The following is a 269,751-nucleotide window of genomic DNA, read 5'->3' on the forward strand; positions in this document are numbered from 1 at the left end:
GAGGAACTGTTTCGGAAAGTGGTATCAACAGAACAGATATGACGGAGGTGAAGGAACTGAGAGAATGCGATGAAGTCCTTACAGGAAGCGGGGAATGAGGAACTGTAGTCGAGGTAGCTGTGGGAGACGGTAGGCTTGTAATGAATATTGATGGACAGTCTATCACCAAAATTGAGACAGAGAGGTCAAGGAAGGGAAAGGAAGTGTCAGTGATGGACCATGTGAAAATAATGAAGGGGTGGAAATTGGAAGCAAAATTAGTAAATTTTTCCAGGACTAACAAAAGTTTAATCTCTACTGAATTGAAGGGTTCTATATGAAATGTGCTTATTCAGTTTGAAATCAATTGTAAATTGGTGTAGACCCAGATTATAAAACTGCCCTAATTCAATCTAAATTGGCAGTCACACATAAAACACAAGAATCAGGGCTTTATGAGCATTGTCCGATGGCTGTTGATGGTGTTTTCTGGACTCACTGATGGAATTCTACAGGAAGTCTGCTGTTACGTATTAAAAGCAGGGAGCAAAGGTCACCTTATATCAAGTGCTGAGTCATTGTCCAATTAAAGTGGTGGGTCAATTCTAAGGATTCTGGACTGTGGCTTTTTACTGTTTGCTTTAGAAAAAATTAACTTTCCAGAGTGATAATACACATTAACCGAAAGCCCAAAACTAAACCAACAGCCTGAAACGGTAAAGAACTCAATCGTAAGTCCTGTGTGATCTCTTTAAATGGTACTGGCAATGCCTACCTACCAATGTGGTTTCAGACCGCCAAAGGCCTTTGTGCTTGAAGAGTAGACCATCACATTACAATGAGGGGTTGAAGGGTTTCATTTACCGTTTGGTCTGACCCATGACAAGTCAAATCAGTCAATAATGTACTCTTTTGTTCTAGGAACATAGGAGCAAGAGTAGGCCATTTGTCCTGTTGCAGGTGCTTCGCCATTCAATTAGATCATGGCTGATCACCTACCTCAATGCCACTTTGCCATGCTATCCTCATAACCCTTAATGTCATTGGTATCTAGAAATCTATTGATTTCTGTCTTGAACATGCTCAATGATTGAACTTCCACATCCTTTTGGGATAAATATTTCACCACCTCCAAGCGAAGAAATTACTCCTCATCTCAGTCTTAAATGGCTTGCCCCTTATACCGTCCCTTGGTTCTGGACTCATCAGCCAGAGGAAACATCCTATCTACATCTACCCTGTCATGCCCTGTTAAGAATTTTATAAGTTTCAATGAGATCATCTCTTATTCTTCAAACTCTCGAGAATACAGGCCCAGTTTTCTCACTTTCTCCTCATAAGACAATCCGGCCATCTTAGGGATTAGTCTGGTGAACCTCCGTTGCACTTCCTCTATGACAAGTATATCCTTCCTTAGATAAAGAGACCAAAACTGTACACAATACGCCAAGTGCGGTCTCACCAAGGCTCTATACAATTTCAGCAAGACATCTTTACTCCTGTACTAAATTCCACTTGCAGTGAAGGCCAACATATCATTTGCCTCCCTAATTGCCTGCTGCACCTGCATGCTAGCTTTTAGTGACTTTTTAAAATTAATTCATGGGATGTGGGCTTCGCTGGCTGGGCCAGCATTTATTGCCCTTGAGAAGGTCGTGGTGAGCTGCCTTCTTGAACCTCTGCAGTCCATGGGGTGTAGGTACACCCACAGTGCTGTTAGGAAGGGAGTTCCAGGATTTTGACCCGGCGACAGTGAAGGAACAGCGATGTTTTCCAAGTCAGGATGGTGAACGACTTGGAGGGGAACTTCCAGGTGGTGGTATTCCCATCTATCTACTGCCCTTGTCCTTCTAGACGGCAGTGGTCATAGGTTTGGAAGGTGCTGTTGAAGGAGCCTTGGTGAATTCCTACAGTGCGTCTTGTAGATGGTACACACTGCTGCTACTGTGCGTAGGCGGTGGAGAGAGTGAATATTTGTGGGTGTGGTGACAATCAAGTGGGCTGCTTTGTCCTGGGCGGTGTCCAGCTTCTTCAGTGTTGTGGGAGCTGCACTCATCCAGGCAAGTGAGGAGTATTCCATCACACTCCTGACTTGTGCCTTGTAGATGGTGGACAGGCTTTGGGGAGTCAGGAGGTGAGTTACTCGTTGCACGATTCCTAGCCTCTGACATGCTCTTGTAGCCACAGTATTTATATGACTAGTCCAGTTCAGTTTCTGGTCAATGGTAACCCCAAGAATGTTGATAGTGGGGGAATTCAGTGATGGCAATGCCACTGAATGTCAAGGGGTGATGGTTAGACTCTCTCTTGTTTGAAATGGTCATTGCCTGACACTTGTGCAGCACGAATGTTAGTTGCCACTTGTCAGCCCAAGCCTGGGTATTGTCCAGGTCTTGCTGAATTTGGGCATGGACTGCTTCAGTATGCGGGGGATTGCGAATGGTGTTGAACATTGTGCAATCATCATCGAACATCCCCACTTCTGACCTTATGATGGAATGAAGGTCATTGATGAAGCAGCTGAAGATGGTTAGACCGAGGACACTACCCTGAGGAACTCCTGTAATGATGTCCTGGAGCTGAGATGACTGACCTCCAACAACCACAACCATTTTCCTTTGTGCTAAGTATGACTCCAACCTGTGGAGAGTTTTTTCCCCGATCCCCATTGACTTCAGTTCTGCTAGGGCTCCTTGATGCCACACTTGGCCAAATACGGCCTGGATGTCAGGACAGTCACTCTCACCTCACCTCGGGCGTTCAGCTCTTTTGTCCATGCTTGAACCGAGATCCCCTTTGGACATCAACATTTCCCAATCTCTCACCATTTAAGAAATACTCAGCTTTCTGTTTTTACTACCAAAGTGAATAACTTCACACTTATACACATTATATTCCATCTGCCATGTTCTTGCCCATTAACTTGGCCTGTCCAAGGCCCCTTGAAGCCTCCTTGTATCCTCCTCACAACTTACATGCCCATCTAGTCAGCAAATTTGGAAATATTACATTTGGTCCCCAGATCCAAAATATTTATATGTTTGCTCTTGTGGAAGAATTCTAGAACTAGGTGCCACTGTTTACAAAAGTGAGCAGGTTATTTCTAAGCAAGTGCTTCTTGATAGGTGTTGAGGACCCCTTCCATCACTTTACTAATGATTGAGAGTACACTGATGGGACGGTAATTGGCTGGAACAAAAACAAAAAATGCTGGAAAAACTCAGCAGGTCTAACAGCATCCGTGGAGAGAAAGACAGTGTTAACGTTTCGAGTCGGTATGCTTCTTCTTCAGAATTGGCTGGGTTGGATTTGTCCTGCTTTGTGTACAGGACATACATGGGCAATTTTCCACATTGCTGGGTAGATGCCAGTGTTGTAACCGTCCTGGAACAGCTTGGCTAGGGGCACGGCAAGTTCTGGAGCATAAGTCTTCAGTAATATTGCTGGAATATTATCAGGGCCCATAGCCTTTGCAGTATCCAGTGCCTTCAGCCATTTCTTGATATCACGTGGAGTGAGTCGAATTGACTGAAGATTGGCATCTGGAGGAGGCCAAGATGGATCATCCACTCAGCACTTCTAGTTGAAGATTGTTGCAAATGCTTCAGCCTTACCTTTTGCACTGATGTGCTAGGCTCCCCCATCATTGAGGATGGGCATATTTGTGAAGCCACCTCCTCCAGTAAGTTAATTGTCCACCACCATTCAAGACTGGATGTGGCAGACTGCAGAGCTTAGATCTGATCCGTTGATTGTGGAATCGCTTAGCTCTATGTATCACTTGCTGCTTACACTGTTTGGCATGCAAGTAGTCCTGTGTTATAGCTTCACCAGGCTGACACCTCATTTTTAGGTATGCCTGGTGTTGCTCCTGGCATGCCCTCTTCATTAAACCAGGGTTGATCCCCTGGCTTGAGGGTAATGGTAGAGTGGGGGATATGCTGGGCCATGAGGTTACAGATTGTACTCGAGTACAATTCTGCTGCTGCTGATGGCCCACAGCACCTCATAGTTACTCAGTCTTGAGTTGCTAGATCTGTTCAAATTCTACCACATTTAACATGGCCCTTAAATATGGGTGGAATTTTCCTAGAATTGCACCCCTTCCACTTACAGAGTCAGCCAGGGGCCCTTGGGCATCCATAGGGAGGAAGATCAGCAGGTGCACACTCCAGGGCCATTCACCCTGGGAGTGACCAGCCCATCTGACTCCCCTCTTCCTGTGACCTCTGCAGATCCAGCTTCACAGGCCGAGGAGGGTGCCACTGCCACACAACAGGACCCCGAAAGCAGGCCAGGGTCCTCCAAGTCTTGGCCCTCCAGAGGACATCTGCCAAAGTCATCACAAAAAAGGCATCAGAGTCAGCAGGCTGCCTCTATCTCTGCTGTGGATGTCTGGGGAGCACCAAGACGTAGCGGCAGGGTTAGGAAAGTTAGTTTTACTTAACTCTTTTGAGTCAACCAAGTAAACTAAATTAACAAAATTAGGGACAAAGTAAAAGGCAGCCCCTTAAAGGGAAACTGCAAAAACAAAGACAAAATTTAAAGGAAAAACTTAAACATTAAACTAAAATGGGATTACCAGGGTCAATAAAACACCCCAGTCTCCACGGTGACCACCGAGCATGGAAGGCCTCGATAATGCCGGCAGACACCGCATGCTCCCTCTCCAGAGACATCCATCTGCAAACATAGCCGCAGAAGAGGGGCAGACAGTTAGGTGGCATGACCCCTTCGATCGCCTGCCGCCTGGACCTATTAATGGCTAACTTGGCCAGGCCCAGGAGCATGTCCTCCTCCCTCCCGGCCCCCCTCTGCACCGCGTGCCCATAGATCAGGAGTGTGGGGCTGAAGTGCAAACAAAACAACAGTAAAAGGTTTTTCAGGAAACTAAAAAGGGGGTGCAGCCTACAACAATTAACATAGACCTGGTCCACGGACTCCACAAGGCCGCAAAAGACGCAGGTATCTTAGGAGTCCTTGAACCGACACAGCCTACGGTTGTATGGGACTGCTGCGTGCAACACCCTCCATCCCACAGGGGTATGCTCAGACGGAAGTCCACCGCGCACCTGTGCCACCTCAAGATCCAGAATGACATTGGGATCGAGCACGACCATCCTAAGGTTTTGAATGGCATTGGCCGTGAGCTGGACGTCCACGGACGCACGATGCGCCAACTCCTGTGGTAGCATCCAGCCCACTCCTCCGCCACCCAGCACGTCCCTGATCCTGGTCACCCCGGCAGCCACAGCCCTGCTCTCCGCCAGCCACTGAAAAGGGTGGAGGGGTGGATTCCTGAGCAGCGGCTGTCTGAGAGGGCCACCCCGATGCCCGGCCCGAACAGAACCAATCCCAACAACCTCCTCCACAAGAGGCGCAGGAAAGGCTCCACGCAGATAGGATACAATTGGCCAGACAGGGGGCAGCCCTGACGCACTCCTCTCCCAAAGCAAAGGGGCGCCGTCAGGGACCCGTTAACCTTCACTAGACACTCTGCGGCAGTGTACAGAAGTCGGATCCAGGCGACAAAATGCGTCCCGAACCCGAATGCTCGCAGAGTCCCGAATAAATATTCGTGATCCACCCTGTCGAATGCCTTCTCCTGGTCAAGAAACAGGAAGGTGCTCGACAGACCAGTCCTCTGGGAAAAGTGGATAATGTCCCAGACCAGTGGATCTTAAAGATGGTGCGGCCCGAGACTGTGTAGGACTGGTCAGGGTGGATCATGTGGTCCAGCACTGTGCCAAGCGAGAAGACATTGCCCTGGCAAAGATTTTATAATCCGTGCTGAGGAGGGCGACCGGGTCCAAATTCTTAAGGTGGCGGAGATCCCCCTTCTTAGGTAGCAGGGCAATCACGGCCCTGCACCACGAGGGGTATCTCCCTGGTTGCGATACTACCCCCCCCATGACCCCCGTCTAGTCATTTCCCAGGACGTCCCAGAATGCCCTGAAGAACTGCACGGTCAGCCCATCCAGCCCCAGGGATTTGCCCCTGGAGAGGCTGTTGAGGGCGCCGGTCAGCTCCCCCAGACTTATAGGGGAGTCAAGCTTTCTGGCGCCCTCTGGGCCAACCTGCGGCAGGTCCTCCCACAAAGCTCTGAGCATCCTCGCTGGACGGATTCGGAGAGAACAATAATGGTCTTGGGCAATGGTCCTGATGCCTTCTGGATCCAAGACAAGGGATCCGTCGTTGGCCAGCAGCGTAAGGAGCTGCTGACGGACCCCGTGCCTTTTTTCCAGTGAGTAGAAGGGGAGCCGCGGTCCAGGTCCCGAAGGAACCGGATCCACGACCTCACATACGTACCGTGGGACCCGGCGAGTTGCAGGTCCTGCAGCGCGCCCTTCTTCTCTTCGTACACCAGCCACAGGGCCAGGTCCGCGTCGGGCTGACGGAGACCTGCCTCCAGGTCAAGCACCTCCTTCTCCAACTCCTCGACCCTGGATTTCTGCCTCTTTGTCGCCACCCTCGCGTACCCCTGACAGAAAACACAGACGTGAGCTTTGCCCACGTCCCACCATAGCCTCAAGGAGGGGAAGCCTCACCCCTTCCTTCTCCAGCCAGCTTAGAAACGACGAAACGAGTCCAGGAACCGCTCGTCCTCCAGCAGCAGGATGTTAACGTGCCAGTATGCAGACCCCATCCAAGCCCAGAACAGAGCAAGCTCCACCCACACCAGACGGTGGTCTGTGCACAGCACCCGCTGCACAGAAGCCGACGGAACGCAGGACACGAACACCTTGGAAACATAAAGGCAGTCGGGCTGGGACACTAAGACTGCAGGTGACACGAAAGTGAAAACGCTGGAGTCAGGATGAAGATTTCGCCAGATGTCCACCAAGTTGAAGGACCCGACCAGGTCCCGACACTCTCACACCTAGAGTGAGGTGCTGGGCACCGTGATGGTCCCAGGTACAGTTGAAATCACCCCCCCACCCCGAGGACGATGCACTCGCCCAGATGAGTGGACACTTCCTCACAGAAGCTCGCTTGCTGCTGCATGCCCAAGGGAGCGTACACATTCACAAAGTGAAGCGCCGCGCCCCCTAGGCGCACAGTAAGGTGCAGCAACCGGCCTGGCACCGGCTCCTTGATCCCCAAGATCTCCAGCTGAAAATGTGGGGCCAACAAAATAGCCACCCCGCCAGAATTGGAGGCCAGGTGACTCATGTAGACCCCCCGTTCGCCACTCCAGGAGTGATGTAGCTTTGCCTCCTGGAACGGTATGGGTTTCCTGCAGGAAGCCCACCGCATACTTCCTGCCCCTGAGGACCGAGAAGTTCTGGAACATGCGCTGTGCGTCACTGCTGCCGTGGGTGTTGAGGCGGCTATGGTAGCCTTCATTGTCAGAAGTATGTGCTACCATCATCCAATGCAAAGTGTAAGAAGGAGAGGACTATTTTAATCCTTTCTCTACTTCAGGAGCCCAGCGAGAAAAATGTGGACCCTCCTCTTAATGTTCCGGTCCAGCCCAGGAGCTTTTGGGGCCTCGTGGGAGGACCAGAACACATGAGGAAACGAATGCCACTAGTCCAGGGCCGAATGGACCCTGTCTCGGCGACCGCGATTATTCGCTAAAAAATCCTGGAGCTCCCGTAAAGGGATGAGGGGAGAGTCGGCAGGTATCCACCATCTCACCTGACAACGACTCTAAGTCGTCCCCGGTGCTCAACACCGAAACTCCGTCCTCCTCCAGGTCGTCGCCTCCAGCTTCCAACCCCTCCCCCGTTTTGAGTATGGGGGCTGGTTTGGAACTGCATCTCCGGGCAGAGGGGTCCTCTCTGGTCTCCTCTTGGAGATATGGGCCAAAGGGCGGCGGTGGCTCAGAGCCCCGCTACCCCCCCAGGCACAGGGTTGCCCGGCAAGTCCAGAAAAATCTCTGGATCTAGCACAAAGGCGCCCAACGCTAAAGATTGGGAGGGAGCCGGGAGGCCTTCCTCTTCACAGCCGCCCGATGATCCAGTGGTCAGGGCCATGAAGTCGCAGTCCCGTGGCGGGCCAGATGGCACTTTGGGGGTACAAGGTGGGTCAGGGTGGGGCACCACTGCAAGGGTGATACCCTCACCGGCCCCCGAGGGGCCCTGCTCAGGGGACTGCAGCAAGGGAACGGGGGTTTGGGCTTCCCCTAGAGGGCAGAGCGAGGACTTATGAGGTGGAAACGCCACCACCACTTCACTGGGGGAGGGGACACATCCGACCTTGCAAGTCGGGAGGTCCTCCCCCTCCAAGGGGCAGCCTGTCTTCCGGGGTAGGCTGGGGGCTGGGGAGACCTCCATCTGTGAGGCCCCCGCCGCCTCATCCAGCCCCTCCTAATGCTCTGCTTTCTGGGGTTTGGGCAAGTCCACCCTCTTTAATAGGACCACCGGCTCAGAGTCACGCGCCCCACCGCCGCTGGACCCGGGAACCAGCGTAGGGACGACACCAGGCCCAGCACATGGCACTGAGGTACACACATGGACAGATGATGTTTTTACCCCTGAGCCGGTGTTTTCAGGGGTCTGGTGGCTGCCTCTAGGTGGCAAGTCTTCCTCTGCGCCTTCTTGAGGCGTAGGATCTCTACCCTCGCCTCGTCGGCAGCTGAGATGGTAGTGGCTGCTGCCGGCACCTCCCCTTACGGGGAGGAAGACGGAGTGGGGGGGCGGGGAGGAGGGGTGCCATCCGCAGCTGCCTGGATGGTGCTGGCGGCCTTGGAAGCGGGGCAGTTCTTTCGGACGTGCCCTGCCTCCTTGCAGGCATGGCACCACATGCCATCTGCAGTCCAGAAGACTCTGTAGGTGGCCCCCTCATATTCCACAGTAAAAGCCCCCTCAGTGCACTCCTCTCGGACCAGGTGGATGAAAACCTGGCACCGGAGGGCCACATCCTTGAGGCCGAGCGGGATCGGTGCAACCCCTGACCTAACCTCCCCCAGTTGATGGAGGCGGGGAGGAGGAGCTCAATGGGGACAAAGGGTGGGACATTGGAAATGATGAGCATCTGGGCGGTGGCCTCCAAGGGCTCCACTGCCAGAAATGTCCCACCCACAGTGAGCCCCTTTTCTAGGGCCTGGTGCACCACCCGCTCTGACCAAGAAATTTACGGCTTTTCTGCACATTTGAGGCAGCAACTAAGGCTGAGGGGCCGACAACCCCAGCCACAGCCTTGACGCACGCCCCAATCGTCATTTTGGGTTGGGTGTAGCTCTTCACCCCCAGGGCCTTGGTGAGGAGGCAGAAAGGTGACGGGACCACTGAAGCAGCTGCACCCGCATAGGTTTTCTTAGGGGGCCCTGCCACCGGTGACAGCACCGACTCTACATTCACCCGGGAAGGCCCGGCTACAGGCGGCCCCAAGCTCTATATTCCACAATATCCCACCCCAGGGAGAGGGGGAAAGGATGGTGTAACCTCCCCCTCTGTGATGACAAAAAACAGAGAGGAGGGAACGAGGTAAAGGACAGGGAGACACAGGAGAGAAAGGGTAAAGAGTAGGTAGGTGTCACTCAGTGGAGTGTTGGTGGGGGCCTCTATGTTCCTCCTGTAGGGGGAGTACGATGTCTTCACCAGGCAGCTGGTACTGCCTGGCACACAGGATTCATCTCACTCTCTCTCTAATGCGCCTGCCTCGTCTTGCCAGTGCAAGAGCCTCATCCCCTTCGTCGTCACCACTGAGGACCCCTTCACCCCCATCCCCTTTGGCATCCTCCTCAGAGGAGACGTGCAGCTCCTGCATCTCCTCCTCAGCCAGCTCCTCTCCCCGTTGCAGTGCCAGGTTGTAAAGGGTGCAGTAGACGACAACGATGCATGACACGCTCTGCGACTGTATTGCAGGACTCCACCAGGCACCAGAACCGCATCTTCAGCACCCCGATGGTCTGCTCCACCTGTGCTTACCTTCAGGATGTGTTTCTGGTGGTTGCATATCAGCTGCACATACAGTGAGTGGAAGCCCTTGTGGCTGATGTAGTCCACCGTGTGCAGCAACAGAGACCTGAGCGCCACATGAGTGCAATCGCACCCTGCACCTGTGGGAATCCCGAGATCAGGGTGAATCCAATGACCCTTGCTTCCTGGCTGTCACAGTCTCAGGCGAAATGCACAAAGTGGTGTGCTATGGAGAAGATGGCATCTATCACCCCTTTGATGCATTTGTGGGTGGCAGATTGTGAAATCCCAGAGGTCACCTGTGGAGCCTGAAAGGAGCCACGGGCATAGAAATTGAGCACTGCGGTCACTTTTACAGCCGCTGGCAGTGGTTGCCCTCCATCTTCCCACGGCGCCAAGTCCCACAGTAAGTGGCAGATGTGAGCCACCAGGTCCCTAGACATGCACAGTTGTTGGTGACACTGGTTCTCAGTCATCTACAGGAATAGCAGGCGGCGTCTATAGACCATGGGTGTCGCTAGGCTCGGCTCGATGTCGCCCCTGGGCAGCTGGTGCAAAAGCGCCTGCTGCCCCTTCTTTATGAGGTCGCTGCTCCTGCCTTTGCACAACCAGGAGCCTCAGTCACTCTCTCCTCCATCTTCTACAGTCTCTGTAGGCCATCAGACATACAGCTAGGTCACCAGGATCCATGCGTGGTCCTCCTGCAGCATGAAAGAGAGAGAGAGAGAGATGTGGTTATCATGGCTGTACTTAGCACCTTTCCTGGCCCTGTGTGACTCCCCTTAATGCTACCCGGAGAGTGCTGGTCACCGCTCGGATGGCCAGAGTTGAGTGCGCTGCATGGCTGCCCTGTCAACCTGCAACATGGGGGACACTGGTTCAAACCAGGATGCTGACATTACAAGGGGCTGTGAGCACCTCCAACAGTGACTGCGACATGGCCAGCGTTGGTGAGGAGATTGTACAACGTGTGCCGTCCAATTGCTCTGCGGTCCAATAAAGTGGTGGTGGACTTGAAGTCTGTGCTGGGGGGCTGGGGAGGTATGGAGCGCTTGGTGGCCCTTTGGTGCCACCGCGTTGTTTGCATGGGTGGGCAGGCAAGGAGCCCAACCCCGATCATATCACTGTGGGCTGCGTCTGATCTGTCTTAGTTGCAGAGGCATGGTCAGTTTATACAAGTGTCCCTAATGCGTGGCCACCTCCCTTGCTTAACCTGCCCCCCACCTCGATTGCTTGTGCACGGGATGCAGCACCAGGGCAGCACGTGACACCCCCCGCCACCCCCCTCCCACCCCCTCCCTTCCTCAGCAGTCATCTCTGAGGCTGGTCAGCACTTGCCCCAGACACCCCCCACTGCTCAGCAGTCACCTGCAGGGCCAGGCATCAGTTTCCCCTGCCCCCCGGCGCCCCTGAGGCCTGTAAACAACAGGTGAGCTGTGGTGAACGCTGCTGCTCACTCACCTCAGTTCCCCCAAAGTGAAGGCCGCCAAGTGCACGTCACCCGTGTGTTGTTCTGAAACATGTTGGTGTGCTTTTCCACCGACGTGGACGGACAATACGACGGGGTTCCAAGAGCCTGGCGGGATGGCCTTTTAATTATATGTTAATGTATTACAATTAGCTCCCGGCTGACCAATGGTGGGAAATAGCCCACCGTTGGCGGGCTGAGCGGAAGATCACGATCTGTCCTCACGCCGTCATGAAGTGGGTCGCGCCATATTTTCCGCACACGCCATCTATCACACCCGCCACCAGCAAGCTCGGAAATTTCCGCCCCATGTCTTTTTAACATTATTCAGCATTCTTATCCTACTTGATGCTTGCCTTCACTTTGTCTGCCTTCTAATTTCACTGACTTCTATTCTACTTCCCGTTACCAGTTTTGCTTCCCCCCATTTGGAGCTCCCTCTCAGGTTCCCATGCGAATGCCAATCTCCCCAACAGCAGTCACAAATCTCCCTGCGAGGATGTTAGTCCTGGTCCTGCTAAGGCACAACCTACACCAATTCTCCAGTCATATGTTTAATCGCACATTCTTCCTATCCCTATGCTCACTAGCAATGGGAATAATCCTGAGATGACTACTTTTGAGATCCTGCTGTTTAATTTCTTTCCTAACTCCCTAAAATCTGCTTTCAGGACCTCATCCCTCTTCTTACCTTTGGTGTTGGTACCTATGTGGACCATGACCTCTGGCTGTTTACCCTCCCCCTAAAGAATATCCTGCAGCCTGTCTGTGACATCCTTGACCTTGGCACCAGGGAGGCAACACACCATCCTGGAGTCATGTGAACAGCCACAGAAACAGCTGACTCCCCGCCCTAACTAACAAATCCCCTATCATGATTGCTTTTCCACTCTTATTTCTGGCCTATGATACAGCTGAGCCACCTGTGGCACGGACTTGGCACTTACTGCATTCCTCTGAGGAACCATTATCCTCAGCAGTATCCAAAATGGAAAAACAGTTAGCAAGGGAGATTGACTCGGGGGACTCCTGCACTACCTGCCTAATTCTCTTAGACTGCCAGGCAGTCACCGATTCCCTCTCTGCCTGCATGGTCCTGACCTCTAGTGTGACCAACTCCTTAAATGAGCTATCCACATAGTTCTCTGCCTCATGGATGCACCACAGTGACTCCAGCCACCACTTCAGTTCCGAAACCTGGAGCTCAAGCTTCTTCAGCCAGTGACACTTCCTGCAGATATGTTTGGCCAGGACACATGGTATGCCCATGACTTCCTACGTGCCACAGGATTCATATTCCACTCAGTTGAACTACCCTGCCATACCTTAACTTGACAAATTATTTATTATAAGTAGAATTACTTATGAGTTACTCACCAATCAGCTTTTTCCTCTGTACCAAAGTAACCCTATACAGGAGGCTGAAAAAGGTAGAAAAAGAAAGGAGCACTTCCTTCCCCTCGTCCCCAAATTCCCCAATCTCCCAACTGCTCACTCTGTCGAGTTATCAACAGTCACAGATTGCAACTCTTTCCAGTACAATCACAGTTTTTGGTTTCCGGGAGTGGGACATGAACCCACAACCTTCTGATTCAAAGGCGAGGGTGCTATGAACTGAGCCACAGCTGAAACCTCTAAAAGTTGCACTGAGATCCCTGAATTTATACCAGCTGAAACTCTGCTAGTCAGTTCTGCTATAGCTACAGAAACCAGATTAAACTAGTTAATTAACTAAATACAGCTGCTCTCTAGTAGAGAGCTTGTTTATCCCTACTTAAGACTGGAAGAAATTTAAACTCAACTTAAACAGTAATTTTTAGTTAAATGCTAAATGCAAACAAAACTAGATTTTTAGAAAGAGATTAACCCTTAAGATTCCTTCACTCACCAAACTCCCAGTTGTTCACTCTGTCAAGTCGCACTCAGTCTCTGGAGACAGGGTAGTTGCAATCCACAAGTAGGGTTGCCAACCCTACCTGGATGGCTGGGAATCTGCCAGAATTGGCATCAATCTCCCAGTGGCCAAAAGAAAGCATTCCTGGAGACTTTAAGCCACAGAAGCAGTGGTGAAGGGAGCAGGTGCACAAACTGGACTTTGCCAAGGCAGAATTGTTTTCTTTCTTCTTTGTTTGGTCTTTAACGCAGGTGGCTGACACTGCATGTGCGGGGCCTCCAGCTGTGCCTTCAGTGCTTGCAGTGTCAACAATCACAGCCCAAAGGAACGTTCAGACGCTCCAGCTCGCCGTTGATTGGACGCGGGTGCTTCGCTTCTGAGTGGAATGGAAAGTGCAACATTGTAGCACTGAGGCTCTGATTGATCACAACAGCTCCAGCCCGGGACTTTTAAATTATCCGGAGCAGCTGGAACTGGATTTGGGGGTGCACAGGTAGGATCCTCCTTTTTTGAGGATAGCCCAAAACCAGGGTTGGGAGCTTATCCACAGGATCAAGTGCACTTCTCTGTTAATTTCTTTAGGCAGGGAGATATTTTGGGTGCTCTGGCGGGTGACTGTGGAGATTCAAAGCAACTGTACACAAGTGACAGCTGGTGAGATTAAGCTTCCCAACTGACTAGTGATAAGATTTCGACTTCATGTCTAAAATCAATGCTGGAATTGCAAAGCAATAGGTTTTATTTTAATGAAAAGAGAGCCTCCTTTTGGGCCCTCCTTTGCTAAAATGGCAAAAATTGCAAGTGTTCCCAGACCTGCCCATGTCATGCCGCTGGCTTTCCATGATATCACTTATGATCAACGTCTCCCAGAGTATGTCCAGCCAGAGTTGACAACCCTATCCACAAAAGAAGTCTGGTAATCCCTGAATATGATCTTTCGCAGACTTTAAAATGTAGCTTTTAAAAATAGCTTTAAAAATTTGTATTATCTACAAGTCTGTACTAGGCATAATAGAATATATTCAAGGCCAAGTTAGACAGATCTTTGATTGACAAGGGAGTCAGGGGTTATGGGGAACAGGCAGGAAAGTGGAGTTAAGGCCACATCAGATCAGCCATGATCTTGTTGAATGGGAGAGCAGGTATGAAGGGCCAAATGGCCTACTGCTCCAATTTCTTGGTGTTATGGAAAATGGACAACTTCATACTTTTGCATTAGCAGTGCCCTTCTATAATTGGGATAAAGGCATATTATTGGGGTGGAGCTTTATTCTATAGTTAGCTGTGTGGAGAGGGAAGGGCAGGACAAACAAAGCCAGAGCTGCCTGGATGACGAAAGAGAGAGTAAGCTGAAGCAGAAAAAGGGTGCATATCACAGATGTCAGGTTGATAATACAGGTGAGAACTGGCTGAACAAAGAAAGTTTGGAGGTTAAGTGAAAAAAGTAATTGGGAGATAGACAGCATGAGAAGAGACTGACAGCTAAGAAAAAAAGGGAATACTAGGCAATATAATCAAATTAAGGGTGGTCTAAAAAGAGGAGTGGAATTGACCAAAAATTAGATTTATGCATGAAAGCAGAGGGCATAGCTGAGGTATTAAATGAGTACTTTGCATCTGCCTTTACCAAGGAAGATGATGATGCCAAAGTCATAGTGAAAGAGAAGGTAATTCAGATACTGGATGGATGAAGTAAGGGTGAAAACTGGGAAGGCACCGCCAGTAATCTTCCAATATTCCTTCGGTACAGGGGTGGAGAGAGAACTGGAGAATTGCAAATGTTATACCCTTATACATAAAAGGCTGTAAGGAAAAGCCCAGTTTAACCTTGGTGATGAGAAAGCTTTTAAAAATGATAATCCAGGACAAATTTAAGTTACTCGGATAAATGTGATTAATTAAGGAAAGCCAGCACAGATTTATTAAAGACAAATCATGTTATACCTGATTGAGGTTTTTTTTGCTGAGCTAACAGGTAGAGTTAATGAGGGTAATGGGGTTGGTGTGGTTGTCATGAAAGTATAATAATTTTCATAATATTTTTCTGATTTATTGTGAAGTAGGTTTATGAGGGTAAGTATAGTTGGGTCTGTGTGTGTGTGATATTTAATTATATTTGGAGTCAAGCAGACTGCAAGCTTTAACTCACTAAAAGAAGCTAAGTGCTTGACATACTAATGAGTAAACATGGATGCTGGTTTAGCATGTAAAATGTAAAGGGAATTTGCGTTTTTAGATAATTGAAGGGATATTTGGATTTCAAAGAGATTTCAGTCTGTTTACAACTAGCCAGATAAGAAAGGCTAAGAAATGTGTTTACTTTTCCCAAAGGTTACTGACAATACATAGTGACATGAAAGCTTTTATATTATGAGGGAGGTAAAGTTTCAAAGACGTATGGAACAATAGAATTTACATATTAAAATTAGAGAAACATATATAAAGGAGAATGAAAGACTATGTGTCAGGGGAAGGCCATGTAAGATCTAACAGGAGTGTGTGAAATAGTCTTAATGAAGCCTCCAGCATTTATGCATAAGTTTGCTGTCTTATGAAACTGAAACTGGAGAAAAGCAATTTAGAATTCCACTGTCCAGGGTATTGTGTTAACTTGCTGAGTCTGTTTTAAATATAAAATCTATTTCAAACAGTTGCCTCAAAGAGAGTGTAACTGGGGGTCAGGATAATTAGGAATTTTAGAAGTTACTATAGTAGTAATTGTAGTCTGATGTGTGTGCTTGACATCTTTTATTCTGTTAATATTTTAATTTAATTTTTAAAATCTCTGAAGGTCTTGGTGGACTTATTACTTCTGAATTCAGTGCACGCATCTCGTAATAAATACAAATTACAAAACCGTTGTTATAGCATGACCAAGTTTCCCTCGTGGATTTGGTCTGCCTGGCACACATCATCTGCCACGTCACAACAGTGGTGCACATGGACTTTTAGTGGGTGTTTGACAAAGTACAACAGGCTTGTCAGTAAAATTAAAGCCTGTGGAATAGAAGTAACAGTGGCAGCAGAGATACGAAGTTGGCTAAGTGCCAAGAAATACAGTAGTGGTGGATGATTGTTTTTCAGACTGGAGGATTGGAAGTATTGTGAACTGTGTGGAGGGTAGAGAAAGATTTCAAGAAAGCATAGACAAGCTATTGGAATGAGTGGACATGTGCCAGATGAAATTCAATGGAGAGAAGTGTAAAATGATATAATTCAGGAGGAAAAATGAGGAGAAGTAATATAGAGGATATAATTCTGAAGAGGGTGCTGGAGCTGAGAGTATTTATGCACAAATCATTGAAGGCAGGGCAGTTTGAGAAAATGAGAAATAAGACATACAGAGTCCTGGGTTTTATAAATAGAGGCATGGAGTACAAAAGCAAGGAGGTTGTGATGAACCTTTATAAAACGCTGGTTCGGCCTCAACTGGAATATTGCATCCAATTTTGGGCACCACCACAATATTGGATGATGTTCAAATGGATACTAGATAATCAATTTCATTAACTTGTGTGTGTCTGCATTTGCCAAAGAGGGGACAATTAACTGTCTAATTGGTGGCAAACATCCATACAGAATCGTTTCAGTAGGAGCATCTTGAAGTGAGTGGAACCCTATTTCTTTTAAGTCAGGATGCTATACCTATGAATCTAATGCCAGATAAGAAATGAACAATTAAAATTGAATGAAATTAAAAAAATACTTTTCATTCAATGAAAAAGCATCAAATGAAGAAAAGTAAAGAAATCTCAGAGCATTTATCTGACCAACTGATAACTGTGATTTATGTAAAAGGGGCATCAACTGAAAATTTTCAGTGAACAAACAGATGCAGGTCAAACTATATGGCCCAGATTTTAACTACCGACGTGGGTAGCTTGAGTCGGGAAATTTCCCGGTTTGCCACACCAGCTATTGTAGAAAGGCCCCGGAATAGCCTGAACTTTGGTCCATGGTGGAGGGAGGGTTGTGGGATAGAGTCAAGCCTGCCACCCCCGGCAGTACATCAGAAGTTAACATATTCTCTGGGACTTTGTTTCAATGTTTGGTTACAATTTGGGCCCTCTACCCCTCACACCTCATCATTCCCCACACCCCCTCCACATGCCAACTGCTAGCTCATGCCACCCCACCCACCACCCTTGGCCCTTATACCCTCCATGCCAACTCACTCCATCTACCATGGTCAAACCACAGGAGCCATGTTGAGATGAAATAAAGTTCTAAAAATGTTATACTGCCTTCACTATATTAAGAATACTCCTATTCATGAAAGTCTATTCAAACCTTTTAAATCACAAGTGGTTAACCTCTTATAAAAACGAACAAACTTCTAACCCCACAACAAAGCCAGCTAATCCTTTACTAGCCTCTTTGAGCTGTCAACCAAACTGTGAACTCAGAACCCTTTCTATTGAGATAATTATAGCTTTTGAAAATCAACCAAGTATTCATAAAGAGCCTTTAGAGAAATGTTAACATACAACTATTGAAACTGCTAGAACAAAGTTTTTTTAAACTCCCAACCGCCAGCAGGATGTTTTTTTTTAAAGGGCTGGGGATTTAAATAACTTCACATCATGACAGTCATACAGACCTTACCCCCCCCCTTCAACAACCTTTACATCTACTCCATAAATTTGTGACTCCCACACTGCATGTTAAGGCCTTTGAAACAGCCAAAATGGGGTATGTTTGAACTCAGCACACTCAAATGGCCTTGCTGAACTTGTGTTTGCCTCATGTGAGAATCATGCCCCGGCCCTTTTCCTTACTGGCAAAAATTAGATCTGTTGGAAATGGGGTTTTGCAAATTTGGGTCCAGCCTGCCATTTGGAAGCAGAGCTGAGTCTTGAGGACTCCACGAAAATCGGGGTCTGTGTGTCTACATGTAGAAGACCGGGCTTAATTCAAACTTTTTGGTTGTTACAAAGTAAAGATAACAACAAATACACAAATGTAAACTAATTCAAAATGTTTATTTGTCTGTTATACAGGTACAATGAGAAATTAAAATATTAAATAACTTTCCAGTTATTGGACCATATTTTCAAGTTCATTTCTTTGCAATAATATGCAATTTATGTAGAAAAAGTACAAAACATATGCACAAGCAAACCTTAGTGGCTATATTTACAGATTCATCAAGTAGGCCTCAATCTTCTAAAGTTTAACATACTGCTTCTATCTGCACAAAGGAGCAATGATAAGTATCACTATCATTTCCAGTAGAGAACGATGCAGGGCTTATACCAGGTCAGTAAGAAAAGGAGAGTTTGAACCGCACTCAAACTCTCAAAAATTCTTAGATATGCTCATGAGTTAAGAGATGTAACTTGTTACAGATAGTTGTAGCCCATTTTAGCAAGCTTTAAGACTGCCACCATTTTATCCAGCATATTGTGAGGGATCAATGTCAATTTTAAATATCTAAGGTCTCACCTTAAACATCATTTATATAATTCCAAGATCAAAAAAGGAAGATGTATAAACTGAAACTTACTTTTGACACAAGCAAAGATGTATGCAAAGAAAATCTTAAATATCTTGCACAGTGAATCCAAGTATGAAGAATTTCATTACGGCACCTTTTCTGCTGTCAGCACTGCAGATGCGTGCTTCCGAGCCTGGAAGGAAACAGATACAGCAAAACATTACTATGACTCAGCGGTAGATATTATAGATTGATTTATTTTTAAACAGTTATCCATTTATTATAATTTGAAAGCAAGATCGTATTTTTGACTAGGTCTTGATTATAATTTTCATCTTTAGAATCATCAAACACACAACTATAAAAACAAAGAACTTACCCAGATTTATCTGTTACCTACATTTTCTTTACAACCACATATCTCCTAACAAGGCAGTTGTTGAAGAAATTGGTTTTAAGAAAAAAATCAAAGCAGAGAGGGAGTAACGTCAGAAAAAACAAAGGGGCTTAGTTGAAGCATGTGGAAGTTAAAGTAACTGTAAGAAGTCAAAGAACAAGTAGTAATTAGGGAAGTTGATAGTATTCTTTGACAGAAACTCCATTCAATTGACAGTGATTGCACCTCCCTTAGAAATCACTTTTTTTAGATCTAAGCAGATCATCCAAAATTTAAGCCTCTTTCTCAAGCCCGAGGTGAATTTCAAACTTTAAACCCAATAAAGAAAGCCCTGCATTTATATAGCGCTTTTCATGAGCACTTTGCGCCAATCAAGTACACTTTGAAATAGTCTCTTTTGTAATGTGGGAACCGTGGCAGCTAATTTATACTCAGCAATGTAATAACATCCAGATAATCTGTTTTGTGCTGATTGAGGGATAAATAGTGGCCAGGACACCAGGGATAACGCCCCTGCTCTTCTTCAAAAGTGCTATTGGATCTTTTACATCCACCCAAGCAGGCGGATGGGAACTTGGTGTGACGACTCATGAATAACAGCACCTCCCAACAGTGCAATATTGCCTCAGTACTATACTGGGGTGTTAGCCTTGATTTTTGTGCTTATGCCCTGGAGTGTGACTTGAATCCATAACCCTTTTAATTCAGAGGTGAGTACACTACTAACTGAGCCACGGTTGACAGACAATATCTTATCTATTGCCAAGACTGTGGACTTCCATCTAAATTACACTGCCCACTTCCTGTTTCAGGGAATGAATACTTTATATGAATTAATCACTGAAGGTTAGAGGAACATTCCCTGTGCCTTCAAGTTCCTGACCAAATCCACTGAGAAAAAAATTAATAGAGGAATGATAAAACTTCTTTTCTCATATCGGAAATTTAATCGCAAAGTTTTGTTTTCATGTGTGAAGATTTCCAGAGCTATTTGTTCTAGGAAACAGTTTCTTTACAGCTTTTTACAGCCGGTTCCCTATTATTCAAGATTGTGTTTAATGGTTAAAAGATTGACTTATTCAATAATTTGAGTTAATTTACTTTTGAGCTAAGAGGTATAAACTGAATAGTTTAAATGTCTAGGCTTTTCAAACAGTGGTCCCTGGAAGGTAGATGACTGGATATCAAAAAGTTACTGTATTTTTCTGCATTAGTTGCAGCACTAGCATGTTTTATTATTAATAATGTTTCTTGCCATACAAGTATAATTTTGTTTTGCGTACCAATATCATATCAAAGTGCCAGTTATAACAAATTATCTGACATGCATTTTCTCCTGCTGATAATTCACAAAATAACCATGTGCTTTGTGTGTTATGTTAACAAAATTTCAATGGTATATCCAAGTGGTAGATCCATTTGTTATCTTAACAGAATATGCTGGAAATACTCAGCAGGTCAGGTAGCATCTATGGACTAAGGAACATAGTTAACATTTCAAGTTGATGACCTTTTGTCATAGGAAAGAACTGGAAAAAGTTAGAGATGTAACAGGCTTTAAGCAAGTACAGAGGCAATGAAAGGTGGCAGATAGGGGCAGACAGGGAAAAAGAACAAAAGGAAAGATCTGCTGCAATAGGGTAGAAGATTGGTGAAGGTTAATTGACAAAAGGGACTATGGCACATGGCAAAAGGGGATGGTCAGTGTACAAGAAACAAAGATAGGTTCAGGAGAGGTATAAATAGCTATAGCAGAATCATTCCAAAAGCTGCTGTGCCAGAAAAAATACAGGAGCAATCATTATGATCTGAAATTGTTGAACTCAATGTTGAATCTAGAAGGCTGTAAATGCCTAATCAAAAGATAAGCTGCTGTTCTTTGCATTTCTGTTGGCTTCATTTGAACAGAAAGGAGGCCATGGACCAAGGAGCCAGAGTGGGAGTGGGGCAGAGAATTAAAATGACAGGTGAGCAGAAGCTCAAGGTCATAGTTGAAGACTGAATGGAGTTTTCATTAAAAAGAATGAAAGTTTTGATTTGCTGGATACAACATGCACAGTTTTTTAAAAAGCCACTTACGTTTTTCTCTTCCATTGATAGAAAACCATTTACTGCCACTATCTGATACTGTTTATGTTTCATACTTCCAATAAACCTACGAATCATTTTCAGACTGAATCCAGTCATATCACGGCACGAAAGTTTCTGCATTTCATGATTGCCAGGATCAAAAATCAAAAGGCAAAGTTTTCCATTGTTCCTTTCTTCTATGCCTATAATAGTTCGGCTGTGACCTGAAGTTTCAAAGATGTATAAATTATTTTATTTCAAAACAGGTTTTGATAAACAAACTACAAACAAAGTCTTTCAGCAATGGGTTCAAGCTTAACTGTTTTGAACTCAAAAACTTAAAACAATTTTTGAAAAGTAAAATGTTAAGCTCTTCTTTACTTGCCGATTTAATTCAATGGTCTTTATAGAAATACATTTTTTTTTAGCTTTGTTACATTTTCCTTATTACTTCTCAGCATTTCTTTGTATTTGGCATGCAAGATGAGATTCAAATTACTCACAATTTATGATTTAATACAGTATTCAAATGTTACCAAAAACGATAGGCTGCCAGGCAGCTAAAAGCAAAATACTACGGATGCTAGAAGTCTGAAACGAAAACAAAAATTGCTGGAAAAACTCAGCAGGTCTGACAGCATCTGTGGAGAGGAAGACAGAGTTAACATTTCGAGTCCGTATGACTCTTCATCAGAACTAAAGAGAAATAGAAATGTGGTGAAATGTAAACTGTTTAAGGGAGGGTTGGACGGGTGAAGCTGTTTAGAGGGCCAGTGATAGATGGAGGCAAAGGAGAGATTGCCAAAGATGTAATAAGCAAAAGGTCAAAGGGGTGTTGGTGGTGGTGATATTAGCCAAAGGATGTGCTAATGGTGACATTAAGGGTAGAAAGCAGGATGAGCAAGTGACAGATGGCCCTAGTGGGGGTGGGGATCGAAATAGGCTAAAAGGTGGAGATAAAACAATGGATGGTAATAAATTTTTTAAATAATAATAGAAATAGGTGGGAAAAGGAAAAAAAAATATATAAAAATATATAATAATTATTAGAAAAAAGGGGGATCAAAAGGGGTGAGGATGGAGGAGAGGGTTCATGATCTGAAGTTGTTGAACTCAATGTTAAGTCCGTAAGGCTGTAAAGTGCCTAATCGGAAAATGAGGTGCTGTTCCTCCAGTTTGTGTTGAGCTTCACTGGAACATTGCAGCAGGCCAAGGACAGACATGTGGGCATGAGAGCAGGGTGGTGTGTTGAAATGGCAAGCGACAGAAAGATCTGGGTCATGCTTGCGGACAGACCGAAGGTGTCCAACAAAGCGGTAACTCAGTCTGCGTTTGGTCTCACCAATGTAGAGGAGACCGTATTGGGAGCAGCGAATGCAGTAGACTAAATTGAGGGAAGTGCAAGTGAAGTGCTGCTTCACTTAAAAGGAGTGTTTGGACCCTTGGACAGTGAGAAGGAAGGGGGCAAGGGGCAGGTGTTGCACCTTCTGTGGTTGCATGGAAAGGTGCCATGGGAGGGGGTTGAGGTGTAGGGGCTAATGGAGGAGTGGACCAGGATATCCCGGAGGAAACGGTCCCAACTGAATGCCGACAGGGTGGGGGGGTGTGGTGTGGTGGTGAAGGGAAGATGTGTTTGGTGGTGGCATCATGCTGGAGTTGGTGGAAATGGCGGAGGATGGTCCTTTGAATGCGGAGGCTGGTGGAGTGATTAGTGGGGAACCCTATCATGGTTCTGGGAGGGAGAGGAAGGTGCGAGGGCGGATGCGAGGGAGATGAGTCGGACACGGTTGAGGGCCCTGTCAACCACCATGGGTGGAAAACCTCGGTTAAAGAAGGAGGAAGACATGTCAGAAGAACTGTTTTGGAAAGTAGCATCATCGGAACAGATGCGACGGAGGCAAAGGAACTAAGAGAATGGGATGGAATGAGTCCAAAGTGCGACACATACAAGGCTGCCAGGCAGAATGGATAATTGACAGACAAAATACAAAGATTAAATATTAAACTGCTCCTTCAGATCTGAGGGGCAAGATGAGGGGAAGAAATCAATGTAAATTTGGACCACATGATACATTATATTGTGACGGTTTATGAGAGACTACTTATCCTAATGCCTTGCAGTCAAATAAGTGTATTCTAAAAGACAGTAGCCCCATATAAATGCATTTTATCTATTGCTTTTAAGTACTATACTCTTATCATGCTATGTCTCATTATTATTTCTGTTTATTTTTCTTCTTGCAAATAAGTCTCTCTTTTAACCTTTACACAATAGTATGTCAGCACAACACTTGTTGCCTTTCACAGGAGACAGGATATCTCCCACATGAACTTCTATGGATTATATATTGTAATTAGGAATTTACTGTTAATTCTGGGATGCTGCCCAAAGCGCAATACATACAAGTTTGCAGATTTCCCATTATTGTGTCCTTGGCCTTGTTAGGGAAACTACCTATTTGCCATGATCACAAGATAAAAATATTGGGAGAAAGCCTGAACTCAACAATCACTTAACCATCAATGATTGAAAACAAAGGTCAGAATTGTTAGGAATTAACGATACTACATAACCTGAATGGCTGGCTAAATCTCAAATATACTCAAACCTGATGATCGTTATATTCAGATATCATCGTAGACTTCTACACAACATGCTAGTAAAGGTATAAACTTATGGTTCTCATTAATGCGTATTTTCTCACATTGAGTATTTGTAGAAAATATAGACAAACATGCATAAATTTCAATGCATAAACCTTGACGGCCTGTATTATCTGCTATAAAAGCTGAACCACCTCTATAGTTTATGGTACCACAAATTGTTTTACATATCATCAAGATCCATGTAAGCACTAGATAAAAGGTTCTTCCATTGCTTCCAAAGCTTCAAACATGGGTAGCTATATAGAGCATATATTTAGTAATAACCTATAACATATAAGCAACTGTAACAGCTCTTTGCTTTCCATCTCTCTTATTCCATCCACAGAATCTTCTGGGGGTGGACTTCAATACCCAAATTCCCCCTTCCCTTCCCGAGGAATACTTCTATACCCAAATTCCCCAGGGGTAGATGGAGCAACAACTCAGTCTTCCTACAACCTAGACCTTCAAGATTATTACCATATGTATGTACGTATGAAAAGCTATAGACTTTCCTTGCTTCTCCCTGTATATCAAGAACACATCACTGTGGACAATATTAAAAACAAAATCTGACTATGTTAGGTCAGCTGAGAATCAATAAAAAGTTGGAAAACATTAGAAATCATGTCTGTTTTTTTACCGTGGTGTTGTAGATAGATTGGTGGCTTGTTTGTCCATATAACCTTAGGTTGTAACCGTGGCCCTGCATCTCTGCCTGAAGAATAGAATTGCCTTAGCCACTCAAACAAACGAGGATGTGTGTCTGATGGTCCAGTGGGATGATGAAAATCAACTATTTGACAGCTGAAATACACAGATGGTTACTTTCAACATTTTCTACCACAGGGAAAATGTTTGATGGGTAGATTTAATTATCAGTAGCAAGACGTTTTCCTCTATGTTTTCTATTAGTTTGATTCTTTTTTTCCTTGTAATTCGACATCCAAATTCCCTCACACCTCTTTCCAAGAAACTGTGACAAGTTGAGATATGGTCCCACACATATGAGAAACCCTCTTCCAAGTAGACATTTAAAAATTAAGGTTAGACATTTGAGTGCCAGCAGCTTGAATGAATCTGGGGAGCACCACTGTCGTATTTATTCTTGTCCGCGCCTGACATCCAGATGTTATTCCAACTTGATGCTGATCACAATTTTGAACCATGGTGTTCTCTCTCTTCCAGGGGCAGTAAGGCCAGGTTTATCACTTCACTGAAAACAGCTGACTGAGCATAGATGATGGGTTGAATCTGGGATTTTATATGGCACCAAGTGACCAAGAGATTTCAAAAAAACATTTTGAGCACTCCAGAAGTGGGGATGTTCACTGATTATTGCACCAATGTTCAGTACCATTTGCAACTCCTCAAATACCGAAGCAATCCATGTCTAAATCCAGCAAGATCTGGACAATGTCCAGGCTTTGGTTGACAAATGGCAAGTAACATTTGTGCCAGGCAAGGATCATCTCCAACAAGACAAAATCTAACCATAACCCCTTGACATTGTGACATTACCATTGCTGAATTCACCAATATCAACATCTTGGGTGTTACCATTGACCAGAAAATGAACTGGACTAGCCATATAAATACTGTGGCTACAAGAGCAGGTCAGAGGCCACAAATCCTGTGATAATTAACTCACCCCCTGAACCCCCCCCCCAAAGCCTGTCCACCATCTACAAGGCACAAGTTAGGAATGTGATGGAATACTCTCTACTTGCCTGGATGACTGCAGCTCCAACAACACTCAAGAAATTTGACACCATCCAGGGCAAAGCAGGCCGCTTGATTGGCACCCTACCCACAAACATTCACTTTCCCCACCACTGATGCACATTGGCAGCAGTGTGTACCATCTACAAGATGCACTGCAGGAACTAACCAAGACTCCTCAGACAGCACCTTTCAAACCCACGACCGCTACTATTTAGAAGGACAAGGGCAGCAGATACGTGGGAACACTGCCACCTGGAAGTTCCCCTTCAAGCCACTCAACACCCTGACTTGGAAATATATCACCATTCCTTCACCGTCAAGGGTGAAAATTCAAAACTCCCTCCCTAACAGAACCACATGGTGTGCTGCCTTGAAACGCTGCAGCCCACCACCTTCTTGAGGGCAATTAGGGATGGGCAATAAATGCTGGCGTAGCCAGCGATGCCCACATCCCAGGAATGAATATAAAAAATACTATTCAACAACCTAAAAATACTTCCTTTTCTATTAAAGGTCAATGATATTCAGCGAACATAAATGAGAATGTTCTGATTGAATTGTAGAATGTGTGCAGCACTTGAGGAGGCCCTTCAACCTGTCATGCCTGTGCTGGCTCTCTGCAAAAACTCACCTAGTCCCACTCCTTGGCCCTTTCCCCATGCACAGCAATTTTCTCTCTTCAAGTGCTTATCCAATTCCCTTTTGAAAATCCTGATTGTATCTGCCTCCATCACATTCTCAGGTAGTGCATTCCAGATCCTAACCACCTGCTTTGTTAAAAGGTTTTTTCTCATATCACCATTGGTTCTTTTGCCAATCGCCTTGAATCGGTGCCCTATGATTTTCCCACTCTTCCGCCAATGGGAATAATTTCTCACTATCTACAGCCCTCATGATTTTGAATGCTTCTACGAAATTTCTTTTCAAATTTCTCTTCTTTAAGGAGTTCTCCAATCTATTCACATAATTGAAGATTCACCATAACTTCCTTGCTTTTGCACTCTTATGCCTCTATTTATAATACCGAGGATCCAAGATGCCATTTTTCACTATCTTCAATTATGTGAATAGTTTGGAGAACTCCCCTCCCCTCTGTCAGGAATTGTTGGCATGAAGCTGACCGACAACAGGCCGAGCAGCCCCATGAACTTTATTGATGTGGGGCTCATTAACCAGGGCTGAGTGGGCCTTCACTGGGGTGAAGTCCTGCCCTCTGGAGCTGCCAGCCAATCCGATTGGCCAGTAGATCCATCAGTGCCAGCAGCTCCAGGAAAGTGTCAGTGGCAGCTGCTGGGACTGCAGGTGAGGAGTGCAGCCCAAGGCCTAAGATCCCTGGAGAAGGTAAGTCCGGGATCTTGGGTCGGGAGGGTTAGAAGCCGGGACAGGGTGGTGCAGCGGGAAAGAAGAGGGTGGATTTAAGAGAGGGAGCGGGTAGGAACAAAATGGGGGGGGGGGGGGGCTGGGGTGCTGGTGTTCAGTCCGAGGGGGGGTTACCCCACGATCGGCAAAGGTCAGTCCCCAAAGACCAACAACCCACCCCGCCCACCCTTTAACTATTTCTGCTTAAAACTCAGGCTTCTCACTCCTACCCTGCTGGCCGCGCCAAACATATTATGGCAAGGACAGCGTATTGATAACTCTTAATTGGTCATTTTAATATGGCAGGCAGGCACCAAAATCCGCATATTAAAAATAATCCCTCATATTATGGGGATGAACTCCGGGGTGGGTGGGACGGTAGTGGGATGGGAGCTCATTCCATTTTACGTGCCCTCCCCCCCACCACAGGAAACACACCCCCAGGGACATCTAATATTCAGTCCATCGTCAGACAGAATAGAAACTACTTTACTTTGCATTTGATCTATGGATGTACGTGAATTACTAGAAATCCTTGATGTGGAAATTGGATCTGAAAGTTAAAAGTTAAATTTTTCGAGAGCCAACAATCATCTCCTTGATCAGAAAATGTCATTCAAACAGAACTCATTAGTAAGAATAAAATAAAAGCAAAATACTGCAGATGCTGGAAATGTGAAATAAAAACAGAAAATGCTGGAAAAACTCAACAGGTGTGGCAGCATCTGTGGAGAGAGAGAGAGAGAAGTCATACAGACTCAAAACATTAACTCTATTTCTCTCTGCACAGATGCTGCCAGACCTGCTGAGTTTTTCTAGCATTTTCTGTTTTTATTTCATTAATAACAATGTTGATTTCATATGCCAATTCAGAAATGCCATCAGCTGCAGATGGTCTCCACAATTCTTTCAAATGGCAGCGAATGGTCACTCAAATACCACGTAGAGTTGGAAAAAAGATAGAGAGGGAGAAAAACATCAGTTTAATTTCTGTCTCTGTGGAACAGAGAACATTCTCATTAAAGAACACAACTACTCAATTCACTGCAAAATATAATGTTTGCTTATTACTGGACTGTTGAAATATTCAGCTGAAATCCTTAATATCTTCATGTTATACAAATACATCAATGACATCCATTGGGGGAAATGGGTATGTACATTAATTCAGTTGGGGATTGGACAGTACTTTAATGGTGCTGCCATATTGCAATTGCCAGTTTTAGTCTCTTAATCATTACAAGTGAATTTGACTATCAGGTTAACTCTTGCAACTGAGTGAAAAGTTAATAACCAGTAAATTAGCAGGTTCATTTTTATCAATCCAAAGTATTGTTAACTCATATACTAACTTTATCCTTAGAAAGGTCAATAAAGAATAGATTTCTGTTGCTCCAATCCAAGCTCGAGTGCCCTGCAGTTTATTTTGAAAATGTGCAGCACCTTGAGGATCAAACCCATCCTTCCATGCTTCTTCTATCATAGACTGAATTTTTGGAATGCAAGGGATAACAAGGTCTAAAAGAAAGAAATGAAAAATATTTACAACTCTCTGTCCAAACATAGAAAAAGAATATTTGTTCAAATATGCAAATACAGTATATCTAAATTAAACTGCTAATTTACTTCTTTCCACTGGACCAGGAGGATAATGGCCAAAAATTACATGTAGAGGGTACAAAAACTTACTCAAAAACTTTGTACTAGTTTTTTTATATATATAGATTTGCTTTTGAATACAGAAAGTTATAGGTTTATATCACACACCAGAACATCAGTCCACAACCTAGGTTGACACTTCAATATAATATAGAGCAAGACCTGCATTTAAAGAGCTTGTGTCTTTTGGATGAAACATCTGGTGGTTCTGGTGGACATTAAACATCCAATGGCAGCTTTGAAGATGACCTGTGTTGTTCTGATACCCTGGCAAAAATTTATTTCCTTTAAGTATCAGCACCAAAATATTAAATACAGTCAGTCATCTCATAATTATTTTTCTGAAAATAACTACCCTGTCTCCTTTCACAGTTACCATTGAATTTTAAAGTGACATATTTTATGTGATAAGGTGCCATATAGATAGAAATGTTTCTTATACCCAAACTCCCCCAGTCCCACCTTTCTGTACAGTTCACATGCTATGTTCTGTTGTAGAGCTGTAGCTCAGCATAAAAAGAGTTTTTAGCTTTTTCCAACCAAATAGCTTTGAGCGCTAACATCACTGTTTCATAATGCTGTGCAAAGGAACTAGTGTTCTGATTAACATAAATTATATATTTTTACAGGAACATTACATCTGAAAGTTAAAATGTTGAAACAGGCTTTCGGCTCTCATTGCTTCCTAATGAATCCAAGTGGCTACATTTGCTTCCAGAATCTAAACAAAGACAACGGTGGAATGTATGATATAAAGAAAGTAAAAAACTGAGTCAAGTCTCTGAAATACATTAGCTAGATTATAGTTATCTACTATTTAGCATTTTTGCAATGGTCTCCTGAAATAAAAAAGAAAATCAACACAATATTACATGAGATCAACAAGGAAAATGTAGGGAAAGCACAATTCTGATCTAGGATTGGTGGTGGTACAGTTCACACAGGGAGTCGAGTTGCTGTGGCAACATGCACCTTTCTATGCATGCTGTAGTCTGGAGCTATGGATAGTGATGGTAGAGGCTCCAACTTTCTTTCCATCACATGCCTGACCAGGCATCTGTCCCACTCTTACCGCCTATCGTTGGCGTGTGTTGGAAGGATTTGCAGGTTGATACTCAACCTGTTTGGCTGCATCATGAACGCATGTTCCTTGGCCGTCAAGTCTGGCTGGAACGTAAACCCAGAGCTTCTGACTCAGAGGCAGAGACGCTAACCAATGTGCCAAGACCTCTGTGATCTAGGATTATTAAGTTACAAATAAATAGTGCAAGCTTGCTTAGCATTAGTATTTCTTAGAACCTGCTTCCACCATCCTACGAACAGTAATGTTCTTGTGTAATATTTGTACCATGTAATTCACGCTTATATCCTTCCATCTTCATAAGTGAGGAAAAAAGCATTTGAAAGTTTCGGTATCCACATCCCCAGCCTTTGTCTCCTAAAGAGGCATGATAGTGATCTGTTTCTGCACATAAAAACACATGCCTTATTTCTGCACCATTTCGCTGATAATATTCATTTAGCGCCCTTATTAGCCCTGTAACACAAGAACACAGTTCAATAAGTGAATATTAATGAATAGAGCTCGGTTCTTATGCTAGATTAGATAAATTATTTCAGTAGAAATTTATATAGCGGAGGAAGAAAAAGAGTGACCGCATGCTCCATGCATAAACCAACTGTCTGAAGGCTGACCAGGATATCCTATAAGGGATGAGCTAAAAGATGACTTCACGGACTTCCGATGGAAATGGGGGGGAATTACCTTGAATATCTGTCCCTTGCCAATGGACAACTAAATAAATCATTGACATAAGACTCCCAAAAAATAAAGTATATAAAAACTTACTCTCAAGAAGGAAAAATCACTTTGGACGGAAGAGAGCTTCTTGAGATGGACCAATGCTGGCTCCGGCCTAACTCCTTGGTTAGCTCAAGAATACTATGGACAGGAAAGAGTTTTCAAAGTGATCCATGCTGGCCAGTCTCCTTCAGACGGAGGAAGACTGAGAGACAGAGCTCCCTAGCACCTCAGTTAGCCCAAGGAGAAAGAGAATGAAAGAGAAGGCTGAAAACAGAACAAGAGACTGCTGCGTCCAGATGCAAAAATGACTTCATCCATGCATGCGCCCTCTGGGACCAATAAATCGTCCTCACCTGTTACAGGTGTATGCTTTTCCTGTCTGTTTAATTTATGCATCATATTTAAACTGTTGCTTCTTAATAAACTACTCTAAAATCGCTTAAGAGCTCAACCACCTTTTTGTGTAATCTGTGACCCCCAAACTTAAACCTTACATTGGGTGGTACCGTCTTTCAGATGAGACATTAAACCAAGGTTCCGCCTGTCATCTCAGATGGATGTAAAAGATCCCAGGTCACCATTTTGAAGAGTAGGAGTTATCCCTAGTTTCCTAGCCAATATTTATCCTTCAACCAACATCACGACAAACAAATTATCTAATTATTATCACATTGCTGTTTGTGACAGCTTGCTATGCATAAATATGCGTTTCCTACATTATAAAGTGACTACATTTCAAAAGTACTCCATTAGCTGTAATATATTTTGGGATGGCCTGAGATCAAGAAAGTTGTTCAAGAAATGCAAGTGTTTTTTTCTTATTAGTCTAGGCTATTATTGGTCCTATTCACAAGTTAATCAATGCCAACACTCTGAAAGCGTATATAAGTTCCAATGTCTTAATTGTTTCTCTCACCTTGTATAATCTGGATTTCTGACTTAATATTTTGGAAACTGTAAAAAAGAATGTTCTAAAGAAATCTGAAAGTGATCAAGTGGACCAGATAGACAAAAACTGAATTTCTTAGAATCTGTTTTAGAAACTAATCTGATTTATTGTGGCCTCTCAAATATCAGTCATGAAGCAAGATTCTGATTGAATTAAATGTTCTTAATTACTAAAGTAAATGAAAAAATCAATCATACCTGAAGTTCTAGTTCTGCCATCATCTTCTCCAACTACTAATGTCTCCATTACTTCTGCTCTTCTGCGATGGTACTCCGCAGGATTCATCTGACCCCGTGCCACAGCCCTCTCCATATTGTGCATTATCTGTTGTTTGTATCCTCCATGATTATCTAACCCATATTGCTGCTAGAAGGAAAAAAGACATAAATAACTTTAAAATTCCAGTTTGGTACAGGATTGATCGAAAATGGGGGTTTGCAGGAAAATCAGCCATTAATATACAGGTATGGGATCAGCTTTGTTTAAATAAATTCAATGGTGTGATAAACAACTATCGTCTTTGTATATTTGCACTGGTCAATCTCCCATAATGTTGCTTACAGTGGCTCAGAGAATTTGCTGCTTTATAACTGTGACAAGGAAAACACAATGCGGAGAAGTGTTACATTAAGCATGTGTGACAGTTAGAAGAAATATACATTATACTAAAGACTGTATACATTACATAATGTATATAATGAACATAATCTATGGATTTGCTTACAGGGGCTGAGAATATGCCCTTTGAAACAAAGCATGGTACGGAAAGTGTCGCCAGAAGTAGAACACTTAGAGAATTACTTAGTATGTTATGAACAGATGTTATGGAAAAATAATCAAGCAAAGATCAAATCTAATGAGAGCAAGTCAACTTTTCCCCAAAGTGCTCCCATTTCTTTCTGGGATAATAAAATCTAACATATTTTCCCCAGTTGCTATGCATGTCCAACAGTCTGCTGTTCCACAATGTACTCAGCACCCAATGATCTAGTAAATTAGAAAATAAAGTGAAATGTAATGGGTATTTACTCTCAACTGAATGACCTTTAATTCTTACCCCCATCATAACCTTTAGTATGGTCAAAATATTGAATTAAAAGCAGATGTAGCTTTGTAAATATTTTGATGTTAAACTCAATTATATATCTCTATATCATGGTTTAGAAATCTGTGTGCGCATGCACTTTCTACACCCAAAGTGTCCTGCCCACCATATTTGTAAAGGCTCCTGCAGACATCTGGGACATGTGCCTGAAAAAGCATTAGGCCCTTTGCATATTAAAATAGGTCTGTTTCAGACCCCCTTTGCAAAATTCATTTGCACTCTGCATGATGTGGTTAATTTCTTTTTTTTAAATTCATTCATGGGATGTGGGTGTCACTGGCTAGGCAGTTATTGCCCATCCCTAATTGAGTACTTGGGAAGTGTATTGCTTGCTAGGTCATTTCGGGGGCATTTAAGAGTCAACCACATTGCTGTGGGTCTGGAGTCACATGTAGGTCAGAACAGGCAAGGACAGCAGATTTCCTTCCCTAAAGGACATTAGTTAACCAGATGGGTTTTTACAACAATCGATAATGGCTCCATGGTTATCATTAAACTTTTAATTCCAGATTTTTATTCAATTCAAATTCCACCATCTTCCATGGAAAGATTTGAACCTGGGTCTCTGGATTACTAGTCCAGCAACAATACCACTATGCTATCGCCTCCTCTTAATGCATTTAGCAGTCAAACCAGTGCTGCTTAAGAGAAACTGCTGCTTAAGAGAAACTGCTGTAGGCTGTCACCAGACATTTGTCAACAGTATTCTACTTTTAACAGTAGCATTCATTGTGTGTGTAGCACCCCTGCCTCTGAGTCATATAGTCATGGATTTAAACCCTATTCCAGAGACTTGAACACATAATCTAGGTTACAACTTCAGTGTAATATTGAGGGATTGTTGTGCTGTCAATGATGCCATCTTTCAGATGAGACCTGAAAACAATACCCCATCTATCTTCTAAGGTGGCACACAACATTATTCAAAGAACAGCAGGGGAATTCCTCCCAGCACCTTCAACAGGTTATTTTTTCATTGCTGTTTGTGGGATCTTGCTTAGCAAAAATTGGCTGCAGCAGTGACTATACTTTAAAAGTACGTTTTTGGCCATAAAGTGCTTTGGAATGTCCAACGGTCATGAAACACACAATATGAATATAAATATCTTCTTTTTTGCTTAGCCTATTCTACCTTCTCTACCCATACCTTCCTTCCCCCAGACTTTATTTCTGTCTTACCTTCCCCTTTATCACCCTGGCAGCCCTTTGATTTCCTGGTAACAGAGAGGGGAAAGGGGACAGACATGAAGCAATCAATTCAGTTACATCTGGGAAGGGATCCTGGCTTAGCAAGAGAAACACGCTCATCTCAAACTTAGAATGGGTTAAAATCAGAAACCTGCCCAGAAAAGGTTATGTGAACTTGCTAATAGGAATAGTGTGTCTTTCTTTTGATTAATGAAGTTGGATGTAAAGTTAATAGATGACATTTGGTTCCAATTAATACTCTAAATTTACTTGCCAGATGTAAAACAAAGCATCTTAATGATCTACATCAAGCTTCATCTCATTAAACTGCTTTCTACTTAAAGATCAGTGAAGTGCTTGTAAGGGCACATATGAAAAATGGGATATCAGATCAAAAGGCGGCTCTATTGTTCCACCCTCAGGTTGCGTTATTACATTAGCTATTGGACAGTAAGGACAGTCCTGCATGCAAGATGCTCAGACTGTTTACAAAATAGATCTGCATCACTATATTTAAGAGAGATAAGGCAGACCCGAAATTGGTAACATGGATATTGTGGCTCTAGAGAAGGTACAAAGAAGGGCAATAACACTTGTGAGATATAGCCTTATATTAGACCATAAGACCATAAGACATAGGAGCAGAAATTAGGCCAATCCGCCCATCGAGTCTGCTCCGCCATTCAATCATGACTGATAAGTTTCTCAACCCCATTCTCCCGCCTTCTCCCCGTAACCGTTGATCCCCTTACCAATCAAGAACCTATCTATCTCGGTCTTAAATACACTCAATGACCTGGCCTCCACAGCCTTCTGTGGCAATGAATATTTTCAGAAGTTGGCAACTAGTTGAACAATGACAAGCAAGGACGTAAGAGTTTTCTGCAAATACCTGAAGTTTTTGAAATTCCTCCCGTTCTCTTTTTGTTTCAAAAGCTTTTCTTTGTCTTTCCTCATCTTCCTGTAGTCTTTGAGCAAATTGACGATCAGCCAGGACACATTCTAGAGACAAATCAGTAGAAGAAACACAGTCACAATACAATTATTAAATATATGTTCAAAAATAGTTAAGCAGCACAAAATTTTTAATAGGTTTATATGTTGGCTTTGCCAGCAATGTTCACGTTCCATGAAAGAATATACTCAAAAAACATTGTTTTAAAATAATCTACATAAAATGCGATACTCCATTAAATTGTTCCTATAAGTCAGAGGACAGCTGTTTTATAACAGGGACATTGTGCAGTGTACAATATATTATATTAAGTCATTCAAATGCTTTTCTTGCCTCCTTATACTATAAGTTGAAAATTTCTATTTTGATAAACTGCTTCTTCAAGCCCTCTGCTTCTAACAAAACAAGGAGCTCATGCCACCCTATCAGAAAGAAGTTGTAAGACAAACACCTAAACTTTGCCAATTATTTAAGCAGGAACAAAGCAGAACAATCAGATCAGTTATGGCTACAGACCTTTTGAATACCAGGCAGTTATCCAACTGGAAAAATGCTCAGAAGAAATGGGCCTTTGGCCTTGTGGTAGTGGGAGTGAAGTAGATGTACTGTAGCAGAAATTGAAGATGAAAAGAATGGTTTGAAACTCAGCTCTGCAATATCTGATCCTGCTTGAATGAGTAACTGAGGAGAGGACAGGGACACTGATTAGGGAGCGGAGTTCATGGCATAAGGCTTTAGTCTTCTTGATGTTTAGTTGAAGGAACTATTGACTGATCCACAATTTGATGTCAGATCTGTCTGAGATCACAGAGGCAGCTGTGGGGTCAAGGGAAGCGGTGGAGGAAGTGTAGAACTGGGTTTCACCAGCATCCATATGGAAACTGGCCCATGTCTGTGGCACTAGGAGCGTCATGTAGATGAGGAGGTGAAAGGGGAATCAGGGTCAAAGTTAAATCCATGAGGAATGCTGAAGGTACCGGTGCTAGGACAGGAGGAGAAGCTATTGCTTCAGATGCACTGGCTATATTCAAACAGGTAGTATTGGAACTACACAAGGATAATTCCAAGGAGCTGGACAACCTCTTAGAGCTAATGGTCTACTATATCAAGTGCACAGAGGTCAAGAAGGACAAGGAGGGATAATACACTGTGGTCAGGGTCACAAAAGAAACTTTATGATTTTCACCAGGGCAGTCTCAATGCTTCCAATTGGGCAGAAGCTGGACTGAAAAAAAAACTGAACAGGAGCTTTGGGCACAGAGCCTCAAGGCGATGACACATTCAAATATCTTATATGGAAAATGGATATTAAAAGCTGGGCAAGATGAATGGATGAGCTTATTGAAGGCTTGTGAGATGATGGCAGTTCTGAATGGGAGGGAGTCGTGCCTGAGAATAGGGAGCTATTAACAACATCAGCAAGCATGGCACCTAGCAAAGGTAGTTCAGTGCAGCATGTTGATTGGGAGCAGGTAAACGGAACATGAGGTAGGCATAATGAGAATAGATGAGTTTACAGAGGATTGGATCAGATGAGACAGACTAGAGGAGATGGTTCTTTTACGAAAAGGAGCTATAGGTTATTTTTGATTAGCAGAATGAGATGCAGTAATACTAAAAATGATTGATCTCACATTTAAGCATATTCAATAGTAAATATAATGAATAACTGTATGAGGTGAGTTCAAATTTGTATTTTTCGGAATTATGGAGGCTGTACTGAGACACCAGAAGAGGTGGGAAACTTGGGGCTGAAGTTTATGCGGGGGATGGAGTTCCTGCCCCACTTCCCAACTTAAAAGTCTGTCACGAGCCTGCCTTTGCTTGGCCGGTTCACCCCGGAGCCTTTTAACAGCCGTCAGGCCTTTAATTAGCTTGAGATGAGCCTTTCACCCCCATCCAAGAGGAAGTCCCACTTCCAAGAACTGCAGGCCAACCAAATGGATTTGAGACAGCAGGCAGTCCCAGCAACAGACATGCAGGGAAAGAGATGGACTTAAAGGTTAAGTCTGGGATCTTGCTGGGGCAAGGCTGGCAGACCCTGAGAAGGGGGTGAGGGGTCAGGATTGTCAGGCTGGGAATGGGTGAAAAGAGGGAAGGGTGGGGTGGTGGAGGGGGTGCTTGGTGGGGCCTCTGATCAGCACAGAGTGCCCCCGAGGGAGGCAATGCCTCCCCTTGCCTGGCCACCAGTCCACGAGGTTTCACCTTGCAGCCTGGACACTTGGCGCTGTCTTCTGCCCAATGGATGTAATCCCAGCAGCAGCTGGAGAAGGCCTTTATGTGGCTATTGATTGGCCATTTAAAGGCCTCAATTGGGCCGCAGGCGCCTCCCCCGCCGCTGGTAAAATCACTCTACCATGGCATCCAATTTTACGGCTCCATCCCACTGCCATCTTGCCTCTGGTGCTGAAAAATTCCCGTCCTTGTGTGACTAGGAACGAGGTCATCAAAGGCCGAAGCAAGAGAGAAGTTGACCAGGTCAACACTAATAGAGTTATCAAGATGAGTAGAAGAACAAAGGACAGGGTGTTGTGACTTTGAAAGACAATTAGTAAGGGACCTGAGTTTCGCCAAAAGTTGATAGTGATGGTAGTGGGCTGGGTGAAAGGCAGGCGGAAGTGGCAAGATGAACCACCTTCTGAGATGAGACTTGGACAGTGGAGAGGCCGCAAAGGGTGGCAGGACCAAAGGGCTGATTGTGATAACGGGTAGGAGAAATTATGAGGATATGAGTTACTCGCTGCAGAATTGCAGCCCTCTGACCTGCTCTTGCAGCCACAGTATTTATATGGCTAATCCAGTTCAGTTTCTGGTCAATGGTAACCCCCAGGATGTTGATAGTGGGGGATTAAGTGATGGTAATGCCATTGAACATCAAGGGGTAGTGGTTGGATTCTCTCTTATTGGAGATGGTCATTGCCATTGTGTGGCATGAATGGTACTTGCCACTTGTCAGCCCAGGCCTGGATATTGTCCAGGTCTTGCTGCATTTGGACATGGACTGCTTCAGTATCTGAGGAGTTGAGAATGGTGAACATTGTGCAATCATTAGCGAATATCCCCATTTCTGACCTTACGGTGGAAGGAAGGTCATTGATGAAGCAGCAGAAGATGGTTGGGCCTAGGACACTACCCTGAGGAACTCCTGCAGTGATGTCCTGGAGCTGAGATAACTGACCTCCAACAACCACAGCCATCTTCCTTTGTGCTAGGTATGACTCCAACCAGCGGAGAGATTTCCCCGATTCCCATTGACTTCCGTTTTGCTAGGGCTCCTTAAGGCCACGCTCGGTTAAATGCTGCCTTGATGTCAAGGGCAGTCACTCTCACCGCACCTTGGGAGTTCAGATCTTTTGTCCATGTTTGAACCAAGGCTATAATGAGATCAGGAGCTAAGTGGCCCTGGCGGAATCCAAACTGGGCATCAGTTAGCCGGTTATTGCTAAGCAAGTGCCGCTTGATAGCGCTGTTGATGACCCCTTCCATTACTTTACTGATGATGGAAAGTAGACTGATGGAGCAATAATTGGCCGAGTTGGATTTGTCCTTCTTTTTGTGGACAGGACATTCCTGGGCAATTTTCCACATAGCTGGGTAAATGCCAGTGTTATAGCTGTATTGGAACATCTTGGCTAAGGGCACAGCAAGTTCTGGAGCACAAGTCTTCAGTACTGTTGCCGGAATATTGTCAGGGCCCATAGCTTTGCAGTATCCAGTGCCTTCAGCCGTTTCTTGATATCTTGTGGAGTAAATCGAATTGGCTGAAGACTGACATCTCTGATGCTAGGGACCTCTGGAGGAGGCCGAGATGGATCATCCACTCAGCACTTCTGGCTGAAGATTGTTGTGAATGCTTCAGCCTTATCTTTTGCATTGATGTACTGGGCTCCTCCATCATTGAGGATGGGGATATTTGTGGAGCCTCCTCCTCCGGTGAGTTGTTTAATTGTCCACCACCATTCACGACTGGATGTGGCAGGACTGCAGAGCTTAGATCTGATCCGTTGGTTGTGGGATCGCTTAGCTCTGTCTATCACTTGCTGCTTATGTTGTTTGGCACGCAAGTAGTCCTGTGTTATAGCTTCACCAGGTTGACACCTCTGTTTAGGTATGCCTGGTGCTGCTCCTGGCATGCCCTCCTGTACTCTTCATTGATCCAGAGTTGATCCCCTGGCTTGATGGTAATGGTAGAGTGGGGAATATGCCGGGCCATGAAGTTACAGATTGTGTTCGAGTATAATTCTGCTGCTGCTGATGGCCCACAGTGCCTCATGGATGCCCAGTCTTGAGTTGCTACAACTGTTCTAAATCTATCCCATTTAGCACAGCGGTAGTGCCACACAACACGATGGAGTTTATGCGTAGCAAGATTATAAAGGACAGGCGGGATGGGGGTTAAGGCATTTAGATGTAGATGAAAAATTACCAAGGTCAATAATCTCAGTTCCAGGACATCACTCAGGGTAGTGTCCTAGGCCCAAACATCTTCAGCTGCATCATCAATGATCTTCCCCCTATCATAAGGTCTGAAGTGGGGATGTTCACTGATGATTGCACAATGTTCAGCACCATTCGCGATTCCTCAGATACTGAAGCAGTCCATGCCCAAATGCAGCAAGACCTGGATAATATCCAGGCCTGGGCTGACAAATGGCAAGTAACATTCGCTCTACAAAAGTGCCAGGCAATGACCATCTCCATCAAGGGAGAACCTAATCGTTGTCCATTGACATTCAATGGCATTACCATCACTGAATCCCCACTATCAACATCCTGGGGGTTACCATTGATCAGAAATTGAACTGGGCTAGCTATATAAATACTGTGGCTACAGGTGAAGGTCAGAGGCTAGGAATCCTGCAGCAAATAACTCACCACCTGACTCCCCAAAGTCTGTCCACCATCTACAAGGCATAGTCACAGTGTGATGGAATACTCTCCACTTGCCTGGAAGAATGCAGCTCCAGCAACACTCAAGAAAGTTGACACCATCCAGGACAAAGCAGCCCATTTGATTGGCACCCCTTCCACAAACATTCACTCCCTCCTATGCACAGTAGCAGCAGTGTGTACCATCTAGAAGATGCACTGCAGAAACTCACCAGGGCTTCTCAGACAGCACCTTCCAAATCCACGACCGCAACCATATAGAAGAACAAGGGCAGCAGATACATGGGAACACCACCACCTGAAAGTTCCGCTCCAAGCCACTCACCAACCTGACTTGGAAATGTATCTCCGCTCCTTCACTGTCGCGGGGTCAAAATCCTGAACTTCCTCCCTAATAGCATTGTGGGTGTTCCTACAACGTGTGGACTGCAGCAGTTCAAGAAGGCAACTCACCACCACCTGCTCAAAAGCAATTAGGGGCGGGAAATAAATGCTGGCTAGCCAGCGACGCCCACATCCAATAAATGAATTAAAAAAAAGATAAGGACTTACTTGACCAAGAGGCTAAATGAAGCAATCAAGGCTGGCTTTGGAAGACAATACAAAACAGGGATTGTCAGCAGGAAGGAAGAGGCATCCTAAGGAAAAACTGAGAGAAGAATAGGGAATAGGCCAAGGTGCAGCTTTCAATTTGCACTATGCAACCACCTTGGTGATCTGGACACAGTAACTGGCAAAATTGGCAAGATTCAAAACAGACCAAAGAATTCTCTACTCTGTCCTTGAACATGCCTCAACGCCGATCTCATAAAATGAAAACACTAAAAACTAGAAATTTGAAATAAAGCAAAAATACAGTTTCTTAGTACTATTACAACAACATGAAGCATCTTTCACTTATATAACAAACACTGCAAGGAGTTTAAATGGGATCAGTTCATAATCAAGAAGGAAATGGAAGAATTCTATCGGAGGTAACCAATAACTTGGTTACGGAAGTAATTTGTGTGAAAGATTTGCAAATGTTCAAAGTGCCTTTCAGTGTCAAGAGATTACGTGTTGGACAACTAAATATGCCAGATTAAACCAGTAAAGAACAGCTTTTCACATTATAACTTTATTGCAAAAAGTAACACAATGTATTACCTTCAGCTCTGCTCTCAGCTAAATGCAACTCAACATGTTCCTGCAGAATCCAACAATTTGCAAATACTAGTTTGCACATGGGACATGGATGCAGTCCCTGCTTTCCACAACCTAATAAACATAAGGTGAAAATTAAACTCCAGTTGAAGAATACAAACTACTAGCTTATTTCTTTTGTAAATAGGACATTTTAAAAATTATATATATATAATGAATTCATTGTTTTGTGATGTGTTGTAATGAGCTGCTCTGCCCTGCTGTTTTTAGTATATGAAGGAAGAAATACACACAAAGTGGAACAGAGTTCACTTTGACAATGTCACAAAATGCTTAATTCGGAAATTTGGTGAGTAAGCGAAGTGCTGCTATTCCGGTATTTTGAAAAAGAGTGGTCCAAGAAAGGGAGTAAGAGACAGTGAGGCCCGAGATCTATAGACATTAATTAGGTGATTGGTTGGTGAGTGGTATATTTTTTATCTCTAAGTAGGGCAGTAATTTAAATTAGGACCAGGAGATACAAGTACTATATTAAACTTATAGCTTATCTGGTTAAACTATTTACTGTAACTACAAATAATCATTGAATGATATTTCAGACTTGAAAACTTAATTAGTTAAATAAAATATATAATAGAGATGGCAGGGCAGATGATGTGATGCAGCTGTAGTACGTGGGAGCTGGTGGGCATCAGGGTGATCCACACAGCCCGAGGGATTTTGGTTCAAAGTTGTTTGAGCTGGAGTCTGAACTTTGGACAATGCGATCTATCGGGAGGGAGAAAGTTACCTGGACATTTTGTTCTGGGGGCAACCATACCCCTTGAGATAAGTACTTCAAATTTGGTCTGTGGTCAGGACAGGAGGGTGTAACTATGTATGAGGCCAATATCGGGATCAATAAGATAACACTGGAGGAGCCTCAGCCCTTGCACTTGTCCAACAGGCGCAAGGTTCTTGCAGCCTAGGTGAACAAGAACAGGACTGCAGGGGAGGATAAGCAAACTGACAATAGCACATCTGTCATTGGGAAAATACTGGAATCCATTAAAGTAGTAGTAGCAGGACATTTAGAAAATCATAATACAATCAGGCAGAGTCAACATGGCTTTATGAAAGGGAAATTGTGTTTGACAAATTCATTAGAGCTCTTTGAAGATGTAACAAGCAGGGTGGATAATAGAGGGGAACCAGGAGATGTAGCATATTTGGATTTCCAAAAGTCATTCGATAAGGTGCCACATAAAAGATTACTACACAAGATAAGAGCTCATGGCGTTTGGGGTTATATATTAGCATGGATAGAGGATTGCCTAACTAATAAGAAACAGGGCAGTTGGGTCATTCTCATTGGCAAACCGTAACTAGTGGAGTGCCACAGGGATCTGTGCTGGGATCTCAACTGTTTATCATCTATATTAATGACTTGCATGAGGGGACTGACTATATTGTAGTCAAATTTGCCAATGATACAAAATAGGTAGGAAAGCAAGTTGTGAGGAGGATACAAAGAGTTTGGAAATGGATATAAATAGGTTAAGTGTGTGGGCAAAGATCTGGCAGACAGAGTATAATGTGGGAAAATGTGAGGTTGCCCACTTTGGCAGGAAGAATAGAAAAGCAATTTAAATAGATGGATTGTAAGAGTTTATAGATAGTTAAATAAAAGAGGGTTAACAAAGCGGGCATTGCTCTAAAGAAAGTGAGCCTGGAGAATTAATAATGGAAAGTAAAGAGATGGCAGATGAATTGAGCCAGTATTTTGCATCGGTCTTCACTATAGAGGATGCAAGCAACATCCCAGAAATAGCTGTAACTCAGGAATTATAAAGGAGGGAGGAACTCAGGAAAGTTAAAATCACCAGGCAAGTGGTACTTAGCAAATTGCGGGCTGACAAATCCCCACTCCTGATGGACTTCTTCCTCAGCTCTTAAAAAAAGTGGCTAGTGAGATAGTTGATGCATTGGTTTTAATTTTCCAAAATTTCCTAGATTCTGGGAAGGTTCTATTAGATTGGAAACCAACAAATGTAACTCCTTTATTCAAAAAGGGAGACAGACAGAAAGCAGGAAACTACAAGCCACTTAACTTAACATCTGTTATGGGAAAATGTTGGAAGTTATTATTAAAGATGTTATGGCAGGACACTTAAAAAATTCAAGGCAATCAGACAGAGTCAACATGGTTGTGTGAAAGGGAAATCATGTTTAACCAATTTATGGGGGCTGTTTGATGGAGATACATGTGCTGTGGACAAGGAGGAACCGGTGGATGTACAGTACTTAGATTTCCACAAGGCATTTGATAAAGTGCCACATCAAAGGTTATTGTGGAAAATAAAAGCTCATAGTGTTGGGGCACGGATAGAAAATTGGCTAGCTAACAGAAAACAGAGTAGGCATAAATGGGCCGGCAGGGTGTAACAAGTAGTGTGCCACAGGTATCAGTGCTGGGGCCTCAACTTTTACAATTTACATGATTAACTTGGATGAAGGGACAGAAGGTGTAATTGCTAAATTTGCTGATGACACAAAGGTAAGAAAGTAAGTTATGAAGAGTGCATAAGGAGGGTACAAAAGGACATAGATAGGTTAAGTGAGTGGACAAAGATCTAGCAAATGAAGTATAATGTGGGTAAATGTGAGATTGTCCAGTTTGGCAGGAAGAATAAAAAAGCATATTATTTAAATGGTGAGAGATTGCTGAGCTCTGAGATTCAGAGGGATCCGGGTATCCCAGTGCACAAGTTACAAAAGGCTAGTATGTAGGTACAGCAAGTAATTAGGAAAGCTACTAGAATGTTATCATTTATCATTTATTGTCAGGAGAATTGAATATAAGAAGGGAGGTTATGCTTCAGTTTTATAGGACACTGGCAAGACCACATCTGGAGTACTGTGAACAGTACTGGTCTCTTTATTTAAGGAAGGATGTAAAGGCATTAAAAGCAGTTCAGAGAAGATTTACTAAACTAATACCAGGAATGGGCAGGTTGTCTTATGAGGAAAGATTGGACAGGCTAGGATCATATCCACTGGAGTTTAGAAGAGTAACAGGCAACTTGATTGGAACATTAGATCCTGAGGGGTCTTGACAGGGTGCGTGTAGAGAGGATATTTCCTCATGTGGGAGAATCTAGAACTAGGGGTCGCTGTTTAAAAATAAGGATAGCCCATTTAAGACAGAGATGAAGAGAATTTTTTTTTCTCAGAGGGTCGAGAGTCTTTGGAGCTCCCTTCCTCAAAAGGCAGTGGAAGCAGAGTCCTTGAATATTTTTAAGGCAGAGGTAAACAGATCCTTGATAAACAAGGGGGTGAATGGTTATCAGGGCTAGGCGGGTGGTTACGATTAGATCAGCCATGATCTTATTGAATGCCAGAGTGGGCTGGAGGAGTCGAGTGGCCTATTCCTGTTCCTAATTCGTAAATGGAGAGAGACAAAAGAATGCTGCTGTACAGAAGGACTGGAGTGTCCTTGTACATGAGTCACAAAACATTAGCCTGCAGGTACAGCAAGTAATTGGGAACTAAGGCAATTAATGTTGGTCTTTATTGCAAGGGGGATGCAGCATAAAAGTAGGGAAGTCTTGCTCCAACTGTACAGGGCATTGATGAAATTGCACCTACCTACAGTTTTTGTCTCCTTACTTACGGAGGAATATACTTGCCTTGACAGCAGTTCAGAGAAGGTTCACTAGGCTGATTCTTGGGATGAAGGAGTTGTGTTATGGCTGACTCCCTGACCAAAACACCAAGGAGATTGGCAGATCTTGTTGCCCAGCTATTGAAATTGGGTGTCAAGAGGTTGCCACAGTGCACTAGATTGATACCTGGGATTATAGAGTTCTCCTGTGAGGAAAGATTTGAGTCAAATGGGCCTGTACTTTCTGGAGTTTAGAAGAATGAGAGGTGATGTCATTGAAGCAAACAGGATTATGAGGGGACTTGACAGGGTGGATGCTGAGAGACTGTTTCTCCTGGCTGGAGAGTCTAGAACGAAGGGGACGTAGTCTCAGAATAATGGGTCAGCCATCTAGGACTGAGATGCAGTGCAATTTCTACACTAAAGAGGGCTATGAGTATTTGGAATTCTGTACCCCAGAGGGCTGTGGATGTTCATTCATTGCACACATTCAAGACTGAGATTGATAGATTTTTGGCCACTAAGGGAGTCAACGGATGCAGGAATGAGGCAGGAAAACAGAGTTGAAGTAGAAGATCAACCATGATCAGATTGTACGGTAAGAGACTATATCTATTCCTGCTGCTTTTTTCTTATGATCTTATGATCTGCAGCATGAGGGCAGGCCTTCAGGAAGCGGGATAACAGTCGAGCAAATCACTCAAGTGGATCTAGGGATCCAGTTTGACTGAGATACCATTAACTAAATCTTTATACAAAAATTTCACTCCAAAATAAAAAGATTAAGCCTCTATCTATTAAGGTGCAACTTTTGTTATGATGCCTCTTCTAAGTAGAAAGAGATAGTTTAGAAAGCTTCCTGTCTTACAGAAATAGTTTATTCTCCCATACTTGCTGACACTCTGTATCAGGTCTCCAGATCATATGACTGATGCCACTTACAGGACATACTGCATTACAAGCAGCTCATTGTAATGCAGGTTCTAATCCGGGGGAACCCTTAGTACCAACTGGATATCATAGTGCTGCTCTACTGAAAGAACAGTGCTGCAGGAGGTACTGGGAGTACAATTAAACATATTCCACCAAGACTGGAAATGCAATGAAAATAATGATCTTGGGAACTGATCTGTTTCAGAAACTTTTTTTTAAATTTAGACACAGCAGGTCAGGAATATTTGCATTTTTCAACAACAGTAACTTGTATAAATATAATGACTTTCATGTGGCACTTCCACAGGAGCATTATAAAACAAAATGTGACACCAAGCTACCTAAGGAGATATTATGACAAATGACCAAAAGCTTGGTCAAAGAGGTAGGCTTAAGGAACATCCTAAAGGAGGAAAGTGAGGTAGAGAGAGTTGGGCCTGTTTAAGGAGGGAAATCCAGAGCTTAGGGCCTAGGCAGCTAAAAGCGAGGCCACCAATAGTGGAGTAATTAAAGTCAAGGACGCACGAGAGGCTGGAATTAGAGAAATGTAGATATGCAAGAGATTGTAGGGCTTCAGGATACTAAAGAGACAGGGAGAGGCCAGGCTACAGAGGGATTTGAAAACTGCGTGAGAAGGATGAGAATTTTAAAATTGAGGCTTCACTGGGAGCCGATGGGGGTTAGTAAATACAGGGATGACAGGTGATTGGTGACAGTTAGGACATAGCAGCAGACTTTTGGATGACCTCAAGTTTACAGAGGTACAGGTGGAATGTGGGAGGCAGGCCAGGGGTGTGTTGAAATAGTCAAGTCTGGAGGTAACAAAGGCATGGATCAGGGTTTCAGCAGTCAAGAGCTGAGGCTGTTATGGATGTGGAAATAGGCAATCTTAGTGATAGCACGGAGATGTGGTCGAAAGATCATCTCAAGGTCCAGATGTAACAGAGTTTGCGAACAGACTGGTTCAGCTTTAGACAGATGTCAGGGAAGGAGACTGAGTCAGCAGCGAGGGAAAGGAGTTTGTGGCAGGGACCAAAGACAATGGCTTCAGTCTCCCCAATATTTAATTAGAAGAAATTCCTGCTTATCCCATAGTGCATGTTGGACAAGCAGTCTGATAATTTGGATACCAATGGAGGCGTCAAGAGAGGTGGGTGTCATCAGTCTACATGAGGAAACTGACAGTGTTTGCGGATGATTTTGTCAAGGGGCAGTGTGTAGATGAGAAATAGGAGGGGGCCAAGGTTAGATCCTTGGGAGTCACCAGAGGTAACTGTACAGAATGGGAAGAGGCACCACTGAAAGTGATTCTCTGGTTACAATTAGATAGATACAAATGGAACCAAGTGAGTGCGGTCCCAGCCAGCTGGATGGCGGTGGAGTTGCACTGGAACAGCATAGTATGATTAACTGTGTCACAGGCTGCAGACAGGTCGAGAAAGACAAGGAGAGATAGGGTGACACAAAGTCACAAATGGCACCCTATGTGACCTAAGAGCTTTCAGTGCTATGGCAGATGTGGAAACCTGATGGGAGGGATTCAACATGAGCTCCAGGAAAGATAGACATGAGTTTTTTTTGTTATATTTGTTTATGGGATGTGGGCGTCACTAGCTAGACCAGCAATTATTGCCCAGAGGGCACTTTTAAGAGTCAACCATATTGCTATGGGCCTGGGGTCACATGTAGGCCAGACCAGACAAGGATGGCAAATTTCCTTCCCTTTAGGGCTTTAGTGAACCAGATGTGTTTTTATAACAGTCGACAATGGTTTTGTGGTCATCATTAAATTTTAACTCCAGGTTTGTTTTTAAATTCAAATTCCACCATGGTGGGATTTGAACCCAGGTCCCCAGAGCATTACCTTTAGATTACTAGTCCAGTGACAATACCATTACACCACCGCCTCCCCTATTTTGGGAAGCAACAACACGGTTGAAGACTTTGGAGAGGAACAAGAGGTTGGAGATGGGACAGTAGTTTGCAAGGACGGAGGGGTCAGGGGTTAGTTTCTTGAGAAGATAGGTGATGAGAGCACATTTGATTGAATGGGGCAGAACCAGGGGAGAGAGAACCATTAAAAACACCAGCTAACATGGGAGCTAGGAAGGGGAGTTGGATGGTCAATAATTTAGTGGGAATAGGGTTAAAAGATTAGGTAAATTACATGGACAAGATGAGCTGGGACAAATAAATGAGGATATGGCCATCACAGGAGGTCTACCCTGGAGTATTTACTTCATAAAGTGACATTTCTTTGCCTCCAAAACTTAGCTCTTAATTCTAACAAACTTACACTGCTGAAGGTTTGCATTGCATCAGACACATATTTCATACCTTTTTGAGGAGTTTCCAGCAACTCAGAATGTTTGGTTTTAACATGTTCATTTAGATCCTCTCCTGAATTTCCTATTAGGCCACAAAAAGGACATTCCGGGGCATCAAACTTCACAGATTCTTCAGAAGTGCTACAAAGTCCATTGTCTTTTGATCCTCTATGGTTGTTATCACATAATGTTTGCTCAGGTTGCCTCCAAACACTTCCTGAAAAATGTCCATTGACAGCTATTGGTTGCATTAATCTTTTAGATTCACTCTTTCTTGTTACGTTTTGTCTAAATGGTCTCCCACAACTAGAAGGTAAAGTAGAGCAAGACATCTGAAGCTCTTCGGGTTTTGGCTCTTCCACTTTGTCCACTTCAAGTTCATTTTGTTCTGGAGCTGTTTTATGCTTTAATTGAGCCAACCTATTGGTCTTAAGTGAAGCATCGAGATCCTTTTCTTCATCAGTGGAACAGAGTGTCCTATCATCTACAGGTCTCACTTCACTGTGGGAAGTCTCTATATGGAACATTAATTCATCATAACTGATCCCTGATAGATTACAGATTGGACAATTGTACTCATTTTCTTCATGCATAATAAGAATGTGTGTCCTCATGTCTGGTTCTGACAGGCCACTTTGTCCACAAATATCACAGGTGAACATGTTGGATCACTGACTTGACACTCTTAGCTACTTAAGAAAAAGAAAAAGATCGTGAGATTGCATATCTGTACAATGCAAAGTGTGTAAATATAAAAAATATGTTCTGTAATATCGATGATGCAACAAATAGGACATACATAATTAAAAGAGTATACCAGTTCCTGTAATGTTAGCATGTATACATTGTTTTAAAAATAGTAGGGGAAGTGGTGGCATAGTGATATTGTCACTGGACTAGCTTCCAGAGGACCCAGTGTAATTCTCTGGGGATCTTGGTTCGTGTCCCACCACGGCAGATGGTGAAATTTGAATTCAATAAAAATCTGGAATTAAAAGTCTGATGATGACCACAAAACCATTGCCGATTCTTGTGAAAACCCACCTGGTTCACTAATGCCCTATGGGAAAGGAGATCTGCTGGTCTGACCTACACGTGACTCCAGAGGCCAACAATCAGAGCAAAATATTAGGTAATATCAGATAACAGTACATAACTTGAAAAAGATTTGCATTTATATCACACTTTTCACAACCACCAGACATCCTAAAGCACTTCACAGCCAATGAAGTACTTTTTTGAAGTATAATCACTTGTGATGTAGGAAACGCAGCAGTCAATTTGCACACAGCAAGCTCTGACAAACAGCAATGTGATGACCACATATTCCGTTTTTGTGATATTGCTTGAGGGATAAATATTGGCCAGGACACCAGGGATAACTCCCCAACTCTTTTTCAAAATAATCTCATGGCATCTTGTACCCTCATCTGGGAGGCCAGACGGGATTCTCAGTTTACTGCCTCATACGAACAGTGCAGCACTCACTCTGTACTACATTGGAGTGTCAGCCTTGATTTTTGTGCTCAAGTCCTAGAGTGAAAAACTTAGATTTATCTTTTTTTGGATTGATGAACAAAGTGGGTATTTACCTTTAATTAAATCAAGGAACCCAAGAATCTGAAATGTATATATTTAAAAATCAGTCTTAAATGATTTTATCATATGTAGATCTAGACAGCAGACATTAAATGCTTCTTGCCAAAATAGGGATCCTCAAGGTTATCTAGTGACATTGTAGCAGCTTCCAAATGCAGTCTCCATCACCTGAAAAATAAGAGATCTCAAACAGTGATCTTTTTATGTTACTCTATTTCCAGGAGTGGTCTGTCTAAAACACAATTTACAGGAATAAAGTCAGTCCTACTGTCAAAAAACAATTAAAAGTTAAATATAACTTAGTACAGTTTCTATTGAAAATGCACACAGCTGCACACACACACACTGTGGAAGTAGAGTTATAGATAACACTTAAAAGGCAGTGCAATCTAGTGAGTGCTGAATTATACTATATGAGAACAATTGGGGATGGGCAACAAATGCTGGCCTTGCCAGCAATGCCCACATCCCACGAAAAAATAAAAAAAACAGATACACAGAGAACCAACTATACTTTATATCTATAACACTACTGTATTCAGGTTCCCAATATATTTTAGACCAAGTTAATATTTTAACTACATACTGTAGTTATAATTCTTAAAGACCTATATTCTTTACTTTTACATTACCAATCATAGGACTTTCAAAAGTCCACCAAGCAGAATATATTTGTATTTTTAAATAAATGCAGGGCTGCAATTACTGTCCACCCCATTGCTGCTTCAGTATCTGAAGAGTGAGAATAGAACTGTGCAATCATCAGTCCCAATTTCTGATCATATGATGGAGGAAAGATCATTGATCAAGCAGCTGAAGATGTTTTGGCCAAAGACAGTGCCCTGAGGAACTCCTGCAGCGACACCCAGGGATTAAGGTTTTTTTAAAAATTTACTCTTGCGGTCTAAGCATTGCTGGCAGAGCCAGCATTTATTGCCCATCTTTAATTGCTCTTGAACTGAGTGGCTTGCTAGGTCATTTAAGGGGGCAGTTAAAAGTCAACCACATTGCTGTGGTCGCATGATGGGTTTTTACAACAATCTAGTAGTTTCATGATTATTATTAATGGGACTAGCATATCATTCCAGTTTTATTAACTTTGAACTTGAGTCTCCAGAGCACTAGGCCAGACCTCTAGAATACTAGTCCAGTAACATTATCATTATCCTTAACTAGTCTGTGGGGTAGCTCTCCCAATTTTGGCATGTCCCAGATGTTGGTGAGGAAGACTTTGCAGGGTCAACTGGGTTTGAAGTACCTTTGTCATTTCTGGTGCCTAGGTATCTCTCCCCAACCTCCTTTACTCCAAGGAGAACAACCCTAACTTCTCCAACTAACATTGTAGCTAAAATTCCCCTATCCCTGGAACCCTTATTCACCATTGTGGGTAGGTGAAGGCATAGTGGTATTATCACTGGTATTCCAGAGACCCAGGGGACCTGGGTTCAAATCCCACCACAGCAGATTGTTCAATGAAGCTTGGAATTAGAAGTCTGATAATGACCATGACACCACTGCCGATTGTTGTAAAAACCCATCTGGTTCACTAATGCCCTTTAGGGAAGGAAATCTGCTGTCCTTATCTGGTCTGGCCTCCAGACCCACAGCAATGTGGTTGACTCTTAAATGCCCTCTGAACAAGAGCAATTAGGGATGGGATAGCATCCTTTCTAAAAAGTGTCCAGAATTAGACACAATAATCTATCTGGGGCCTAACCAAAGGTTTGGCATAACTTCCTTATTTTTACAGTCAATATATGTACTTATGAAACCAAATATCCGAGATGCTTTGTTAACTGCTTCCAATATGTCCTGCCGGAAGAGGGGAACTAACTCACCGTCCAACCCTGTCCCATGGTGCTATCACAGCGACAGCGGCTTCGCGTCCTCAAAGACAGTGATTCTGATCTATAACTATTCTCAGCCGTCAAGATTATGACTCAGAATAAAACAATCAGCACTCAACTCAAAACTTTCGTTGCTGACCATAAAACGCTGGTTCCGGTGTTACATCTACTTCTGCCCGCCCCCAACACAGGACTAGTGCGCAGACGCACAACGGTCATCAAGGGCGGAGATAGATCTTATTCATCATCGCGTCACCGCGAAAAGATTCCCCCGCCCCAACCACAGCACTTCCGGCAGGAGAAGTTTCATGCGGGGATCACTTCATTGCAAAAAAAAATGGGAACAATTTAGCATATCGTAAATCGGATATTATTTTCAATGGAAAGTACGATATTCCCAATATGTTAAAGTAGGGAAGGCGAAATTAGTAGGGTTTTGATTTGAAGGGAGATGCCGGCCTGGTGAGCAGCTGGGGTTGCGCAGGCGCAGTTTGTGTCGGTGGCGAGGTGGCTGCTGGGATTGCTGCGCCCGCGCTGCCGCCATATTGTGGGCCCGGGTCTAACGGTCGGTGCGCGAGGGCAAAGCGAGCGGCACCTGCAGGTGAGGCCCCGCCCCCTGTTCCCACCGGCTGCAAACAACCCTGGGTCCTTATTTGTGGCGCTGGCTGCTATCGGCCTCTCCGGGAATCCGGGCCCCGATCCATGACGCTGGCGGCTATCGGCCGCTCCGGGAATCCGGGCCCCGATCCATGACGCTGGCTGTTATCGGCCGCTCCGGGAATCCGGGCCCCTCGCCACCCGCACTCGCGCCCGCCATTTGCCGCAAGTGCGGGCCCTGAGGGTTTTCCCTCTGAGCCCCGGGTGTTGGGGGTGGCTTGGGACTGGTGGAGGGAGAGTGAAGGGCAGGGGGCCTTCGGCTGTAAGTCCCCCCCCCCCCCCGTTACCCTCGAACTCTTTTATAATTATATTAAATCTATGTTCCCGGTTATTGTCATGTTGATAAATGTAATGTTATAATTGAGGTAGTGGATAGCCTGTTTCCCCCACCCAGGCGATGGAGAGTTTAGGGGTTGGGGGAGGAATCGAAGATGGACCGTGGGAAGATAGATTGTGTGGAAGTTAGGGGCATAGTTGGATCTCTTGCCTGTCCAGGAGTGTGCTAAGGATGGCGTTTAAATTGGAAACAATGGTATTTTGCCTTTAAAAAAGGAAGTTGAGTACATTGGCACCTTTCAGTGGAAGAGATTTTTTTAATCTTTCACGTGACGTGGGCGTCATTAGCTGGACCAGCATTTGTTGCCCCTCGCTAAGTTCTCTTGAGAAGATGGTGGGGAGCTGCCGCCTTGAACTGCTGCAGTCCATGTGGTGTAAATAGACCCACAATGGCTGTTAGGAAGGGAGATAGATGCAGGACCACAAGCTGTGGTCAGATGATAATAAAGGACTAAGAGTGGTGCTATCAAAACATTGCGGTAGTAGTTGTTAGGCTAAATGTAACTCTCTTTGTGGAATTAAAGGTTGAGAGTTTTTCTTTGATCCAGAGTAACAAAATATCTATTGTAATGGAAGCTTGTGGTGTAATACTGTTGTTCATTGAGTGGGCTCTGATGGTGCTTTTGCTTCTCAGAGCTCTGACATTGAATTGCAGCACAGATTTCTTTCATCTGTTGCCATGGGTACATGAAGTGTGCAAAGCCCGCACTAACATTATCTGAATATTACCAGTTGCAGCAGAAAAGCTCTGGAAGCATCAGAGCAGTTACGTTTCAGTTATAGTAGTGTTCAAATTAGAATTCAGGATTTGGAAGTTTGGGGCAGTCCTGCTCTCAGGTCATTGTAATGGCACCTAGGAGTTAGTGAGTGGTATTCAGGGAACTGTGAATTAAGAGAAGTTCAGGAAGTCGGGGGAGGGAGGGATGTGGCAACTGTCTTCCAGGAGGATCAGGAAATAAATTATGAAGCACTAGTAGGTCCAAAGTATGGTAGTATTGGAGGAATGGCATTTAACAGCCTTTTAAGAAGTAGAGCTCAGGACATTGGAACCCAAATGATAAAACCACAAACCTTCTGATTCTTCATAACCTGTTGGTTTCTTCAACCTGCTCCCATATTCATCTGCCATATTCTTACACCGTTACCTCTTTCCCCATTGCCAGCTGGTTCCTGTCTTTTCACTTTCCTGAAAATCTCAAGCAGAGTGATGTCTATTTTTGTGATTTGCACTCCTTGTTTGCTCCAGGAATAGAAAATTTAATGTGCCTTTACTGAACTACTGACTTTTGCAGGCTTTAAATGTAGATTTTCATAAACAGAAATTAATTTGCTTCATGTATTTCTAATTATTTCAGCAGTGATTGTTTTCAAACTGAAATTTCAATGCCAAATAACCCATCCATTCTCTGAACAGCCTGTTTCTTCGAATTAGAAAAAAAGATTCTTTGGTTGAGGAACCAAATAGCTGTTTTTAGTTAAAACAATTCGCAAAACAACAACACTTGTAATGCATTTTAGATAACTTGCAGCCTTATCTGATCTAACACTTTGAGATTTCAATTTGATTCACTGCCTTTTGAAAAAAGTGATTCTTGAATCCTCGGGATGACAGATACAACCTTTGACCTTGCTTGTTGATGGACAAATTGCATGCAGGGAAGTTCTACAAATTGAAAATGGCCAGAATGTGACAGTATTGCTCAAACTCCCACAAGCTGCTAGGAGATTAAATAATCTAACTGAAGTCCAGGCTTTTGAGAGAGGGGACTTAATCAGGGATGGAGGAGAGAGAGAAATATTTAATTGAAAATATTAAAATAAGAAAATTCAGTGTATAAATTTAAGCATGTTTTTATGAACTATGTAGCTTTTTGTGTTATTGTTTAAACCTTGACTTTGAAGTTAGAAGCTTCTGTTACTGAAAAAATGGGGCAAAAACATTCAAAGTCTTTTTGAATGATTTGGTTAATTAACAAACGTGAAAAATAGTTGGTTCTTTAGTGCTTTTTCTATTAGTGTTTGCGTAGTGATTTTCAACATTTATGAAAAAGGATGACTCAAAGTTAATATACACGGATACCTATATCTCAGTGGATGTTGTTATGCTGTGCTAAATCTTTAAAGTATCATATTTGTGTTTAAAGTGGAAAACTATTAGTTGTGGTTTGCCTGCTTTTACAACAACAAACTTTATCAGATTATATTGTCGACATTTAATTGCAGACATGGCAAGCCCAGTAAAAGATAACTACAGAATGAAAAGCTACAAGAACAAAGCATTAAACACTCAGGAAATGCGAAGGCGACGAGAGGAAGAGGGAATCCAGCTACGGAAACAGAAAAGGGAAGAGCAGGTGTGTATGTGATAATAGCTCTGAAAATGCGTTTTGATAAATAAACTTGGGTCATACTTTTCATCTGCTGGCTTTTCTCTGTATTCCAGTTGTTCAAACGCAGAAATGTGGCAGTTCCTGGAGGTGATGAAGCCATGTTTGAAAGCCCCATTCAGGACCCTGATGTAAGCTCTACTGTAGTATCTGTACCAGGGGTAAGTAGAGAAAATAAGTACATTTTTGTGTCTGTTTAGCATAGTTTTGAACCACTGAAATGTTAATGTTCTTAAATGCCTTCAATTGTAGGAAGGTGTAATCACAATGGAAATGGTACAGATGATATTTTCAGAAGATCCCGATCAGCAGCTTGCGGCCACACAGAAGTTTCGGAAATTGCTTTCAAAAGGTGAGAACTTCTCGAATGCTGTGTTTAGAGAAATGGTACAATTTAATGTCACTCTTCTTGATTATAAAAGTGGCTATTGGGTACAGCCGAGGAGTGTATGCGCACACATTGTGGAAGCTGACCAGGCAAGTTGAGAAAATGGCTAATAAAGCATACAGGATACTGGGCTTTATAATTAGAGGCACGGATTACAAAAAAACAAGGAAGTTATGATGACCCTTTATAAAACAGTGGATCATGCTCAGCTGGACTATCATATCTGGGCACCACACTTTAGGAAGGATGTAAAGGCTTTAGAGAGGGTGCTGTAAAGATTTATGAGAGTTTCCGAGGATGAGGGATATATTGGAGAAGCTGGAGCCTTTCTCCTTCGCAAGGAGAAGGTTGAGAGAAGATTTGTTAGAGGGATCAAAATCATGAGGAGCCTGGACAAATTTGATAGTGAGAAACTGTCCCCTTTGGTGGTTGGTTCGAGAACCAGAGGACACTGACTTAAGGTGATTGGTAAAAGAATCAGTGGCAACATAAGGAAAAACCATTTATATGCAGCGAGTTGTTAGGATCAGGAATACACTGCTTGAGGTGTTGAGGGGGCAGATTCAATCATGGCTTTTAAACTAGAATTGCCTAAGCATCTGAAGAAAGAAAATTAGCAGGGCTATGGGGAAAGGGAGAAGTGGGGCTAGCTGAGTTGCCCTTTCAGCGAGTTGGCACTGGGCCAAATGGCCTCCTGTGTTGAAACCATTCTATGAAACTATATGGTATTTTACTATCACTATTGTAGCCTTTAAAGTGTGCCCAATAGGTTGATGAGATGCATTTATTGTGTGGGTGAATAGAGTTAGCATGCTTTCTGCTTTTGTGTGCTAGTTTGCTTCCCATTTTCAGCCTACACCACAGGCTAACAACGATCCGAAACAGAGAGCCAAATGTCTAAATCATTCCCTGTCAGTACACAGCCTCTCCATCAGTAGCCCCTCAGCTGTGCCTCCTCATGGCAAGACGAAACTGGGTCCGTTGCAGCGACAGGCTAAAGCTTCAGAGGAACTAGCATATGAACCCACCTTGGTAGTCATGAACCAGACTCCCAGCTAATAGCTCCAATGCCTTGTGGATACCTCAGGCGACCTAAAGGCTAAGTGAATAAACCCTGGCAAAAAATCTGTGGTGAAGCCAAAAGGTGGACTGATTTCTAAATATTACATCTTTCCAGCAACTCCTGCAACCAAACCAGACCTCATCCCTGGAACCAGAGTACTTGAGCTTTGCTGCTACCACAAACTTTGTATAACTAATATCTTCCCGATAAAACCATGCTACAAGGCACCCTGGTGACATCCAAGATCAGAGCATTGCCAACAGCTGGATCTGATCATCACCAGATGTGAGTCTCTGAACAGCACACTCAATGCATGCAGCTATCACAGTGCTAACTGAAATACAGATCACTCCCTGGTGTGCAGTAGGGTGAGGATGCATCCCCTTAAGCTTTTTCTTAAAGCAGAAATGCCACTCTTGGATCAACAGCAGCCATGCTGTGGACCCAGATAAAAACTAACAATTCCTCCACTCAAGTGAACAGGCATTCCCACACAGTGCAAAAGCGACATGGAACGTACTTCGAGACATCATCTACAATGCTGCACACTCAACATTTTTTTATTCATTTAAGGGAGGTGGGTATCACTGGCTAGACCAGCATATATAGCCTATCCCTAATTGCCCTTGAGAAGGTGGTAGTGAGCTGCCTTCTCGAACTGCTGCAGACCCTGTGGTGTAGGTACACCCACAGTGCTGTTATGGAGGGAGTTCCAGGATTTTGACCCAGCAACAGTGAAGGAACGGTGATACATTTCAAAGTCAGAATGATGAGTGGCTTTGAGGGGAACTTGAAGATGGTGGTGTTCCCATGCACCTGCTGCCCTTGTCCTTCTAGCTGGTAGTGCTCGTAGGTTTGGAAGGTGCTGTTTAAGGAGCCTTGCTGAGTTTCTGCAGTGCACCTTGTAGATGGTATACACTCTACCACCGACGAACAGTGGTAGCAGAGAGTGAATGTTTGTGGAAGGGGTGCCAATCAAGCGGGCTGCTTTGCCCTGGATGGTGTCAAGCTTCTTGAGTAGTGTTGGAGCTCCACTCATCCAGGCAAGTGGGGAGTATTTCATCACACTCATGACTTGTGCTTTGTAGATGGTGGGCAGGCTTTAGGAGTCAGGAGGTGAGTTATTCACCACAGGATTCCTAGCCTCTGACCTGCTCCTGTAGCCACAGTATTTATATGCCTAGTCCAGTTCAGTTTCTGGTCAGTGGTAACCCCCAGGATGGTGATAGGTGGGGGGATTCAGTGATGGTAATGTCATGTTGGAGATGGCCATTGCCCGGCACTTGTCTGACACGAATGATGCTTGCCACTTGTTAGCCCAAGCTTGGATATTGTCCAGGTCTTGCTGCATTTGGACATGGACTGCTTCAGTATCCAAGGAGTTGCAAATGGTGCTGAACCTTGTGCCATCATCAGTGGACATCCCCTTCTGACCTTATGATGGAGGGAAGGTCGTTGATGAAGCAGCTGAAGATGGTTGGGTCTAGGACACCACCCTGAGGAGCTTCTGTAGTGATGTCCTGGATGATTGACCTCAAACAACCACAGCCATCTTCCTTGTGCTAGATATGACTCCAACCAGCAGAGAGTTTTCACCCTGATTCCCATTGACTCCAGTTTCGCTAGGGCTCCTTGATGCCACACTCTATGAAATGCATCCTTGAAGTCAAGGGCAGTCACTCTCTCTTTCTGTTGCTACTTGTTTCCTACTAACTCACCTCTGGAGTTCAGCTTTTCTGTCCATGTTTGAACCAAGGCTCTAATGAGACCAGAAGCTGAGTGACCCTGGCAGAAGCCAAACTGCATGTCATGCTAAGCAAGTGCTGCTTGGTAGCATTGTTGATAAGCTTTCCATCACTTTACTGATGATGGAGAGTAGACTGATGGGGTGGTAATTGGCATATAGGAAGGAAGAGCAGCAAAATGCTGACTGGTTCGAGGTTAACACCACTGTGATGGAACCTGTCATTGAGGCCAAGCTGTCTGCTCTCATTAATTACAAGAGCGAGATCTGAATGAAAAGATACTGAACACACCAAGAGCTGCTCAATGTAAAGTCCAGCAGACTGCTTGGCAGTGTGCCGATGATGACTGGTTACAAATTTGCCAGAATATCCAGATGTCCTTTGATAGGAAATGCTGGGGGAATATATGATGAAGGAATCAAAAAGGCAACAGGTCCATCAGCAAAGAAAACTGCTCAAATGAAAACAAAGGCAGGGGAAGTCAACACTGACTTGAGTTGTACTATGGGCAGAACGTTGTCACCGAGGAAGCTTTCAACACCACAGAGAGCCTGCGTATCATGGCAGAGCTGGATATCAGATCCACAGTGGAGGAGTTTAGCAAAGTTATTGACTCGCTTTTTTATTCCTTCATGGGATGTGGGCGTCACTGGCAAGACCAGCTTTTGTTGGCCATCCCTAATTGTGATTGAACTGAGTGGCTTGTGAGGCCATTTCAGAGGGCAATTAAGAGTCAACCACACTGCTGTGGGTCTGGAGTCAAATGTAGGCCAAACCAGGTAAGAATGGCAGATTTCATTCTCTGAAGGACATTAATGAACCAGATGGGGCTTTGTGGCAATTGATAGTTTCATGATCACCATTACTGAGATTAGCTTCCACTTCCAGATTTATTGACTGAATTCAAATTCCACTAGCTGCCATGGTGGAATTTGAACCCATGTCCCCATTAGCTTGGATCTCTGGATTATTAGTCCAGCGACAATACCACTAGGCCACCATCTCCCCCCAAAGCTGTGAGAGCCGATGATATACTGCCTGAACTCAAGAAGCGTGGGAAACGGGCAACCCTGCAGCATCTGCACCAACTTCTGTCTCTGTTGGAGGAAGGGGGGCAGTGCCCCAGGATATGCATGATGCAAAGATTTTGGCCTTTTACAAGGGCAACCACAGCAATTGCAACAACTGTCAAGGCATGTCCCTGCTGAGCACCATGGGAAAAGTACTTGCCCGTGTTGTCCTTGTCCGAATGCAGATCCTGGCTGAATGCACTTGTCTCAATTCAGTATGGTTTCTGAAGTGGAAGATTGACAACTGACGTGTTCTTCAGTCTGGTAACTGCAAGAGAAATGCCGTGAACAAAGGAGACCACTACATATTGCCTTCATCGCTCTCACCAAAGCATTTGACCATGTGAGCAAAAACAATCTCAGCTGCTGAAGAAAATTGGCTGCCTGCCGAAAGCTGCTCAATGTGGTCTCCTCTTTCCATAACATGATGTGAATGATCCGCTATGACGGAGCAATACCGGAACCCTTTGAGATCTGCTGTGGGGTCAAACAGGGTTTAGGTCTGGCGCTGACACACAATGACATATTCTTCTTTTTGCTGCTGTCATATGCATTCAGCTCATCTGTGGAGGGTGTCTACTTATATACCAGAACTGACGAAAAGCTGCGCAACCTTGCTCAACTGAAATCCAAGATAAAGGTGCGCCAAGTCCTCATCAGAGTTATGCTGACAACGCTGCATTAACATTCTATACTGAGGAACACCAGCAGCAAATAGCAACTCTTGCACCTATAAAGAGCTTGATTTGATCATCAACATCAGGAAGACAAATATTGTCATCTATCAGCATTGACAGTGTGACATTGGAGGTTGTTGATAGCTTCACATATCTCGGCTCTACAATCACCAACAATCTGTCACTTGATGCTCAATTCAACATGTGCATTGCAAAAGCTTCAGCTGTTAACATCCAAGCTGAGTAAGCAAGTGTCTTGAACGAGAACACCAAACTGTGCGTCTACTAAGCCTGCATCCCCTCTGCACTCTAAAATGGTGAGACCCAGACAACATGTATAGGCAGGGGAAATGGTTGAATAGTTTCCACCTTCACTGTCGCACATGTATCCCCGGCATCTCTTAGCAGGACAAGATTACCAACTCGGAGGTCCTAGAGTGTACTAATTCCATCAGCATACACTCATTGCTAAGCCAGTGACGTCTGTGCTGGTTTGGCCATGTTCATCGGATGGATGACAGCCATGTACTCGAAGGCTGTCTGTATAGTGAACTTCCCACTGGGTCATGACCTCCTAGGCGTTAATACCTCTGCCACAAGGACGCTTGCAAGCGAGATATGAAAAATGGCAGCCATTAACACTGACAACTAGGAGATGATTGCTGATGGCTGTGAACCCTGGAGGCTGACTGGTTGGAAGGGCATTGGAAGAGGTACACAAATGTACTCAGCTGGCCGAGAAGAGGGCCCAGAGAAAACAGGCCTGCAACTCATGTGCGTTCTTAGCCCACTGTCTTCCTCTGCAGCAAATGCATCAGAGACTCCCATGCCAGAATTGGGTTCCTGACCCACAGCAGGTGGGTTGACAAGAGTTGACTACCACAACACAAACCATCATCTTGTGATGGTTTGGAAGGCTGCCACCAAGCCTTTAAAGGGCTATAAGGGTTGTAATTCCTGTTAACAAAAATAGATTTCTGTCTTTTGTTCTTAATTAACACATGCCTACTAATTGCAGTCTCTGAAATCAATTTTTAGTTTTATTACCAGGCTAGAAATTAGGGAGAAAATTAGGGAACATTTATGTCTTATGAGCAAGTTGTGGCAATATGAATTTGAAATATAATTTTTTTTTGTTTATTAATTCGTGGGACATAGGTATTGCGGACAAAGCATTTATTCCCACTTCTGTTGCTACTTGTTTCCTTCTAAAATGGATAACAAAAGTTCCTGCTTGCCCATTTCTTGGTGTTTGACAGCTGTCAATGCTTAATAATTATAATTTGATATTAACAAATTGAAGCTTTTAGTCAATGGGCACCTGCAGAACTCACCTTTGGATTAATTGGACAGATGCTGCTTTGGAAATCTACTGGCCTTTGGGGGATGAGTTGGGGAGGGAACATTGGGAGGAAGCCCAGGAAAATGGGACCTAAACTGTCCTCTTACCCCATCATTCACAATATTATGGATCTTTGGCAGCTCATTTAGAATCTTGGGTGCCTTCCCCATTCTCAACTGGCTCTTGTCTTTGGTTTTATCAAATTAAAAAAAAACCTGCTACTTAAAATAAATGGACAGAAGGTTACTAGCTGAGACAATGCAATGCCTCAAAAACGCAAGCAGTATATTCATATTTTAGTGCATTTTTGCACTAAAACCAACTTATAGTCTTTAATAATAAATATGTTTCTGTGAACAAGGACATAATAGATTCAATTTCATCATTTTAGTATCCAAACTTTTATATGTTTATTAATACAGTACGTCTTGTCATCTTTTCATTAAAAAGTCCTTTGGTTTTTCCCTTTTTTTTGTCCCTAATCGACCTCGCCATTCCTTTAACTATCCTTTTCCTTTTTTACATTATGATGTGTGCCAGGCGGACCAAATCCACAAGGGAAACTTGGTCGCGCTATCACAACGGTTTTGCAATTTGTATTTATTACGAGACGATGGGTGCACTGAATTCAGAAGTAGTGCATCCACCAAGATCTTCAGAGGTTTTAAAAATTAAATTAGGATATTTATTAACAAAATAAAAGATTTCAAACACATGAGACTACAATTATTACTATAATAATTCCTAAAATTTCTAATTAACCAGACTCCCAGTTACACACACACTTTAACACAACAGTCCAAAATAGATTTTGGATTTAAAACAAAACCAGCAAGTTAACACAGTTGACGTTTCGAGTCCTCATGACCCTTCGGCAGAACTGAGTAAAGTTAGGAGAGGGGTGAAATATAAGCTGGTTTAAGGTGGGTGGGGAGAGAGAAGTTGTGGGGGGTGGAGGGGGGTGTTGTAGGGACAAGCAAGCAGTGATAGGAGCAGATAATCAAAAGATGTCACAGACAAAGGAACAAAGACGTGTAAAAGGTGGTCAGTCTTTCCACCCCACCCCCACTAGAGCTGTACCTTGAGTGTCCTGCCATCCATTCTTAATTAGCACATTCTCTTAGATAATATCACCACCTTTTACACGTCTTTGTTCCTTTGTCTGTGACATCTTTTGATTATCTGCTCCTATCACTGCTTGCTTGTCCCTACAACCACCACCCCCCCCCCCCACAACTTCTCTCACCCCACCCACCTTAAACCAGCTTATATTTCACCCCTCTCCTAACTTTACTCAGTTCTGCTGAAGGGTCATGAGGACTCAAAACGTCAACTCTTCTTCTCCGCCGATGCTGCCAGACCTGCTGAGTTTTTCCAGGTAATTCTGTTTTTGTTTTGGATTTCCAGCATCCGCAGTAGTTTTTTTGTTTTTATCTCTAAGTTAACACAGTACCCACTTGACAGTGGAATTTCAAATGGCTTCCCCAACTTCAGTTACTTTACATAGCAGACTTATACACAAATGGCTGGAGGTTTCTTGAAGGCTGTTTCTCTCACTCCTGTTAGATCTTACATGGCCTTCTCCCACATAGCCTTTCATTCTCCTTTATGTATGTTTCTCTCTTTTTAATATGTATTGTTCCATATGTCTTTGAAACTGTATCTTATAATATAAAAGCTTTCATGTTGCCAATAGCATCAGTAACCTTTGGGAAAAATAAACACGTTCCTTAGCCTTGCTTATCTGGCTAGTTGTAAATAGACTAACATCCCTTTGAAATCCAAACAACCCCTTCATTTATCTAAAAAAAATGCAAATTCCCCTCACACCTTGCATGCTAAGCCAGCATCCATATTTACTCATTGGCATTTCGAGCACATTTCTACACCTAGCTTCTTTTTATAATTTCAAGCTTATAGTCTACTTGACTCCAAATGTAATTAAATCACATAAAACCAACTATACTTACACCCATAAACCTACTTCACAATAAACCAGAAAAATATTATGAAAATTATTATATTTTGTAACAAAATGTATATAAAAAGAAACAAAAATAACTGGAAAAACTCAGCAAGTCTGACAGCATCTGCGGAGAGGAACACAGTTAACGTTTCGAGTCCAAATGACTCTTCAGTTCTGTTTTTGTTATTTGCTATTTTTGGTTTTGTTTCAAATTTCCAGCATCCACAGTATTTTGCTTCTATCTTAGTATATAAAAAGATCTTTGGGTTCCTTTTTATGTTACCTGATAATGTTTACGTGTTCTCTTTTCCCTTCCTGTATCCTTTTTCAGTTTTCCTGGCACCCTTTGCATGGTGTTTTGCACAATGTATTCTATACCTGTCAATTATTGTGAACCTTTTTCTGTTCTATTTTCAATTTCCAGTGAGCTCTAGCTTTAAATGTTCCATCTTTCTTCTGGTTGGGAAATCTCAGCTGAAATTTAGTTCATGCAGCATTCTTCTCCATTTTTCATTTTGAAAATAAGTGTTTTCAACATAAACAAAAAAAAATGCATGTTTGACAATTAGATTTGCTAATTGAATGTCTTTCTTTTAATACCCCCATTTTTGAGGCATTTTTTTACTTGACTGACTCAGCCTGATTCAGGCTTGAGCTTAGATTGAATAGTTTAAACCCACAACAGGTCATTTTAATCACTGCTGCTTTCTGAGCATGTGCAGATTGCAAAATTTCACTGCAAATAACCTGTGTCAGCAGGACTGCAGGAAAGACGCCCGTGTCCTGCGAGGATTTGAGAGTTATTTCAGCTTTTCCAAAAGGCTTTGTTGCCGGAGATCACCAGTAACGGTTATTGGCTTAGTACACAGGAGAAGAGTCAATTATCTCTTAACTCTAAACTCGCTTTATTCACGTCGTTAAATTATCTACATATAGCTTACACGTCTGGTTAAATATAGACATGCAGTTTACAGCAAGTTATACAGTTTTATACCCAAAACTAGGATCTAAACGCACACCCAGTAGGTTTCTCTGGCACTCCCTGAGTGGTCACAGAATATAAAAGCTAATACCTGAAAAGGAGAGCTGACGCTGGCCAGGCATCCGTTCTCTCTCTCTTGCGTCTCTACGTTGCTGACGTAGGTTCTTCTGCTTCTGCGATGGTTGGTCTCCGGAGTCTCGCTGCCCCACGCCCGATATCCTATCGGTAATATACTGAATCGTATCTCTTCAAGCTGTGCTGTCTCTCTTCCTGTTGGTTTAGGCCTGCTTGCCTGATCTGTGGCATCTTCTCCATTGACTCTGTTCCAAGACTTGCAGGATCACCTCGTTCCCCCTTTTCTAAATAAGGACCCATCACATTTCCTTTGTCTTCAAGACACTTAGCTACTTTAAAACCGGCTCTAGCCAGATCGGACCCAGTGACGACTCGGGTTTCAAAAGTTACTCAGGCCAGCGACTGGACTCAGGTTACTTCAGGTCAAAAGTTGCTTTTGCCTGTGTCAACAAATCAGCTGCAGCCCCTGGCCAACAGCTTTGAAACAAAAGTATTTTGTTAACCCTTCCTGGAATATGAAATATCTTGGGTGTCCATTCAATATAGATGAGTCCACAAATAAAAGTACAACTAATTATGCTGCACCCAGGCACAAGACTATGAGCAGGAGAGCTTTTGGAATTAATGGAAGACAATAACTATCTCTAGTTTTCCCATAGGTTGTGCTGAAATTATCCTTGCAGAATCCATCCAATCCTAAATATAGCAATGAAATCCTAATTCAATCTTAATAAATTGCCTCCTTGTAAGTTTCAGATTTTTAAGAGTTATTGCATTGTCTCCTTATCTCCACCAATTCAGTGAGATTGCTGCCTCCACTCAAAATAGCCACTAAGACTTTTTTTTTATTTCAAGCTGGTTTATTCTCAAGACAGCTCTTCAGTATAACTGACTTTCCCAATCAAATCAAAGTAAATGGGGTAATCCATATTTCTCCAATTAGCCATTTGGTACTACAGAACTTGATTGCTGAAAAAAGAGACTTATCGAAGCTTTTTACTTTGTGCTCATCAGGACACTTTGCAAGAATGCCAACATAAGGGGAAATCAAGTTTATACAGTATGAGAAGAGTGTGCTGATTGGTTGGCAAGTGGACTCTGGTAGAGGTGTTGCTATGGAGTATGCACCAGTGATGGTGACTGACAACTGCCAAGCATTGTTTGAAATTTAAACCAGGCAGCTTGACCCTGATTGGTCAAGGCGTTGCTCTGAGGAATGAATCAGAATGAATGGCTGTCACTTATTTTGTTTAGCTGAAACAAGCAGTGTGTGTGTACATGTCCTTTCTGTCTGCAAAGAACAGGGTCCTGTGTATTAATATATCTAGCTTCCAGTATGTGCAAATGCGCCATGTTGCGAGCCTGACTGACAATTATAAATTGATTGTCAGCATAATTCTTAGCACACTGAGGGTTATTTAGCAAATGTCCAATTGCGGATTCATACCTGATGATGGGCAGTATATGTTGAGTTTTGCGAGCATGGACTGATTGGATACTGATTGCAAACTGGGTCTGGGATATGCTGTTCCAGCATAAATTGTTGTTTTCCCATTTATATTGGTATTCTTGCGCAGTGTCCTGATTGCAAGACGAAAATCTTCGACATGTCTCTCTTTTCAGCAATTTCTCTAATTGATTCTTTTAGTTGTCTGTCGAATAGCTTATTGTGGATTATCATTTACCTGATCTGACTGATGTCAGACAGTGGCTGAGTTTTAGTGACTGTTAAAGTATTGGTGATTCATTTGACCAAATTAATCTGCAATTTTGTCCCTGTGCTTTTAAAGTAAAATGTATGCTTCAAGCTATTAAGAAAGAGTTCAGTTTCCTACAAATATTATGTACGTTACTGAATTTTTTTTTTACTATGATCTGTATGTCCTAAAACAGGATGACTGGAGTTGTGGCAAGGTGGCATTCTGGATTTTACTTTGTTTTATAATTTTTCCCTTCCAGAACCTAATCCTCCCATAGATGAGGTCATAAATACACCTGGTATTGTGCCGAGATTTGTGGAGTTTTTGAAGAGGAATGAGAATTTTACCCTCCAAGTGAGTATTTTTATTAAAAAATAAGATGTTTGTGTGTTTTGCTAGTGAATCTCAGGATATTGCACTATATGGCAACCTTAATACAACGATTAACGTGCCTGCTGCAGGAGAATGCATTTGCACTTTAAAACAGATGTGCATGTTTTTGCGTACTTGCTAGAAATTGTGTTTAAAATCTATGGCCAGCTACGTGCTTCAACTATCACACGAGCTTGCATCAAAGTGATCAGATCCATATAATCCGTGTACTGCAGTTGAAATTGTTGAAGAAACCCACTGTTCAGCTCTATTTCAAGACTGCAGCTTTGAGAGTAATTGGAATAGCTCCTTGAAATCATGTCAGTTCACTGATCCTATTGCATGACATCACATACATTTGAACAGCATTTAACGGCAAATCTTATCACCCACAAATTGTTTTGCTGTTAAACTAAATATGCAAATAGCTAACACAAATACAACGGATGATGGAAATCTGAAATCTAAGAGCAGAAAATGCTGGAATTTTATTTGTTCATAGGATGTGTGTGTGGCTGGCTAGGCCAACATTTATTGCTCAACCCTAATTGCCCTTGCAAAGGTGGTGGTGAGCTGCTGCCTAGAACTGCTGCAGTCCATGTGTCGTATGAACATCCACAGTGCTATTAGGAAGGAAGTTCCTGGATTTTGACCCAGTGACAGTAAAGGAGTGGCGATATAGTTCCAAGTCAGGATGGTGTGTGACTTGGAGGGGGACTTGCAGATGATGGTGTTCCCATGCATCTCAGCACACCTGGAAATACTCAGCATGTTATGCAGCATCTGTGGAAGGTGAAGCAGAACTAAGGTTTCAGGTCTGTGACTTTGCAAACAGCTGAATTGAGAACCGTTCTGCAACACTTGTAAGCAGAGGTGGTGCTCAATATTGTGAATTAAGTTGCAACTTGAGCATCAAGGGAACCAGTATAAAGAAAACAACTTGCATGAATGTAACAACTTTTTACAATTTGCATGGTGGTTCACTGATAGGTGTAGGGTACAAAAGATGCCAAGCCAAGAATACACAGATTGTGGATGGGGAGGGAACTAAAATCTTCGCCTGAAGACCAAGAGAGTCTAAAAGGAATTTTTGAGAGAATTTTAAAAAGGGAAGAGGGATGGAAAGGTTTATGGAAAAGGGAAATAAAGGATGTAGGCAGCTGAAGGCTTTGCAATCATGGTGGGGACTAGACAAAAGGCTGGGGTGGGAAGAATAGAGTGTTGAGCAAGGCAGGCATAGGGCTAGATGAAATTTCAGAGGTTGGGTGGTGTTTGCCTTAAGAAATGTAAAGATGAAGTTGTGTGTCACAGTTCATGTACATCAAGTTTAGGCAAGTTGGAGTTTCTGGAGGAGGGAGGTTAGCAGTAAAAGCATCAGAAAAGTCAAGTCTGGCATTTCTACGGATGTATAAGGGGTTAGGGACTAGGATGGACAATATTGAAGAGATAGAGATAGAATCAAGCTCTCCACAGCATGCCAAATTCATAATAGAGTAGTTCAGAATTCCCAATATTGAGTTGAAGGAAGTTTCAATTTGTCTGGGGCTAAATGTTAGACACCTAGCCTAACTGCATAGAGGTTGTGAGAAGTAGAGCTGGCCATCATCAACATACATGTGAAAAATTACCCTGTACCTACCAATGATGTCATGGGAAATCAGACATGAGAAAGAGGAGGACAAATGATAGACCCTTACAGGAATTTAGAGGTGACTGTGTGTGGGAGGCAAGAAGAGAGGCAGCTGTTTTCCCTAATTCAGTATTAATTATCCCCGGTAATATCTTTGCAAAAGCCTTCTGAAAATCCACACCCACCACATCTGCATTTTCCCATCTACCATATTGTTGCCTTTTCAAACAATGTTTGGGTTTGTCGAGCAAATTTTCCCTTCTAACTCCTGTGTTGGCTGCTATTAATTATTTTTGCTTCATCTGCATATTTAATAATTCAATTTTTTAAAATTAAAAGATTCCAAAATTTTCCACGATATTGTTAAATTAACCAACTTGTAATTACCCATGTTGGCTTTGTCTTCCATTATGAAGATGGGTATCGTATTAGCCACTATCCTGACCTCTGCACATCTGTTCTCAATAGAACCCTGAAATGTAAATCCTAGGGCCTTTGTTATTTCTTCCCCCATTTCCCTTGGGACCCTGGGATGTATCTGGTGTTTCTACCTCTTCCATTTTCCATTTCCTTTCTATTTTCTATTCCTGGCTTGCCAGTTTATTAGCTTCCTTCCTACTTAAGACTTAGGAGCAACAGTAGGCCTTTGATCCTGCTCCACCATTTGATAAGTTCATGGCTGATCTGGTTGTGGTCTCAACTCCACCTTCCTTTTTGCCCCCTATAACTCTTGACACCCTTGTCTATCACAAATCTATTTAACTTAACCTTGAATAATTTCAATGACCCAGCTTTCACTGCTTTCTGCACAAGAGAATTCTACAGACTAATGACCCTGTAAGGGAAAAAAAACAATTCTCCTCCCTTCTGTCTTAAAAGGAAGACCTCTTATTCTTAAAAACTGTGTCTTAGTTCTACTCTACTCCACAAGAGGAAGCTTCCTCCCAGTATCCACCCTATCAAGTCCTTGCAGGATCTTATGTTCCAATAAGATCACCTCCCATTCTTCTAATCCCCAATGGGTAGAGGCCAATCTGATCAACCTTTCTCCATAAAATAAGCCATTCATCCCAGGAATGAGTCGAGTGAACTTCCTCTGTACTGCTTCTGACGCAATTATACCCTTTTTCAAATGAGACCAAAACTGTACATGTTTAGATGTAGCCCATCCTTGCAGAATAGTTCCAATCTTCAGAGTAGATGTCCATACCCTATATAAAACTATTTTTCCCGATGCCAGTCCTCTAACCATATGTTGAGTTTTTTAATGTTCTTAACCTTCTCCATTCTAGCACATGCCTGGGGGAGTAGTCCAGTACACAGAACTGGACAAATTTTATCTAGTCTAACCAATGTCTTATACAAATTCTTGCTCTTATATTCATTGTCTTTTTGCCTAAACCCCAGAATCCCAGCTTTTATTTAATGGCCTCTTCTAATTATGCTTTCAATTTTAAAAAATATCATGTTTCCCTAGATTTCTATTCCTCCACTTTTAAGAAACTTAAGCATTCAGCTTTCCCATTGATGATAAGCCTATTGAGTGGCACTTTATCAAACAACTGAACCTAGATATATGACATGCATAGCATTCCAGGAATACTTTCTTCAAAAGTATCAATCAAAAACTTGCTCTTGATCAGTCTGTGCTTGTAACATTTTTTATTTTGAGGTGATGATGGACTTCTTGCTGTTTATTTCAGTGTTCCTGCAATTTGTTTGTACTTTATTGTGCGTTTAGTACTTAACTTTTTTTTTTGCAAAATGTACCACAACACTTGAATGAACAAAGTGACCACTTAAAAGATTAAATTCATTTTTAAAAAGAAACTATCTATTTTGGCTTTTTCCTTTGAATGGAAAAAAGTACACTATTGGTGGATATTGTTTTATTGTAAAGTATTTACTTTTGCAGTGAGGAAAGTGGTTGGTAGGCAGCAGAATTTTAGAACAATGGGTATCGTTCATCAACCAGATGGTTTTCTATGGCCACTCAGACTCTTAAGGTTAACAAGTTCAGGTGTTTTTGTTACAGGCCTCTTTCTAATGCCATCCTGAGCCTAATGACAAATGTTTCTGTCAAACATTGTATTGCACTGACTTCTGAATTTTTCTTTCTGGCTCATTTTTAAATTTAGTCTTAGTGCAGCCAACCCAGAAAAAGTTTTACATTTTTATACCTCCAACCTCATGAAAGCAATCTTGAGAATCATGTGTTTCTATGCTGTAGATATTTCATTTTATAGAATCATAGATATCCTGTGACTTCCAGTGCAAAGTTGCTAGTATTGTATAATTAATTAGAATGAAATGTTTGTCTTGCCCTGAATACAAAAAATACATGTGTAAGAATAGCAAACTGAAATTGGTGTCTTATTAATGCTTTAAGTAATGGCAGAAGAGCTACAGTAATCCATTGTATTATTAACTTTTGTGCTTTTTTTAAATCTGCAGTTTGAGGCTGCATGGGCTTTAACAAACATTGCTTCTGGAACATTTCTCCATACTAAAGTAGTTATAGAAGCTGATGCCGTCCCTATCTTCATTGAGCTACTTAACTCCGAATACGAGGATGTGCAAGAACAGGTATTCTCTCTCTTCTGTATATATTATTTAATTCCTATACATATTTTTTATATCCAATTCATAGTCAAGTGATATTGATCTTTTTGGTGGTGTTGGGAAAATTTACAATGTAGAACTTATGTGCAGTTTTGGTTTCTTAATTATGTCACATTATGAATGTTTAGATTAATCACATCTTAAATGTAGGTTGAAAAATGTGACATTATTGAAGTCTTTTTAGACATTGAAGCATTGAACATTGGAATGATTTTGTCAACGTTGGAAAGCAACATTTGATACAGTGAACATTGATGTTTACATTTTATTTCTGTTTCCTTAATTTAAAAATACAAGCACGCTGAGTAAAGGAAAAGGACAGAAAGACGTTCTTGTAATGTTTTTTCTTATTTTGCCCCTTCATAACATGATGATGCCCATCAACATAGTACTGAATGCCTCTAATTTGAAAAAATATTGCTTTTTTTTTTGCCAAGAGACTACCCTGTGATCTAATCCTGTATGTTCCACGCATCCAGAAAAGTCAGGGGAACAATTTAATTGAAAACACAAATAGCTTTGGTAGCATTTTAATGCCTCTTAAATGTCAAAATATAACTTTTAAGTGGGCATACCTTTCAATAGTTTTGATTGTTGTATTGTCTTGCAGGCAGTCTGGGCACTGGGCAACATTGCGGGGGACAATGCTGAATGCAGAGATTTTGTGTTAAATTGTGGAATTCTTCCACCTCTCTTACAGTAAGTTCATGGCAGTAGACCAACGAAAAATATGTGTATACATAGTTATGACCTGATAGCCATTACAGAGGCGTAGCTACAAGGTGATGAATGTTGGGACCTGAAAATTCAAGGGTACTTGACATTTTAGCAAGGACAGGAAGCTAGGAAAAGGTGGTGGGGTTGCTCTGTTAATTAAGGATGACAGTACAATAGTGAGTGATGACCTTAGTTCTAAAGATGAAGATGTAGAATCAGTTTGGACAGCGATAAGAACACACCAAATAGAAGCAAAAGTAGCCATCTGGCCCCTCGAGCTTGTTCCGCCATGCAATAAGGTCATGGCTGATCTGTTTGTGTGTTAAATTCCACATTCCAATGTACCTCCGATAACCTTAGATTCTTGTTAGGCAAGGGAATCAATATAACTCCACCTTAAAAATATATAATGACCCCGTCTTCACTGACTTCTGAAGCAGGGTGTTCCAAAGTCACACAACCCTCAGAAAACCTCTCCTCATCTGTCCTAAAAGGGTGAGCCCTAATTTTAAAACAGTGCCCTCTAGTTCTGGACTCATCCACAAGAGGAAACATCCCTTTCACATCCACCTTGTCGAGACTGTTCAGGGTCTTATATACTTCAATCAAGTCACCCCTCCCTCTCCTAAACTCCAGTGGAAACAGTCTGTCCAGTCTTTCCTACAAGGCAACCTGCTCATTCCAGGTATCAATCTAGTAAACTTCCTCTGAACTGCCTCCAACACATTTACACCCTTCCTTAAATAAGGAGACCATAACTGCGCACAGTGTTAAAGATGTGGTCTCACCAATGCCCTGTATAACTGAAGTATAACATCCTTATTTTCAGTTCCTCTGGTGATAAATAATTCCATTAGCTGCCTTAATTACTTTCTGTACCTGCATACTAACTTTTTGTGACTCATGCACCAGAACACCTAGACCCCTCTGCACCTTGGAATTCTGCAGACGTTCTCTGTTTAAGTAATACTCTGCTTTTTTAATTCTTCCTGAACTGAACTGGACTAACCATATAAATACTATGGCTACAAGAGCAGGTCAGATGCTAGGAATCGTGCGACAAGTAACCCACCTCCTGACTCCCCAAGGCCTGTCCACCATCTACAAGGCACAAATCAAGAGTGTGATGGAATACTCTCCACTCGCCTGGATGAGTGCAGCTCCCGCAACACTCAAAAAGCATGACACGGTCCACGACAAAGCAGCCCGCTTGATTAGCACCACATCCACAAACATTCACTCCCTCCACCACCGACGCACAGCAGCAACAGTGTGTACCATCTACAAGATGCATTGCAGGAATTCACCAAGGCTCCTTCGACAGCACCTTCCGAACTCTCAACCACTACCATCTAGAAGGACAAGGGCAGCAGATAAATGGGAACACCACCACCTGGAAGTTCCCCTCCAAGTTACTCACCACCCTGACTTGGAAATATATAGCCGTTCCTTCACTGTCACTGGGTCCAACTCCTGGAATTCCCTTCCTAACAGCACTGTAGGTGTACTTACACCACATAGACTGCAGCAGTTCAAGAAGGCAGCTCACCACCACCTTCTCAAGGACAATTAGGGGTGGGCAATAAATGCTGACCCAGCCAGCGAAGCCCAGATCCTGTGAATGAATTTTAAAAAATAGATTTCCAGATTGTGTAGTGGAGGTGAAAACCAAGATGAGTTGAATGTTTTTCTTATCCATGTTTGCCTTGTGATCAATAACCATCAACTTTTGTTTATAATCTACTGTAAATGGTGGCTTGTTTTGGGAAAAATCCATTGGGTAAATATATTACCCCACAGATTATCAAAGTAGATAATGGAGCATTTTATATTGTTGCACAGTGGTTAGTGTAGGAGCTGCCAAAGAAAATTAAGGCTCACTCTACCTGTACAGTATACACTTCTAATGCAATATACAGAGAAGAACTTGTGTGCTGCAGGAGTTATTTCCGTGCTTTATGTAAATATATTACTGTTTTGATTAGATATATCAGTGCAAAGGCACTTTGGAGCTGATATGCTCCAAGCTTGAAGCTGTGGGACCTCATTGTACCACAGTTGTTGTACAGCTTTTTATGCTGAGACTGAACAAAGGAAGAATGATAGATTATTTCTCCTGAACCTGTTGTTGTAGTAAGTAATCTAATATCTTGTTTTTAAAGCAAAATGTAACATAATAGAGGTTTACCAGAACCATTGTCATCAAAGCTATTTTGAATATTCAGTTTTAGTATGTTGATAAATGATGTGGCTGTGTAATTAAGATAACGAAATGGGATTGCTTCCTTGCTAAGCTTTTTCTTCTAATGTAGACTTTTTAAAACTTCAGGTTATTGACTAAGTCGAACCGTCTTACTACAACAAGAAATGCTGTGTGGGCTTTGTCCAACCTATGCAGGGGAAAAAATCCACCCCCAGATTTTGATAAGGTATGGTTTCAGGCATTTTTTTACATAAACATTTCGCATTCCTAATATGTTTCAGTTTTGAAGTCGGTGCTAAACTAAGGAGTGAAACTATTCCATTGTACAGTTTCTTAAGTCAATATAAATCTTATGACTGTTTGTATTGCTGCTTTAGGTGTCACCTTGCTTGAACGTATTGTCAAGACTTTTATTTAGCAGTGATCCTGATGTCTTGGCTGATGCTTGCTGGGCCCTTTCTTATCTTTCCGATGGACCCAATGAGAAAATACAAATAGTTATTGATTCTGGAGTTTGCAGGCGATTAGTGGAGCTTCTGATGTAAGTATTTGGATTTTATTTCTTGGCTTTTAATGTGATCGTAGTTCTTTTTCTGTCTCAAAAGCATTTTATTTAAATCATAAGACCATTGATTTGATTTTCAGAGAATTGTTGAATGTAATTTTTCTAACCACCAGGAATCTCAATTCTACATAATTAAAGAATTGAATTTGACTTGGTCACCAAAAACTAGTGACCATGGTCATAATGTGTTGGCAGGCTCCCATAATAGGAATTAGTAAATAATACTACTTAATAGGGACTAACCTGTTCAAGAATCTCAGAATATACTACCGGTTGATTTTGTACAACTTATGTTTTGTTTTGTATAGTTTCAGATAAAGTATACCTATTATGGCAGCAGTAATATGTATTGCCTTAAATAAATAAAATCATTTAGAGGCTTTTAGTTTTTAATAAAATCAGTTGTGTTCTGTATGTCTACTCCTGCTGAACAAAAGTTTTTTTCAATGATTTGCAGATATTTTCCTTTGAAATGTAGCAATGAGTTGTGCTAATTTTGTCCTGTATTTCTTTAATAGGCATAATGATTATAAGGTTGTATCACCTGCACTGAGAGCTGTTGGAAACATAGTTACTGGCGATGACATCCAGACACAGGTGAGCGCACACCTTTAAAATTCTACCCTTTAGCTTCACAGTATATTTGTGAGACTGTTATTTTCATCTCTTCAGCACAACTGTGCAATTTCTGTGCATGAACTATTCTAAATGGATCTAGTGCTGAAACATAATGTTCTCCCTGACAGTATGTGGCTTTTTAAACCTTTGGTCTTGAAATTAACTGTATCAGATATCTTGAAGTAATTTCTTGATACTTTTTGTTTGTACAAGTTAACTGTACCCTCTTCGCCCTCCCAAAGTACACGTGGCATTTTTATTATTCATTCTTTATTCAGTTGCATTTTTTTCTTTGGTTTTGGGTTGTCATTTTGAATCAGTTGATAGCACTCTGACTTAGTCAAAAGTCAGGTTCAATCTCCACCCAGGACCTAAGCATATAATCTAGACATATATTTCAGTTTGGTATTGAGGGAATTCTGTGGAGTTTTTCTCTAGTTGTGATACTAAACCAAGGATCTGTCTGCCCATTCTGTTTTAGGGGGGTGGTAAAGATCACAAAAGTAAGCATTTATTCTACTGTCCTTGCCAGTGTTTCTCAAACAGATTCATCCAAATTGATTTAAGTGGTCCTTCACCTCATTGCTTTATGGGGAATTGTGGGGCTGGATTTTAACATCATGCTATGCTGTGGGGAGAGGGGTTGTTGAGGGATGGCACACACCTTGGTGCTGTGCATTGTTTTGCTGAGTGCAGCACACCATAATAGCTCTAGAAATCCTGGCTGGTATATGCCGAAGGGTGCCTCCAGATCTGTCCAGGTATCTGAAGCACATCTGCAGCAAGCCAATGGCTTGCTTAATGACATCTAGTTGTCATATGATTTCCATTGTACTGCTCAGAGGCCTCAATGGTTGGGTTCCACACAGATGACAGTCACGTTTTTAAGTGGGTATTGCTTGTCTCTCAACAACCAAGTCAGTGCTTTCGCTTTGACATGTGAATAGATCGGGAGGGTGGACTGCTGTAGGTCAAAAGCATCAGGAACCTTTTGCACGTAGCCATAAATATATTTTTCATGGTTGCATGGCAACTGCACATTGATGGAAGTGGATGGGGTGGAAGCTCTTACAGTTGATGAATGCTCCTGGGTGATCTAGCTGCCTTAATTACCGTAATAAAAGTAAAATACTGTGGATGCAGGAGAAATTAAAAACAAAAAATGCTGGAAAAGCTCAGCAGATCTAGCAGCATTTGTGGAGAGAGAAACAGTGTTAACGTTTTGAGTCCAATATGACTCTTAATTCCATTATGTGTGGGAGACCAACCGGAGTTGCAAACAGAGCTTCACTCGTTCTGACTATCGTCATTGCTGGAAAAGTGTACATGATTACTCATGCTGTCCAACAAGCCATCAGTCTTATGCTTTTGTGGGCTGCTGACTGCAAGATTCTGGAAATGTCTCCAGAGCCCTGGATGAATCCACGGGCAAAGAAATTGAGGATCGTTTTGACTTGATAGCCACTGCCAAAGCATGGCCACCAGATCCAATTGACAGCATGTTTTGTTCTAACAAACTACAAATGTCTGCCATCACCTGGTGCAATACTGAGCCTCCGGAGACACTGTTCGGACGTGTCAAAGAAGCTCATCCTCTGCCTGTAGGTCCTCTGCACTCTGTATGATTTCCTGCAAGCTGCACCTCCCTGCTGATCCCCCTTTCCTGTCAAGAGGCTGTTGTTGGTATGGCATGCGTTCCTGCTTCTCCTGATGCAGGTACTGCTTCTGCTGCTGGTGGTCCTTATCTGAGATCCAGACTAACACCACAAGCAGTATTAATACTGACCTGAGATTAGTGTTCCAAAGTGCAGATCAGACATATGATCCTCAAATGTATATAGAGATTACTTTTCTAACCTTGGAGGCATCAAAGTGTAAAGTAACTTCTCAGCACAACTTCTGAGAACAAACACTTTTCACAAGGGCAGGTAAGACAGCAGTTGTGAGTACAGTTTTTATTGGTATACATATCTAAATCCATGCACTCAGCCACACTAAAATTCTCTGCTTCGTGTGAAAATGACTGGTAGATGAATGGAGAAAATTTCACTATTGTAAGGTCACTTACAAGTAGTAGGATTAATATAATGATGTGCAATCCTTTGCTTAAAGATCTAGCTGCCTTTTTGCTTAGAGGGTATTAATGGACTCTCTATTTTCCTGCTAGTTATATAAAGGGGAATGGGGTAATTATATTAGAATAAGTTTATATTGTGTTCTATGGCAAAATATTTAAATTCTGCTGCAATAATACCATCTAAAATTTTTATTTGCTGAAAAATAGCACAAATTCTGTGCTGTAAACTAAATATGTGGAATCTACTTTACTGGTTCTAGTCTGTTTTTCAATAATATACCTAGTATGTTGAAATCCGCAGTGTGCGGGACCAGTGGGGAAGCATGTGCAAGCAGGTTTTGGTTTCAAAACCTTTTTTTTTGGAGGCATTCCCTAATTGAAAGAGAAATTAAAGCTTCAAGTCTCTGGGAAAGGGAGTTCTGACTTCAAGTTTCTCATTGAGACATCAGATTTCTGGAAAAATCATGCTGTGACCTCAGTTTGCTAAGGAAACAAGCTGATTGGGGGTAAAGGAAAACATAGAACCCTCGGAGATCAGATTTCGGCAGCAGAGCAGTGCAGGCAAGCTAAGGAGGGTTGTGTGTGGCACAGCTGAAAAGAAGGCAACGAAAGGTTGAATCCAGAAACGGGGATTAAAAAAGTAGAATTACTGTCGCTGCTTCAATTACTTTGAAAGGACTAATTAACCAGAGCTGGCCATTTTGGTGAAGACTTTCCCTATAGGACTAGGTTAGAAGCGGCTGGAGGAGGAGATTCGGGTGGTTAAATCCTGCCTGGAGATAGAAAGTGGAATTCTACCCGAGAAAGACAGAGTTTTGAACAACTTTGTGGCTAAATGTGACGCCATATGTGCTAAAGGGACTGCCAGTAAATCTGAGAGATCCATCTTTGTTGTACTGGCTATTTAAAGTGTACTTTATAGTTTCTATTGAATACAATGTGGCTGTTAATATTTCATTTATGTTGATTTTGGTTTGATTGTTGAAGTAGAAGTTATAAAATGTGAAATCTTGTCATCAGTATCTGGGTTCATTTGGTAAATTCAGTTCTTTTATGTTAATGGTCTCCATAGGGATCATAATACTAGTTCGAGTTGGTGTACCTTAAGTTTAAAATGTTTATTTGCATGCTTCTGAACAATCTTCCATTTGAGTTTGGATATTTAATTGTGCCAACTTTCATACCTTGAAATTACTAAGTAGAAATGCCTATCAATGTTGACATTTTATTACTTCATTTAGGTGATTTTGAACTGCTCTGCACTTCCCTGCCTCCTTCATTTGTTGAGCAGTCCGAAAGAATCTATACGGAAGGAAGCTTGCTGGACAGTTTCCAACATCACTGCTGGGAATAGAGCACAAATACAGGTGATGTACTTGCACTATACTTCCAAAAGTAATGTAAAATTTGCCTGTTGCCTATCATATGTTAGCTACACAAAGTAAAAGTGAGATGGCATTTTAATGCTGGTCTATATTTTGTCCTGCTTGTGTTTGGTAACCTGCTTTGACATTTTGACATTTGGAATTTTCTAGATTTTTTTTCCCATAAATTAGTTTTTTTTAAACATTTTTTTCCGCCTCTCACAGGAGATTGTTAGTCGGTGGCTAAGTGTCCAGCTGAAAGCATATCTGTATGAGGCAGGTGTGGTGGAGCAGCTAGTCATTTTCTGTGCATTATTTTCATATGATTGTAAATATCATTGTTCTGAAAGGTTGGGGGGGAGTGGGGGGGAATAAAATAGTCAGGAAGTGGAAGACAGCAGGGATAAAGTGCTGGTTCTCTGATAGATATAATATGACAAGTGGTGTTCCTGAGGGATCTGTACTGGGTCCTCAACCTCCCACTATCTATAATGTGTGTGCGTTTATAATGGAGAGTTGTATATCCAAGTTTGTGGGTAACTAAGCTAGGAAGAACAGCAAGTTGTGAGATTTGGGGAAGAAAATTGAAACAGCACATAGTTTTCTTTTCCTCTAGTTAGCCTATAACAGAATTCCATGTGTGGAAATATGAGGACATACACTTGGAAGCCGAGACTTTGGAATATTTTCTTTGTGGACTAGGAGCTGTAGAGGAGCAAAGGAAATTAGGTGTCGAAGTTCATAAATCACTAAAAGTTGGTGTGTAGGTTCAAAAAATCTAAAAGGCTAATAGAATATAGTCTTTTATTTCATGGTGGCTGGAATTCAAAAGTAAGGAAGTGATACTTCACACAGTGCTTTGGACATATCCTGTTTGGAGCCCTGAGTTTAGTTTTGGGCATTGAATGTCTGGAAAGAAACATTGGCCTTGGAAAGATACAGTGCAGATTCATCAGAATTATACCAGGGCTTAAAGGGTTAAATTAATAATGACATGCTGTTCCCTTGAATTTTGATGTTGGAGAGGTGATCTAATTCAGGTGTTCAAAATTATTCCGTATTTCTTCTGGTGGAAAAAAATCAGGAAAAAAAGTCAAAACTATAGCTCAAAAGTGATTTGTTTTTTCTCCCATTTGTTCATGGGTGAGGGCGTTGCTAGCTAGGCCAGCATTTATTGCCCATCCCTAATTTCCCTTGAGAAGGTGGTAGTAAGCTGCCACCTTGAACCGCTGCAGTCCATGTGGTATAGGTACACCCACAGTGCTTTTAGGGAGTTCCAAGATTTTGACCCAGTGACAGTGGAGGAACGGTGATATATTTCCAAGTCAGAATAGTGAGTGGCTTGGAGGGAAGATTGCAGGTGGCAGTGTCCCATGTGTCTGCTGCCCTTGCCCTCCTGGATGGTAGTGGTCATGGGTTTGGAAGGTGCTGTCTGAGAAGCGTTGGTGAGTTCCTGAAGTGTATCTTGTAGATGGTACACACTGCTGCCATTGTTCATCGGTGGTGGAGGGAGTGAATGTTTGTGGATGGGGTGCCAATCAAGCAGGCTGCTTTGTCCTGGATGGTGTCAAGCTTCTCGAGTGTTGTTGGAACTGTACTCATCCAGGCAAGTGGAGAGTATTCCATCACACTCCTTAGGAGGTGAGTTACTCGCTGCAGGATTCCTAGCCTGTGACCTGCTCTTGTAGCCACAGTATTAATATGGCTAGTCCAGTTCAGCTTCTGGTCAATGGTAACCCTGAGGATGTTGTTAGTGGAGGATTCGATGGTAATGCCACTGAATGCCGAGGGGCAATAGTTAGATTCTCTCTTGTCAGAGATGGCCATTGCCTGGCACTTGTGTGGCATGAATGTTGCTTGCCACTTATCAGCCCAAACCTGAATATTGTCCAGGTTTTGCTGCATTTGGACATGGACCACTTCAGTATCTAAGGAGTCACGAATGGTGCTGAATGCAAACACCCCCACTTTTGACCTTATGATGGAAGGAAGGTCATTGATGAAGCAGCTGAAGATGGTTGGTCCTAGGACACTACTAGCAAGCGCCTTATCACTAAGTGTAATGGAAACCATGAGTTAATTTCCCAAATATCAGGGCATACTGGATCAGTTTAAATTTTAAGGACCAATCAATAGATTTGTTAAGTAACGGTATCAAGAGAGATGGAAAAATGGCTCATGTTAAGATTCAAATCAACCATGACCTGATTGAATGGCAGAATAGGCTCAAGGGGTTGAATAGCCTACTCCTGTTCCAGTGTGTTACAATCCGCTCCACTTTAACTTGCACCTTTTGGGAACCAATCAAAATCTACAAATGAAAGCGAGTCACGGGACAAAGACAAGATTATGCATTTTTCCCTAAACTTCATAGTCGGGCAGATTCACAAATTTTCATGTTAAAGTCCCTAAGGGAGGTTGCCCAGAAAATGCTAAACCTGTGCTTTCTGTACTTGAGTCAGATTTTTTCTTTGAGATTCAACACAAGCTTACAACTGATGCAGAATCAGCAAGCCATGTCTTAAAAATTGTACTGTTCAAAGTTAAGAAAGTAAATTTTAAAATATTGCATCTCCCAACAACAACTTGCATTTATATATGACTTAGACATCTCAGGGAGTATTATCAAACAAATTTGGCACCAATGCACATGATGCATTAAGGCACATGACCAAAAGCTTGGGCACAGAGGTGGATTCTTATTAGCTTCTTACAAGAGGAAAGAGTTGGAGTTGTTTCAGGAGGGAAGTGTAGAGCTTAGGGCCTTTGTAGCTGAAGGCAGAGCTGACAATGATGGAACAATTAAATTTGGAGGTAAATACTGTTGTATGCTAAAAGGAAAGAGAAAATAAGGATAGAAAACTGTTACACTTCCTGATGGCCAGTTAAAGAAAAGCAAAAACTATTTGCTAGCCTCTCCACCAGTTAGAGAATGATGTGTGACGTGCCAGTTTTGGTTTGGAGAAACGTTAGCAGATTTCTACCAGCCTGGTGGTGTGTGATGTTTATATTCAGCTCTTACTGGAAATGATCAGTGTATTCACCTTTCTCAGAATCCCTAGCTGCAAAAATGAAATAGAATAGCAACTGCAAAAATCAGTTCTTTGAAAAGGGAAGATGCGGCACTCAGTTCAAATTTAGTTTTGAACAGCCATTGCCTGTTTTATATAATTTTTGTTACCTAATATGCTCAGACCACTTGATTTGATATTCATATTCTTTTTTATACTTAATAGGCTGTAATAGATGCAAATATTTTCCCAGTGCTGATTGATGTTCTCCAAAAGGCTGAATTCCGCACAAGGAAGGAAGCTGCGTGGGCTATCACAAATGCAACTTCCGGGGGGACTCCAGAACAGATCAGGTAATTATAACCAGTGAATGAGATAGTGTGCATGCGCATGTTCAATTCCACCCCATCCATACCAGGGTACTGTATTTTCAGACACTTAATCTTTAGGAAGTTGTTTTTATGTACCAGCTTCAAATGAGCTATAATAGAAAATTCCAATGAAATGCTCAAGTACAAAGCCGTTCTGTTTCACTCATTGTCTTAGAATCCATGTTCTCTAAAGCTTCGCACTACTTTTAGTCTTTGTCATTTAAAATTCAATTGTCTATTCTATTAACAAAAACCTGTAAATGAAATTAAGTGAATGATGTGATCCTTATTCAAGTTTTCAATCCTGTACTTCAAATCATTAACAAAATGGAATTGTTACAAATTATTAAATGCAATTATTATTAATTGTCTCAACGTTTATCTACTAAAATGCAAATTTTGGAATTTTCCAAAAAACTTGACTAGCACCTAAATTGTAAATTGAAGTAAATTGTTACATTAACTGAAAGTTATCACTGGGTCACTCAACAGTGGGTGTTACGCAGTTGTATAGAAAAAAGAAAGCTAGTTTATTATTCTTTATTATTGTAGCAATCAAAACCCTAGAATACCTGCTAAAACAAAATCTGCTTCTACTCAGAACTGCTACACCTTTCAGTAAATGATTTAGGGATATTCAGATTCTGTTGTATAATCAATTTACTAAAACCAGCAGTTGTTAACTGGCACCTTTGTTTTCTTTTGAAGGTATTTAGTGGAATTGGGCTGCATCAAGCCTCTCTGTGACTTGCTTACAGTCATGGACTCCAAAATAGTGCAAGTTGCTTTGAATGGACTAGAAAACATTCTGCGATTAGGAGAGCAAGAGGCCAAACAGAATGGAACTGGCATCAATCCATACTGTGCACTTATTGAAGAAGCCTATGGTGAGAAAACTCCTGATAATACAGAGCAAATAGTACAAGTCAAGTATCCGTTACCTGAAATCCTTGAGGCCAATCGCATTTCAGTTTTCAGATACCGCATGTATGACCAGGCCTACTTGCATTACAATAGCCTAAGCCTAGCTAGCTATAGTCTAAAGTAAAGAAGAGAAGATAAGCAGCAAAGAGAAAATAACAGAAGATAAAGAAAAGCTGGCAACATACAGTTCAAGCGTTCCGGGTACACTCATTGGAACTGCTGATGGTCTTATCTGAAGACTTGTTTGTTATAAAATATATGAATTGTTTCAGAGAAATCACTTTATATTGTATGCAGCAAGTTTAATGTTTTAGTTTTAGTTTTATTTTCATTATCAGATAAGTGCTCACTGGCAGATTAGGGAGTCTTTGAACTTCTGTAGCAAATGTCATTCCATTTCGTGTCCCCATGCACCAACCTGTTCAAGCTCTTGTGCTATAATTGGCCGGCAAGGTTTTCATCGAATGCAGACTTCCTGCACTAAAGGTGAGGTTTGCGTCAGCTCAGGCCTGAGACTTCCCACGCTGAAGGTTGGATGTGGTCAGCGAGGTTAATGTTGCCTCGGGTCAGGAATTTCCTGCGCTGAAGATCATTGAGGCTCAGAAAGAACATGGTTTTTGGATGTGTTTGGTTATCGGATTTATGCTTAATGGATATTCTACCTGTATATCTAGAAGAGAAGGTATAACTTTTGTTTTGTTCCTCTGAAATGAAATAACCCTTAGCTGGCGATGGTGGAGTTAAAACACCCTTTGGCATTGGAGTCATGAGCAAATTTACATGTGGCAGCAATCACTTCCTGGTTTGATGTGTTTTTAAATATCAGTTGTTGAATTAGTAATACTAAACTAGCCTCGAATCTGATTTTCAGACCATCACAGACTAATTTTTGAAAGTTCCTCTGACTAACAAAATGGGCAGGGCAAAGAAAATGGGAAGGAAAGAATTTTAAAGATTTTTTGAGGAAAATGATTTTCAGTAGAAAAATAAAGTTAAATCAAAATTGGGAACTAGATGAAAGATTGATAGAAAGGGGAAACAGAAGCACAAACAATTAAATGTTTTATCTGAAATTGTTTCAAGTGTTTTCTGTGTTAGGGTTAATTTGTCCTAATGTCGTACGAATATGTGAATTAGGAGCAGGAGTAGGCCATTCAGCCCCTTGATCCTGCTCTGTCATTCAATAAGATCATGGCTGATCTGATTGTGGCTCAACTCCATATTCCACCTACCCCGATAATCTTTGACTCCCTTATCATCTATTTACCTCTGCCGTAAAAACATACAGTGACTCTGCCTTCACTGCTCTCTGAGGAAGAGAGTTCTAAAGACTCATGACCCACAGAGAGAGAATTTCTTCCCATCTCTGTCTTAAATGAGAGACCCTTTATTTTTAAACTGTGTCCCCCTAGCTCTAGTCTCTCCCACAAGGGGAAACATTCTTTTAAGGATCCACCTTGTCAAATTCCCTCAGGATCTTTTATGTTTCAATAAGATCACCTCTCATTCTTCTAAATTCCAATGGATACAGGCCCAGTCTGTTCAGCCTTTCCTTGTAAGATAACCTCCCCACACCCCCCCATCCCCAGGTCTCCCCAAAGTCCTGTACAACTGCAGCAAAACATCCCTATTTTCATATTCCATTGTAATAAGCAACATTCCATTTACCTTCCTAATCATTTGCTGTGCCTGCGTACTAACTTTTCCTAATTCATGTACCAGAACACCCAGATCTCTCTGTACCTCAGAGTTCTGCAATCTCTCTCCATTTAAATGATATGCTGCTTTTTTATTCTTCCTGCCAAAGTGGACAAGTTCACATTTCTCCACGTTATATGCCACCTGCCAAATTTTTTACCCATTCACTTAACCTGTCTGTGTCCCTTTACAGACTCCTGATGCCCTCTCCACAACTTACTTTCCTACCTATCTGTGTCTCATCAGCAAATTAGCAACCATACATTTGGTCCCTTCATCCAAGTCATTGATATAAATTGTAAGTAGTCAAGGCCCCACCACTGATCCCTGTGGCACCTGCTTGTCACATTGTGCCAATCTGAAAAAGACCCATTTATCCCTACTCTCCGCTTGTTAGTTAACCAGTCCTCTATCCGTTCTAATATGTTAGCCCCTGCACCATGAGCTTTTATTTTGTGTAGTAATCTTTGATGTGGCACCTTATCAAATGCCTTCTGGAAATCTAAGTACAACATATCCACCGGTTCCCCTTTATCCACATTGCTTGTTACTTCCTCAAAGAACTCCAATAAATTTGTCAAACATTTCCCATTCATAAAACCATGTTGACCCTGCTTGATTGCATGAGATTTTCTAAGGGCGCTGCTATAACCTCCTTAATAGATTCCAGCAATTTCCCTACGACCGATGTTAAACTAACTGGCCTGTAGTTTCCTGCTTTCTGTCACTTCCCTTTCTTGAATAGAGGAATCACTTTTACTATTTTCCAATCTGATAGGACTTGTCCAGAATCTAGAGAATTTTGGAAAATTAGAACCAATGTATCTATTATCTCAGCAGCAGTCACTTCTTTTATGATCCTAGGATGAAGTCCATCAGGACCTGGGGGACTTGTCAGCTTTTAGTTCTAATAATTTTCTCAGTAACCTTTCCCTGGTGATTATAATTGTTTTAGGCCATTCAGCTGAGTGGAGCAGCATTTGCCTGGTTCCAATTTTATCTATCCAGCTGTAGTCAGAAAATCATCTGCAGTGTCTTCTCGTCCTGTTCTGCACCATTTCTTCTGGTGTTCCACAAGGATCTATCCTTAGTTCCCTACTACTTCTCACCTACATAATGCCCTTTGGCAACATCATTCAAAAATATGTCAATTTCTGCATGTATTCTGAAAATTCCTGGCTCTCTGTCACCACCACCTTTTTTGAACCCTCCACTGTCTCTATTCTGAGACTGCTCGTCCAATACCCAGTACTGGATAAGTGGAAATTTCTTCCAGCTAATTATTGGAAAGACCAAAGCCATTGTCTTTGGTCCCTGTCCAAACTGTACACCCTAGGCACCTACTGACTCCATCCGTCTCCCTGGCAACTATGAGGCTGAGCTGGATTGTTGGCAATCTTGGTTGTCATATTTTACCCCAAGGTGCACCTGTAACCCCATATTCATCATCACTAAGACTGCATATTTCCACCTCCATAACATTGCCCAGCTATGCCTCAGCTCATTGCTACTGAAACTCTTGTCCATGTCTTTGCTATTTCTTGACATAGCAATTCCAATGCACTCCTGGCCAGCCTTGCGAGGAGGGCTGATGAGCAAATGAGTGGTGGAGAGGGGGTTAGAGAGAGGGACTGTTGAGTGAGTATGTTGGGAGAGGGGTTGTTGGGAAGAGGGTCGTGTGTGTGGTGGGGGAGTAGAGCTGATAATGTGAGTATGGGGGATGGTGGAGAGTGAAAGGGGCTTCAGTGTTCTGTCACCAGGGACTACAGAGAGCTTGGCTGAAAGCTATATAAAGTACATAAAATAACATTTTTACAAATTACTTTAAAAGCACATATTTTCATATATATGCTGATCTATAATATGCTAACTCTAATAGTTATATACTGAATATTATTACTATGCTGCTTTATTGCTGTTTTGTACTTGCTGGCATCTGGGTTCAAGAGTTTTTTTGAGAGGTTTTCTATATATTCGCTCAAGGAATGCGGGCATATCTGGCAAGACCAGTATTTGTAGCCCGTCCTTATTTTCCTTTTAGAAGATGGTGGTGAGTTAAAGCGGGTCACATTGGAAAATAGTTTATGAAGCACTGCTGTGGTCCTTTGCTTTGTATGTCCATAATGCAGCAAGGTAATGTTATGTTATTAATTTGGACTTCATCCTGTACTACATACACTAACTGTATTGAATGCTGAGGTCTCTTTGGTGATTTGATGCAAATGCATTGGTCTACAGTCTTGGCGGTAATAGAGGTAAACAAAGAGGAAACTTGAGTATTGCTGAAAAAATAAATTTTGTCAAAGCTTTTCATCTTGCACTCATGACAATCGCAAGAACACCAATGTTGGGGAAGCAACGACTTTATACTGTATGAGATGGGAGTGCTGATTGGTTGGCAAGTGGACCCTGATAGTGACGTTGCCATGGGGAATGCACCAGTTGACAGTTAATTGCCAAGCATTTTGAAATTTAAACCAGGCAGCTTGACTCTGGTCAAGGCATTGCCCTGAAGAATGAACTAGTGAATGACTATCACTTATTTTGTTTAGCTGAAACAGGTGCAATGTGTGTACATGTTCTTTCTATCTGCAAATAATATGACCCTGTATATTAATATATGTAGCTTCCAGTACACGCAAATGCCCCACACTACGAACTCGACTGGCGATCTTAAATGGTTGTCATTTTAATTTTTAGCACTCTGAGGATTATTTAGAAAGTGTTGTCCAATCATGGAATCTCATCTAATGCGGGACAGTGTTTTGAGTTTTACAAGCACAGGCTGGTTGGGTAAGGTCTGTACCTTGCTTGTTGCAAACAGCGGAAGGGACATGCTGTTTGGTACGATCCGCCAGTCTTTGGGACCTCTGGCCTACAGACCTAGCATCACACTGGCACTGAAATTCATATACCGCATTAGTAATTTGTGGGATACGCCGAGCACCTTTTTGACTTGACTGCAGCATTCTGTTAATGGCAAATACCACTTGTGTTGCTACTGCATAGTAGCTGCGTGACACAGCTTTCCCTGTTGCTCAAATTTTTGAGATACCTTGCCCTTCCAGAGTAATCTGAGGTAGACTGAGCACTTTTCAGGGCTGAAAGTGATGGCCTTAGGCCTGTTCATGAGTTTGCGCAATATACAGTGCGAAATGATTTGATCAAATAGCCATTATTCTACAGGATGCCTTTGATACGCCCTATTTCAGCATCAAGCTTTCATGGTGAGAAATGGCTCGGGCCCTGTTTACAAAGTTGCCGATGAGACCAATCCTATAGCGTGTGGAACTGTAAGAATTGCAATGCTTATATTGACCAGTGAAGGTAGGCTTGTGGTAGACCATGGTAGAGAATCCCCTAGTACATCAAGAAAACAGAGTTCATTTGACTGCTCCAATACAAAGGGGAATTTGAGCACAAGATAGAGCCCATTAAGTCATGCAAGGAAATTATTACCTGCTGCTACGGATTTAAATATAGCAAACGTATCATCCATATATTGGAAATATGCAAGTGATAGGAGGTTAGGTGTCATTCCATCGAATACCATTTCTCATGGAACCCAGCAAAGGTGTTTGCAAGAGCTGTGCCAAGAGGGGCTCCCATGGCAACATCTATTTGGGCATACGTGGTGTTAAAGCTGAACTCAACTGTGTGAGTTGCTGAGTTCATAAACCCATCGAATACTAATTCACACAAAGGTGGTGGATCTAGATTGCCCTGATATAATGATGCAGCGCAAATATTTATGGCTTCCTTAAAGGCTATCCTGTGCTTCCTTGAGGAAACTAATGTTTCTATCCATTGGAAATCTAATAACTCCACCTACTTAAAGTGGCCTGGAACATGGATATCCACTCTTTCTTGTAAAGGGGCACATTTCAATTTTTTTCTCTCTCTCGGGACCAGTAAGCAAATTTCAGAAAGATACGGTAGCAGAAATTTATCTTTCTATCTATTAATCAAAATAACCAAAAAAGTGCATTTTTATGAACAAGCTTCAAATGAGAAAACTAATTTATTAGCTTGCTTTCTTGTCACTATATTGAACACTGATTGATTTAGTGGGAATTAACATTAAATGTTGACCTTGTTAACGATGCCCACATCCCAAGAATGAATTTAAAACACCATAAAGTGGATTTAAAACTTCTACCTAAATCCTTGTTCCTAAAACCATACTCTATTTAAATTGACCAGACAGTGACTGTTGAGCAACCTAATCTCCCCTAGTACCTACCTACCTCTGACAATCCTACATCGGAAATTGTTGGGCTGAACTGGGTTTAAAAGGCATTGGGGGTTAAATTCAGTAGCGTCACCTCCATCTTCGCTCCAGCTCAGACTGATTTAACAAAAAGACATACACGAGAGGCCAAGGACTGACTTCTGCATCAGCACTCGGCTTCATTAAAACCAGTTCTTAAGTGGCCTGTCTGTGTCTCTAGACTCGGTTCTGAGAGAACGCCTGCAAATGAAACAAATTAAAATGCTGTATATGGGGGAGGTGCTGCAACATCACTTTACGGGTGACCCCCCCCCCCCTCCCCAGGGTCCTTGTCACACGTCTGACACTCTGATTGGGGGTCTAAGAGCCACACTCTGTTGCTGAGGATGTGCTCACCCCCATACAGCTTCCTGGAGCCGCACTGTGTATACTCTGCACGGACAGTTGGTCTATGGGATGGGGCCTTCCCTTGCCCGTGCATTCTGGCGCTTCTGATGGCGATGGGGTGTATCAAACCGCAAGCAGCATTCTGGATGGGACCGACTGCCATCGTTCACGAGTGGTCCGCAAGGTCAGAGGTCTGTTTCGGCACAGATTATGAAAGGCTGGCGGGCTGGACAGAAACCTTTGGCAGGCTGTACTCTACCTCTTGGGCAGCATGTTGGACAACACTAGCCTAGAAGCATTAGCATTTCACTACTGATCATTTAAAAGTGCTGTAATTACATGACTACTTGTCTCAAAACTTCTCAGACTTTTTTGTCTTCGGTCACTAATTTTCAAGCCTTTTTCAGCCACTGTTGCCCTAGCATTAAGATCTTTGAGGAGCGTATTAATGGGACATGAGGGCAGGAAGGGAATTGTCCAAGTTGAAGTCACTGAACCCGAGCAATCTGGTATGTGTTAGTGCACAGCTGTTAGGTTCATAACGGGCAGAAGTTAAGTTTTTTTTATGTTGAAAAGTTTCAGAAGCTGGGGGATCTTGACCAGGTCGTGCCCTTTACCATCCATTTGATTGTTTGACCACTTTTGTGCTCAGTGAGACTGCTGGCCCTCCAAGGTGCTGCCTGCTGTCTTCTACAAGGCAGTGGCAGGCGTTATTGTTGCTGCCATTTGCTTTTGCTGCTCATACTCTTCAGGCACCTCCTGCTGCCTGGTTATGCTTGGCAGCAATAATTGGGTGATGAGCTCGCCTCTGGCCCAATTAGGGCATTTATATTTCAAGATAGCATCGTGTAAGCTAAGTAGTTGCAGCATAAGGTTTGAGATCCGGAAGTTATGCAGGCATTGGATTCCCGGGGCTGTTTTGAAAATCAAAAGTCTAGAGCCTGTGTAACAGGGGAAAGGAAGTTTGTTTTTTAAAAAATATCTCCTGCATTTTCATGTACTGGCTCATACTCACCTCTGCACTCGGCTCTGCTATTCCCAAAAAAAGGAATCACTGATTTGTTCTTTTGAAATAATTGATGACAAATTTTGCTCAGGCAGTAATCATATGACCTCTCCCCAAAATGCATGGTACACATTTTATTCACATTGTGTAGGTTACTTTGTGAAAATAATGATAGATAATGCTACTTATACATAACAATGAATTGTGAACTCTGTAATTACAGGCCTCGACAAAATTGAATTTCTCCAAAGTCATGAAAACCAGGAAATCTATCAAAAGGCCTTCGACCTGATTGAGCATTATTTTGGTATAGAGGAAGAGGACTCGAGCATTGCACCACAAGTGGATGAAAATCAGCAACAGTTCATCTTCCAGCAACAAGAGGCCCCAATGGAAGGATTCCAGCTCTAAATGCATGATTGATGAAATTGTCTATAATACCGCTGTTACACCACATTCAGAAAGAACTTCATAAATCCTCAGAGCCAAAATCATGACGAAGCTGCTGTAGTCCAGTTTAAAATTAGGAACATTTTTGAAAGGGCGAAAATTTGAGGCAGCTTATGCACTTTTCTATTTGCAGTTTAACGTTAAATTTAAACTGGGGCTGTTGACTTTCATGTTTCGTATTTAATATTCATTTAAGTATCTGGGGTCATAACGATCTGAACTCTATCTGAATTGCTCCAAAGAAAGAGGTGTTGGAATAGTAGACTCACCTATATTTAAGCTGAAATTGCAGCCATCCAAACGTACTGTTTCATTTAACTGTTTACAGCCCTAATTTAAACAGAATACTTATTTATTCTTTGTTTCTAGAACCTCAAAAGCTGTTACAGAGTGTGGTACACTTTGTGTTGAATAATGGAATTGAAGTCTAAACCTATTTGACCAAAATCCTTTCTAAAGGTCCTGAAGTTATATTGCTCTTATTTAAATTTTCAGATTTGTAAAATACATGGTTTGAGCAAATTACTTAGCACTGCAACTTTCAACACTAGTATCTGTAAATAAAGTTTACAGGTACGCCCCCTGCCCCGCCCTAATGATAGATCTACCTCTCTTTAAATTAAGACACAATTGTTTAAAAGTTCCTGACTTGTTGAACTATTTACTATAGTACAGGTCAATTACATGTGAATGAAAACAATGATTATCAGCATTTGCTAGGCTATATTTCAATATGGAAATCTGTAAATTTACATTGTTTATAACTTGCTGGAAGATAATTTCATAAGTGCACTCTCTGAACAAGAAACTTAAAATTGTAGCATTACAAACTGCACATCATGTTGATAATTGCATTAGGGGTGTGTAGAATATACGAACGAATGTTTGTAGAGAGTGAAATAACTGGCAATCATTGGAACTCTTGTATGGTCACCTAATTAGGAATACATGATCAGTAGTGATATGTAAATTTAGCTCTCTTTCCTCATTCGCTTGCTAGCTCTCTCTCACTCTTTTTTCTTTCCTTTCTTCTCCACCCCCCAGCCCAAAGAAAAATTGCATTAAAACATAAGTGGAGATATAACGATTCTTCAATTTGGGAAATCAGCTCAAGTAAATTTAGCAGGTTTTGACTAAAGAATTTTGAATAAATGGGTACAGGTTACTGGTTAAAGTGGGATTTTAAGAACAATGCTGTTTAGTCTTATTATTCATTCACCATATTTTCTCTTAATGAGCACTACTACTGAAATTCCCTTTGTCTTATTCACTTGAGGTAATAATTTCTCTATATACCAGATATGTGTATGAACTACTGCGGAATAACTCTTGCCTTATGTTTACTTCATCACTAAATCGATTGGTCGAATTAGAACTTCCAACTGATGTTAAAATTATTAACTATCTTGTTACACTAATCTTCAAGACTCAATAATCCTCTTGAAACCCTCATTATAATCTACAGTTTAAAATCGCAGTCACAGTTTCAGATATCATTCTCATCTGTGTTGCAACATCCTAAGATTTTTTTCCTGCCTTGCAATGGACAAACAGTTTAAAGAATGTTGCACTGTGATTGATTTTTATAAAAGCAAAATTGTTTTGTGTGCTTAAAGGCTCAAGTATAAATATACAAAACATTTATTGGTTTAATGTTTCTTCCTTACTAAAATCCAATGTTATCCACCATGCCAGCAAGAGTCCTTTTTTAAAAGTTTATCCAGTTATAGGTGGGGACTGCACTGCTAAATTAAATAATTTGAAAGAAAATAAATTTGGTTAAATCTAGGAATGCATAACTTTTAAAAAAAATGTTTAAGTTAATTCTATTCTGTATTCAGTATATTGATTTTTGATTTTGAATTTTTCACTATTGAAATGCATATTGAATTTTACTTACCAGAATTAAAAGTTAATTTTGTTCTATGCTAGTCTATGGAAAAACATGGCTAAAAATGACTGGTAATGTTAGATGAGTGTTTAACATTTTTGTGGAGCATTCCTCTTGTTATTTGAAGGGAGGCACATGTGACAAATGCGTTATTGGTCATCCACAGATGTCGCTAATAATTCTTAAGAGTATCTCAAAGGGGACAGTTTGTTAATTTGTTAAGGCCCGGGTGAAAAAAGATATGCCAAATTTGTTCTATTATGATGAAATGTAACTGCTGGGTGCTGGCAATTGTGTACCATTGTGTGCATATATATATAGAAAAATCAGCATTTGGAAAGGCGTTTCTTGCTACATTATTAGAACGCATACAGTTGTAATTTGCAATATGTTCATACAACAAAGACGTCCCTTCTGTGAATGTCCTGCTTTATTTGAGTTGTATAAGGTGCTTTTCAGTGCAGCTGATGCATTTTAATGAAAAGTGTCTTCTGCAACGTATACCATTTATAGGTTCAAGGGGGAAGAAAATTTTATTTTGAAATTGCAGTTGTAGCTGTTTGAGCCTTGGATAAAGCTAAACCTAGAAATTTATAGACAGTAATACAAAGTTAAAAAGAAAGTAATCTTTGCACGTACTATTTATGCATGGCTGTTTTGATATATAGTTCTATCACCAAGGCTACATGCATAATGTATATTACTTGATTGCTACCATGTCATTGCTACTAAAAGATTACTCACTTAAATTTGCACAGTATTTGACCTACAACCAAACCTTAATTTAAAATCTCCAACAGTATTATTTCAAATGAAATGCTGGAAAGTATTTTTGTCTAGTAAAAGGAGACTTAATGTTTAGCATAAGACTACTTCAATTTCATGAAACACTTAACTGGGGAAAAAACTTTAATATGTATTTAAAAATTCTATGAAGGGATATCTATTTTGCATTTTCTTTCTTAACTGAAGCATTCTTTTCCCTTGCCCCAATCTTCTAATTGCAAATTTATACAGTGGTTTTGCTCAGATGCCATGTTTGTATATGTGCTGTAGAATTGAGAAATCAGAATACAAATGCTGAAATGGCAATGATCAGAAAAGATGTGTTGGAGCATTTTGTGTTGTAGTTTTTGATTGCTGCATTAGCTATATGTTAAACTCTGTGCCTCACTTGTCGAGCTCAATTTAGTATTGGCTACCTACCTGTCCCTTATATCCTACAAAATAATGTAAGCCTGAAACTAATATTACTGAACTAATGCATCTGAAGGCAGAAAGAAGTGTTTACTACAGCTTCATTTATTAGACAAACTATAATTACAGTACATCTATACCAGCAATAGTTACATAAATCATGGTGAAAGGTTTCTAAGTTTGAAAAATCTGTGCTCTAAATTAACACATCTACATCATTAAAGCTAATGTTTGTTTGTATATATTTTTTTACGATGACCAGAGCTGTACAGTTTGACATGAGTATTCATGCTTTTGGATATATTTTCTCTCATTTAGGATTACTTTTTTCTACTGTTGCTGGCAACAGCCCTGGAATCAACAGCCCTAAAACAGTTTTCCCCTCTCCTCAGCACCACCCCCTCCCTACCCATTCCTATTCTCCTTTAATTTGAATCTCTGAACTTGTATTGAATCAAAATTAAGTAGATAAACCAAACCAAGATAGGAAACGGTAAATATCATGCAAAAGAACTCGAACCTTGATTGTGCATTGTTTGTATATGTGCTCAGGATGTTGATTTTTTTTCTTCCACTTTTGGGCTGGGAATAGTTTTCTAGTAAATATCTTGCAAACATACACAAGCTAATGGATTGAGTTGCAATGGAATGTATTAGATTTGGTAATGTCTGGAAAGCGAAGAAAAAAATAAAATCCATTCACATGATTTTGATTTCCTATTTGTTTAACTCCATGTTTTGGGTTTTAATTATTCAATGTGCTTGCTTTTACGTGCTGTGTCTCACTAATTTTGTTTAGTCTTCTAAACCTTTTAATTCCTTTATGGTTGAAGCATGTGCTGAAACACTAAAGACCACATTTTTAAAAATTAATTCACAAAAAACCAAAAGCTTTATCTGATAGAAAAAATGTGTTCTGGCTTATGATGAAAGCATTAATATTTATCTAACATATATGTAAAAGAATCAAAATTAGATTGGCATCTGAAGTTCCTCTTCTGAATTTGCATCTGAGAAAGCACGTGACAGAAAAGACAACCTTGCTCTTTGACAGGTTTTTCCTCAGCACTTCTGAATTGTTAATTTTGTTGTCTTTAAAGGACTTCCATTTTATAACATGTCACATTCTGAGGCTATCCAAGCACTTTGCAATTAGTTCATTTTTTTAAGCTGCTAATTTTTTTCTTCAATGTGACAGCCAATTTGCATACAGGGAAGATCCATGAACAGCAAATGGAATAAACAGTTAACCTGTTTTTGCTGATGGTGAGGAATGTTAGCAAGGACACACATCCTTGCTCTTTGAATAGTGCATTAGGATCTTTTATGTCCAGTCAGATGGGACCTCAGTTTAATATCTCATCTTGGAAAAACTCCACCTCCGAGTGTGCAGCATTCGCTCTTTACTTTGTGAATATATCAGCTCGTACTTGCTCAAGTCCTGGAGCAGAGTGAATCTACAATCTGGTGAGACTTACCAAATCTTTGGTAATGATTTCTTTGTAATTGTACACATCTTCCCTTATGCAGTTTTTGCATTCAGCATTGCTACGTATGTTACGATTACATTTCTTCTCCCTTTACACAACCCAAGTGTTTTGCTGTAGTACCAACATATAAAGAGTTATTTTATTTTTTTCAGCATCTGATATTGGGGTTTCTCTGTTCCTTGCTGGATTGTGGATGAATTTGATTACTGCCCACAAGAAATTTTCCTAAGCTAAAAAGACTGCTATATGCATCCTAATGCTCTGGACTGCATTCAAACCCAGCTCGCTGAGGTGAAATAATGTATTGATAAAGCAATCAGTTCCCTATTAATTTTTGTACACTTTTTTTACGGAAAGAAAATTTGCTTATACTGAAAATGACTAGAATTCTACATTGGTAGGTTAATCGACCTGTTGTGTCCCTGCCGGCTCTCTGCAAGAACAACTCGGCTAGTTTGAATCTGCCTTCATCACACTCTTAGGCAGTGCATTCCAGATCCTGACGCCTCACTGTGTAAAAATAAATTCTTCTACCATTCACCTTAAATTGGTGTCCTCTGGTTCCTGACTCTTCCACTAATGGGAACAGTTTTTCCCTGTCTCTGCCCAGACCATTCATGATTTTGAACACCTATCAAATCTCCTCTAAGGAAAACAACCCCAATCTCTCCTATACCCACATAACTGAAGTCCCTCATCCCTGAAACCATTCTTGTAAGTCTTTTCTGCACCCTCACTAATGCTTTCATATCCTTCCTAAAGTGTTGTGCTCAGAATTGGACATGCAACTCCAGTTGAGGTGGGGCCAGTGCTTTATAAAGGCTCACCATAACCACCTTGCTTTTGTACTCCATGCCTCTATTTCTGAAGTCCTGCACCTCTTTTAGATTTGTACCCTTTAGCTTATAATTGCCGTTCCTCATCCTTCCTACCAATTCATGCATCTGCATTAAATTTCATTTGCCATTCTGCCAGCCTGTTTATGCCCTGTTGAAGTCTACCTTCAACAATTCACGATACTTCCAAGTTTTAGTCACCTGCAAATTTTGAAATTGTGCCCAACTTTTGGTTAATATAGATTTTTAAAAAGTGATCCTAGTACTGACCCCTGGGGGACCCCACTGTATAACTTCCTCCAGCCCAAAAAACAAGTTAACCACTACTGTTTCCTGTCACTCAACCAACACCACATCCATGCTGCCACTGTCCCTTATATTCCATGGGCTTGTAACTTTGCTGACAAACCTGTTATATGGCATTTTATCAAACCCCTTTTGAAAGATCATGTATACCACATAACCTGCATTACCCTCATCAACCTTTTCTTACCTCATCTAAAATTCAAGTTAGTTAAACACAATTTGCCTTTTTTAAAAATGTGCTAGCTTTCTTTAGCACATGGACAAACGTGGATGAATTAATGTTCCAGTTTATCGTTTCTAAAAACTTACCCCACCACCAAGATTAAACTGATTGATTGGTTTGTAGTTGCTGGATTTATGATTGCACCATTTTCTGAACAAGAGTGTAATGTTTGCAATTTTCCAGTACTTTGGATACACTCCTGTATCTAAGGAGAATTGCAAGATTGTGGCCAGTGCCTCCACAACAATTTCCACCCTTCCCTCAGATTTATCTCATCCGGACCTGATGGCTTATCAACTTTTAAGTGCAAACAGCCTTTCTAATACCCCTTTACCAAGCATATTTTTCTTTCTTGCTGGAAGAAACTGCTCTATTTCCACTCAATGTCCAACATATTTTAAACCAGTCAAATTTGCAACAGTGAAATTAATTAAAACTGAAAAGATTTGCAAAAGTGTTGGGCAATTATGAAGCAGATAAATGGCAAATAAAATTTAATATTGACACAAGTTAAGTGGGGGAAAATGACAGTATAAAATTAATCCAACAGCATTGGGAACAGTAGAATTGACATTGTCCATGAGACTACCTTTTGTTGATTGGAAAATGCAACAAAGCAATTAAAAGCTAATGAAACGTGTAGAGCTAGATTATAAATCTTAAAAAAAAATTCTAAGGTTTTATGTTTTCATCATATCACCCTCAGGATACTGTGAATTCTGATTGTCATGCTTTATAAAAGGTTTTGCTGTATTGGGGAGGCTGTAGAGAAAACTACCAAGAATTGTTGCAACTATAAATAATGGGGATGAAACATGAGTAAAGATTAGAAAATCTACAATCTAGATAAAGTTTAAGGACAGGATAAAATAGTAATCTGAAAAATAATGCACTTTACATGCTTTAATTGTGTCTGATATGACAAAAGCACAAATGACTTGAATGTACCATCATCCATCACAGGTTTTTTTCTTTAGTCACTTCTGAGGCAGATATTAGAAAGGAATTGGAATTTGTGCTGTCATGCCTGATGATAATTTCATTGGTTACAACAAAAATGATTGAATGCCATTTTTCTAAAAAAAAACTATTCAAGATGCAGTAACTAGTTTGAGCTTTGCCTCTATCAAAATACTGTTTTAAATTGTCTATTAATGGCATCAGTGATTCCTTAAAAGTTGTTACACCTGACATAGGGAGCTAAATAACTGTTGTTTTCAACAAAAGTTACATAGCATAGGGTGTGCCTTATCCACAAGTTGCTGATTTGAGCTCCTCTTGCTGTTGAGGGTTTTTTCTAGAAGTCTGTTTATCTGTTCATTCTAATTATAAATAAGCAGTAAGCTGCTTATGCTAAAAAATACTATTAGATGTTGCTATGCTGTTGATACCAACGTAAAAACAATGCTGGAAACAAAAAGCAGGTCAATCAACATCACCAAAGAGAAGGAACAAGGTGGGATGATCTGGGTGCATATCCCTTCATTAAAACTAATGTTGTAAAGCCAGGAGCCATATCACTGGTTTGTTCCTAAAAATGGAAACACATTGACTTCACCCTTTGGTCTTTTTGAGTATGAAGTTTGAACATTGCTATTGTAAAACAATATCAAAGTAAAATAATCCAAATATGACTAGTATAAGGTAAAACATTGCATCTGTATATTGCCCCACTGATTTGCTTAGCTTCTTTCAGTGCACAATTTTTACAGTTTTTTTTATGCCACCTAGAACTAGCAGCATTCTCTTACTGAGATTGAGAACTTAATCTTGTCTGGATGAGTCTTTGTCATAATTCCAATGCCCACAAAGAGAGAAAACCTTGTGTGAGAGAGCTGAATGTTTGGTTGTATGGCTTGAGGTTATCGTGATTTAGTATCAGTAATAGCCATTGCAGCTGCCTGCTCACGCAGAGCTTCTTCTTTCCATTTCGCCTTTTTTGCTCGATTCCAGCTGGCGAGCGATTCATGCCGTTCAGCAGCCTGGGAAGTGCAAAGAATATAGGATGAGGTGAAAGCATCCAATAATGCCACTTAGATACTAATTTAACTTATTTCAAGGATTGCCAATGCAAGAATCTTTAAATCCAAGGTCAACTGCAACAATTTAGTGGCCCTATGTGGAGAAATATGAGATTGTTTATTTTGGGAAAAGAATAGAAAGATAAAATATTTTAAGTAGTGTGAAACTATTAAATGTGGTCGGAGGGATTTGGGTGCCTTGTACAAGATTCACAAAGTTAACATCATTTTCATTTCTGATATCATACAACAGACAATTGGGAAAGTAAATGGCCCTTTGGCCTTTATTGCAAGGGAGTTTAGTACGCATGTAAAGAGGTCTTGCCTCAATTGTACAGGGCTTTTGTGAAACCCCATCTGAAGTATTGTGTTCAGTTTTGGTCTCTGTTTCTAAGGAAGGATATACTTACCTTAGAAAGAGAGTGCAGTGAAGTTTCACTGGACTGATTTCTAATGAGAAGGCTGTCTTATGAGAAGTGAGCAGAATGAGCTTTTACTCTGGAGTTTTGAAGAATGAGAGGTGATCTCATTGAAACATAAGATTCAAAGAGGGCTTGACAGGGCAGATGCTGAGAGGCTGTTTCCCCCTGATGGGAGAGTCTAGAACTAGGTGGCATAGTCTCAGGATAAGAGGACAGCTACTTCAGAATAAGATGAGAAATTTCTTATGTTGTGAATCTTTGGAATTCTCTAGCTCAGAGGGCTGTGGGTGCTCATCAGAGTATATTCAAGGCTGAGATAGATAGAGATTGATCTTTGATCTCTGAGGGAACCAAGGAACATTGTGATTAGTCTAAAAATGGAAATGAGTTTAAGGATCAGCCATTATCTTATTAGATGGAGTAGCAGGTTCGAGGGACTGTGTAGTCTACTACTACTTAGACTCTACGTTCTGTTAATATATTGCTCAAAGTGAGGTATTTTGTCTATGCTGCCTTAAGATGACACCACAAGTTCATGTATGAATGCTTAATGCATTTTTATTAAATTTCTTGCTCTGCTATTTTAATTGAAGCATTAACTCATTTAATTTAAATGGATTAATTCCTCTGCTAAAACAAATCAAAATTTTCTTTGAAGCATAAATGATTGTACATTTTAAAAATATTTCAATTTTAAAATATTTATTGACACATTCTATTTTTCCAGCATTATCTAAGAAATGGTCCTCTCACCCCATCTCCCTTTACTCATCATTTTCATTTCTGATATCATGCAGAAAGAGCTCAAATAATTGTTTGTCTCCAACATTGAAACTATCTACTCAGCAGTCTTAGCCACCTCCTGCTCTAGTTTTGACCCCCTGTCAGCCCTGTTCTGTGACTGTGTGGGGGTTGGATTGTCGTCATGAAGGTGGGAAGCATGAGTCGGGAAATTCCCCAACTTGGCAAATCTGTCTCTGTAGAAACGGCCCTACATTTTATTTTCTTTCATGGGATGTAGGCATCGCTGGTAAAGCCAGCATTTGTTGACCATCCCTAATTGCTCTCTGAAATGGTGTGGCAAGCCACTCAGTTCAAGAGCAATTAACAGTCAACCACATTACTGTGGGTCTGGAGTCACATGTAGGCCAGGCCTACGATGGCAGCTTTCCTTCCATAAAGGACATCAGCGAACCAGAAGGGTTTTTATAATGATCAACAATGGTTTCATGATCACCATTACCGAGACTAGTTTTGCAATTCCAAGTTATTGAATTTAGATTCCACCAGCTGCCATGGTAGGATTTGAATCCTTGACCCCAGAACATTAGCCTAGGTCTCTGGATTACTAGTCCAGTGACATTACTGGTATGCCACTGTCTCCGAGGGGGCGTGATTGAATCAGGTCTGCTGCTTCCAGAGGCAGCCACTGATTCGGGCGAGTGCTGAGGCGGGCTGGTTAGAAGGCTCATCTCTGTTCGCTGAGACTTTGGCTTAGTTTCATAAAAGACTGTTAGGCCCTCTAGTCCTCATCCCTCACGTCCATGCCCCACATCCCCCACCAGCTCATACCTCTTGATGTGACCTCCATGGCTACTCATATCCATGACCCCTCTATAACCACTCATCCAGTATCCACTATGGGCTGACTCTCGGGAGCCATGTGGAGATAGAAAAAATTGAGCTTCTAACAATCTGAGAGCTCTCACTCATATACACTGGATACATTTAAAAAAAACTTTCTTTCATGAAACCCACTCAAAGATTTTAAATTCTCTCAAGGAATTAATCTGTTATTAAAAACAAACCTCTATTCAGTAACCACATTCAAGACCATTAATCCTTTAATAGCCTCTTAACACTGTCAATCAAAATATGAACTTAGCCTAACCCCCTGCCCTCCCACCTGAGGTGAGTGAAGTTCAACCAAGCATTATATATAATGGCTCAGCTATAATAATATCACTTAGTAAATTTCAACAATGAAGTCTATTAAAACTACAGGAGCAGAAGGTAATTTTTGTCCACCAGATGGCCTGTCGATCAATCCATACCAGTAATGTATTTTTGTTTATTTTTTACTCTGACCGATGCAGCTTGTTCCTTTTCATATTTAAAGGGCTGGGAGTTTAAATAATTTCAACTCATGACACTTAACAGACCTTACCCAACCTTCAAGAGTGTTTAAGTCTCCTCCGTAAACTCACGACTCCCACACTGCGGGTTAAGGCCCTTGGAACAGCAAAAATGGGGTCTGTTTGAACTAGGCCCTAATTTCAAATGGCCCTGCTGAGTTCAGGTTTCCCACCCATTGTGGCTACTATAGTACCTACTAAAGTGCATACCTTTGTACAAGTAACCTATTGCTAATTTTGAACTTAACTGAGGGTGAAAAATTGCTGATACGTGCTGAACTGCCCTTATGCATACTACCCTGTTTTCCTGAAAAGCGGTTGCATAACAAACATCCAAACTGATTTACCAATGAGGTAAATCTTTTCCCGAATGAGGAAAATAACCCCAATATCACTTTTAAATGGAAAATATTGTTGCAAATGTTTTATCGCTTTTTTAAAATTTGTTCTCCGGTTATGACTAATGGCACAACTACACTGATTATTATCTCTCAATGTCCTGACACTTGTTTTTGCAACTGAGTGGCTTGCTGGGCCACATTAGTGGCCATAAAGATTCAACCGTGCAATTAGTTTGAGTCACAATGGCCAAACCCAGGCAATACATGCAGGTTCCTTTCTCTGAAGGACATTTGTGAATCAACTGGGTTTTTACAAGAATCTGACAGCTTTCATTGTCAAGGGGCAGAATTTTCTGCCTGTTGAGTGGGCCGGTCGAATGCAGGCGTGGAGCCGATGGGCTGCGCGCCGACATTTTACGTGAGCGGGCTAATTAAGGCTTGCCTAGCGTGACGTATGGCCAGTAACGCTCAGCACTACCTGTGCAGGCAGGGGGAGGAGGGAGAGTCGGGGCCTGCGTATGAAAGAGCACAAAAATCTCCGAGGCACAGAGCTGCCTCAGGGAGATTAAGTCCATATTGAACGTTTTAAATGAATAAAGATTAACATTTTTTAGACATGTGCCCTCATGTGACAGTGTCACATGAGCTGGGACATGTTTATGAATTGTGAAAAAAAAAATTTTTTATTTAATAAAACCTTCAGGAAACCTCACCCCACCCATGGATGAGATTTCTTGAAAAATGCAAAGGCCACTTGGGCTCTTCGCCTGCCCGCCAACCTTAAGGTTGGATGGGCAGCTCTGTTAATTGTCTAAATTAGTTTCCTAATGGCCTTAACAGGCCTTTGACAGTTTGGCAAAGACGCAACTGCTGCGCGCCCGCCGAATGAAAGATCGAAATGGCACGCGGTGATGTCGGGACGCACGCCCGACATCGCGCATCATTTTACGTCAAAATCCTGGCCAAGGTCTCTGGTCCAGTCCTAGAATTACCATATGTTATGGAATTTGATTTCATAGTTTGCCATGGTGAGATTTAGACTGTTAGTGCTGGTTTAGTAATCCTAAGGTCATGAACGTAAATCTGATAATCGTCTTCATATTGGAGGACTGAGGAAATGAACTCACCAGAATTCTGTACATTAGCAATTGATGCATTCAAGAGGGAATTGGATTGTTATCTGAAAAGGCAGAATGTGCAGAGCTACGGGGAGTGGCACAAGGTAAATTGCTCCTACAGAGAGCTGACACAGACTCGAAGCACGGAAGAGGTCATTCTGTGCAATAACAATTCTGTTTTGATGATTAGCAAAGTTTACAAATGCCCAGGCACAAATTATTATTTCAGTAGTTTACCATGAAATAATGCTTATTTTTTCATACCTGTTTTCCAGATGCAATCATAGCAAAACAGGCCACAATAGTCAAACCAATCATGATGTAGCAAGTTTTGACTCGCGCCCTGTTTCTCGCTGCATTCAGCATTTCAAACCTGACAACAGCAAGGCAAAAAATCAAAATTATAGACATTAAGTTACATTTTGATGCTACAGCATCTTGCCAAAGTTGCTTAAACAACCCTTCCCTCCCCAAGTCATCTACTAAAAGGACAAGAGCAACATTGTGTGACTGCTATCATTTCCAAGTTCTCCCCCAAATCAGTTTCCGCTCTTACTCGGACATACAATACCATTCCTTCATTGTCACTGAATCAGAATCCTGAAATTTGATCCCACCACCATTGTGAGAGCCCTGTAGGAGAAGACCAACACCTAACGTCTGGGGAACTAGGGAAGAGCAATAGAATGCAACCTTGCTCATGCCACAAGAAATCAATTGCTATCATACTAACAGAACTTAATACTGATGTCAATAGCATGCTTCTTCCCCTTTCTGTTTTACTTAAGTATTCCTTTTCCCTTGAGTGCTTGGCAAAGTAGAATATCTGCAATTACATGACATATATCTGTTAAAGTCATGACAAGTGTAGGCTTCCTTAATTGATAATGCTGTAAGTGGCTGAGCCATACAAGCCATGTGGATGTTAGGCTTGACCTCTGGTCTGCCCTGAGTTAGTTGATCTTAGTCAGAACTGTAGAGGTGCTACAACTGACCCCAATGTGTCTGGTTAGGAAGGGAAAAATGAGACCGTGTTCCATTCCTGATTGTTATCCAGTGATGCCTGCTCAAAGGTGTACATGCTTAATGACGACAAGCATGAGCTGATCTTTTTGTTGCTATAGGTGAGATTAAGATTCTAGAAATTAAGTGTACTTGTAACTAATAACAACTATCATAGAGTGCCAAATATTTTACATTTTTCCATTCAATGTTTATTGCAAGGAAATGGAACTTTGCACTTCATAAATCTAAACTTTATTTTCCATTATCTTAACTTGAATAATATTTACAAGAAGTTGTTTCCAACAAAGAACCAACTTGAGACCAAACCTAAGTGCAATAAAAGTTGACCAACCAGAATTTTGAGATTCAAACATGCCCATTCTTTTTTGCTTACTTAACTTTATTTATTAAGTTAGTAATCCTAACTTTAACCCCCTCACATGTGCACATGCATGTATACATGCAAGAGAAGCAAAGCTTTCTGGGTAGCAAACAGTAGATGGAACAATATTTTTTTTTCTAATTTTTATTTCCCCATTTGATAATGTGTAGTTATTTGTAGTGCCAGACCAGACAGCTGCATAGTTAGCAGGTCCTTTAGAGTATAACCACATTGACTGACTAATTGTAGCATCCTCAATATCACTCTGCATCAGAACAGATGGCTTAACACAGATCAATTTGGTTCAGCTGATAGAACTCTAACCCTGAGTCAGAAGGTCATGACTTCAAGCTCCAGTCCATGAGTTGAGCATATTATCTTGATTAATATTTTAATACTCTCAGCAATACATTTCTTCATTGCATTTGCTATCTTTTGAATGAGATGTATAGTCAGGCAGGCTATAACCAATGGATGCAAAAAGCTCATTGTTCACTATTTCTAAGTTCACTATTTGAAGAGGAGAACGAAGGGTGGTATCCTTCTCTTTTATTCCTCAATCAATTTAATTCCTCAATCAGCACCAGCAAAAACAAATTAACAGGTTATTTATCTCATTCCTGTCTGTTGAATCTTTCTGTATGTGATTAGCTGTCCTGTTTTTCAACTGCAATTTATATTTATATAGTGTCTTTAATGTAATGAAAGTCCCCAGGAGGATTAGAAAACAAAGTATGATACCAAGCCACATCATGAGATATTCAGTCAGATGATCAAAAGCATGGTCAAAGAGGTAAGTTTTAAGGAATGTCTTAAAGGAGGAAAGTAAGGTGGAGCAGTCTAGGGAGGGAATTCCAGAGCTTGGGGCCTAGGCAACCAAAGGCATGGCCACCAGTAGTGGAGGATTTATAATTGGGAATGCAGAAGAGGCTAGAATTAGATGAATGTAGGCATCTCATATGGTTGGAGGAGATTACAGAAATAGGGGGGCAAGGTCATAGAGGAATTTGAAAACAAGGGTGAGAATCTTAAAATCAAGACATTGCTTGACTGGAAGCCAACATAAGTCAACAAGCACAGGGTGAAAGAAGAACGGGACCTGCTGTGAGTTAAGACACAGGCAGCAAAGTGTTGGATGAACTCGAGTTGATGTGGGAGACCAGCCAAGAGCGCATTGAAATATTTAAGTCTAGAGGTAATGAAGTCCTCGATGAGGGTTTTAGCAGCAGATTGTCTGAGACAGAGGCAAAGTTACAGAGGTGAAAATAGGTGGTCTTAGTAATGACATGAATGAGGTTGGAAGCTCATCTCGAGATCAAATGTGACATCAAGGAAGCAAACCAACTGGCTTGATCTCAGACTGTTGCCAGGGAGAATTATTGTTGCAAGCCCGAGAAAAGGAATAAAAGGAAACTTGCCTTTTAAAAATGAAGTTCAGGCTCTTGGAGCCTTCAAATCCCAATAGGCTTCAGTGGTTTCTGCACATGTGCCAGCCCTGGAATGGCTGCACATGCGCAGATTGTTCTTTTTTACAATCCTTGGGCTCTACACATGTGCAGGCCAGAAAATGGCTGCATGTACGCAGTTGGTCAGGATCCTCATTGCAAAAATAGTAAACGGCCCCGTGCACGTGCGCAGTTTGTTTTTTTTTTCATTTTTTTAGATGTAAAGTGAGTCCTGCATCTGCACAGAAGAAGAAATTAAAGCAAAATTGAACAAGAGAGAAAAAGATTGGATGACCCAGAACACAAGCACCATTCTCCAGAGAGGCACAGAGGTGACAGGGACAAGAACTTCAGAGAGCAGATTTCCCAGAAGAAAAGTCCCAGGGAGCGGGGACAGGAAAAGGTCCCAAAACGTCAGTTAAGTCAAGGGACAGGGAATCCGGAACAGATCCTGTTCAGTGAAGTTAAAGTAAGGAGGAGAGGAAACGGCAGGGAGCAGAATCAAAGCAAAAGTGGGCTTGCGAGAAGCCAGAGATCCGAGGAGATGGCCAAGGTTGGTGACTCCTTACTATAGGCATGTGAGGCAGTGGTGTTCTGTTGGCATAGCTGAGTATCTGAGAGTCTGCATGAAAGCAAAGCTTTAATGCACGTGGTGATCCAGGGGAGAGGAACATCAGAAGGAGAGATTGAAACCCTCGAGGTGGACCTTTGTGGAAGGTGTCCGAGAGAAAGCGTTGTTTGGAAGAAGATTCAAAAGCAAGTTCTTCCGAGGGTGGAGATTGGAAAACCCAATGTGAAAAATGGAGTTCAGTGAGACCGCTTGGATCAAAGTGTGACAAGTGTCTAGAGAGGGAGTTGATGAAAGATCCATAGCATCTCTTTGGTGTGGCATCTGTCACTTGGTTTCAGAATGTGGTGTGTCTGACCACAGTTCACCTATTGGTTTACATTGCTGTATACTTACTGTGAACATTAGTGTATAAAATAGCTTTTGTAATTTGTGTTATCCTTATGAATCTGTATATCTGCAAAGGTATATTTGTGGGTGAAGGAGTATAGTAATATAGTTAATAAAAACAGAAAATGCTGGAAAAGCTCAGCAGATCTGGCAGCATCGGTAGAGAGAAAAATATTAACGTTTCAAGTCCATATGACTTCTTCATAGCTAAAGAGAAGAAATGTGATGGATATTATACTGTTTAAGAGCAGGTGGAGCAAAATAGAATGTCATGGATAGGTGGGAGCTCAAGAGAGATTAACAAAGATGCCATGGACACAGGACAAAGGGAGTATTAATGGTAGTATTAAAGACTAAAGAATGTGCTGATAGTGGCAGAAAGGTAAGATAGCAGAATGTGTTAATAGCAGAACAAGGGTCAGCGCTCTGAAAGCACAACATAGAAACAAGTGACAGATGGCCCTGTTGATGGCTACCATTAATATTTCTTTTGTCTTGTGTCCATGACACCCTTGCTAACATCTTCTGAGCTTCCAACTATCCCTGGCCTTCCAATTTGCTCCACCTCCTCTTAAGCAGTATAATATTCATCACATTATTCCTCTTTAGCTTTGAAGAAGAGTCATATGGACTCAAAATGTTGGCTCAGTTTCTCTTTTCACAGATGCTGCCAGACCTGAATTTTTCCAGCATTTTCTGTTTTCATTTGAGTTTCCAGCATCCATAGTATTTTGCTTTTATCTTAAGTTGTAATATCGTTCATCTTGTTTAATAAATGTTTTATTCTTTTGTTAAAAGTTCATCAGCTGACTCCTGCAACTTTGTTCAGTAGCTGCCCTCGACGTTTCTGAACAAAAAATAAAAGATAGGACCTAACAAGCCGGGTTTCACCCTGGGATCTGACTCATCCAGTAGTAACATCAGCTGGGATCATAATAAAGTGGGGGCTCATCCCGGATTTGTTATAAGATTGGATTTCTTGTGGGATTGGAAATCTTTGACATCCGATGGGATCTGTGAATCCTTAAAATAAATGAGTACGTGAAGGTACTGAGGTACTGGACATAGGAATTGGAGTTGCTGTGAGGTATGTTATACAGGTTGGAATTCAAAATGGCTTTGGCGGTTGCTAAGGCTTTTTTACAGATGGAAGATGTAACCTTGACTGATTTACAGAAAGTAACCAAGAGTAAGCTAACGGAATTGGCAGATAAGCTAGAGCTAGAATAATATAAAAACGGACAGTAAGAGCTTTAAATATATAAAAAGGAAGAGAGAGTCCAAAGTCAATATAGGCCCCTCAGAGAATTAGGCTGGGAAAATAATAATGGAGAACCGGGAAATGGCAGCGGAGATGAATAAATACTTTGCATCAGCCTTCATGGTAGAAGAAACTAATAGCATCCCAAAAATACTAAATAATCATAGGGAAAAAGTGGGGGGAGGAGGAAATAAATACGATAACTATCACTAGAGAAAAAGTACCAGGGAAGCTAATGGGGCTAAAGGCCAATAAGTCATCTGGGCCTGATGGGTTGCATCCTAGGATATTAAAGGAAATAGCTGCAGAGATAGTGGATGCACTGGTAGTAATCTTCCAAGAATCTTTAGATTCTGGAAAAGTGCCAATGTAACATCCTTATTAAAAAAGGGAGGGAGACAAAAAACAGGTAACTATAGGCCATTTAGCTTAACATCTGTCATTGGGAAAATGTTGGAGCCTATTATAAAGGATGCAATAACAGAGCATTTAGAAATGCATTATATAATCAAGCAGAGTCAGCATGGCTTCATGAAGGGGAGATCATGCCTGACAAATTTATTAGAATTTTTTGAGGAGGTAACAAGCAGGATAGATAAAGGGGAACCAGTAGATGTATATATATCTGGATTTCAAAAAGGCGTTCGATAAGGTACCACACATAAGGCTACTTAATAAGATAAGAGCCCATGGCATTGGGGGTAGTATATTAGCATGGATAGAGGACTGGCTAACTAATAGAAGACAGAGTTGGGAGATGGGGGGGAGAAGGGGGCATTTTCAGGATGGCAACCTGTAACTAGTAGAGTGCCACAGGGATCAGTACTAGGGCCACAATTATTTAAAATATATATTAATGACTTGGATGAGGGAAATGAATGTACTAACACCAAGTTTGCGGATGACACAAAAATAGGTGGGAAGGCAAGTGGTAAGGATGACAGAGTCTACAGAGGGATGTAGGTTAAGTGTGTGGGCAAAAACATGGCAGATGGAATATAGTGTGGGAAAGTGTGAGGTCATGCACTTTGGCAGGAAGAATAGAGGAGCTGAATATTACTCAAATGAAGAAAAACTGAAGAAAGCTGCAGCACAGAGGGATTTGAGGATCCTTGTGCATAAATTCAAAAAACCTAGCATACAGATTCAGCAGGTAATAGGTAAGGCAAGTGGAATGTTGGCCTTTATTTCAAGGGAAATGGAGTAGAAAAATAGGGAAGTCTTGCTAAAACTATACAAGGCACTAATTAGACCACACCCAGAATACTGTGAACAGTTTTGGTCCCCTTATCTAAGGAAAGGTATACTGGCACTGGAGGCAGTCCAGAGAAGGTTCACTAGGTTGATCCTGGGTATGGAGGGATTTTCTTATGAGGAGAGGTTGAGTTGGTTGGGCCTGTACTCATTAGAGTTTAGAAGAATGAGAGGCGACCTTATTGAAACATATAAGATTCTTAAGGGGCATGACAGGGTAGATGCTATTTCCCCTTGTGGGAGAGTCTAAGACCAGAGGGCATAATCTCAGAGTAAGGGGGCGCCCATTTAAATCAGATGAGGAGGAATTTCTTCTGAGGGTAGTTAATATGTGGAATTCTTTACGCAGAGGGCTACAGAGGCTGGGTCATTAAGTATATTCAACTCTGAGATAGATGTTTTTGATCAGTAAGGGAATCAAGGGGTATGGGGAAAAGTCGGGAAAGTAGAGTTGAGGATGATCAGATCAGCCATGATCTCATTGAATGGTGGAGCAGACGCGATGGGCTGAATGACCTACTTCTGCTCCTAAGTCTAATGGTCTAACCTGTAGGGGTGAGGAAAGCAGACATGGTTAAGATAATAGCAAGGCATTTGAAATTGGAAGGGATACCAGAGGCAGTGAGTCGATTGTGCGAATGTGCTTGAACATGCAAAGTAACTGAAAAACTCGAATTGGAGGCAAAAGAAGAAGAGCATTTAAGAAGCTGGAACTGGAATTTCAGGCAAAAGAGAAGGAATGAGAAAAGGAATACTGGCTTAAAAGACTGGACTTTAAAAAAGAGGCCTCAGATGTAGAAGGTGCTTCTGATAAGGTAAAATACACCTCCAAATCAAAGCCCAGTGGAAAAATATTTAAATTTGTACAAGCCCTTCCAAAGTTTGAGGAAAGGGATATAGAGGCATTCGCTATTATGAAATGGCTAAAAGGAATCTGGACATTGTTCTTATAGTTAGGTTGATGGCTAGAGCTCATGAGGTTTATGCATTGTTGCCAGAAGAGGTGTCTGTAGAGTATGATTCAGTAAAAAAGGCTACTCTTAGTGCAAATGAGTTGGCCCCTAAGGCATATAGGCATAAATTTTGTGGCATAACAAAACAGCCTGGGCAGACCTATGTTGAATTTGAGAGGGTAAAACAAAATAATTTTGACCATTGGGTATGGCAAAGACAGAGTCAATGTATGAAGCTCTTAGGGAAATAATTCCCCTGGAAGAATTTAAAGATTCTCTTCCTCCACTAGTTAGAACCCATGTTGAAGACCAGAGCATTAAAACAGCTAGAGAGGCAGTGGAGTGGCTGACGATTGCGAGTAGTCATAAGCTAAGCTCTTTTCTGTCATCCCCACAAACTCGAGAAGGGTATTGCATGGGAAAGTGAAAGGAAGGCAAGTAGCCAGGGAAGAGAAGGGACACCTGGGAATTCCCAGGAAATTCCTCAGACCAGAAAGCAAGCTGCTGAGGGTGGAAGTGTCATTTGAAGGCCTAAGTGTTTCCATTGTAACAAGGTGGGACATCTTCAGGCAACTTGCTGGAAATGAAATGGGAGACCTATTTTTTTTTCTATTCATTCATAGGATGTGACCATAACCATAAGACAATAAGACATAGGAGCAGAAGTAGGCCATTCGGCCCATCGAGTCTGTACCATCATTCAATGAGATCATGGCTAATCTGACCACCCTCAACTCCACTTTCCTGCCTTTTCCCCATAGCCCTTCTGATTAAAAATCTGTCTATCTTAGCATTGATTGTACTTAACAACCCAACCTCTACAGCCCTCTGCGGTAATGAATTCCACAGATTGACTACTCTTTGAGAGAAGAAATTCCTCCTCATCCCTGTTTTAAATGGGCACCCCCTTATTCTGAGATTATGTCCTCTGGTCCTAGACTCTCCCACAGGGGAAACAACCTCTCAGGATCTACCCTGTCAAACCCCCTAAGGATCTTATGTTTCAATAAGGTTGCCTTCATTCTTCTAAATTCCAATGAGTACAGGCCCAATCTACTCAACGTCTCCTCATAAGAAAATCACTCCATACCTGGGACCAACCTAGCGAACCTTCTCTGGACGGCCTTCAATGCCAGTAATCTTTCCTTAGATAAGGGGACCAAAATTGTTCACTATATTCTAGGTGTGGTCTAACTAGTGCCTGGTATAGTTTTAGCAAGACCTCCCTATTTTTATACTCCATTCCCTTTGAAATAAAGGCCAACATTTCAATTGTCTTCCCTATTACCTGTTGAACTTGTATGCTAGCTTTTTGGGATTCATGCACAAGGACTCCCAGATCCCTCTGTGCTGCAGCCTTCTGCAATCTTTCTCCATTTAAATAATATTAAGCTCCACTATTCTTCTTGCCAAAGTGCATAACTTCACATTTTCCCCACATTATATTCCATCTGCCAAGTTTTTGCCCACTCACTTAACCTGTCTATATCCCTCTGTAAGCTCCTTGTGTCATCCTTACCATTTGCCTTCCCAACTATTTTTGTGTCATCCACAAATTTGGCGATAGTACATTCACTTCCCTCATCCAAGTCATTAATATATATTGTAAATAGATGCCCCAGCACTGATCCCTGTGGCACTCCACTAGTTACAGGTTGCCATCCCGGAAATGTTCCCTTTATCCCAACTCTCTGTCTTCCATGAGTTAGCCAATCCTCTATCCATGTGAATGTACTACCATGGGCTCATCTTATTAAGTAGCCTTTTGGAAATCCAAATATATTATGTCTACAGGTTCCCCTTTATCTATCCTGCTTGTTACCTCCACAAAGAATTCTGATAAATTTGTTAGGCATAATTTCCCCTTCATGAAGCCATGCTGACTCTGCTTGATTAGATTATGTATTTCTAAATGCTCTGCTATTACTTCCTTTATAATAGACTCCAACATTTTCCCAATGACAGATGTTAAGCCAACTGGTTTATACTTATCTGTTTTTTGTCTCCCTTCCTTTTTGAATAAGGGTGTTACATTGGCTGTTCTCCAATCCTCTGGGAATTTTCCAGAATCTAAAGATCCTTGGAAGATTACTACCAGTGCATCCACTATCTCTGCAGTTACTTCCTTTAATGTCCTAGGATGCAACCCATCAGGTCCAGGGGACTTATCGGCCTTTAATCCCATTAGCTTCCTGAGTACTTTTTCTCAAGTGATAGTTGTTGTATTTATTTCCTACCCCCACCCCCACTTTTTGCCCCTTGATTATTTAGTCTTTTTGGAATGCAATTAGTACCTTCTACCGTGAAGACTGAAGCAAAATCCTCTGCCATTTCCTGGCTCCCCATTATTATTTCCCCAGCCTCATTCTCTAAGGGGCCTATGTTTACTTTGGCCTCTCTCTTCCTTTTTATATATTTAAAGAAGCTCTTACTGTCCATTTTCACATTACTTGCTGGTGGACCCTGAAAGTTTATTTTCTCCATCTTTATTATTTTTTTGGCCATCTTTTGTTGGTTTTTAAAACTTTCCCAATCCTCTGGCTTACCACTTATCTTTGCCACATTTTATGTTTTTTCATTCAATTTGATACTATCCTTAACTTCCTTGGTTAACCATGGTTGGTTTATCCCCTTCCTTGAATCTTTCTTCCTCACTAGGATATAACTTTGTTGAGCATCATGAACTATTTTCTTAAATATCTGCCATTGTCCATCAACTGTCTTTTCTGCTAAACTCCTTTCCCAGTCCACTCCAGCAAACTCTGCCCTCATTCCATTGTAATTACCCTTATTTAAGTTTAGCACAGTTGTTTCCAACCCAAGTTTCTCACTCTCAAACTGAATGCTAAATTTTACCATATTATGGTCACTGTTTCCTAGGGGATCCTTTACCCTGAGGTCATTTATTAAACCTGCCTCATTACACATTACCAGATCCAAAATAGCTTGATCTCTGGTTGGATTCACCAATTAACTTCCAGGTGGTGGTTCCCATCTATCTGCTGCCCTTGTCCTTCTAGATGGTAGTGGCCATGGGTTTGGAAGGTGCTGTCAAAGGGTCCTTGATGAATTCCTGCAGTGCATCTTGTAGATGGTACACACTGCTGCCACTGTGTGACGATAGCAGAGGGAGTGAATGTTTTTGATGAAGTGCCAATCAAGCGGGTTTGCCCTGAACAGTGTCAAGCTTCTTGAGTGTAATGGGAGCTGCACTCATCCAGGCAAGTGGCAAACATTCCATCACACTCCTGACTTGTGCCTTGTAGATGGTGGACAGGCTTTGGGGAGTCTGGAGGTGAGTTACACATCACACGATTCCCAGCCTCTGACCTGCTCTTGTAACCACAGTATTTATATGGCTAGTCCAGTTTAGTTTCTGGCCAGTGGTAACCCCCTGGATGTTGACAGTGGATGATTCAGTGATAGTAATGCCATTGGTCATCAAGGGATGATGGTTGGATATTCTCTTGTCGGAGATGGTCATTGCCTGATACTTGTGTGGCGCGAATGTTACTTGCCACTTGTCAGCCCTAGCCTGGATATTCTCCAGGTCTTGCTGCATTTGGGCATGGACTGCTTCAGTGTCTGAGGAGTCATGAATAGTGCTGAACATTGTGCAATCATCAGCGAACATCACCACTTGTGACCTTATGATGGAAGGAAGGTCATTGATGAAGCAGCTGAAGATGGTTGGGCTGAGGACACTACCCTGAGGAACTCCTGCAGTGATGTCCTGGAGCTGAGATGACTGACCTCCAACAACTACAACTATCTTCCTTTGTGCTAGGTATGACTCCAACCAGCAGAGAGCTTTCCCCCTGATTCTCACTGACTCCAGTTTCGCTAGGGCTCCTTGATGCCTCACTCTGTCAAATACATGACAAGGGCAGTCACTCACCTCCAGAGTTCAGCTCTTTTGTCCATGTTTGAACCATGGCTGTAATGAGGTCATGAGCTGAGTGGCCCTGGTGGAAGCCAAACTGAGCATCAGTGAGCAGATTATTGCTGAGCAAGTGCCACTTGATAACACTGTTAATTAACCCTTCCGTCACTTTACTGATGATCGAGAGTAGACTGATGGGGCGGTAATTGGCCGGGTTGGATTTGTCCTGCTTTTTGTGTACAGGACATACCTGGGCAATTTTCCACATAGCCAGGTAGATGCCAGTGTTGTAGCTGTACTGGAACAGCTTGGCTAGGGGTGCAGCAAGTTCTGGTGCACAAACCTTCAGTACTATTGCCAGAACATTGTCAGGGCCCATAGCCTTTGCAGTGCCTTCAGCCATTTCTTGATATCACGTGGAGTGAATTGAATTGGTTGAAGACTGGCACCTGTGATGCTGGGGACCTCAGCAGGAGGCTGAGATGGATCGTTGGTCGGCACTTCTGGCTGAAGATTGTAGCAAATGCTTCAGCCTTATCTTTTGCACTGATATACTGGCCTCCTCCTTCACTGAAGATGGGGATATTTGTGGAGCCCCCTCCCCCAGTGAGTTTTTTAATTGTCCTCCACCATTCACCACTGGATGTGGCAGGAATGCAGAGCTTAGATCTGATCTGTTGGTTGTGGGATCACTTAGCTGCTTATGCTGTTTGGCATGCAAGCAGTCCTGCATTATAGCTTCACCAGGCTGTCACTTCATTTTAGGTATGCCTGGCGCTGCTCCTGGCATGCCCTCCTGCACTCTTCATTGAACCAGGGTTGATCCCCTGGTTTGATGGTAATGGTAGAGTGGGGAATATGCTGGGCCATGAAGTTACAGATTGTGTTCGAGTACAATTCTGCTGCTGCTGATGGCCCACAGTGCCTCATGGAGGCCCAGTCTTGAGTTGCTAAATCTGTTTGCAATCTATCCCACTTAGCATGGTGGTAGTGCCACACAACACCACACAGGGTGTCCTCAATGTGAAGGTGGGACTTTGTCTCCACGACTGCGGTGGTCACTCCTGCTGATACTGTCATGGACAGATGCATCTGTGGCAGGCAGGTTGGTGAGGATGAGGTTAAGTATGCTTTTCCCTCTTGTTGGTTCCCTCACCTACTGCCGCAGACCAAACCTAGCAGCTATGTCATTTAGGACTCAGCCAACTCGGTCAGTGGTTCTACCAAGTCACTCTTGGCGTTGGTCATTGAAGTCCCCCACCCAGAATACATTCTGCACTCTTGCCACCCTCAGTGCCTCCTCCAAGTGGTGTTCAACATGGAGGAGAACTGATTCATCAGCTGAGGGAGGGCAGTACATGGTAATCAGCAGGAGTTTTCCTTGCCCATGAGACTTCATGGGGTCCAGAGTCAACATTGAGGACTCCCAGTTCAACCCCCCTCCTGACTATATACCACTGTGCTGCCACCTCTGCTGGAAAGGGGAAGATGGTTCAGGATAGTCCAGAGAATTGCCCTTAGAGATTCTAGATTATTGTCTCGAAGGGAGAAGTGTTCCCTTACTCCTCCAACACCCAGGGATGGTGATGTCTGGGACATTATCTGTAAGATATGATTCCATGAGCATGACTACATCAGGCTGTTGCTTGACTGGTCCATGAGACAGCTCTCCCAATTTTGCAGATGTTGGTAAGGAGAACTTAGCAAAGTTGACAGGGTGGAGGTTGCTGTTGTTGTTTCCAGTGCCTAGGTCAATGCCAGTTGGTTTGCTAGATCATTTCAGAGAGCATTTGAGTCAATCACATTGCTATGGGTCTGGAGTCACATGTAGACCAGACTAGGTAAGGACGACAGATTTTGGCAGAGGGCATTAGGTGGGGTTTTACATCAATCGACAAAGATTCCAGATTTTTATTGAATCCAAATTCCACCATCTGCTGTGGTGGGATTTGAACCCAGGTCCCCAGAGCATTATGCTGGGTCCCTAGATTACTAGTCCAGCGACAATACCACTATGCCATCAACCCCCAAATATTGCAGTTGTAGGAATGCTTAAGGAATCCTCAAGAAATGTCGCACAGAAAAGGAAATAGCTGTACAGGTGAAACGTGTTCTCTCAGAACATATAGGGAAGGGGCATATGGTTCAGGATAGTCCAGAGAATTCCTCTTTGATTACTGGTGAAGGCAGTTAGGCTATTAGAGGTTCTAGATGTTTTGTCTCGAAGGGAGAAATGTTCCCTTACTCCTCCAACAAAATAAGTAAACAGATCAAAATTTCGAGAGGTACTGGGGCAGATCAGTCATTGATGGTGGCTGATGGTACAATTTGTGTTCCAAGCAGTTTTATGAATGAAAAAGCATTAATAAGGGGTATTAATGGAATTTATGAAGCTGTTTCTTTGTGTAAAGTCAATTTACAAAGTCACTTTGTCAACGGAATTGTTACTGAGGGAATTATCCCTAAATCAACTACTGAAGGGGTAGATTTTATTTTGGCTGGCAGAGACAGTAATGTGGTACCGACTGTATTGCAGCAGGCGGTTGATCATGCTGACGTTAACAAATTCCTAAAATTTACTGTGGCCAAAAATGAAGCACTAATTGCCGATAACAAGCAATTGAAGGAAAACCTGATTAGTGTAGAAAACCAACTTCCATGTGTAGACGAGTTTGCTAATGAAAACAGCACTCTGGGTGTACCTAAACCACTTGAACTGCAGCAGTTCAAGAAGACAGCTCACCACCACCTTTGCAAGGGCAATTGGGGATGGGCAATAAATGCTGGCCCAGCCAGCGAAGCCCACATCTCATGGATGAATTTTTAAAATACGAGAAATGGTGAGAACAATTGCGCATCAGACACAAAGTAGAACACTTGTCTGTGGCCTTGAAATGTCTAAAATATAAACGTGTAGAAGTAAATTTAACAAAGGTCAATCTTCAGTTAAAACTTGATGAACTTCAAGCATCAGTAGTCTCAGTGAAATATTGTGAAAAATGCCTTGAACAATAAAAAGAGTTGTTGGTTAATCAGAATAATTTGTTGAATGCAGAATTAAAAAACAAAACTAACAAACTGTTAGAACTTCATCGTGAAGAGAGTAATGAGTTTCTTGAACCTCGATGCAATCTGGAGAAGGTGAAAGGAGATATGTGGTACAGAGTGTCACAGTTCTGAAGTTGTTCTTGTGAATAAAAATTCCTTGCTGAATTGTGGACCAGTTGAGCAAAGAACTGACCCAGGTAACATTATTGTTGTATTAACCTTAGTAAAGGGTGGTACAAAAGCAACTGAAGTGCCTGCAGGATTGGAAATTAAGAATTGTCAACAAAAAGGACTAAAAGTGCAAAATGACCCTTTCAGGTCAATGACCAGAGAGACTGATTTACAAGGTGTTAATACACAAGATATAGCAGTAAGAATCCAGACAAGTGGACAGTTTGCAAAAGACCATGTAAAACCTGCAGAGAAGTGGAATGATGTAGTTTGTTAATTATGTAAAATAGTTGAAGAGTTAGAACAAACTATGAAACTCCAGCAGTTGAAAGTGACTGACATTGCTCATAGAGAGGTGGAAAAGAACTGATTAAAATGGGTAAAAGCAAACACTGCGGATGCTGGAAATCTGAAACATAAATAGAAAATGCTGGAAAAACTCAGCGGATCTAACAGCATCTGTGGAGAGAAAGACAAAATTAACATTTGGACTCCGTATGACTCTTCTTCAGAAGAAGAGTCAAACAGACTCAAAACATTAACTCTGTCTTTCTCTCCACAGTTGCTGTTAGACCTGAGTTTTTCCAGCATTTTCTGTTTTTGTTTCTGTTTAACATGTGATTGGGAGAAGCAGCAAGGTCACAAAAAGTTTAAAGATCAAACCAAGCAGGAGTATGAAACCCTTTCACATGAACAAAAAAAGCATCTCAACAACATCCCTGAAATGGCTAAGAGAGATTTGAACCAGAGGAGAAATGAGATGTTAATGCAAAGAATGCTCTTTTGACTTTGCAAAATCGAAATGAGAACTTACCACAGTTGAGTTTGGAAAATGAGCTTGAGGACGGAATTACGTTTATAGCTAATGAAAAGGACGACTGAGCTGTGGACTTAAATGAAACATTCCTTGCAGGATTGAGAATGAGGGGAAAAAGAAAAGCGAGGGTTGAGTTATGGTAATGTTAGGATGTACATTGACATTGTTTTGCTTAAACATTTGTAATTGTACAACATGATGTGTAGTTGTGAAACGAGGTGGAAAATTTATTTGCATAGTAACTAATAAGCTATTTGTTAAAAGTTCATGATGTTAAGTTATTGTAAAGAAACCTTCACTGTTGTGAAGCTCACTTTCTTTCAAGGGGTTAGATCGTTGCGAGCCCAAGAAAAGGAATAAAATGAAATTTACCTTTTTAAAAAATTAAGTTTGGGTGCTCGGAGACTGGGGACTTGAAGTCCCAGTAGGCCTCAGTGGTTTGTGCCCTGGAATGGCCACACGTGCGTAGATCATTCTTTTTTATGAGCTTAGGGTTCTGTGCCTGTGCTGGCCAAAGAATGGCCACACATGTGCAGTTGGTCAGGATCCTCATTGTAAAGCCAGTAAGTGGCTCTGTGCAGCTTGTTCGTTTTCATTTTTTTTAGATTTAAAGGGAGCCCTGCACCTGCGCAGAAGAAGAATTGAAAGCAAAATGAAATACAGTGAAAAAGAAGATTGGATGACCGAGAAGGGAAGTGCCATTCTCCAGAGAGGCACAGAGGAGATGGGGGTGGAACTGCAGAGAGCAGATTTCCCAGAAGAACAGAAGCCGCAAAAAGTGGGAGGGGGGCCAGGAACAGGGAATCTGGAACAGATCCTACTCAGTGAAGTTAAAGTAAGGAGCAGAGGAAAAGGCTCCAAATTAAAGAGATAAAGCTGCGGGGAGCAGAATCAAGGTAAGGTGGGCATGCGAGAATCCAGAAGATCCGAGGAGATAGCCAAAGCTTGGTGACTCCTTACTATGGGCATGTGAAGCGGTGGTGTTCTGTTAGCATAGCTGAGTATCTGACAGATAGAGAGTACGCAGAAGGTGAAGCTTGAATTCATGTGGCGATCCAGGGGAGGGAACATTGGAAGGAGAGATTGAAACACTGAAGGTGGACTCTTATGGAAGGTGTTTGAGAGAAAGCATTGTTAGGGAGAAGATTCCAAAGCGAGGTCTTTGAGAATGGAGATTGGAAACCCCCATGTCAAAGATGGAGTTCAGTGAGACCGGTTGGCTCACGTTGTGACAAGCTTCTGTGGCGGGGGCGGTTGATGAGAGATCGATAGCATCTGTTTAAGGTTGCATCTGTCGCTTGGTTTCAGAGTGTGGTGTGTCTGATCACAGGCCACCTATTGGTTTACATGGACTGTGTACTTACTGTGAATGTTATAGTATAAGATAACTTTTGTAACTTGTTACCCTTACGAATCTGTACATACTTGTAAAGGTAAAGTTGTGGGTGAAGGAGTACTGTAATATAATTCATCTTTTCTTGTTTAATAAATGCTTTCTTCTTTTGTTAAAAGTTAATCAGCTGACTCCTGTGACTCTGTTCAGTAGCTATGCTCCATGTTTCTAAACAAAAAATAAAAGTTAGGATTAGTTGGGTTCCAGCCTGGGATCTAACTTGTCCAGTAGTAACATCAGCTGGAGCCATAACAGGATTGATTTGCTAGCTAGGGAATGGGAACCCAAAAACAATGAAATAAAAGCAAAATACTGTGGGTGCTGGAGATCTGAAATAAAAAGAGGAAGTGCTGGAAAAACCCAGCAGGTCTGGCAACATCTGTGGAGCGAGAAACAGAGTTAACGTTTCAACTCCAACATGACACTTCCTCAGAACCGAAGGCACACACAACCAAGCAACACCATAATAGATCAACTTCATTGATATTTGGAAGAGAACATTCTTAAAGGGTATCTGGGCAATGGGAATAAGTGGTAAATCTTTGAGAGGAAGTGAAATGACTAAATGACCGATTATGCTATAGGATTCTATAGCCTCAACTCATTTGCTGTTTGTAGGGCCTTGCTATGTGCATAATAAAAACAGAAAATGCTGGTAAAGCTCAACAGGTCTGACAGCACCTGTGGAGAAAGAAACAGAGTTAATGTTTCGATTCTGTATGATCCTTCTTCAGAGCTAAAGAGAAGTAGAAATGTGATTAAATCTATACTGTTTAATGGGGTGGAGCAGGTGAAGCTGGATAGAAGGCCAGCGATAGGTGGGGGCTAAGGAGAGATTGACAAAGATGTCATAGAAGAAAAGACAAAGGGAGTGTTAATGGTAGTGGTAAAGACTAAAGGAGGTGCTGAAAATGGCATAAAGGTAAGAAAGCAGAATGTGTTAATAACAGAACAAGGGTAAGCACTCTGTGAAAGAACAACATGGAACAAGTAACAGATGGCCCTTTTAGGGGTGGGACAAGAGGAGGGGGCAGTGGTTGGGGAAAAAGGATGGAAACGGGGATAAAAAGGGGAATGAAACAATGAATAAATGAATAAAAATGAAAATGAATGGATAAAAATAAAAATATATTTTTTAAAAAGGGAATTAAAAAAGGGGTGAAGATAGAGGAGAGAATTCATGGCCTGAAGTTGTTGAACTCAATGTTAAGTCTGGAAGGCTGTAAAGTGCCTAATCAGAAGATGAGATGCTGTTCCTCTGGTTTGCGTTGAGCTTCACTAGAACATTGCAGCAGGTCAAGGAAGGACATGTGGGCATGAGAGCAGGGTGGTGTGTTGAAATGGCAAGCGACAGGAAGGTCTGGGTCATGCTTGCGGACAGACTGAAAGTGTTCTGCAAAACGGTCACCCAGTCTGCGTTTGGTCTCTCCAGTGTAGAGGAGACCACATTGGGAGCAGTGAATGCAGTAGGCCAAATTGAAGGAGGTGCAAGTGAAGCGCTGCTTCACCTGAAAGGAGTGTTTGGGCCCTTGGGCGGTGAGGAGGAAGGGGGTAAAGGGGCACCTGTTGCACCTTCTGTGATTGCATGGGAAGGTGCTGTGGGAAGGGGATGAGGTGTTGAGAATGATGTAGGAGTGGACCGGAGAGAATGGTCCCTACAGAATGGCCCCTCATAGCATTTAAGAAGTATTTGGATGTCATTTGCGATGCCATGGCATACAAGCCTAGTGCTGGAAAATGGGTTAGAATAGTTAGGTACTTGTTTGACTGGTGCAGACTTGATGGGCCGAAGGGCCTTTTTCTGTGCTGTAGACCTCTATGACTCTATGAGAATGCTGACTGGGGTCTGAGGGGAAGATGTGTTTGGTGGTGACATCATGCTGGAGTTGGCAGAAATGGCAGAGGATGATTCTTTGAATGCGGAGGCTGGTGGGGTGAAAAGTGAGGACAATTGGGGCCCTATCATAGTTCTGGGAGGGAGGAGAAGGGAAAGGGAAGGGCTCTCCACTTAACGTCATTGTTTTGCCTGCTTCTATTTTAATCGCCATTATAGAACCTGCTTTCCCTGCTATTTACGGTAGAACATTCCATATCCTCACAGCCCAGTGCTCTTTTGGTGGTAGCTTTAAGTTTATGTCTAATTACTGACCAACCAGTGAAAGTAGTTTTTCCTGATTTACTTCACTGAAACCCTTTTATAATTTTAAATACTTTTAACAGATCTCCTCTTAATCTAATTTATTTGAATGAAAAGAGCCCCAGTTTATCTAATACCTTTCATCCCACTATAGTTTTAGTGAATCTTTTCTGCACTCTCTTCATAGTATTGACATCCTTACTGAGGTAAGACATCCAAAATGATTCTACAGTTGGGCTTTCCCAGTACTCGCAGGGAGTGCTGGTCAGGAGTGCCAAGTACTTGATTTTGTTCCTTTAAATTAATGGATGAATAATTAGGAACTGAATAGTCTGATTTCTGAGCCAGTGATCCCGACCAGCAGCGGGAACACCCAATTACAGAATAAGCTCTAATATTCTAACTTGAGGTCTAATCAATGATTTGAAAACAAGAACAGCAATTTCACTTGTCAGAAATAAAATAATTTATCACTGGAACTCAGTCTAATGTAGGATTTCACCCAAATGATTAACCTATATTTGCCTTCCTCATTTTGTTCAGCTATCTGTTAATTTACTTTTACATCTCCAATTCAATCCATTGGTTGACATAATATTATAAAGCACAAAGCAGAGCTGGAATGGGCTTTCAATGTCATTGAATGTTGAAATTCAATGATAGTCTTAAAATTACTATCAAATATTTGGTAATGAACTGTACCCTAAAGCAGTACGATTTACCATTCATTGTAAGGCAGTGCGCTGAGTGCAAGGTCACATCAGAGGCAGAAATGAATTGGTATATTTTCACCTGGTTGTCCATGTGAAGGGGAAAGTTACTTCAAGTATAAAACACACAAGCTTTTTACGCATACTGACACATTAGTGACTGAAGGATAATATAGCAGAAAGTAATAACACATGTAAGGCCTGGGATTATATAACATTATGTGATCAAGCTTAACAGACTGCAATTATTTTACAACAGAAAGCAAATAAACTATTAAAGTACTGTAACACAAATAATGACAAACATGCATGATTAAATAAACCATCAGGCAACTCTGTTCACTAATGAGTGTCCAACAAAACATCAAAGTTATATAATACATAATAACATTATGCAAGATAAATTTCCAATAAGGTTATTTTCATTCAGTAAAAGTCACTGCTGACAAACGCCAGTGTTCAGGAAAACTGTTTCTTTGTCTTTGGCAATAAAAATTATCTCCTTGTATTTTCTGCAGCCTGAACAGCTGTTCCAATTGTAGGCTTCTGGGTTATTTGCGTCTCTTCAATCACCTCAACTCATCAGCTGACAATGAATCATCACAGTCAGATGTAGTCACAAAGTTATTACTCTGTTGTATTGTGAACTGAATGGATGAAACAATTAGCTTTCCACAAAGATTAGAAGAACTGTGTTATGCTAAATGCAACACAGCCCCTGAAAAAATGGTAACTCAAAAAACAACTGGAAAACAGCCCTAAATAAAATTGTGGACCAAGGTTCCTGCTTCAAACTAACTGAATGAATCAAATTCTTTTTTATCTCACTGGATTTCAGGATTTTTATTAGCATTCCACAATTTGGTTTGTTTTCCTTTGAAAATTGAAACTCAGTTGCCTGTACAACATTTAAAAAGAATTAGCTGCAATAGAGTCTGGTAGGATATGAAATTGTCATGATTTAAACTGAAGCCCAGTATTCCATCAGTTGTATTATACAAATAGAACAGTAAACAGAAGTATAAATTTTACAGCAGTGGGTTTAGAAATGTTTGACTGGGCAAGTGAGCTCCAATGATGCAAAATTTATTTCAAGCAGGATTTATAGGACATGGTCTGCAGGACATGTTGGTATTTGATGCATTTTACAGCATTTTGAAATGTAGCATTTGAAAGCAAACATTTTTGGTAGAGATATGCAATTTTTTTCTGATTTGAACTGTATGGAGAAGAAAAGCACTAAGTGAAAGCTGCTGCAATTTTTCTTTTACTACTCACTTTCAGGGGAGACCTGGCAATGAGAACATTTATTGCCCATCCTTGGTTGCCCTTGAGAAAATTGTGGCGAGCGGCCTTTTTGAACTGCTGCAGTACATGTGGTGAAAGTAGACCCACAGTGCTGTTAGGTAGGGAGTACCAGGGTTCTGACTTAGTGACAATGGAGGAATGGCAAGGTATGTTTAATATGGCGTGTGGTTTGGAGAAGAACTTGGAGGTAATAGCAATCCCACGCACCTGCTACCTTTGTCCTTCAAGGGTTCAAGAGAGATGGTAGACAGGTCAAGCTTGGTTATCATCAACAGACGTGTTGTAGTTGACCACAGGTCTGGGGGTGATGTTGCCAAGTGACAGTGTGCAGAAGAGGAAGCAAAGGAACTTGAGTTTGAAATGGAAAGGGGCTCTCACACAGCCTTACACACATACAAATCAACTGATGTTGTGGCATATTAAAATTCAGTGATAAAGGCCAGAATTGTTTTGCTCGGCATGCAGGCGTGCGCGCGACACGCTCGAGCATAAAATGGCACGCAATGACGTCGAGCAAGCGTCCCAATGTCATCGTGCACTCATGCGATATTTCAGTTGGTGGGTGTGCACAGGAGTCGGCAGCGCGCCCGCCAACAATTAAGCAGCCTATTAACTAATTGATTCGAATTTTTTGCTGTTCACCCAACCGTTTGGTTGGCGGGTGGATGAGTGAGAAGGCCAAGCGGCCTTTGCATATTTGGCAAAACCTCATCCATGGGCGGGATGAGGTTTCGACCAGTGATTAAAAAAATATAAACTTTTTACTTTCATATTCAACATGTCCCTGCTCATGTGACAGAGTCACATGAGGGGACAAGTTTTCATTATTTTAAAAAATCTTTATTTTTATTGATAAAAACATTCAGCTCCCTGAGGCAGCTCTGTGCCTCGGAGCTTTTATAGTGCGCACTTCAGTGCTCACGCTCCTCCCGCCCCCACTCCGGCAGCATTGAGTGTTTCCGTGCACCTTTTATGCTGGCTGGCCGTTAATTGGCCAGCGAGCGTGAAATTGCAGTCGGGGCCCAATCGCGGGTGGAGGTTGGTTTCTCGGCTGCCCCCGGGCCCGCCTGCCGTGCCCGACCAACGAGGACAAAATTCTGCCCAAAGTATTTTCACGTGATTATTCAATATTATAAAATGCACAAAATTTGCAATTTAGCAGTAAGACTATCAGAGTTCGCTGTTATAATGGAGGGTATCTGACTGCAAATTCTGGAAATACGCACATCCACAGTGAAAATTCAGAAGTTGCTGCTAGAGATGCCAGGACGCTCCAAAAGGTTGTTCTGTTACAGTCCTTGCCGATGGGCGTAACATGCTGTACCTATCCACTTGTTCCTCAATAAAAGTGACTGAAAAAATTAGGGTTGCGCAGTAAAGAGTAAGTGAGTTTTTAACAGCGTTATAATTGACAATTACCATGAAGCGAACATTCTGTCTCAGAAAAATCAATATTGACAAATGTAGAGTCTCTCCAAGTGAGAACAACAGCAACAGCTTATTTATATAGGGCCTTTAATGGATTGCAATGTCCCAAGGCACATCAAAACAACATTATAAAACAAAATATGGCACCAAGCCACATGACATATTATGTCAGATGACCAAAAGCTTCTCTGGGGAAGGTTTTAAGAAGTGTCTTAAAGGAGAAAAGCAAGGTAGAGAGAGATGGAAAGGTGTAGGAAGGGAAATCCCGAGCTTAGGCCCTAGGCAACTCAAGGCACGGCCACCAATGGTGGAGCACTTAAATTCAGGGATGCTCGAGGCCACAATTAGATGCATATCGATATCTCAGAGGGCTGTGGGACTGGAGGAATTTGCCAAATGTGACAGTGTGCAATGTTGGAGTCATATTTGACTCTGATCTGAGCTTCAAGTCCCACATTCAGTCCATCCTAACTCATATTTTCATCATTTTCAGGCTCAACTCTAAAGTAAAGTCTAACCTGCCATTTAAACTCCTCAACAAACTCCAACTCATCCAGACCCATGTATAATGTATATCAGGCAACACAGTTAGCACAAACCTTTTAGATTATGAGCAAGTTGAGGAACATTCCATTCCTAGTCATTTTCTTCTTTAAGTTTTCAGTTTGCACATATTAATATTGAAAAAATTACAATAGTAATACCAGATTCCATGAGAAGTATTAGCCTGTGAAACTTACTTTACATAACTGGAAAAACTGATAAATTTTCCACAAAAATTAGCCTTAATTCTACTTGTCCTGCCTACTCTTCATTTGTCAGCTGTACTTTATTATTTGTTTGCATTTTTTCTAAAAGAAACTTCTAAATAGCTATTATTTTTATTCAGTATCCCTTCAGTCCTGATATCTTGGATATTCTCTGTGAATATTGGCTTGGAAGGCTGGTCTTCAGCGACTTAGGCTCTATGATTGTGTCATAGGCTTTGGCCTTCCTCGGTTACCACATATAAACAAGTTATAAGAACCAGCATGTGAATTTGTACAAAAGCTCTCAAAGGAAATCTACATTCTAAACACAGATGTGCAACCAACGTCACGACTAGGGATTCCATCAGTTTCCTTATTTTCCTTCAATTTCACTCCAGCAGAGACAGCGACCTACTTGAAACAACAACAAAGTATGGAGATAAAAACAAAAAGCTAAAAGCTACTGCGGATGCTGGAAATCCAAAACAAAAACAGAATTTCCTGGAAAAACTCAGCAGGTCTGGCAGCATCAGTGGAGAAGAAATCAGTTAACGTTTCGAGTCTTCATGATCCTTCGGCAGAACCCTGCCGAAGGGTCATGAAGACTCGAAACGTTAACTGATTTCTTCTCCACTGATGCTGCCAGACCTGCTGAGTTTTTCCAGGTAATTCTGTTTTTGTAACAAAGTATGGAGTACTGGGCTCAGCACTTGTGTTGAAATGGGACGCCCTTGACTTGTTCAACAAAAATGTGGAAAATCATGCCACTGGTGAAAGACATTGTTAAGGATAAAAGTATTTATTTTGTGATTTGCACATGCGTACCTCCTTTGCCTCCTCACAAGTTGGTTTTCAGAATGTCCCATATAACAGCTGTTAGCCAAAATCACAAACAAAGAAATTATGATAGACCCAGCCTTTATAAGGGTAAATACAATAATATTTGAAAACTACAGGCAAATGTCTTGTGGTGAGCAGTCAGCTAGTCAGACGTGGTTTCATCAAATGTCACATAATCAAACCTCCAGCAATGTCTTGATGCTGAGGTGCCATTTCATTCGTGGGGCAGAATTGTCCCAGATTTGCACTAAGTGCGATAGCAGCCGATTTACCCGCTGGCCACAATGGCGGCTTTTCACACCGTATCGTCCCAAACACACCGCATTAATTATGCATTCCCAGGAAACACGCCGTTTTGATTACAGGCTGGCTCTCATTCGCCTGCCATGCCATCACCTCACCACTTCATCTCACTGGGTGCCATATTTAAAGTCCAGCCGTGCCAACAGCTGTCAGGGCTCCCAGCCCAGGACTGCTTCATGGAAGACAGGGTGGCCCCGAAAGGCAATAAGACTGCAGCCCCCAGGTTTAGTGATGCATCCCTCGAGCATGTTTTGGACACCGCGATGTCCTCTACCCCCACTCTGGCTGCAGGATTGGCAGCGGCATCACCAATCCAGCAGGGGGGGCAGTGGCAGCGGTGGTCAGTGCCAATGCCCTGCAACAGCCACCCAGTGCCACTATAGGATGAATGCTCTCATCTGTTTCACCAGGGTAAGCCGACCACCTCATCACTCTCAACTCACACACTCACAAACCCATCACACATCCACAGGGGTCTCACACCTCAAGGCACAACACCGCTAACTCTCTCACACACTCTCACATCTCCATCTGGCTCAGATCCTCTCGAGCTCACGTCCTCATCCTGTCCATGGCTCTGTTCACCACACAAACATTCCACGCAGTGTCATGTGTCCTGTTCACACTCTTCATCCGTTTCCATGCAGGAGAAGCTGGCTCACATCAACAGGGAGAGGCCCCAGACCGGAGGTTGAGTGGCCCACTTAGGCCCCTCACTCACTATGAAGAGCATGCCATCGTGCTGACTGGTGAGGATGTGGACCATGCCCATGGCAACGGTTACGCCGACGGCAAACATCCACCTGAGGATCCTGCACCACATCATCCCCTCTCTCAGTGCAACAATGAGTGCTCTCTCTTCTGCTTTTGAGTCTGCTGCCATGCACTAATTATCCCTACTTTGGTTCACAGGGAGCTCTGCCAAGCGACCAACACCCTCAGCCAGACAGTCCAAGCTCCATCCACATCCTCACTTCCAGCCAAGAGGACACCTTCTCCATTGAAGAGCTGGAAATAAGCAACCTGGAAGACCTATCACAGCACTTACCCACACCCTCCAGCACAGAGACACACACCTCAGTGGGACCTAGATCTAGGGCAGACTCAGGTTCACAATCTGGTGGTCACCGCATAGACACATGTCCGCAGCAGGAGGAGGTAGGTTCAGCCCAGCTCCCTGGCACTCGGAGGACTGTTAGGGAAGAGGCATCTATGCGGTCCAAGTCAGTTGACAAACCTCTATATTTGGTCTTTCAACTCATCGTGGAGAGACAGCAGAAGGCGGGGGAACAACGTGCAAAGCTGTTGGAAACCCTCAACAGAGTGGCACGCAAGTCGAAGGAGTGTGTCTGCCTGCTGTCTGATGAAGTGGTGCCCACATGTGCGGATATGGAGGTCTCCATAGGAAGGATGGTGGATGCCATGGAGACCCTGGTCCAGCAGAACGCAGAGATGTGCACAGACCTGCACTCCATTGTGGGAGCCATGGGTGAGTTCCTGCAATGGCAATGCGAGTGGGAAATAGGGCACCTCGATGTCCCTCAAGGTGCTCCGTCCCCTCAAGGAGTCAGGCCGGTGCCCTCGGGCACCTGGAGGGTGGAGGAGTGGCAGCTGGAGACCTGTGGGTCATCCACTCAGGAATCTCAGAGACTGTCTGCTCCCTCTGAGTCCCCTTTGCCTGTGAGGCCCCTCAATCTTGTCCTCTGTCATCGCAGGAGGAGCTGCCGGCCCACGAGTGATTCTGGGGAGAGAAGTTTGTTGGGGGGGCAGGGTCTCTCGGAGTCTTGTGCAAGCATTCTCCCACACACGCGGATCCTCCCTGTATCACACTCATCTCAATATCCTGAGCATTTTCAATGTTGCCTGCTGGGGTTCTCTTTCAGTTGTCCATCTGAGCTGACCTGCATCTCCACCCACTGACCACACTCCCATGCAGCACCTGGTCTCACCCACCATGACTCTCGTTTCACTTTCGATTTGGACAGCATGGTTCTAATTCGGTTTTACTTTCGCTCCCCTGTCCTTTACCCTCCCCCAGTCACCCATTCCCTTTTCCCCATCAAAGTTGACCCCCACCAGTATCACCTACTACGCCCCCCCCCACCCCACCCCCCCCCACCCCCACCGCTCCTTCGTAACCTACCAGCCGCAACCTTTTTCCTTCAGGGATGTCCTGGTGAACATACATGTTCCCTTCCTTCTTGAACATCCCACCTCCATCCACATAAACCTCCCCGACCTCTTCCTCCCCACCCCCAGGGTCTGTGTCTGTGTCTGCTTCCGAGTTCTCATCAACCACCCTCACCATTCCTTCTACCGCTACCTTCAAACCGTCACTCTTCCACTCTACTGCTTCACTCTGCCCTCAGTCAGTGATTCTCACCATTCCCTCATACCATGTCCACCCTCAGTTCACACCCCAGGGGGGCAGTCATGGACCCATCGGGCCCCTCTCTTGCACGTTCACCTGGATATTCCCCCTCCAAACCCCTTCGCATCTCCGCACCCCCTCCTCCTCCTGGAATCCCTTTCTCCCTTCAACCCCTTCATCCCTGGAACCCCCTCCCCCCTGCGCCCCCACTTAGTCCTCCCAGACCCCAATGAGTCCGGTCAGCTGGCCATAATGATATGCTGATGTATTACAATGAGGTTCCCAACGTTTGATTGCGGGAAATGCGGCTCACCATCGATGGGCTGAGCAGATGATCGCAAACTGGTTTCACGGCGTCGTGCTACTGATTTTTGGCCTTCTCACCATATTGTACACTCGTGCCACTGAACATGCCGACGCCAGCGGGCATGGATGATTCCGCCCACGGTGTTTGAAGCATAATTTTTCACATTTTCTAAGAGTGACAACAGCCAGGGCTCCACATTCCTGCAATGCTGCTCTGGAGGCTGGGCATAGTTTTCTGACTTTTATTTTAAAAACATAAAGGATCATTTTAGGAAATGATGTTCCTGATACAGAAACCCATCTGCCAGGAATTCAAGCTTAGGTTTTTCCCATTCTATCCTCACAATTTCCTGTTTGTAATTTTTAATGGATGGAAAATCAAGTGGAAGGTGCACTCATAGAACAGAATTTTACAGCCCCACCCGCCGGTGGGATCTTACGGTCTCGCCGAAGCCAATGGAGTTATTAATGGCTCGCCACATTTTCCAGCCCTGCCGTGGCCTGGCCATAAAATTCTGCCCATATTCCCAATGGGTGTTCCCAGCAGGGAAACTTCTATTGCAGAAAAACAACTCTGTAAAATGACAATGGCCTAGAATTTTGCCCTTGGTGGGTGTGCGGGCCCCACCGGCTCAGCGGTGGGTGGGCAGCCGAACTCCGCAGCCGAAATGGGGCCGGCGTTTTGAGTGGGCGGGCCAATTAAGGCCCGCCCAGCGGCCTTCCCGACAGAAAGCGCTATGCTCTTCCTGTGCGGCAGGGGAGGGATTCCCCATCTGTCAAAGTGCGCTCTGCTCCCTGAGTCTGAAGTACTGTCTCAGGGAGAGCGCTGAATGTTTAAAAATACTTTAAAAATAGAGAAAGAAAAACATTATTAACATGTCCCCCCCATGTGACACTGTCACACAAGATGGGACATGTTAATAAATATGAGTGAAACTTTAATAAACTTTTTAAAAACTGAGATGAGGTTTTATCTTTTTTCAGAAGCCTGCTGGGGCTCCTGACCTGTCCTTAATGTTGGATGGGCAGGTCTTTCAATGAGTTTAATGATCCTGTCAATGGCCTCAGTTGGCCATTGACAGGTCGGCGGGCCCGCAGCTGATTTCGCTGTCCGCCCGACTTCCTAAACATTTAAAGGGACCGGGGGTTCCTCCCGACGTCATCCCACATCATTTTCCCGTCGGCGAGCGGGCCCTGCCCCCAAATCACCAACGGGAATATTCAGGGCTATGGGTGGAATTTTACACCCCCACCGCTGTAAAATGCAGTGAGCCATTCAAAAATACATTGACTTCCAAAGGACTGTAAAATCCCACCCTATGCATAATCTGAATTCATATACATATTTTCATGACATGAAAATCACATCCTCTTCATAAATCTAATTATTAATTAAAGGGGGATAATAAGAAATCCCCAAAACAGCAAGAGTTTGCAACCCTACTTTTAAATCTGGTAGACACCCAGGTTGGTGGAACTGCCTAGCAACAAAATGTGAATGAGAGAACTTTTGCAGTGCTTCCTATTGTGTACATCCCAGCGCTTACACTGAGATCAAAGGCCAAGGATGTTTAGATAGATTTTTCTAAATCCTGCCGCAGCAATAATGCTGCTGGTCTTGAGTTCACTCTTATTTTCTCTGGCTTTCCCATTACTTCTCTAAAGGTCAGGACATTGAAATAATGGTCAGCTATCTCAGAATAAGCACTACAGTTTTCCAATCATATGTCAACATTTTTTAATTGTATTTGTATAAAATTTGATTTGACAGGTGGCTTTTTACCTTTTGTTATTACAAAAATATCAAACAGCAATCTCTAATTTTTGTGTAACAAATTCAATTTACCTCTTTTAACTCAATTTAAATGACTAAAAGGACTCCTTAATGTTTCAAAACAAATTGCCATTAACCAACCACCAGTTCCACTTTAATGCAGAATCCAACAATTATCACCACCAAATGCACTTCAGAAAAAATACACCAAAGTGATTAACTTTGAAATTGTATTTTGTAGTAAATAGCTTTAACATGTAATTATTGTTTTAGAGTAACTGATGAATTGAAGGGATATTAGATTTTTAAAAAAAAAACAAAGTAGGCTTAGCATAATAAAGAAAACTGTTTCTATTTACAGGCACTCATTTATAAGGGACAGTAGTTTTAACTTGCTGCTGCTGTCGAACAGAAAGTACAGAACAGAACAGCCTGTCTGCGACAAGGGGCATTCACTTAGATCCAGTTAGGTCAATTAGGTTGTGGATAAAGAAACATTCACATATTAATCATTTGAACGAGTAGGACAAAATTTGATTCATTTAAATTATGAAGTACTGCATATTATAAATAAAAAACTTCAAACGCACTGATTTTCAAACCACCGACACACAGTAGCAGCAGTGTGCACCATCTACAAGGTGCACTGCAGCAACTCACCAAGACTCCTTCGACAGCACCTTCCAAACCCATGACTTCTATCACCTAGCAGGACAAGGGCAGAAGATGCATGGGAACACCACAACCTGTAAGTTCCCCTCCAAACCGCACAATATTCTGACTTGGAACTATATCGCCATTCCTTCACTGTCGCTGGGTCAAAATCCTGGAACTCTCTCCCTAACAGCATTGTGGGTATCCCTACAACAAGAAGGCAGCTCACCACCACCTTCTTAAGGGCAATTAAGGGAGGGCAATAAAGGGAGGCCCAGCCAGCGATATCCACATCCATGAATGAATATATTAAAAAAAATCTGTTCTTTTACTGACCCAATGTATCTCAAATCAATAACATTAACTGGTTGAATTTAAAATGCCTTATTCACATTACTTACAAGTAATGTTTGCCTCTTTGAATTATTTTCAGCTTTCCCAGGACTTTTTCAGTTTGTTTTTATTTCTCATGTTTTTCTGCTCTTCTCTTTGAAACGCTGACTCATACTGGGATACTGGTCCACAAGTGATCCCAACCCTCTAGCACCCTTTCCTACCACTTGACTATTCTATATGTATGAATCTAGATTGCAAGTATTATCAAGCTATTTATCAATTGAGGTTATTACAGCACAACCTATTTCCTTGTAACTGATTGCTACAAAGGGCATTATTGGAATATGTTCCTGTCTCACTTGTAATATCAACTGTACGCACTTCACCTGGATGTCTCTCTCTGAAGACTCTAATGAATTATTGTGACAATTTTAGAGGTGGGTATATGTCATCTACAGGATTTACCTTCTATGAGGCTCTGAGATGTCACCTCCCACAAAAATTTTGATTTTCGAAAGGACGTTTTCCAAAATTCTATATACTGAATGTTTTATAATGTATCTGTTAATCGACCTGAGAGAATTTACTTTATTAAACTGGTCAGAACCAATTATGAAACTGAATCATGTACATTGTGGTAATTCATTATTATATTTTTCTGTTAATTCTTTCTATAGAACTGTATCTTATGAACCTAGAAATTATTTTTGGTGATGTTAGTGTTCAAGCACTTAACATATTCATATATTACTTTGATCACTATCTTAATGCTCCATTAACCAATTCAACTGGTTGGCAGCTCTGCTAAATTCACGAAGAAATTTTAACAAATCCATTGATCATTTGTTCATTAGTATCATCAATTGTAATTCATAGGTACTGATAAAATGACCAACTAATTATTTACTAGTACAATATTAAAATAACCCACCAAGAAAAAAACTTCCGCATAAACTTACAATCTACCTGTAAAGATTGCTATCTTCATTGCCTTGACTTTGGTCATCTTCCAAGAAGTCTGCAAAGGACTATTTCATCCAAAAATCTTGAAGATTGCCAGAGAATGTTGAAAATTGTTGAAAATGTATTTGTAACATGTGTTTTCGACATACATTGCTTCTCTATAATCATCCTAATTGTAAATAAATCTATTTCACCCTGAATGTATGTACCACCTTTTGAAGTCGGCAAGAAAACACGTTGGATCCCGTGTAATCTCCAGTGCAAATATACTTTAGATAAGTGATAATTTGACAGTCCTGGAAAATCATACTCCACCACAGTATACTTAAGGGTGCAGGTGTTATTTCATAGAAGACAATTTGTTTTTGAGGCTGTTTTATTTTTTGCAATGCACACACTAATGTCGGAGAAAGCCCAAATCATAATAAAATTGGATCAATAGGTGGATATAAATCAATTTATTGACCCTAACACATTCATTGTTATCTATTTAATACTGGCTTTGGGGATTCCTTATTATTCCTCTTTAATTAATAATTAAGCTCATGAAGAGTTAAAACCTCATGTCATGAAATTAATGTGAATGTGGATTATACATTGTCATTTTACAGAACTGTTTCCCTGCAATAGAAGTTTCCCTGCTGGGAAGGCCTATCAGGAGTATGAGTGCACTTTCCCCATGATTTTCCATCCATTAAAAAATACAAACAGGAAATTGTGAGGATAGGAGGGGAAAAACAACAGTTTGAATTCCTGGCAGATGGATTTCTGTACCAGGCGCTTCATTTCATAAAATGATCCTTTACGTTTTTAATATAATAGTCAGAAAATCATGACCTTACTCCAAAGCAGCATTGCAGGAATGTGGAGCCCTGGCTGTTGTCAATCTTAGAAAATGTGAAAAATTGTGCCTCAAACATCACTAATGAATACACCTCAGTATTAAGAGGAACAAGCTTCTTTCAAGTAAATCTAAGTATGCCAACTATCACTGCTGGAAATACATGGGCAGCTCATCAGTAGAACACAAGTGAGGCCTGACCTTCAAAATGGTAACATTGGGCAGGCAGCTCCATCTACTCGAACTCTGCCATCAGAGGTGCGAATTCATCTTTATCTGAAAGGTGAAATCTCCATTTCCTGACATCTGTTTAAGGCCTTAAGTTAAGGGAGATTTGGAAGTAATAACCCAGTTCCCATGGCCATAAATCCACAAAAAAAAAAATTGGCATTGAGTTTGCAGTTTTCCTCACTGGCCCTTTGACCACTTAATACCACAGACCACAAAGGCTGACAGCCTGAGAAAGAAAAATGCTAAACCAGTGAACCAGGGAATTATATGCTGTTAAGATTTTTTTTTCTTTACTAACCCATGCAGAGCAGTTGTAGTTGATATATCTGGTAAAATACTGGCCTTCATTAGGACAGGGGAGATTAAGGGATAATTTGATTGAGGTATTAAAAGTATGAAGGAATGGGGCAGAGTAGATAAAAACACATTGCTTCCAGTGGTTGAAGAGTAAAATGAAGAGATAGATCTAAGATCAAATGTAAGAGATTTAACAAAGGTCTACCTTAACAAATGCTCTACCAGAATTGGTGATTGAAGCAACATGTAAACATTTAAGAATAATTCAAGAATATTTCAAATGAAAAGTTAAAGACAGTATCAAACTTAAAGAAACGCACATAATTGTGCAAAGACGGGTGACAGGTCAGAAGATTGAACAGAATATAGAGAACAGCAAAGAATGGCAAAAAGATTAATAAGGAAGGAAAAATTGGATTACGAGAGAAAACTAGCTAGAAATATAAAGACGTACAGTAAGAGCTTCTATAGATATTTAAATAAGAAAAGAGTTAATAAAGTGAGCATTGGTCCTGTAGGTGGTGAGTCTGGGGAACTAATAACGGCAAGTAAGGAGATGGCAGATGAATTGAATAGGTATTTTGCAAAGGTCGTCACCATAGATGAAACAAGTAATATTCCAGAAATAGCTGGAAATTTCCTGTAAATCAGGAAATGGAAGGGAGGAGGGATCTCAGGAAAATTACAATCACATAGGAAGTGGTATTGAGCAAATTATTGGGGCTGCAGGCTGACAAATCCCCGGGTCCAGATGGACTTCATCCTTGGGTCTTAAAAGAAGTGGCTAGTGAGATAGTTGATGCATTGGTTTTAATTTTGCAAAATCCCTGGGCAGAATTTTCTGCCTACTGGGCGGGCGGGCATGCGCACGAAAGAGCGCATATCTCCCTGAGGCAAAGTGCTGCCTCAGGGAGATCGCTGACAGTTGTGAAAACATTAAAAATAGAAAAACAAAATCCTTAACATGTCCCACATGAGATGGGACATGTTCATAAATTTCACTAAAACTTTATTAAACTTTTTAAATCCCTACATGAAACCTCATCCCGCTGGTGGATGAGGTTTCATGTTTTTTCAGAAGCCCGCCGGGGCTCCTGGCCTGCCCGCCAACCTTAAGGTTGGACGAGCAGGGCCTTTAATTGTTTTAATAATCCTGTCAATGGCCTCAATTGGCCATTGACAGGTCAGCGGGAGGACAGCTGATTTTGCTGTGCCCCCGCCTTCCTGAAAATTTAAATGGGGCGGGATGATGTCGGGGGTTCCGCCTGATGTCATCCCGCGTCATTTTATGCGTCGGCGAGCAGGCCCCGCCCCCTGCTCGCCAATGGCAAAATTCAGCCCCCTAGGTTCAGGGATGGTTCCACTAGATTGGAAAATAGCAAAAGTAACTCCTTTATTCAAAAAGGGAGGGAGACAGAAAGCAGGGAACTATAGGCCCGTTAGCTTAACATCTGTTGTAGGATAAATGTTAGAAGCAATTATTAAAGATGTTATAGCAGGGCACTTAGAAAAATTCAAGGCAATTAGGCAGAGTCAACATGGCTTTGTGGGAGGGAAATCATGTCTAACTAATTTATTGGAGTTCTTTGAAGCAGTCATGTGTGTTGTGGGAAAAGGGTGGATGTACTGTACTTAGATTTCCAGAAGGTATTTGATAAGGTGCCACATCAAAGGTTATTGCAGAAAATAAAAGTTCATGGTGTAGGGAGTAACTTATTGGCATGGATAGAATATTGGCTAGCCAACAGGAAGCAGAGAGCTGGCATAAATGGGTCTTTTTCTGGTTGGCAGGATGTGACGAGTGGTGCGCCACAGGGATCAGGGCTGGGGCCTCAACTTTTTACAATTTATAGAAATGACTTGGATGAAGGGACCGAAGGAACGGTTGCTAAATTTGCTGACGACACAAAGATAGGTAGAAAAGTAAATTGTAAAGAAGACATAAGGAGGCTACAAAGGGACATGGATAGATTAAGTAAGTGGGCATAGATCTCGCAAATGGAGTATAATGTGAGAAAATGTGAAATCATTCATTTTGGCAGGAAGAATAAAAAAGCTTAATATCTAAATGGTGAGAGATTGTAGAACGCTAAGATTCAGGGGGATCTGGGTGTCCTAGTGCATGGATCATAAAAGTATGCAGTACAACAAGTGATTAGGAAAGCTAATAGAATGTTTATTGTGAGGGGTATTGATTACAAAAGTAGGGAGGTTATGTTTCATTGAACAGGGCATTGGTGAGATCACATCTGGAGTATTGTGTACAGTCCTGGTCTCCTTACTTAAGGAAGGATGTAAATGCATTAGAAGCAGTTCAGAGAAGTTTTACTGGACTAATACCAGGAATGGCGGGTTGTCTTATGAGGAAAGGTTGGACAGGCTGGGCTTGTATCCACTGGAGTTTAGAAGAGTAAGAAGCGTCTTAACTGAAACATTTAAGATCCTGAGGGGTCGTGACAGGGTGGATGTGGAGAGGATGTATCCTCCTGTTGGAAAATCTAGAACTAGGGGTCACTGTTTAAAAATAAGGGGTCACTCATTTAAGACAGAGATGAGAATTTTTTTCTCTCAGTGGTCAAAAGTCTATGTAACTCTCTTCCTCAAAAGGCACTTGAAGCAGTCTTTGAATATTTTTGAGCTAGATAGGTTCTTGATTAACAAGGGGGTGAAAGGTTATTGAGGGTAGGTGGGAATGTGGAGTTGAGGTTACAATCAGATCAGCCATGATTTTATTAAATAGGCTTGAGGGGCCAAATGGCCTACTCTTGCGCCTAATTCGTATATTAGATACATAATTGTAGAAAAAGACATGGGAAAAGGGGTTAGAACTATTGATGATGTACATAATAAACACCAACCTCCTCCCCACTCTAATTGTCTGGTCCCCCGCTGGCCCTTCTATGTCCCCCAGCGGATCATCAACCATCTCTCCTCCCTGCATTTCACAAGGCCTTTGCCATTCATAATCTTATAGATATCGTACATTTGATTGAAACTTGGCTCACTAGTGGTGACACCCTGTCGCTCACGAAAGCCTCCTGCCTGGCTATACTTTCTGCTAGCTGTACCATCCAAATCACAATAGTAATGGTGTGGCCCTTATCACCAAATCACACCTTGCTCGCCCCCTCTACTGCTCTTCTCATCCTTCGAGCACTCATTGTCACTGCTTCTTTAAAACCCTTGATTTATACCATAAGTTTCTAATAAAGATACCCACCCTCCTTTCCTCACTCAGCCTCTGCTTTGTGAGACTCCTCATCCTCATTGATTTTACTCTCCTTCTCATCTGATTTTGTGTTCTCCTCTGTGTCTGCTGCTTTCTTGTCCATCTTTACCCTCTCCTTCCAGTAAATCTCTGTCCCCCCCATTCAGCACTAACCCCTTGATCCTGCAATTTCACATCACCACTTACCTGAAGCAAGCTTGTTCCCCTTGATGCTGAGGTGATGTTTCATTTGTGCTGTTTGAAGCACAATTTTTCAGAGTTTCTAAGAGTGACAACACTCAGGGCTCCACATTCCCGCAATGCTGCTCTGGAGACTGGGCATGATTTTCTGACTATTATTTTAAAAACGTAGAGGATCATTTTATGAAATGACGCACCTGGTACAGAAACCCATCTGCCAGGAATTCAACCTTGAGTTTTCCCCTCCTATCATCACAATTTCCTGTTTGTAATTTTTAATGGATGGAACATCATGAGGAGGGTGCACTCATACTCCTGATAGGTGTTGCCAGCAGGGAAACTTCTATTGCAGGGAAACAAATGACTGCTTATAATCCACATTCATGTACTACTGAATTATATCTAGCCTCTCATCTTTTGAAAGTGATTGAATGCATTTATTCTAAATCATTGAGCCTGAATCTGCACCTATCTTTCCTGCAACTCGATGTTTGGTTCACTCAAATTAGTCGGATGAGGATTTCAGCACACTTGAGCTGAGACAGGGCCGGTAGGGCTGCAGAGAGGCAAGAAGAGGGGTTTAAGTAGACAGTTGTTAGTAGAGAACAGAAACCCCAATTATTCACTGAGCCATAGGAGCAATGGAGTTCAAAAGTTACACTGGGTTATCATCAACATAGGCTGAATGAGTTGGGACTCTAAACTTTGCGTAGACTTATGGGTGATCTAATTCAAGTTTATAAAATGATGAAGGGAATAGATTGTGCTCCAATTGACAATTTGTTCTAATTAAGTAGGTTAAGGAGATTGTTTTAATTTTAAGATATATAAAGCCAAATCTAGGTTAGACATCAGGTGGTTGTTCTTTTCCCAGAGCATAGTGGATCTCTGGAACAGGCTGCCATATTGTGTGGTGGACACTGACTCGCTGAACTCCTTCAAGCAACAACTAGATCTATCATCTCTTACAAGAGGTAGGTACTTCAAGTAATTCAGGGCCGCATGATCTCCTGGACTCACATCGATTGCCTGGATGTGTCGGAGAGGAATTTCACAGATATCTTCCCTCAAATTGGCTTGGAATTTTAATTTTTTTTGCCTTCTCTGAAGATCACATGATGTATGGGACAGGATAGATGGACCAGAAAGTCCTTATCTGTTCATCATTGTTCGTATGTTTTTATGATTCTATAACAGAATTTGGCCCATCTTTTCAATATCAGCATTTGTGCTCCACATGAGCCTCTTTCAACCACTCTGCATCTAACCCTATCAGCATATACTTCTACTCCTTGCTTAACTTTTGTGACAAAAGGATAAGAATAAAGAAGTCTTACTAAATTTATACAGGGCATTGCTGAGATCAAACCTGGAGTACTGTGCATAGTTTTGGATTCCTCAGCTCAGGGAGGATATACTTGCCCGAGAGGGAGTGCACTGAAGATTCAGCAGACTGGTTTCTGGGATGAGGGGATTATCCTAGGAGGAGAGATCGAGTAGACTAGGCCTATATTTCTTGGATTTAGAATGAGAAGTGATCTACTTGAAACATGCAACATTCTTAGGGAGTTGGAAGGGTAGATTGAGAAATGTTTCCCCTGGCTGGGGAATCTTGAACATGGAGTCATAGCCTCAGAATAAGGAGTCAGCCATTTAGGACTGAAATGAGGAGAAATTTCTTCACTCTAGGAGTTGTGTATTTCTAGGATTCTCTACCCCAGTAAACTCTGAATGCTTAGTTGTTAAATATATTCAAGACAGGTCAATACATTTTTGGGTACTAAGGGAATTAAGGGGTATGAAGATAGTGCTGGAAGTGGAGTTGAGAACATAAGAAATCAGAGCAGAACTAAACTGTACGGCCCTCAAGCCTGCTCTGCCATTCAATATGATCATGGCTGATCTTCTGTCTGAGCTCCACTTTCCCACCCACAACCCATATCCCTTGATTCTGTGAGAAATCAAAAATCTGTCTATCTCAGCCTTAAATATATTACAATGGAGCATCAACAACCCTCTGGGATAGAAAATCCACCCAAAGTTTCACAACCCTCTAAATGAAGAAATTTCTCCTCATCTAGGTCCTAAATGATCAACTCCTTATCCTGAGACTGTGCCCCCATCGAAGATCAACCATGGTCATGGTGAATGGCAGAGCAGGTTCAAAGGGCGACATTGCCTTCTCTAGCTCCTGTTTCTTATGTTCTTATGTTATGTCCGGCTTCCCCTTAAATGCATCCAAGTTATTCATCTTAGCTATTCATTGTAGCATATTCTACATTTTTATCACCCTGGGGAAAGAGTGAATTCTTCTGAATTACCTATTGGATTTATTAGTGACTATCTTACACTTACAGCCTCTAATTTTGGCCACCTCCACAGTGGAAACAGTTTGTCCACATCCACTCTATCAAAGACTTTCATGATCTTTAAAATTTGTATCAGATTTCCATTCAGCCTTTTCTTTTCTAAAGAGCCCCACCCTGTTCAATCTTTCCTGATAGGTACAACCTGTTCATTTTGGTATCATTCTTGTGAATCTCTTTTGTACATTCATTGCCTCTATATAATTTGCATAATATGGAGACGAGAATTGTGCACAGTACTCCCAACTTGGGCTAGCCAAGGTTTTATACAGGTTTGAATGACTTCCCTGCTTTTCAATTCTAACATTTTAGAAATGAACTTCTTGTTAATGACCTTATTCATTTGTATTGCTGCTTTTGGTGATTTGTGTATCTGCACTCCAGGTCCCTTTGCTCCTTCGCCCCATTTAGACTTTTATTATCCAACCAGAATGTGGCCTCCTTCCTCATTGTAACAAGATGCACCACCTCATACTCATCAATACTGAAATTCATTTTCCAATTAGACACCCATTCTACTGCAATTTCGCTGCAGAGCATTCACGCAACACGGGAGAGACTGATATCACTTATGAGTGATAAACCCAACTCAATTGGCCTGGAGAGTGGGTGATACGAGCTGCTTCCAACAGTGGGAGGGATCATCACTTCAGGTATGGCAGCCTCGACTAGTAAGGTGCTGACCCACCATGGTGTGCCTGCTTCAATGGGTGCTTGAGGCTTAGAGTTCATCACATCAGGCAAACAAACAAAATAAACAAAGAGAAAGAAGATGTCAACTCTTTGATTAGCAGGCTGGACCATGTGCAGGGAACTGACAGATGACTTTCAGTTGGTCAATAATGTCTGCAAGACAGCTGTGATGAACAAGGAACTTGATAAGTTGAACATGGCTTGCCGAGAATGGATTACTGAAAGGAAGACATTGCACACTTTGTTGTAAGAAACTTGCTATTCTCGATGATAGAACCATCAACAAACAGGCCAGAATGTGATCTCTCTAAATGTCTTTTAGCTCAAACAGGAACATTTAACCTCATGAGTGTCTATGCTCCAACACTGTGCTCCATTACAGGGCCAAAGACCAGCTTTTCAGGGAACTGGACACAGAATCCCTAAGTCAGAACATCTTTAGCTACAGGGGGATTTCTAGGCTGGAGTGGAGGCATGGCCCACCTGCCTTGGACATCATAGCTTAGGAAAGATAAATGAAAATGGACAGAGACTACTTGAGCTTTGCTGTTACCAGGAGCTTTGTGCAACTAATACTTTCTTTCAGAGGAAGCCATGCCACAGGGGGTCCTGGAGACATCCAAATTCAGGGCATTGACACCAGCTGGATCTCATCATCAATAGGTGTTACTCCCTCGACATTATTCTCAACACAGACAACTACCACAGCACTAACTGTGATACAGATCACTCCCTGGTGTGCACCAGGGTTAGGATGTAACCCTTGAGAAACTTTTTCATTCAAAGCAGAAAGACTTATATCAATGTCAGCCATACTGCATAACCAGATGAAAACCAAAAGTTCCTCGATTCTATTGCAGTCTCTGGCATTCACACAAGAGTGCTGAAGTGAAATGGAACATACATCGAGACACTTTATAAAACAACACTCTCAACATACAGAAATCAAGAGCAGAAAAATGTTGACTGATTTGAGGCTGTAATAGATTTGGTCATTGAAGTCAAGGCATTTGCTCCCATTAATTACAAGAGAGATCTGGGCAAGAAGACTGACTGCACTAAGATCTCGAAATAAAGCTGCTAGGCACTGCGCCAATGACTACTGGTTGCACCATTGCCAGAATATCCAGATGTCCTCTGACACAGGGATTGCTAGAGACATTTATGATGGATTCAAAAAGGCAATAGCTCCATCAGCAAAGAAAACAACTCCACTGAAAATAAAGGCAGGAGTGGGCATCACTAACTGCAATAAATAGCTGGAGAGTTAGGAGGAACAATACCTTGAGTTGTACTCTAGGAAGAACACAGTCACTGAGGAAGCTCTAGACACCATAGAAAGCCTACCTGTCAAGGGAAAAGCTGGATATCGAACCCACAGTGAAGGAGCTTAGCGGAGATATTGACTCACTCACCATGGGCAAAGCTCCAGGTGATGATGCTATACCGCCTGAGCTCATCAAGCATGGGGAACGGACACTCCTGCAGCATCTGCACAAACTTCTCTGCCTCTGCTGGAGGGAGGGGGCAGTGCCCCATGATGTGCATGATACAAATATTGTGACCCTGTACAAGAACAAAGACGCCCACAGTGATTGCAGCAACTATTGGGGTATCTCCCTGATGAGCATTGTGGGAAAAATATTTGCCCATGTTGTCCTTGTCAGACCGCATTCACCCCGAGTCCCAGTGTGGTTTCAGAACTGGAAGATCTACAATTGAAATTACCTGCTCAGTCCGGCACCTGCAAGAGAAATGCTTCGAACAAAGGATATCATTATATATTGCCTTCATCGATCCCACCAAGGCATTCGACCATGTGAACAGAGGCAGTCTATTAAAGGTGATGGAAAATATTGGCTGCCTGCCGACGCGGCTCAGTGTGATCTCCTCTTTCCATGACAACATGGGTAAGGTCAGCTATGATAGGGAAATTTCAGAACCCTTCGAGATTCGCAATGGGGTCAAACAGAGTTGTGTTTTGGCACTGACACTCTTTGGCATATTCTTTTCTTTGCTGCTGTCATGCTGCATTCAGGTCATCTACAGCAGTGTCTACTTACATACAGAACAAATGAAAGCTTTTTAACCTTGCTCACCTGAGATCGAAGACAAAAGTGCACCATGTGCTCATCAGAGAGTTGCTCTACTCTGACGATGCTGCACTAACATTGCATACTGAGGAACACCTGCAGCAGCAAATGGACAGACTCTCTCACACCTGTAAAGAGTTTGGTTTTACCATCAGCATTAGGAAGACAAATGTCATGGTTCAGGATGTTGCCATCCCGCCATCTATCAGCATTGACAATATGACGCTGGAGGTTGTTGATAGCTTCACATAGCTAGGCTCCACAATCAGCAGCAATCTGTCACTTGAAGCTGAAATCAACATGCACATTGCAAAAGCTGCAGCTGTTATGTCCAAGCTGAGTAAGAGAATATGGAAGAACAGCAACTCACCTAACAAATCAAACTGCGAGTCTATCAAGCCTGCATCCTCAGCGCACTCCTCTACAGATATGAGACCTGGACAACATATGCCAGGCAGGAGAAAAGGCAGAATAGTTTTCACCTTTGGTGTCTCGGTTGCATCCTTGTCATCTCCTGATTGGACAAGGTCACCAACTCAGAGGTCTTGGAGCATGCTAATTCCATCAACATACACTCATTGCTAAGCACGTGACATTTGCGCTGGCTCAGCCACGTTCATCGGATGGATGACTGCTGTATACTCAAAGGCATTCTGTATGAGTTGGCCACTGAGTCATGACTTCCTGGTGTCTATACTTCCAGTACAATGACACCTGCAAGCGAGGTACAAATATTGCAGGCATTAACATGGACAACTGTGAGACAATCGCTGATGGCTGTGACCTTGTATTAAATATTTTAAGAGCTACACTTAACTAAATCGTAGCATTCTGACATTCATAATAGGTGATTTGGACTCTGAAGAGGATGTAAGGAAGATAGCAGTTTTTGAAATGTGGGCATGGTGGAGGATGTTCAGAATCAGCTGGATGGATAGAAAGACAATTGAGTGGGTTAGATCAAAAATAGTTCAGAAATCAAAAGTTCAGGAATCAAAAGGGTTGCTAAGAACAATACAAGAAAGCAAGATAGCCAAGTACAGACATTGGAAACAAGACCTGACAGCCTTATCCTGGCAACAATTCAAGAAGAAATTGAGAGAGTAAAAACAGAAGAGGAGGAAGAAAAATCAGATGGGTGGATAAAGTTGAGACATGGACTGAGAGACACTTGAAGAACGCTAGAGAAACAAGATGGTGCCAACAGCCCCTCTAAGGTGGCAACGAATGAACAAACTAAGTGACTCTTGGTTTTATTGCGAGAGGTATAGAGTATAAAAGCAAATAAATATTTTTTAGCTGATGTGAAACTTTATTAAGACCTCAGTTAGAGTACATTGTGCAGAATTGTGTTCTACATTATAGGTAGGATATTGAGACTGGAGTATATTTACAAGGATGAAGCCTGGTATAACAAAATACAAATAGAAAAAAAGACAAAGCATTTTGATGGATTTCCTTTACGTTTACGGAACATGGAACACAGATACCGACCAACATTCCTCCCTCAAACAATACCACTGAAAACATAATGGCCTAGATCTTCTGGTCAATGGCAATCCTGGGAGCATTGCTGTTTTTCAGACCCGATGATAATGCCCATATCTTCCTGGATCTTCTGATTCCAGCTGAAGCAGAAATAGGCAGTTCAGCGTAATTCCAGCAAGTATAGTAGAGTTGGGGGAAGGAGAGGACACACCCCTTTTTTTCAGCAATAGCTGCTGTATTAAGTTTGTAAAGGTCCAAGTCTTCTAATAAATGTGTGCGGGTGAGTGGATGAATGAGTGAATGGGTCAGTGGGTAGGTGGGTGAGTGAGGCGAGGTTAGTGAGGTGGGTGAGTGGGTAATCGGGTTGGGGATAGTTGGGTGGTCAGGGAGTTAGTCAAATAGCAGGTAGGTAGTTGTGTCAGATCAGGGGATTGCCAGGTGGTCGGGGAGGTGTTGGGGGGAGGTAATCGGGTCAGGTCATGGGGGTAGTTGGGTGGTCGGGGTGTGATTGGAAGGTGTTGGTCGTGGAGTTATCCAGCTATTAGACCAGGGGCGGAATCATCCCAGGTTTGCACTGTGCAGTAGCGAGCAGGTTTTACTCGCTGTCCGCGATGGTGGGTTTTCACGCCGTATCGCTCCAAACCCCCGCATTGTTTATGCATTCCTGGGAAACAAGCCATTTCCATGAGGGCGGGTCTCAATTGCCCACCATGCCAGCATCTTGCTGCTTCATCACGCTGGGCGCCATATTTAAAGCACACACCTGTGCTACCAGCTCATGACTAATGCAGGGAAGATGTCCATGAAAAGCAAAAAGACTGCAGCCCCCAGGTTTAGTAATGGGTCACTGGAATACCTTTTCGATGACGTGAAGACCCACCGTGATGTCTTCTAGCCCCGCTCTGGCCGCAGGATGGGCAGCAGCATCACCAATCCAGCATGGCAGGCAGTGTAATGGTGGTTAATGCCAATGCTGCACAGAAGAGGTTGGCCATCCAATGCAGATAGAGGATGAATGATCTTATCCGTGCGGCCAGAGTATGGCAACCATCTCATCACTCTAAACTCTCACACTCAAACCTATCACACATTCACTGGCATCTCACTCACTGCCAGCTCAAGGGACATCACCACCCATTCTCACACACACCTTCACATGTTCATCCGGCCTCATCTCCTCTGGAAACTGTCTCCTCAGCCCTCACCATCTTGAGGCCACTTGCACAGATCAACATGTGCCCCCCCCAAACACATCCTGGGATACTCTCCTTCCCCAGTACAGCTCTCGTCCTGCAACCTCTTCCCTTGCCTGAGGGCACTTCTCCCCCTCCCCCAAGCAAGACAGCGCCCTGCAGCCAATGAAAAGCCACCCACATATGGCTGATCTGGCAGGTAGAGACCTGCCCGTGAGCCCCCCATAAAAGTGCTGTCTGTAAAGCCTGGCACTGATGACTGCAAGTGCTGCCTGAAGCAAGGTAGGCAAACAAACCTTGAAATCTTGAGCAAAGTGCAACTTGCCAGGTGCACGTCGCTTATGTACTGTTGTGAAACACATCGGCCTGTTTTCCCGCCAATGTGGATCCAGTGTGGGGGGGATGAGTCTGGCAGACAGGCCTTCTAATGATATGCTGATGTATTACAATGCCATTGATGGGCTGAGTGGACGATCGCAAACTGGTTTCACGCCGTCATAAAACCGATCGCGCCATATTATTGTCTGCTCACACCACCAAACACGCCCGACACTGACGGGCATGGAAAATCCCGGCCCAGGTTTTAAACTGTCTGATATTTTCTGGGTAAGTCCCACATATCAAGCCCAAGTCTTAGCTCTGAGCTCAGGGTAGGAGACATTCAAGGGGGGTCCTGAGCAGCAAGGAATCAGCCCATTGGAAGTTTAAATTTCCCAGCCAATTCCCACATATGTCTGTGTGTCAGGAGGGCCGCACGGTCCTGCTGCACATCTCCCAATGTCCACCCCAACTCCAACGATTGGGATACCAGAAGATTTGGGTCAATGATTGGTTCATGCATCATCTCATTGACTCTTGTGATATCTTGCTATGTGCAAATGGTAATTTAAAGTACGTGCAGTGATTTGGAATATTCCTGAGAGATATAATTAGATGCAACATCAATACTCCGAGACCTAGAATCATGGAGGTCTACAACCACAGAAAAATGACATGTGGTTCATTGTGGCTGCATTGATTCTTTGCCAAAGCAATCCAAAGTTAATCCCACTGTCCTGCTGCCTCTCCTCATAGTTCTGGGTCAGAATCAAGCTCAGGGCGTGGAAAGAGGTATTTATTAATTAAGAGTTCTTGGGAAAATTAATGTTGGCAGTCTCAGCTCATGGCCACTGGAAACTATCCACAAAGGGAAGAAAACTCAGCAAGATACTACAGCAACATCCGGTGCATAAATAGAATCTGTAACCTACAAACCAAGGGTGCAAATCATAGACTATCAAAACTTGGAGCAAACTTTTAAACCATTATAACTAATAAAGCTATTTCTATGGTAATCTAACAAATTTATTCTGAGGGCAGATTGAAAAATTGGATTGACACAATAGGAAATGTTCTTCTGTGGAGCATGGTTTGGGACAGTTTGTGTATGTGTGGGCTGGAGGGCATTACAGCAGGAAAGCAATGTACCTCATCCTTGCCATGACTGAGGTTTGAACTTGAAGAAACTTTCCATTCACTTATATTCATCTCTAATTTAAGACAATAACCAGATCATAAAAATAATTGAAACACAAATGATTGAACTAACAAATAAGGATGAATTACAATAGGAGGTTGCATGCTCATACTGCTCATGAGACATTGCACTGCTTTAGAGTCTATTTAAGCAAGGAGTTGATGGTACAAAAAATTATTGGCTTAGAAATTTCAAAAGGAGCCAATTTAAGGATAGAACTGGAATTGGATAGAGCTGCCCATCCTATGGATGCACCACAACCCTTTCCAATATCCTAAAGTCAGCAGCATTAACATATTGTGGGTAGGAGCCCCTTCATTTTCAATGACAATGGGGTAATGACCTCCACTGAGTGGAATAGACAGGGATTTTTGCTGCAGCACATTGCCAGTATAAACCTCTCCAGTGGTTTCAGAGGAAGTGCCACAATTTAGACCATAACTCCCAAAATACCTTTAACATTCAGGTAAGAAAATGATCACTGATTGGGACAATTTCTTATTTAACTGATTGCAAATTCAGTAAAAGTAGTTGTACAAAAGGAATGGAAAATGGGTGCCGCAATGACAAACTTCTCCCCAATTGTGCAGATAATGGTTACTTTGGTTCAGAGGGTGTAAGGATATCCTTACAGGAGTCATTTTTGGTGCTGAGCACCAATGTACGATGAACTATCTTGTGAAATTGCGAATGCTGGCATATAGCAATAAGGATTGAAAACACCATGGTCCATTGCAAGTTTCAGTTTCAATATGTGGAAGTTCTTCCACATCTGTTTTAATGCAGTGTGCAATTAGACATTGTTGTATTTCTAACCGATCCAGTAAGAGAACATTTTAATAATTTATTTCTTTGTACACCATAGCTAAGTTACATGAAAAAAATTCAACCATAATATTCAATAAGCTAAAAAAAAGGAAAACTTACGATACAATGGCAGGGATGTCCCCCTCATTCTTGAAGCGACCAGACCAGAGAAGGATCTTTTTGTCAAATTTTGTGGGCCTGTAACCTGGAACTTTCTGGGTGTCATGAGCTTCAAGAAAATTACAGAACACAATTTAAGACATAATGAGCCAACAGAAATGATTCTTATAGTTAGAGTTCTTTTATAAATTATATATAATAACTTCTCCTTATTTGTGTGGCACTATCAAACTGATATGCATTCATTGTATTCAGATAATTTGCTATCAATCAAGGAAAAAGCAATTGTCCAAGGATACAAACTGCAGGTTACAAGTGAAAGCTGAATGGGTAAATTTGCAGCAGAGCATAGGTTAAGGATGAATTATTACTCTGTATAAAAATGGCCTCGAGGCTCAGTAATGCTTTGTTGAATCACCATGTCATAAGAATGGCACCTTAAATCCTCTATCCTTAAATTGGCTCCCCTTGAAATTTATAAGCCAATAGTTTTTTGTAACATAAAATCTTTGCCCAAATGGACCCTAAAGCAATGTAATGTCTCATGAGCAGTATGAGTACAGAGTTAAAGTCTTTCTATGTCAGAGCATACTAACTTAGGGATGGGGTAGAAAGGCAGAAATCCTAATTACTCTCTTATCTACAGTCAAATCTGTTGTTGCAAACTCACGAGTTGAGGTAAAATCCAAATTAAAGGAGAAATCCGGAACTGGGCATTTTAATGAAAGACACACATTTAGGCATGATTAGATAATCTCAGATTTGTAGTCGGCTGTGCATTTAAAACAAGATTTGTTAAAAAAAAGATGGATTCAAATTCTCAAATTGCAATGGAAGAATTTGATCTCAAATTCTCTAGATTAAGATTCCCGGATTACAAAATTGATCTCACTAGAAGTAACAGCAGTTAATAAACAGTGGAAATGTCCTGTTAGTTGGACTCAAGAATAAAAGATTTTTTTTTAAAGTTAAAAGGACACACACAACAACTAACCAGGTGATAGTCTAAGATAGGAGTTCAACTTGTGGGCCAAGTGGCCCCTGAGCCAACCTCAGAGCTCAGGTAAATGAGTCATATTTATGTTTATATTTCTCCTTTACTGATTTACCCTGTTTGAATTTTGTTGAACTGGAGGTATGAATAGGGTTTTTCACAGATGTTACTTCAATGATGGATAAATCAACACCAAGATGTGTTATGATCAGCAGCTTGGGGTAGGATTCTTAAGGCAGCAGGCGGACACGATTGGCCCTCGACTGTGATTTCACCCTGGCTGGCCAATTAACGGCTGAATGAAAGCTCCTTGAAGGCAGAGGGTTGCCTCAGAAAGCTGAAGATTTTAAAACCAATAAATAAAGTTTTTAAAATCAAGAAAAAAAATGTTCATGCATCACAATCAGTCACCTGAACATATACATGATAAAAACGTTGTCCATAGATTTTTAAAAATTTAATAACGGAAACCTTATCCCGCCCTTGGATGAGGTTTTATCGAAAATGCAAAGTCTGCCGGGCTGATTCGCCAGTCTGCCAACTGTGAGGTTGGAAGGACCACAAAAAATTGGAGACAATTTCAACTTTAATTACACTAATTGGCCTCTTAATTGTCGGTGGGCGCACTTCTGACTTTTGCATGCACCTGCCAACCGAAATATCGCACAAGCGCGGGATGATGTCAGGACACTTGCCCAACGTCATCCCGCGCAATTTCAGGTCCAATCAGGTCGGGCATGTGCCTGCACGCTGACCTAAAAATTCTGCCCCTGAGGTATATTCACATTAATGGGAACATAGATTTACTGGGTTAACTCCATACTCCCACTCTCCCATCAGGGAATGGATCTCACAGAGGGGTGATTAAAGAAAGTCACAGGCTAATACGGTTCATTATGTTTGATTGGAACACTTCTGATGTGCCACTGCAAGTGGAATCAAAAGACCATGGAACTGACCTTATGATGCCTAAGATTCTATGCCATGTACCTATGTGGCCTACAAAGACAAAACGTTTGGACAGCAGTCTAGAAGGGAGTATTCAGTTCCTGCCATAGTACATGTCCAATCTCATGTGGTATTGCAGATGCTTCAGTAGTCTAATGGGAAGGTCTAAGTGGCTTCTTGGAACTGACATATCTATCCATTCTATTGAATACAACATAAAAGGTGTCCTTTCCATGAAAGCACTCCCAGTGAGAGCACTTATTGGAAATTTAATGAGACAATGATCATAATTTATCAAACATTTTTTTTTTTATAATTAGTAGGCCATCTGTGGCCAAACATACAATAGCTGCTCCTAATGGCTGAGACTCCCCACCAAAGGTACAGTTTGAAAATTACCCTGAAAATGCCAATGGTTCTTACTTGTAGGTGAGCTGCATAGTTTGGCCCACCAAAAGTAATAACTGTGTACAAAATATGGGCCACTCTTTTGAGTAGGACTCAAAGGCTTTTAATGCTTGTACAAGGGATGTAAATTTAAATTCATTTTACCCAAATATGGAAGAAAATCAGATTGATACCATTACTCTTGGGGATGAAAATAATTAATAAACAAAGTTATTGATTTATATTTGGACTCCTCTGCCAATTATGAAAGATTAATCCAATAGTACTGGGGAAGTTTGTTAAAATGCGAGGCTTGAGACCACTATTTGTTATGACCATGATTCTTTAAACTAATATATAACCCAGTTGTACATCTGCACCAACTCTCTCAAGCCCCCCACTGCCTATGTATTTTGAAGCAGTTTGCCTGATATTCAGCACTGGATGAGAAGAAATTTCCTCCAATTAAACATTGGGAACACTGGCATCATTGCCTTTAGCCAACATCACAAAACCCATTCCCTCATCACCATCACCCTCCCTGACTCCTCTCAGACTTTTTAACAACACCCCTGGCCTAAATGACGGAGCTGAGCTTCCAGCCTCTGTACTTGCTGACCTGTATTTGTTCACCAACACCTTGAATTAAACACTCTCATCCTCCAGTCATATAACTCTCCAAGAACTTGAAGTTCCTCCAATTCTGTCCACTTGTGCATCCACAATTTTCTTCGCCCCACCATTGGCAGTTGTAGCTTATGTTGCTTAGGCTGCATGTCAGGCAAGCTGCTTCACAATACACAGGCTGGGATTTTCTGCTCCCGCTCATGGCGGGCATCATGATGGGCGGGAGCAGAAAATATCACGCGTAGGCCAAAAATTGATCTATTGCTGTCATAAAACCAGTTCACAATTGTGCACTGCAGCCTTCATTGGCGAGCTGCGTTTTCCACCACAGCACATCGGAGACATCATTTAAATGTATTTGCATCTCATAAGGACTCCTTACCAGAATCATTCCCCCACGCTGGATCATCAGTGTACGTCAGCGTGCAATTGGAATGACGTGTTTCACATTGGCATATAAGCAACGCGCACCTAGCAATCTACACTTCGCTCATGATTTTGAGGTTCGTTCGCCTACCTTGCATCACACAGCACTCACAGTAATCATCAGCAGGCTTTGTAGGCAGCACCACATCACTTTTAGTGGGGTGGCAGATGTAGGTCTCTATCTACCAGACCAGCATTAAGGCAGGGGATGGTGTTTAATGGGCTTCAGGGCAAGGGCTGTACTGGGGAAGTGGGAGAACTGGCCTCAGGCAATGGAAGTGGCTGCAGGGCTGGAGCTGCACTGTGGGGTACAAGTGGGGAAGGTTGTTCTCAGACACATAGCTGGGGGGAGGGTGTGGGGGCTTAGTGTCCCTCAGTGCCAGGATGGAGAAAGAGTATGTTACAGAATGACAAAAGCCCTTTGGGCCAGAGTGGGAGGAGCGCTGAGTGAAGAAGTGCTTCAGTTTACATTGCTGAGTTTTCAAAGACTGTCCTTGTCCCAGTCCAGGGAGGGAGAGGACATGTCAGTCCAGTCTCAGTTGTGTTCAGCCTGTTGTGCACAGGGCATGGTCGCAACATCTTGCGCCTTGGTTTGTGGGGCTTTTGGCATCACACTGGGTGGCAGCTGGCATACTCAGTCAGGGGAGGCACCTGCAGCCTACAGATGAGGAAAAGGCATTGTGGGGGTATTCAGGGGTGTGTGGTGCATATATGTTTAACTCTGCAAGTGGCCTCAAGATGGGGAGAGATGATTCCCACATGGGGCATAGGCACATTCACCTCAAAATTTTCAGGGGCTAATAGTTTAAGGTCTTTTTTGTGGTTTATAATTTTTATATTCTGTAATAATGAGGATCAGGAAAGAAAACCCTAGGGTAATTGATTTAAAAGGTTTAATTTAAAGGGATAAGTCATGGCAGGAGAGCTCAAAGCCGTGGTGTGCTCCTCATGCTCCATGTGGGAATCCGGGAACATTTCCAGTGCCCAGGACCAGCATGTGTGCAGGAAGTGTGTCCAGCTGCAGCTCCTGGAAGCTCGAGTTTCAGAGCTGGAACGACAGGTAGGGACACTGTGGAGCATCTGCGCATCTGAGAGCATTGTGGATAGCACATTTAGAGAGGTGGTCACACCACAGCTGAAGGGGCTTGAGGAAGAAAGGGAATGGGTGACCACCAGCCAGTCCAACAGAAACAGGCAGGTAGTTCAGGAGTCCCCTGGTGTCCTGCTCACAAATCGGTGTTCCATTTTGGAGGCTGATGAGAGTGCTGGCTCCTCCAGGGAGTGCAGACAGAGCCAAGCTTCTGGGACCACAAGCAGCCTGTCTGTACAGGAGGAGAGGAAGAGAGGATGAGCAATAATAATAGGGGATTCTATAGTCAGGGGAACAGATAGGTGCTACTGTGACCCTCAACATGACTCCAGGATGGTGTGTTGCCTCCCTGGTGCCAGGGTCCAGGATGTTACTGAACGGCTGCAGAGTATCCTGAAGGGGGAGGGTGATAAGGCATAGGTCATGGTACATGTTGCTACCAATGACATAGGTAGAAAGATGGATGAGGTCTTGCATCAAGAATTCAGGGAGTTAGGCAGTAGACTGAAAAGCAGGACCTCTCGGGTTGTAATCTCTGGATTACTCCCAGTGTCACGTGCTAGCGAGCACAGAAATAGGAGAATAGCACAGATGAATTCGTGGCTTAAAAGTTGGTGCAGGAGGGAGGGTTTTAGATCCCTGGATCACTGGGACCGTTTCTGGGGAAGGTGGGACCTGTACAAGCGGGATGGTCCACATCTGAACCAGAGCTGGACTAACATCCTTGCGGGCGGGTTTGCTAGTGCTGTTGGGAGGAGTTTAAACTATTTCGGCAGGTGGAGGGAATACAGAATGTTAGCTGAATAGGGACACGTCATAATACAGTAAAACAATCAAGTCAGAGGGAGTACAACTGCATTAAGTTTCAAGGGAGTAAGGCAAGGCTGGATGGCCTCTACTTTAATACCAGGAGTATTACAGGTAAAACGGATGAGTTAATGGTGAGGATTGACACGTGGAATTGTCATTGAGCTATCATTGAGACATGGTTGAGGGAGGGGCAGGATTGGCAGCTCAACATTCCATGATATAGAATCTTCAGGCGAGACAGGAGAGGGGGTAAAAGAGGAGGAGGCATTGAATTATTAGTTAAGGAGTCAGTTACTGGAGTAAGGAGAGATGATATTTTGGAGGGGGCATCGAATGAAGCTTTGTGGGTAGAGCTTAGGAATAAAAAAAAGGGGCAGCCACATTGGTAAGTGTTTCTTACAGGCCCCCAGATAGTCAGCGGGAAATTGAGGGGCAAATATGTGCACAATTTGCTGAGGTGTGTAAAAACAATAAAAATAGGTTAATTATATTAGGTGATTTCAACTTTCCCGACGTTAATTGGGATAGACATAATGTTAAGGGCTTGGATGGAGTGGATTCTTGAAATGTGTACGGGAGAACTTTTTAGGTCAATATGTAGAGGGACCAACAAGGGACGGTGCATTGCTGGACCTAATTCTGGGGAATGAAGCTGGACAGGTGGCTGAGGTGGTGGTGGGGGAGTGTTTTAGTGATAACAGCCACAACATTGTACAATTTAAGCTTTTTATGGACAAAGAAATAGACAAGTTGCAAAAAAATATTTTGGATTGAGGGAGGGTGGATTTTAGTAAAATAAGGCAGGGTCTGGCCAAGGTAGACTGGGAACAGCTGCTTGTGGGGAAATCTACAGAGGAGCAGTGGAGGGCGTTCAAAAAGGAAATGGGGAGGGTACAGGCTCAGCATGTTCCCTCTAGGGTGATAGGAAGGAGTAACAAGCCCAGCGAATCATGGATGACCAGAGATATTCTGGATACGATGAGAAGGAAAAGAGAGGCTTTTAGCAGGTACAAAGGGAACAAATCAACGGAGGCATTAGTGGAGTACAGAAAGTGCAGGGTGGAGCTTAAGAAAGCAATTAGGAGAGCAAAGAGGAGATATGAGAAAGCTCTGGCTGCTAAAAGTAGGGAAAATCCCAAGATAGTCTATAAGTATATCAATGGGAAGAGGATAACCAGGGAAAGAGTAGGGCACATTAGGGACCAAGGAGGCAAACTATGGGTGGAGCCAGGGGACATCGGTAGAGTGTTGAATGAGTACTTCACATCCGTCTTCACCCAAGAGAATGAGGATGAAGGTATGGAACTCGGGGAGAGAGACTGCGAGGTTCTTGAGCAAATTGATATAGGGAGTGACAAGGTATTGGAGGTGTTGGCAGGCTTAAAAGTGGACAAATCTCCAGGTCCGGATGATTTGGGTCCCAGACTGCTGAGGGAGGGAAGGGAGGAGATCGCAGGGGCTCTGACCCAAATTTTTAAATCCCCTCTGGACATGGGGGAGGTGCCAGAGGACTGGAGAACAGCTAATTTGGTTCTGCTATTTAAGAAGGGTTGTAGAGATAAGCCAGGGAATTACAGGCCAGTGAGTCTCACATCAGTGGTAGGGAAACTATTGGAGAAAATTCTGAAGGAGAGAATCTATCTCCACTTGGAGAGGCAAGGTTTGATCAGGGATAGTCAGCATGGCTTTGTCAGAGGGAGGTCATGTCTAACAAATGTGATTGAATTTTTTGAGGAAGTGACCAGGTGTGTAGATGAGGGCAGTGCAGTTGAGGTAGTTTATATGGATTTCAGCAAAGCCTTTGACAAGGTCCCACATGGGAGACTTATAAAGAAGGCAAATGCACATGGGATACAGGGTAATTTGATAAGGTGGATTCAAAATTGGCTTAGTTGTAGGAGACAGAAGGTGATGACAGAAGGCTGCTTTAGTGACTGGAAGCCTGTGTTCAGTGGCATACCACAGGGATCTGTGCTGGGTCCCCTATTATTCGCCATTTATATAAATGACAGATGACTATTTGGGGAGTAGGATTAGTAAGTTTGCGGATGACACAAAGATTGGCTGGGTGGTTAACAGTGAGGTTGAGTGTCTTGGGCTACAGGAAGATATAGGTGGGATGGTCAAATGGGCAGATGAAATTTAACCCTGAAAAAAGTGTGAGGTGCTATACTTTGGAAGGAGTAATTTGACAAGGAAGTATTCAATGAACGACATGACACTAGGAAGTTCTGAGGAACAATGGGGCCTTGACGTGTGTGTCCATAGATCTCTGAAGGTGGAGGGACATGTTAGTGGGGTGGTGAAAAAGGCATATGGGACACTTGCTTTTATCAATCGAGGCATAGATTACAAAAGTAGGGAGGCCATGTTGGAGTTGTATAGAACCTTGGTGAGGCCACAGCTGGAATGCTGTGTGCAGTTCTGGTCACCACATTATAGGAAGGAAGTGATTGCACTGGAGAGGGTGCAGGGGAGATTCACCAGTATGTTGTCTGGGATGAAACATTTTAGTCATGAAGAGAGGTTGGATATCTTGGGTTGTTGTCGTCGGAGCAGAGAAGACTGAGGGGCGACCTGATCGAGGTGTACAAGATTATGAGGGGCGTGGACAGGGTGGATACAGAGCAGCTGTTCCCCTTAGTTGAAGGGTCAGTCACACAGGGGACACAGGTTCAAGGTGGGGGCAGGAGGTTTAGGGGGGATGTGAAGAAAAACCTTTTTACCCAGAGGGTGGTGACGGCCTGGAATGCGCTGCCTGAGAGGGTGGTGGAGGTGGGTTGCCTCACATCCTTTAAAAAGTGCCTGGATGAGCACTTGGCACGTCATAACATTCAAGGCTATGGGCCAAGTGCTGGTAAATGGGATTAGGTAGGTAGGTCAAGTGTTTCTCACATGTCGGTGTAGACTCGGTGGGCTAAAGGGCCTCTTCTGCACTGCGTGATTCTGTGAAATGGATATCCACCACCATCACAATGGGATCAAGCGATACAGGGGGAGGATTGAGTGGTCTGTGAGGGAGGGAAGCCTGAACATTAAGCTTATCTGGGATAATGGGAAGGGTTCCCATACTCACACAGGGAGGGTCTAAGCTGGTCTGGCAGTGAGAGCTCAGCACTGCCATCTTCCAACTTGCAGCGATGGCGCACTACAAAATTGAGGAGAAACTCTGTTGGTGAGGGCTCTGAGGGCAGTTTGGAGGGAAGGTGCATGCACTGGAGGTGGGGGGCGCGGTGCTAATTAAAGGGGCACCCAACTGAACTGTGCATTCCCAAATAAGGAGAGATGCACAGCTGAGACATGGTAGGAGCTTTTCAACAACAATGCAGGGAATCAGGAAAGTGAGGCAATGAGTCTCCGGAGCATGTGTCCTTGCTGAGATGAGGTGCTAACTGAAGGAGGGAGTTCTGGCATCAGATGTCAGAAGGTGCTGCCTCTTTAAGCGTCTATCCTGCATACCAGTCACAATGGCAGCCTACAAGAGCCAGGAGCTGTTCCACTATCCTCAGTGGGCTCATAGCTGAATGCTTTTAATCTGTCAAAGCTCCTCAAGGAGATCCATCTCCAGCAATGGGACAACGCATTCTGTGTAACCTGATCGGTGACACTTGGGCCAAGGCAGCTGAAGACGTTCTGCAAATGTGCGTCTGTTCTCATATGATTCAATCCTCTGTGTCACCTTCTCCTTTATCACATTAACATCTGGCACTCTCAGTTAGGGATGCTGGCCTGCTTTTATCCTCACTTTACTATACATATGGACCACCTGAGGATGATGGCGTTCAACCACTTGTGTGACAGACATTAAAATGCCTCCTCTTTAAGACACACATTGTGCTTCATGGCCAACCCTGGCCCTTGCGAACTCCAAAATGTTCAGACACTGAAGCCCTCAAGGTGACGGGTCATTGTTAATAAAGAGCAGACTTCAGCTTCAGTATATCCTTGTTTCTATCCCATTGCTCCCCTCAACATTGTCTAAAGCTATGATGTGCACTTCCAGAGCCTTCCAGAACTTCTATTGACCACCAAATTTCACCATTTGCAATTAGCAGCACTCGCCTCAGCGAGTGTTTAGGTGATGGGACGCACAGCGCTGCATCTCAACATTGTGATGAGAGCCTTTTGGCCACAATCCAGACAATTACAGGTTGAGAAACGCTCCAGGCTGTAGGCTTGAGTGCCAGGGAAATAATGTGGCTGAGAGGGGCAGAGCTTCAGCACCTTGAGGTGGCAAGGTGCTCCCACTTATTGGTGAGCTTAGCAGGTGTACACTTGGAAAGTCGGAAACGCGGTTGGCTGACAGGGGCACACATGAGCTCTGAGCATGGGCTCATAGCAAGAAAACCCTGCCAGATGACAGAGAGCACATGGAGCTGCACGATATATGACCCTCCTCCATGCGTGAACACATCTCTCCTTGTACACTGCACCTTCACCTTTCAAGAATGCAGACAAGATATTAGAACACTTCTGCCTCAATCATACACAGCCAAGAATAAAATGCCATGACCCTGCAAAGCTTGTGAATGAGGTTCGTTCCATGAGCACATTTAACATTAAGGTCGAGGCATCACTGATGTCGAGAATGATCTGAAAAAGGGTCACGCACTGTGGTGATATGGAAGCACACTACTTAGACGAGACACCCATGAGACCCAGCGCCATGTGTGATAAGTGAGGTGAGAGACCATGGTATCACACCTGATTGACAATACAGCTCATCACAGAAAGGAGGCATACACAAGAGGAGATGTGAAATGGGTGCGATTCCATTTACATTTGTGTACATCACATATATGTTGTGAACACCCGTGCTACTGCTGTACTCTTAAATCTTTTTAACTTTCCTAACCCTAGCACTACGTCTTGGTGTTTCCCCGACGTCCACAGCAGAGGAGGAGGCAGCCCGCTGACTGCTACGCCCTGTTGTCTGTGATGACCTTGGTGGATGCCCTCTGGAAGGCCAAAACATGGAGGGTCCCGCCCTGCTTTGAGTGTCCAGCTGTGGGGCAGGTGCAACCTCCTCGGCCTGTGGAGCTCGAGGTGATGGAAGAGGGCATCAGGATCAGTCGGACAGCCCCAGAGTCACCTTGGTGGATGGCCTCAGGATGTCCAGCTGCTGGTGCTCCTGCCTTATCCCTGGCTGACTCCTTGAGGAGAAGGGGCAACTTGAGTGTGATCTAGGTGTTCTGCCCTCTCTCATGTAGCTACTGATGGATGCCACCAATAGCTACAGCAATGGAGTGCTGCTCTTGCAGCGGTGCAGGACCGATGTCCTGGACCGGGATCTCAATGGCAGCTGCCATCCTACCAGTGTTGACCTCGGTGCATTGGCATACTGGTGCTATCACCTCAGACTGAAGGCGGACAGACTCCTCCATCGTCCGTTGCAATCTGAGGAGTGCAGCTGACATTCCTTCCTGAAAATCCCTTGACTGTCGTTGCAGTCCAGAGACTTGTCATCTGACTCAGACTCAACAGAATCATGGCCTCCAGCAGTCCTCCAGGTGCCGGCAACCTCACCTCCGCCTCCTGTGGACCAGATTGTGCGCTGTGCTCACCAGATTGTGACATTGAAGCTGCTCTAGAACTAGGTCCCACTGAGGTGTGTGTCTCTGCGATGCTGGAGGGTGTGGGTGAGCGCTGTGACAGATCTTCTATGGTGCTCCCCTCATCTGAGGTGTCGTGGAGCTGGAGCTGAGGGCCTGGCTTGTGTTTGTCCTTGAGCACTGTCCAGAGGTGCCAATGAAAGAAAGGAGGGGCAATTAGTGCATGTCAGGCGACTCTCAAAACAGGACAAAGCACTCACAGTATAGTTGCCTGAATGATGAGCTGGTGCAGGATCCTCCCTTGAGTGTGAGCCACCCACCTCAAGGTTGGCACAGGCATGGTCCACCTCCTCTCTGGCCAGCTCAATGGCTCTGTTCTCGAAAGGAGTGAAGAACTTGATTTAGGCCACTCCACCCCCGGTCTGAGACCTCTCCCTTTGAGTGTGTGCAAGCTTGTCCTGCACAAAGACAGGTGGAGAGTGTGAGCAGGGTGCATGTCAGGGAAGATGATAAGGATGCCTGCCATGTGTGGGTGGTGAATGCGGCTATGGACGAGATGAGGACGCAAACTGCAGAGGATATGAGGCCAGATGGAGATGTGAAGGTGTGTGTGAGAGAGAGAGTGGTGATGCCCCTTGAGCTGGCAGTGTGGGAGATGCCAGTGAATGTGTGATGGGCTGGTGGGTGGGTGAGTTGAGACTGATGAGATGGCTGACTAACCCTCGCGGCATGGATGAGATTGTTCGTCTTCCTTCTGCACTGGGTGGCTAACCTCTGCTGTGCTGCGTTGATACTGACCACCATTGCCACCCCCTGTCAAGCCGGTGAGGTTGGTGGACCTCCTCCAGCTGTCATGGGGGTAGAGGACATCACGGCTGGCCTCAACTGTGTCTAGCAGGCATTCCAGTGAGGCATCACTGAATTTTGGAGCATCATGCTTCTTTCCTATGGGAGCCATGTCTTCTGTGGAACAGTCCTGGGCTGCAGACATTTAAAATGTTGTAGACGGGTGCATTTAAATATGGCTCCTGGAGTGAGGAAGTGGTGAGTTCACGGTGTGGCAGGCGAATCAGAGATCGCCCGGCAGCGATCCAGCGTGCTTCCTGTGCATGCATAATTAATACAGCGGCGAGCAGATGAAACGGTTCAAAAATCCACCATGGCGGCCGGCAGGTAGAACACCATTTTTCACGTCCGCTGCTGCAATTAGTGCAATGAGGGGAAAATCCAGCCCTATATCAGCAGTGGAGGGTTTGAGGGAGCTGGTACCAATGTACAACTGGTTATATATTAGCTTAATGAACCATACTCATAACAATTAGTGCTTTCAAACCTCCCATTTTAATTAACTTCCCCAGTAATATTGGGTTAATTGATCATGATTGGTGGAGGTATCCAAATTTAAATCAGGAATTTTGATTAATAACTACTTTCGCCTCCAAGAGTAATTGGCTGGAATCCCTTTCCAAAAACTTTTTCCTTGCCGTCTCTTTCCTCCTTAATGACATTCCTTAAAACTTATCCCTCTACTAAGCACTTGGCCACCTGTACTAATGTCCCCTTGTTTGGACCAGAGTCAGCTCTTGTCCCATTATTTTCTGTGAAGCACTATGAGACATTTCACTATGATAAATGCACTAAATATAAGCTGCAGTTGTAATGTTATTTAATACAATAACGACAACAACTTATATTTATATAGTGCCTTTAGGCTTAATAAAATGTCCCAAGGTGCATAACAGAAGCAATATAAAACAAAATTTGACACTGAGTCACATAAGTGGATATTAGGTCAGATGACCAAAGGCTTGGTCAAAGAGGTGGGTTTTAAGGAGTGTCTTAAAGGAGGAAACTGAGGTAGAAAGACAGGGAAAGATAGGAATGTAACTACAGAGCTAAGGGCCTGGACAACTGAAGGCACAAGCAGCAAAGGTGGAGCGGATATGGTCAAGGGGCCAAAATGAGATGAAGGCCCATATCTCGGAGGACCATGGGGCTCGGGGAGATTACATAGAGAGGGAGGGGTGAGGCCATGGAGGGATTTGAAAACAAGGATGAGAATTTTAAAATCATGGCATTGCTTGAATAGGAGCCACAGGGGTGATAGGAGAATGGGACTTGATGGGTGCTGGGACTAAAGCAGCAGAATTTTGAATGACTTCAAGTTTACAGAGGGTGGAATGTGGGAGATCAACCATGGGTACATTAGAATAGGCAAGTCTAAAGGGAAAATAGGCACGAATGAGGGTTTCAGCAGCAGATGAGCTGAGGCAGAGAAAAAGTAAGGCAATGTTATGGAGGTGAATCACAAAGGTTAGTATGCAGGTACAGCAGGTAATTAGGGAAGTTAATAGAATGTTATTATTTATTGTGAGGGGAATTGAATACAAAAGTAGGGAGGTTATGCTTCAGTTATACAGGGCACCGGTGAGACAGCATCTGGAGTATTGTGTACAGGACTGGTCTTATTTAAAGAAAAATGTAACTGTGTTAGAAGCAGTTCAGAGAAGGTTTTCTAGACTAATACCAGAAATAGGAGGATTGTCTTATGTGGAAAGGCTGGACAGGCTAGGCTTGTATCCACTGGAATTGAGAAGAGTAAGAGGCAACTTGATTGAAACCTTTAAGATCCTGAGGGGTCTTGACAGGGTGGATGTGGAGAGGATGTTTCCTCTTGTGGGAAAATCTAGAACTAGGGGTCACTGTTTAAATAAGAGGTCGCTCATTTAAAACAGAGATGAGGAGAAATTTTTTCTCACAGAAGGTTATGAGTCTTTGGAACTCTGTTCCCCATAAGGACGGTGGGAGCAGATTCTTTGAATATTTTTAAGGCAGAGCTAGATAGATTCTTGATTAACAAGGGGTTAAAAGGTTATTGGGGGTAGCCAGGAATGTGGGGCCGAGATTACATTCAGATCAGCCATGATCTTGTTGAATGGTGGAGCAGGCTCGAGGGGCCGAGTGGCCTACTCCTGCTCCTAATTCGTATGTTTGTATGTTCGTAGGTGGAAATAGGTAGTCGTAGTCAAGGTGCGAATATATGGTTGGAAGCTCCTCTTAGGGTTAAATATTAAAAGGTTGCAAGCAGTCTGGTTCAGTCTTGGGTTGGAGGCTAGGGGAACAGAGTTTGGAATGGGAAAACTATGACTTTCATCTTCCAAATATTTAATTGGAGGAAATTTCTGCTCATCCATTACTGGATGTTGGATAAGCAGTCTGGTAATTAAGTAACAGTGGTTCAGTCAAGAGAAGTGGTAGTGAGGGAGAGCTCAGATTTATCCTGCAATCCGAGCCTGAGCACCAGGTAGAAGCCAATTTGTAGCACATAAAGGATTTCTCTAACTTTCATTAACTTTACAAGTTGGTGCTGCCAACATACTGCTCCATGTGACAGGACCCACCAGTCAGTCAGGGACCCTCACGCAATGTCCTATCCATTCATTCTGATGGATGAGAAAGTTGAATAATTCCATTTGCCATGGCATTGGATTCCTGATGCACGCTTCCTGCGGGCAAAACCGTGCCCCTCGCTTGGGGGATGAATTCATTAAAACACTACTCTCTTGAAAAGGAACCAGAAATTCGGCAGTGTATCAACTCGGCAAAACGGAGGAAATGGCTCATCAAATAATAGTTAACAACAGGCCGGTGACATAACGGAAAGATAACAAATGTATATAAAACAGACGGGGAAACTAAGCAAAATGTCTGAAACTTAAAATCCCCCGGTGATGCATTTGGAAAGAGTTGGATCCTTTGGCATTTAGTAGCCATTCAACAACAAACGGTCACTTATTGGAAAAGATGTTTTCCATTGAGTGAAATAGATTGGTCCATCTGTAGATTCTGTGAAGCTTGAAAATCAATGATATTTACCTGTGCGAGTTCCTCTCACTGAAATGATTCGCAAATCATTAGCAAAAGCCCTCTCCAGATTCCCTGTACTTTCGGTGAGCAGACTCCGCCTGTCTGTTGCTTTAAACCCGTACAATCGACACAGAGCCCAACTTATTTTTCTCTGTCCTGCGCGAATCATCTTCAGAGTTCTTCAGCCAAACCTCTCTCCGCACTCTGATCAATTGGAGTCATCTATTTAAACAGAAGCTGCCAATCACGCCCCCAGCTCCCGTGCAATCACACTGTCTAGAACAGATCTGTACAATGTTACTGCAGCCACTTACACTCATTGCAAACATACACAACAATAAAAAAAATATATAGTTAATCAATCACTGTTCTTCATCTGCGCTCATCTAATTTAGATCCAAGCAAAATATGTCCAATGATAAACATGTTTTGTTTTTAAATATCGCTTCTGGGTTCGTTGTGCAAAATGATACTTAAGGGCTATCTCAATCGTAAAGATTACAGTGCCAATGAACAGTGCAGAGATTGGCAATGCAATTACGTGTATGTAACATAATATAAAGCAAAACCAGAAAATACTGGAAACACTCAGCAGATCAGGCAGCTTATTTTTTTATGCATTCATGGGATGTGGGCCTTGCTGCCCATCCCTAATTGCCCTTGAGAAGGTGGTGGTGATCTGCCTTCTTGAACTGCTGCAGTCCATGTGGTGTGGGTGCACCCACAGTGCTGATAGGAAGGGAATTACGGGATTTTGACCCAGCGACAGTGAAGGAACGGTGATATATTTCCAAGTCAGGATGATGAGTGGCTTGAAGGGGAACTTCCAGGTGGTGGTGTTCCCATGTGTCTGCTGCCCTTGTCTTTTGAGATGGAGAGAGAAATATTGAACAGAGAATGAGACTAAACCTTTCAGGTGGATAACCTTTCATCACAACCATAGAGATTTCTAACATTTGCAGTATTTTGCTTTTTATGCATTTTATAAATTGACCACCATGATCATGCTGACCTCCTAATCATAGTTTCAAACAGCCTCAGTAGGTCTGTTTTCCAATGGTAGGCAATGCTGACTTGGGTCAGTAGTCTGACCATCCTGATCACATGAAAGCCATCAATAAAGTGCCAACAGCCTTCTCTCACCACTACGAACGCAGGTAACATTTTGTTGTCATCTTGCCCGGGCAGCATGTATAAGGCTTGGCTGTACCCTGGGGCTAACTGGAATGATTGCAACTAGGAAGTTGCTATATGGGATCAGCAACCTAGTCAAAAGATTCTTACTTTAGCTGGACTGATATCATATTTAGTCTAACAGAGTTCCATGTCCCATCTGTTGGTATTGTCACGCAGGCCTCGTTTGAACAGTGAATAATGTGCTGAATCATTAGATGAGAAAGGGAAATTAAATGGACAGAAAACCAGAAATATACAGAATATATATTTCTACTCAAAATCCAAATATGAAAAGATTCTGTTATTAACCCACTTGATCCGTAAATACAGAAGATGAAACAAAAACTCAGGTACTCAGAAAGACTCAAGGATGTTTGTTGGTCTATTTGCTTTAGAGCAGTGTAGACTTTGAGGTGACCTGTTCAAATAATTAAGGGGTTGGATTGCATCCCTATTGGATTATTCCAGATTGGGGAGGACCAGGGTATATGAGCTTACACTATGTAAGAGCAGGACTATACTGGATGTAAGAGAGTTTTTCTTTTCCCAGAGAATCTCTGGAATACATTAATCAGCTGGTGTGGGGCATGCTGACTCACTGCTTTCAACTGGGAGCCGGATCAGTTCCTGACTGGAGCAGAGTGCATAGAAAGTAAGTGTCTTTATAGAAAATGCTCGGTCTGTGTGATATCCTGGACTGCTTTCTACCACCTGAGAGGTGAGTATTTTCCTTATTTGGCCATAGATCTTTTCTTTAGTTCTTTCTCTCTCCTGGGAAATTGCACTGCTGTAGGATGGGGTGAGGTGAGTGATCAATGAAAGAAGTATTTAGCCTGAAGAAGAGTCATACAGACTCGAAACATTAATTTTGTTTTACTCTCTCCGCAGGTGCTCTCAGACCTGCTGAGTTTTTCCAGCATTTTCTGCTTTTGTTTAAGTCTTTAGCCATGATGCTCTGGCTCTCATGAACATGGAGCAGGTTTTAGGGTCCAACTGCTCTTTTCATGCAGGTCAATTTCATATCTTCATATGTTTTGTTCATTCGACACCAAAGATAGTCAGACATCAGAGACAGTGCAACAGAAAAAAAAGATAGCCAAAATAATATCTAATTTAAGATACCTGAAATGGGAGGAGAGATTCAAAACCTTGGGCTTAAACTCCGCTGAATGCTCAGTAGAGACATTGGCTGGGATTTTCTGTGCCTGCCAGTGTCGGGCGTGTCCGGTGGTGTGATCAGACAATATGGCATGATCGGTTTTATGACGGCGTGCAACCAGTTTGCGATCGTCCCCTCAGCACGCTGATGGCGGGCTGCGTTTCCTGACATCGGGCATCAGAAACCTCATTGTAATACATCTGCATATCATTATAAGGCCAGCCCACTGGAATCGTCCCAACACCCCCCACGGCCACCACTGGATCATCCGCCCATGCCAGTGGGAAAGCAGGTCGACGTGTTTCACAACAGCATATAAAAGGTGTACACTTGGTGGGCTGCAATTTGAGGTGAGTACACAGTAACATTGTGCAGTGCTCACCAGGATCACCTGTGGGACTACTTCAAGCTTGAGGTGCATTGGGAGGGTGAGTGGGCAAGGGTGTGGGCAAGGGCAACCCTGCGGTTGAGGTGACTTGGGAGGGGGGGGTGGTGCTAGGGCTGCCCTGTGGTTGAAGGTAACGCACAAGCATTCGGGGCGGGTGTCAGGGTGGATGACGGAAGTTGGGCATTAGGGACACCTTATATAAAGTGACCATTCCTCTGAAACTGAGACAGTTCAGGTGCAGCCATTGATATGATTGAAGTCAGGCTTCTAGCTTATCTGTCCACTCAAGCAACGCAGAGGCATCAAAGAGCAACCAAGTTCTCCAAAGCTTTGCAGCCCCCCCACCCACCCCCCCACCCCACCCCAACCCTCCCCACCCCACATCCCCTCCCCGCCCCGGCACAGACTACAAAGTAATGAGCGCTTAAGTGGACTGAAGGACTGTTGGACAACTGCGCACGTTGTACAATCCTCTTGCTAAATCTAACCATGGAGTAGTCACTGCTGGAGGTGCCCACAGCCCCTTGCAATATCATCATTCAGGTTTAGACCAGTCTCCCCCATGGTTCAAGCTAACAGCGCAGCCTTGCAGTGTGGGTTAGGAGAATGCCTCTGCCTGAGCTGAGAGCACAGCATGCAGTCCAGTAGCCGAAGCTGCCACCAATCAGTCAGGTGGAGTGAGGCAGAGGTGGGTGGGGTTTCAGGCAGTCATGCAGCGCACTAAACTCTGGCCATCCAAGTGGTGGCCAGCACTCTCCATGATCCGTTAAGGGGCCTTGACACTTAACCAAGACAGGTTAGTACACCCAAGCTAACCCACGTGTCTCTCTCTCTCTCTCTTTCCTCCATAGGAGGAGTACATCAGGATCATGGAGCCTTTTTTAAAATTCATTCATGGGATGTGGGGTTCGCTGGCTAGGCCAGCATTTATTGCCCATCCCTAGTTGCCCTTGAGAAGGTGGTGGTGAGCTGCCTTCTTGAACTGCTGCAGCCCATGTGGTGTAAGTACATCCACAGTGCTGTTAGAAAGGGAGTTCCAGGATTTTGACCCAGCGGCAGTGAAGGAACGGTGATATATTTCCAAGTCAGGATGGTGAGTGACTTGGAGGGGAACCTCTAGATGCAGGTGTTCCCATCTATCTGCTGCCCTTGTCCTTCTAGGCGGTAGTGGTCGTGGGTTTGGAAGGTGCTGCCTAAGGAGCCTTGGTGAATTCCTGCAGTGCAAGTTGTAGATGGCACACACTGCTGCTACTGTGCGTCGGTGGTGGAGGGAGTGAATGTTTGTGGATGTAGTGCCAATCAAGCGGGCTGCTTTGTCCTGAGCTGTATCAAACTTCTCAAGTGTTGTGGAGCTGCACTCATCCAGAGAAGTGGGGGTTATTCCATCACACTCCTGACTTGTGCCTTGTAGATGGTGGACAGGTTTTGGGGAGTCAGGAGGTGAGTTACTCGTTGCATGATTCCTAGCCTCTGACCTGCTCTTGTAGCCATAGTATTTATATGGCTAGTCCAGTTCAGTTTCTGGTCAATGGTAACCCCCAGGATGTTGATAGTGAGGGGTTCAGTGATGGTAATGCCATTGAACATCAAGGGGCGATGGTTAGCTTCTCTCTTGTTGGAGATGATCATTGCCTGATACTTGTGTGGCGCAAATGTTACTTGCCACTTGTCAGCCCAAACCTGGATTTTGTCCAGGACTTGCTGCACTTGGACATGGACTGCTTCAGTATCAAGGAGTCGTGAACTATGCTGAGCATTGCGCAATCATCAGTGAACATTCTCACTTCTGACCTTATGATGGAAGCAAGGTCATTGATGAAGCAGCTGAAGATGGTTGGGCCCAGGACACTACTCTGAGGAACTCCTGCAGTGATGTCCTGGAATTGAGATAACTGACCTCCAACAACCACAACCATCTCCTTTATGCCAGGTATGACTCCAACCAGTAGAGAGCTTTCTCCCTAATTCTCCTTGACTCCAGTTTTGCTTGGGCTCCTTGATGCCACACTTGGTCAAATGCGGCCTTGATGTCAAGGGCAGTCATGCTCACCTCACTCTCACCTCATCTCTGGAGTTCAGTTAATGAACTAACTGTATACCTTGTGGCATACAGAGAGCAAAGATCATGGAAGAGAGAGCGACTGAGACACTTGGCTGCGCAGAGGAAGAAGCAGCACCCTCAGGAAGAGGGGATGGCTGGGGCTCCCATACATGCTGCCGAAGAGCCACAGCGAGCTGTCACTGGGTGGTGCGTAGTGACACCCAGGGCCTATAGACTCCGCCTTTCATTTCTGTAGATGACAGAACCAGTGTTGCCGAAGACTGCGCATGTCTAGGGAACTGGTCAGTCACATCTGCTACTTATTGCAGAATTTCGCACCAAGGGGACATGGATGGCATCCACTGCTGTGAAAGTGACAGTGATGCTCAATTTCTACGCCAGTGGTTCCTTTCAGGGCTCCACAAGTGACCTCTGCGGGATATCACAAGCCTCCACCCACAAGTGCATCCATGAGGTCACAGATGCCATCTTCGTGAGGGCACACAACTTCGTATATTTCGCCCAGGACCAGGAGAGCCAGGATGCACAGAGTGATTGGGTTTGCCCAGATCGTGGGTTTCCCACAGGTGCAGGGTGCCATCAACTGCACTCATGTGGTGCTCAGGTCTCCATCACAACACACGATCAACTACATCAGCCGCAAGGGCTTCCATTCGCTGAATGTGCAGCTGGTGTGCGACCACCACAAACGCATCCTGCAGGTCTGCGCTTGGTTTCCAGGGAGTGTGAATGATTCCCATATTCTCAGCCAGTCACAGATCCCTGACATATTCCAGGGTCCACAGAGGCTGCAGCATTGGCTCCTTGGGGACAAGGGCTACCCACAGAGGCCTTGGCTGTTGACACCCATGCGGCGGCCTCAGACTGCAGCAGAGTGAAGCTATAATGGGGCTCATGCTGCAACTGGAAACTTGGTGGAGCAGACCATCGGGATGCTGAAGATGAGGTTCCAGTGCATGGGCTGGTCAGGTGGAGCCCTGCAATGCATTCCACAGGGGGTGTCACGCATCGTCGTCGTCTGCTGCGTTCTTTACAATTTGGCGCTGCAACGGGCAGAGGAGCTGGCTGAGGAGGAGCTGGAGGTCTCCTCGGATGAGATGGATGCTGACGGGGATGAGGGTGAGGAGGTCCTTGAAGGTGGCAATGATGGGGATGAGGCCCTCGTACTGGCCAGGCATGACAGGCGCGCTTGGGAGGCCCTCATAGCTGCTAGATGTGTGGAGGATGATGACGACATGTAGTGAGGAAACACCAGAGATCCTCACATTGCATCTGTGAACGTTTGACTCCAGTCTAGCTTATGGCAGCGCACATACCCTCTGTGATAATGCTCCTGTCGTGGAGACACAATGAAGGCCCTAGCAGTTGCCCGATTGCAGGAGGATGATGATGACATCCAGTGAGGACACTCCATAGATCTTCACATAGCCTATGAGAATGTCTGACTGCTGTCTGGTTGAGGCCAGCTCGCTTGTGCTCTCTGATCAGGGTCATATCATAGGGACGCAGCCATGAAACTTTAGAAGCATCTGATTCTTTGTCCACCTTCAGCACCTGAGCCCTTCAGGGGCACAGCATCAGTGGTCACAGATGCTGAAGAGATGAGGCCAGCCCCACCTTAAGGCTGCTGAGAGCACACCGAGAGGATGATAGATCTCTGTGATGCTTACTCATGACATTCTGGCAGCAATGACGAGCTCCCATCAGTAATGTGTCCAGGGAGTGTGAGGCTGGGCCATCACTTTGGTCTGAAGGCTGCACAGAGCACAGGGAAAAGGCCCTGGATTAAGACACCTGCCTTTATCTTGTACAGAAATGTTTCACATCTGAGTGACAAGAACACTGCTCATCAGAACAAGGAGCCATAGGCAGGGAGACATTCTTGGGAGTTTATTGACAATAGTGAACATTATGTACAAGTGATTAGCACCCATGCCCAGGCTGTGCAACTACATCTTCTTAACTTTCATAACCCTGCCACTACGTCTTGGTGCTCCCCAGACAACCACAGTGGAGGTGGAGGCAGCCTGCTGACTGCTACATCCTGTCTGTGATGACTTTGGTGGGCGCCATCTGGAGGGCCGATTCTTGGAGGGCCCCGACCTGCTTTCCGGGTCCTGCTGTGTGGCAGTGGCACCCTCCTTGAGCTGTGGAGCTGCTGAGGTCACAGGAAGAGGGGAGTCAGATGGGCCGGACACTCCTGGAGTCAGCTGGATGGATGGCCCTGGGAGGGGCGGACACCAGATGATCCTCCTCCCTATAGGTGCCCAAGGGCCCCAGGCTGACTCCTTGAGGAGCAGGGGTAGCTGGAGTGAGATCGAGCTGCCCTGCACCTCTCTCACCTCACACTGTTGGAGGCCAACCATGGCATCAGCGATGGAGTTGAGCCCGCGCAGCAGTGCAGGAGTGACGTCCTGGATCAAGGTCTACTTGGCGGCCGGCGTCCTACCAGAGTTGACCTTGGTGCATTGGTATGCCGGCACTATCACCTCAACCTGAAGGCAGACGGACTCCTCCATCGTGCCTTGCAATCTGAGGAGTGCAGTGGACATCCCTTCCTGTTGTTCCTTAGCTTGCCTTTGCATCTCCAGCAACTGTGACATGACCGAGTCCAGAGGCTCATCATCTGACTCAGACTCAGCAAATTTCTGGCCTCCAGCAGTCCTCTGAGTGCCAGATACCTGGGAAGTCTCTGCCACCATCTACTGTGGATCAGACATTGCAATATACTCACCAGATTGTGATCCCGAGGCTACTCTAAAGCTAGGTCCCACCGAAGTGTGCATCACTGCGCTGGTGGAGGGTGTGGGTGAACGCTGTGATGGGACTTCAAGGAAGGTGCCTTCAAATTCCTCTTCAGAGGTTTCTTCGCGGCTTGATTGGAGGCCCTGGGTCATGGACTCTATCGGCTGTTTGGCAGATCTGCCTGCGGAAGCAAGGAGAGATAATTAGTGCATGGCAGTGGCCTGTGAAAGAGGACACATCACTCACAGCATGGTTGTCTGATGGATGTTGTACTGGTGGACCCTCACTTGGTGGAGCAGCGCCGACCTCACCGTCAGCACAGGACTGGTTCAGATCATCGCCAGCCAGCTGGATGGCTCTGTTTTCAAAGCCTGAGAGGACCTTGATTTCAGGTATTCCTCCACCAGTCTGCAACCTCTCCCTTTTGTTGTGTGCCAGCTTGTCCTGCATGAATAGAGATGGGGAAAGTGTAAGGAGGATGCCTGCCAGGCCAGATGATAAATATGCCTGGGTGGTGAGTTGTCCCATGGACGGTATGAAGGCAATGATGGTGAGTGTGAGAGAGTGAATGATGATGTCCCTTGAACTGGCAGTGAGTGAGGGCCCTGTGGATATGTGATAAGTTTGTGAGTGTGTGAGTTGAGAGTGTGAGAAGAGTGACTTACCCTGGTGGAACGGAAGAGATCATTCATCCTCTTGCGGCACTTGGTGGCTGTCCTCTTTCGAAGGGTGTTGGCACTGACCACCACTGCCACCACCAACCCAAGTCTGGTTGGTGACACCGCTGCCCATCCTGCGGCCAGAGCAAGGGTAGAGGACATCATGGCAGGCCTCCATGGCATCCAAAAGGCATTCCAGCGACGCGTCACTAAATCTGGGGACTGCAGTTTTTTTTTTGCCTTTCACGGACACCTTCCCTGTAACAGTGTGCACGTGGCTGGACTTTAAATATGGAGCCCGGCATGATGAAGCAGCGAGGTGATTGCGTGACGGGCAAATGAGAATCCACCTGCCATGGAAACAGTGTGTTTCCCAGGAATGCATAATTAATGCAGTGGGTTTGAGACGATACAGTGTGAAAACCCACCATCGCAGCCGATTGGTAAAATGTCATTTTACCCGTCCACTACCGCACTTAGTGCAAATCTGGGATGGTTCTGCCCATTATTCAAATAGTCAAGATTTTTTTAAAGGAATAGACTGTTATGATTGCTACAATCTGGAATTTAATGCCCACCCCCATGAAGTTTAGTGGTGGGGTCATTTAATCAGGTGGGGACTCCATCTTTTTTTTATTTGTCATGGGATGAGGGCGTCACTAGCAAGGCCAGCATTTGTTGCCACTCCCTAACTGCCCTTGACAACAGTTAAGAGTAAATCACTGTGGGTCTGGAGTCACATGCAGCCCAAACCAGATAAGGATGACAGGTTTCCTCCCCTAAGGGGCATTAATAAACCGGATGGGTTTTTACAAGAATCAATGATAGCTTCATGGTCACCATTACTGAGGCCAGCTTTCAATCCTGATTGTTTTTAATGAATTGAATTTAAATTCCACCAGCTGCCATGTTGGGATTTGAACCAGCACATTAGCCTAGGCCTCCAGATTACTAGTCAGTGACATTACCACTATGCCACCATCTCTCCAATTAAGCCTGTGGTATGGCCCATTTAATGGCAATTAATGCCCACTTAAGGGCTTCATCTTGCTGCTACTGGTATTCACCCAGCGGTGGGTGGAGGACTCAACACATAGGAAGCCCAAAAAACAAACCCTGTTGGTGTTGCTTGTGGCCTTCTGTGGGTGGTGGGGTCCCTTGTTCAAAGGTGCTCTGTCTAATTGAAGGACTGGGCATTGGGAAGGGGGGACCAACTCTGCGCCACCCCTTGTCTGTGCTGAAAAGCCCCTTCCCTTCCTCTTCCATGATCCCTACCCTGCGATCCCCCTCCTGCCATCTCTCACTTGTGGCCTGGATCCTTCGGTGATCCTAGGAGTCAGGTGGGTGCATTAATGCAGCAGTCACCAGCTTCCCTGTGGCTCTGCCAAGCAATGAAGAGCTGCCAGCCCCTGACCCCCTGGCAGATCTCAGCAGGAGGGATTTCTGCCCCTGGGGGATGCCGTACAAACATAAAAAATAAGAGCAGGATTAGGTCATTCAGCCTTTCAAGCCTGCTCCGCCATTCAATATGATCATGGCTGATCCTCTACCTCAATGCCATACTCTCACTCTCTCCCCATACCCTTTGATGCCTTTAGAGCCTAGAAATCTATCCTCTTCCTTCTTAAATATATTCAGTGACTTGACCTCCACAGCCTCTGTGGTAGAGAATTCCACAGGTTCACCACCCTCTGAGTGAAGAAGTTTCTCGTCATCTCAGTCCTGAATGGTCTACCCTGTATCCTGAGATTTTGACCCCTTGTTCTAGATCCCAGCCAGAGGAAACATCTCCCTGCATCCAGTCTGTTCGACTCTGTCAGAATTTTATATGTTTCAATGAGGTCTCCTCTCATTCTAAACTCCAGTGAATAGAGGCCTAGTGGGCTCAATCTCTCCTCATACGACAATCCTGCCATCCCAGGAATCAGTCTGGTGAACCTTCGCTGCACTCCCTCTATAGCAAATATATCCTTTCTTAGGTAAGGAGACCAAAACTGCACACAGTAACTCAGGAGTGGTCACACCAAGGCCCTGTACAACTGTAGTAAGACATCCTTGCTCCTGTACTCAAGTCCTCTTGCAATGAAGGCCAACATACCATTTGCCTTCTTAACTGCTTGCTGCGCCTGCAGGCTTGCTTTCAGTGATTGGTGTACAAGGACACCCAGGCCCCTCTGTACATTAGCATTTCCCAATCTATCACCATTTAAATAATACTCTGCCATTCTGTTTTTCTACCAAGGTGGATAATTTCATACTTATCCACGTTATACTGCATCTGCCATGTATTTGCCCACTCACTCAACTTGTCAAAATCACATTGAAGCCTCTTAACATCCTCCTCACGACTCACATTCCAACCTATTTTTGTGGCGTCAACAAACTTGGAAATATTACATTTGGTTCCCTCATCCAAATCATTGATATATATTGTGAATGGCTGGGGCCCAAGCACTGATCCCTGAGGTTCCCCACTAGTCTGCCATTCTGAAAAAGACCCATTTATCCCTACTGTCTGTTTCCTGTCTGTTAACCAATTTTCAATCTATGCCAATATATTACCCCCAATCCCACGTGCTTTAATTTTACTAACCTCTTATGTGGGACTTTGCCAAAAGCTTTCTGAAAATCCAAATACACCACATCCACTGGTTCTCCCTCATCTATTCTGTTAATTACGTCCTCAAAAAACTCCAGTAGGTTTGTCAAACATGATTTCCCTTTTATAAATCCATGTTGACTTTTCTAATCCTGTTGATATTTTCAAAGTGTCCTGTTGTTACATCCTTTATAATAGACTCTTGAATTTTCCCTACCACTGCTGTTAGCCTAACTGGTCTGTAATTCCCAGTTTTTCCCTCCCTTCTTTTTTAAATAGTGGGGTTACATTTGCCACCCTCCAATCTGCTGGTACTGTTCCAGAATCTACAGAATTTTGGAAGATGACAACCAACGCATCCAGCGTTTCCATGGCCACCTCCTTTAGTACCCTGGGATGTGGATTATCGGACCCTGGGGATTTATCGGCTTTCAGTCCCATTAATTTCTCCACAGCACTACTGTTTTAGTGATATTAATTTCCTTCAATTCCTCCTTCTCACTGGACCCTTGATTCCCTAGTATTTCTGGGAAGTTATTTGTGTCTTCCTCTGTGAAGACAGAACTAAAGTAGTTGTTTAACTGCTCCGTCATTTCCTTGTTCTCTATTGTAAATTCTCCTGTTTCAGACTGTAAGGGACCTACATTTGTCTTCACCAATCATTTTCTTCTTACATACTTATAGAAGCTCTTTTATGTTCATTGCAAGTTTACTCTCAAACTCTATTTTTCCCCTCTTAATCAATCTCTTGGTCCTCCTTTGCTGAATTCTAAACTGCTCCCAATCCTCAGGCTTGCTACTTTTTCTAGCAACTTTATATGACTCCTCTTTGGATCTAATACTGTCCTTAATTTCTTTTGTTAGCATGGTTGGGCCTCTTTTCCTGGTTGTATTTTTGCACCAGAAAGGAATATGTAATTGTTGTAATACGTACATTTGTTCCTTAAATATTAGCCATTGCCTATCCATCATCATGCTTTTTAATGAAGTTCCACAAACTATCTTAGCCAACTCACACCTCACACTTTTGTAGCTTCCTTTGTTTAGATTTAGGATCCTAGTTTCAGATTGGATTACTTCGCTTTCCAACCTAAGGAAGAATTCTAGCATGTTGTGGTGACTGTTCCCTAAAAGACCCTACACAACAAGATTATTAATTAATCCATTCTCATTGCGCAAAACAAAATCTAGGATTGCCTGTTCCTTGACATACTGGTCTAAAAAACCATCTTGTGCACACTCCAGGAATTAATCCACCACCGTATTATTGCTAAATTGGTTTGCCCAGTCTATATGTAGATTAAAGCCGCCCATGATTACTGTAGCACCCTTGTTACACGCATCTCTAATTTCCCATTTAATGCCGTCCCTACCTTACCACTACTGTTTGGAGACCTATAGACAACTCCCAATAATGTTTTCCGCCCCTTGTTACTTCTTAGCTCTATCCAGACTGCTGCTACATCTAGATTATCTGAGCCAATATCCTCTCTCACTATCACACTGATTTCTTCCTTAACTAAAAATGCCATGCCACGTCCTTTTCATTTTTGCCTGTCCTTCCTAAATGTTGAATTCCCTTGGATATTCAGTTCCCAGCCTTGGTCATCCTGCAGCCATGTCTCAGTAATCGCAATCATATCATACCTGGTTACATCTATTTGCGCTGTCACTTTGTCTACCTTGGTCTGCACTGGAGTGCTGCTTTGGGCTGCAGTGGAATGCTTAAATTGGAGTTTGGTGACTGAGGGAGATTGGTGAGGAGGGAATGAGGTGATCCTTTGAGTACCGTGAGTGCGGTTGGGTAAGTATTTACTACTTTTATTGCTTATAGTTTTTAAGGTCTTATTTTGCGGTTCATCGTTTGTAAGGGCTATATTCTGTAACAACGAGGAGCAGGGAAGAAGGGCCCTAGAGTAATTGATATTATTTGATACTAAGTATCTTCCAAAAGGTTTAATTTAATTTAAAGGGGTAAGTCATGGCAGGAGAGCTCAAAGCCGTGATGTGCTTCTCCTGCCCAATGTGGGAAGCCGGGAATATTTCCAGTGCCCGGGGCCAGCATGTGTGTGGGAAGTGTCTCCAGCTGCAGCTCCTGGAAGCCCTGGTTTCAGAGCTGGAGCGGCGGCTGGGGACACTGTGGAGTATCCTCGAGGCGGAGAGTATCGTGGATAGCACGTATAGAGAGGTGATAACACCACAGGCTAAGAGTCCACAGGCAGGAAGGGAATGGGTGACCACCAGGCAGAGCAAGAGGACTAGGCAGGCAGTGCAGGAATCTCCTGTGGCTATTCCCCTGCAAAACAGATATACCGCTTTGGGTACTGTTGAGGGGAATGGCCTCTCAGGGGAAAGCAGCAACAGCCAAATTCGTTGCGCCATGGTTGGCTCTGCTGCACAGGGGAGGAGTAAAAAATGTGGGCATGCAATAGTTATAGGGGGTTCAATTGTAAGAGGAATAGATAGGCGTTTCTGTGGCCGCAAACAAGACTCCAGGATAATATGTTGCCTCCCTGGTACTAGGGCCAAGGATGTCTCAGAGCAGATACAGGACATTCTGAAGGGAGAGGGTGAACAGCCAATGGTACACATTGGTACAAATGACATAGGTTAAAAAAGGGATTAGGTCCTAAGAGCAGAATATAGGGAGTTAGGAAGTAAGTTGAAAAGTATGATCTCAAAGGTAGTGATCTCATGATTACTACCAGTGTCATGTGCTAGTCAGAGTAGAAATTGTAGGATACATCGGATGAATACGTGGCTGAAGAGATGGTATGAGGGGGAGGGTTTCAGATTCCTGGGACATTGGGACCAGTTCTGGGGGAGGTGGGACCAGTACAAACTGGACGGGTTACACCTGGGCAGGACCCTAGGGGGAATATTTGCTAAAGTGGTTGCGGAAGGTTTAAACTAAAATGGCAGGCGGATGGGAACCTATGCAAGGAGTCAGAAGACGGGGAAATCAAGGACAAGAACAAAAGACAGAAAGGGAAATAAGAAAAGTGATGGGCAGAGAAATCATGGGCAAGAATCAAACAGGGCCTCAGTGAAAAATAGTGGGAACGGGACAACTAATGTTAAAAAGACAAGCCTTAATGCTTTGTGCCTTAACGCAAGGAGCATTCGCAATAAAGTGGATGAATCAACCGCATAAATAAATGTAAACAGGTATGATATAGTCGGAATTACAGAGACATGGCTGTAGGGTGACCAGGAATGGGAACTGAACATCCAGGGGTATTCAGTTCTTAGGAAGGACAGACAAAAAGGAAAATGTTTTGGAGTTGCATTGCTGGTTGAAGAGGAAATTAACGCAATAGTGAGGAAAGATATTAGCTCCGACAATGTGGAATCTGTATAGGTAGAGCTGAGAAACACTAAGGGGCAAAAATGTTAGTGGGGGTTGTTAGACCCCCAAACTGTAGTGGTGATGTTGGGAATGGCATTAAACGGGAAATTAGAGATGCATGCAATAAGGAATATCTGTAATTATGGGTGACTTTAATCTGCAAATTAGGCAAATCAAATTAGTAACAATATGTAAAGGAGGAATTCCTGGAGTGTATATGGAATGGCTTTCTGGACCAATACGTTGAGGAACCAATTAGAGAACAGGCCATTCTAGACTGGGTATTGTATAATGAGAAAGGAATAATTGGCAATCAAGTTGTGCAAGGCCCCTTGGGGATAAGCGACCATAACATGATAGAATTCTTCATCAAGATGGAGAGTGACGTAATTGATTCTGAGACTAGGGTCCTGAATCTTAATAAAGGAAACTACGATGGTATGAGGTGCAAGTTGGCTATGATGGATTGGGAAACGTTACTTAAAGAGATGATGGTGGATAGGCAATGACAAACATTCAAAGAGCGCAAGGGTGAACTTCAACAATTGTTTATTCCTGTCTGGCGCAAAAGTAAAACAGGAAAGGTGGCCAAACCATGGCTTACAAGGGAAATTAGAGATAGTATTAGATCCAAGGAAGGGGCATACAAATTGGCCAGAAAAAACAACAGACCTGAGGACTGGAAGCAGTTTAGAATTCAACAAAGGAGGACCAAGGGATTGGTTAAGAAGGGGAAAATAGAGTACGAGAGTAAGCTTGAGGGGAACATAAAAACTGACTGTAAAAGTTTCTATAGGTTTGTGAAGAGAAAAATATTGGTGAAGACAAATGTAGGTCCCTTACAGTCAGAAACAGGGGAATTTATAATGGGGAACAAAAAAGTGGCTGACCAACTAAATACATACTTTGGTTCTGTCTTCACAAAGGAGGACACAAATAACATACCAGAAATGTTGGGGAACACAGGGTTTAGTGAGAGGGAGGAACTGAAATAAATCAGTATTAGTAAGGAAATGGTTGGGGAAATTGATGGGATTGAAGGCCGATAAATCCCCAAGGCCTGATTTAATAGCTGAGCACTTGGAAAACAGTGGCAGAATCAGACAGTCAGCATGGATTTACGAAAGGGAAATCATGCTTGGCAAATCTACTGGAATTTTTCGAGGACGTAACTAGTAGAGTTGATGAGGGGGGGCCAGTGGATGCAGTTTATTTGGACTTTCAGAAGGCTTTCGACAAAGTCCCACATAAGAGATTAGTGTGTAAAATTAAAATGCATGGGATTGGGGGTAGTGTATTGAGATGGATAGAAAACTGGTTGGCAGACAGGAACCAAAGAGTAACAATAAATGGATCTTTTTCCGAATGGCAGGCAGTGACTAGCGGGGTACCACAGGGATCGGTGCTGGGACCCCAGCTATTCATAATATATATTAATGGTTTAGATGAGGGAACTAAATGTAATATCTCCAAATTTGCAGATGACACAAAGCTGGGTGGGAGGGTGAGCTGTGAGGAGGATGCAGAGATGCTTCAGTGTGATTTGGACAAGCAGAGTGAGTGGGCAAATGCATGGCAGATGCAGTATAGAAAGATAAATGTGAGGTAATCCACTTTGGTAGCAAAACTAGGAAGGCAGATTATTATCTGAATGTCTATAAATTGAGAGAGGGGAATGTGCAATGAGACCTGGGTGCCCTCGTACACCAGTCGCTGAAGGTAAGCATGCAGGTGCAGCAGGTGGTAAAGAAGGCAAATGGTATGTTGGCCTTCATAGCAAGAGGATTCAAGGAGCACGGGTGCCTTGCTGCAATTATACAGGGCCTTGGTGAGACCACACCTGGAATATTGTGTACAGTTTTTGTCTCCTTATCTGAGGAAGGACATTCTTGCTATAGAGGGAGCACAGCAAAGGTTTACCAGACTGATTCCTGGGATGGTGGGACTGACATATGAGGAGAGATTGAGTTGGTTAGGATTATATTCACTGGAGTTCAGAAGAATGAGGGGGGATCTCATAGAAACCTATAAAATTCTAACAGGACTAGACAGGGTAGATGCAGGAAGGATGTTCCCGATGGTGGGGGAGTCCAGAACCAGGGGTCACAGTCTGAGGATACGGGGTAGACCATTTAGGACTGAGACGAAGAGAAATTTCTTCACCCAGAGAGTGGTGAGCCTGTGGAATTCATTACCATAGAAAGCAGTTGAGGCTAAAACTTTGTATGTTTTCAAGAAGAAGTTAGATATAGCTCTTGGGGTGAAAGGGATCAAAGGATATGGGGAGAAAGTGGGAGCAGGCTATTGAGTTGGATGATCATCCATGATCATAATGAATGGCGGAGCAGGCTCTAAGGGCCAAATGGCCTACTCCTGCTCCTAGTTTCTATGTTTCTATCTTATTGCAAATGCTCCATGCATTCAGATATACTGCCTTTAGATTTGTCTTTTTGCACGTCTTTTTTTATCCCATGGCCCTATTTGCTGCTAGCCCTGTCTCTGAGTGATAGAGAGAGTGGGGAGAAGCAAAGAGAGGAAAGGCCTGCTGCTGTCAGTTAAGTGCCTGTTTGGCACTTAATGCTGTGGGCCTTCCCGAAAAGAGGCGACTTGGGGCTCTCCACTTGGCCATTTTTCTGTGAGATATAATTTGAGCACAAATGATTTTAACATGTAAGACTATATAAAACAGTTTGGCCTCAACCAGAGAATTCTGTCCATTCCTGGACACCGCACTTTTGGAAGAACATCAAAGCTTTGGAGAAGGTTCACAGACAAGATTTACGAGAATGGTTCCAGGGATGAGGGATTGCAGTTATGTGGATAGAATCTAGGGTTGTTCCTTAGAGCAGAGATTTGATAGAGGTGTTTAAAATCATGAAGGGTTTAGATAGAATCATCAAAGAGAAACTACTCCCAATGGCTGAAGGGTCAATTACCAGAGGGAACAAATTTAAGACAATTGGTAAAAGAATCAGAGGTGACATGAGGGAAAGCATTTTTAAGCAACGAATAGTAAGAATTTGGTAAGATTTGACAGAGTGGTGAATGGTGGCCTTCAAAAGGGCATTAGGTGAATGTTTGAAAAATAAAAAATAATCGCAGGGAAAGGGAGTGTGGGATTAACTGGATGGCTCTTTGAAAGAGCCAGCGCTTGTGATTCAGTGTGTTTTGGGAAGAAGCCAGCCTAGAAGGGAGTATTCCCCAGACAATCTCATGCTAGGTTAGTTGTTCATGGGTAGATAACAGATGATTTAAATGTTGCATGGACAGAAGTTTTTAACAATTTCAACCAAATTCAACAACAATTTGCAGTTATATTGTGCCTTTAATGTAGTTAGACATTCCAAGGCACTTCACAGGAGCATAAACAAACAAAATTTGACAACGAGCCACATAAGGCAATATTAGGACTGCTGAGATAGATTTTTAAGAACATCTTAAAGGAAGAGAGAGGGATAGAGAGTTAGAAAGGTTTAGGGAGGAAATTCCAGAGCTTACAATTGAAGTCACGGCCGTCAATGGTAGAGTGATAAGAATTGGAAATGAGCAAGTGACCGGAATTGGAGGAGTGAAGAGGTCTCGGAGGATTATAGGGCCGGAGAAGCTTGGAGAGATCCGCAGGGAGTTAGACCAAGGAGGGATTTGAAAATAAGGAAATAAGAAAATAAGGAGAATTTTAAAATTGAGACATTGACAGACCGGGTGTCAGTGCAGTTCAGCAAACACAGGGGATAGGTGAACGGACTTAGTGTGAGTCAATATATTGGTAGCAGAGTTTTGAATGACCTCAACTTTATGTTGTATACAAAGTGGGGATTTAGCCAGGGATGTTTTGGACAGAAGCTGGCCTGAAAGTGAATTTGTTTGCCCAATTGGCCATATGTTAGGTCGACAATCTATTGGCAGATGAGAAGTCACTTCAATGCGCGATGGGCAGCGTTTTGCAGAAAACCCTAACAATGGGCCATTCATTTGCAATGTCTGGTCATTTGGATGATATTCAGCACCTTGCTATTGACAAGCGTCCTTTGGTCTCAGTGAATCCTTAAAGAATGGCCTAGGCAGTAGAAGGGCTACTAGTTATAGAAGCTCTGTTCTGTTCAGTCAGTTTCGTGTTATGCTCTGCATCGTTTATGCTTCTTATAAGGGTCCTCCTGTACATTTTCATCCAGCCCTATCAGTATACCCTTCTAATCCTTTCTCCCTCATATGTTTATCTAGCTCACCCTTTGACTGTATCTATACTATTTTGCCTCAATTACGTCCTGTGGTATCAAGTTCCACATTCTTATGACTCTTTGGGCAAAGACGCTTATTCTGAACTCCCTATTGGATTTATTAATGACTGTCTTATATTTATGACCACTAGTTTTGGACTCCACTACAAGTAGAAAGACCTTCTCTATATCTACCCCATCAAACCCTTTGATTATCTTGTCTAAGGTCATAACTTAGCCTTCTTCTTTCTAGAGAAAATAGCCCCAGCTCATTCAGCCTTTCCCAAAATTTATAATCATTTGGTCCTAGTATCATCTTTGTGATTTCTTTTCATCTTCTGCAATGTCTCTATATTGTTTTTATGATATGAAGACCAAGGGCTGCATTTTACATGCCCCGTTTTCGGCGGGAGGGCACATAAAATTGGGCTGGTGCTCACCCCACAACCTTCACGCCCAACCTTGAGTTCACCCCCATAATACAGGGGTGGGCAAGCACTCAAATCCGCAGTCCGTCCACCATATTTAAATAAATAATCAAGGGTCAATCAAATTTGTTAACAAGCCGATAATAGGCTGCCCACACCATAATATGGATGGTGTGGGCAGTCAGGCAGGAGTGGGTAGGCCATTTTTAAAAAAACTTGTTGAAAGGGTGAGAAGGAAGGAAGGGTACTATCTTCGGGGTGGGGGGGTTGTGCATTGGGTGGGGGCAATCCCGCTGATATTAGCTCCACTTTCTTACAACCCACCTGCTCTGCAAAACCCACCACCCCAACACGCCACACCCCTCCCCTAACAACCCCGCCCAATACCCCAGACTTAGCTTGCTCTGAGATCCATGGGTCTACTTCTTGAGCCTGCTTGCAGTCCTGACAGCTCCTACTAATATGCTCTTGGGACTTCCTCCCCTGTGAAGGGTAAAGTTGCACTAGCAGGCTATATAGCTCGCCCACAGTGCGCTGTAGCTGCGGGGCAGCCTGACGTGGAGCGAGTTGGACTTTGCTTCCGGGGGGGCGGGGGGGGGGTCGTCGAGCCGTCCGCTTCCCCTCCCATAATATGCTGCTCCAGAACTGTGTACAATAATCTCAAATGTGCTCTAATGAAGTTTTGTACAAGATTAACAGAACTTCTTTGCTTTTCTATTCTATCCCTTTAGAAATGAACCCCAGTGCATGTTTTTTTTTATTGGCCTTATTAATTAGTGTCATTACTTTTAGTGACTTGTGTACTATGCACCCTTTGCTCACCTACCCCATTTAGACTCTTATTATCCAAGAAGTATGTGACCTTCCATTCTTCCTGCTGGAATGGACTACCTTACACTTCTCAAGTTGAAATTCATTTGCCAACTACATGCCCATTTTCCAAGTTTATTAATCACTTGTATTTTGTTTAATTCTTTCTGTATATTAACAATCCAGTAAAGTCCCGCCATTCGCAGGGGTTACGTTCCCACAAAATCTTGCAAACGGCAAAATCGCAAACGGGGAACATGCTTTTAAATAAGACTCAATTAGATAGGTTCCAACCATGCGAGGATAGCATTGGTTTGGGCAGTATTGTGGTGCAGTACCTGTATACAACAGATAGGGGAGCCACTGAGCAATGCTGTACATTGGTGAAGATTTCAAATTGAATCGGGTACAGTATTAGTTTTGATGAAAGGTCTTTTTGTAATTGATATTTTTGGATGGAGGGAAAGCAGAAGACTCAAAGGATTTGAGTATTATTGCATCACAACAGTGTTGCCACAAATCACAATTAGGTATTTTGCCTAGGTATATGTAAAAAGATATGCTGAGAGTATGGCTGGGATTTTCAATTTGGGGCCAGGAAGCTTCCCGCCAGTTCAGTTCAAGGTCCCATACCTGCACGCCATGTTCCTGACATGCCCACCCAGACTGTCAAAGGGGCATACCAATTAATGGCAGGGAAGGTTTCCATTGTGTGGATCATGGAATAGCTATAGGGAAGGAGAGGGGGTGGGGGCTGGGAGGGACTGGGGAAGGGAAGGTGCTGAAGACACCACAAGGGGAAGATGAAGAGGAGCCCGGCAAGGGTGAAGAAGTAGAAGAAGCCGGGTGGGCGGAGGAAGGATGGCACCGGGCCGGAGGAAAGCCTCCAAGAAAGAGGCGTCTGGATGCTGGGCGAGCGGCTCCAGAAAGCGGCCAAGGAGCTGGAGCCAGGCTCTGGTTTGGCCGCCGGGCAGGAGGTGAGCAAGAAGCGGGAGCTGAGAGATCCCTGAGGGAACCGGGCAAGGAGCTAAACGGCGGAGGAGGAAAACAAAAAAAAAAAACAGCCAATTAAAGAAGGTGGGAAGGCTTCCTGACGGCTGGAGGACCAAAGAGAGGCCTTCCAGCCCTGACATATCGGCAGCCCCTCTGGTCGAGGTGGGAAGTGGCCATTTGTGATACAGAAAGAGAGGGCGCCTCAACATGAAGAAATTGCGGATAACCAAACATTGCTCATGCAATGGGCGAAGCGGTGTACAGAGTACAAAGCGTGGATAAGTGAAAATGCAAACCAGGAAGGTGCGAATGGCGGGACTTTACTGTATCTTCCAATTTGGTGGTGTCTGAAAATTGTACTTTCAATTCATGAGTCCAAATCATTAATGTAAATTGTGAACAACAGTTCTCTCAGCACTGTACCTGGTGAATAACACTCCCGACTTATTGCCAGTCTGAGTAGCTATCCTTAATTCCTACTCCCTGCTTCTTGTTTTGTAGCCAGTTTACCATTCATTCTGCTACCAATCTCCTGACTCCACATGCTCTCAACTTAGTCAGCAGCATGCCACAGACAAGTTCAGCAATCCCACAACCAAAGGATCAGATCTAAGCTCTGAAGTCCTGCTACATCCAGTTGTGAATGGTGGTAGACAATTAAACAGCTCACTGGAGGAGGCTCTAGAAACTCCCCCATCCTCAATGATGGGGGAGCCCAGCACATTAGTGCAAAAGACAAGGCTGAAGTAGTTGCAAGCATCTTCAGCAAAAGTGCTGAGTGGATGATCCACCTTGGCCTCCTCCAGAGGTCCCCAGCATCACAGATGCCAGACTTTAGCCAAATCAATTCATTCCACCTGATATCCAGAAACAGCTGAAGACATTGGAGACTGCAAGGGCTATGGGGCCTGACAATAGTACTGAAGTCTTGTGCTTCAGAACTAGCCGCAACTCCTCAGACACTGAAGCAGAACTTGCCTATATGCAACAAGACCTGGACAACATTCAGGCTTGGGCTGATAAGACACAAATGCCAGGCAATGCCCACCTCCAACAAGAGGAGAATCCAACCATCTCCCTTGACATTCAATGGCATTACCATCACTGAATCCCCCACTTTTAACATCCTGGGGGCTTACCATTGACCCGAAACTGAACGGAGACCTGCCATTAAAACCTACAAGAGCAGTTAGAAGCTGGGAATTCTGCAGAGAGTAACCCACCTCCTGACTCCCCATAGCCCTGTCCGCCATCTATAAGACACAAGTCAGTTAATGAAATAATCCTGGAATAACAGGTCAGTATCAATAATCATAACCATGTAACTATTGGATTATTTGTAAAAATCTATTTTGTTTAACAACATCCTTTAGTAAAGGAAATCTGCTGTCCTTACTTGGTCTGGCCTATATGTGACTCTAGACACATAGCAATGTGACTGACCCTTAATTGCCCTCTGAAATGGCTGAGCAATCACTCCATTGGCAATTAGGGATGGGCAATAAATGCTCAATGATGCCAACACCCTGTGAATAAATATATCAAAAGAAAACTTGAGATCCATTGAACTACTGCAGAACTTGGAGAAGCAGGGATTAATCAAAGACAGTCAGCATGGTTTTGTTAAGGGGAGGTCATGTCTGACCAATTTGATTGAAATTTTTGAAGAGGTGACCAGGTGTGTAGATGAGGGCAATGCATTTGACGTAGTCTCCTTGGACTTCAGCAAGGCTTTTGATAAGGTCCCACATGGGAGACTGATAATGAAGGTAAGACCCGTGGGATCCAAAGCAATTTGGCAAATTGGATCCAGAATTAGCTGAGTGGCAGGAAGCAGAGGGTGATGGTTGAGGGGTGTCTTTGTGACTGGATGCCTGTGTCCAGTGGGGTTCCACAGGGATCCGTGTTGGGTCTCTTGCTGTTTGTGGTATATGTAAATGATTTAGACTTGAATGTAGGAGTGTTGATCAGTAAGTTCGCGGATGACATGAAAACTGTTGGGGTGGTAAATAGTGAGGATGATAGCCTTAGATTACAAGAGTATATAGATAGGCTGGTCAGATGGGCTGATCAGTGGCAAATGGAATTTAATCCGGATAAGTGTGAGGTGATGCACTTGGGCAGGACAAACAAGGCACGGGAATACACGATGAATGGTAGGACCCTGGGAAGTACCGAGGATTAGAGGGACCTTGATGTGCATGTCCACCGGTCCCTTAAGGTAGCAGGACAGGTAGATAAGGTGGTTAAGAAGGCATATGGGATACTTGCTTTTATTAGCCGAGGCATAGAATATAAGAGCAGGGAGGTTATGCTGGAACTGTATATAACACTGGTTAGGCCACAGCTAGAGTATCGCGTGCAGTTCTGGAATCTGCATTATAGGAAGGATGTGATTGCACTAGAGAGAGTGCAGAGGAGATTTACCAGGATGTAGCCTGGGCTGGAGAGTTTTAGTTATGAGGAGAGATTGAATAGACTGGGGTTATTTTCCCTGGAGCAGAGAAGATTGAGGGGAGGGCATGATTGAGGTGTATAAAATTATGAGGGGCATAGATAGGGTAGACAGGAAGGAACTTTTCCCCTTGGTGGAGGGATCAATAACCAGGGGGCATAGATTTAAGGTAAGGGGCAGGAGGTTTAAAGGGGATGTGAGGAAGAATTTTTTCACCCAGAGGGTGATGGGAACCTGGAACTCACTGTCTGAAAGGGTGGTAGAGGCAGAAACCCTCATAACATTGAAGAAATATTTGGATGTGTACTTGCGATGCCATAGCATACAAGGCTATGGGCCTAGTGCTGGAAAAAGGGATTAGAATAGTTACATGCTTGTTTGACTGGCACAGACTGGATGGGCCGAAGGGCCTTTTTCTGTGCTGTAGACCTCTATGACTCTATGACTCTAATTTTAATCAGTAATTGGAGAAGTTTAAAATTTCCATGCGTCATGCCCAGTGAACTACACTCGGAAACAAGCTGTGAGACATCAGGAAGCTAAAGTACGTAACCCGTTCCAGTTAAAGCTCACCCAAGCACCAACCTCCTAGAAATTTGACTGCAAGAAACCTCGCAACCATGTCATGTCATATTCTGAACAGAAAGGAGAACTCCGGAAGGCCAGTGTGTTCTCATTGCAACAAAAAATGCCATTCCAGACACGATGGAGATTGCAAGTTGGCTTAGTAGGGCTTCACATGAGTTGTCCCCCAAAGGATGCCCCAATGGGTACAGCAGCGAGACTCTCGCTACAGAAACTTACGCATTGGAGGGCATGGCACTATGTGTGTCAGAGCCAGACAAACTCCCAGAGAGCTTCCAGAGTTTTATCCTTCAGGAACAGTGTCCCCCTACTTGTCCCAAAATGTGAACAAGTCCACGGTACTACTCCGGGACACAGGGTCCACTCAATCCTTAATGTTGGAGGAAAACTTAAACCTACCCCCTTTGTCTTCCCTGAAAGCCAAAGCACTGATCAGTGGAGTGGGAGGAGGATCTGTGTTTGTCTCTCTCTGTAAGGTCCACCTAGAGCGTGACCTGGTTTCAGGCCCTGTTATGGTAGGAATTGTCCCTGAGTAGCAGGAATCGATTTCCTCTTTGGAAATAATTTGACTGGCAGCAAGGTGTTAGCCAGTGAAAGAAAAGAGGACAATGCCAACCAGCAGAAATCTACAGAACAACAGAAATCTGGGGAAGCTCCCAAGGCCCAAAATAGCACCCACAGACATCACACGAGAGTGGTTCAAAGGTAGCAAGGCCGAAGTCATGCCAGTAAAATTAAAAGAGGTCCAGAAAAGGCCCCTAGAGTCTAAAATAGATTCCACAAATATCCCAGAATTAAATAGGGACCAGAGAAGTCCGAGAGCAGGGGAAGAAATAGTGAGAGAGATGCCCATGTAGCCCAAAAGCCTGAAGGAAGGCAGGTTTTTAAGCCCAGAAAGGAAAAGGTTAAGGATTTGCCTGAAGTATGGCTAGCAGAAACCTTCTTCCGGCACTAAATAGGGACAAAGGGGGTTTCCAAACAGATGAGCAGATAGAGAGTGAGATGCCTTCCCCAGTCAAAAAGACACAAGGGAGTGTAGCTGGAACTGTATCTCCACTTGAGGGCAGGAGTGTTCCAAGGGACATGGAACAAGTTAGGAGAGCGCCCACTCCCAAGCCAAAGGCCCCAGCTAGGAAGCCATTGATTGGCCTGGCCAGTAGCTTTATGGCAAATTCAAATGTGGACCAGAAAAGTTCTCAAATTGGCCCAGAAAGAGTGAGGGTGCTGCCTCACTTAGTTGAAAAACCACCAAGGAAGTACAGCAAGAGCTGACCATCCACCAGAAGGCAGCAGTGTCCCAAAAGACATGACACCTACCCCACAACCAACCAGCAGAGGAACCCCAACCAGTTTGGACCCCATGCTCACCCACGATAATGTCGAATTGCAAGGTGACCGTTAACAAGGGTTAACCCCGCTATTTAAAATGATCCATAAACTCCCACCAGGCTACAGCTCTGTAGCACTCTCTGGTACGGATGCAGGAGAGGCTCCTGCCAGAAGGCCATCTTCCTATCATCCATGCCCAGAAAGGTTGGCCCAAGTTCAGGAGCCAAATGCCCGCCTGTTGCCATGCCAACCCAAAGCATCTAGCAACAGAATCTGGAACTCTCCAGTTGTACGAGCACCTAAACTGGACACTGGACCGGGAACCCCTAAAGCGACCAAAGTCCCTCCAAAACATTGCACTCTCCTGACCCTCAGCCTACCCACTGTCCCTGGGTCTGAACAGCTGAACACCCAGGTCACCAAAATTGTCAGACAGGGGCTAAGCTGGACAGGTGCAGCTTGGCCCTATGATCCCAGGGCCTGGCACCCACAGTGAGATACCCAGCACTCCTCTACAGATTGCCCAGATCAGACTGACCATCACTCACCCCCTGATTACGAACCACCCTGTAAAACCCCCAGACCCTTTTGAGGATGCTTAATCAGGAGATTGGAATGCCTGATTCCCAACAGAGAGAAGACAGAACTGTAGCACCGAATATACATCCCGATGCAGATGAATCTCGAACCCTCCCAAGCCACCTAAACCTTCCCAAATCCCAGTACCGGACAATATCTTGCTAACGCACTGCCTAGGGTTTAAACCATATAATGAAAATGCAGCAAGGAGCTGCCATTGCTCCTGCCAGCTGTGCATCTGATATGCCAGTGTGAATGAGAGAATGCATGTATACTTCTTCATTTCATATTCTCCCTTCTTAAGACCACATATATATTAAAAAATGAAATAGAATTAATTTTTTCCCCCAAGGTGGCAAGTGGCGGGGGTGGGGTGGGGGGGGGGGGGGGGGGGGGGTGGGGGGGGCAGGGAGTGTGGTGTCAGGGGGCTAAGACCTCACTATGTTTTTATAAAAATGTATATATCATTCTGACTAATCTAGAAAATTATTTAAAAGAAAAATTGGGCAAAAGCTTTAAAATGACTGAAGCCAGGACCGGCTATGACTCACACAAAAGGAATTTCTGACCTTCAGACAAAGCAACAACCTTGTTATCTCTAAATAGGTGCTAATGCCCCTTGTGACAGCTGAGATCAAATCCCAAGGAGCTGTGCAAAGACCATTTGCATTTCTAAGGCAAGGCTCTAGCCAACGGAGATGATCTATCTGCGAGGGCAAAGAACCCTGAAACTTCTGTTGAACTTATTAATGAATGAAACATTAACTATCTCAAGAGTCTAGTGTAGGAATACATGTCCTTTGTCCAATCTAAGGGGAAGAATTGGGAGTTATGTCACATGAACTCTCCAAGCTGCTAGAGCCTGTAATATTGCCTTGTGGAGCTGAAAGAGGCAGTCTGCCATCTTCCATCAACAAAACATCGGCAGAACTAGACCTCTGTCCAGGTTTAAATTGCTTGGCTCTTAGCTACACTGTTTCTACGAGAAATTCTGTTCCAGCACCTACAAAACTAATTCATCCCTATGGGCCCTTCTCATCATGGAAGCCATTTCTACTGGAAAAGTGAATTATCCAGCATCAGTCTTCAACCTGCCAGGTCAGAAAGAATATACCATTGGACTTTTATTCTGGACCTTGGACCCACGTGAAACAATAATTCTTATCTTCCTTGTGGTCTTTGCCTTGTACCTCTTTCTTTCCCTTATCTCTCTTTTATTGTATGAATGTACCGGGGGCTACGTAGCGACACACGCTCCCGCATTTTGAGTGTGTGGTAAAATAAATTAACCCTCTGATTTCACCCTATCTCGAGTTTGCTGTGGGGTTATTAATAGAGGATTGGATCACAGCAAAGCTAAGGGATGGGGAAATATGCCACCACTTACAAAGGGGAAATCAAAAATCAAAAACAACTTTCTGTTTACGGATGGGTGGTGAGAGGAGAAATCAGGGATGTTTAAATTAAACCCTCCTTCTATGTATAAAATGAACTCTATGATAATCACAATGAACCTTACCATTAAATTGGGAAGTTTGCTGAGCTGATCTTTAAGCAATAATGGCCATTAAATGGGAAAATTGATCCATTTATTCATGGTCACTGAATGTAACTTCTAACATTACAAACATACAAAGCCTCTGCAGATTGTAGATGATATTTCATGAATCTTTCCAAACCAAAGCTTTTTTAACTAAAAGAATTATTTAGTCTCTCTTGATTATTCATTAGCATTGGTACTTGAGGTTCTGATGGGTGCCAACATTAAATGTTTCTATGGATACAACCACAATCTTCAAAAAGAGCAGGAAATAGTGTTAAAAGAAATTAAAAGGGAGGTCAAAGAAAATGGGAAGATATGGTTTCAGGGGACAATGAAACAGAGCAAAAGCAGCCCAAGAAAATGATGATGGCAAATAGTGTTTATGTAAAGAATCATTCATATGATGAGAAGATATTTATAAGTATTGCAAGAAAAAAGTGTGAAAAAAGAAAATAGATTTAGACACAACAATAGATGACAAAACTAGGGACATGTTAGCCATGGTCTCCCAAATTTTGAATTGAGAATACTATCAAAGGATTAGAAATTTGAAAACACTACATTATTATTTGAAAAGGGAAGAACGGACTGTGAGTTTGAAATCAGTAGGAAAACAGTTAGATTATGTTAGCAATAAAGAGTGTAAGTAAACCCTTGGGAAAATATAAGTTATTTGGGGAGAGACAGCATTTGTTCTATGATAGGTAGGCCATGGCTCATTAACCCAATAGGGAAAGCAGGATCAGAATGAGTTTGAATAAGTATCAGAGGTATTTCACCCCATAGGACCTTATGAGTGAAGGAGTTGCCAGCAACTTCTAGGTAAAGCGATTTGTACTCTGCACCACCTAGTGGAAACTTTGCATTAATGTGTTCTAGAAACATTTCAGGAATTCTTGAATGATGTTGGCATTTGTTTCAGGACTTTAATATGATCTAAAATTGAGGGCTCTTCCTCTCTAGGGATTACATTGAAATGGGATCGCACAATGGAAAACTATCAGCCTTGTGTGACTAGGATCAGCAGTTATCCGCTTTATTGCAATGGCACCATCTACTGGCACAGTCTTAAAGATAAAACAGATTCCATCAAAGAATAAAAGATTGGTGAAAAGGTCTGCTTGCTCAGTAGGGCCTAATAATTATGGTAGATATTGTTTAATCAGTTATAAATATGTAATTAGGCAATTCTTTCAATAGTTATGAGAGATAATAGGCCTTTTTTGAGTGTGTGGTTGTTCTGATTATTTACCACAGTTGATTTAGTTCACTCTGTACTACACTGTTAAATAATTATCCAAATGTGTGGCAACATTTCAAATGTTAATATCCAAGAGAAGTGGTTGAGTTAAAAAGCAGCCTTTTTAGTATATGGGACTTGATCTTGATTTAATTCAAACAAATGTGAGGAAAGTATATTTTCTGTGCAGTTGTAACTGTTCTAAATAGAGAAAGCGAATTCCCAATCCCTTTTGCATAACATATGTTGGTTGAAGGGTTTCAGATGAGCTTTTCCCCAATTAATTTACCAAAATAGACAGTATAGATGGGGATTGGTGTTCATGATTAAAGTTTTACATGTGTTAGCTGATTTAATTTGGATGGACAGAGTGTTATAGGGGTGGTACTCATGATTTCCTAATATGCAATTTTGGCGAGTGAAGGAACATTACCACCTGCAAGTTCCACTCCAAAATACACATTATTCTGACTTGCAACTATATTGCCGCTCCTTCACAGTCGCTTATCCTGAAACCCCCTCTCTAACAGCAATATGGGGACACCTATACCACATGGACTGTAGTGGATCAAGAAGTGGTTCACCTTTACCTTCTCAAGGGCAATTAAGGATAGGCAACAAACATGGCCTTGCCACTGAGGTTCACATTCTATGAATGAATGGATGAATAAAGTGGCTCTGTACTGGGAGCAGGGACACAGACCATTGGCTCTGACGTGTCAAATTGCTAGTTTCATGATGACCCCCTAAAGCAAGCCCAAATATATCAATTATTCAGCGCGCTTTGCCACCAGTAGGCCCACCATACAACAATGTATGAAATGCAGCTTAACTGCTAACAGCCATGGGCATCAAGAACTGAGTCAGACACAGAGCGATGAACTTTTGGGCCCTGATGGGGGTGGAACAGAGGTAAACGAGGCTGGAACAGACCGTCACTGGTCAGTGTGTTGATTTTGCAATGCCATCCTGGGTGCTGGGCTGGATGGGGCGGCAGGGCAAGACAGCAATTCCGCTCGAGCCCTGATTAAAGACAACTGAGCTGTTTGAAGAGCTTATCAACAGGGGGAGTTGAGAGGTTCACTGGGGCACTCAGGCTATACACACTGCCTGAGACAGACCAGGTGAAAGGAGGTGGGTATTGGATGTTAAGCTAGTCATGGCTGTCCCAGGGAATTACCTCGGACCATAAAAATTTCAACGTTGCAGAGGGGATCTCGGGCATTGGGAAACAGGTGCCCTTGGCACTGTGCAGGTGGTAGGGGGAGTGGGCAGTCTGCACTCAGGTAGTACTGGGGATCATTGCCCTCCTTGCATGGTGGGAGCAGAAGGACAGGGGCAAGGCTTCTGGAAATTGGAACAATCAGCTGAGCACAAGGAAGGCAGCAGCTGGCAAAGGGGGCATGACTCTCAGATTTTAGGCTAAGTGGCGTTGAGGAGCAATACCTTCTGCAGGAAGGGCATAGCCCTGGGCATCAGGTGAACAGAGGAAAGGGATGAGAGGCAGGAAGGATAGCAGGCTATGAGGCCAACGCAAAGGAAAACTGAAAGGTCTAGAGGAAGTGAGGGACCTTGGAGTGAATACCCACAGATCTCTGAGGCAGGAGTAATTATGCCTCTCTTTGGTGGGCACACTGGATGGATAGAGGGGGCCACCTGCTGGGGTGGAACTGGCATGCCCTACAGACAACCCTGTGCCATTAACGCCATTGAACAATCAAGGTTACATAATATAGCATGTCTGTGCTTTGTTCCTGCATCCACTCAGAGTGATGCCAGAGTGAACCACTGGTTAGAGTCATACATAGCACAAAGGAAGATGGTTGTGATTGTTGGAGGTCAATCATCGCAGCTCCAGGGCATCACTGCAGGAGTTCCTCAGGGTAGTGCCCTTGGCCCAAACATCTTCAGCTACTCCATCAATTACCTTGCTTCCATCATAAGATCAGAAGTGGGGATGTTCGATGATTGCACAATGTTCAGCACCATTTGCGACTCCTCCAATGCTGAAGCAGTCTATGTCTGAATGCAGCAAGATTTGGACAATATCTAGTCTTGGGCTGACAAGGGGCAAGTAACACTCGTGCCACACAAGTGCCAGACAATGGCCATCTCCAACGAGACAGAACCTAACCATCGCCCCTTGATATTCAGTGGCACTACCATCACTAAATCCCTCATTATCAACATCCTGGGGGTTACCATTGACGAGAAACTGAACTGGACTAGCCATATAAATACTATGGCTATAAGAGCAGGTCAGGGGCTAGGAATTGTGTGGCAAGTAACTCACCTGTGGTGATGACCTCCATAAAGCCTGTCCACCATCTACAAGGCACAAGTCAGGAGTGTAATGGAATACTCCCCGCTTGCCTGGATGAGTGCTGCTCCAACAACACTCAAGAATCTTGGCACCATCCAGGACAAAGCAACCCGCTTGATTGGCACTGCATCCACAAACATTCACTCCCTTCATCACCGACACAGTGGCAGCAGTATGTACCATCTACAAGATGCACTGCAGCAACTCACCAAGGCTCCTTCGACAGCACCTTCCAAACCCATGATGACTACCATCTAGAAGGACAAGGGCAGTGGACACATGGGAACACCACCACCTGCAAGTTCCCCTCCAAGTCACTCACCATCCTGACTTGGAAATATATCGCCATTCCTTCACTATCGCTGGGTCAAGATCCTGGAATTCCCTCCCTAACAGCACTGTGGGTGTACCTACGCCACAGGTACTGCAGCAGTTCAAGAAGGCAGCTCACCACCACCTTCTCAAGGGCAACTAGGGATGGGCAATAAATGCTGGCTTAGCGAGAGAAGCCCGCATCCCCTGAGTGAAAATTTAAAAAAAAGCTCTCCACAAAGTTGGCCATTCCCTCTATGGAGAAGCTCATAGTCCTGAGTCATGATGGCACACAAGAGCTGGATGGACTCCTCCATCCTCAGCCCATGACCCCACAGCATCAGGGAACTCTGACATGCGGGAGCACATCTGCTGCTGCTATTCCAGCTGGGGTCTTCTTTCTTGTCGTTCCTGACTCCCTCCATTTTTTCCTAGCTGATCAGGGTTCTGTCTGTCCTTATTCCTTCAAGGGGAACTGCCCACATCTGCCTCTGCCTCTGACACCACCTCCTGCACCCTTTTACTGTGCTCCTCACCCAGCATCATCCCATCTAAACATGTTCCTGGTCCCACAGAATGCGAGTATCTGCACTGACGGATGGTGTTCTTGTTGTGTATCATGGTGCTTCCTCCATTTCATGAGGTTCTGAGCCCGTGGAGGGAGAGGGTGTCCTTATGTGGGCGTCTGCACTTGTGGGAAACACAAGAAGAGATCACGAGAACCTGCTTAGGAGAGTAGGAGCCTTTGCAGTGCTTAGCTTACCCAATTCAACTCAGTGCTCAGCATACAATCATCCGGATGTCAATCACTGCAACCTCCTAATAGGCACATTGCCCTCTTTAATCACCATCTCGATAGGGTTGATTTCCTTCAGGTCCATGATCCTGGCTATCTCCATCGCTCAATCTTCCAGTGATGTGATCACCTGGAAGTATGGGACCTTACCATCTGTTTGCACCCTTTCCTGGGTATTATGTGCTCATTTCTCCTGCAAAGACAAACGATTGTGAGATAAGGCACTTCTGTTCTCTTTAGCCAATGGCATCTACTCCAATAAATTAGAAGTTGCACGTCTCAATGGTGACAGATCCTCAGCAGCGTAATAGCTCTGAGCCATTCTGAGGGGTCAGTAAGTGCTCTGGGCACACACTTCTCCCATGTTCATGAGCAGATCGCCTTTTGGCTCTATACCTCTTGGTTTGTCTGCTGGAGGGTACAAGATCTGAAATCTGTCCTGGAGGTTGGGGGGATGTCTGAGGTCATTGAACCTTTTACAACACTAAATCTGATTACACTTCTGCCGCCAACAGTGGCAGGTATCTTAACCCATGTCTGCTTTATCTGAGAAAGTGGCCTCCTCCTGCCACCCTTTGGGAAGAGGACCTCCTTTCTCTCCCTCATGTCCTCAAGCATCACCTCCAGGTTGTTGTCCAAAAACTGAGGGCTGGTCTGCCACAGGGTGTCAGGGCTCCAGCCTTCCATCGACATCTCATAGCACTGCAGTCTCCCAAGGCTCGCAGAAGATCTTCTGTTTTCTTCCTAAGGATTCAAATGGTAGCCAGAGTAATGGCTGCCATTGTGAGTTTTCATCTGTCTGCCTCTGCCATCACGCCCTTTACTTGACCACTGACTCCAATCCAATTAAGGGGTTGCCCCTGAGAAAAATGTGACTTTAATCAACTTTCCCCCGGGGGTGAATTTGGGACATGGGGCGCATGTCCACGTGTAAAATGATGCACGGTGACGTTGGGCGAGCGTCCCAACATTACCATGCGCCATCGTGACATTTCGCTGGGCGCGCGCGCGATGATCTCCTACACGCGCCTGCCATTAATTAACAGGCCACTTAAGGCCCTTGAGGCGCCAATCGAGCCGATTTTTTGGCGCCCGTGCAAACTTCAGCTCGGCGCACGGGCGCAACAGGCAGGCGGGTAGGACACATTTGTATTAACCTCACCCACGGGCGGGATAAGAGGGTTCAGTGGGGTCTCGTGTGTGCACAGTCAAGTATTTATTTATGCAAGTTTTTGAAACTTGCCTGTGTGATCTGCAGTACTTCAAAATGCATACCAACTGCTTTTTCTGGACCTTTAACCTTCAGGTCAGCACTCTGCAGTGAGGAATCTTTTCTGGGCCTGCAGGCTTCAGGAAGCCTTCCCTTAGCCTGGGTATGGGAGCTGAACTGTCCACTGGAGGCAGCCCCTCTGAGGAGGAAGGGAGGGCTAGAAGGGGGAGGAGGCCAGGAGTCCATACTCAGCCTCCAGGGGAGCCACCTTTGGGAGGACAGGCACAGGCACAAGGGGCGCAAGGCCAAGAGGTTGTCCAAGGCGGAAGGGGCCACAGAAGTTGCCACTATCCTGCTGCCAGGGTATACAGGTGGTGAAGCAGCTACCTCAATATGTCTGAGGTGCAATGCCGAAGGAGGCTCCGTCTGTCAAGGGAGACAGTCAACTATATCTGTCAGATGATTGGGCCTGAGATCTCCTCTAACTGTGTGAGTGGACACCCCATGCCAGTGGCTCTGAAGCTCACAGTTGCCCTCAACTTCTATGCCTCTGGCTCCTTCCAGGGCTCGGTGGGTGATCTTTGTGGTGTCTCCCAATCAGCTGTCCACAACTGTGTCAAGCAGGTTACAGACGTTCTGTTCAGGCGTGCATTGACCTTCATCCACTACTGTTGGGGCCAGGCAAGTGATTGCTGGCTTCCCCCGTGTCCAGGGTGCAATAGACTGTACACATGTGGCCATCAAGGCACCAGCAGGTGAGCCCGGTGCCTTCGCCAACAGGAAGGGATTCCACTCCATGAACGTGCAGATAGTGTGTGATCACAGGATGCTGATTCTACAAGTCTGTGCAAGGTACCCAGGCAGCTCCCATGATGCCTACATCCTCAGACACTCTCAGGTGCCAGGGCTCTTCAGTGCTGCGGCCCAGCTTGATGGATGGCTACTGGGTGACAAGGGCTATCCCCTCAGAAGGTGGCTCATGACCCCTCTCTGCCATCCAAGAACAGAAGCTGAGCAGCGGTACAATAGGAGCCACGCCTCCACAAGGGCTGTGGTGGAGAGAACCATGGGTCTTCTCAAGATGCGCTTCCGATGCCTGGACCGCTTAGGGGGCGCACTCCAATACCCCCCAGATCGTGTCTTGGTGATAGTGGTTGCATGCTGCGCTCTCCACAATCTTGCGCTGGAAAAGGGGGACACAGTGGATGATGAAGATGTTGATGCAGTGGCTGTGGCTGCACACGATGAGTCCAGCAGTGAGTCCGAGGATGAGCATGCACAGGGAAATGCTGAGGGGGTAGATGCTGACCCGGGCACACTCCAGGGAGGCAGGGATACCCGGGAGGCTTTAATCCAACGAACCTTCAGCTAGCACTCTGCAGATGGACAAGCCTGGGCTGTAGGCTTGATACTCGACACCTAAGTGCAAAATCTGCCAGGTTAGGAACAGTCACTAAGGGCCTTGTTAATAAAGTTGAATGTCCAACCAAGCACTCATTACAGTTTGGAAACCATACACATGCAGAAGGAAAGAGGCACCCTCAGCCATGGTGACATATCTGAATTCATTCTGTCAAGCAAACCAACTTATTCCAAAAAAAAGAGAACAGTGTTACCAAAGAAAACAATCATAAGGACCTCACCTCGGGACAACACAAAAGCACCAGTGAAAAACCCGTGGTGTGCCTAAGGTGCCTTATGTTTACGTTTACGGGTGCTACATCCTGGTGCTGCCCCATCGCTTGGAGTGGCATCTGAGACAGCCTGCTGACTCTGCTGTCCTGTTGGCCTCGATGACCTTGGCGATCGTCCTCTGGCCCGTGAAGCCTGTGCTGGCCCTGCCTGGGAGGGAGCTGCCAGTTCCACAGCTGGCATCTCCCCAGTCATTGCAGCCTCACCAGATACTACGGTCACTGAGAGAGGGGCGGAGGAGCTGCTGCTCTCACCCGGAGCGCCCTGAGAGGTGCCCGCAGAGACGCCAGGCAGCTGCTGCGCTGACATGAGGTCGCTTCGGACCTCCCTGCTCCCCGTGGATGGAGCTGGGAAAGTTGATGCCCAAACCATCTCCTACACTGGCACTGACCAGCTGAGGTCAATGCCGATGTGAGGGCTTGCTGGTCAGAGCGCATCTCCATGAAGCCTTGACGGGTCTCCTGGAGTAGGCTCTCCACAACAGTCGCCACTCTCTCCATGGAGGACGCATGGTGCTTGGCCATGAGGCTTGTTGTTTCGGCGATCATCCACGTAGACTCCTCCACCATGGTGACCAAGCCAAGCATAGCCTCATGTATCTCCCCCAGATGCTCCCGCACACCTGGCCACATTTCCTGCATCTGCTGCGTCGCGGACGACTCCAGAGGTACATCATCAGGCACCGACTGAGCATGTGTCTGGTCCCCTGCCGTCCTCCAACTGCTGGCACCATGGGCACCCTCTGTCTCTGCCAGCTCCTCCAGCGACTGTGAAGAGCCCTCACCGCTGTGCCCCGGGACACTAGCTGATGTTCAAATTCCCACCGAGGTGCTAGTGTCTGCACTGAAGCCTGCTTTACAGAAATGGTGTGACGCTGGTGAGACTTCAGGGCCCTCAGGTGTGAGAGGGGGCCTCTGCTGCTCCTCCTCCCGGCCCTGCTCCGCTGATGCTGAAAGGAAGAACAAGGACATTGGATCAGTTAATGTGGAGACAATGACAAAGTGCATCCCTGTCCCCCGGATCATTATGCACTCATCCTTCCATAACCAATGGTCAGGCCATGTTGCAAAATTAAATCAATTAACGTTCAGCACTGCCATGGCTGTTGGGAGAACAATGCTGACCTCACTGTTGGTCATAAATACCTGGCCGTGGCACCCCAGCCTCACCGACACCAGTGGACCTTGGCACATGGCGCTTCTCCAGATCCAGGGCCTCCTGCTCGAAGTGGCTAAGAATGGCGATCTGCGCCTGGCCGCTGCCAGTCCTCACATGCTCTGCCGCATTATGAGCATTCTTCTCCTGAAAATGAGAGACGAGCATTGATTAGTGAAAATTGCACATGGACTCTCTTCGCGCACGGCCCACCCCAACCAGAGTGGGACATATCAGGGCTCCAGAGCCTCCTCACCCCACTGCTGCCGAACACACACAAAGATGTTAGGCCTGCTCCCCACCCCCATCCCCTTTGGCCACATGCTGCCTACATCACATTAGGCACCACACGGTATATCCTTCCATAGCAAGGAGGCGCAAGCACGTGGAGCGCAGAGGGCAGTAGATGGTTCGTTGCCACGCCACCTTGAAGCTCTCCTCCCAGCATGTCATCACCCTGACTTGAACGTGTCCTGGAGCTCAAACACAGCGCCTAGGTGCAGCTCCTCCGGGTTGTCCCCAAACCAGTCATGTGGGACACAGTGTAACACATGCTGCAGGAGCAAAACACATCTCTTCATCACCCTCTCAGGCTGACCTCAGCATGGGCAATATCTGCTGGCCCACCCAGCAAAGGACAAATGCCGGCAACGATTCAATGCAGTCACTACACTCAGACTTGGGGGTGTGTGGGGGCAGCAGAGTGCTAAGCTGACCTGCTGGGTTACATGACCATTGCCGACATGGTACTCACCCTGCCAGAGCGCAAGAAGTCGTTAAAGCGCTTGTGACACTGGATCCAGGTGCTCCGCACCACGTCGCAGGAGCTCACCACCTCCGCCACCTCCACCCAGGTACGTTTCGTTATGTGGGGGGCCTCCTCCTCCCATCCTGGGGAACCAGCACCTCCCTCTGTGCTGCCACCTCCTCAAGGAGGGCAGCAAGCAGTCATCCGAGAAATGAGGGGCACACTGGCACCCTGCCCTACCCTCCAGCCTGGCTTGACCCGCTGCCCGACCCTCCAGCCTCGCCTGCTCCACTGGCCTACCCTCCAGACTGGTCTGCTCACCAGTAGCCCTCTGGTGAGCCCTTCCACTTGACATTGTGAGCAGCCTTGCAAAGGCTGCCAGCGCTCCTGATAAACAGGCTGCCAGGTCGCCATTGGACCCGGTGGTCAGTGCCCGCCCACTCCCGCTATCCTCGGGAGTTGGGCATTACGCTGGGTGGGCCTTAATTGGCCGGCCCACATAAAATGGCGGCGCGGACCCGATTGCGAGCGGCCAGCAGGTCAGGCCAGGCCGGAGGGTAGGACGGGGGGCCAGTCAGCCTGAGAGGGTGATGAAGAGATGTGTTTTGCTCCTGCAGCATGTGTTACACTGAGACCCACATGACTGGTGTGGGGACAACCTGGAGGAGCTGCACCTAGGCGCTGTGTTTGAGCTCCAGGACATGTTCAAGTCAGGGTGATGACATGCTGGGAGTGGAGCTTCAAGGTGGCGGGGCAACGAGTTCTGCGCTCCACGTGCTTGCGCCTTCTTGCTATAGGAGGATATACTGTGTGGTGCCTAATGTGATGTAGGCAGCATGTGTCCAAGGGGGAGGGTGGGGGGGGTGTGGAGCTGGGGAGTTGGGAGTTGCTCCCTCGGGAGTTGGGCATTACGCTGGGTGGGCCTTAATTGGCCAGCCCACATAAAATGACGACGCAGACCCGATTGTGAGCAGCCTCCACTCTGCCCCCCACCGCCAAACAGAAAATTCAGCACAAGGAAACAGTCCAGGCTTCTGTTTCCATCCCCAGTGCAAAAATTCTGTCCAGAGATGTATCACTAGCACTGCTTTATTCAACTGTGATGCAAAAAGTATAAATTCATTATCAGTGGTTACAAGCAACTGATAAAATAAATTGTCAACATCTAAATGCTGTTAAGCATCGCAATAACCTTAATCTTAAGTATTACAAAATCTCAGCACCAACATGATTTAACATAATAACAGTATAAAACAGTAATCTAACAATTAATGCTCAAAAAACTGCAGTATCGACTTGAAGAAATTAAGTTTTTCCTCTACCACACGGTGGCGCTATTAAGCCTTCCTTTGCAAAAAACCGTACGACTACTTTTCTTATTTAGTGAGCTGGCTGCAGTTTCTGGCAGTTTTGTCTCCCTTTGCATTGTTGGTTTACCTCAAGGGTACATCTGTGGTGAGTCAAAATTAGTGATCGTCTTTGCTGGATCTCTTCCTGAACTTTAATCAACACTCACATATATTATTCTTTGTACTTTCTCTGTTGCCTGTTACACAATGCGTTCTCTCTTCATTCGAAATGACAACAGCTTGCATTTATCTAGTGCCTTTAAAGTCCCAAGGCAATTTTCAGGGGCTTTGTCATACAAAATTTGAGACAAGTCACATAAGGAGATAGTGGACTAGATTTTGCTGTCAAAATAATGCTGAGGTTAATGGCGATTGTGAAATCACGATTTATGGGCAAATGATATAACAATTTACAACACAGAGAAGATGCACAGTTGAATGCCAATGTCTCAAATTTGCTGCCTGAATTGCAGCGCTCATGTTAGCTTTGCAAGAATGGAATTTCATGGAATGTCTCACCAATGAAATGCATTGAATGACATGAAGATGCTGTGTTTACAGTAAATAGGAATAAACTTGCCATAGAAAGCTAGCCTGTCATTGTAGGTGGAAGTGTCCTTTTAACAATATGATAATTGTCGATTGTCGTAAAAACCCATCTGGTTCACCAATGTCCTTTAGGGAAGGAAATCTGCCATCCTTATCTGGTCTGGCCTACATGTGACTCCAGACCACAGCATGTGGTTGACTCTTAACTGCCCTCTGAAATGGCCTAGCAAGCCACTCAGCTCAAAGGCAATTAGGGATGGGCAACAAAGGCTGGCCTTGTCAGCGATGCCCACATCCCATGAAAAAATAAATTTTTAAAAATTGTTAATTACTGCCAATCAACCTCTTTGACAAAGAAAACTATTTATGGAATCTCATTCCTCCAGATGTTAATTGTTGGAGATTTTAAAGATATCAAATTTAAAATGTTTTTAATTTTTCATTTCTGTCTTTTTTTCTCTTCCGATGCAAACTTCCTTTCTCTTTCTTTACTTATCCTTCTGTAGCTGATTAGACATTGAATTCATCCACTCTAATTTACATTTCCTTCTCAACCCTTGCACTGTTAATTTCACAATCCTTCAATATGATTGGTTAAGGAGATGCCCTACTGGTTGTCCTGGTCACAGGACAGGTGAATCAAAAGCTTGATCAAAGAGGTAGATTTTCAGGAGCGTCTTAACTGACGAGACTTAGCTTAGAAAACCTAAGTTATTGAGTTAATTTTTGAGAGCTAGTTTTATAAGTTTGAGCTTCTAATGTGAAATTTCACCCAACTTGCTAAGAATTCTGCTGCTTATATCCTATTGCCTTTTAAGGCCCTATCCTCACCAGCCTGCACTTGATCCATATCCTCCAGCATATCTTCATCTTCAAATGTCTCTCAGGTCATGCTGCTCTCTACATTTACAATTTCCTTAAACCATACATCCTTGCTTGCATCTTCTGCTCTTACAATTGCTGATTTCCACCATCCATAGCAGAACCTTCAGCCACCACACTACCTCCACTCTAGAATTCTTTCCCTCTTCCCTAACACTTCACATCCATCTAAAAGGCTGTCTCCTTGACTTTGGTGACCTACACTATAGCTTCTTTACCTGCCATCTTAGAAAATGTCTTAAGTGAAAGCACTGTTAAAGTGCATGTTTTTGTTAACCCTAAAATTTGAACAACTCTTACAGGACTCTGGAACAATGTTATTGAAAGAGACAGGGGGAATGACAAAAGAATCAATATAGTTATCACATAGTGGGCAGTTTCTCCAGAAATTGGAGAGGGTAGGGGAAGGTGTGCTTAGTGTGGAATCACATTATGGATGCTAATAATAGCAGAAGTTAATTTGATGGAGCAGAATCTAATACGTGGAAGTTGAAGTGCCCAGTCAAAGGAAAAAAAGCCGATGAAAATGAAGGAAAAGAGAAATACTACGATCAAGTGAACTGTTGATTACAGAAATTGAAAATTTTGGCCGAGGAAAAAGGAAGACATTTCAGAAGCCATGGTAGAGTTTTTGAATTTACAAGTGCAAATACAGTGCAGACAAGTGAGAGAAAGGGATAGCATATTTATAGGAAAGGGGCTGGAAGAAACAGAAGGTGGAAATCTATAGATTTTACACCAGCCTCTCTGGAAAGCCCTTTGTCAGAGGTGGCATGAGAAACCCAGGAGGAAGAGGGAAAATAAAATTCAGAAGTGGACTACCTCAGATGTCGGCCTTTAAATCGACTTTTGAAGCCTCTCAAAATCATTCCTAAAATGGAGGTTGACTTAGATGCTTGGTATAAAATGTGAACTGCTGGTGTGGGCCCATTTTGAATGTGAAAGAAACATAACACTGGTAATTCATAATAAATTAATGTGGCATGGCTTATTGAATAAATGAATGGTTAAAAGATACATTAAACCCAATGAAAACATTTTAAAACCTGTCACATTCATTGTCTTGGGCATCTGACGCAACTAGTTCACTGAATTCATTCTCGGTCACTTCAGCTGTGAAATCACCATAAGGATCCCACTCTGGATCGGATGTGGTGCTTCTGGTTTCAAAATCATCCCTCCACAACCAATCATCTTCCTCTCCATCCATTGATTCCATTGAATTGGATATTCCACATTATTTGAATGATCTGATGACAGTTTGTGCATGAATGACATCCCACGACTTGATGACAAAACCATATAAAACATCAAACTGGGCAGCGTGCATTTTTTCACTTGTTGTGAAGGTGTTTTTCTCCGTCAACCATTCACCTACTTCATTCAGCACAGACATGATCCTTGAATGGCTGTTGAGGCACACATCCAAAAATTGAGCTGTGGCTGTTAAACTCCCTGGTATAACTACAATGTGGGCGTTATTCCAACACAAGCACCTCTTGACCTCATCAGCTATATGAGGTCTGAAGCAATCCCGCACTAATAAGCTGTGTTGTTTACTTGGCCATCGAGGCATCTATTCTACATGTTATCGATCCATAACTTCACTCCGTCCTCATCCATCCAACTGTTGTCATGGGCATGCAGAGAAACTCCTAAAAGAAACTTGATTTTCACCATGGTTTAACATTTGAAAATGACCATAGATTTTAATTTTGTTCCGTCAATCATGCGGGCTGATGCCACTGAGCATCTTGCCTTCTCATGACCTGTAGTTTTTAACCAGAATTGCTTTCGAGCCTTTCCACTCCGCAGTTCAGCTGTTGGGCATATTGAAATTCATGGGTGCTTCATCCATGTTGCTGATGTGATTAATGGATACTCATGTTTTTGCTGCTGCCTGATGATGAATCACTGGAAACTGGTCATTTTGGCATTGAGGCCTTTTGGTGGTCTCTGAGCAATCTTGGTCTTCTGCCACAACACTAGACATTTTCATTCCATAAAGCGGCTACACCAGCTAGCTGTTGCTCTAAAATCTTTGCTGAATTCAGGGTTTGCTTTGGCCCACTTAAGTGCATATGTACGCATTGTGTTTACTGGTGATGATGAAACCATCCTGATGATTTTCAGGGGTCCATTCTGATTAAGGCTTCTCAAGATTAGGCCAGTGGCTGGTCTGTGTTCTCATGACACATTTGGCCTTGGGCATCTTCTTCAGGGCGGATTCCGCTGTCTTCCATTCTCATACCAGTCTTTCACTAACACTGAATTCACTCACTGCAGTGAAGTTATTCGACGAGTTAGCAAATGTTATGGCTTTTAGCTTGAAACCAGCTTCATACTTCAGTTGTTTTGTTGGAAGACTCATTTTTCTTCATCATTCCCCATGTGGAGTCTGTTCTGTGCGGCCATGTCTTAAATTCCTGCGCATCTTCGTACCACAGCCCATATCACCTGCTCGATCCCTTGTACCCCTTTAATAGTTAGGTAAAACACACATTTGATGGGTGAAAAATTGAGGCTGACGACTAATGTGAGTATAGAATGTCATGGCTGAAAAGTGGGGGTGGGGTGGTGGGGGGGGTCGACTTATATACCGAGTACATACAAAAGCATGATTGTTGAGGCTGGGAAAATGGTGTTGGCTTATATACCTGGTTGACTTAGGAGCCGCAATCTACAGTAATTAAAATTGAGCGATGAGTAGAAATAGGAAATATTGTCCAATAAAATTCTGTAGATTGGAAATACAACAGTATGCAATAACAGAGAAAGAAGATCTCAGCAAGGAGGGCAATTTAGAATTGGAACAAGCAATATGCTTCATATGTTACAAAAACAGAGGCATGGCAGGGACCATACAATTTTCCACTGTGACAACGTTTATATGGAAAGGTGAGCAGATTTAAGAATTGTTGAGAATGAGAACATGTTCAGTTAAGTGGAGAAGTGATGGTAGATGGGGATTGTTTGGAATGCTGCTCAATCATGAAGCTAAGGGCCCAAAGACTACTTCGGTGAGGGATAGAGTTATTGTTGAGTTTTAATCTACACCATTTGTCTGTAATCAAACCTTGGAAATTAGCTTAATTAGCAATGCATTGATGGAGAGGGTGAATGATCACCGCCTCAGTAATATTCCCAATGTATCCTAATATTCCTAATGGTAACCCCTAGGATGTTGATAGTGGGGGATTCAGTGATGGCAATTCATGTCAAAGAGAGATGGTTGGATTCCCTCTTCTTGGAGATGGTCATTGCCTGGCACTTCTGTGGCATGAATGTTACTTGCCATTTATCAGCCCAAGCCTGAAAGTTGTCCAAGTCTTGCTGCATTTGGGCACAGACTGGTTCTGTATCTGAGGAGTCACGAATGGTGCTGAACATTGTGCAATCATCAGCGAACATCCCCACCTCTCACCTTATGATTGAAGGAAGGTCATTGATGAAGCAGCTGAAGATGGTTGGGCCTAGGACATTGCCCTGAGGAACTCCTGCAGTGATGTCCTGGGACTGAGATGATTGACCTCCAACAATCACAGCCATCTTCCTTTGTGCTAGGTATGACTCCAAGCAGCAGAGAGTTTTCCCCCGATTCCCATTGACTCCAGTTTTGTTAGGGCTCCTTGATGCCATAGTTGGTCAAATGCTGCCTTGATGTCAAGGTCAGTCACTCCTGCCTCATCTCTTGAGTTCAGCTCTTTTGTCCATATTTGGGCTAAGGTCAGGAGCTGAGTGAACCTGGTGGAACCCAAACTGAGCATCAGTGAGCAGGTTATTGCTGATTATGTGCCACTTGATAGCACTGTTGACGACCCCTTCCATCACTTTGCTGATAATCGAGATTAGACTGATGGGGCGGTAATTAGTCAGGTTGGATTCGTCCTGCTTTTTGCGGACAGGACACACCTGGACAGTTTTCCATATTGCCTGAAATAGATTCTCTGGAAATAGATGCATGGAAATGGTTGAAGCATTGGAAACAACAAATAGAAACATAGGAAACAGGGACACGAGTAGGGCATTTGGCCCATCAAACCTTCTCTGCCTTCAACTAGATCATGGCTGATCTTTTACCTCAACACCAAATTCCTGCACTAAACCCATATGCCTTGATGTTTTTAATATCTAGAAATCTACCAATCTCTGTTGTGAACATTCTCAGTGACCGAGCCTCCATAGCCCTCTGGAGCAGAGGATTCCAAAGGTTCACCACCCTCTGACTGAAGAAATTCCTCCTCATCTCAGAATTAAATGATCTAGTCTGAGACTGTGTTCTAGTCAGAAGCCCCCCCCCCCCACCCACCCCCCCACCCACCCCCCACCAACCCCAGCCAGGCATCTACTTTGCCGTGCCGAGCCCTGTAAGCATTTTGTATGTTTCAATGAGATCACCTCTCATTCTTCTAAATTCTAGATAATACAGGCCCAGTCTCCTCAATCTCTCCTCATAGGACCATCCTGCCATCCCAGGGATAAGTCTGGTGAACCTTCATTGCACTCCCTCTGTGACAATTATATCCCTCCTTGGATAAGGAAACCAAAACTGTACACAATACTCCAGGTGCGGTCTCACCAAAGCTCTATACAATTGAAGCAAGACATCTTTACTCCTGTACTCAAAGCCTCTTGCATTAAAGGCCAACATATCATTTGCCTTCCTAATTTCTTCCTGCACCTGCATGTTAGCTTTTAGTGACTCATGAACAAGGACACCCACTTCCCAATCTCTTACCATTTAAGAAATACTCTGCATTTCTGTTTTTCCTACCAAAGTGGATAACTTCACATTTTTCCATTTATATTCCATCTGCCATGTCCTTGCCCACTCACCTAACCTGTCTAAATCTCCTTGAAGCCTCTTTGCATCCTCCTCACAATTTACATTCCCACCAAGTTTTGTGTCATCGGCAAATTTGGAAATATTATATTTGGTGCCCACATCCAAATCATTGATATAGATTATGAAAGCAGGGTCCCAAGGACTGATCCTTGTGGTACTCCACTAGCCACAGCCTGCCAACCCCAGAATGACCCATTTATTCCTAATCTCTGCTTTCTGTCCGTTGACCAATTCTCACTCCATGCCAAAACAGTAAAGTCCCGCCTTTCGCGACTTCCTTGTTCAGTTTTCACTTACCAGCCCTCTGTACTTTGTGCACTGTATCACCCATCATGTGAGCAATGTTTGCTTATCTGTGTTTGAAATGTCTGAATCTTTTTACTGTTTCCTTGACAGGTACACCCTTTGAGCATAGCTCAAGTGTAGGATCATTTGATTTGCTAGGTGAGAGTAGGAATAGACTGGATATCAGGCTTTTCTCAGAGAGTAGTGAGGCTCTGGAATATAATAAAAGCTGGTGTGGTAGGTGTTGACTCTCCGAATACTATCAGAGGGAACTGGACTAGTTCCTGCCAAGGACAGAAATCACATAAAACAGAATGCAAGTGTCTTTATAAATCTTTGTTCATGTGAGCGCCTTGGCTGGTTTCAGTGACCTGATGGGGGGGATGGGAAAGGAATTTTCCAGGATATATTCTCCCTCTTGTTGGCCCTGGGTATTTCTCTTTTTCATTGACTGCGATTTTCAAATGGGCTGCAAATAAAACTGCCAATGCTGGAAATCAGAAACAAAAAGCAAAAATGTGAATACCTACATATATGGCAGGTCTAGCAGCTCCAGTGAAGAGAAACACAGCTTTTTGTAGAGTACTGTAACTGCCCATAACAGTGCTACCCTCGCGTTGCTGGGACCTATCCAATTGAGTCCCATTTAAAAGCATCTTCCACCTTCGCAATTTTGCCATTTGCGAGGTTTCGGGGGAACGTAACCCTCGCGAACAGCGGGACTTTACTGTATATTACCCCCCAATCCCATGTGGTCTAATTTTGTTTACTAACCTCTTGCGTGGGTCCTTATCAAAGGCCTTCTGAAAATCCAAATGGGCCACATCCACTTGTTCCCCTTTACCTATTCCCCTAGTTGCGTCCTGAAAAAACTCCAACAGGTTTGTCAAACATGATTTCCCTTTCATAAACCCATGTTGACTCTGCCCAATCCTACCATTATTTTCTAAGTGTTCAGTTATCACATCCTTTATAATAAATTCTAGCATTTCCCCTACTACTGATGTCAGGCTGACAGGTCTGTAGTTCCCTGTTTTCTCTCTCCCTCTTTTCTTAAATAGAGGTTGGCATTCGCAACCTTCTAAGCTGTAGGAACCATTCCAGAACCTATAGAATTTTGGAAGATGAACACTGAAGCATCCACTATCTCTACAGCCATCTCTTTCAACACTCTGGGATGTAGATCATCAGGTACAGGGGATTTACCAATTTTCAGTCCTATGAACTTCTGCAGTACTACTTTTTAACTCATATTAATCTCCTTCATTTCCTCATTCTTGCTGGCCTCTTGGTTCTCGATTACTTCCTGGAAGTTTTTTGTATCTTCTGTGATGACAGACATAAAATATTTATTTAGCTTCTCTGCCACTTCCTTATTCCCCTTTATTAGTTCTCCTGTCTCTGCCTGTACTGGGCCCATCTTTGTCTTTGCTAATCTTTTTGTTTTTACTCACCTACAAAAGCTTTTACAGTCTGTTTTTATGTTTCTTGCTAGTTTACTTTCAGATTCTATTTTCCCTTTCTTTTTCAGTTTATTGGCCCTCCTTTGCTGAATTCTAAAATGCTGCCAATCCTCAGACTTACTACTTATTTTTTGACAACTTTGTAAGTGTTTTCCTTTGATGTAATAGAATCTTTAACGTTTTTTTAGCCATGGTTAGATTTCTTTTCCTGTTGTGTCTCAAAGGAATGTATATTTGTTGTAAGTACTCATTAAAAAACACATCCAAGTTAATTTGGGAGGAGTAGTAAGTAGGGCACTTCAGGGTTCAGTGTTGGGACAGAAATGAGATGGATTCAGGAACACAATGCAAAGTCATCAAAATTGCGGACAATGGAATTGGAAGAGGCAGCTCACAATTTACAAAGTGAATTGGACAAGATATACGGTTAGAACAACAACAAGTGAAACATAAGACTAACAAAGGTGTTACATATATGAAGAAGAAATAGGTGATGTGCACACTCCATGAATAAGTTTAAAATGCTTAAAAGTGAAGTTGAATGTGGCCTGGGAGAACTTGAGGCTAAACATGCACCAATCAACAAAGGCTGTTGGAGACATAGCTAAAATGGTAAAATGAGAGAAGATAATGATTGAACTTCATAGAGCTGTTGCCAAACTGCACTTTGAATACTGTGCCCAGTTCACGTGTCAAGAAACAAGAGATCAGGGTGGGGAGAGGGCTGGAAAGATTTCCAAACAAGAAACCCGGAAGAAATAGTTTCTTGGATGGCCTGCAGTATTTAGCTGCAGGGCTTTTAAAGCTCTTTTTAATAGGTTTCTCACCTGACACCAGCATGACTGGCAGACTGCATGGCTGCCTGCCAGACAGGAAAGTGACCAAGTAGCAGAAGTCAGGTAGGTGGGGAGAGTCAGAAATCACGAGGTTGGTGATGCTGGGTTTCAGATATCAGGATGGGGGAAATCAGAGATTGCAGGGCTGGGATTTGGAGATTGAGGTGAGAGGGTGAGCATTGGAGATTGCAAGAGGTTAAGGGTTGGAGATTGCCAAGGTGGGGATTAGAGTTTGGGCTGAGGAGCAATCTGCTGTCCAATTTTTTTTTTGGCTTGTACATCTCTGCTCATTTGTTTGCATGGTGCCTTTACATTATTTTGCCACAGATGGTGTCTTAAAGGTGACAACTTGTGTGTGGCCTGCAGAGTACCTTCTGAGTTATTTCATGGCCATGCATGTGAACTGCTTACAGGGATGAGGGTCAGAGATCATGATGGGTTGGGGGTGAGGGATTGTGATGGTGTGGACGGTCAGAGATGACAGAGGTGGGGGTTTAGAGACCAGGGCGTGGGTAGAGGATCGGAGATCATGAGGGGGTGGGAACTTAGAGTTTGTAGAGCTGGGAATTTGAGATCAGGGTGAAGCTGGGAGACCACAAGGGATGGAGGTCAGAGACCTTAGGTGGGGTACAGAGGTAAGAATGTTTGGCCTGGAGGAAACATTGCTTCTCTTGGCCTTAAACAGTGTGTAAATGACTGATGGATTCGACCTTTCTCGCCTTATTTTATCTGCTGTATTTCCTGAGCTTCAGGAAACCTGGCTGATATCGGTGAACCATTTTCTTAAAACCTGTAAAAATGAAAGGTGCAACCTCCTTAAAAAATTTCAGTGACTGACGTACCTCTTGAGATGGGATTGGTTGCCCGTTCCCACCTCGGGTGCCCCCCACCCTCCACCCAAAACCACTCCCCACCAGTTAAAGGTGAACGTAAGCAGCTTGGAGGCTGGTTGGGGATCATATTTGAAATTTTTTAAATTGTACTTTCCAGCTGACTCAAACCCACCCATTCTTGAGGGTTAAAGCTTAGAACTCTGAATCTGAAATCAAATTAGCAAGGCCAGGGTAAGTTAAATCTCGCCAGTATAGATTTGTGACAAGCAACTCACATTTAACAAACTTAATGGACTTTTTTTCAAGAAAAGACAGAGTCAACAGACAAATGGGATGCGGTAAATGTGGTGTGTATAGATTTTCCATAGGAGTTCAGGCGTACAGTGCAAGAGGAAACTAAAGGTTTAAGAGTAATTAGTTTTCCTCGGATTGGTGAAGGATTAGAAGCAGTGTATCCCAGGGGTCAGTCTAGATCCACCTATGTTCTTTATTCATATCTTAATTGGACTTAGACATAGGGAGCACAATGTTAAGGTTTGATGACAATGCAAAAGTGGAGATTTGGCAAGCAGTGAAGAGGATTGTAAGAGATTTCAGGAAGGCATAGGTTTTTATGAAAAAAAAAACAATTTTCCAACCATCTTCCTGTGGACCCAAGAGGAGCAGGAGCATACAAACCCTCCACAGGTGTGGATTCCATTAAACAAACGGGTACGCCTTTTGTCCATACATTTTATCCTCATCGAAGGTGAGTACTATTAGCTTCAAGCAAGGTCATATATGCTGTGATTAGATGCATAGTAAAGCTCCATCTACATAGCTTTAACAAAGTGCTTCAATCACAAGCTCAGAAGACTTTCCGATACTAAACCAGTGTGATCTTTTCAGAGAGGGTTGAGCAAGCTTTACTCTACAGTGACCTAGATGCATTTGAGTTCAAAAGTGTCTCATTGCCTAACAGTATTGTCCCTCACCTTGATGAGCTCAAAGCTTCACACAAATGACACTTGCTTGAAAAATAGTTAATGTTGTGTGTCAAACTCCACTGTACTAGAATCATTTGTTGAGTTTTGTTTACAATAGTGATTTATGGTGAGCTGTTTGGCAGTATTGTGTGGATTCACTCTCAAATGTTTGCACAGTTTCCTCCTCCCTAATTATGTTATTTGTGACCTAGTAACTAACCCATGCCTATATTTTACTTTCCTTTGTGGCATGAGATTTTAACTCTCCCTTCCTTGCTGTTTTCCCTGTCTCAGCACATCTCTCTCCCTGAAACAAGATTGCCTTCTCTCCATTTTTCACATAGTACATTGGTTTCTCTTAGAAATCTAGGCCTGCTTTTCTCATTCTGTCTATTCTTCCAGATTATTAGCATTTTTCTCTCCATCTTTTATCATCTCTTATTCTCTTAGGTTGGCTTTGTTTTCTCTGGTTGCCATTGTCTCTCTACTTTAGCTAAAGAGCTTCCTTGTGTACTAACTGAACTGTACATTCAAAGATATGTTAATGAGTAAGGTTTCTGCCTTAGCTCAGTGGTAGTGTTTGAGAAGGTTACGAATTCAAGGCCCACTCCATAGATTTGCATGTGTATCCTGGGCTGACGCAGAACTGAAGGAGTGCTGGACTGTCAGAGGTGCCATCTTTCAGACGCAATGACAGTTCGCCCAGATGGATATAAGATTTCACAACACGATTTGAAGTAGAGTAGCGAAATTGTCTTAGTCATCACTTATCCCTTAACCACCATCACAAAAAATGTGTCAAATGGTCATTCCTCTTTTTCTAGTTTGTGGAGCCTTGCTTTGCACAAATTGGCTGCTGTGTTCACAAGAGAGTGCCATTTGTTATATGAGATATTAAACTGAGGCCCTCTCTTGCATCTCAGATGGACATTAAATGTCCTAATTGATAAAGGGTAGATAAAGAAAGAATCCAACCATTGCCCCTTGATGTTCAATGGCATTACCATCGCTGAATCCCTCACCATCAACATCCTGGGGTTACCATTGACCAGAAACTGAACTGGACTAGCCATATAAATACAGTGGCGGCAAGAGCAGGTCAGAGGCTAAGAATCCTTTGATGAGTAACTCACCTCCTGACTCCCCAAAGCCTGTCCACCACCTACAAGGCACAAGTCAGGAGTGTGATGGAATACTCCCCACTTGCTTGGATGGCTGCAGTTCCCACAACACTCAAGAAGCTTGACATTATCCAGGACAAAGCAGCCCACTTGACTGGCACTATGTCCACAAACATTCATTCCCTCCACCACCGATGCACAGTAGCAGCAGTGTGTACCATCTACAAGATACACTGCAGGAATTCATCAAGGCTCCTTAGACAGCACCTTCCAAACCCACTACCATCTAGAAGGACAAAGGCAGCAGATAGATGGGAACATCACCACCTGGAAGCTCCCATCCAAGTCACTCACCATCCTGACTTGGAAATATGTCGCCGTTCCTTCACTGTCGCTGGGTCAAAATCCTGGAACTCCCTTCCTAACAGCACTGTGGGTGTACCTACAGCACATGAACTGCAGTGGTTCAAGAAGGCAGCTCACCACTACCTTCTCAAGGGCAACTAGGGATGGGCAATAAATGCTAGCCCAGCCAGCGAAGCCCACATCCCATGAATGAATTAAAAAAAGGGTAGAGAGTTCTTCCAATATTGCAATTTCAATAACTAGTCTATGAGTTAGCTCATCTGAGCCAGGGCAGCATATGTGGGGCTAACATTGGCTTCAATGGTTAAAAATTCTTTAAGGTTTCCATTCCTGGCTGCATTGCTAGTGAATGCAAATACATGCATGTTGTCATAGCTCTGCCTCTTGCAAGGAGAGCATCCACGTTGATGGGGCCAGAGGTGGGGACACTCAAGCCATGGAATTTCCAACCTTCTGACTTTCACAGGAACTCACTGTAGCATCCATACTGAAATGCTACACCCAATACCAAAGGGCACGATTAGTATCCATCTGGTACCAGGTCAGTGTCACAGCATTGTCCCCCAAAGAGGAATACCAATTTTAGGTTTTTTTAAAAATCAGAGACACTACAACACTTTAAACTACTGACGCCCCCTCGCCATACACAGAGTACAGCATTTAGCAGCCACTGGGGGCAATGTGGCTCCTGAAATGTGTCCCTATCAGGTTGTGGGTGCCTACCCTTAGAATGGAATATGGGGAACTGGTTCCTCTCCCCAAAAAGTCCACTAAAGTCAGCAGTGAAGGCTGCTTGTTGGGGCAGGGGCCAGTAAAACTGGTACAAGTTGATCCAGTTTTGACCTGGTAATTAAAAGCCATTTCTGAACTTGCAGCCCAGTAGGAAGTACCAGTAAAACTGGCTGTATTACTGGTAGCACTGGTACCTGGGCATTTTTTCTGGTTTATCGGGTGGTATTTTGGGCTCCAGTCATGAGCTGCATTTATTGCTTGTACACTTACATGTTGCAGGCTCAAATAAGGGGCAATTGGTGTTAACAATCAACTGAAAGTGCAGTCCCTTTCCAATGTCTGTGTGTGAATGAAGGTTCTCTGGATTAATAAGTGTGATTCAGCAAAATTGGAGGTTACATCTTATGGCCAGGATATTACTTATGGTGGGCGGGCTTGGTTGGAATGGGAGGGGGCGGGTGCAGAGCCGATTGCCGCCCACGATCGTCTCCGCGCTACCATTTTACACGGGTGGGCCAATTAAGGTCTGCCCAGCGTGAATCGCAGCTCCTGAGAACAGCGGGAAGGGGCGGGCGGTGGCAGGAAGCCAATGACCGCCGGGTCCAGTGGAAACCCGGCGGCCAGTTCCAAAATGGTGCAGGCAGCCTTCCAAAGGCTGCCACTGATGTCGCACAGGAGGATGTCAGATAGCGCTCTCGGAGAGCAGGCCAGGTGTGAGGGCAGGTCGGCGGGGCAGTGTGCTCCGAACTTTTCAGATGAGTGCCTCGTTGCGCCCCTCGAGGAGGTGGCAGCATACCATGACATCCTTGTGCTAAGGGACAGGAGGAGGAGGCCCCTCACCCCACATAACAAAACGTGCCTGGGAGGAAGTGGCAGAAAGGGTCAGCACCCACGATGTGGTGAGACGCACCTGGGTGCAGTGCCGCAAGCGGTTTAATGACCTGTTGAGATCAGGAAGGGTGAGAACTGTGTTGGCACGGGTCACTTAGCACAGCAGTTAGGTAATTATCAGGCTAATTGTCCTCTTGAATAGGATCCCAAAGAAAGAGATGCGCTGCCTCATCAAGAGGCAGCTGATGATCATGAGGCTTGTGAAGGATTAACCTCAGAGGATCCAGATGCAGGTTTATTTTTATTTATTCATGGGATGTGGGTGTCACTGGCTAGGCCAGCATTTATTGCCCATCCATAATTGCCCTCGAGAAGGTGGTGGTGAGCTGCCTTCCTGAATCACTGCAGTCTGTATGTAGGTACGCCAACAATGCTGTTAGGAAGGGAATTCTAGAACTTTGATTCAGCGGCAGTGAAGGGACAGCGATATATTTCCAAGTCTGGATGGTGAGTGACTTGGAGGGAAACTTCCAGGTGGTGGTGTTCCCATGTGTCTGCTGCCCTTGTCCTTCTAGATGGTAGTGGTCATGGATTTGGAAGGTGCTGTCGAAGGAGCCTTGGTGAGTTCCTTCAGTGTATCTTCTGGATGGTACACACTGCTGCTATTGTGCGTCGGTGGTGGAGGGAATGAATGTTTGTGGATGGAGTGCCAGTCAAGTGGGCTGTGTTGTCCTCGATGGTGTCAAGCTTCTTGAGTGTTGTGGGAGCTGCACTCATCTAGGCAAGTGGGAAGTATTCTATCACACTCCTGATTTGTGCCTTGTAGATAGTAAACAGGCTTTGGGAAGTCAGGAGGTGAGTCACTTGTCGCAGGACTCCTAGCCTCCGACCTGCTCTTGTAGCCGCAGTATCTATAGTTCAGTTTCTAGTCAATAGTAGCCCCCAGGATGTTGATAGTGGGGGATTCAGCAATGGTAATGCCATTGAATGTCAAGGGGTGAAGGATAGATTCTCTCTTGTTGAGATGGTCATTGCCTGATACTTGTGTGATGCAAATGTTACTTGCAACTTATCAGCCCACCCCTGGATATTGTCCAGGTCTTGCTGCATCTGGACATGGACTGCTTTGTCTAAAGTCTAAACACAGATTCACGGTCAGTAATGATGCTTGCTGTTGCCAAAACTGCCTGACCTCACCATTCATGACGTTGTGGTTAACCAATGCCCGGAATTGTGTGCAAGAGCTTTCATCTTCAAACTTCCTGTAACTAAACTCCCATTTCAGCTCCTGAGTTTGTCAGAGAGACATCTAAATATATCCTGCATTGAGCAGTAAAAGCTGCTTTGAATCCTAGATGTCTCTTCTTGGACCTCGCTTCTAAGGAAGTTATAAAAAGCACTGATACTGTAATAATGCGCGATTGCAATTAGCCCTTGAGAAATTAAGGCAGCGCCATTTTCTTGTTTTCATTAAACACTCTTCGACCCCGCTGTTTCACCTTCACCTGCTGTTTTCCTTTTCAGAAACTGCATATGCATGCAAATGTGAAGCTGAAGAGAGTCAACAAGATGCCGAGACCAATGAGAGAATGGCAGGAATTTTTTTCCATGAATCATTCAATGAACCCTGCTTTCTGGGATGTCAAAGCACAAAGGCAGAAGTAATGTTGGTTTTGACGTTTGCCATGAGACAGTGTTTATCATCTGTTGCTGTGATGCATCTCCTGGAATTTGTACGTACATTATGTGTGAATATGATAGTCCACAAAATCAAAATCTCAAAAAAAAATCCATGATCCCACTTCTATTGCTTGTTTTGCTGTAGTTATGTCAGCTCTTTCAGAGCTCTTGATCCTGGCAGATGTTGCACAAAGAGTCTGCCTTTCTTGATGGGTGAGTTTGCAAGCTCAACAGTAATTAGAAGATTTTGTAAAACAATGTTAAGCACAAAGAAGGGAGAAGAAAATGCCCATGGGCAGAATTTGGGTGGTCGGGTGCGCGCAATCGGCGGGCCTGGGAGCGGCCAGGGAATGGTCCACCGCCCACGATCGACCCCCGACTCTGATTTCATGCTGGCTGGCCAATTAACGGCAGGCCAGTGTGAAACACAGGCTGAAAGGCTCAGTGCTGCTGGGATGTGGGCAGGAGGAGGGCGAGCGCTGAGGTCTGTGCAGGTACTGGGGCATGTGCAATGAAAGCTCCTTGAGGGCAGAGTTGCCTCAGGGAGTTGAAGTATTTTAACTACAAAAATAAAGATTTTGGAACTCTGAAAAAAATGTCCCCACATTAGATTCCCTCACATGAACATATTGGGGAGAATTTTCTCCCCGCCGGGCAGGGTGAGCAGGAATGCAGCTGATCGCTGCCCGCGATCGGCTGTGCACTGCTATTTTGCGTGGGTGGGCCAATTAAGGCCCGCCTAGCGTGACGCGCACCCGGAAGTGCTCAGCGCTACCTGTGTGGGTGGGGGGAGGAGGGAGAGTCGGGGCCTGTGCTCTTTCGCGCGCATGCAAGAAGGAGTGCAGAAATCTCCCTGAGGCAGCTCCGCGCCTCAGGGAGATTGATTTGAATGTGAGAAATGGAAAAAAGGAATTAAAAAATTTATTCAGACATGTCCCTTCACGTGACAGTGTCACATGAGCTGGGACACGTCTATAAATTTAAATAAAAATTTTTATTAAAGTTATAAACCCTTCATGAAACCTCATCCCGCCATTGGATGAGGTTCCATGAAAAATGCAAAGCCGCCTGAGCTGTTTGCCTGCCCACCAACCTTAAGGTTGAACAGGCAGCCCTGACAAGTACTTCAATTAGTTTATAAATGGCCCTAATAGGCCTTTGACAGTTCGGCGGGTGCACAGCCAACTCCGGTGCGCGCCCGCCGAACTGAAGATCGGAATGGCACGCGGTGACGTCAGGACGCATCCCCACCCAGGGATGAGGTTTCCTCAAAAATACAAAGGCCGCCTGGCCGATTTGCCCACCCGCCAACCGTAACGTTGGATGGGCAGCAAAAAATCTCTCTTAATTAATAAACTAATGGCCTTAATAGGCCTCTTAACTACCAGCTGGCGCGCTGTTGACTCCCGTGCGTGCCCGCCAACCGAAATATCGTGCGAGTGCGTGATGACGCGGTCGCTCGCCCGATCAGGTCAGGCGTGGCCCGGCCGTGGGACGTAAAATTCCGCCCCGTGAAACCTTTAGAGAGGTAGACCTATGGGCAAAGGTGACAAGCAAGCGTTCAATCCTCAAGAAATAGCAGCTTTATCTAGAAGGGGCTGTATGGTTGATGGGGGAGGAAATTGCTCATGGATATCTCCGAATGCTCAAGAGTGGGGCGGTTTTTTGAATGCCACAGTGCAGGATTCAAACTATGCAAATAAATAATTCCCTTGTTTTATTTGGCAACCAGCAGATTGATATGCTACAAAGCATCTTGATTTTTAAAGGTCATTGCCTAATGATTGTCAGAAAACTGCAAGAAGCCGCCCCATTCCAGGATCCGGTAACAGGATGGATTGCACATCAGAGGGCCTGCACAGGCATTTCTCCTGACATCCAAGCAGCACCAGCTGGAGAAGCAGCGGCCACCTGTGTTAAAATGGAGTGCTGTGATATATGCTACGTTGCATATTTTCCAAATTACATGGCTCTGAACTGGACCTCTGTTCATTTGAACATTATGAAACGGGGACCTATTTGCTTCGCGCGGTGGGGGCCAGCATTTCATGCTTATAATCGTGGAAGAAAAATGTGTAAATTGGCTGGCCAAGATCCCAGAGATATTCCAAGACGCCTTGGCGGGTGCGGGGGTAGTTACAACCCCAAAGAATTCCAATGGAATAAAAACGAATAGCAAAGTCTGAAACTGGCGTCACTAAATAATCTGTTTATTGTCTTTGTGGTGGAAGTCTGCCAATAAAACATTAATGTATTACTGTGCATAAATATTGAGTTTACATATAAATGTACAAATATAAATAAGATTTAGGCTGAATGGCCCCTTTCTGCACCATAACTTTTCCCTGGTTCTATGTTTCTATATGAATGTACAAATATGTTTCAACACATGCAAGTCTCCATTGAAATTGCTACTTACGTCATTTTTGAGATTTTGTTTCTGCAAGAAAGAACATAAGGCAATGAACATGCTCCGCAAATGGATTTTCATTAACAGAACACTCCGATCATGAGGCAACATAAAGGTTGGTGGGTGCAGTTAGTCGGGAGGGTGGAGACTGGGGAGGGGAGAGACTGAGGAATAGAGGCATAACAGGGGGGAGAGGGGGAGGTGGCTGGAGCTTGGAGACTGAGGGAGAAATGAGGGGAGAGCAGCCAGTTTCTGCATCGGGGGGAGTGGGGTAAAGGGGGGAGGGGTGAATTTGCTGCATCTGGTTGGCCAGGCTGCATGCAACCCCAGAGGAATCTGCAAAACGCCCCTTGGGTGCAAGGGTGAATTCAAACTTGATGAATAATAATGGAGTAAAAATGAATAACAAAGTCCTTGATTGAGATCATGAAATCATCTTTTTATTGTTTGTGATATGGGATCTTGCCATTGTATTAGTTTGCGTAAATACCAAGTTTATTCTCAAGAGCTAGAGGGGATAGAAAGGGGTAAGAGCGAGACATTCACTGGTGCACTGGTTTTTGTAAAATTGACAACAGGTGAACTGGTTCCAGCCGAAGTTGGCTGAAATGTACTGGTGCCTACTCACCAACTGCAAGTCCCCACTGGATTTCAGATGAGTCCAGTGGAATTACCAGTTAATTGCTCACCTCCAATAAAATCCAGCTGAGACCAGTTAAAACGAGGCCAGGTTCAACTTTGAACTGCTTTTGAACCGCCCTGAACTGGCTTTTCTTACTGGGGCTTGGAAAATTGAATAGATTGCCTTTCTGTGTATTTTCAGGCCTATTAGCTTAGCATGCCATTGATGACTGGAATATTCTATTTATGGGACTGTCACCAGAGCTAAGACCCCAATCACTTGATGGTCAACATTCTGAAAATCAATATGCTCTTAATTTGTACCTTCCATTTAAAACACATATGGACTGGCCCGTTTTCTTTTTACAAATTACTACATTGATATAGGAGGAAGAAAAAGGTTCAACATTCTTACAACTCCCAACATGCTATGATGGGGCAAGATGAAAGACATAGCTAGACTTTATGAAGGAATTTATTTTAATTGGTTACAGATTGGTACCTTAAGGCTCTGTTTCAGATAGTCTCTCAGGATTCATCATCTGGTCCACATTCCACACATTGCTTCTTTGAAGTCTGATGCATCATAACCAGAATACAGAAAACAAAGATCTTATTGCATTTTATTTGACTAAAAAAACTGAATGAATTGGTTCAGGTAGTTGAATAAAAAAATCTTCAGTAAGAAAGCATCCTAATTCATAACATTTTTTTAAAAATTCACTGTTTTGATATAGCTAATTGGACAGCTCTTTCAGAGTGCCAGCAGAAACATAATGGGCTGAATAGCCTCCCGCTGTGCTGTATGAGTCTATGACAATACTTTTTTTGGTTTCAGTAAGTTAAAAAACAGGTTTTAGAAAAATTGAAGGCGACCCAGTTACTTTCTGAAGTCAGCAATTTGTAGCTAATGTGATAAAGCAGTAGGTAAAGGCAATGGAGATTTTAGGATGGTCAATGTAAAATGGCTAGTTTTCCAAATGGCTAGTTTTCCATCACGCTAGGCACCATAATTAAATTCCAGCCACTCGCACACACCTCAGTGCTTCCAGATCATGACTGCTGCAGGGAAGACATGGCCCTGAAAGGCAAAAAGAATGCAGTCCCCAGGTTCAGCAACGCATCACCGGAATGCCTTTTGGATGCTGTGAAGTCCCATTGGGATGTCCTGTATCTGCGCTCTGGCTGCAGGATGGGCAGAGCCGTGGCCAACCAGGCTTGGGAGGCGATGGCAGCGGTGGTCAGCACCAACAGCCTTCAAAAGAGGACAGCCACCCAGTGCCGCCAGAAGATGAACGATCTCCTCCGTTCCGCCAGGGTAAGTCACTCTTCTCATCACTTTCAACTCACACGCTCACGCCCATCAGACATCCACAGGGCCCTCACTCACTGCCAGTTCAAAGGACATCACCATTTACTCTCTCACACTCACCATCATTGTCCTCATCCCGTCCATGGGAACACTCACCACCCACACATGCCAGGCATACTTATCATGTGGCCTGGCAGGCATCCTGCTTACACTTTCTCCATCTCTATTCATGCAGGACAAGCTGGCACATAACAAGAGGGAGAGGTCGCAGACCAGCAGAGGAATGCCTGAAACCAAGGTCCTCATGGACCTGGAAAACAGTCATCCAGCTGGCCGGCGACAATCTGGACTGGTCCTGTGCAGATGGTGAGGTCGGTGCTCTACGAAGTGAGGGTCCAGCAGTGCAACAGGCACCAGACAACCATGCTGTGAGTGATGTGTCCTGTTTCACAGGCCACCGCCATGCACTAATTATCTCCCCTCGCTTGTGCAGGCACATCTGGGAAACAGCCATAAGACCATAAGACGTAGGAGCAGAAGTAGGCCATTTGGCCCATCGAGTCTGCTCTGCCATTCAATAAGATCGTGGCTGATCTGATAATCCTCAACTCCACTTTCCTGCCTTGTCCCCATAACCCTTGATTCCCTTACTGATTAAAAATCTGTCTATCTCAGCCTTGAATATACTTAACGACCCAGCCTCTATAGCCCTCTGCAGTAAAGAATTCCACAGATTCACTAACCTCAGAGAAGAAATTCCTCCTCGTCACTGTTTTAACTGGGTGCCCCCTTACTCTGAGATTATGCCCTCTGGTCCTAGACTCTCCCACAAGGGGAAACAACCTCTCAGCATCTACCCTGTCAAGCCCCCTAAGAATCTTATAAGTCGCCTCTCATTCTTCTAAACTCCAATGAGTACAGGCCCAACCTACTCAACTGCTCCTCATAAGAAAATCCCTCCATACCCTGGATCAACCTAGTGAACCTTCTTTGAACTGCCTCCAATGCCAGTATATCTTTCCTTAGATAAGGGGACCAAAACTGTTCACAGTATTCTAGGTGTGGTCTAACTAGTGCCCTATATAGTTTTAGCAAGACTTCCTTATTATTATACTCCATTCCCTTTGAAATAAAGGCCAACATTCCATTTGCCTTCCCTATTACCTATTGAACTTGTATGTTAGCTTTTTGGAATTCACACACAAGGTCTCCCAAATCCCTCAGTGCTGCAGCTTTCTGCAGTCTTTCTCCATTTAAATAATATTCAGCTCCTCTATTCGTCCTGTCAATGCGCATAACCTCACATTTTCCCACATTATATTCCATCTACCAAGTTTTTGTTCACTCACTTAACCTGTCTATATCCCTCTGTAGACTCTTTGTGTCATCCTCACCACTTGCCTTCCCACCTATTTTTGTGTCATCTGCAAATTTGGCGATAGTACATTCATTTCTCTCATCTAAGTCATTAATATATATTGTAAATAATTGAGGCCCCAGCACTGATCCCTGTGGCACTCCACAAAAATGCCCCTCTTACCCCAACTCTGTCTTCTATTAGTTATCCAATCCTCTATCCATGCTAATATATTACCCCCAACACCCTTTGACCCTATTTGCTGCTTTTTTTTTAATGTTTGTACACTCTGTCCCTTCCCGTCGCACTCTGGGCATCATTACCTAAATAACTGACCTACAAGGTTGCCACATCTTTTCGCTTTGTAAGCCTACATATCCCCTTTCCAGAACCCGCCCCACCTCTATTTAGTTTAAAGCCCTCTCTACAGCCCTAGTTATTCGATTCGCCAGGACACTGGTCCCAGCATGGTCCAAGTGAAGCCCGTCCCACCGGAACAGCTCCCTTCTACCCCAGTACTGGTACCAGTACCCCATGAACTGAAACCCATTCCTCCAGCTCCAATCTCTGAGCCACGCATTTAACTCCTTGACTTTATTTACCCTATGTCAGTTTGCCCGTGGCTCAGGTATTAATCCCGAGATTATTACCTTGGAGGTTCTGCTTTTTAATTAACTCCTAACTGTTTAAATTCTTTCAGCAGAACCTCCTTTCTAGTCCTATCACTGTCGTTGGTATCAACATAGACAACTGGATCCCTCCCCTCCCACTCCAAGTTCCTCTCCAGCCCTCAGGAGATGTCCTTAATCCTGGCACCGGGCAGGCAACACAGCCTTCGGGACTCACGCTCACGGCTGCAGAGAACAGTATCTATCCCCCTCATTATACTGTCCCCTACCACTACTACATTCCTATTTCCTCCCCCCATTTGAATGGCTCCCTGTACCATGGTGCCATGGTCAGTGTGCTCATCCTCTCTGAAGTTTCCGCTTTCATCCACACAGCTTCGAGGAATCCTATAACTGTTGAACAGTTGCAGGGGCCGAGGCTCTTTGAACGCTACCCCCTGGGTCTCCATACCTGTTTCACCTGCAGTCACACCCTCCTGTCCCTGATCACAGACCAAATTTGAATTACCTAAGCTGAGGGGTGTGACCACCTCCTGGAGCAAAGCCGACAGAGTCCATGACCCAGGGCATCCAATCAAGCCCCGAAGACATCTTTGAAGAGGAATCTGGAGGCACCCTCCTTGAAGTCCCATCACAGCGCTCACCGACACCCTCCACCAGCGCAGAGACACGCATCTTGGTTGGAACTAGCTTTAGAGTAGCATCAGGATCACAATCGGTGAGCACATCGCACTGTCTGATCCACAGCAGGTGGCGGCAGGGAATTCCCTTGTGTCCAGCATTCGGGGGGCTGCTGGAGGCCAGAAATTTGCTGAGTCTGAGTCAGATGACGAGCCTCCAAACTCAGTCATGTCACAGTTGCTGGAACTGCAAAGGCAAGCTCGGGAACATCAGGAAGGGCTGTCTGCTGCTCTCCTCGGGTTACAAGGCATGATAGAGGACTCCGTCCACCTTCAGTCTGAGGTGATAGCGCCGGCATGCCAACATACCGAGGTCAACACTGGCAGGATGGCAGCCGCCATGGAGACCTTGGTCCAGGACATCGCTCCTGCACTGCTGCATGGGCTCAACTCCATCATTGATGCCATATTTGGCCTCCAACAGTATGTACACGAGAGGGGTGCTGGGCAGCTCGATCTCACTCCAGCTAACCCTGCTCCTCAAGGAGTCAGTTTGGGGCCCACGGACACCCATAGGGAGAAAGATCAGCAAATGCACACTCCGGGGCCATCCACCCAGGTGACTCTGGGAGTGTCCAGCACATCCGAATCCCGTCTTCCTGTTCCCTCTGCAGCTCCAGCTCCACAGGCTGAGGAAGGTGCCACTGCCACACTGCAGGACCCTGAAAGCGGGATGGGGCCCTCTAAGATTCGCCCTCCAGAAGACGCCCGTCAAATTCATCACAGACAGGGCATCACAGTCAGCAGGCTGCCTCCACCTCTGCTGTGGATGTCCTGGGAGCACCAAGATGTAGCGGCAGGGTTAGGAAAGTTAAGAAGAATTAGTTGCACAGCCTGGGCACGGGTGTTAATCAGTTGGACATACTGTTCACTATTGTCAATAAATTCCCACGAATGTCTCCCTGCCTATGGCTCCTTGTTCTGATGAGCAGTGTACTTTTCACTTAGATGTGAAACCTTCCTGCATAAGATAGAGGCAGGTGTCTCAGTCCAGGGCCTCTTTCCTGTGCTTTGTGCAGCCTTCAGACCACAGTGATGGTCCAGCCTCACACTCCCTGGACACATTACTGATGCCTGCACCTCGGTGGTGCTCGTCATTGCTGCCAGAATGTAGTGGGCAGGTGCCTTAGAGTTCTCTCATTCTCTCTGTGTGCCCTCAGCACCTTTAAGGTGGGGCTGGCCCCATCTCTTCAGCATCTGTGACCACTGATGCTGTGCCTCTGAAGGGCTCAGGTGCTGAAGGTGGACAAAGGATCAGATGCTTCTAAAGTTTCATGGCTGCATCTCTATGATATGACCCTGATCATGGAACGCAAGCGAGCTGCCCTCGGCCAGACAAGAGTCAGACATTCTCAGAGGCTATGTGAAGATGTATGGAGTGTCTTCACTGCATGTCGTCATCATCCTCCTGTAATCGAGCGACTATTAGGGCCTCCATTGCGACTCCATGACAGGAGCATTCTCACAGAGGATATTCGCGTTGCCATAAGCCAGACTGGAGTCAAACATTCACAGATGCGATGTGAGGATTTATGAGGAGGTCACCTACCTGCATGTTGGCATCATCCTCCACAAATCTAGCAGCTATGAGGGCCCCCTGAGCGCGCCTACCTTGTTTAGGCAGTGCGGGAGCCTCATCCCCGTCATCATTGCCTTTGAGGATCTCCTCACCCTCATCCCTGTTGGTATCCTCCTCATCGGAGGAGGCATGCATCTCCTCCTCAGCCAGCCCCTCTCCCTGTTGCAGTGCCAGGCTGTAAAGGGTGCAGCAGACGGCAACAATGCGTAACACCCTCTGCGGACTGTATTGCAGGGCTCCACCAGACTAGTCCAGGCACTGGAACCTCATTTTCAGCATCCAGATGCTCTGCTCCACCAAGTTGCGAGCTGCAGCATGAGCCTCATTATAGCGTCGCTCTGCTGCAGCCTGAGGCCGCTGCACGGGTGCCATCAGCCTCAGTCTCTGCGGTAGCCCTTGTCCCCAAGGAGCCATCCCTGCAGTTCCTGTGGACCCTGGAAGACTGCAGGGATCTGTGACCGACTAAGGATTTGGCGTCATGCACACTCCCTGGAAACCGTCGCACACCTGCAGGATGTGTTCCTCGTGGCCACACACCAGCTGCACATTCAGCGAATGGAACCGCTTGCGGTTGATGTAATTCACCACATGTTGCGATGGAGACCTGAGCGCTAAGTGCAGTCGATCACACCCTGCACCTGTGGGAACCCGAGATCTGGGCAAATCCAATCACTCTTGCGTCCTGGCCGCCCTGGTCCCGGGCAAAATGCACAAGGTTGTGTGCCCTTGCAAAGATGGCATCCACGACTTCATGGATGCATTTGTGGGTGGAGGCTTGTCAGATCCCACAGAGGTCACCTGTGGAGCCCTGGAAGGAGCCACTGGCTTAGAAATTGAGCACCATGGTCACTAGCAGTGGATGCCCTCCATGTCCCCATGGCACCAAATCCTGCAGTAAGTGGCAGATATGACCGACCAGTTCCCTAGATATGCGCAGTCTTCAGCAACACTGGTTCTCGGTCATCTGCAGGAATGAAAGGTGTCATCTATAGACGCTGGGCTATTGATCACTGTGCACCAACCAGTGACGGCTCGCTGTGACTCTTCAGTGGCGTGTGCTGGAGCCCCAGCTGCCCCTTCTTCCTGAGGTTGCTGATCCTGGCTCTGCGCAGCCAGGAGCCTCAGTCGCGCTCTCCTCCGCTATCTTTGCTCTCTGTAGGCCATCAGTCATTCAGCTTGTTCACCAGGCTCCACAATCCTGATGTACTCCTCCTGCAGGATGAAATAGAGAGATGCGTGGGCTAGCATGGGTGTACTAAGAACCTGTCCTGGTTAAGTGTAAAGGCCCCTTAATACATCCTGGAGAGTGCTGACCACCACTTGGATGGCCAGAGTTTAGTGCGCTGCATGGCTGCCTGAAACCCCACCCACCTCTTCCCCACTCCACCTGACCGACTAGAGGCAGCTTTGCCCATTGCCCTGCATGTTGTGCTTTCAGCTCAGGCACAGGCATTCTCCCAACCCGCGCTGCAAGGCTGCACTGTTAGCTTGAACCATCGGGGAGACTGGTCCAAACTGGGGTGATGACATTGCAAGGGGCTGTGAGCACCTCCAGCAGTGACTGCTCCACGGCCAGCTTTAGCAAGGGGATTGTATAATGTGTGCAGTCGTCCAACTGTCCTGTAGTCAACTAAGACACTCATTACTTTGCAGTCTGTGCTCAAGGGGTGAAAAGCTTTGGAGCACTTGGTGGCACTTTGATGCCTCTGCATTGCTTGAGTGAGCAGATAAACTAGAAGCCCGACTCCAATCATATCAATGGCTGCGCCTGAACCATCTCAACTGCAGTGGAATGGTCACTTTATATAAGGTGCCCCTAATGCGTGGCCGCTTCCCTCGCCCACCCTACCCCCCCGCCCCAAATGCTTGTGCGTTACATTCCACTGCAGGGCAGCCCTAGCACCCCCTCCTCCCCAAGTCACCTCAGCCATAGGACTGCCCTTGCCCCCACCCCACATGTCAAAGTCACCTTGGCCACAGAGCTACCCTTGTGCACCCAGGGCCAGCTTTAACAAGGACATTGTACAACGTGTGCAAATGTTCAACTGTTCTGCAGTCCACTAAAACATTCAGGACTTTGCAGACTGTGCCGGGGGTTTGGGGTGAGGGGGTGGGGGGGAGGTGTTGGGGTGGGGCGGGGGGGGGGTGGGGGGCGGGAGTGGGGTGGGGTGGTGCTGCAAAGCTTTGGAGCACTTGGGTGGCACTTTGAGGCCTCTGCATTACTTAAGTGGGTAGATTAGCTGGGGGCCTGACTCCAGTCATATCAATGTGGCTGCGCCTGAACCGTCTGAGTTGCAAATGAATGGTCACTTCATATAAGATGTCGCTAATGTGTGGCTGCTTCCCTCACCCACCTTACCCCCCACTCCAAATGCTTGTGCACTATATTCAACTTCCCCCCACCTCCAACAAGTCACCTCAACCACAGAGCAGCCCTTAACCACCCCCAACACAAGTTGCCTCAACAGCAGGGCTGCCTTTAGCCCCACCCACCCGCCAATGCCCCTCAAGCTTGAAGTCCAACAGGTGACCCCGGGGAGTGCTGCACAATGTTACTGTGTGCTCATCTCCGAGTTCCCCTCAAAGTGTAACGCGCCAAATGCACACCTTTTATGTGCTGCTGTGAAACACGTCAGCGTGCTTTCCTGCTGACATGGATGGACGATCCAAAAGTGGGGGACGATTCCAGCGGGCTGGCCTAATAATGATATGCAGATGTATGACAATGATGTTCCTGACATCTGATGGCGGGAAATGTGGCCCGTCATCAGCAGGCTGAGCGGACAACCCTGAACAGGCTTCAGGCTGTCATGAAACCAATCGTGTTATATTGTCCGCTCATGCCACCGAACACGCCAGACGCCAGCGGGCATGGAAAATCCTGCCCATAGATTGGTGGCTAAGTTAACAGGTAGGCAACAAAAAGGAAATAGTTTCCTTGGGGTTTCTCATGCTCCACCACCACATAACTTCACCAGAAGTTGGGCAGAAACCCCATATAAGTGTTGGCAAAGTAACAGCCGCTCAGTGGGAAAATCCCCAAAGGAATTCACCCTCAGAGTCTATGGCCAGAATTTTCTGCTCGGCAAGCGGGGTTGGGGCCCACTTGCCAAGGCATAAAGTGACGTTGGGTGATGTCGGCCATGCGTCCCAACGTCACCATGCGTCATTTAGATTTTCAGTCCGGCAGGCGCGCAGCGGACTCAGCTGTGTGCCCGCCGAACTGTCAAAGGCCTATTAAGGCCATTTAAATATCAATTAAAGTTATAAACTAAGCTGCCCATCCAACCTTAAGGTTGGCGGGCAGGCGAAGAGCCCAGGCGGCCTCCGCATTTTTCATGGAACCTCATCCACGGGCAGGATGAGGTTTCATGAAGCGTTTATAAATTAAATAAATGTTTTCATTAATGTTCCTTGACATGTCCCAGCTCATGTGACACTGTCACATGAGAGGACATGTCTTAAAATATTTTAATTTCTTTATTTAAATTTTTAAACATTAAACTAATCTCCCTGTGGAGGGTTCTCAAAATTCGCACATTTTTCATATCATCAACAAGGATATGACTTTTGGACTTTTAAACTGCTGAGTTAAGTGTAAAACCCTGCAGACAGGAGGCTGGGCCCATGAAGGCCTGGGGCTGCACATGCCCGGGCTTATTGCGTGCAGTGTGAATTGTTTTGCCTGGAACCAGACAATGAGAGGAGACAGAATACACATTCTTCCCTTTAATACAATCAACCCAGAGAACTACTTCACCTCACACGAACCTGAAGCCCATCAAAATCTTGCATAAATAATCGCTACTAACTACTAAGGCAGGAAGGCACAATCAGTTCAATTATGCGAACCCATCAAAACTCCACACATATAATGGCTTTCAGTTCAAAACTAGTTATTAGGCAGGAAGACAATGATAAACATCATGCGAGCCCATTAAAAACAATGAGACTACAATCACCTAAGGAAGCCCACCAAAGTCAAACAAAGAACTAACCTTGATTTGGATTGTGATAAGAAATTTGAAAGACAGTATAACTGGCCCGGTCAGTTGCAAAGGAGAGAGGGAAACCAGCTAGCAGGCAGTGAGCAGTTGGGAGCGGTTGAAACAGAGTTTAAGCAAGAAGATCTGGGGGTTTTGCAGGCCCGCAGACAACATCACGGCGAGGGGCATGGGGTGGCAGGCTCAACCGAAGACACAAGGCCGCAACTGCAGCCCTCCACGAAGATTGTCCACCCACAACCGTGCCCTCCACCCAACTGAAGAACCTTCGCAGATTCCACAGACCAGGACCGTGTGGGGACGGCAGGCCCCAGAGGACACAAAGAGCGTACCCCAAAACTGCAACTGGCTTACCTGGCTGGGTTTCGAACTGTCAAGGAACCCTGGTTGGTGAGCATGATCCCTGACCTCTCCTAGTTCCATTTAGTTAGGTTTTGGGGGTGGGATAAGGATAAGGGGATTAGTAGCGTGATTTTCCCTCATTATGCCGTGTGTTCCCCATTCTTAACTAAGTGTACTTTGTAGGTCTGTATAATCTCAGTGTAATCCTAATCTTATAAATTCATTTGTGACTTCAATAAACCCAGTTTTTCTTGCACCAAAACCAGTTGTCTGCTGCACTTTGTCACAGCCCCCAAATAAGTCCAAGGTCTAGAACCCAGGGAGTGGGAGCGATTCGAACCGCTCAGAAGCCAGAGGTGAAACTGACACACGCACCACCACCCCTACACCTGAGGCACAGAGGTGCCTCAGGGAGATGTCTGTGCTCTTTTGTGTGCATGCGCAAAAGAGTGCGGGCCCCGACTCTGGGAATCCCCGCAGCCCCCACCCCTCCCCTTCAAACCGCATAGGGAGTGCTCAGCGCCTCCGGGCACACGTCATGCTGGGCGGGCCTTAATTGGCCCACCCACATAAAATGATGGCGCGGACGCAATCGGGGGCGCTGATCGGGTTCATGCCTGCTCCCGTCCGCCCCCGCACAACACTCCCCTCCCAGCGGGGGGGGAAATTCTCCCCTATGATGCTGAGTGTAAATTGCTGCATTTTATCAAAGGTGCAAGACTGTTGTTTTTGAAGAAGTCAATTAGAAGTCCTGATGTAAAAAATATAAAAGGGAATTTTAACAATTGGGTGGAAGCTGGTAGGATGAGTAGGTGAGCAGCCAGGGGTGGTTTGCCAGCTTTGGGCCTGCAAAGATTAGCCTGGAGTCAGGTAAGTCAAGGCGAAGGTTGGTTGGGTTTTGTGATTGGGAAGCTGGGGAACTACATGAAAGGACTCCGATTTGAATATATTCTTATGAGGTTGCCATCTGAATCTGGTGAGCATCTCAGTCATCCAAGTAGAGAGTAGCAGTAGAAAAGCCACAGGATGGGGAATGAGTAATAAGTGTACCGTTTGCATTTTACTCCCATTCTGACCAGTTTCTGGGAATTAAAATTTGTCCTATACAATATCCTGGAGTAATTTGGGAATATATTGATGCAGTCCAAATTGTTAATATATTTTTTCATTAGCGTTTTAAAATCCTTTAAAACACCACATACTTATTAAGTGACACAGGGATGTAATATGAAACTTGATGGAAATTGCTGTGGTTAGCATTGTCAATAAAATAAGGGAGGTATGCTGAAACCTAAATGGAGCAACTCAGGAACTTACATAAAAGATGTGTTGGAATGTGTTCAAAGTTGATCTGTGTGTGACAAACTGTGATATTATTCAGACCCCCTTAAATATGCGAGTGTAGCCCGAGAACTGGAGAATCACAGATTTTGCCCCCCCTCTCGTAAAGGAGAGAAGGATTAAACCCAGAAACTACAGGACAGTCAGCCTAAATTTCAGTGTTGGGGAAACGTTTAGAGACAATAATTTCGGATAAAATTAATTGGCACTCAGTTGGAAAATATGGGTTAATAACTGAAAGTCAGCATGGATTTGTTTAAGGAAAGTTGTGGCCCAGGTTGCATCCCAAATTCTCCAGGCTGGATGCAACTGTGCATTTCTTGCCTGGCTTTGACAGAAATGCGCGGCACAATAGCCCTCGGAAAACTCCATCAGATCGTAGTAGAGTTGGCAGAAGACAGAACACACCCCCTTTTTAGGACTTTAACCGCCATATGGTAAGTTTAATGTCCAGTTTGAAGATTAGCGAATGGATGAGTGGGTGGGTGAATGAAGGGTAGGTGAGTGAGGTGGATAAGGGGGCAGGGCTATATTTGGGTGAGATGAGTAGGTGGGTAAGTGGATAGGGGCGCATTTGGGTGAGGTGAGTAGGTGGGTGAGGTGGGAAACTTGGTGGGCAGGTGGGTAAGTGGGTAGGGGAAGTGGGTAAGTGGATAAGTGAGTGGGGGCATTTGGGTGATGTATGTTGGTGGGTGATATGGGTGAGTGGGTGAGGAGGGTAAGTGAGTAAGGGGCATTTGGTTGAGGAGGGTAGGTGGATTAAGTGGGTTGGCGGGTGAGGTGGGTAAGTGGGTGAGGAGGGTAAGTGGGTAAGAGGAGCTGGGTAAATGAGTAGGGGGGTATTTGGGTGAGGTGAGTAAGTGGATGAGGAGGGTAGGTGCAGGAGGTGGGTAAGTGGATAAGTGGATACATTCACTGGTGGGCACCAACCTGGTGACACTGCTGGAACCAGAGAGCTGCTGGCTATTTGATTGGCTGGCAGCTCTCAGAGGTGAGGCTTCCTCCCCAAATTAGACATAGACATAGACATAGAAAATAGGAGCAGGAGTAGGCCATTCGGCCCTTCGAGCCTGCTCCACCATTTATTATGATCATGGCTGATCAACCAACTCAATAGCCTGCTCCTGCTTTCTCCCCATAACCTTTGACCCCTTTCGCCCCAAGAGCTATATCTAACTCTTTATTGAAAACATACAATGTTTTGGCCTTAACTACTTTCTGTGGTAGTGAATTCCACAGGCTCACCACTCTCTGGGTGAAGAAATTTCTCCTCATTTCAGTCCAAAATGGTCTACCCCGAATCCTCAGACTGTGACCCCTGGTTCTGGACTCCCCCACAATCGGAAACATCCTTCTTGCATCTACCCTGTCTAGTCCTGTTAGAATTTTATGGGTTTCTATGAGATCCCCCCTTATTCTTCTGAACTCCAGTGAATATAATCCTAACTGACTCAATCTTTCCTCATATGTCAGTTCTGCCATCTCAGGAATCAGTCTGGTAAACCTTCGCTGCACTCCCTCTATAGCAAGAACATCCTTCCTCAGATAAGGAGAACAAAACTTCACACAATATTCCAAGTGTGGTCTCACCAAGGCCCTGTATAATTGAAGCAAGACATCCCTGCTCTTGTACTTGAATCCTCTCGCTATGAAGGCCAACATACCATTTGGCCCGGGTCGACCAATTAGTGGCCCATCGGTTGTTAAATGGCGAGGCAACCCATCCCATAAGACCATAAGACATAGGGGCAGAAATTAGGCCATTCAGCCCATCGAGTTTGCTCCGCCATTCAATCATGGCTGATAGGTTTCTCAACCCCATTCTCCCGCCTTCTCCCCGTAACCTTTGATCCCCTTATCAGTCAAGAACCTATCTATCTCGGTCTTAAATACACTCAATGACCTGGCCTCCACAGCCTTCTGTGGCAATGAATTCCATAGATGCACCACTCTCTGGCTAAAGAAGTTTCTCCTCATCTCTGTTCTAAAAGGTCTTCCCTTTACTCTGAGGCTGTGCCCTCGGGTCCTAGTCTCTCCTGGTAATGGAAACATCTTCCCCACGTCCACTCTATCCAGGCCTTTCAGTATTCTGTAAGTTTCAATCAGATCCCCCCTCATCCTCCTAAACTCCATCGAGTATAGACCCAGAGTCCTCAAACGTTCCTCATATGTTAAGCCTTTCATTCCTGGGATCGTTCTCGTGAACCTCCTCTGGACCCTCTCCAGGGCCAGCACATCCTTCCTGAGATACGGGGCCAAAAATTGCTCACAATATTCTAAATATGGTCTGACCAGAGCCTTATAAAGCCTCAGCAGCACATCCCTGCTTTTATATTCTAGTCCTCTCAAAATAAATGCCAACATTGCATTTGCCTTCCTAACTACTGACTCAACCTGCAAGTTAACCTTAAGAGAATCCTGGACTAGGACTCCCAAGTCCCTTTGCACTCCAGATTTCTGAATTCTCTCCCCATTTAGAAAATAGTCTATGCCTCTATTCTTCCTACCAAAGTGCATGACCTCACACTTCCCCACGTTGTATTCCATCTGCCACTTCATTGCCCATTCTCCTAACCTGTCCAAATCCTTCTGCAGCCTCCCCGCCTCCTCAATACTACCTGTCCCTCCACCTATCTTTGTATCATCTGCAAACTTAGCCAGGATGCCCTCAGTTCCTTCATCTAGATCATTAATGTATAAAGTGAAAATTTGTGGTCCCAACACTGACCCCTGCGGAACTCCACTAGTCACCAGCAGCCATCCTGAGAAGGACCCCCTTATCCCCACTCTCTGCCTCCTGCCAGACAGCCAATCTTCTATCCATGCTAGTACTTTGCCTCTAACACCATGGGCTCTTATCTTACTGAGCAGCCTCCTGTGCGGCACCTTGTCAAAGGCCTTCTGGAAGTCCAAGTAGATAACATCCATTGGCTCTCCTTTGTCTAACGTACTCATTACCTCCTCAAAGAATTCAAAGAATTCTGACAGATTTGTCAGGCATGACCTCCCCTTGATGAAACCATGCTGACTTTGCCCTATTTTACCATGCACTTCAAATATTCTGAAACCTCATCCTTAACAATGGACTCTAAAATCTTACCAACGACCGAGGTCAGGCTAATTGGCCTGTAATTTCCCGTCTTTTGCCTCGCTCCCTTCTTAAACAGGGAGGTTACATTAGCGATTTTCCAGTCCTCTGGGACCCTCCCTGACTCGAGTGATTCCTGAAAGATCACCACTAACACCTCCACTATCTCTTCAGCTATCTCCTTCAGAACTCTGGGGTGTAATCCATCTGGTCCAGGTGATTTATCCACCTTCAGACCTTTCAGTTTTCCTAGCACCTTCTCCTTGGTAATGGCCACCATACTCAGCTCTGCCCCACGGCTCTCTTGAACTTTGGGGATGTTACTCGTGTCTTCCACCGTGAAGAATGACGCAAAGTACCTATTCAGTTCCTCCGCCATTTCTTTGTTCCCCACTACTATTTCTCCAGCGTCATTTTCCAGCGGCCCAATGTCCACTTTTGCCTCTCTCTTACCCTTTATATATCTAAAAAAACTATTGCAATCTTCTTTTATATTACTGGCTAGTTTACCCTCATATTTAATCTTCTCCCTCCTTATTTCTTTTTTAGTTGTCCTCTGTTGCTCTTTGTAGGCTTCCCAATCCCCTGGTTTCCCACTGCTCTTTGCCGCATTTTCTGCTTTCTCTTGAGCTTTTATGCTGTCCCTGACTTCCCTTGTCAGCCATGGTTGCCTCGTCCTCCCTTTAGCATGCTTCTTCTTCCTAGGGATGAATTTTTGCTGTGTCTCCCAAATTACTCCCAGAAACTCCTGCCATTGCTGTTCCACCTTCTTTCCTGCTAGGCTCATCTCCCAGTCAATTCTGGCCAGCTCCTCCCTCATGCCTCTGTAGTTGTCTTTATTCAACTGTAATACCGTTACATCTGATTCCAGCTTTTTCCTCTCAAATTGCAGGGTAAATTCTATCATATTATGGTCACTTCCTCCTAAGGGTTCCTTCACCTTAAGCTCCCTTATCAAATTTGCCTCATTACACATCACTAAATCTAGAATTGCCTGTTCCCTAGTGGGCTCCACCATAAGCTGCTCCAAAAAGCCATCTCGTAGACATTCCACAAATTCCTTTTCTTGGGATCCACTAACAACCTGATTTTCCCAGTCTATCTGCATATTGAAATCCCCCATGATCACTGTAAACTTGCCTTTCTTACACGCCTTTTCTATCTCCTGGTGTATTTTGTGCCCCACATCCTGACTACTGTTCGTAGGCCTGAACATAACTCCCATTATGGTTTTTTACCTTTGCGGTTCCTCAACTCTACCCACATAGATTCTACATCATCTGACCCTACGTCATTTCTTGCTATCGATTTAATTTCATTTCTTACTAACAAAGCAACCCCACCCCCTCTGCCAACCTGCCTATCTTTACGATTGGATGTATATCCTTGGATATTTAGCTCCCAGTCCTGATCCCCTTGCAGTCATGTCTCTGTGATGCCCACCACATCATACCTGCCAATTTCAATCTGTGCCACAAGCTCATTTACCTTATTTCATATACTGCGTGCATTCAGATACAACACCTTCAGTCCTGTATTTCCTATCCCATTTCTCATTGTCGTCCCTTTGTCTGAAGTGCTTGAAGTTAGATTCCTAGCCCTTTCCAAACACTCTGTCATATTTTGTGTTCTGGAGACTTTAATAGCCTCTCCTGGGCTCTCCTTTCTTTTCAGTTTTTTCATAATTTTCCATGAAGTTGAATCCACCCCTCCACACGCTAACCTGCTGCTTTGTTTCCCATTCGTCATACTTCTTGGAGTTTTACCCTTCCTCCAACATCCCCAACATAAAATTCCAGCCCTATGTTTCATTAAATATTGTGGTATGGCCTTATTTTGAAACAAATTAACAGAACTTGATTGTAATAAATTAGGGCAGGAGAATTTAAAAGCGGAATAATAGCTGAACTTCAATAACTAAAAATTTATTCCCGCAAAGATCCCCTTTGTAGAGGGGGCCAGTGTCTGCAACCCTTTACTGCCAATGTTGAGGGAGTTTCTAAAAGCCAAAATCTAACTGGCCTTGCAACTCGACATGTTTCAGTTTACTTCCTTCACAGTGACATTGCAGATCTTTTTCATACCAAGAACCTCATAAGGAAGGTTTCCCTGGGTCTGTGCAATTGGGTGGATTTTCATTAATTGAAATGCAGAAAAATCTGGCAGCTTCTTTTATGTGGAAACTCCTGCCTTTAAGAGGTGTTTCTGATTTAAATATATTGAGCTGCACGGCTGGATTGTCTTCAACTGTCCTACCCAAATTCAAGTGGGTAAATGGTGGAATAAAGGGAATTTGGATGGGGAGCTTTACCATTGCAATCCTGCCATGTCCTCTACTTCCCTTTCCCAATCCAAACTGTCCCTTTGCTGCCTTTTGAAGGGTGATGTTGGTGGACCCTTGGGACCCAGCTGATTTCCCTGTGTGGCACTTTGACATCTGTTAATCCAATGATTGCCAGGATAGCGGTGGCAATAATTTGTGGTGTAGCAGTGGCAAGATGCAAAGTGAGGGACTACCTCGAGCTATAAGCCCCTCTCCCTCTATGCCCCAAATACTGACATTTTGCAGCTTCAGATTATTCCAAGGCCTAAAAAATTGATTCCGTAATCTTTGGAGCTCTTCAGTTGATTAACATTGATTCTACCTCTTTAAATGCTGCAGCACTACTAGAATTTTCCATCTTTGCAGTGGTAGATTCCATCATGGTGACAGGGATCTGAATAGGAGTCCATGCCACATACTTGACGCCTGACCCAGAAAAATGTGATGGAGTTATGATAGGGTCATTGGGGACAGCACGAGCATAAGTCCCACCAACTTTACACCTACAATACCTCCAATGGCACAAAAATTCATCTCCAAACTCAATGCAGAGATGAATTTCAGTTGGATAATGAAAGATCAGTTAACTAACATAATACATCAAATCAGTATCCAGTTAAAATATCTTTAAGGCCATGAGATAATTTATTTAAAAATACAAGGCACATCCTTGTTTCAATAAGTGAAAAATTCCAATAATTAATAACATTTTAACTCCAGTGTTGTACCCTATTTCAGAATCACAGAATCACACAGTGCAGAAGAGGCCCTTCAGCCCATCAAGTCTGCACCTACACGTGAGAAACACCTGACCTACCTACCTAATCCCATTTACCAGCACTTGGCCCATAGCCATAGTAATAAAAAATATTAATTTACTAAGGAAAACTAGCATATAGTTTGATGAAATATTTATGTAGATAGGGCATCCCGCTGAATATTCTGAACTTTGTATACCAATTTTGCTCCAACTGTAGATGACGGTAGCAACTGACATTTAAGAGTGATAATCCAATAAATAACTTGATTGCTGTAGTAAGCAGCAATGTTATTTTTTTTTGATTAAGAACGAAGCATCACAGTCATACCTGGCCACTAAAAAATTATGGTTTTTTCCTGTTAGGCTTCATTCCATTAAAGCATTTAATTCTCTGTAATGATTAGGTCAAAACTTCAATTGAAGACGGAGTAAATTTATCATAACAATTTATCCCCGTGCATTTTGTATTTAATTATTATTTTTTTAATGGCATAAATACCTTTTGTGATTGGAATGAATGAGCATTTGTTTATCAGCCATTGTTGCACTTGGTTTTAAACAAATTATGCTGTAATTTGAGAATTTTGCCGCATGAAAAAAAATCCTGTGCTGGATATTGTGCCGGAACTGCAATGTTGAAAAGTACTCCAGATTATTTGTTGCACTGCAATTCAGTGTGCACATTTTTCACTGAGACAGACAGATTCACACAATGGGCACATTATTTGTTATAGAGAGAGACCCAGGCTAATGCCTGTGCAGGTTGGATTACAGAGGTAAGCCTGATGAATATATTTAAATGAGACCTGATCAAAGGGCAAGTAGAATGCAGTGCAAAGCTGCCCAGGCAGTTGCACAAGAAATGCAACCCACTATGAATTCTTCCCAGCTAGGACCCGGTTGTTATGTGAGAAAGGTCACTTGAGTGGGAAGGGAGGCCCAGAGGCTCAGATTAATACTCTGGAAACATCTGTTAATCCAGTGATTGCCAGGATAGTGGTGGCAATAGTTTGTGGTGTAGCAGTGGCAAGATGCAAAGTGAGGGACTACCTCGAGCTATAAGCCCCTCTCCCTCTATGCCCCAAATACTGACATTGCAGCTTCAGATTATTCCAAGGCCTAAAAAATTGATTCCGTAATCTTTGGAGCTCTTCAGTTGATTAACATTGATTCTACCTCTTTAAATGCTGCAGCACTACTAGAATTTTCCATCTTTGCAGTGGTAGATTCCAACATGGTGACAGGGATCTGAATAGGAGTCCATGCCACATACTTGACGCCTGACCCAGAAAAATGTGATGGAGTTATGATAGGGTCGTTGGGGACAGCACGAGCATAAGTCCCACCAACTCTACACCTACAATACCTCCAATGGCACAAAAATTCATCTCCAAACTCAATGCAGAGATGAATTTCAGTTGGATAATGAAAGATCAGTTAACTAACATAGTATATCAAATCAGTATCCAGTTAAAATATCTTTAAAGCCATGAGATAATTTATTTAAAAATACAAGGCACATCCTTGTTTCAATAAGTGAAAAATTCCAATAATTAATAACATTTTAACTCCAATGTTGTACCCTATTTCAGAATCACAGAATCACACAGTGCAGAAGAGGCCCTTCAGCCCATCAAGTCTGCACCTACACGTGAGAAACACCTGACCTCCTACCTAATCCCATTTACCAGCACTTGGCTCATAGACATAGTAATAAAGAATATTAATTTACTAAGGAAAACTAGCATATAGTTTGATGAAATACTTATGTAGATAGGGCATCCCGCTGAATATTCTGAACTTTGTTTACCAATTTTGCTCCAACTGTAGATGACGGTAGCAACTGACATTTAAGATTGATAATCATGAAGATCATGAAACTACAGGATTGTCATAAAAACCCATTGGTTCACTAATGTCCTTCAGGGAAGGAAATCTGCCATTCCTATGTGTAGTGGCCTATAGTTGACTCCAGACCCAGGGCAATTTGCTTGATTCTTAACTGTCCTTTGAAATGGCTTATCAAACCACTCAGATGGACAAAACTGCTACAGAAAAGTCGAGTAAGAATAAAACTAGAAGGACTAGATGGCATCAACCTTGGCTCTGGAAATGACAAAGGCACACCGTTATGTTCCTTCTGTTGGATCGTTCTGCTTGTGAACATGGTTGCACGCCTCTCTATGGGTGGGTGGGTTGGCAAACAATATGCTGCAGACACAGAGACCAATATAAGATGAAGCACATGTTGTTTATTTACACAAGTAACAGAGCAATGTGTGCTTCTCCAACCAGACCCTATTCCAAACTACTGATTAACATTATTGCCCGCACTATACAGTAATTAGGTAATACAGTCAAGTTGTCAATCTGCTGACATTCTCTTAAAGGTGAATTGCACCTCAGATTACCACATCCCTCCCCCTTTACTCAAAAGTACAATTTACAATCTTTACAATATATCAACTATTTACATAAATAAACTATTTACAAATTAAGCTTCTGGAGGCTTCTTCAAATGTGTTGAACTTCGTAGTTCTACAACTTCGAATGGTTTATCTGAGGCCTCCCTGTTAGGAGTCGTCTGTCCAGTGGGAACCTGTAAGTTTGTCTCTTGGACTCTGTCATGCTCAACAGATCCTTATGGTACTTCCAAACCAAGTGGTGTTCCTTCCACATGTGGTGTAGTCTCCAATGGGAATGCTTGGTGCACCCTTCCTTGTAGATGCATGTGTTTCCCTTTTCCTGAGGTGATCTACATGTCTCCTAATTATCCGACCTTTGACCGATATGTGATAGGACAGGGGTCCTGTCATTGCACTAACTTCACCTGATAGCCATTTGGGCCCATCTGCAAAGTTCTTTGCAAAAACTGTGTTTCCAACAGTGAAGTTTCTTTCATGGTAATCGTGGTAATCGTGTCCATTTTCCTAGACCTCCTGACTTCTCTCTACCCTCCCCCCTAAATTTGGCCTTGTAAGACTCAAATGTGTCCTGAAACATCTCTTCATTAATAACTTTGTGGGGGCAATATTGGTGGTCGTGTGTGGCGTAGTCCTATAGCTGAGTAGGAAACGTTAGAATTTAGTTGCAATAGAGTCTCCAGCCAGTTTCTCCATTCCGGACTTGAAGGTTTGGACTGCCCTCTCAGCCAAACCATTGGATGCAGGGTGGTATGGCAAGGTTTTAACATGTGTTGTGCCATTGAGACTTGTAAATTTCTGGAAATCCCCACTGGTGAATGCCGATCCATTATCAGACACTATTATCTCTGGTAAACCGTGTATCGCAAAACTCTGATGCAATCTGCCTATGGTGGCGGCAGATGTGGGTGATCTCACCTCATATACACCCATCCACTTCGAGTGAGCGTCTATAATCAAGAGGTACATTGTGCCCAAAAAAGGCCCCATGTAGTCAACATGGAGGTGGACCCATGGCCTTCCTGGGGATGCCCAGGGATGCAGCTCTTGACCAAATTTTTGATTCCTGTGTCCATCTCTGGCCACCAAATCTAGCTGCGCACCAACATTTTCATTATAGAGATGCCGGCGTGAGCACTATGCAAATCGGTCAATAATGGTTGTCTTCCTCTTGGAGGCACAATGACTCTTGCTCCCCACAGCAAGATGCCATCCTGGCAGGTGAGCTCATATCTCCTATTAAAATAGGGCTTCATTTCGTCTGACTATGGCTCGTTAGACCATCACTGCAATACTTGTTCCCTGACTGAGACAAAACTGGATAATGGTCTGTCCACTCTCTTATTTGTTTGGCATGTACTGGTGATGAATCCAGAAAGTTTAATAACAAGACAAGTTCTTGAGGAATTGGGACATTCACATTGCTGTCCTTTAGAGGTAATCAGCTTAGCGCGTCACCATTTGCAATCTGGCTCCCTGGCCAGTGGATAAAAGTATATTCTTAAGCAGCTAGAATCAGTGCCCACCTTTGGATGTGTGCTGAGGCAATTGGGGGTATTGCCTTATCTTTCCCAAACAAGCCTAGTAGTGGCTTGTGGTCGGATATGATGGTGAAGTGGTGACCATGGATATATTGGTGGAAATTCTTAACGCCAAATACAATGGATAAGCCTTCTTTCTCTATTTGTGAGTATCTTTGTTCTGCCACACTGGGTGTTCTTGAGACATAGCCAGTGGGCTGTTCGGAGCCATCTGCCATCCAGTGGGAGAATACTGCGTCTCCTCCATAAGGGGATGCATTGCAGGTTAAAATTAATTTTTTCTTTTGGCCGAAATGTACCAATAGGGCCAATGAATGTAGCAACTGCTTTACTGGTGTAAAAGCCTGTTGTTGTGGAGCCTGCCAAGTCCACCTGCGGTTTTTCTTGAGTAACCCATATAATGGATCCAGCACTGTTGACAAATTTGGGAGAAAAAGGCCATAGTAGGTAACCATTCCTAAGAAGGACTTGAGTTCTATAGCGTTTATTGGTGATGGCACCTCATGAATAGCTCTCAACTTGTCTTTTTAGCTCGGCTTGCTGGTAAACATGGCTCATGTTGAAATTGGTATATGCGGTTCCCCCTGCCAGCTTGGGGTACAATTCATCAATTTTTGGTATAGGGTGCCTGTCAAATCTGGCCACTTTGTTAATGGTCAACTTGTAGTCCCCGCATATTCACGCACTCTGATCAGGCTTTAGTACTGGAACTATGAGTGCTGCCCATTCAGAAAATTGTACAGATTGAAAGACTCCCAACCTTTCCAGCCTGTCTAATTCAACATCAACTTTCTCTCGGAATGCATAGGGGGCTGGTCTCAACTTCAAGTACCTGGGGGTTGCCCCTGGATCCATGTGGATTTCAGCTTGCAGACCCTGAATCTCCCTGAGCTCTTATCTGAACACAGAGGGATATTTCTCTAATAATTCTTGCAGATCTTTCATTCTGAGTTGAAAAATCTCGGTAAGCTCCAACTTTATTTCCTTAACCCAGTTCCGACCAAGTAGACTTGGACCCTCCCCCTTCCCCTGCAACCACTATTAGGGGTAAATTAACAGACTAGCTTCCATACTTTTTTTTGTTCATTCATGGGATGTAGGCATCACTAATTGCCCATCCCTAATTACCCTTGTTCAGAGGGCATTTTAAGAGCCAACTACATTGCTGTGGGTCTGGAGTCACATGTAGGGCAGACCAGGTAAGGACAGCAGATTTCCTTCCCTAAAGGGACATTAGAGAACAGGTGGGTTTTTATGACAACCAGCAATGGTTTCATCTTCATCATCAGACTTTCAATTCTAGATTTTTATTGGATTCAAATTTCACCATCTGCCATGGTGAGATTCAAACCTGGGTCTCCAAAGTATTACCCTGGGTGTCTAGAATACTAGTTCAGTATACATACTAATCGGTCTCTTAACATGTCATTTATCGACGTCCTGAGCTTACAGTGCTTTGTCAGTTGTTTTAAGGCTGCTAAATAGCAAGCGACTGTCTCTCCAGGGGTGCAACACATGAATTTAAAACACTGCATTGTTACTGAGGGTTTCGGCTGGAAGTGGCTTTTCATAAGATTTACGAATTCATCAAAGCTCTTGGAATCTGGGGCGTTTGGTGCCAGTAGACTACGAATTAGGTCGTATGTTTTACTGCTACATGCGATAAGAGGATCGCTCACCTCTTCTCCTCCCCCAATATGTTGTTATCCAAAAAGAAGAACCTGAGGCATTCAATATAACACTAGGCATTCAATATAACACAGTAGAACACTACCCTGAAAACCTCCTGCAGTTATGTCCTAGGGCTGAGATGATTGGCCTCGAACAACCACACTATCTTTCTTTGTGCTATGTATGACTCCTACCAATCAAGTTTCCCCCCCAACCCCCACATCCAACCTCGGTTCCCTTGACTTCAAGTTTGCTAGGACTCCTTGATGCCACAACCAGTCACCACACCTTTTGAATTCAGCTCTTTCATCTTGCAAAAAGGCTGTAATGAGGTCTGGAACCACGTAGCCCTAGTGGAACCCAAGCTGAGCATCAGTGACATTCAATATATATTGACAGTGGACTGGTCACATCGGTGGCCTGATCAAACGGTTCAAAACGGCAAACTGCGGCATACTGGAGGGAGATAACTTCGATGACTATGGTGAACACTGTACTTACAATCGGCCTGCATGGCACTGCTGATTCACTTCAGTGGGATTTTTGCGGCTTTCCCTGGTGTCAACTGTTTGTGTTTTGCTTCATCACCAGTTGTTATGTTCCTTCTGTCAGGTCGCTTTGCTCGCGAACACGGTTACATGCCTATTTACCGGTGGGTAAGTTGGCAAACAATATACTGCAGATGCAGAAACCAATATAAGATGAAGCACATGCTGTTTATTTACATCAGTAACAGCGCACTAACACAATGTGTGCTTCTCCAACCAGACCCTATTCTAAATTACTGATTAACATTGTAGCCCGTGCTGCACGGCAATTGGGTCATACAGACAAGTGGTCAATCTGTTCATGTTCTCTTAAAGGTGTATCGCACCTCAGATTACCACACGCACCTAGCCCAGTTGACTCTGCAAAGTCCTCCTCACTAACATCTGGGGACAAGAGCCAAAATTGGGGGATCTGTTTCACAGATTAGTCAAGCAACAGCCTGACATAGTCATGTTCATCAAATCATATCTTAAAGCCCAGATTCTGCCATCACCATTCCTGGGTATGTCCTGTCCCACTGGCAGGACAGACCCATCAGAGGTGGTGACACAGTGATATGCAGTAGGGAAGGAGTTGCCCTGGAGTCCTCAATATTAGTTAAGGACCCCATGAAGTCTCATGGCATCAGATCAAATATGGAATGTACTCTGGGTGGGGGACTTCAATGCCCGTTGCAAATATTCACCAATAACCTAGTTATTGTTTGGGTTCCACTAGGGCTACGTGGTTCCAGACCTCATTACAGCCTTGTTGCAAGCTGAAAGAGCTGAATTCAAAAGGTGCGGTGACTGATTGTCGCTTCGAGGAGCCCTAGCAAACTTGAAGTCAAGGGAATCGAAGTTGGATGTGGGGGTTGGGGGGGAAACTTGATTGGTAGGAGTCATACATAGCACAAAGAAAGATAGTGTGGTTGTTCGAGGCCAATCATCTCAGCCCTAGGACATAACCGCAGGAGGTTTTCAGGGTAGTGTTCCGGTGAATGTAATCATCTCCTCGTAACATTCAATGACATTACCAATACTGAGTCCTGCACCATCAACATCCTATTAACCATAAACTTTACTGGGTCAGCCATATATATACCTGGCTACAAGAGCAGGGCAGGTCACAGTTAGTGCTACCTTGACATTGAAACCATTGAAATAAGCAGATAGCACAAAGTTGGCATGCTGCCTGCTTCACTACCAATGGGCATCTATTAATTGTGCATTGGGATCCCACATTTTCATTTTAAGGCCTGTTGACTTACCAACATCTTTCAGAATTTGCTGGATTTTCTGTTTTCTACTTACATGAACCTCCATATTTATTGAAACACAACTTAGGACTCATGCCATGTTTGCTTTTGTCAGCCAGCTGCAGAAGTTCTCAAAATGTCAGCACTACACCACAAAGGTGAATTGTTCAATTATTACATCTCTAAATAAAGTCCCCACCCTACCACAAACTTTGTTATGGAGCCAATACATGACTTAGGGAAAATGAGGAGTGTCACGCAAGTCACACAATTAACATTTGTGTTGTTAGCTTGAAGCACTTTAGATGAAGTGGAGTACATCAACTAGTAAGTTAAAGAGCTTTGACCAACCAAAGTCCTGCAAAACAAAAGCACAAAACAAGCCAAACATAATTGCTGAATTTGGAGGAAACACTTTGTTTTTAAAACTATAAGGGTTGTTGGCATAAAGTACAGGGTAAAAGTGAATGTGTTAACATTTAAATTAGGATTTGTATTTTGTTCCAACGTATGCCAAATTTAACAGCCCAATAAAATCCCAGTGTGCCACAGCTTTAGTTTTACTTTATTCATTTATGGGGTGTGTGAATCATGCACATCCCTAATTACCCTTGAGAAGGCGATGGTGAGACAACTTCTTGAACTACTGCAGTCCAGGTGGTTGAAGTGCCCCACAGTAATGTGAGGAAGGGACTTCCAGGATTCTGATCCAGTGATGATGGTGATATCCAAGGTGTGAGACTTGGAGGAGAACTTGCAGGTATCCCGTAGGATATTGAGAGAGGTTGAGGAAGTGAGAGATCTTGGAGTTCACAGGCCCCTGATGGTGGCAGGACAGGTGGAAAAGGTGGTAAAGAAAGCATATGGAATGCTTTCCTTTGTTGGACAAGGTATTGGGGACAAAAGCAGGGATGTAATGCTGGAACTGTATAAAATGCTGGTTAGGCCACAGCTGGAATTTTGTGTACAGTTCTTGTTCACCACATTACAGGAAGGACATAATTGCTCTGAAGAGATTCTAGAGGAGATTTACAAGAATGTTGCTAAGGCTGGAAAATTGCAACTATGAGGAGAGATTGGATAGGCTAGGGTTGTTTTCCTTAGAACAGAGGAGGCTGAACGGTTACTAATTGAGGTGTATAAAATTATGAGGGGCCCAGATAGGGTATACAGGAAGGACCTGGCAGATTCTCTATCTCAACACCATACTCCCACTCTCTCCCCATACTCTTTGATGCCTTAGTAATCTATTTATTTCCTTCTTAAATATATTCAGTGACTTGGCCTCCACAGCCTTCTGTGGTAGAGAATCCCACAGGTTCACCAACCTCTGAGTGAAGATATTTCTCTTCATTGCAGTCCTAAATGGCCTAACCCGTATCCTGAGATTGTCACCCATTCATCTAGGCCTTACCGCCAGAGGAAATATCATCCTTGCATCCAGTCTGTCCAGCCCTGTCAGAATGTTACACATTTCAACGAGATTCTATCTCATTCTTCTAAAATCCAGTGAATACAGGCCTAGTCAACCCAACCTCTCCTCATACGACAATCCTGCCATCCCAGGAATCAGTCTGGTGAACCTTTGCTGAACTGACTCTATGGCAAGTATATCCTTTCTTAGGTAAGGGAAACAAAACTGCACACAATACTCCAGTTGTTGTCTCACCAAAGCCCTGTACAACTGCAGTAAGACATCCTTGCTCCTGTACTCAAATCCTCTTGCAATGAAGGCCAATATACCATTTGCCTTCCTAACTGCTTGCTTTCAGTGACTGGTGTACAAGGACACTCAGGTCCCTTTGTACATTAACATTTCCCAATTTATCACCATTTAAATAATACTCTGCCATTCTGTTTTCCCTATCGAAGTGGATGACTTCACGCTTATCCACGTTATGCTGCAACTGCCATGTATTTGCCCATTCATTCAACTTGTCTAAATTGCCTTGAAGCCTCTTAACAACCTCCTCAAAACTCACATTTTCACCGGTGGCCGAGGTGTTGGGGCTTTCTTTAGCGGAGGAGTCTGGCCTCCCCCTCTTCTTGCTGGCACCTGGAATGGAAAGAGAGAATGAGTGACTGCATATGGCTGGCTCAGACATTACAGACATCTCGCTCATTCTTGTCTGAAGTCCCTGCTTCATCATTGGATTGTTGGGGTGGCCGACCTCGCCTTTGGCGCAGGCAAGGTCTCGGTCCTCCCCTGTAGCCTGCCGCTCAAAATTATGTGAGGTGTGGCAGCTCCACCATTCCACTCCCTGTCTTTTCTCCCTCTCCCTCTCTCCTGTTGAGAGCCATCTTGTCCTGCATGAAGACAGATGGATTGAGTGTTTGCATGTTGGATGAAAGAGCTGGTCAGAAGCTGAAAATCCTGTGGAGAGTACCTCATCTCCTGACTCTCCAAAGCCTGTGCAGCATCTACAAGGCACAAGTCAGTAGTGTGGTGTAATACTCTTCACTTGCCAGAATGAGTGTAGTTCCAAACAAAAATGAGGAAATTGGAACACCCTCAAGGACCATATCCTAATTGATTGGCACCCCATCCATAACCTTCAACTCCCGTCAGCACCAACACAGTGGCAGCAGTGTGTAACACATACAGGACACACTGCAGCAGCTCACCTAGGTTCCTTTGATAGCACCTTCTAAACCCGTGACCTCTCCCACCTAGAAGAACAATGCAACATGGGAACACCAAGCTCCCCTCCCAGTCACACATCCTGACTTGGAGCTGCAGTGCTGTCCCTTCACTGCTGGTGGGTCACAATCCTGGAAGTCCCTCTGTAACAGTGCTGTGATGCACTGAGGCCACGTGGAGTGCAGCAATTCAAGAAGGCTGCACACCATCACCTTCTCAAGGGCAATTAGGGATATGCATTGAAAAATGCTGGCCTAGACAGTGATACACACGTCCCATAAAATATCAGAGAAAACTCATTGCTGATCACAGTTAATATTTCGAGTCCATATGACTCTTCTTCAGAGCTCTGAAGAAGAGTCATACAGTCTTGAAGCATTAACTTTGTTTCTTTCACTCACAGATGCTGCCAGACCTGCTGAATTTTTCCAGCATTTTCTGTTTTTATTTCATATTTCCAGCATCTGCGGTATTTTGCTTTTGTTTTTTTAAATTTATTCACGGGATGTGGGCTTTGCTGGCTAGGCCAGCATTTATTGCCCATCCCTAGATGCCCTTGAGAAGGTGGTGCTGAGCTGCCTCCCTGAACCGCTGCAGTCCATGTGGTGTAGGTACACCCACAGTGCTGTTAGGAAGGGAGCGCCAGGATTTTGACCCAGGAACGGTGACATATTTTCAAGTCAGGATGGTGAGTGACTTGGAGGGGAACTTCCAGGTGGTGGTGTTCCCATCTATCTGCTGCCCTTGTCCTGCTAGATGGTAGTGGTCGTGGGTTTGGAAGGTGCTGTCGAAGGAGCCTTGGCGAATTCCTGCAGTGCATCTTGTAGATGGTACACACTGCTGCTACTGTGCGTCGGTGGTGGAGGGAGTGAATGCTTGTGGATGTGGCGCCAATCAAGCGGGCTGCTTTGCCCTGGATGGTGTCAAGCTTCTTGAATGTTGTGGGAGCTGCACTCATCCAGGCCAGTGAGGAATATTCCATTACACTCCTGACTTGTGCCTTGTAGATAGTGGACAGGCTTTGTGGAGGTCATCCTCACAGGTGAGTTACTCACCGCAGGATTCCTAGCCTCTGACATGCTCTTGTAGCCACAGTATTTATATGGCTATTCCAGTTCAGTTTCTGGTCAATGGTAACCCCCAGCATGTTGGTAGTAGGGGATTCAGTGATGGTAATGCCATTGAATGTCAAGGGACGATGGTTGGATTCTCTCTCGTTGGAGACGGTTATTGCCTGACACTTGTCTGGTGAGAATATTACTTGCCACTTGTTAGCCTAAGCCTGGATATCGTCCAAGTCTTGCTGTATTTGGACATGGTCTGCTTCTGTATCTGTGGAGTCACAAATGGTGCTGAACATTGTGCAATCATTAGCGAACATCTCCACTTCTGACATCATGATGGAAGGAAGATCATTGATAAAGCAGCTGAAGATGGTTGGGCTGAGGGCACTACCCTGAGGAACTCTTGCAGTGATGTCGTGGAGCTGAAATGACTGACCACCAACAACCATAACCATCTTTCTCTGTGCTAGGTATGACTCCAACCAGCGGAGAGTTTTTCCCAATTCCCATTGACTCCAGTTTTGCTAGGGCTCCTTGATGTCACACTTGGTCAAATGTGGCCTTGATGTCAAGGGCAGTCACTCTCACCTCACCTTGGGAGTTCAGCTCTTTTGTCCATGTTTGAATCAAGGCTGTAATGAGGCCAGGAGCTGAGTGGCCCTGGTGGAACCCAAACTGGGCGTCAGTGAGCAGGTTATTGCTAAGCGAGTACCACTTGATAGCACTGTTGATGACTCCTTCCATTACTTTACTGATGATCGGGTGTAGACTGATGGGGTGGTAACTGGCCAGGTTGTGTACAGGACATACCTGTGCAATTTTCCACATAGCTGGGTATATGCTAGTGTTGTAGTTGTACTGGAACAGCTTGGCTAGGGGCGTGACAAGTGCTGGAGCACAAGTCTTCAGTACTATTGTCGGAATATTGTCAGGGCCCAAAGCCTTTGCGTATCCAGAGCCATTTCTTGATATCACTTGGAGTGAATCCAAATGGCTGAAGACTGGCAGCTGTGATATGGGGGACCCCCGGAGGAGGCTGAGATGGATCATCCACTTGGCACTTCTGGCTGAAGATTGTTGCAAATGCTTCAGCCTTATCTTTTGCACTGATGTGCTGGGTCCCTTGGGCTCCTCCATCATTGAGGATGGGGGTATTTGTGGAACCTCCTCCTCCAGTGAGTTGTTTAATTGTCCACCGTCATTCACAACTGGATGTGGCAGGACTGCAGAGCTTAGATTGTTGCTCATGTGAGTTTGGAGAGTAGAAGGCCCAATTACCCTAGCAGAGTGGATGAGGTCATTCATCCCATGGGCGTGACCAACCTGGTGACCTCCTCCCAAGGTGCTGTGGTCAGATGGGAGGGCCTCCTGCTGCCATCCCTCGGAAAGAGGACCTCTCACCTTTCCTCGACAGCCTGGAGGAGAATCTTCTCCTCCTGGATCTCCATTGGAGAATCTTCAGGGAAGAATCACTGAAGCAAGGAGCTTGCTGCCTTGTCATTAACATTTTCCTGATCTCCGAAGGCCCTGGTGCAATGACTGAATGGCTGTCTCGGTGCTATTTAAATATGGTGCCCGGAAATGAGGATGGGGCGTGTGACTTCCTCCCCACCTTGCCACAAGATTCGATGTGAACATCGCAGCTGCATAATTAATAAGGTGAGCAGTGGATGATTCGGTGTGGTCACCCATCCCCCTCTCCAGTGGAAGTCACTCCGACTTCTTGCTCCTGCCACAGGACTTAGCCCCGGAGCAGAAAATTCTGGCCATTAACTCTGCTTCACTCCCCAGACACTGAAGATTCTGAAGGGGATTGGCAGGGCAGACACTGAGAAGCTGTTTCCCCTGGCTGGGGAGTCTAGAACCCAGAGGCACAGCCTCATTATAAAGGATTGATCATTTACAAACGAAATGTTGAGAAATTTCTTCACTCGGAATCTTTGTAACTCCTGTAAGTGGGCAAATGCATGGCAGATGCAGTATAATGTGGATAAATGCGAAGTTATCCACTTTAGTAGCAAAAACAGGAAGGCAGATTATTATCTGAATGGCTATAGATTGAGAGAGGGGAATGTACAATGAGACCTGGGTGTCCTCACACACCAGTCGCTGAAGGTAAGCATGCAGGTGCAGCAGGTGGTAAAGAAAGCAATTGGTATGTTGGCCTTCATAGAGAGAGGATTCGAGTACAGGAACAGGGATGTCTTACTGCAATTTGCAGGGCCCTGGTGAGGCCACGTCTGGAATATTGTGTGCAGTTTTGGTCTCTTTATCTGAGGAAGGATGTTCTTGCTATAGAGGGAGTGTAGCGAAGGTTTACCAGACTGATTCCTGGAATGGCGGGGCTAACATATGAAGAGAAATTGAGCCAGTTAGGATTATATTCGCTGGAGTTCATAAGAATGAGGGGGGATCTCATAGAAACCTATAAAATTCTAACAGGACTAGACAGGGTAGATGCAGGGAGGATGTTCCCGATGGTGGGGGAATCCAGAACCAGGGGTCACAGTCTGAGGATACGGGGTAAACCATTTAGGACTGAGATGAGGAGAAATTTCTTCACCCAGGGAGTGGTGAGCCTGTGGAATTCGCTACCACAGAAAGTAGTTGAGGCCAAAACATTGTATGTTTTCAAGAAGGAGTTAGAAATAGCTCTTGGGGTGAAAGGGATCAAAGAATATGGGGAGAAAGTGGGAGCAGGTTATTGAGTTGGATGATCAGCCATGATCATGATGAGTGGTGGAGCAGGCTCGAAGGGCCAAATGGCCTACTCCTGCTCCTAGTTTCTATGTTTCTATCTTTCTATGTTTCCATGATTGTGGATGCTCCACGAGTGAATATATTCAAGGTTGGGATAGATAGATTTTTGACCTCGCAGGAAACCCAAGAAAATGGGGAGTGGGTGGGAAAATGGAGTAGAGGCAGAAGATCAAGGGCCAAAAGGTCTACTTCTGCTCCTCTTCCTTATGCTTTTACCTGGCATAATCTTATTTAAATAAGACTATGACGAACATCTTGTACCTAACTTTGTTTCAAGCTACATTGACCCAAACATGCCAAACTGGTCTCAACAGTTTCACATTATATCAAAAGTTAAATTTGAGGGCAGAAAAAGTGATGCACCAGATTATCATGGGAATTCACCTTTTATGCTGATAGCTAAACTCTAGAAGCAATTGATAGATTTTTGTTTATGATCACTCATAGACTCATAAACGTTTACAGCACAGAAGGAGGCCATTCGGCCCATCTTGTCCACGCTGGTCAATCCCATTTTCCAGCGCTTGGCCCATAGCCTGGAGACTATGGCAATGCAAGTGAATATCTAAATGCTTCTTCAGTGTTACGAGAGTTTCTGACCCAACCACTCTTTCAGGCAGTGAGTTTCAGACCCCTACCACCCTCTGGGTGAAAATATTTCTCCCCAACTCCCCTCTTAGCCTTCTACCTCTTACCTTAAATCTATGCTCCATGGTTATTGACCCCTCTACTAATGGAAAAAGTGCTTTCCTATCCATCCTATATCTTCCCTTGCCTCCCTCATAATCTTATACACCTCCATCAGGTCCCCTCTCGACATTCGCTGCTCCAAGGAAAATAACTCCAGCCTATCCAACCTTTCCTCTTAGCTCAGATCCTCCCGCCCAGGCAGCATCCAAGTAAATCTCCTCTGCACCCTCTCCAGTGCAATCATATCCTTCCTATAATGTGGTAAACAGAACTGCATGCAGTACTCCAGCTGTAGCCTAACCGGTGTTCTGTACAGTTCCAGCATAACCTCCCTGCTCTTGTATTCTATGCCTCGGCTTATAAAGGCAAGTATCCCATATGCCTTCTTAACCATCTTATCTAACTGCCCTGCTCCCTTCAGGGTTCTGTGGATATGCACACCAAGATCCCTCTGATCTTCAGTATTTTCCAGGGTCCTACCATTCATGGTGTAATCCCTTCCCTTGTTATCCCTCCGCAAGTGAGTTACCTCACACCTTTCCGGGTTGACTTCCATTTGCCTCTGCTCTGTCCACCTGACCAGTCCATTGATATCCTCCTGCAGATTACAACTATCCTCCTCACTATTTACCACCCTACCAATTTTCATGTCATCCGCAAACTTCTTGATCATACCCCCTACATTTATGTCCAAATCATTTATGTACACCACAAACAGCAAGGGCCCCAGCACTGAGCTCTGCAGAACCCCACTGGAAACAGACTTCCAGTCACAGAAACATCCCTCTACCATCACCCTCTGCTTCCTACCTCTCAGCCAATTTTGGATCCAACATGCCACTTTGCCTTGGATCCCATGGGCTTTTACTTTCTTGACCCGTCTGCCATGGGGGACCTTATCAAAAGCCTTACTAAAGTCCGTGTAGACCACATTAAATGGTTACCTCCTCAAAAAATTTGATCAAATTTGTCAAACATGACCTTCCCTCAACAAATCCATGCTAACTATCCCTGATTAACCCCTGTATCTCCAAATGCAGATATATTCTGTCCCTCAGAATTCTTTCTAGTAGCTTCCCCACCACTGAGGTTAGACTGACTGGACTGTAATTTCCTGGTCTATCCCTTCCTCCCTTTTTTAATAACGGGACAATGTTAGCAGTCCTCCAGTCCTCTGGCACCCCACCTGTGGCCAGAGAGGATTTTAAAATTACTGCCAGGGCCGCTGATATCTCTTCCTTTGCCTCCCTCAATAGCCGGGAATACATCTCATCTGGGCCTGTGGATTTATCCACTTTTAAGGCTGCTATACCCTCTAGTATCTCCGCTCTCGCTACATTAATTTCCTCTAATATTTAACAGTCCTCCACCCTGATGTTTATACCTGCATCGATCGTTTCCATTGTGAAGACTGACACAAAGTATTCATTGAGGACTGTAGCCATGTCTTCCGGGTTCACACACAGATTACCTCTATGGTACCTAATTGGCCCTACTCTTCCCTAGCTATTCTCTTGTTCTGTGTACATTTTTAAAAACCCTTTGGGTTTTCCTTTATTCTATCCACCGATGCTTTCTCACACGCTCTCTTAGCTTTCATAATTTCCTTTTTAAGTTCCCCCCTGCACTTTTTATACTCCTTTATACGACTCTGCCGTATTGAGCCCTTGGTATCTGCCATAAGCTTTTTTTTCTTAATCCCAACCTTTACGTCCCTTGACATCCAGGGTTCTCCAGACTTGATTCCCCCTTTTGTCTTTACGGGAACATATTTGCCCTGTTCTCTGGCTATTTCCTCCTTCAATGCCGCCCACTGCTCTGACATAGTTTTATCTGCATGTAGCTGCTCCAAATCCACTTGTGCCAAATCATATTTCATCTGGGGTGGAGTACAGGGAAATTAGCACAGTGCCAATTGAAGCCAACTATTTTCCTTCCATTAATTTAAACAAGGGGAAATCAGAAAGGATCCATCCTTGGTCTTCAATGTTCCTACCACCCTCAAACCTGCTGATTTTCCATTTTGTGCAGAAATGTCCAGGCAATTCTCTACACCCAGATGAAAATCTCCCTCAGATATGTCTAACCTTCAACTGAATGCATTTGTATTGTAATGCAATATCTTATGCAAGTAAAAGAGTTTCAAATTATTAAATAAAATTGCCTGTCTGTAGTAAGCCGCAAACCTTGCTGTAACTGACACCACAAGACAATCAGATCTTGTATACTATGCTAATGATGTGTTATGATGGAACCAACCAGAACCTACAGTATATAAAGTCAGTCATATTTTATGTTTTCTGTTGGGAAAATACATTTTTTAAAATTGCCCTAGAATTTGTTCATTTAAAATGCTAAATTTAATTTAATTAAAAACTGAATAATTAATTTATACTTTTTTTTAAACTACCTTAACCATTCCTGTGTTTGATTTCAGTCACTGCAAACAACTCAGTATCTCTGCCATATCCTGCTCAACCCAACTTGTCTCATAAATAATTGCCTAATGTAAGCCCAACCTGATCCTGTGGGGAATAATTTTAACTTGAAAGCATGAGTGGGTTTGGGAATGAGAGGGTGTTTAAAGGTGCTGAAATAGCTGAATATTCACAGGGTGAAAATGGGACTGCCCACGCCCATGCTGATGTATTATCAGACGCGATGACATCAGGAACGTTACCAACTTCATCACGCCAGAATGCAACAATATGCTCAGCGGGCAGCTCTACAAGCCAGGAGCCCACCCACCATATTCCAATTGTTAATTGTTGGATATTCAAGCTCATTAGTTTATTATTATTATTAGTTAAGCTTAGCAGCCCAATTGATTGCCATAATATGTGCTGGCTGCAATAATATAGTCAGAGGACGGGAAGAGCGTCAGGTGACAAACTCCTTTTTTTCAATGTTTGGATGTAAGGGCAGGTTTAAAGGCAGCATTTGGGTTCCTTAACCCAGCAGTTCAGGCTGCTGTGAGTGCTGTTATCAGTCGTTATTAGTAGGTGTGTTTTGAGTGGATTCCTTTGGTGTTTTAAGACTGAAATTAGCCTGTAGACTTGCACACTTATTGCCTCATCTGCACCGCAGCCTGTTTGGTTTGAACAACATGGGGATAGTGGCCTCCATGGGAGACACATCTTTCAGTGAAGAGGAGGAGGAGATTGAGAAGGAGAGGGTGAAGACTAGATGTTCAGAGGCAGGATGCACTGCTGCTGCATGATGGCATCAGACCTGTGCAGTAGCAAGGGGCTGCTGAAGGCAGGATGCTGCAACCACAGAGGCACAGAACAAGGCCTTGTGCTCCTATTTGAGTATACAGAGAATGAGTTACCTCCAAATGTCTTAGACACAGTGCCTGAGGAGATTCAGGCTCACTAAAGCTACAGTGACCTCTGAATGTGAGATGCTAGCTTCCAACTGCGTGGCTGGTCATCCAATGCCAGTCGCTGTCAAGGTCTCTGTGGCACTGAAATTCTTTGCCACTGGATCCTTTCAGGCTGCCTGTGGAGACCTCAGTGGAATAACGCAGCCTGCTGCCCACTACTGCATTAAGGTCTTTACCGATGTAATGTTGCGAAGGGCAGGTCAAGTACATTGCATTTTCCATGGACTGCCACAGTCAACTTGAATGAGCCACAGGCTTTGTGGCGATGGAAGGTTTCCCTAGGGTTCAGAGTGTGATAGACTGCACACATGTTGCCATAAAGGTTCCAGCAGGCCAGCCCTATACATTTATAAACAGGAAGGGCTATCACTCCCCCAATTGTGCCAAGTGAGGTAAAAACTTTGTCAGCTGGTTGACCATTCCTAGGAGGCGCTGGAGGTCAGGGATGGATGAAGGGGTGGGGAAATCCATGATTGCCTTGGTTTTGTGTGGGTCGCTATAATGCCTTTGTTGCTGACGGCATGGCCCAGGATGGAGGTTTTGGTAAACTCACATTTGTCATTCAGCTTCAGCCCTGCCTCTTGCAAATGCTTCAGAACTGCCGTGAGTCTGTCATCGTGTACTTCTAGCATGACCCTGTGAACCAGGACATCATCCATGTGACAAATAACTCCCTGAAGACCCTGCAGGATGTCTGACATTGTGTGTTGGAACATTTGTCGCTGACATAATCCCAAAGGGCAAACAGTTGAAGCAAAATCTGCCAAAGGGGGTAATAAATGTATTAAGGTGCCGGGAGTCCCCATCGAGTGGGAGCTGCCAGAAACCACTATTTGCATCTAACTTGGAAAATATGGAGCTCCTAGGAAGCTTGGTCAGGCTCCTGCCCACTGAGGACGTGAGCTGGACTTCCCCGGCCATGGCCTTGTTAAGGCTTGTGAGGTCTACGCAGATGTGAAGAGTCTCATTCGGGGCTCATCCTCGAGCGCCATGTGGTAGGTTGCTTGACTGGGGAAATGACTCCCATATTCACCAAGTCATCCAGCTGCCGCCATACTTCCTCCATGAAAGGGTGAGGGACCTTTCATGGAGTGACGAGGCACACTGGCTTGGCATCACTCCTCAGTGTGATCTGGTAGGCATTTTTAAGGCAGCCCAGTCCAGTGAAGAGCTTCAGGAGCTGTCACCGGAACTTGGAGCCAGGCCCTTGCTGGTTGACTTCAGCAATCCGTTGCGGGATGTTAAGCTCAGTACAGGCTGTGACTTAACAGAGAGTAGTCCTGATTGTGCATCACGAAGAGGGTTGCTTGGATCTTTTTTTCTTGTATTGCAGAGTGGGTGCAGGGTGGCCTTTGCTGGAAGGCAGAGTCCTCCTGCTGGGTGGAGTGAAGTCTCTGTCGTTGGGGGTTGGAGGTCTTTCAGCCATGGTTCCTTGTCTGACAGGGCTGTGACGCTGGTCCCTGAGTCTAATTTAAAATTTGTTAGATTACCAAGTACCAGGATGTCAGTATTCCAAGACAAAGAGCTGCTGTCTTTGATCTCACCCAAGAAGAATGGCTATGAGCCTTTTGGGTTTTCTGTCTCAACCTCATGGATAACCTTTGGGATGTCTGTGCATTTGTGGGGGTTTGGTTTGCACAGTTTACCAAAGTGTACCTGCTTTTTGCAGTGGAAGCATTGGACAATGTTCGTAGGACATTGATTTTTCTTGAGGGCACTTCACTCCACAGCACTGGCAAGGTTGCCTGCTGGGCAGTTCAGGGGTTGCTTTCTCTGACTTGGGTGGTCCCAGTATTTCTGTGACTTGATATGATGGACTGAGGTTGGTTTCTGCCCCATGAAGTGTTCCGTCCCCTTAGGATGGCCCTGTATTGTTCACGTAGCTCAGACAGTCCAAGTAGTTGGACTGCCTCGTTTAGGGTATGGCAGCCTCTAGCTTGCAGGTCTGCAGAATTTTGTCTGCACAATGTCTGAAGCCTGGAGCAATGCTGTATCTTAAAAAATCTTCTCCTCCAAAAACTCCAATTGCATGACTGATCAGGGCCATGGGTGAATCCCAGTGGAGCTGGAATTGCAATCCATTTTTGATCATTTTAAAATGTCTGGGTACAGCTTTAAGAGATTACAGGCTTCCGAGTTGGCGGTGCTGATTACTGCTGAACCGCACTTGCCAGTTTTTGGCGGGCTTTTCAAAATGGGGGGCGTGAAGGAGAAGAGATCGTAATGGCGGCGAAAGTCAGCTGGCTGCCGACTTAATTCATTCAGCGGTAGCGCATTACGAGTTGGGACTCTTGGAAATGAACTGCGAGCTTGCTGTTCCCAAACTTGGACAGTTGCGAGGTACCCAGAATGGACAAAATCAATTATTAATGATTTTATTTTGCCAGACTGAGGAGCCACGTGTTGAGACTCAGAGTCTGGGATTGGGTTTAAGGATGGGTTGCTTTCAAACAGCGCTTCTGACTAAATGATTTGAAAGGAGTTTTTCAGGACTAACTGGTCCAGTAGTTAAAAAATTTAACTGACCCCTGCAGGCTGCAGGCTCTGCTTGCTGAAGCTAGAGTCTTCTGCTTGAGTATAACCTCTAACTTTTATTGTTTGCTTCCAGATTCTTCTGTCTCTGGAGCTTCTCCATTAATTTGTTTTCCCTCTGGGTGAGTTTTCTGCGTGGCTGGAGCTTCAGTTGGGACCTATGTTCAGTGCAGAATCCACTGAAGGTGTCCTTTTTCTTCGTTTCTCAGCATTCTGAGGAAGATGGTTTTAATCCCAAGGCTACCACCATGAAGAGCCCTGCGTCAGACACAATGAAGTAGGCTTTGGAGTCCAGAGTATGTTCACAGCAAATCTTTATTAACAACTCACAGAATCACACAGCGCAGAAGAGGCCATTCGGCCCATCGAGTCTGCACCGACATGTGAGAAACACCTGACCTACCTACCTAATCCCATTTACCAGCACTTGGCCCATAGCCTTGAATGTTATGACGTGCCAAGTGCTCATCCAGGTATGTTTTAAAGGATGCGAGGCAACCCGCTTCCACCACCCTCCCAGGCAGCACATTCCAGGCCGTCACCACCCTTTGGGTAAAAAAGTTTTTCTTCACATCCCCCCAAACCTCCTGCCCCTCACCTTGAAATTATGTCCCTTCATGACTGATCCTTCAACTAAGGGGAACAGCTGCTCCCTATCCACCCTGTCCATGCCCCTCATAATCTTGTACACCTCGATAAGGTTGCCCCTCAGTCTTCTCTGCTCCAGCAAAAACAACCCAAGTCTATCCAACCTCTCTTCATAAGTTAAATGTTTCATCCCAGGCAACATCCTGGTGAATCTCCTCTGCACTCCCTCCAGTGCAATCACATCCTTCCTATAATGTGGTGACCAGAACTGCACACAGTACTCCAGCTGTGGCCTCACCAAGGTTCTATACAACTCCAACATGATCTCCCTACTTTTGTAATCTATGCCTTGATTGATAAAGGCAAGTGTCCCATATGCCTTTTTCACCACCCCACTAACATGCCCTTCTGCCTTCAGAGATCTATGGACACACAAGCCAAGGTCCGCTTGTTCCTCAGAACTTCCTAGTGTTATGCCGTTCATTGAATACTTCCTTGTCAAATTACTCCTTCCAAAGTGTATCACCTCACACTTTTCAGGGTTAAATTCCATCTGTCACTTATCTGCCCATTTGACCATCCTGTCTATATCTTCCTGTAGCCCAAGACACTCAACCTCACTGTTAACCACCCAGCCAATCTTTGTGTCATCCGCAAACTTTCTAATCCTACCCCCCACATAGTCATCTATGTCGTTTATATAAATGACAAATAATAGGGGACCCAGCACAGATCCCTGTGGTACGCCACTGGACACTGACTCATGCACGCATTTACAGTAGAGGGTACAGGCATGGAGCTGACTCCAGCCTAGGTCTTGACCCAACTCGATCCATCTCTAGAATGACCCTGACTCTGGGTCATGTGCCTTCTTACATTGTTGTGTGGGCGGTACTGTGCTCAGTCCTACATTAACCCTTTATATACCAGACCCTACTACTGCAAAAGGGACTAGGAACTGGCTGAGTCCACCTGTCACCCTTCTCTGGGCCCCAGAGGGTCAGGGCCAGGGCGATGGAGCGCAGTTCAGAACGCATACCATGATTGCTTCTGTATCTGCTGGGTTTGCCCCTCCAAGACAGTCACCAGTCTGTCCATGGAGGAAGCTTGGTGCTCTGAAAAGTGGATAATTGCAGTGTACCTGGGCTGGATGGACACCTCTACAGTCCATGCCAAAGCACACAACCCTTCTGGCCTATCCGCCAAATCCCCACGTCCAGCATCTGCTACCTTACGGACGACTCCAGAGGCTTATCATCCGACTGGGACTTAGTCTCTGGATCTCCTCTGACTGCCTGAGGCCTTCTCCACCACATTCTCTGGCGGCTGCACTGGATTATGCTTCCCCTTGTTCTGACACGCGAAACCCTGCCGAGGTGCCAGTATCTGCACTGGTGCTTGGTGCAGGGAGAAGATGGGAAGCTACATCCTCCAAGGCTTCCTCTTCTTCCTCAGAGCTAGTGTGGGTCCCTCGTGGCTGCCGGTCACAGCAGGCCATGGTTCACCTGCGCAGGAAACACAAAATAAGCAGTGTTATTTGGCCATTCTCAACCTTCATAGTGTGCAGGAGAATACAATCTTCAACTACGTTAGTAATACATGGAGAATGAGATATTACTCTTGGCTAACAATAAACAACTTCTACAATGCTCACACGGGTTCCTCCCAGATCCATGAGAGCCTTTGAATGAATAAAGCATTAATGTGTAATTTATAGCATCATACCAGGCATCATGCACCCTCCCCCTAGCCCTTTTAACATCTCTCCCTTTCAACTTTTGAGAATACCACCAGCAATCTCACCACCTTCCTCCAATTTCTCCTCGACCAATTGACCGGCTCCATTCACTCGCTGACAGCTGGAGACACTACTCCTCCAACGGAGTGACGATAGTCAGGTCGGCCACACAGCCTCAAGTCCTGTTCCTCTACCTGGCAACATTGGCCTGCTTTTCCTGCAGTGAGGTCTGACAGTGCTATGAATTAGGTTCTCAGGGACACTCATTTCTTCACACTTGCATGCGCTGTGAGAAATACACAGCCTGCACAATGATAAGCAGCCAATACTCAGCGTGGCTTCCACACCTCACACCCACCCCCACCCCTCCTCCCAGCACCCTAACACCACCACTAGGTAGGTATCAGGGCCACAGGCAGTGTCATTTGTGCTTAATGTTGACTCAGACCCCTGAGCAGGAGACATGTCATTACCCAGATAGAGCATTCCCACAACCTTCCGTGTACACTGGTGTCTACAGTGGAGACTTACCCACCCTTGTGGATCTTAAAAGGTCATTAAACCTCGTCCAGCATTGACTTCAAATTTGAGGCACTACACCCACCCTGCTGACCTCTGTGGTCACCTCTGTCCAGGCTGCTCTGGTGATTGAAGTCTCATGGCATCAGGTCAAACATGGGCAAGGAGACCTCCTGCTGATTCCACATATCGCCCTTCCTCAGCTGATGAATCAGTGCTCTTCCATGGTGAACACCATTTGGAGGAACACTGAGGGTGGCAAGGGCACAGAATGTTCTCTGAGTGGGGGACTTCAATGTCCATCACCAAGAGTGGCTTGGTAGCACCACTACTGACCAAGCTGTCGAGTGCTAAATGACATAGCTGCTGGACTGGGTCTGCGGCAGGTGGTTAGGGAATCAAGAGGGAAAAAGATACTTGACCTCATCCTCACCAACCTGCCTGCCGCAGATGCATCTGTCCATGGCAGTATCGGTAGGAGTGACCACCGCACAATCATTGTGGAGACAAAGTCCCATCTTCACGTTGAGGGTCCCACCATCATGTTGTGTGGTACTACCACTGTGCTAAATGGGATAGATTTTGAACAGACCTAGCTACTCAAGACTGGGCATCCATGAGGCGCTGTGGGCCATCAGCAGCAGCAGAATTGTAGTCAAGCAAAATCTGTAACCTCATGGCCCAGCATATCCCCCACTCTACCATTACCATCAAGTCTGGGGATCAACCCTGGTTCAAAGAAGAGTGCAGGAGGGCATGCCAGGAGCAGCACCAGGCATACCTAAAAATGAGGTGTCAACCTGGTGAAGTTATAACACAGGACTACTTGAGTACCAAACAGCATAAGCAGCTAGTGATAGACAGGGCTAAGAAATCCCACAACCAACGGATCAGATCTAAGCTCTGCAGTCCTGCCACATCCAACGGTGAATGGTGGTGGACAATTAAACAACTCACTGGAAGAGGAGATCCCACAAATATCCTCATCCTCAATGATGGAGGAACCCAGCATGTCAGTGCAAAAGATAAGGCTGAAGCATTCGTAACAATCTTAAGCCAGAAATGCCGAGTGGATGATCCACCTTGGCCTCCTCCAGAGGGAGGTTCCCAGCATCACCGATTCAGTCCACATGATATCAAGAAATGGCTCAAGGCACTGGATACTGCAAAGGCTATAGGTCCTGACAATATTCCGGCAATAGTACTGAAGACTTGTGCTCCAGGACTTGCCGCGCCCCTAACCAAGCTGTTCCAGTACAGCTACAACACTGGCATCTACCTGGCTATATGGAAAATTGCACAGGTTTGTCCTGTCTGCAAAGAGCAGGACAAATTCAACCCGGCCAATTACCACCCCATCAGTCTACTCTTGATCATCAGTAAAATAATGGAAGGGGTCATCAATAGTGCTGTCAAGTGGCACTTGCTTAGCAATAACCTGTTCATTGACGCCCAGTTTGGGTTCTGCCGGGGCCGCTCAGCTCCTGACCTCATGACAGCCATGGTTCAAATGTGGACAAAAGAGCTGAACTCCCGAGGTGAGATGAGAGTGACTGCCCTTGACATCAAGGCAGCATTTGACCAAGTGTGGTCTCAAGGAGCCCTAGCAAAATTGGAGTCAATGGGAATCAGGAGGAAAACTCTCCGCTGGTTGAAGTCATACCTAGCACAAAGAAAGATGGTTGTGGTTGTTGGGGGTCAGCCATCTCAACTTCAGGACATCACTGCAAGAGTACCTCAGGGTAGAGTCCTCGGCCCAACCACCTTCAGCTGCTTCATCAATGACTTCCCTTCCATCATAAGGTCAGAAGTGGGGATGTTCGCTGATGATTGCACAATGTTCAGCTCCATTCACGACTCCTCAGATACTGAAGCAGCCCATGTCCAAATGCAGGAAGACCTGGACAATATCCAGGCTTGGGCTGACAAGTAGCAAGTAACATTCATGCCACACAAGTGTCAGGCAATGACCATCTCCAACAAGAGAGAATCCAACCATCGCCCCTCGATGTTCAATGGCATTACCATTGCTGAATCCCCCACTACCAACATCCTTGACCAGAAACTGAACTGGACTAGCCATATAAACACTGTTGCTACAAGAGCAGGTCAAGGGCTAGGAATCCTGCAATGAGTAACTCACCTTCTGAGTCCCCAAAGCCTGTCCACCACCTACAAGACACAAGTCAGGAGTGTGATGGAATATTCTCCACTTGCCTGGATGAGTGCAGCTCTCACAACACTTAAGAATCTTGACACCATCCAGGACAAAGCAGCCTGCTTGATTGGCACCCCATCCGCAAACACTCGCTCCCTCCACCACTGACACACAGTAGCAGCAGTGTGTACCATCTACAAGATGCACTGCAGAAACTCACCAAGCCTCCTTAGACAGCACCTTCCAAACCCAGGACCACTACCATCTAGAAGGGCAAGAACAGCAGATAGTTGAGAACACCACCACCTAGAAGTTCCCCTCCAAGTCACTCACCGTCCTAGCTTGGAAATATATCGCCGTTCCTTCACTGTCATTGGGTCAAAATCCTGGAACTCCCTCCCTAACAGCACTGTGGGTGTACCTACATCACATGGACTGCAGTGGTTCAAGAAGGCAGCTCCCTGCCACCTTCTCAAGGGCAACTAGAGATGGGCAATAAATGCTAGCGCAGCCAGCGAAGCCAACATCCCGTGAATGAATTTTAAAAAGATTGTGGGTGAACCTCTCTTCCTGTCGCCTTGCATTAATATCTCATAACTGTTATTCACAGCTTTTGATAAGGTCCTATATAGAAGGTTAGTAAGTAAAATTAGAGCACATGGGATTGGGGTTAATATACTGGCATAAATTGATGTTTGGTTAACAGACAGAAAACAGATAATAGGAATATACAGGTCATTCTCAGGTTGGCAGGCTGTGACTAGTGGGGCCCCATAAGGATCAGTTCTTGGGCTGCAGCTATTCACAATCTACATCAATGAGTTGGATGTGGGGATCAAATGTAATATTTCCAAGTTTACTGATGACACAAAATGAGATGGGAATGTGAGTTGTGAGGAGGATGCAAAAAGGCTTCAAGGGGTTTTAAAAGCCTAAGTGAGTGGGCAAAAACATGGCAGATGGAATATAACGTGGAAAAATGTGAAGTTTTCCACTTTGGTAGGAAAAAATAAAAATGCAAAGTATTTTTTAAATGGTGAGAGATTGGGAAGTGTTGATGTCCAAAGGGACCTGGGTGTCTTTGTTCATAAGTCACTGAAAACTAATATGCAGTTTGTAAGCAATTAGGGAGGTAAATGGAATGTTAACCTTTATTGCAAGAGGATTTGAGTGCAGGAGTATAAAGTGTTTCTGCAATTGTGTAGAACTTTGTTGTGACCACACCTGAAGCATTTTGTACAGTTTTTGCCTGCTTACCGAAGGAATGATATACTTGCCAGAGAGGGAGTGCCCCAAAGGTTCACCAGACTGATTGCTGGAATGGTGGGATGAGGAGAGATTGAGGAGACTGGGTCTATATTCTCTTGAATTTAGAAGAATGAGACATGATCTCGTTGAAACATACAAAATTCTTACAGGGCTCGACAGGGTAGGTGCAGAAAGGATGTTTTCCCTGGCTGGGGGGCATCTAGGACCAGGGGACACAGTCTCAGTATGCCATTTAGGACTGAGATGAGGAGGTATTTCTTCACTCAGAGGATAGTGAACCTTTGGAATTCTTTACCCCAGATGACTGTGAAGTCTTAGTCATTGAATATATTCAAAACGGAGATTGATAGATTTCTTGTTATTAAAGATATCAAGGGATATGGAGATCATGGAGGAAAATGGCTTTGAGGTAGATCAGCCATGATCTATTTGAATGGTGGAGCAGGTTTGAGGGGCCAAATGGCCTACTCCTCTATTTCCTATGTTCCTGCTGCAGTGTGTGCTCTGTGAAATTTTAAGCCCTGGATCTCATTTCTAAACTAGCCATCAGTCTCCCACATGAACCCAGCAGCAGGCTATTGCTGGCCAGTGGCTGGAATATGATTTCAGGCAGCTATCAGAGACCCAAGGGAACCACATCAGAGTCCTAATTATGTTACAGGACCTTTACTTTAACATATTAATAGAGTCCCTGCCTCTAAGGCACCTTTCCTGAGTCTAAAAACAGCACAATTAAAATGCCTGCAGGAATTCAGTCCAAGGTGCTGAACTGCCATTGTAGCCACTTGCTTGCTTCATTCTTGCAAGATTAAAATCATGCCTACCACTATTGTCCAATAGCAGTGACACAGGAGAGAAACAAGTCTACAAAAATGATTCAAAACAATTTAGTTGTATAGTTTGCTAGGTAAAATATAGACAGTAAGTATACCTTTGTATTCCATAATAATGCAGAGTACATAAGTAAAATTTTTCGCTCGGCGGGCAGGCACATGCCGGAGTCAGCAGCACGCCCGCCGACAATTAAAAGGCCTATTAAGGCCATTAAAAAGTTAATTAAAATAAATTTTTCACTGCCCACCCAACCTTACGGTTGGCGGACAGGCGAAAATGCCAAGTGGCCTTTGCACATTTTTGGAAATGTCGTTCATTGGCGGGATGAGGTTTCCAAAAACAAATAAAAATGAAATAAAAACTTTAAGTTTTCATTTATTAACATGTCCCTGCTCATGTGACAAAGTCACATCTTCAGCTGCCTCAGAGAGATTATGTAGTGCGCACTCAAGCGCATGCACGAAGGTCGTGCTTGCCTGGCTTGCACTCTTCCCCCCCATCCGCACAGGCAGCGCTGAGCGTTACCGCTTGCCTTTCACGCTGGCAGGCCTTAATTGGCCCACCAGCATGAAATTGCCTTCCAATTCCTGACCGCCCCTGCCCGCCCCTACCGAGCCAGCATGCCAAGGGCGGAAATCTGCCGCATATCTCTATTTTCTTTAGAACGTGTTGAAAACAAATTGGTTTCAGCCGTTACCAAGCACCTTGCTTGAAAATATGCTCAAGGCGAGTGATTGGAAATCCACAGAACTTCAGAAATTTCTATAGCCAGTAAATTACACTGTGCAATATGATCCTACATATGTTATTACATTTTTTCTGTTTACAGAGATGTTAACTTACTTAACATGAAAGGTTTAATGCTCCTGCTCTAGAATGAGACAGAGTAACGTGATCTAATTGTGCTAAGGGTTCAATTTGTAATACTCCACAGAGTAATTTTCAGGTTTATGATTTCATTAGATTAAAGTTTCAGTAATATTTTATATATCAAAAATTGGCATGTTGGTGTCGTTCTCACTCGCTGACCTACATTGGCCCCCAGTGAAGCAACGTCTGATTGTAAAATTCTCATCTTTGTTACCAAAGTGCCTCACCCCTCCCTAACTCTGTAATCTCCTCCAGTCTTACAATTCTGCAAGATAGCTGCACTCTTCCAATTATGGCTTCTTGAGTATCTCTGATTTTAATCACTCCATTATTGGCTGCCTTGCCTTCAGCTGCCTAGGCCCTAAGCTTTTGTATACTCTTACCACAACTCACTGCATTGCCACCTCACCTTCGTCCTTTAAGATACTGCTTAAATACTATTTCTTTGACCAAACTTCTATTCATTTGATGAGGCTCAGTGCCATATTTTGTGTTGTAATGCTCCTATGAAGTGCTTTGGGATGTTTTATTATATTAAAAATGCTATATAAATATTAGTTGTTGTTATTGATATTTTTGCTAATACATCTACTAGTATTTGTTCAGTCCCACTAGCTTTCTAATAACTTCTATTATAGTTCTGTTGAGTTCACATTGGTTAATTTTATTTTTCCCTGCCAAATTTAAAATGGCCAGTGAATGATTAATGAACAATGTAGTGAGGTGTAGTAAGCTGATCTTACAAAATAGTTAGCAAAATTTACTGCACAAAAGACGAATTTTAATTTCCCATTCCCAGTGGGAGCATAGCAGTAGCAGAATTCCAATTGTATTAAGATTCCTTCCGCCTTGCACATGCCTGCCTCAATTTCAATTGCACCAAGCAGTAAGGAGCCACATTAATACATGCAACCAACACACAGAGAGCGGACCTGCGTCAGAAAGGCAGCGGCAGCAGGAGATAAAAACCCGCAGCAGAGAGGGAGGCCCAGCACATGGAGAGCGGACCTGCATGAGAAGGGCAGCGGTGGCAGGAGATAAAAACCCGCAGCAGAGAGCCCCTTCAACCTGTTCCTACCTGTCAGAGCCGAGGCGTGACGTCACAGGAAATGAGGTAGGTGATTGGTGGGTATCTCTTCCGGGTCTCTTTTGATTGGCCGAGTGGTTTAAATCAGGAGACGTTATTACAGCTGAAGAGTACAGTGAAGAAATTCACTTTTAAAATAGTTAACATCCAAATTAATTAATTAAATAGAATAGAGATGGCTGGGCAGGTGATGTGTTGCAGCTGTAGTATGTGGAGGCTGATGGACGCCGGTGCGATTCACAGTGACCACATCTGCAGCAAGTGTTGGCTGCTCGAGGAACTTCGGCTCAGAGTTGGTGAGCTGGAATCCGAGCTGTGGACACTGTGACACATCAGGGAGGGGGCGAGTTACCTGGACACTGTGTTTCAGGAGGCAGCCACACCCCTTAGATTAAATACAAATTTTGTCCGTGGTCAGGGACAGGAGGATGTGACTGCGAGTGAGGCAGGTGTGAGGATCCAGAATTTAGCTTTGGAGGAGCCTCAGCCAGCGCCCTTGTCCAATAGCTACGAGGTTGTTGCTCCCGATGTGGATGAGGGCACAGACTGCAGGGAGGATGAGCGAACCGACCACAGCACCATGGTATGGGGTGCCATTCAAGTGGGGGGAGAAAAGAAACATGTAGTAGTAGGGAATAGATACAGGGCAGGATTTTTCAGTTAGTGTGCGGGGGCGGGCCTGACGCGCCAACACGTAAAATGACGCGTGATGACGTCGGGCGTGCGTCCCGATGTCAATGACCTGAGTTGCGATATCTCATTCGGCAGGCACGCACCAGAGTCGGCTGTGTGTCCACCGATGTGTAAACAGCCTATTAAGGCCATTAATAAAGTAATTAAAGTAATTGTTAATGCTACTCGTCCAACCTTAAGGTTGGCGGGCAGGCGAAAAGGCCAAGCAGCCTTCTTTCATGGATGAGATTTCCTAAAGCTTTTATTCAATAAATAAAAAACTTATCATAAATATAAAAATATGTCCCATCTCATGTGACACAGTCACATGAGGGGACATGTTTAAATACATTTTTAAGCCTTTCATTTAATTATTTGAACATTGATTCAATCTCCCTAAGGCAGCTCCGTGTCTCAGGGAGATTGAAGCACTCTTTCACACACATGCGCAAAAGAGTGCTGGCCCCAGCTCTCCCTCGTCCCCCCGCATGCACAGGTAGCGCTGAGCACTACCGCTCGCGTATTATGCTGGGCGGGCCTTAATTGACCCGCCCACATAAAATGGCATCACGGAGCTGATCGCAGGCTCCACGACCACGCCCGCTCCCACTGAGCCCACCCGCCACCTGAAAAATTCAGGCCATTGTTCTCCGCAGCAAAGACAGAGAGTCCCAAAGGGCTGTGATGCCTACCTGGTGCCAAGGTTAAGGACATCTCTTCTGGGCCTGAGGGGAACTTGGAGTGGGAGGGGAAGGATCCAGGTCCACGTAGGTACCAACAACATAGGTAGGACTAGGAAAGAGGTTCTGCTGAGGGACTACAAGCAGCTCGGAGCTAATTAAAAAGCAGAACCAAAAAGGTAATGATCTCTGCAAATTGGAATAGGGTAAATAAGATTTTTTGTTAATTCATTCACTGGCTAGGCCAGCATTTATTGCCCATCCCTAGTTCAGGGGCATTTAAGAGTCAACCACATTGCTGTGGGTCTGGAGTCATATGTAGGCCAGACAAGGATGATAGATTTCCTTACCTGAAGGACATTAGTGAACCAGATGGGTTTTTAACAACAGTTCCATAGTCATCATTAGACTTCTAATTTCAGATTTTTATTGAACTCAAATTCCACCACCTGCCATGGCAGGATTTGAACCCAGGTTCCACAGAAATTAGAACCAGAATGAGTAATAATGGTAAAAAGTCAAAGCTCAGGCTCTTTATCTGAATGCATGCAGCATATGTAATAAGATAGATGAGTTGACGGCGCAAATAGAAATAAATGAATATGACTTGGTGGCTATTACAGAGATATGGTTGCAGGGTGACCAAGACTGGGAACTCAATATTCAAGGTTACTCGCCATTCCGAAAAAATAGGCAAAAAAGAAAAGGAGGTGGGGTAGCTTTGTTAATAAAGGAAGGTATCAGTGCGGTGGTGAGTAGTGATACAGCTGCAATAGATCATGATGTGGAATCAGTTTGGATGGAAATAAGGAATAGCAAGGGGGAGAAGTCATGGGTGGGAGTTGTATATAGGCCCCGAAGAGTTGCCTCACTGTAGGACAAAGTATAAATTAGGAAATAATGGAGGCGTGTAAGAAGGGCGCTACAATTGTCATGGGTGATTTTAACCAGCATATTGACTGGACAATTCAGATTGGCAGGGGTAACATGGAAGGTGAATTTGTAGAGTGCATCAGAAATTGTTTCTTAGAGCAATACGATGCAGAATCTACCCTATTTTAGATTAATATAAGGCTATTTTAGATCTAGTAATGTGTAATGAGGTGGGATTAATGAGATATCATAGTTAAGGATCCTCTGGGGGGTAGTGATCACAACATGATAGAACTTGAAATTCAGTTTGAGGGCGAGCAACTCGGGTCTCAAACCAGTGTCTTCAACTTCAGTAAAGGCAATTACAGAGGTATGAAGAAAGAGTTGTCTAAAGCGGGCTGCGAAAATAGGCTACGGGAAGGTCAGTGGGTGAGCAGTCGACGACATTAAAGCAGGCATTTCACTACGTTCATCAAAAATTTATCCTGGTCAAAAAGAAGGAGGAGAATTTTCTCCCCGTTGCGGGGGGGCGGGGTTTGAATGGGAGCGGGCACGAGTAGTGCGCAGCTGCCATTTTATGTGGGTGGGCCAATTAAGGCCCGCCCAATGTGATGCGCACCTGGAAGCGCTCAGTGCTACCTGTGCGGGCAGGGGGAGTAGGCTGAATCAGGGCCTGCGCTCTTTCACACATGCACGTGAAAGAGCACAGAAATCTCCCTGAGGCACAGAGCTGCCTCAGGGAGGTTACTTTGATTATCAAAAATTTTAAGACATGTATTATTATTAATATGTATCCACTGGCGGGATGAGGTTTCATGTAGGGTTTAAAAAACTTTAATAAAGTTTGAGTGAAATTTATTAACATGTCCCATCTCGTGTGACATTGTCACATGATGGGGACACATTAAGGCTTTTTAAAATTTTTCTATTTTTAATGCTTGTACAACTGTCAGCGATCTCCCTGAGGCTGCACTTAGCCTCAGGGAGATGTGCGCTCTTTCGTGCGCATGCGCGAAAGAGTGCACTCTCGCATTTGGGGAAACCCCCTCTGCCCGCACAGGAAGCGCATAGCGCTTCCTGCCGGATGTCACGCTGGGCGGGCCTTAATTAACCCGTCCACTTAAAATGGCAGCAGGGCCCTTTTCTCCAGCGGGGATCGGCTCCCTGTCCGCCGAAGATTGGGTTGGGCCTGCCCGCCCGATGGGCAGAAAATTCTGCCCTAGATGTCTTTCCTGGCTCTCCTCTTCCTCCAAAATAGGAACTTACAGAGGAGTGTAAAAAGAGATATCTATAGAAAAAGGAAATTAATTAGATGTCCTCGGGGAAAATGTGGGCCTGGAATTTCCTGGAAAGTTTCAATGTAACTATGGCATTAGAGTGACGTTGCATCAATTTTAGAAGGAACTTCATGTGTAACTGATTTACATCATCTTCATGATGAAACATATGAGGAATGAGAATTTCCTCAATCCTTTGCTTTACATATAGAAGCCTCACTTAGGTCAAGAGTCCAGACAACATGGGTTTCCTGCATTTATGGCAGTTCTGAATGGATGTAAATTTATGCTCAAACTTTTAGGTGCCGTAGGACCTAAAGTAATACTTTAATGATTCAGCATTTTTTTTAATTCTCCTTATTCAGAACTGCATTGCATTTTGGCATAACTTCAAATGTTTCTTTATGGCTTCAGAATCTATTATATTAAAAAGAGAAAATCTTTCACAGTTGAATTTTTTAAAACGCGCTGGGCAGGAGTTTCTGTTAGGTAGTGAGTTTCTTTTTAAGCGCAATTCATCTGAAATCAGCCAAACCAACCCAAAAGATTGAGGAATTTTAAGCGCAAATTACATTTAGCACAACTCAATTTCCACAATCTTTTGCACTAGTTTAAAAAAAGAGTTAGAGTTCGGCCCTACCCACAAACTGGCATGCTTCCAGATCAAGTTAATCACCACTGCAAGTTTCCATTAATAGCACCTGGTTTTGGGGCGCCGAGGAAACTCTTAAAATTAAATTGTTTTTGTAATGTAAGGAACTAATAGACACATTTTGAAAGCTTTTGAATATAATCGTTCCTTACTTTAGTAAGAAGTTGACTGCCATACATCAATATAATGAACAATCCATCCTGTATAGTTTTTTTTGAAAATTTATTTTCAGTTATTTAAAATTGCGTCACAGGTACACTCTCTCAAAACTGGCTGTCTAAAAACTAGAGTTGTCCAAAAACTGGACATTTTTAGAACGTGCCATGCAGCATATTTTTTTAATTCTATTCAATTAAAATTAACTCACCTGGACAATTCGGCTAAGTGCTGCATGGAGCCGGACTTGGTATCTGCTTCACCACTTGTGTGCCAATCTGTTCCCACATTCCAAGTGACCCTTGACCCCACCCGACCCAGATTAGCCCAAACTACCCATGTCCAAAGCGCCCAACCCGAAATCCAGCAAAATCCAAAATCCAGAATGACCTCGGACCTGAGGCTGCCAGTTTTGAGTGTACCTGTACTAGCAGGTGGCACACTAGAC

General features: G+C 43.9%; 3 protein-coding genes across 10 annotated transcripts; 1 reads left to right on the forward strand and 2 right to left on the reverse strand.

The window, feature by feature from the left end:
• Positions 1–18,170: 18,170 nt before the first annotated feature.
• zufsp (zinc finger containing ubiquitin peptidase 1) lies at positions 18,171–51,160 on the reverse strand. 7 transcript variants are annotated; one of them, XM_078542232.1, is made up of 11 exons: positions 50,875–51,158; positions 49,030–49,204; positions 47,448–48,126; positions 40,538–40,648; positions 34,439–34,548; positions 31,451–31,616; positions 29,849–30,037; positions 28,194–28,359; positions 24,401–24,564; positions 21,121–21,335; positions 18,171–18,837 (listed from the first exon to the last, which is right to left on the reverse strand). In XM_078542232.1, exons 3-11 carry the CDS (start codon positions 48,097–48,099, stop codon positions 18,790–18,792), a joined length of 1,821 nt encoding a protein of 606 aa, XP_078398358.1. In that variant the 5' UTR covers positions 48,100–48,126; positions 49,030–49,204; positions 50,875–51,158; the 3' UTR covers positions 18,171–18,789. The 7 variants fall into 7 exon arrangements, with proteins under 7 accessions (XP_078398358.1, XP_078398359.1, XP_078398357.1 ...); XM_078542233.1 differs by having other exon boundaries at positions 29,849–29,965; positions 31,451–31,619; XM_078542231.1 differs by having other exon boundaries at positions 31,451–31,619; positions 49,140–49,204; positions 50,875–51,156.
• Positions 51,161–51,386: 226 nt separating this feature from the next.
• Positions 51,387–93,312, forward strand: kpna5 (karyopherin alpha 5 (importin alpha 6)). Of its 2 annotated transcripts, none has more exons than XM_078542237.1 (14): positions 51,387–51,484; positions 54,100–54,230; positions 54,320–54,424; positions 54,516–54,615; positions 65,531–65,625; positions 69,728–69,859; positions 70,506–70,594; positions 72,942–73,041; positions 73,193–73,356; positions 73,899–73,977; positions 77,317–77,442; positions 80,676–80,803; positions 81,530–81,708; positions 89,291–93,312. In XM_078542237.1, the coding sequence occupies exons 2-14, from the start codon at positions 54,102–54,104 to the stop codon at positions 89,476–89,478; spliced, it is 1,614 nt and encodes a 537-aa protein (XP_078398363.1). In that variant the 5' UTR covers positions 51,387–51,484; positions 54,100–54,101; the 3' UTR covers positions 89,479–93,312. The 2 variants fall into 2 exon arrangements, with proteins under 2 accessions (XP_078398363.1, XP_078398364.1); XM_078542238.1 differs by lacking the exon at positions 51,387–51,484 and adding an exon at positions 51,526–51,802.
• Positions 93,313–95,939: 2,627 nt separating this feature from the next.
• Positions 95,940–161,918, reverse strand: LOC144680819 (protein FAM162B-like). Its single transcript, XM_078542241.1, has 4 exons — positions 161,711–161,918; positions 147,001–147,109; positions 101,762–101,870; positions 95,940–97,442 (listed from the first exon to the last, which is right to left on the reverse strand). The coding sequence occupies exons 1-4, from the start codon at positions 161,868–161,870 to the stop codon at positions 97,323–97,325; spliced, it is 498 nt and encodes a 165-aa protein (XP_078398367.1). The 5' UTR covers positions 161,871–161,918; the 3' UTR covers positions 95,940–97,322.
• Between the last annotated feature and the right edge of the window lie 107,833 nt (positions 161,919–269,751).

The sequence above is a fragment of the Cetorhinus maximus genome, chromosome 5 (genome assembly GCF_964194155.1).
Source record: "Cetorhinus maximus chromosome 5, sCetMax3.hap1.1, whole genome shotgun sequence".
NCBI lineage: Eukaryota > Metazoa > Chordata > Chondrichthyes > Lamniformes > Cetorhinidae > Cetorhinus > Cetorhinus maximus.

Coding starts and splice junctions, on each gene's coding strand:
- kpna5 (XM_078542237.1), top strand. CDS start 54,102: ATGGCAAGCCCAGTAAAAGATAACTACAGAATGAAAAGCTACAAGAAC. Junction 69,860..70,505: donor ACGAGGATGTGCAAGAACAG/GTATTCTCTCTC, acceptor ATTGTCTTGCAG/GCAGTCTGGGCACTGGGCAA. Junction 73,978..77,316: donor GCGATGACATCCAGACACAG/GTGAGCGCACAC, acceptor TACTTCATTTAG/GTGATTTTGAACTGCTCTGC.
- LOC144680819 (XM_078542241.1), bottom strand. CDS start 161,870: ATGATTCGCGCAGGACAGAGAAAAATAAGTTGGGCTCTGTGTCGATTG. Junction 147,110..161,710: donor AGTGAGAGGAACTCGCACAG/GTAAATATCATT, acceptor ATTTTCTTGAAG/CTCATGACACCCAGAAAGTT. Junction 101,871..147,000: donor GACATCCCTGCCATTGTATC/GTAAGTTTTCCT, acceptor TGCTGTTGTCAG/GTTTGAAATGCTGAATGCAG.
- zufsp (XM_078542231.1), bottom strand. CDS start 48,099: ATGTTCACCTGTGATATTTGTGGACAAAGTGGCCTGTCAGAACCAGAC. Junction 31,620..34,438: donor AGGAATTTCAAAAACTTCAG/GTATTTGCAGAA, acceptor TTTTCCTTCTAG/CAGCAATATGGGTTAGATAA. Junction 21,336..24,400: donor AATCTATCTACAACACCACG/GTAAAAAAACAG, acceptor TTGAAACTTCAG/GTCACAGCCGAACTATTATA.